Source organism: Rattus rattus, chromosome 3 (assembly GCF_011064425.1).
Source record: "Rattus rattus isolate New Zealand chromosome 3, Rrattus_CSIRO_v1, whole genome shotgun sequence".
NCBI lineage: Eukaryota > Metazoa > Chordata > Mammalia > Rodentia > Muridae > Rattus > Rattus rattus.
In genome coordinates this window covers 66,649,840-66,938,197 of record NC_046156.1, presented here as the reverse complement: position 1 = coordinate 66,938,197, position 288,358 = coordinate 66,649,840, and the positions used below count along the sequence as shown (strand labels likewise).

Genomic DNA, 288,358 nt, shown 5'->3' with positions numbered 1-288,358 from the left:
TTTTGATTGAATTTATGTTAGTAGAACCTTCTAATTGAATCTTACTCCGTTTCTCCTACGACATCTTTGCTCTGCATTTAGCCCCTCTTGCCAGCTTCTTCTCAGAGACAGAAGTAAGCCCTCTAGTGCCAAGATGTTTCTGGTTGCTGCTTCTGATTAGAGATGCTTCCTAAGATATGGTGCAGCTCAACTGCAGGTTATGTAATTTGCCTTTTCAGACTAGGTGCTTAAAAAGCTGTTTGCCCATCTACCTCCTTATCTGTATATCCTTAGCCATGCTGGGGAAAAATGTGAAATTTTCTGTTTCTTCTTCCATATAGGCACCGCTGTTTTTCTAACTGCAAATACATATATTCTTACATTTTATTTCATGCATACTTAAAGGATAATCTTAGAAGAATGGAAGAAATGAAGGATGATTACATTTATATTTCTTTCTCTCCCTTCTCTTCTAATGGCAGCCAATAGGAGCTTTGAATCCCAAAAGAGCAGCATTCTTTGCAGAGCGATTTGAGTCATGGGAAGATGATCAAGTTCCAAAGTTCCACTATGGTACTCATTACTCGACTGCAAGTTTTGTTCTTGCGTGGCTTCTAAGAATAGTAAGTTCAATTTGAATAATAGACCATGACTAAATCAGTCCAATGTTTCAGAAACTGGGGAATGATTGGAAATCATCAGCATTTTTTTTAATATTGAAAATAGTTTTAAACAGTTGAGCTTTTAAATAAATGCTTTTAAATAAATTGTGTGCCCTGGCCATAAAAATGTTGCCTCTAGAATTGTATCCAAATCTGTATCTTCAGATGGTGCCCATCATACCAGATTAGCTGGGTTCTTTTCAAGTGTGGCTTGTTAATTAAGAAGCAGCTAACATTTTGGTAACACAGACACATTTACATATTCTGGTACTTTGCTCTAAATGGAGTAAGATGTGTTTTCAAGTAACCAGCACTGTTGTGTAATGATAACATTAGTAAAACAAGAAATGTTTCTATAAAATTGAAAGGTGATTCAGGTACTAAAAGGTAATGTCTTTGGAGCATAGGCAGCAGCACATTGTTAATTAAAGCTTATGAATAGAATATGGAAAGACATAAGTCAGAAGAATATGGACAGACATATGTCTTACAGTATGGACAGACATACGTCTTAGATGTAGTTTACACACTTAGCTACTGCCATACAGTTACCCACAAATACATGTTTAGGTGTTAAGTAAGAGATGTTCGTTAATTAAAGCTTTTAAACCTTCCAAACATTTTTCTTTCCTTAAATTCTGAGCCAGCCGTAAAGTACAAAAATTACATATTGTGCTATTTCCTGAACAATGAAGCAAATGCATTTAATTCATGTCTAAATGATATTAACCATTTATTTTTGGAAAGGAAGAAATTATTACCGATACCAAAATTTTGAAGACATAGGAACATTTGGGGGAAAAAATTAAGAGTTATAATGTAATAATTCACTACAACTTATATTCTATACATTGGACATATTACTAACTAATGAGTACTATTAGTTCAAATGTGTACTATTAGTTTCAAATGTATATGTAAAGATTTTTATAATCGTGAAAACATAAAATTTTTCTTTTACTTATTTTTTAGGAACCCTTTACAACTTACTTTCTAAATCTGCAAGGAGGGAAATTTGATCATGCAGACAGGACATTCTCATCAGTTTCCAGAGCATGGCGAAATAGTCAGCGTGATACATCTGACATTAAGGTACAGAAATATTTCATTTTATGGTTCTTACAGCCAGGTTATTTCTTATTGAGTAAATGTTCCATATTTCTCTCACCTGATCAAGCCATATTTGTAGAAGGTAAACCTCAGAGAATGAAACCTTAATTAAATGGCCGAGAACCATTGTCCATGATTTTTGTTTTCTTCTTTGTATGCGACTGTCTGTCTACTCATCCTGAATGTCTTTCATTTCACCAGTTGGAAATTTCTAATCATAGAATATTGTTCCTCTTCCCCATATCATTTGAATTGTATGTATATAAGCATATGTATGTATATGAACACAATTCCAAGCATAGTGAAGAAAATTACCACAGTATGAAAATAGGAAAAATCTCGGGCATATTTATTTGTATTTGTATCTCTCAAAGGTCTATTTTTAAAATAATCACTGTTGTCGGTACTATAATCCTTGCCAGAACTTCTGCTTCTATCCTCAGACGTCCAATAAGGAACTGGATTGGGTACTGTTAAAGCATAATGAGGTGAACCGATTGTTTTTAGGCCCCTTACAGTCTTATAAAGTAATATAACTTATACATAAATAATTGTACCATATGGGGAGAAGAAGCACCACATGAGAACAGGCATTTGCAGAAAAAAGTTATATTACTATGCATGTATTACTACAGAGCACTTACAAAGTGTGTGCTGGGTAATAATGCTGAGCCACATTGAGCTATGCTACTTTACCAGATAAAATATATTCTATTTTATTTGACATTATAAATTACAATATTGCTATATTAGAGATACTTTATTGAAGATTCTATTATATGCAAAAGTAATCTTTTCTATTGGAAAATCTGTCAAGATTTTTTTAATCTCATAATATACTCTGAAGCACTATTGAAATTCTCTTTTAAATGGTCAGCAGTGGGCCACTTAGATGGCTTAGCAGGTGAAGTGCTTGTTACATAAGCTAGACACCTGATTTAAGGACCCAGGTAAACATGGAGGGAGACACCAAGCCCCAGAGTTGTCCTCTAAACTCCACACTCATGTGTTGGCATGTGCGTATCTTCACACGCATCACACAAAAACCACAATAATAAAATCTTTTCCAAAAGTATCTTAAATAGATAAGTTTCTGTTGATGGTGAGGTACAGTTGATAGAAACAGTTAAGAGATTTAATGACTGTTGTTAAAACCTGTTCCCTATTCCTCTATTTCATACTCAACTATTGGGAAGTTATAAGAGATATGGATGGGTACATGAAAAAAATGGACGAACCTGACTTTTTTGTTGCCCAGAATACTTAAGGATTTCCTTTTTCTCTTTCCATTCTTTATCTCCTAAGCCTCATAACCAAAATATAACTTCGTACTTCATTTTGGTAATAGAAAGATACACTGGATTGTTATAATTTTGAGAATTACTTTTCATTCTCTACTGAAGAAACATTGAATGTCTTCAGCTTTCTGTTTCTGTTTCTCCTAATAATGAAATTGTTGCTTAAGCTTAGATGGACAGGAAGTATACATGATAGATTCTTGTGGTTTTCTTCTCTATTTTTTTCATAAAATACCAGACTTTCCTCTCAGATTTCTTTTCATAGTATTATGTTTATTCTAAAGTAATTTTATACATGGATTCAATGTATCTTGGTTATGTTCATCACCAATTCCCTCCTCCCATTACTATCGAAACTTCTCCCAAATTATCATTTCATTCATGTCTTTTTTTTATTTTGTTTTATTTTATTATTGAAAATAAAGGAATTTCATAAAATATATTCTGATTATGGCTTCCTCTTCCTCATCTACTCCCATATCTCCTGCCCTTCCAATTCCATGCCTTTTTTCTGTCTCTTTTAAGAAAACAATCAGGCTAATAAAAAGACAATAGATAAAGAGAAAAAAAACAATATAAAAAGACTTGAGACACCCCACCCCCACTGCCCCAAAAGGAAACCAAGAGTATAAGAAATGCATATACACACACACACACACCATAAAATGCAAATAAAAACTTAGTAAAAACAATATGAGACAATTAACAACAAACCTTAAAGTTTATTTTCTGTTGGCCCTCTACTGATGGGAAGAGGCCTGACTTTACGTGCAATTCAGAGACGTAGTGAGAGATTCCCTTGGAGAAACTAGTGTTTCCTCTATGAGTGTGTGTTAGTTGGATGTAGTTTCTTGGCTAGCAATTAGAAATGGTACCCACTTCTACCTCTCAGTGCTGGGACCCAATCTTGCTTGAATGTACATGGGCGTAGGCATATTGCCACACTCTGAGTTCAGATGTATGTCAGTCCCATTGTGTCTGGAAGGACCTTCTCGCCATCATCCATCCCGACTGGCTTCTCTTCTACATAGTTCTTTGAGCCCTGAGGGTAGAGATTTGATGGGTACACCCTACTTAAGACTGAGTGTTCCCAGTCTTTCACTCTGCACACTCTCCAGTTCTGGGTCTCTATTGTGCACCTATCTGCTGATGAGAAAGGTTTCTGATAAGTGCTGGATAGGGAACTAATCTTCAGAGATAGGGTATCATTAGGAATCATCTTATTACTGTGTTTCTTTAGCACAGTAGTAGTTTTTGGTTTTCCCCTACATGCATGGTCAGTCTAGTCTCGGGTTCTTGGACCTGCAGCCAGTCTAACTGTTCAACTTGTAGCTCTTATTCCAGAGGCACAGCCGATGAAAAGTGACTATTATCCTAATATAACCAATTAACATGTCTTCTTTAGGCTCTTCAGTGTGGAGAAAATTTATATTTCATTACTTTTTCTTCATTGTGCCCAAGTTATGTATACATACATGCATACAAATATATATGTCTGTACACACACACACACACACACACACACACACACACACACACACACACACACACATTTCCCCCAGACTGTAGATTCCCCTCCTTCTATTCCTCCCAGCCCTGTCCCATTCCTCCTCTGTTTCTCTTCAGAGAACACCTGAAGAGGAGAGAGCCTCAGTTGAGAAAATGCCTCCATAGGATTGGGCTGTAGGCAAGCCTGTAGAATGGTTTCTTAATTAATGATTGATGTGGGAGGGCCCAGCCCACTGTGGGTGGGGCGACCCCTGGGCAGGAGGTCCTGGGTTCTATATGGAAAGCAGGCTGAGCAAGCTCTCGGGAGGAAGCCAGTAAGCAGCACCCTCCATGGCCTCTGTGTCAGCTCCCACCTCCAGGTTGCTGCCATGATTGCTGCTGCCATGATTGCGTTCCTGCCCTGAATTCCTGATGGGGAATAATGATGTGGAAGCACAAGCTAAATCACCCTTGCCTCCTCAGGTTGCTTTGGTTTTATCTCAGCAGCAGTAACCTTAACTAGGACAATGAGAGTTGCTTGCAATATCTTTGTTTGACTATAAATTTTTCATTTCCGATTTTATCTCAATTTATGTTTTCCTTAGTCATTCTGTTTCTACTTTTATGTCTTGAACTATTTCCTTAATTTCATTCTGTTCTTTGTTTCACAGACTTCATTAAGGAATTTGTTCCTAACCTCTTTAACATATACACAATCCTTGAACATATTCACAATTACTGTTTTAAATCCTTGTCTCGTCCTTCAGTTACATTGCATTTCTCACACCACCACAGTAGGCTTGCCGGTTTCTGGTGGAGACATAGTGTCCTGGCTATTTTTTTTTTTTTTTTTTTTGGTTCTTTTTTTTTTTTTTTTTTTTTTTTTTTTTCGGAGCTGGGGACCGAACCCAGGGCCTTGTGCTTGCTAGGCAAGTGCTCTACCGCTGAGCTAAATCCCCAACCCCATCCTGGCTGTTTTTGATGACGTGTTTATGCTGACGTCTAGACACCTGGGTGGGGATGGTTGAGGTGGTGGTTGGTGTTGATATTCGGTCTAGCCTTTGTTGGATGGCCGTTCCATTCTCTAGTTTCTGTTGTGCTCACTGAATCTTAGGAAACTGTTGGTTGTGGAATGCCAGGTAGGGTTGCTTCTGCAGTCTGCTGGGTGGCAGACGGAGAAAAAGGCTGTGAATTGTAAATAGCTTCAGGAAATAGCTAAGAAAATCTCCTTCACACCTAAGAGGTGGAATCCCCAGGGGTTTGGAGGTGTGGGAAGAGGAGGTTTTGCAAGTTGGTTGAAGTAAAGCAGTTAAAAGTTTGGGGAGCCAGGGTGAAAGGGCTGAGGTGTCCTGGGTCTGAATCTTGTTGGAATCTTCACTGAATGGTGTTGAGGTGGAATGCGGGGCTCCTATAAGCAAGTGGGACTGAGCGAGAGAGAGAATGAAGACATCAGAAAGGAAGACTGGAAGGAAGGAGTGACTCACCTGCCTGACAGCTGTGACCACTGGGAATACAGAGTAGCAAGTGTTTCTAGGTACAGGCAGCAGACACACAGGGGGTGGAGGAGTGGGGAGGGAGGAGAGGTCCCTGTGAGCCATCTGCTACAGGATTAGCAGGGACACTGGAATGACTGAAGAGGCATACAGGAAGGAGAGTGGATATCCTCTGAGTCCAGGTCAGGTGTTTGCATTGAGGAACTGCAGGTGGGCAGTGTTTCTAGGTCTAAGACTCTGTCCCAGAGGCCTTACCAACAACAACCACACACCAACACACCCAGTCTAGTTATTGCTGTCCTAATAGTGGGTGGGTGTGGGCTCAAAAGTCATTATTTAGTGTGTATCTGATTGAATTTTTACTTTCTTTCAGATATCCTATACTTTAAAAATTAAACCAGGAAAGGAAAACCCAACAAAGCAACTAAAAGAAACAAACAAAAGAACCAATGGTCATCTGCTCTCTCCTTTCTTATTCTTCTTATGTTTTTTCTTCAGTAAAGAGTTTGGAATAATAATGGGCGCTCTAAACGACATCGTAAAGACTATTAGCAATTTACTAAACTTGCAGTTCTGGGCATGGTAGTTAACAAATAGAGTAACCTCTGGTTTCCTAACAGAATCATTTAAGGCATCTATAGACGGTATGGTGAGAAACCTGGTGGGTTGGCTTTTCTCTGCTCTTCTTCTGCCCTGAGGGCTTACTGTGCTGTCCAGGCGGGCTTCCCGGGCTCTGGCTCTCCTTCCTTACCCTACAGCTGGGACTGTAATGAAATAGCACCATGGCCAACCAGAAAGAAAGGCCAGGAGCCTGCTTAGGGTGATTTCTACCTAAGTTTAAAAAAATAAATAAATAAAAATAAAACAAACAAAAAAAAAAACCAAAGAAACAAAAATCCTCTTGTATTTTTCTATTTCTACCTTCTCAGATGTCATTTTGTGAAAAGTTTTTAGGTCTGACTTTGGTGAAGCTGACATCTTACTAGTATATATATTCTATCTCTGTACCTTCTCCCATCCCGAATATCCACTGTGTGGTGTGCCATTGATAAATCACTCCATTTTCTATATTGATAACCAGTTAAATGGACCCTACAACTTAATGACTTCTGCATACTCAGACAAGCATTAATTTACAGTTACATAGGCCATTTAGTGTGCTTCTGAAAATGGACCCTTCTAACAGCGAGGAAGGATTTAATCATGACTCTTTTTTCTTTTTTCTTAAAGTGTTAGTTTAGAAAGTACATTTAAGATTATAATGATAAGCCCAAAAGAAGTACCTAAGAACACATGGAAAGTACAATAGTAATGTGAATACTGTTAAAGAACATTGGAGTTTTGGATCATTAATGATAGTGTTGTTCTGTATTGGGGGGGATGTTCTAGAAATAATAAAGACAATAACACAAGGAACAAGGCAGTAAAACATGATGGTGGTGTGGAAGGAATCACTTGGAGTGGGTTACAAGGTCTACTTTGCCTAATCAGTACAGCATAAATTCCCTACAGTGTGGGAAATGGGCAAACAGTTATTTTTCAAAAGTAAAATAAAAGACAGTTCTAGTTCTGGTTTCTTTTCTATTAGAGGGAATGCTAATACACTAGAATCCCTGTTGTTTGCTTTCTACGGATGCTCAGAGAATAACTTCACTTAAAAATTTGTTGTTCCTCTGAAATAATGGTAAAAGTCTGACTTGGGATTCCTGTAGGCAGAATGATCTCATGGGGTCTGGTTAAAGCAGGCCTTTGGTTTCAGCATGATTCACCACTTTTAATAGTTTGGAGATCTACATTTCTGTGCATCCTTTATGAGTCCATTTCATACCTAACCCTTCAATGATACCTTTTATTCTACTTAAGGAAATAGTTAGTTCTCTAAGGTGACTTCTGGTAGCACTTTCTGATAGAAATATAGTGTAAGCCATATATATTAATACTAAGTGTACTATAGTCTAGTTTCAAAGTCAAAAGAACAACATAAAAATGATTTCAGTAATATTACTTACCCTAAAAGTCAAAACATCGCAACATTGTAATCAATAAAAATTGTTAAATTGACTCTTTTATTTTTTATCCTGAGGCTTCAAGATATATAACAGATTTACATTTCTAGTACGTCTGTTCATACTAACCATGTTTAAAATGTTCAAGAACCACTGTATTTGGCCACTGTCCTGAGCAGAACATTGAATTATAATCATACAAAAAGGGTAGTTTTCTGCTTATGGAGAACAGAATGTCTAAGCTGTCTTTGTATAACAATGTTCCTGATTTATATCTGAACTAAGTGTGATCTGGTCCACTGCAGCAGCAATGTGTAATATTGAGGACTGAAATAGAAAGTGTTAAAGTTGGGTTGGGGAAGCACCATTGTGCTGTAAATACCCAGTATAGGTCTGAGGGACTATCTTCCATAGTGGTAGACCTCTTGCTGAATGCTTTTTATGGTCCTGGATTCCCCAGTACCACAAAATATTAGTAATTCTATGGTTTTGTTTTAAAATTCATTTAAATTCAGGAACTGAGATTCAGGGGTACTTACTGTATTTATTAGATTTTGGTTTGATAGTGGTCCTTCTGGCTGTTGTTACAAGCTAAGCCTGGCCCTGCCTTAAACTTTAATCTTGAATTATTATGAGCCATGTTATTTTGTGGAAAAAATAACATTCTTAAAATTTCATAGCCAATCATATCTAAGTACCAGGCAGACATCTATGTTCTTACTAAACTGTTGTTGCCATTGACTTCCCACCTCTGAAGCAGCCCTCTCCTTTCTGAAGCCCTTCCTGTCAGTGTGGTCAGTCTAGTGGCTAAGTGTAGTCCCTCTTACTCCTGTTTAAATCCTAACATGTATTCTATAGAAATGACTGACAAGAGTCAGAGCTGTCACTTTGGTTTATTACTTTGCAATGGAGGTATTAGCAGATAGATCTAAAATGGAAGTATTGGGGGAGCATGTTTTCTCAGAAATTGGAATTTAATATAATTAGTTTTATTAAACTATAACCTACGCAAAAATAAACTGGGTGTAAAATATATGGAAGAATCCTGATACAGCAGTCACTTTTTTGAAGTAATTTTTAAGTTGAGTTTATCTACTCTTGAGCTCTGGTTGTAATGAAATATCACATGTAACACTGATCTTGCCTTCAATGAGCTTTTGTTTTAGAGAAGTATTTACTAACAAAACAGGTTCTAGCAAATGAGTTTAAGGAGCAATTTTTGAGTCATTGATAAAGCACCACCTAACCAGAAGGAAGGGGGATGGGGAGCCTGATGCTTTGCTGAGGACAGGTGACTGCATCCCAGGAGCACTGTACTGTGAGAGTCGCCAGTGCTTGGTTTGAAGAACAGGAGTGACATGAACGTAATATGTGATCAATGTTGATATTTTTATTACACTATAGGGAAGAGGCAATGCAGTACACACATTTCTAAAGTAGTTAAGTAAGAGACATCTGAGACAAACTGAGTAACATATCACAGAAGTGTGGATTAGTGTCAACAGAGAGGGGTTGTTATTGTGAGGTGGGGAGGGGGAAAAGAGAGGTACTGGGCAAAAATGTAGAGAATACAGAAGACAAAGCAACTTGGTCCCAATGTTTAACTCCCTGTCTTCAAATGAAAACTTGTGTCGAGAATTAAATTAAAATTCATGTTCAGTTATTAGTCTATTGACTATTTACCATAGGTGACATACAACCCATCAGATATGAAGCAGACTTACATGAACTATTAAATATTAGTAAGATCGTGTGAGTTATGTTATAACAAGTGAACTGAAGGAGTGACTGGAGGAGTGTCTGGAGTGACTTCATACGCTGAAGTCATGAGCTGTATCTTAAAGATTCAAGGGACGTAACAGACCTCCCAAATGTATGTCTCTAGCCTGTGCATTTCTTCTTCTGACTCCCTCCTCAACAATCCCTTTACAATACATAAAATAGATCATAATTTTAATATGTTCACAATTAAATTCCTGCCCTTCATTCCTTTAAACCTACTCCTCTCAAAATTGTTCCATGCTAGCAGGTAGCTTCCCATTTGGGAGTATAAGGAAGCCTTTCTCTGTAAGACTCCACCCTGCCCCTGCCAATCCTCTTGTGTCTTCCCTCATACCTTTTGTTTCTCCCCCATCCACTCTGTTCTTAGCCAACCAGAGTCTTGCTGCTCTCCATAGGGCTCTGGGTTGTCTTCTTCCTGGTGACTTGCGTTTTTTCTTTCACTTGCGATATTCCTTGCAATATCCTCTGTACTCATTCCTTACTCTCCCAGGTCTTTGCTCAAACACCATCTTTTTGGTAAAGCTTTCCCTGGTTTCAAATGCATTCCTCACTCCTTTTCCTCTTCCTTCCTTCCTGGTCTCATTTTTCTTGCTGCCGCTCACCAGCTGACATCCATGTCGTGTATGTATTGGTATGTTTGTTATGTTTCATCACACTGGAACATTAGCTCCATGAAAGGATGAATTTGTGGAGCTGTTTCGTTCATTGCTTATCCCTAGAGCTCAGAGTAGTGCCTGGAACATATTAGTCATTCAATCAAATATTTATTAAGTTAATGATTTGGAGCCAGTGAGATTGATCAGCAGGTCAAGGTGCTTGCCACCAAGCCTGATGACCATTGTTCAGTTCCTGGAATTCATGTGATAGAAGGAGAGAAGCAACTTCTCGAAGTTCTGCTCAGACTTTCACATATGTTCCATGGCACACAGTTACCATTCATACATGCTTAACACACATATGTGCACAAATATACCCATGAATGAATTAGTGTAAAAAATAATTCATGATTTGATAAAAGAGGATTATTTTGGATGAGGAAAATGAAATGAACTTGAAGGAAATATGTAAAGTAGAATGTCAGGGGAGAGTTCATGAATTTAGGAAACACTGGAAAGGAGATTCTGATAAGCAGTTTAAGTGGAAAGACCTTCTGTTGCAGTTCAAAGATTATTTGGCTTAATTATACAGACATATTCAGAATTTTTTTTTATTAACTTGAATATTTCTTATATACATTTCGAGTGTTATTCCCTTTCCGGTTTCAGGCAAACATCCCCTAACCCTCCCCCTTCCTTATGGGTGTTCCCCCCACCCCCCCCCATTGCCGCCCTCCCCCAAAAAGTCTAGTTCACTGGGGTTCAGTCTTAGCAGGACCCAGGGCTTCCCCTTCCACTGGTGCTCTTACTAGGATATTCATTGCTACCTATGAGGTCAGAGTCCAGGGTCAGTCCATGTATATAGTCTTTAGGTAGTGGCTTAGTCCCTGGAAGCTCTGGTTGCTTGGCATTGTTGTACATATGGGGTCTCGAGCCTCTTCAAGCTCTTCCAGTTCTTTCTCTGATTCCTTCAACGGGGGTCCTATTCTCAGTTCATTGGTTTGCTGCTGGCATTCGCCTCTGTATTTGCTGTATTCTGGCTGTGTCTCTCAGGAGCGATCTACACTTCTGCACTTCTTTGCTTCATCCATCTTGTCTAATTGGGTGGCTGTATATATATGGGCCACATGTGGGGCAGGCTCTGAATGGGTGTCCCTTCAGTCTCTGTTTTAATCTTTGCCCTCTCTCTTCCCTGCCAAGGGTATTCTTGTTCCCCTTTAAAGAAGGAGTGAAGCATTCACATTTTGATCATCCGTCTTGAGTTTCATTTGTTCTAGGCATCTAGGGTAATTCAAGCATTTGGGCTAATAGCCACTTATCAATGAGTGCATACCATGTATGTCTTTCTGTGATTGGGTTAGCTCACTCAGGATGATATTTTCCAGTTCCAACCATTTGCCTACTAATTTCACTAAAGTCGTTGTTTTTTATAGCTTAGTAATATTCCATTGTGTAGATGTACCACATTTTCTGTATCCATTCCTCTGTTTAATGGCATCTGTTTCTTTCCAGCTTCTTGCTATTATAAATAAGGCTGCGATTAACATAGTGGAGCACATGTTTTTTTATATGTTGGGGCATCTTTTTGGGTATATGCCCAAGAGAGGTATAGCTGGATCCTCAGGCAGTTCAATGTCCAATTTTCTGAGGAACCTCCAGACTGATTTCCAGAATGGTTGTAGCAGTCTGCAACCCCACCAACAATGGAGGAGTGTTCTCTTTCTCCGCATCCTCGCCAGCATTTGCTGTCACCTGAGTTTTTGATCTTAGCCATTCTCACTGGTGTGAGGTGAAATCTCAGGGTTGTTTTGATTTGCATTTCCCTGATGACTAAAGATGTTGAACATTTCTTTAGGTGTTTCTCAGCCATTCGGCATTCCTCAGCTGTGAATTCTTTGTTTAGCTCTGAACCCCATTTTTTAATAGGGTTATTTGTCTCCCTGCGGTCTAACTTTTTTTGAGTTCTTTGTATATTTTGGATATAAGGCCTCTATCTGTTGTAGGATTGGTAAAGATCTTTTCCCAATCTGTTGGTTGCCATTTTGTCCTAACCACAGTGTCCTTTGCCTTACAGAAGCTTTGCAGTTTTATGAGATCCCATTTGTCGATTCTTGATCTTAGAGCATAAGCCATTGGTGTTTTGTTCAGGAAATTTTTTGCAGTGCCCATGTGTTCCAGATGCTTCCCTACTTTTTCTTCTATTAGTTTGAGTGTGTCTGGTTTGATGTGGAGGTCTTTGATCCACTTGGACTTAAGCTTTGTACAGGGTGATAAGCATGGATCGATCTGCATTCTTCTACATGTTGACCTCCAGTTGAACCAGCACCATTTGCTGAAAATGCTATCTTTTTTCCATTGGATGGATTTGGCTCCTTTGTCAAAAATCAAGTGACCATAGGTGTGTGGATTCATTTCTGGGTCTTCAATTCTGTTCCATTGGTCTATCTGTCTGTCTCTGTACCAATACCATGCAGTTTTTATCACTATTGCTCTGTAATACTGCTTGAGTTCAGGGATAGTGATTCCCCCTGAAGTCCTTTTATTGTTGAGTCAGAATTTTTTTTAATGAAAAGTCAGACAGTGAACATTTTTTCATTACTTAATTTATTCACTTTACATCTCAATTTTAGCCTCTGCCCTCTCCTCCCATTCCCATTCCACACCCCTTAAGGAGAGCCTCCTCCCTGCCAGGCACCAACCTACCCTCACATATCAAGTCACATAAGTACATCTTCTCACACTGAGACTAGACAGGGCAGCCCAGCTAGGAGAAAGGGATCCAAATGCAGGCAACAGAGTCTGAGTTAGAGACATCCCCTGCTCCTGTTGTTAAGGGATCCACATGAAGACCAAGCTGAACAGTTGCTAAATATGTGTAGGTAGCCTAGGTTCAGTCCATACACGGTCTGTGGCTGATGGTTCAGTCTCTGTGAGCCCCATACAAAAAAAGCAAAAAAACAAAAAACAAAAACAAAAACAAAAACAAAACAAACAAACAAACAAAAAAACCATACAATGGGAAAAAAAGAGAGTGTCTTCAACAAATTGTGCTGGCCTAGCTGAATGCCTGTATGTAGAAGAATTCAAATAGATCCATATCTATTACCCTGCACAAAACTCAAATCCAAGTGTATCAAAGACCTCAACATAAAACCGGATACACTAAATGTAATAGACAAGAACGTGGAGAATAGCCTTGAACGCATTGGTACAAGAAACAACTTCCTGAACAGCTCAGGCACGAAGATCAACAATTAATAAGTGGGACCTCATGAAACTGAAAAGCTTTTGTAAGGCAAAGGGCACCATCAATAGGACAAAATGGCAGCCCTCAAAATGGGAAAAGATCTTTACCAACCATATATCTGACAGAGATAATAAACACAATGTATAAATAACTCAAGAAATTAGACACCAACAACCAAAATAACCCAACTAAAAGTGGGATAAAGAACTAAACAGAGAATTCTCAAAGGAAGAATCTCTAATGGCTAAGAAGCACTTAAAGAAATGTTCAGTGACTTTTGTCATCAGAGAGATGCAAATCAAAATGACTGGGAGATCCCACCTTACACCCATCAGAATGACAGAGATCACAAACTCAAGTGACAGCACATGCTGGTGATGACATAGAGAAAGAGGAACGCTTCCTACATTGCTGGTGGGACGGCAAACTTGTACAACCACTTTGGAAATCAATCTGGCAGTTTCTCAGAAAATTGGTAATAGTTCTACCCCAAGACACAAAAGATGTTCTACCATCTACAAGGCAAAACATGTTCACAGCAGCTTTAGTTGTAATAGCCTAAAATCGGAAAGAATCCAGATGTCCCTTAACTGAAGATTGGATAAAGAAAATGTGGTACAGCTGCATAATGGAATATTGTTTAGCTGTTAAAACACAAAAATACCCTGAAAGTTGCAGGCAAGGAGATGGAGCTAGAAAATATCATCCTGAGTGAGGTAATCCAGACCCAGAAAAAAACACATGGTATATACTCACTTATAAGTGGATGTTAACCATAAAGTACAAGATTACCATGCTACATCCATAGACCCAAAAAATAAAACAGGCATCAGAAATAGAGAAAAGGAACTAGGTAAGGGAGCTAGTATGGAGGGGAATGAAGGTGGGAAGAGGAACTAGGATTGGGGGTGAGAGGGGTGGAAGAGAGAAGGGAAATGATTGGTGGAGCGTCTCTGGGACAAGCCAGAGCTCTGGGGTGGAGAAGGATCCTGCTATGATATGGGAGTGACCCTAGCTGAGACTCCTAAAAGCAGGGGATATGGAGTCTGAAGTGTCTGCCTCCTATATCCAGGCAGGATTTTCAATGGAAGAAACGGAATACAACCCCCCTACACACACACACACACACACACACACACACACACACACACACACACGCACGCACACACACACGCACACGCACACAGACACAATCTTCTACCCAAAATCTGCCCTGGCTACAAGATGTGCAGGGAAAAAGACGAAGCATTTTTGAATTTACCATCCAGGTGACTTCTGTCAGGACTACAGAGTTCTACCAAAAGCAAATGTAGATAAGATGTGGTCACACATGGCTGCTTCAGCAAAATATTATCAAACATGTTGGATCATATTTGGTCGAGAAGCTATAGTGTGCCATCTCCTGCTATGACTCAAGATGATAATTTTGAGATTTTTTTTTAACATTGAACAATGTTTATTTGAGCAAAGAAGGGCTTCAAGAACCAGGTAGCCCCTTTGGAGCAAAGGAGGTTCAGAAAACTACCCAGCAACCTGGAAGCCACATTTATTTAATTTTAATCTTATTTTTTTTATAATTCTTTTTAATGTATCTCAATTAAAATAAAATTACATCACTTTCCCATTTCCTTTTCCTCCCTCTCGCCCCTCTTAGCGATCCTCTCTTGAAATTCTCCCAGGACCCTTCTCCACTCTTGAGTAATAGCTTTCTCTTGTTTGATTATTATTATTACATACATATGTGTATATGCAAATATATGTATATACAAAGATGCATTATGTGTGTAGTATATACATATATACACTATATATGTATACTGTGTATATATATGTGTTTGTGTATGTATGTTTGTATCCTGCTGTGTCTGTTTATGTAGTTTGTGTGTATATGCTTTCAAAGCTGACCACTCTGTGTGAGACGAGCACTAAGGGGGTTCGTCCTTGGGAGAGCCTAATTCTCCTCTCCCAGCAGTTGTTACTGCATGCACTTCTTGGTCTAGGGGTGGAACCCTGCGAGAGTCTCTCCTTTCCATGTCAGTATGACCATGGACATTGCCGTTGTTTTGGTCTTGTTTATGCAGCCATTTCTAGAAGGAGCTATTTCACAGCACACTCCTGGTATTATAGCTCTCACACTCTCACCACCTGTTCTTGTGTGACGTCCCCTGAGCCAAAGGCGCAAGAGCTGTGACATGGATGTGTCTGCTGGTGCTGGTCTCCCCATGGTCTGTTGACGTCTGCATGTTATACAGTGTCGTTATTAGTGAAGCCTCCGGTTTCTGTGAAAGACGCTTCATTGCTAAGGGGCAGCAGCTACATGTATCTGTGGATATAAGACTAAGATCTAGAAGGTAGTAAGAAGTGAATGCTGGTCTACAAAGTACTGATAGTAGATTCTTTTTTAAACTCCATGTCTTCACAGCTCTTGGAAGCCAGCAAGGTTTCCAGTACGGTCATGATTTCTACAGATATTTTTGAGTGAAAATATGATGCAAAATTTCATATGAAAGAAATATCTCTTTGCAGAAGTGTGCAAAGTAGATATAAAAAGAGGATGGGAGTTGTGGATGAGGGCAAGTGTTTGTGGGCTCCTGGAGCTGATTACAAGGAAAGGGCTGGTAAGTAAGAGGACGGAGTCAAAGGATGGAATACAAGTCATTTTCTGGGATTTGTTACTTTGTCGGTTGTGGGTTCAAGAAGACAGTCAAGTCAGGTTCTCTAGGAATAATTAAAAGAGCCTGTGAAAGAGAGTGTGAGAGCAGTAGAGTAAAGGCTTCTAGCCAGAGGTATGCTGCACTTGGGGTGGGCTGATACCTTATTTGGGGGACTGAGAGTCTTGTCTGTAACAGAACTTGCAATTAAATTTCATATGCTAACAGTTATAGAAAAATGGTAGATTGTGAAATTTTAATAAGTTTTATGATCAGTACAGATTCTGTACTTGTTCTAGACTTACAGGTGGGTGTCTCATCAGTCTATATTGTGCTCTTCTATATTCCATTTTAAAATACTTAGTTATGTATTGTTAATGATTAATATAAAATTTATATTATGAAATTAGCAGAATGGTAAGCCATATTCTACACACATAGTTAATAGTTAATCCAATTAAATCCCAGGAGATTCCTAAAAATATTTTAAAATAAATAAGCACAGTAATTTTATATGAATTAATTTTAACCCTAAGTTTGAAAGTCTCAGCCATATGTATATGTGTACATGATATGTACAAATGAGAAGATTGTAAAATAGTTTTACAGTACCTTTATTTTTGTCCTGTGAGATCTGTAAAGCATGAGTCCTTCAGCTTACCCTCCACCATCGCTGCTGGTTCCAAGAATCAAGCTTGGATGCCCATGCCTGTGGGGCTGCCTCCCCAGCCTCTGCATTTTCTTTAATAGCAGTTATAACTTGCTGTCATTTATGTTACTCATGTCCACTATCTCTTCCTAAATTACAACTTACCTCAATATTGAAATCTAGAACAAAAGACCTAATGGAAATTGTAGTCCAAATATGGAAGTGGGAAATGCATTGAAACCAAGAGTGAACTATAAGCTGTTGGGGTTATTTATGTTAAGCTCTACATGACACGTTAAGTTATTGTTAATAAAAAAATTAATTTCTTAATGTGATGATTCAGTAAAAGCTATTAATTCCCAGATAGTTTTGTGAGTATACTTTTTTTTTTTACAAGTGAATTTTGTTGTGTTCTTAGAATTACACTGAAGGCTTTTCTCAATAGGCACAGTTCATCAAATGACCTCTTAGATTTAAATTTTTGGTGGAAACCTGGGAATTTTTAAAATCAAGGGTCCTATTAATGATAATATTTATACATAGAATTCTGTATTATAGGAACTTTATATGAAACCCGAGTTTTAGAGATGACAAATGGGTCACAGAAATTAAATTATTTAAGAGCATGTGATGATAAATTAAGTAGACAAGACTCAAACCCAATTATCCCTTCCACTAGATCAGATTGAAATAGATTATCTATTGCCTATTTTCATGATATTTTTGTTGTAATCTATTTGAAATCTTAGGCTTTTACAGTACTTATTAAGTTCATCTACAAATGTTAGAGATCATTTTTTACTTCAACCTTAAAAGTTACGGTTTTTACTAAAGAAAGCAATGCATGAAATACATAAAGGTCATGTTTTATCTACTAAATAAAAAATTAAGTGTCAATATGAAACCTTCCATTTAAGTTGTTATAAATATAATGTAATACACTTTAGTCAAATATTCAAAAGCTTTGACTTGTGGGCTAACAAAATAAACTTGTAAAGCAATATGTATCCGAGTATAAACATTGTTCCATGTCCTATTCATCAGCTTCTTTTCTAAAGAAAACTTTAGGTTTTCTTTATATCATTATAAACATATCATTTTGTGTAATGACAAAGAGTTAAATTTTACTTTCCTACCTCTTCACCTTCAGTGCCCTGTTCCCTAACTATAGTGCTATACCTTAATCGTCAAGGTTTCGTATTTGAAAGAAAGGAAAGTCAATATAAACTTGTATTCTGAAGCAGCACATTGGCTCTTTTTCATTGTCTCATTCCTTTAGATTAGTGCGTTGGCATTTGATGTGCTTGTCGAGACGGAGGGGAGCGATGGTTTTAGTTCAGTGGGGAGAATTGGTGGCTAATGAAGGGAGAGTCACACAGCCTGGCTGCACAGGCCGTTCCTATCAGTGGGGATTGTACCTTCATGAAGAAAACTAAAGCATATGTGTAGTCACAACCAATCCTTGTCATTATGCCATGAAAGCCTCAGAATTTGTGATCAAAGCAGTGAGCTTATCCCAAATTGTGACATAACCTCTGTTTGAACCTATCTCATTTTTATTTTAGGAGATGATAAAGTTTGACCATGTCACCTGCCTCTAAACCTATCTGCCTAATTAACTAATAGAAATTAAAATTATTGTCGTCAAGCTGGAGGAAAATGTGACTTGCGAATCTATGTGTCTTTTGTCAGTGTTGTTTGCTTGTCATGTCCCACTGATGTTTTAAAGTAGCGCTAACATGTGGTTTTTATCCAGAGCTGAGTATTCTGTTCAGATGGATATGAAACATACTTCACTTTGTAAGTGTGCATTTAAAGTATCAGAAAGACATAGTCTTTGACTCTGTTACTAAATTTCATCTGTCAAGGAAAATAATCTTGACTGGGAATATTTAGTATTATATCACAGCGCGATTCTTAGAGAAATGCTGTTTTCAAAAGGGAACTCTGCTAGATGCCTGAATTCTGTCATTGTCCATGATAATGCACTGGCTCTGCAGATGCATGTTTCTTGGGTTTATATCGGTGTCTTGATTAAGTTCATGTTTGTTTCATCTTAAGAGCGGATTCAACTTTCATCAACTTATGGTGTTTACTAGAGATTACAGTATGTTTCAACTCCCTACATTCCCTTCTTAGTAATTTAATTGTGCTTATATGATTATGTCCTTCATAACATATCATATCTTCATGATAGCTCTTCAGTGTTAATTTTATAGATAGGCATGTTCTATTTCAGTTTGTGTTGTTCCAAAATGTCCTCTTTTCTGGGTTTTCATGGAAAAGAGATAGCTATTTCATTAGGCCTGGGTATTTAGAATTTTTTTCACATTGTACTTTTTCATTTCTCTTTATTTTCAACTCTAAGCCAATTGAATGTTTTCTCATTGATCATTAAGAATGAATGACATATACATATCTTAAGATACCTTCCTTATCAGGAATGCCCTTGTCTTTCCCTCTGCTATTTTTTTTTATTTAAATGTCACTTTTTGCTCAGTATTTGTCTGTGTGCTCATGTGTACGAGTGTAGGTGCAGGGATGCCACAGCAGCCATGTGAGGACCAGAATGATAACCTCTGGTGTGACACTCCCATCTACATTGTTTGAATGGGGCTTCTGGTCGTTTACTACCGACTATTGCCAGACACCCTGGCCCACAAGCTCTTAGGGATTCTTCTGTCTCCACCCACATCTCTCTCTTGTGGGGACACTGGGATTCGAATCATACCCTACAGCATCAGCCTTTAACCGGGGACCTGGGGCTCCCCGCTCAGGTCCTCATGTCTGCACAGCAAGCACTTTGCCTACTAAGGCATTCCCCTAATCCTCAGTACCATTTCTCTTCAGTAATTAATTTAACAGATTTTTACTCAATGCCCAGTGTGTTGTGCACTGTGTATGCGCTGGAGTATGTAACCAAGAACAAAATACTTAGGTTATACCTTTTCTCAGTATCTCGGTTTCAGAGGAAAAATGCAAACAGGTAATTATAAACAGACTGGGAAAGTGCTACAGTGTATTCTTTGACCTCAGCGCTCTGTGAGCACCCTAACTTTGAGGCTTCATTTTTTCTCTTTTGACTTCTGAATGCTGTTTCTACAGCCAGTTTTACCGTAATAAATGATTCTCTTCTTGTACTTTTCACAGATCTCTCACTTTGATCTGTGTTTTATATGGACAGAAAATACTTCTTCTCTGTTCAAAGTTTAACACAATTGTCTGTAAAGATTAAGAACTAAGTAATTATTTTTGAAATTATATATTGTATCACCCTTTTTATCTACCCAAGGTTTGATCCAAAAAGAACTTAACAGTGCTGTGAACATTGAGAGGTGAAGTCATGCAGTCCTAAGGAAAGCTTTAAGTTCAGGCATAACCTGGGCTGCATAGTAAACTCCAGGATGCCTGGACTAAAGTGTGAATCCTTGTCCCAAAAAAGTCAGAAAAAGTAAAACCAAAGGAATTCACTTTGTTTTATTCCTAAACTAAAAGGTGTGTTTGCACGCTATTTCTATTTCTGCCTATACTGAATTCTTCCTACCATTTTGTGTTCCAGAAATGCACTATCAGTTAATATATAAATAACTCATTATTAAAATAAGCATACAACCGTTACGGCCAACTCAAATGCACAAAACACACCCAAGTTTAAATCTGACCTTGATTCATATGAAGGTGGTAGAAAATCCATCCATAATTATTAAAATGGTAGGACAAGGTCATCCATTTTTTAAGGCCTGAATGAGAATCTAGGTTTGGATGAGTGTCTAGAACATTAGCCTTTCTGCTTCCCATCCACTCAGCTCCTTAGTCTTATTCTTAGACTAAGATGTGTGGTCTTTGGAGGCAGGCATCTTTGCCCCTTATACCATGTTTCTTTTAGGAAACCCTTCAGATGCCAGATCATCATTGTCTGGTGTTAGCTTCTCAAAACAACAAAAACAACAAAACCTATATTGAGCCACTAGGCTCAGTGGGAAGGGTATCCCCTCCAAAGGATACTTGCCTGGGTAAGAAGTAAAATCCAACTGTCTTCACTCTGCCCACTAAGTCCAGAGCTCCATTTTATATCTTCTCTTAAACCTCATATATCTTCTGCTGCCCCACCCTGCCATCCCTTCTCCTTCCCTCCAGGCTAAATAAAGCTGATCATAGATTTTAAGAAACGTGTTTTCATTAATCTTTGGAAAAATCATATACCCATCTCTAGCTTCTGTTCACTCTGTCAGTAAGTCTGTTTGGTTTGTGCGTGTGTGCATGTATGTAAGGGTGTGTGTTGGGGGGGGGTGTTCCATGGTGCCCACCTGGAGGACAGCTTTTGGGAGTCCTTTCTTTCCACCTTGGGTCGATGGGAGGTCAAACTCAGGTCTTCGGGCTTATACAATGAGAACTTTCACTGATCAGCCATCTTATGCAGTTGTTGTTTTTTAAAGACAGGGTTCTACTGTATAGACTAGACTGGCTTCCAGCTAACTCTGTGATCCAAAATAGCCTTTCCCTCCTGGTAACTTGTCTTTCTTCCTTCAACTTTCTGAGTGCTAGAGTCACAGGCACACGCCACCACACCCGCCTTACTTTTATTTAATCATTTATAAGATCAAGCCACTAGCTCACCTTATAAACTTGTTATGAAGATGAAGTATGGTAAAGTTTATTAGAAATCTAGGTCTAATCTAACACACCATAAATGTTAGCTTATACAAATTTATTATTACTCTTTTCTACAGTAAAAAAATATACATTTGCCATTCTTTATTTTGCAATTAGAGATTAGGATTACAGACATGGCTTAGAGATGGTGTTCTTAACATTTTTGTGTGTGAGAGCTATCTAATTTAAATTTAAACTTTTAACAAAGTTCTTCTTTGAAAAATAAATGTCCACTTTAAAAGTCTTTCAAGTCTAATGATCATGCAGTTGTGGGGCATTTGAAGGACAAGCTCATTCTACCCTGATTAGTTAATTATCGTGATTGTAAACAAAAGATGTGCAATTCAAAGTCAAACAGCATTCCATGTGCACTATGAGAGTGATAATAGCTTAATTCTTGCTGGATCTTTTCTCTCTTCTGTGGCAATTTCATACTGACCCTGTCCAAAATCTGATGACCTCTCTATTTTACTACTGTTTGGAAATTCAGACCTGTGATAGCTGGCCCTGAGGGGGTTTCTGAAAGACTACTGAGGCACTGATCCATGTCAAGACTGGATTTCAAGTCTGTTCTACAGGGCCTCTGAAAAAGTTACATATGTGCCTTAAGACGACAAAGACTACATTTTCCCCTGTTTAAATATTAGTATTGCAGCCATTATATTTAATTTAATCTGTTTCTTATGCAGGTTGTTTTCTAGACTGATGATTTTGATATTTTATTAGAAGTGGTTTCTTAAAAACTTTTATGTTGGGGTTGGGGATTTAGCTCAGTGGTAGAGCGCTTGCCTAGCAAGCGCAAGGCCCTGGGTTCGGTCCCCAGCTCCGGGAAAAAAAAAAAAAAAAAAAAAAAAAAAAAGAGTTAAAAAAAAAAAAAAAAAACTTTTTATGTTTTAATGTGAAATTTACTGTTTATCTATATCTAAAATGCAAATAACTATTTCTTGTTGATAAAGAGACCAAAGTAGACATTTTAACTCATATTGTATAAAGATGGTTTTCTGCTACAAATTCTAAATAATTCACTTTTTTAAATCTATCTTGTATGTTTTTCTGGTTATGATCTTCTTTCTTAACAGAAAGTTCAAGACAGAACAAAGAGAAAAAAATTCCCTACTTTTTTTTTGTTGTTGTTGTGATTCTGTGTAATAGGAAATAATCAGACCATGTTACATATATCTAGTCTATATCCTATATTTTCTGATATAACGTTTCTCTCATTTTTATATAGGAATTGATTCCTGAATTTTATTATCTCCCTGAGATGTTTGTCAACTTCAATAATTATAACCTTGGAGTGATGGATGATGGGACAGTGGTGTCTGATGTTGAACTTCCTCCTTGGGCCAAAACCTCGGAAGAATTTGTTCGCATAAACAGATTGGTAAGATAGTAATCATCTGCTCTGTCATGTGTTGATGTAAAACATTAACCCTTGTCTTTCTGTACAGTGCTGTAGCTGATAGGAGCTGCTGAACCTAACACAGTACTTCACTAACGGCCATATACCTCTTAAAATTATACTGCATTAAAAGTAGAGTGGTCTGTTTCATGCGAAATTTAAGTTGTTTTAATATGTTCTTGACAATTTAACATTATAACTAATCAATGTTAGAGAGCCTGGAATCATTTGCATTTTTAAGCATGAGCCTCTCTTGACAAGGAAGGATCATTTTGTGTTCCAGCCTAGAAGATTAGTAATAAACAACACATTCAAGTTATGTCATGTACAATAGTTTGAAAGAACACTTTATACAATATTTTGAGTATAAAAACTTAAAAGCATAGTACTTACTGTGCTTAAAAACACTATATTATTGTCCTATTATATAATGTACAGTTGTATTTTATTTTGAAGTTTTACAAAAGTTTGGAATGAAGGAGTATTCTCGATATTTAAGAGTGTTGTTTTTGCCATTTTCCATATTAACAATACAATTTTGGACTATAAAGATGTGCCAGGTGAATATATACATACTCATAAAATAAGTAGATCTTTAAAAATTCAAATATAATTTTAATTATCTGGTGTTTTTATTTTATGATTAAACAAAAAAATACATTTAGGTTTTCCAGGTAGCATTGTTTATTTTTATACCAGTAATTATATTTTAACTTTATCTTCCAGAATCTGATTATAATCCCACTACTACTGACATGTCACATTTATACATAATAAATATACTATACAGTGGATAGATAGACTTCCGAGTTCAAGCAGACTGCCCAGTCATGAGTCAATCACACTGTCAGTTGTGGGATCCTAGGCAAGTTAGTAATTAGTTACTGTAGTAGTATTTGTGATACATAAAGCATTTTACTTATGACCCAAGCATTTTAAAAGATTTATTTATTTTTATTTATATGAGTACACTGCAGCTGTCTTCAGACACACCAGAAGAGGGCATCAGATCCCATTACAGATGGTTGTGAGCCACTATGTGGTTGCTGGGAATTGAACTCAGGACCTCTGGAAGAGCAGCCAGTGCTTTTAACCCCTGAGCCTTCTCTCCAGCCCTAGCCCAAGTATTTTTAAGATTCTCACTTGACTAGTATGACAGGACAAGACAAAGCTTAGCTCTAAAAGAAGCTGAGGAAATGCTAGTCACTACGTATGACTGACTGTACCTGTGGTTGTTCTTCTCAGGGACATAGAGACATTATTACAGGTACATTTGTACTATGACTGCTCTTTACCTTCATGTTTGTCCTTTTAGAATAGATTCATTGAGCCGTGATTTGCATATAAAAATAAACATTTTAAACATATACTCCTTAGTGAGCTTCAGTAAATTAGTGCAGTACCAACTCCCTGTGATCCAGCTTCAGAGTGCTCCCCTTAGCTTCAGAAAGTTCTCTCGGGCCACTCTGTTCAGTCTGCAATGCCAATCCTGTCCCAGACAGCCACACATTGTATCTCTGTAGGTGCTTTTATAGACATTTAAATTAGTGGCATCGTTCAATATGTTGTCATCTTGTATCTGGCTTCTATGGCTTTGTATGATGCTCTTGAGATCTATCCATGTTGCTATATATAGCCATAATTGATTTCTTTGTTGGTTATTATTGGCTATTATATAGATATGCCATATATTAGTTATTTTAGCAATTAAGGAACATTGGCAGGTTTTTTTTTTTTGCAGTTTCTGGCTATTATGAGTGTTTGTGTAAATGACTTAGCATGAACATCTGTTTTTGTTTTGTTTGAGGAGATTTCTGAGAATGGAGTTTTTTCTTGGAATATGTTGCGAGCGCAGTCTGGTACATTAGTGTGCATCAGTGTTTGAGCTTTGAATTTTTCTGTGTCCTTCACAAGGTTCACCATTATCAATATTACACACTTAAGATATTCTAGAAGGTACCAGTTGCAATTTACACTGCTCTTACAACCAGCAATGTTTAACATTTCTCTCACAGGGTTTGTTGATACTCAAATGCATGTGGTGGCACATGCTTTCAGTCCCAGCATTTGAAAGGCAGAGGCAGGCAGATTGCTGAGTTCAAAAATAGCCTGGTCTACAGAGTGAGTTCCAGGACAGCCAGGGCTACACACAGAGAAACCCTGTCTCGAAACCCACCTCCCATCCCAAATCATTTTCTAACTATTTCATTGTAGAACTGGTTTCAGAAATACTATTTAAATATGCAAGTTTCAGGCAAGGGATATAGCTCTTTGCCCAGCAGTTTTCCCCTGTGAACATTCAGGTCTATTTGGGGAATAGGCTTTTCTTTTTTTTTTTTTCCTTGAGACAGGGTCTTATGTGTCCGTGACCCAGCTTCTATGTAGCCCAGGAAGACCTTGAACCTTTGTTCCTCCTGTCTCTATCCTCTGAGTGTCCAGATTATAAGCGTACACCACAGTACAGCGCAATGAACATGCGTCTTCAAGCCTGCCAGACTCTGCAAACTGAGCTATGTCTATGCCCATGGAAAAGATTTTCCAAAGACATAAAGAAAAATACATGTGTACATTTCTAACTTAGCAAATCATCTTTCAGTGGGATTTTAATTTTGCCTGCCCATGCTTTAAACTCAGAAGTGAAGATAAAATAATATAGAAAATAATGTTTCATTCTATTACCTATGCATTTACTATAACTCAGAAAGTTTACTTAACAATTTTCCCAGCAGTTTCTACTCTCATGAATTTGATACAAATCTTTACATTTAGTGTTCCAAATTAGGTTATATTCCCAAACAAAGCCAAATAAAACTTCATTGCAAATCAAATGTAAGCATAGTGTGTAGATGAGTATCTATCACAATAATTTGTAATTGCAAAAATATTTGGTTTTATTCATGTGCCTTTATGAATGAACTTTAATAACTTGCTCATTCTAAAATAATCGGTGTGCATCTGTGGGGAACAAAGCTCTCTGCAATGCAGTGCGCGTTGGTGCACTTCATAATTTCTTTTAACTCTCTATCAATGACTGAATTGCTAGTTGTGTTTTATATGGCTGTTACCATGTTATCACATAAGGTTTATCCTGTCCTCTTTTGGTTTACCTCTGCAAATCCACAGATTTTATGCAATGATTTTAGCTCATGAAATGCATACTACTTTGATCTGTGACCTTTTTGTGGTGCTAATCGGGTTCCTGATATCATTATACCTTACTCATTAATCATATTTCCTGCAGCCCGTCAGGCAGCCAGACAGCACGAGTCCCTGTTTCCAGCCCTCTGTTGGCAGGTTTCTGCTTTTCCAGATTATTACAGACGATACTTTGGCTTCTCATAGCTAGAGCCACATCAAGCTGTGTATTACAATTAAAGTCAGATGGTCCTCAGGTTGAACAGGGATATAGTGTTGCAGCTGTCTCTCTTCTGGAACAAGCCAACACTAAGAACAGATGATCTATAGGGCAGTGGATAATAAAAGATTGTACAACACTTGGTTGGTAGCTGAGAATCACAGAATTAATTAACTGCATAGTTAATTTAGGATACCCCGTATTTCTTCTTTAAGTATTTGTTTGCTCAAATAATTACTCAGGGGATTGATATTTTGCAGTATCATACAATTTTGTTGGTAGCCAGTAATATTACATATCCTACTTGTATTGCCTGACTGTAACTGCTATCTTAGCCAACATGTTTCCTCAGTGCTTTGTGTAGGAAATGAAGATCTGGCTAAGTGATGTCCTCAGCACAGAAGACAATGTTTTCCATATTTTAGGAGGAAAAGCCACCTAAATTTAATCTTTTAGACAAATTATGTTCTCTTTGTACTAAACATATGGAATCCAGGTAAAATTATAGCAATTTCGGCTACATTCCTGATATTAATCTATCTTACCTATACTGGGAAGAATAATTATTCCAAATACTGCTTAGAAATATAAATGCAAAACAGACTTTTATATTTTCAATAGAATAAAAATGTATGAGTTTGGAGTGTTCAGTGTTTATTGGAAGGGGACCTATATTATACTCCCTCTCATCTTGTCAAGTTTTAGCTTGAATAAGAAACAGAAAACACGCATACTAAGAGTACTAACAGAACGACCGCTCCTCAAAGTTTTCAGCATGGACTGTTTTTGTTTGGCTTCTGGATGTAGACTATATTTGTACTCTTGTAGCAGTAATCAGTGCATTCAGCATGTATTTGTTTGAGAATCTGTCTGTGGGCCAGCACTATTGGGCCGCACCAATAATGCAAAGGTATCCCAGTTTTCGGAGGTTACTTCTTTGATAGCTTAGTGTGTTTAGTGCGTCCAGGTAGCAGGAGCCAGCACACACTACATGGTGCTGATGCGGCGTCTTCAGGATACCAGTCAGAATCACACTCGTGTATGTCTGTAGCTTTTGTTTTCTCTGCTGCTTCCTTACAGTCACATGGCAATCAATTGTTTGAGAAGTTAAAGAAAATAAATGTTTTACTACGTCTCCAATATCATCCAAGGATGTACAAGAAAATTGGAAAGGTTATTATTTTTTATAGCTCTCTTTGACAGAAAGTAGAAATTATAGATTTTATATCCTCGTAGGGTTTTTCTTACCCCATCTATTGCTATCATTTAAATCCACTTACTTAAACCAGCAGAGATCTTATATTTCTATGTAAATTAGATCAATCTTTGAGCACTTCTCTCTTTGAACCGGACATGTTCTGTTTCAAGCTTGCCTCAGCTGTTGAGAGTGAGAACCACATGTCCTTAATGGAAACTGCAAGGAGGTAGCATTTTAAAACCCTGCCTCTTGTAAACAGTGTGTTTTTTCTATTTTGTACAACTGAAATGCCAGGAGCCTACATGTTGTTTTTCATATTGTTCCTTTTCTAGTTGGCTTCTCCTTTACCACATTGATATTTACATGGACAATACTATAAACAGCCATGGTGGTCGTAGTTTGTAATAATGATTCTCAACTATATGTCCTTCATCTTACAAAACAGGAGCATATGTATATGAAATTGGAAATTATCATTTAAATTACTATAATTTGTTTTCAGTCTTGTATAATTGCTGTGGAAGGTTTAGTTTTTAAAATGACAATACAAAAATAAGCAAAAGAGATGTACATGGTAGATTGGCATTGTTATATAATTTGCTATAAAATATTTAGTTTACCAAAGTAGGACTCTAGAGCTGATAAGTGGCACATCAGACAAAAGTAGTTGCCATGCAAACCTGACAGTCCGATGAGGTCTGGAATCCTGGAACCTATGCTGAGAGAAAAGGACGGCTCAGAAGTTGTTCTGTAATCTCTACATGATTGCTGTGGCACGCACACACATAGAACCCATTTTTAAAAGTAGGTGTCCCGTAGAATACTTGGTTAATTCTTTCCAAATATGTCTACAATCTTGGTGAAAAGCCAATCCAAGCAACGAAAGAGTTGGGGTTTTGGAAGAGAGAGTAGTTACTGGTGTTGAGGTACTAGCTCTGTCCATAGATGTGCTTGGGAGAAGAAGGGGGGAGGGGAGAGAACACAATAAAAGAGATATTACTACTTAGTCACAATCCTCCTGCCTCTGACTCTTGCAGTGCTAGGATTATGGGCTTGCACCATCATGACTGGTCTGCTTTTATCTTGGCAGACCAGGACAAAATGATCCGGAAAAGCAATCAGTCATTGTGCCTCAAATTTTGGGGAAAGAACACACCTGAAAGAGAGTTGATACCCATTTATTTTTAAAAATAAAAGTCTAGTAATTAGAGAAACATAAGAGAAATAGAGTGACTAGAAAAGATGACCAGAAACCCTAGAAACACCTGAAAGTCAGTCTGTAGAGCTGTAGTTAGGGTCTGTTGAGGAGAAAGGGACCCGAGCCTTTATGCAGCCAAGATAGCTATTCACTAGTTTCACCAGGGCTTCTGGACCCGGCCGCCTGAACTGAGTGCAAGCAACAGCAACAGAAGCTTTTGATATCTGATTTTTACAGGACTGTGTTCTCCGTGCTTGTTCTCATGTGACCCTCTTTCTGTGAGTGTCTCTGCATGGAGACTTTCCCTCGCCTAAACATAGCCTCAGATTCGGGGTCCACACTATGACATCATCTTCAGCAGTTGTACTGTCTTTACTAATCATATGCTTCAAACAAAAGTAAAAGCGTACTAAAACTTTAAATACTGGTTGAACCTATACACTTAAAGGATAATGCAGACGAACTCTGTGGTCCTGAAAAGAGCAAAGGATTTTTCAAGAAACAAAAATTAAAATGAGAATATAGCATGAGCACCATTTTTTTCTCCACTTAGTGACACACTTAGTGAGAATTCACATACCTTCTTTAAATATTTGATGGAAATCACTGTAACTGCTCCACGTGTGAACTTACATTTGTGAGACTTTGACACTCTAAGTATCAATATCTCTTGTTACCATAGATTTATTCAAATTTTCTATTTTTCATGAGTTGATTTTAGTAATCTGTGTCTCTTTAAGTTGTCTGTTTATGGGCATAGCAATTTTTGTAACATAGTATTTTCTCACTGTTCTATCTCTGAGGTTGGTATGATAACACCCGAGTCCTGCTCTTTGGTAACTTGTGACATCTTTTTTTCTTAACCTTGTATGCCAATTCTTCGTGATTTGTTAAACTTCTCAAGCCTTACTTTTTATTTAGTGATTTTTCTGTAATGTTTCTGTTTTCTCTTCCGTTGAGTTTTTAACTCTAGTGTTTACTACTATTACTACTACTATATTACTACTACTACTACTACTACTACTACTACTACTACTACTACTCCCCCACCCCTTTAAATTTAGTTTACTCTGCTGTGAAAACCCAGCAGGGAGCCTTGTTCTTCCCACTTTTATAGCCACTGAATTCTTCCATGTAGAGCCTCAGCAGTCCTTTGTAAATGTGAATGTTGTGTTTCGAAGCTGCTGCTCATCTCAGAACACTTCCTGATGGTCTGTGTAAGCTTCCTTCTGCTCATCTGTGGACATGTGTGCCGCTTAATTTTCAAATATTTTTGAATTTTCAGATTTTTCTTTTTTATTTACATTTTCAATTTCATTGCAGTTGGAGAGCATAATTTGTTTTATTTAACAAACGAGATTTTACTTGAGAAATTAAATTCTGCTATCTTTTTAGGAATGCTGTAATGGTCTGTTAGACAAATTGGTTTATTGTCTCTGTGTCTTCTATAGATCTTTACTAGTTGATCTAAATTTGTCCTTTTTCCTAGTGAGATACTGAAGTCTACAAGTATTGGATGACTCCTAGTCTGTCAAATTTTGCCTTTTATAGTATTGGATTCTTTTGTTATTAGTTCTCTGTGGCCACTGGAATAAACCACTATAAGCATTTAGTAATTTATAACAGTGAAATTTATTTGTTACTGTTTTAGGGGCCAGAAGTCTGAAATCAGGATCAGATTTTTTCTAAAAGACATCTTTCTCTGTGTTCATACCGCCTTCTCTTTGTAAATGCCTACCATCACCATACTTCACATACATATATATTGTTAATTGTGTTTAGGACTCTTTCTTATACTTTGGGCTACCAGGATCATCTTCTCATCCCAGAATACTCGATTTAATGGCTTTGCAAAGTAATTTTTCATTTACATTTCCAGGGTTTAAGAGAACTGATAACTTGGTGGGGGGTGGGGAGGAGTGGAGGTCAGTTTGTCACAATACTTATAATCCTGTTGCATTTCTGGTGAAAATGGTTCACCTTTGTTCCTAGGTTGGTTACTGACTGACTGACTGACTGACTTATTATGAGACAGGGTCTTAACTCCTGACTGGCCTAGAACTCATTATGTAGACCATGCTAATCTTGAATTCATAATATATGCCTTCCTCTACCTCCTAAGTGCTAGGATTAAATGTGTGCACAGCCACACCTGGTCCCTCAGCATGTTTTTCTGTGTTATAGGCTGATGTTAGTAGGGCTACTCTAGTTCTTTAATGACTGTAAAATAAAACTTTACTATTTTAATTTGCATCCTTTAAAGGCCTTAATTTTAAAATGTGGGGTTTTATAGATAGCAAATTGTCAGGTCATATTATTTATCTAGAATAGCCTTTGACAGAAGTGTTGAGTTACATTTTATGCTGTTGTTATGGTAGGATTCATGTCTATCACTTTCTTTAATTTGCAGTCTTGGCTGTTTCCTAATCTCTTTTTTGCTATTAAACAGATACTTGTTTTCTTCCAATTTTTTATTTAAAACTTTTTTCAGTCTCTTGAGATGGGGTCTGGCTGTGTTTCCAGACAAGTCTCAAACTAGTGATTTAAATCACTCTTTTGTCTGCCTCCTGGATAGCAGGGATTATATACAGGTCTGCAGTGCCACACATAGCTGTAAATTTGAAGGATCTCAGCGGCCATGTCAACCTGTAGCCTCTATGTCCAGTACAGAGTAATGCCTGGTACTTACATCAGGATGGACCACTGTCTGCGGGTTGCTGAGACCTTGTTGTCATGAGTTTGCTTTCTGTGCCTCCTGGTCTTCGGGCTGACTGTGCCTTCTACTGAGCTTTGTGAGCAGCAGGCTGACATATATCATCTCAGCGCGGTTTTATTTAGTCAGTTCTGTCACTAAATTCTTGGCATAACTTGATGTACTGACATCAGGAAGATGAAGTGAAACAACATTGTAGTGACGTGGGGGTCATGGAGAGAACGTTAAGTTCTCTGCAGGGAAGAAGCAGAAAAGGAAGAGGAGGTTGAAGGTTGAAGGTGGAAGGAAGAAGAGCAGCCTAGTGTTTTGTTTAGGTCTTAATCGTCCCATGAATTATCACAGAGTGTGCTGTCAGGCCTGACTAGTAGTCATCCCTCCTGCCCGGGCTTGGTGATAATGGCTAGAGGTGCGGAGTGAAACTAACTGGCTTACAAAGTGAGATTGGAAGAAGAATTCAGAGGAAGGCTCTCCCGCCTTGCCTCCACTGATGTCTGTGAAGCCAGGAAGAAGCATGCAATCCGCCCAGACACCACCACACCCACTCCTGGCACCGTGCCCTGGCACCTGCTGCAGTCGGCCTGGAGTTCAATCTTTGCTGTGGTTTGGCTCTTCTCTAGATGCTTTCGTGCAGCTCTGCACAGGGCTCTCCAATAGATGACTGCTTACTGTGGTATTCATGCCTGAATGGTCTACGTAACTGGTGTATATCCAACACATTTCTTCCAATGAAGAATTTTGTGTATGCTGGCAAATTTCCTTGAGTGTAGTAACCAGAGAGTAACCTTTTCAAGACAAAAACCAAAAAACAAAGAGGATTGCCACATACTTGGCTTTTCCAATATGACTTCATTTTTAATAGTCTAGCTGATTTCTCTCACTCTAATTTAGATTTATCATTAGAATATGACTATTGTTCAGGTTACATAACAAAAAAAGTATAATACTACAAAACAACTAGTTGTGTTGTTATCATATATACGTATGATACACCATTTTTCTCCCATTAACAGTTACTCCAAATTGAGTGCTAAGACAGCTTCTATCTAAGCTATATACTCTCATTTGAATTGCATGCAGCGGGAAAGGTGCCAGGATTATATAAAGACTCGAGGGAGGCACATGACACATGGCTCATCATGTTGGGCAACAGAGCACTGTCTCTAATCCTTGCATTTGGGCACTGATTGGCTCTGCAGTTTCAGAAGATTTAGTTCAAAAGTGACTGAGTTATCTCCTTGGGAGTTATCTACTTAAGCAAATGATAACAGCAGCCTGTGGTGGAGCTTACTTTTCTTGTGATGCTGAGGGAGTAGAAATAGGAAGAGCCCAGGGACAGAATACCTTTAGACATGATCCTGATGACCTTCTTCATCCATTGTGGCCTCAGCCCTAAAACTTCCAACATTCCAAAACTAATGTCATGAGCTGGGACCAATAGCTCCACACAGGAGTCTTTGGGAGATTTCATATTTAAACATTCATTTGAGTCTACTATTATTAACATTTTAACCTCCTCCTTAATATGTTTTCTCCTTTCCTCTTCCTCTCCTTCATAAATATGTGTATACATACATATACAGTCTATGAGCACATATGCAATGCATTTATTTTACTAAACTCCTTCACTTGTAAGTATGTGCTTCGTGGCCATACCCCTAAGTATTTACTCCTACATTCTCCTAGAAACAGTGATACTCCCTTATGTAACTACAGTTATCTATTTCTTAAGTCTGTTGATAGAATGCTTTTCTCTAATATGCTCCCCATATATCAGTTTTGTGAGCTGAGCTAATAATACTTTTATAGAATTCTTGCCCCCAATGCAGGATGCAGTGCAACTTGTTACTGCTAGATAATTAATATACAGATTCTTAGAAGCTACTTTACCTATAACCATTAGTGTCAACTTCCTTCAGTTTCCATAACAGAGTAATATAAATTAGGAAGGTAAAATAGCAAAACTATGTAGCCTCATGGTTCAGAGCATCTGCAGGAATTTGCTTCCTGTGAAAGGTAAAGGGCAGTGTTAACTCCAGTCTTCCCATTCCTTCCTCTCTGTGTATCTCTCTCTCCCTGTTCTCATTTTGTAAGGACAGCAGTAATGTTGGATTAGGGCCTCATTTTAACGTGATTACTTGTATAAATAATCTACTTCAGGTAAGGTCACATTCTGAGTTATTAGAGGTTAAAATACCAACATATGGAGTCATGTTGAAGTAGGTATAACTCAGCCTGCAGGAACCACTTAATTGCCTGTCTTCTCACAAACATATTTGGAATAACCTTATACATTATCTCCTTAATTTAGTATTCATTAAGCTATACTACAATTATTTAAATTCTCCTGTATACCAAAAATGACACATAATAGATTCTGTTTTGATCACTTTTAAAAATAAAATGACATAATTTATGGTCCCCATTCCTGTGAGAAATGTAATCTGCACCTCAGCAGCAGATGACTTGTTTATGTCTCTGTCAGGATCATTCTACGAATGGCCAACTTAGCATCATAGGGCAGTGTAAGTTATAACAAGATACTCATAAAGTAGATACTCCCTAAATTGAAGAGTCTTACGAATACTGTTTGAGAAATTTAGTGTTTATATAACAGGAAAATTTATTCTTCGATGTGTCTCTGTGAGTGACCCACCTGAGCATGAATCTATTGGTATGAAATGTCATAGCCAATTTAGAACCATAGAGTCAGTGACACAAGATAGTTCATAAAGGATAGGCATAGCATTTCAATAAAATATATGCAATTTCTAATATTGATTTTTGCATAAAACATGAACAACAATTATTAGACACACTATAAAGAATAAGTTGCCAGGTATGGTGATGCACACCTTTAATCCCAGTACTCTGGAGGCAGAGGCAGGTGAATCTCTGTTAGTTTGAGGGCAGCCTGGTCCTCAAATCAAGTACCAGGACAGCCAAGACTACACAGAGAAACCCTGTCTCGACCCCCAAATATTATTATTGTTGTTGGATTATTATAACAACAGAAGGTTCTAGCTTTTAGATCTTAAAATATGTTCATATTTGTCAGAGTACCTTGTAATTTTCAAAATGGATACTGAAAAACTACCCTGAATTATTAGTGTGTGAGTCCCCCCATTATGACTAGCTTCCTTATATTACTTAGGAAATATACATTTAATTATTTAAAAGCACAAGGTAATTTTTCATATGAAGTATGTTTTATAACAATTGCATAAATATTTTCCAGTAATTATAAAGCTTTTAGCTGAGCCTGATAGCACAATACTGTAATCCCAGCTACACAAGAGGCTGAAGCAACAAGAGCACATGCCAGGGTCTGACTGAACAACACAAAGAAGTCAAAGCCAGACTAGGAGCACAGGGTCGCACATTTGCATATGTAAGGTTCTGAATTCAGTCCTCTGTTTCATAAAGACAAAGCAAAAACCGCAGTTTCTTACAGCACAGTAGAGACACTGAGCAAAAGTAAGGTCTCCCATTTATATTGGAGCATCTCCCTCTTCTTTTTCATGGGACCCACCAAGGTACCTCTGCTGGCCTGCTTGCTTACTCTCCTGGGCTCAGCTGCCTTTCCTGTGAACATGTTTCACTTCCTCCCCCTTCAGTCACACTCACTACACAGTGATTTAGTTGTTCTTCTTTCTAAGTGAAATCTCCCATGTTGCAGTTGGCCTGTGTTCTGTAAGACTAATCTCGACGGGTACCATGTTTCTGTCCTGTCGATCGAATGCCTATGAAGAAAACCTCTGCAAGCATCTTGTCTTCTCTGTTTTCTTTTGTCAACTTTTTTGATCTCTGCACTAGAGAAGATAATGCAGTACATTTAGTGTATTCTTCATTGTGTGTTTTCCATAAGTATTTGTTCTTTATTTTAATAAACCTTTGCTCAATTCAAGCTTCAATTTTTAAGAAGAAAGTAACTGTGTCTCATTGAGCATTTAACTGGTATATATTCTGGATTAGTTTCTTAATCCTTATAACAGTCCTGTGAGATAAGTGCTATTTCTCCGTTCTATATTAGACAGCTGAGCCACAGAGAGTATATGACTTGCCAAAGGCATGACTATTGATCATTAGTATACTGAGCTGAGACCAGTGCATGTTTCACCCCACTGTGCTGCCTATGGGGAAGTTGTATTGCCACATGTGCTATAATAGTTTGTGGTTATATAGACAGTTCTTTGAAAATGCACTTTATATCAGATTTATTGAATGAAAATATGAATTTAATGAGAAAAATACTTTCACCTACTGGATTTCATCAGGAAAAAACCTAAATTTATTTATTTAGTAATTAAATAAAAGGATCAGATTATAAAAATTGGAGATGTGAGTTTTTGTATTTGTATATGCATAAGAAACATTCTTATTAAGCAGATCAGTAGCAACATTTTAATAGTTAAAGTTTAGATGATTTCTTTATTTTACTCTTTGCTGCTCAGATTACTTTAGTAGGTATTATTTTTTCATAATGTAAATAAAGAGCAAAGTTATATTTGGAGAATGGCAATGTGACATGTTATGTGTTAGAGGAAATGCTTAGTATTAGTACTAATCAGAAAGAAATACAGGGTGTGGGGGGTAGATTAAGCTTTTGAATTGACTCACATGATTATCAAAATCACAAATTGCCTTTAGTATAAAGACCCAAGAGACCCTGTGGTGTAATTCAGTACATATATCAAGAGTTCGACCAAGGAAGCCAGTGTTAAAACTCTAAGCATGCTGTATTAATTACTTTTTGTGCTATAATAAAATACTATAAATTACTAACAGCAACTTTAAGAGTTTTGTTGGGCTTGTAGTTGACTACATGTCCATATTGATAGGGAAAGCGTGGTGACAGTAGCAAGGAGATGAGAGATCACATGTCAACCACACACAGGAAGCAGAACAAGCAGGAAGGGGATGGGGCTGTAAAGCTTCAAAGCCCACCCCCAGTGACACACTTCCTCCAGTAAGAGCCCACCCCCAGTGACACACTTCCTCCAGTAAGATTCTACTGCCTAAGCCCACCCCCAGTGACACACTTCCTCCAGTAAGAGTCTACTGCCTAAGCATTCCATGACCTCCAAAACAGCACCACCAAATCAGGACCAAGAGCTCAATTACTTGAGCGTATGGGGGGGCGGGGGTGGGGTAGGGTGCATTCTTGTTTAAACCACTCCTGGGAAGCCATTGATATAATTCTTAACAGTGATATAACTTTGAGAACCAGGCGACCACTGGTATAAATCACAGAGTCTATATTACTCTTGAAAGATGTTGCTCAAGATAAAGACCCAAGAGCCGTGAGCAGTACTGTCCAAAGTCAAGAGAATACACATGTCTCAGCTCAGGGTATGGAGAGAATTCCCTCCTATCTTCCTCCTGTTATGGCTTTCAGGGGCTTGGATGATGCTTGCTCACATTAGTGAGGAAATCTTAAAGGCTTAGCTTTCTGACTCAAATGCTAACCTCTTCTAAAACCTCTTCAGAGAGTACTCAAAATAGCAACTGTTAGCTACCTGGGCCTCTCTTAACCTAATCAAGATGACACATAAAAATAATATGGTAGCTTGTAGGAAAAAGGATATTGACTAGAATTTTTTTCCAAATAAAGATTAATTAAAAAGCATACCATACATCTTCCCTATGTGCTGATATTTGATAGTTGTCATGTGAAACAGCTATGTATCAGCCATGTTTGATGGTACACAGCTGTAATCCCAGAGCGAGATAGGGGATCGGAAGTCTAAGGTAAGTCTGGTCTACATGGTGAGTTTCAAAGTGGTCTCAAAGAATAAAATCAAGCAACTACAACAAAGAAATAACCATATGCCATAGTTAGAACAACATGCTTTTCTTAGAACAACATGGGTTTTCATCCCATGCATGCATTAAACAACCATAAAAGTATGCAGTAGAATTATGGTTCTTGGTCTCGGTCTCAAGTGGGGTTACTCTTTTGGGTGGGTGGGTGCTGGGAAGAAGTATGGGCCCTTATACATGATAAGCAGTACTGTGCTATTAAGCCACAGCTGCAGGAGGTTTCCTAGTGGCAGAACCTATTCCTTACGACTCTCATCACAATACCTCTCCTACACATAGAAATTAAGCCTGCAGTATAATGTCACAGACATTTTTCAATTTAACATTGTTTTTAAACATTCTTTTATGCTGAATGAATGGAATATGCCTTACTTCAGATTCTACCCGTTTATCCTCATCAACTCTGTGGCCCAAGCAGAAAAGGCTTCAATTCCATGACATGTACATACAGAAACTGTGACTGTTATCTTTTAATTCCATGCAATTGCAGTTGTTTTTTATTCTGCCATTTATTCTCATTACTGATCCCCACTGACAGTGCCCTAAACTTCATATTACACACAACTCTAATCCAACTGAAATTAAGCAACATATTTAATGATTTTGATCATGTGGTTTGCATTCTCATATCAGTTGTCTTAGTAATTTCACAAAAGTTTGTGATCTATACATGATGTGTTAAACTGCTTACATATCTTCAGTTGAAATGTGTGAAGATTGGTCAGATTAATTAGTTGGATCTTGACCATGATTAAGTTATTTAAACCCGTGTCAGTAAGTATAAAGTAGCCATTGGAAATCAGCAGGATGTTTTAAGTAATATGATAGATTTAGGATAGATACAGCACTGAATGATCACTTGGTCATTATGGTCAGGGAATTGTTATGTAAAAGAAGATTAAAGATTCTCTACTGTGGCACCATAAAATAATGATTGGTAATACTTTTTCCATGTGAAATGTATTCAGGAGGGAAAATTAATAGGTGATCCTATGGCTGAGCATCTCACAAAGGCATCTGAAGTTATTTATTACTCTGGAAAAAACATGTTCAGCCCACTCTTCAGGTAAAAATGTCTGAAGTTCATGAATTAAATGCTCATAATCTGGGACTGGTTGTAGAACCTGCATTTTAACTCCAAAGAAATTAGTAGTTATAGAAAAAATTAGATGAGGAGTTATAGATGAGGGAGAGAGACTATTACCATGTATGACTTCTAAATAAAGAAGAGCAATAATATTTTTCAGCATATCTTTTATTCGAAAGTCCTAGTGTTTCACTCAGCAAATATTGAATGTCACATATTGTTTGTGTGTACTGTACTCAGTCCTCAGACTATACAAGGAAGACGGACAGAATCACTGCCACACAGGAACTAACAGTCTGTTAATAGGAACAACCAGTACAAGCATAGATGAAGCTTCGGCTGTGAGGAATGAAGTTGAGAGGCATTGGAGGATGAGTTTGTTATCATTTGGAATCGTTTCTTTCCCCAAATTTAGTATCTTGTGAACCCTAATTCTCAGTGTGATGATACTTGGAGGCAGAGTTTTATGGAGATAATTGATTTTAGAGAAAAGTATAAGGAAAAGTCCTCGTGGTAATTAAAATTACTACGTTTATAGGAAAGGAGCTACAGGTCTGGAGATGACTCATGCTGAGGACCCAGACTTGATTCCCAGCACCCACATGCTTCACAACCTACCTGTAACAGTCTCCAGAGGATCCCACACCTCCTTCTGTCTTCTGTGAGCACCTGCATGCACATGATCAGGTCCACACATACGTACACAGAATAAAAAAATAAATCTTAAAAAGAGGTGGGGAGAACCAAAGAGTGTATGCTCTCAGCCTATCTCTCCCGTTCTCTCCTTTTCTCCCACCATCATTGTGAAGAATGAGGAAGAAAGTAGCTGTACCCAAATCAGGAAGAAAGCCCTCATTCTCATCAAAAAAGAACCATTCTGGTATTCATTCATTTATTCACATGGATGTTTCATGTATGTCTGTGTATCATGGTTGTGCCCGATGCCTGTGAAGGCCAGATGAGAGTGTTGGATCCCTCTGGACCTGGAGTTTATATACAATTATGGGCCATCATGTGGGTGTTGGGGATCAAATCCAGGCCCTCTGGAAAAGTGGCCAGTATTCTTAACCACTGAGCATCCCTCTAGCCTTCTTTTGTTTGTTTGTCTGTCTGTTTGTTTCTTTTTTTTGTTTGTTTTTTTGAAAGGTCTCACTGTGTAGCCCTTTCTGACCTGGGACTCAGTTTGTAGAGCAGGCTGGCCTTGAACTTATCAAAGATCTACTTGCTTCTGCCTTCCAAGTGCTGGGATTAAAGGCATGTACACTACCTCCAGCTCCTGTGCTGGTGCTTAGTGTCAGCATCCGTTAGGAGGCCACTGACCTTATATGCTTTATTATAGTGACCCAAGCCAAAATCATCCTTACATGAATATTTTAGATGAGAGAGGGAAAGTGTGCAAAGGCATTTATTGTGTGAAGCCAATTCAATATGATTAGAAAAGATACTTTGAAATGCAGCTTGCTAAAACACTGAACTCTGCAAGAGAAGACATCTGAGTAGTTTTTGGTTTTGGTTTTGCTCTTTGTCTTTTGAAGACTATCACTGTGCATTGCTAGCACATACCTATGATCACAGCTACTTGAAAGGCTGAGGCAGGAAGTCTGTTCATTTGAAGCCAGCAAGGACACACGGAAAGATCCTCTCTCAGCACCCATGTCCTTCAGATGACTAAAATGAGAGCACCTGAGGTGGTCCGAATGGGAAATCTTGCCTTTAGGCTCACTCATTTGGACACTTGGGCCCATTCAATGACACTCTTTAGAAAAGTTATAAGGAGATACAGCCTAGCTGGAGGGAATATGTCAACAGGCTTTGAGAGTTCAAAGCCATGCGTGTGCCTTTTATTGTGTGATCTCTGCTTCATGCTGTAGTAGGATTTAATCTCTCAGCTTCCTGCTTCTGTTTCTATGCCTTCCTATTATGATCCCTTTGGAACCATAAGCCAAAAAACCCTCATCCATAAATTGCTTTTGGTCATGATCCTTTATCACAGCTACAGAAGAGTAACTAATACATTAGTAGTCACCAGATTCTTATTTAAGAATTGCTACTTACCCTGGAGAGAAAAGAAACTTGGGATAAGAAAGCATCCATTGAAATAATTAATTCTGAGAGCCTGAACTAGAGAAGTGACAAGAGAGGCTAAAAACAAAATTTTAAAGGAAAAAGTACCTAGTACATTACCATACACATGACATTGTATTGTAAAGTAATATTTACTACCGGTGTTATGGTGCATGCCTTTAATCCCAGTACTTAGGAAGCTGTGAGTTTGAGGTCAGCCTGGTCTACAGAGCAAGCCCAGGATAACCAGGGCTCCATAACACAGAGAAACCCTGTCTCAAAAGAACAAAAAACGAATAAACAAAACCCAAAAACAAAGCAAATAGTATTTACTTTTTTTAAGTCATAGAGACCTCTCTATGCCTCTGCCATTTAACTCATCACTCTCAGAGACTCGGTGAATACAGAATACATGTTGTTTGTGTTCATTTGGGTCACTGTTACTGAGGTGAAACTCCATGACCAAAAGCAAGTGGAGAAGGAAATGTAACTCACAGTTCTACACAACAGTTTGTCGGAAAACAGGTGAGGGCAGGATCCCGGAGGCCGGAGCTGATGCAGGGTCATGGATGGGTGCTGCTTACTGGCTTGTTTCCCATGGCTTACTCAGCTGCTTTCGTGTAGAACCCAAGACTACCAGCCCAGGGATGGTCCCACCCACAATGGGCTGGACCCCATCAATCACTAAATAAGAAAGTACCTTACAGTAGAATCTTACAGAGGCATTTTTTCCACTGAGGCTCCATTCTTTTAGATAACTCTAAACTTGGGTTAGTTTGACCTAAATGATCCAGGACAGCAGTTTACTTAGCCTGTACCACAGTACATGACTTGTCTGTTCCATGGTAGGAATTCAGAAACTTGTCATTAAATCATATATGCTCTCCAGTCATCATTCTGTCTCACCCTGAAAACTGTATTTCATATCTGAATGTAAGTAACCCCTTGGTTCTCTATCTGATCTGCCTGCCTTTTTACACTATTCACACAATATGTTGCTGCTGTAACCATAACTTTTTACTGCCCATCTTAAGATTTATAGTTTTCACGTAAGCTAAAATGTAGTGATTAAGTGGTGATGGAAGGCTTCCTTTTTGACTGTTAGACAGGTGCAGAATCTAAGGCTGATCCATCTGAGAAGTTACTGAAGGATCCAGTCCTTCCTGCTTGTTCTCTCTTCACCCAGAACACATCATCTCTGCTGGCATCCTTATTTCCAGACCTCAGTTACATGATGTCTCCTACCAATATGGGAGTTCAGATAGAGTTGGTTTCCTATCACTGCAAGGGAGGATGAGTGTGTTGTTCAAAAGAAGGAAGAATGGAAGACAATCATATATGCTGTAGTAGACTTTGATACTTTGAACATGCCACAGAGAATTTTCTGGGCTTGACTTGAAGGTCTTGGTAGAACATATTATTCAGCCAGGTCACCTTGTTTTCTCAGACAGTCTTTGTCATTTTCTGCTTTCTCCCCCTAATGTCTCCACAGGAAGATAAGGTATGACTGGGTGACCGCCACCCAGCAGAAGGATGCATGAGAACTTGTATAGGGTGAATCCTTAGTGAGACAGCTCTGGACTTTGGACACCTGTGAGAGAGTAGCAAAGATTGGCCTGCAAGAAAGATGTGGGATAGGCAGTGGTAGAAAATGAAAAGCAGAAAATGAGGGAGATATTCCTGGGAGAAAACATCTCATTTACCGTTCTCAGCAAATGCCCAAAATGTAAGTCAGTCTACAGAAAGGACATCTGTGTTGGAATTTACCAAGAAAATGGATGATGCAAGGACATATTACTCATCAAAAGAATTGGTCAGCTTTATCCTAAGGTCTGTGACTCCTTAACATGAGAGCTGGGGAAATATCTCAAGGTCTGTGAAAGCCACCTTCTCTGTTTAATGTGTATGATATTCAGACAAGAACCTTCAGGAGTGCCTTAAATGATGTGCCACAGTAGAAGGTAGAGTGGTCGGCCGGGATGCTTTGTTATGGAACAGAACCCCTTTCCAAGGTTTGTGAGGGGTGCAGTCTCTTCTCTGAACTAATGTTGATGCTAGTCACAAATAAGCCATTCATTCTAATGCACCATAAAAGATAAAATGATAAAAGCAGTCAGACCTTAATACTCAAGGCAGATTGTCCTCATATAGTCACTGCCAATGTCACAGCACTGTTACACATTGGTGCTGCAGCCATTCACACTGAGGAGCTGGACTGAAGTTGCTGGCACGACCATGACTTGTCCCTTTCTCTTGAAACAGGTTGTAAAGAAGTAAAACACTGAGCATTAACTCGATCTTCTATAGAAATCCAGACTGTGAAATTTTCCCACTCCAGATACACTGCATTTATAAAAGCTGTGCTCAGGGGATTCTTAGGAGTCTTTCATAGAAGTTTAAGATACTACTTTTTTACATAGAACAGTTCTTCCTGGACCCTGAATGGTCAAGAGTACTTACATTCCTTTTATATCCAGAAACTATATAGTGTTACATAGCTTTCTAGGCTCCCAGGAAAAAATTTTTACATACATTTTCTAGGATGGTACCACTGTCCGCTATAGCTGCTGATCTCGTGTGGCTATGAAGCATGTGAAATGTGGCTGGAAGTACGGAGAACCTGAGTTTTATCTGAAATCGAAATAGCTGCATTTGACTAGACCACTATATTGTCAGCACAGCTCTTGAGATGCAATGGTTGCTGATAGTCTCCAACTTCTGGGAATTTAGACTTCTACTGTAATATCCTTGGATTCATTTAAGCACTTTATTCTACATAGCCGTACTTTAACTTCCCATACTCTTTACAGATTGTATCTCTGCTTGTTTTCTATTTCTCCTTAGAATGCAGACATCTATCTTCTATATGCTTCACCATTGTTTATTTGAGTTCACAGAATCACAACTTGGGAGGTTTGTCTTAGGATCAATCATTTGACTCATATCTGACTTAAATAGGTTTTAGATGAAACTGTCCTTTAAAGTTGCTGAGATGAGTTGACATTGTTGGGGGCTATGGAGTGAAATTAATGGGGACATATATTTATGGAGGATAAGGCTAAAATGCTATACATCGGATTTTGTTCCAGTGTTCGCCTATGAGCCATGGGATTGTATTGAAGACAAGTTCTCTGTAGTGACTGAGGTTAAATGAGGTCTTAACTGTGGAGCCCTGATCCAAGAGAGCTGATGACATCATAAAAGAATAAGAATCACCCAAGATCTTTCTCCACATTGTAAGGCAGAGCCGGAAGAGGCCATCTGTGGCTAGGAAACCAAACCTACTAGAACCTGCATTCTAGAACTCCAGCCTTCAGAGCTAAATGCTTTGGTTTAAGCCACCCAGTCCCTGGCGTTTCACAAGTCTAAACAGTTTGAAAGCCCCCATTTTGCTATTTTATTTCTGAACCATGACACAAACACATATTCTCTTTCTCTCTCTCTCTTCCCTAATACTTTCTATAATTTAATTATAATAACTGTCAAGTCTAATTTTTCAAATATAATTTTGCATTACACAGTTGCTTTATTTCTTCTGTTTCTTATTCTGTTTTCCTTTCAAATGTCTTTTGCTCGAATCCACATTGTTTGAACTATCTTAAATTTTACTTCAGTGAACTACTTCATTCCTAACTTCACACCTCTCCCATGTCCTAAATTCCCACATCATTTAGTCCATGATGTTTCTTGCTTTTTAGTTTTTTTTTTCTTTATTGCTTCTAAGGATAGATGTTATTTTCTTTTGTTTCTTAAGCTTGGAGATCTCTTCTTAATTGTGCTGAGTATTGAAGCTAGCACTCTATTCATGCTAGGCAAGCATTCTAACATTGAGCTCTACCCCAGGCATAGTAGGACTTTTTCATCAAGGTATTAGTCTTAAATTACATTCATTTTAATAAGATAAATTTGCTTAGTCTGAGACCAGTGGAATTTATAGGATTAATTACATATTGCAGTTTATCAAATATATAAAGCCTTATAATTTGTAATATTATGTGCTGAGTCTTTTTAAAAAGTTTTTGTTATTAATTTTATTTTATGTATATTTTGCCTGCATGTATATATATGTATACCATGTGGTACCTGTGGAGGTTAGAAGAGGGCAACAGATCCCCTGGAACTGGAGTTACAGATGGTTATAAACCACCAAGTGGGCACTGAGAATTGAACCTGGGTCCCCCGCAGGAACAACAAGTGGTTCTTTACCACTGAGCCACTCTTCAGGCCCAAGTGCTGAATATATCTTGTCTTTGGATATTGTGCTAGAATTTAGAACACTTCTTTAAAAGAGTGAATTAGAAGTTCCTTCAAGGCTTTTTATCTCTTCAGGTCTCTTTATCATAGGGGCACTAATACACACTACGAGAAATATTGATATGTATTCTCTTTGACTTTATTAAATTATGTTCTACAGAAAATTTTACAGTCTTGATAGAATTTATAAAATATATTTAACTGCTTTTTCTTCGTTGTAATTATTTTGGAGTTCCTTGTGGGATGTCAATCTTTGTGAAACTGGCACAGGGTAGTATACGTGTATCTTCTCAGCGGAACTGCTGTTGCACAGTTAAATCCAGGCTTAATGCAATGTGGCTGAGCAAATTCAGTGTGTTGCATATTGGTTGTTGATTAATAAGCCATTGGCAGTAGAAGGATGGCAGTGCTACTTCCAGGCAGGAGTATGCCTCAGGCTGCCAGTTTCCCTGTGGTTCCTTTATTTCCCTATCCCTTTATCCAGCTGCTGCTCCTCTGCTGTTGCCATATTTGCCCTCTGGCTCCTGGGAAGGCTGTTCAGCATCCCCCGGGACTGCTGTTAATGCTTCCTTTTTATTCTGCTGGCTGGAATGCACTTGGCATCTCCAAGCTCGAGCCTCTCTCTCCTCCCTCCCTTCCCGACAGACAGTAGGCACTTAAGCAGCACTTTCGCCTCCACTCTTATCAGTAGTAGCTTTCAACCCCTCATTTCTGCTCTGGTAACTCAGCACACTGTCCCGAGAGAGCCTGACTAAGCCAATTTCCCCCCTTCCTCCTCCTCCTCCTCTCGTCCATCTTCCTCTTTTCTTTCTCCTACTTTTCCATTTCCTTTTTTTTTTTTTCCTTTATTTTAAATCCCCCAGTTGTGTTCTTTCTGCTTTAGTACAGTAGATGGCACAGAGTCAGGCAAGTTATTCGTAGTAGAAAATAAAACAGTAGTAAATTTGCAAACTAAATAATTTTGTTCAACATTTTAACTGGTAAAGTTTTATTTTTTGTGTGTTTTATCTTCTTGACTCAGTGACTGTAAAGAAGATTCTATATAATGAATTTATAGTATAACTTTTATTTATAACTATGACTTTGGTTTTGGCTTATATAAAAACAGGTGTTTATTTTTATATTTACATGGCCCTACTTGCTCAAGATGATCTATAATACAGGAGGAGTTTAAGCCTTTTTTTCAACAAATGCTGGAGAAAAGACAAGCCTATTCTATTTTAGAATCATGACTCACTCTGCCCCTAGTACCTTCTCTAATCTAATTGTAATAGCTGTCAAATCTTATTTTCCAAAGATAACTTTACATTACACAGTTACTTTATTTCTCTTGCTTCTTATTCTTTTGTATGTTCAACTTTAAATTTTTATTCAGTTTAGTTTTATTGCTCTCCTTTTGTCTAGAATGGTTTAATATACAGTTATTTTTTAAACTTTCTTCTGTATATTCCATGAATGTTAATTTTTTCATTTTGAAGTAATAATTTGTAATAGAAATTTATAGTCTAAGATTCGTGCCATCAAATCAGAAAATAAGATTATAACTTTAGGTTTAGAGGTCTAGAATAGTAACAGAGCTCTATGGAGCTCAGCCATTAGCTGTGTGAAGTCTAGAGGCTGTTCCAAATGCCTGCAAGAGAGAAACATGAAAAATTATGTTGGCAGTTACAGACCAAACTAGTAGTCATTTCAACACTATATCCTTTTCTCTCCTAGTTTCATTTTAATTCTTTGCTCTGAAGAAAAAAACTAGATGATGATTATGTTTTATAAATCTATACACATTCATTTTCTATAGTCTGAATAAAATACTTGATTAAACTAAAATACTTTTGTACTTTATCTCCCCAAGCAAGTCTTTATTTTAAAGGTACAAAATTAAATACCTTGTTCACCCTAATCCTCTAGATGCATCCTTGTTTACTTTGGGAGATTCAATGTTAGGTTTCTATTTAAGGAAGCTTCGTGCTTCAAGTACCATTCCATAGCCACAAGGAGGAGAAGGAAGAGGAGTCCTAACCTGTCCTGTTCCTTTGCAGAGGGACAGGAGGGGAGGACCTGATAATCATGTCCTCAAGTAAACCATCTGTGTTTAGAGGATCTTGGTTTAGTTGTAAATGTGCTCAGACGTTGGTATGCCCCTGATTGGGGGATATGTTGGGTTTGGTAAAGGAGGTGTGGCCTTGTTAGAGGAAATGAGTCACTAGGGTGGGCTTTGAGGTTTTAAAAGCTTCCTGGCATTTCTAGTGCCTTCTCTACTTTCTGTTTGCAGTTCAAGATGTGAACAAAGTCTCATGCCTTCATTTCTCCATCACAGACTCTAATCCTCTGGATCCATAAGCCCAAATAAACTCTTTTATATGTTACCTTGGTCATGGTATTTTTACCACAGCAATAAAAGAATATGTTCTTCCTTAGTGCTAGTATTATAGAAACAATAGACCAGGGCATCACTATAGATAATTTAACTTGATATTTAAACTGTGTACTTCACCACCTCATTTTCTATGCATCTTTCTGCTATCCCTGAGGAAAATGTGTGGTTAATTTTAATTTTTACAAATTCCATATAGCCATATTTTTATATAAGGCCGTATTTAGTATTTCTGCCCTGATTCTGGAGGCTGGGGAGGTGTTCAGCCATTAGAAACACCTTTTGTTCTTGCAGAGGACCTGAAAGGTCCCCACTTCCACATGGCAGCTTACAGCCATCTGTACTTCAATATCCTTTTCTAACTTTTGTAGGCACCAAGACACCAACATACAGTGCACATACATACATGCAAACATACATACCACATGTGTACATGCATGCATGCATACATACTATATGCGGTACACACACATACATATGGTACACATATATACATGCCTACATATCACATGTGGTACGCATACATGCATACATGCAGGCAAAACACTCATACATAGAAGAAGTCTTCAAAACAAACAAAGAACCCAGAAAACTGATTCTGGAGATTTGCAGAGTCAGCCTTAGAGTGATTATTCATTAAACTCTAATGAATTAAACCTATGATTTGGAGTAAATTTTTCATTTAGTTCAAGGGGAAAGTAAGATATGGGAGAAAGGGAAACTCTTAAGGGATGAAGGCTGATTCAACATTGGCAGATGTTATTTGGAAAAGAGTTGATGTTAATTTAAGAATGGAGTTATGGTCTTTAGTTGTTTCTCTAAATATGTGTTTTGGCTTCATAAACATAACTGTGGCAGTATAATATCCAAAAATACATGGATAGTCTTAAAATACAAATAAAAGGTCCAGCATATTTTTGTTCCAGCTAATAATAATGCAACTAAGGCTGATTTTTTTCCAGAGAAAATGCATTGCTACTATTATCTAATATTTCTAATTAAGGAATTTTTATATATAAACATTTAAGCAGTGGTTCTCAACCTTCCTAATGCTGCAGCCCTTTAATACTATTCCTCATTTCATGGTGATCCCTAATCATAAAATTATTTTTATTACTACTTTTTAACTGTAATTTCGCTACTGTTATAAATTATAATGTAAATGTTGTATTTTCCAGTGGTCTTAGAGAACCCCTGTGAAAAGATCATTTGACCCCCAAAGGGGTTGTGACCCATACATTGAGAACCACTGCATTTTTTTAAAATTATATAATTCTATATTTTTAGATATTCAAATTTTTACTTGTATTTCCTTAGATTTTTTTTCATCTTTATTAAATTGGGTATTTCTTATTTACATTTCAAATGTTACTCCCTTTCCCAGTTTCCATGCCAACATCCCCCTAACCCCTCCACCTCCCCTAATATATGGGTGTTCCCCTCCCCATCCTCCCCCCATTACCACCTTCCCCCCAACAATCACGTTCACTGGGGGTTGAGTCTTGGCAGGACCAAGGGCTTCCCCTTCCACTGGTGCTCTTACTAGACTATTCATTGCTACCTATGTAGTTGGAGCCCACGGTCAGAACCACTGCATTTAAGGATGAATTTTTAGGTAAACATTTATTTAAGGTTAATACCTTTTCCTAATGAATATAAGTATATATAAGAAATTAATATATAAGTAGTAATAGGAAAAAGTAAGATACTAATTTAGTGAATGTATATTCTGAAGCCTGCATTTTCTGTTTTCTGAGTAACTGTTGATGTACTTCTAATAATAGGTCTGACAATATTACCATTCTTTTGTAGACATTTGTGGTTAGACCAGATTTTTGTTTCTTACATCTGTGTTAAACTTACCTTACGTACTTACAGTGACCAGAACTATTTTGGTCTCTTTTAGCTGTCTGTAAGGCAGTCACACATTTCTTCTCTGGATCCTGCTGTATCTGTTCCCTGTGTTACACAGTATTCTACATTTTGACATTATTTATGTTGGAGCTGTTTTCTGTGTATGAACTTCCCTTTTAGAAACTTGGTCAAGGAGTTTGCTCTCATTTCTATCCATGGACAATTAAGATCTTTACCACTGTAACGTCTTAAAAAATAAAGACCCTCAATAAAAGCGCCTTTCATTTTTATCTGGAAGCATAGTGATTTACTCAGGTACAGAAGCAGTCAAGGTTAGAATAGCCAGCTTATGAAAAGCAGTTATTGTTATGTGCCTTTTTAATGAGATTGTTACCCAGTCAAACAAAGGCAGTACGTGGGAAATAGCTTTTCTCATTACTCCTTTTTTCCAGTCAATTCCTTACCTCCCAGTCTGCTCCCCTGCTCCAGTTCCTAATCTCATTCCTGTCCCCCTCCACCCCCAGTCGCCAAAAGGGTGTCCTCATCCCCCACCCCCACAAGGCCTCCCCTGGGGCTGCAAGTCTCTGCAGGGTTAGGTACGTCTTCCGCTGAAGCCAGACCAGGCAGTCCTCTGCTGTATGTGTCAGGGGCCTCATATCAGCTAATATATGCTCTCTGGTTGGTGGCTCAGTATCTGAGAGATCTCAGGGTTCTGGGTTAGTTGAGGCTGCTGGTCTTCCTATGGGTCACCCTCCTCCTCAGCTTCTTCCAGCCTTTCCCTAATTCAACCACAGGGGCCCAGACTTCAGTCATTGGTTGGGTGTAAGTGTCAGCCTCTCTCTCAGCTGCTTGTTGTGCCTCTCAGGGGGCAGCCATGTCTCTCAGAGGGCAGCTCCTGTCTCTAAGCACACCATAGCATGAGTAATAGAGTCAGGACTTGGAGCCTCTCCTTGAAATGAATCCCAGTCTGGGCCAGTCACTGGATTTTTCCCTCACTCTCTTTTCCATTTTTGTTCTTGTAGACAGGAACAATTCTAGGTCAGAGTTTTTGACTGTGGGATGGCAGCCCCATGCCCTGACTTGATGCGCTGTCTTTCTGCTGGAGTGGATTCTACAAGTTCCCTCTCCCCACTGTTGGACATTTCATGTAAGATCCCTCCCCTTGAGTCCTGAGAGTCTCTCAGCTTCCAGGTCTCTGGTACATTCTAGAAAGTCTCCCCTGCCCCCAACTCTCAATCCCCCCCTCCCCCACCCTTTACCTGTTTCCTTTCATTCTGCTGGCCCTCAGGGTTTCTCTCCTGTTTTCTCTCCTAATACCCAATCACGTTTCTCTATTCCCCTCCCCCTTCCCACGCAGATCCCTCCTCCCTCTGCCTCCCATGATTGCTTTCTTCTCCCTCCCAAGTGGGATTCAAGCATCTTCATTTTGCCCTTCTGCTTTAACCTTCTTGAGCCCTGTAGATTATATCCTGGGTATTCTGTACTTTTTTTTTTTAGCTAATATCTACTTATTAGTGAGTCCATACCATGCGTGTCCTTTTGGGTCTGAGGTACCTCACTCACGATGATATTTTCTAGTTCCATCCATTTGCCTGCAAAACTCATGATGTCCTCGTTCTTAAGCTGAATAGTACTCCATTGTGTAAAGGAACCACGTTTTCTGTATCCATTCTTCTGTTGTGAGACATCTGGGTTGTTTCCAGCTTCTGGCTATTATAAATAAGGCTGTTATGAACATAGTGGAGCACGTGTCCTCGTTACACCATTGGAGCATCTTTTGGGTATATGTCCAAGAGTGGTATAGCTGGGTCTTTGGGTAGATCTATTTCCAATTTTCTGAGGAAACTCCAGATTGATGAGTGGTTGTACCAGTCTGCAATCCCACCAGCAATGGAAGAGTGTTCCTCTTTCTCCACATTCTCACCAACATGTGCTGTCACCTGAGTTTTTGATCTTAGCCATTCTGATGGGAATAAAGTGGAATCTGAGGGTCATTTTGATTTGCATTCGCTGATGACTAAGGACTTTGAACATTTCTTTAAGTGCTCTAAGTTTAGCTCTGTGCCCCATTTTTTGATTGGGTTGTTTGGTTTTGTGGAGGTTAGTTTCTTGAGTTCTTTTTATATTTTAGATATTAGTCCTCTATCAGATGTGAGGTTGGTGAAGATATTTTTTTTCCCAATCTGTAGGTTGCTGATTTGTTTATTGACTATGTCCTTTGCTTTGCAGAACCTTTTTAGTTTCATGAGGTCCAGTTTATCAGTTCTTGATCTTAGACCTGAGCCATAGGAGTTCTGTTTATAATATTTCATATTTTGATGGCTGTATCAGTTTGCATTGAAAGCCAAGTGGAGTAGGTCATCTGGCTAGCATCAATCACTCATGTCTAAAATCTGCAAAACATGCTAATGGTATTACTTCTAATGACTGGCATGATTTTCTACACTATTCAGAATAACACAATAAGGCAAATTTGGAATAGTTTGTACTTAACGATTTATGTTATATACATGGTTGTTTTGTCTGCATGTATGTTTGTGCACCGCTAGTGTGCCTGGTGCCCTTAGAGACAACCAAGGGCGTGGCATCCCTGGGAACTTGAGTTACAGCTGGTTGTGAGCCACCGTGAGAACAATGAGAATGGAACCAGGTGCCTTGGACAAGCAGCAAATGCTCTTGACCATTGAACCATCTCTCTGGCTCACAGTACCTTTTTTTTTTTTTTTTTCAGATGAGTGCAAAGTTCTGAAATAGAGGTCACACTGTGTGCACATAGGAATGAAAATAGATATACATTTTAAAACAGCTACAGAGCAATCATTTAAATGAATTTGATAGGCCTATAGCTCCTATAAATGAAGCATTAGTTTACAATTGTGATGTCATTTATAATGGCTTGTATCAAAAACCCTGACCTATGGTCTTCTAAATGGGCGTGTTTCTTAGAGCAGCTTGTAATACAATTAGTTTAACGGTTATGACTTTTCTTCTTCCCTACATCTAAAATTGAAATACTTCTGTGCTCCCAAGGATTTTTTTAAAAGTCCTGTTTGCTTCAGCCACTACCTAGAACAAGCATCCTTACTTTATTTGGTCGACCTGTTTACTGAATATTGTATAATTTATCACTGTTACCCTAAAGAGTTAATCATGGGTGTGTGTTTCTCTTGTAAAGTATTATGGAAATTCATAGTTGTTCTGTTGTTTGCATGGAAGTAGACTGTTCCTAGACATATATACACTCTGTAGCAGTGGTTCTCAGCCTTCGTACTGCTGAAGCCCTCTATGGTGACCCCCAACCATAAAATTATCTTGTTGCTACTTCATAACTAATTTTGCTACTGCTATGAATCATAATAAAAATACCTGATACACAGGATATCTGATGTCTTACCACTCTGAAAGGGTCATTTGACCTTCAAAAGAGTCACAGCCCTCAGGTTGAGAACCACAGCTTTAAAGCATTTTAACTAAATGTAGGCATGTTTCTGCCTAAAAGTTCTCATGAAAATTAGCAGTAACCTTTACCAGTTAAAAAATAGCAATACATAAGCTGATTTTATTTCCATTAAATTAATGTTAGTGTTAATATTTAGTTAAAATCATAGTCAAAGATTCTATAACAATTATAAGTTAAATTTGTATAATACTGCTGTTTTATAGATAGCTTTAGTGTATCGTCCTTTTGCGTTGGGCTGGGAGTTGGATATGGCTTCATGCCTACTAGACACTCACTCTACTGCCCTGACTCTTCCTAGTGCCCTTTGGAGGATGGGTGCACTAGAAATTCAGAAAGGATGACAGGCAGTTCACAGAACCAGTAAGATTCAAAGCTGCACTCACATTCTGCATCCCAGTCCATTACTTTCTGTTCTGGTTTTAGGAAAAAAATAGTGTGCAGGATACTTGTAGAGTCAAGGCAGTATTTACATACCTAATTTGAACTTTATTAAAATCGCATATCCATGTACAAAGCAATGTAATTGAGTTTGACCATCTGCAAAAGTAAACTCAAATAGATCAAATATAAACATGTCCTCAAACCATAAAATTCCTAGATGAAAACCCAAGGTGGGCTATCATCATTTTCCATGATGCCTCAGTGGGTAAAGGTCCCTGATGACCTGAGTTTGAACCCTGGAACTCATATGATGGAAAGAGAAAACTTGACTTATATACATTGTTTCCTGACTTTAATACATGGTTTGTGGCACATATGCATGCACACACATGCACAAACACACAAATATATTTTAACTGATTTTTTTAATTGGAAATAGATTTTTTTTTCAATATGGTGTATTCTGATCACAGTTTTCTGTATCCCAGATTTTCCCTACATCCTCATCAACTGAAATCTACATCTTTAGTTTCTCTCATTAAAATACAAACCAGCATTTAGAGTAATAATGTGGTGGTTTGAATGAAAATGGCTCTCATATACTCATAGGGAATGGCCCTGTTGGGTGTGGCCTTGTAGGAAGAGGCATGTCATTGGGGATGGGCTTTGAGGTTTCAAATGTTCAAGCAGGCCCAGTGTCTGTCTGTGCGCCCCCACCCCCAACACCCCCCGACCCCCTGTCTTTCTCTTTCTGCTGCCTACTGACCTGGATGTACCTCAGCTAGCTCTACAGCACCATGTGTACCTACATTCACCATGTTTTCTGCCATGACAAAAACAGACTAACCCCCTGAGTCTGTAAGCCTTGTTGTGGTCATAGTCTCTTCATGGCAATAAGACATTCACTAAGACAGATACTAAGCTGATACCCGGAGTGGGTTATTACTGAGTGATTTGAACTGTGGGGTCTGGTTCAGAATATTTCATAGGAGAAGTATATTAATAAGTGGCATAGAAAATGTTCTTGTATATTTTGGGGAAGAATATGGCTGCTTTCTGCCCTAGTCCACCAAAATCTGCCTAAAGCTACATAGAAGAGTTATGGATTGACAGCTTTGGTAGAGGAGATTTCAAAACATCAGGATTACTTGGTCACTAGTGTCCACACTATAAGGAAAAGGAGTAAACTGTCCAAAGGAAAATACAAAATATACATTTGGAGGAGAAAAAAAAATACCTGGAGGAGCAAACAGATTAAAGAAAAACCTGATGCTAAGCAGAATAAAGGGAGTGGTGACTTCAGAGCAAGACCCCACCCAGCTAAGCTTCCACATTATAAAGAAGAATTCTTAAAAAGTGAAAAGGAATTAAAGAAGAGTTTAAGGCCAGGCTCAGTGTGCAGACCTTTAATCCCAGCACTGGGGAGCAGAGGCAGGCAGATCTCCATTAGTTCCAGGTCAGCCTGGTCTAAGATTCCCTCTCAGCGATAATGCTAAATTGAGGTTTTGCTTTATCACAGAAGACCTGTTCTCCATATAGTCAGGTGCGGTGACATGTTTCTAGGGAAAGTAACATAGTCCCAAAAGAGCAGATCGAAAGCTTGTCTTCTGAGGGATTGGAGCCACCAGCTGAGCTTTGCATTACTGGGGTTCAGGTTCTATCCTGATCAGTCTCTCAGTGAAGGAAAGATTCCAGAATTCACTTATTAATTTTAAAAGTTGCTTTTGTAAACCTCAATCAAAAGTCAACAAGCTATGGCTGATGAAACAAAGTCTCCTTTGTTAAAATACAGCCATGGTGGCTGTTCCTGTCTGCGTCGGCCTTCGGGCTGTAATAACAGAATAATCGTGATGATGGTCACTAAAAACCTAAAACATTTACTATCTGTGCTTTTACAGGAAAGTTTACCAACCTCCCAGTTAAAGTATAGTTACTATCATAACAAAGAAACCTTCAACTATCTCCCAGAAAAGTTGATCTTGAAAAGCAAAAATCCTAAGATTATGGTGGTAAAGCCTCCAGTATGTGACTGACCTGGACTGCCCACTTGACTGAACATAGGAAAGGCCCAGAAGATCAGTAGAGACACCCACGGGTGTGTGTGTCGGGGAAGGCATTGCTGAGATGGAGCTCTCTCCAGCAGGCCTCCCTCAGTGGGTCCCATGACACTAGAGTAGCCATGAATGTGGCTCAACACAAAATCGTAAGCTTACTCTTGAAACATTAAGATTTCTTTCTTTTGTAATTAGAGTGTTTGGTTCTCAAGTTCTTTATATAGGACAGTGCCACTTTAAAGTGTTAAAACTTTTGACATGCCTAATTGGATTCAAAATTTTAACATACTATTGGAAGGTGAGCAGTTTAACTGTGGAAGGTGGAGCCTGGTTAAAGGAAGAGAATCACTGGGCGTGGTCCTTGGACACACTGACCTATGCCCAATCTGCTTCCTGCCCTCCTTGATGTGACTTGTGCTGCCATAATGACAGAAACTTCTAAAGACATGAGCAAACTAAACCTTTCCTCTTTTGTTGCTGTCAGGAATTCTAGCACAAAGATGCCAAAATCTACACAATGCACAAGTAGCCTTCATCTAGCCAGATTGGGCAGTTGGTATTTCCATCTCCACTTCTAAATTCTGTGGGTTTTTTGCTATGTGATTAGTCTTTTAGGTAGCAAACAGAATGAGTCACTTCAGTGCATGCCAGCATACCCGAAGAACTTGCCACTAATTTTATTGAATCAAGTGTATGCTATACTTTAATATCAATCGCAAAACTATTATACCACTTTAAAGTGTTCTTCCCTGTGTGGTTTAAAATCAACATGAGTGCAGCATTTCTAAATTTCATTTTCAAATATGTTATTATGAAGTAGAATAAAAAGTGGAAAAGATCAATTATGAGATTCTGACTTAATGACTTATTCAGTGATTTACTTAGAGCACTGCTTGAATTGTCATCTGCTAAGCATGAGTTCCCTAGCTACCTGGAGAAATTGGCTAAGACAATGGGTTGCTCCCTTAACAACCTGCTAACTGCCATGTATGCCCTGTAAAACCTTACCTGCTTGCCCTCCTGACCTTGTGGTTATAGAGTATAAAGTGAAAATGCAAACTGGACCCAACATTGAAGCTTTTCCCGAGCTGTCCTGGCTTCGGTCCACTGGTGACATCTCCTCTTTTCCGCTCTCACTGTTGTGGGGTGCTTATTCCAGAAAAATTCCCACCACAATTATAGTTTATAAACATACAGAGGAAGTAAAATGTTGTATTTAGTGTTAAGTAAATGAAAATCATATGTTTCTTTGGCAAAAATAATGCAGTGAAAATGAGGTTATCTTTCTTTGGCAGGCTTTTTCATAGCTCAGAGATTATAATAATAATAATAAGATCATCAGTCAAAGAAGTAGGCTCTTTGGCTCTGCTATCAATTAAGTGCATGAGGGATGCTGTCTGAGCACATAGTACAGTGCAGTGTGCATCGAGTAGGGAGTGAGCAAAGAGGGTGCTGAGCTTGCTTCACGACACCGAAGACTGGGTGCAAATAAGTGAATAATTTGGACTTTTTATCCTTCTCCAGCTACTCCCTCCTCCTTGTTCCTAGTGTGTAAGTGAAGTCACATTAATGAAGACCTGTGGTGGGTGTCTCAGTTTGAGTCTAGCAAAGAAAAGCACATGAGTAGAAAAGAAACTCAGAATAGAGAGACAGGTTGCTTTGGGCAACAGTAAAATAGAAAAGAATTGTTGAGACTTCAGAAGTAGAAAAGGTAGTTTGAGGTCAAAGGCACAGAGAGCTGTGACTCTGTGATAAAGAATTACATTTACCCTTAGTACAGAGTAAGAGTTCTGTGCAAAGATAGAATGACTGAAAAGAATTTAGGAAAAGAATTCTAGCTGTGTCTTATAGGATTGAACAGAGATGGCTGGGATTGGGTCCAAGTAGTGGCAGTGTCTCAGGGAAGAGGACACGGAGGTGCCTTTCGTATCTAAATAGATGTCAGTCTCCACTGTGAAGGTCTGATTTCCATGTGACTGCAGGATAGTGGTGAGTTTGGCATAAGTGAAAAATGAGAAGGAAAGAAATTTGGAGAATGGTTGTCATCATTGAACAGATTGAGGTTCAGCTATGGGTGTCACACCCTAGAGATGGAAGCCAGGCGATTTAAGTTGTGTCTATAGAGCAGAATTACAGGCTGGTAGCCACACCGGGCCGTCCTCTTTATCTGGAATAATGTTTTCATTCTTCCTTACTCTTATTTATACTTGATTTTTCTCTCAGCATTTGGAATCTAGTAAGTAACTTCTAGCTTTTAAAACTGTTTAATCTATCTTTTTAAGTTGCTTTGAACAACATTTTCATCTATTTTTTGTTTTGTTTTATTATAATCTTTTTATGTGAGGCCAAATTTTGTTGTATCTCAAATCTAAGGATTTAATAAGTTCTTGGAAGTTCTCAGTGTTCTCTCTCTCCCATAAGTTATTGAGAATAGAATTTCTTTGGGGTATATGTTGGACCTTCTCCAGTCTTTCATATCTAAAATGTTCAAAAAGCAAAAACATTCTCTTTTCTTTGTAGGAACATAATACCTTTGACTCCAGTTCCTGTGCTTTTTATTCAGGCTAGAAGCTGTGTGCCCAGAGCTAAGAAGACCAAAGACATCTTTCTTTGTGCTTAGGTACCTTGTTCTACTCTGAGACTTGCACTCAGGGCTCCCACTGAGCAACTGAGTACTGACTGGTACTTTGACCTTTTATTGCTCTATTGTCTGACCTATTCTATGTTTTCTCATAGTTTTAGATCATTACTTTTGTCTTCAGCTATTTGAAATCTGGAGATTACTCAGTTTAGTTTAAAAGCTAACCTGCTGGTTCTAGAACACTTTTTGAAGAAGCACATGGGATGCTCAGTATTGTCATATGCACTTGCCATTCCCCTGTTTCTGCTCTCCCTGTTGCCAACAGCTTGCTAAATGTAGTATGTTCATTGCAACATGGGCATTGGTAGCCAAAGTTTGTAGTTTACCTTTGGATTCACAAATGCACACACATTTCCACCACACAGAATAGTATCATACAGAATGATCTCATTACCATGAAATCCTAAGGGACCACTGTTTGTCTTGTCACCGCACCGCCTCTCCTAGGATCCCTGACAGCGACTGCTCTTTTATTGTCTCCATAGCTTTGACTCCAGCAAGTCAGAATCACTTCCTTTGGTTAATAATATGTATTTAAACCCTTCTCTGTCCTTTGTACAGTTTCTCTGTCCTTGAAGATACATCATCTCTTCTTAGCAACAATGGTAATTTTTTTAATACCATCATACAGATATACTATAATATATCCTTGATCTCTTAAAGTACACCTTGATTAAATAAAATTCTTAAATATCAGGCAATAATTACTAGATCAGATAGTAAGAGAATACTTAATTTTGTAAGAAATTGCTAGCTGTACTTCACTAATCAATTTTATTCCAGTTAGCATCAGTTTTAAATTTCATATCTAACTGATAGATAAAAGCATGAAATTACATGTAATAATGAGGCCTCGTGTGTTGTTTAGATGGATATGAAGTTAAATATATTACCTACATAATATTTATTTTCAGGTTACAATGTCTATTTTCTCAAATATTTATGGGGAATACCATTCATATTTCTTTCTTCTTTCTGACATAGTTTGCCTAATAAAGAAATGTAATTTTTTTTAATGTATTGTTGAGTCACTTTTCATCACTATGACAAAATTTTTGATTCATGATCTCAGAAGTCCTTTGACACCATTGCCTCTGGCTCTGTACTGAAGCAGAACTTCATTGTTTTTAATGATTTATTAAAAACAAACAAGCAAAAAAAAGTAAAACCAGATGAGTATAACATCAATTTAGAGCTCAGGATCCAAACATCAGATTTTATTCTTTCTGGAAGCCCAAGAGAGGGAGCAATTCAGACTTTAGTAAATTCCTTAAAGGCTATTCTAAGTTTTAGAATGTATCTCATCTATTTAAATCATTTTAAAATGCACAGTAGTGTAGAAGATTCTCTTATGCCCTATACCTGCACCCCTTTCTCAACAATCTCCTATGGGTATTTTATTTATTTACATTTCAAATGCTATCCTCTTTCCCAGTTTCCCCTCTGGAAACCCCCTATCCAGTCCTCCCTCACCTGCTTCTATGAGGGTGCTCGCCAACCCACTCACCTATCCCTCCCTCCCCACCCTGGCATTCCTCTACACTGGGGCATAGAGCCTTCCCAGGACCAAGGACCTCTCCTCATGTTGAGGTCCGGCAAGGCTATCCGATAGGGGTCATGTGTTGGAATAAAGTGACTCCCATCATGAGGGGCAGGAGACAGGGAGACAGGGGAAGGGTCTTGAGACAAGATTCACCCTTCGAAAACATCCCTCTGTAACCCATTTCCTCAGGCCCCATACTATGTAGCCTGGTCTCTGCGATGACTGACCCGATGATACAGTTAGATATCTCATGATTTAGTCAACTCTCAGTAGAGCCCTAGTCTGCGGATCAGGCTATCAACATAGGACCTTTTTGTGGGAACACTTCATATCTGAATCATTATATATATGCATATATATAATATATAATATATATATATATGTATCCGAATTTGAGACTCCCTTGTCACTTACTTGTGGAGGAATTAGAAAGTTAAGGCAGAAGTGGCTCAAAGTGGAGCAGATATGAAACAAGCGCCTATGATGTAGTTTTAATGGGCAAGTTCAATCACTATGAAAAACTCAAGAAACTGTTAGCATCAGAATCTGCATGTAAGACTTAGAAAAAGGTTCCAGAGTTCTTTTTACAAAAGCTCTTTTTACCAGCGCTCTTAAAGGTAGAGACAACATTGGAAGGGAAACACGGGCATCAGCACCCTGCACTTGGAGTCATTCAGACAGTTGGACTCTGACATATTTTCCAGGTGATCAGTTTCTGTTTATACATTTCCCTTCACTCATGCACTGTGTCTAAAAGGTCTAAACACTCTTAGTAAGGATAGACCTAAAATTCTACACAAGAAGCTTTTATTATTTTGCAGCTCTTTTAATTTCTGAGCAATATAAAACAAAGGCCTTCACGCTACAAAATTAGCATAGTTTACTAACCATATTATGTTTATGTGTTCAGATGATCTCAGCCAAAGATCACCAAACTCTCAAAGTTGGCAGCATAGTTTCTAAATACTCGATATATAGTAATTTACCTGGAGAAGGCACGTGGGCTATGTTCCTTGTCCTATGCTCTCAGCTAAATTGTACTGGGACAGTTTTTAAAATATTTGCTGTATTAAAATCATGAATATCTGTGTGTATCTATATGCAGATAATATGTCCATGAATGCAGGCGCCCACTGAGGCCAGAGGCCTCTGTGCCCCGCCGAGCTGGAGATCCCAGGTGGTTGTGAGCCACCCAACACGTGTTAGGAATTGTACTTAGGTCCCTTAACACTGAGCAATCTCTCCATCCACATTTTTATCAGCTGATTTGATGGCACTTTTAAAAACCTGCTGCCAGTTGAGAAGTGAAGAAATACACTTCGTATGTGGTCTTCTAGTGACATCAGTCTCTAATTTCAGTACCTACCTTTGAGTCTGTTATTCAGTAAGTCTTCAAACATACACGGTCACCTAGAGAGACTGTGTAAGAACTAGTGTTTAACTGATCTGACTGAAATGTTCGATTATTTATAATAATAAACAGGAGCTGGATTTCAATTCTCAGCTTCTGGGTCCCCAGCTCTTCCCTCCATAGTCTGCACACCACCAGATATCTAAACATTTAAGAAAGTTTATTCTGTTTTCAGGCTGTGTGCCAGAGAAACCCAATACAATATACAAAAGGACATCTACCCTGCTAGAGTGAGCGAGAGGAAGAAGCCACTTAGATAATGCAGTAATGCTTTTGCAAGTATACAGAAGAAGCTCTTTTTAGAATATGTTTCTTCTAAATTGCTTGACTTGAGCCATGTAAGTTAAACAGGATTTAGTTCTCAGTATTTTCCTCCTGTAGAGCTGTCTTTCCAGGAAGGATGATTAAGTGAAATATAAACATGGAGAAGAAAAGTAGACTGCTTTCCAAACATTTTAGTGATTTGTTTCTTAAATAAACAACTGATCACTGTTAGGGCTATTGAAGATAAAGTATCTCCCTAGATTGTTATATGATTAAAAGAGAATTTTGAGTATTATTTTATATTGATAGAGTCCGAATATTCGCGCAGTGGCTCTAATGGTTACTGAGGTATAACTCTCTGCCTGGGCTGTGAGCTGTCCCTCTGTCCACACTCTCCACAAGGATGCTGTGATACATGCCATAAATACAAGACAGCCTCTACCTTGAAACAAATAAGAATTTAATGGACAAGCTAGTTGCACTGTGTAGTTTTTATCACTTTTAAAGAAGTGTCTGAGCTTTGCAGTCTTCATGTTTAAATAACATTGCCGATGAGGACATTGTCTGAGTCTCTGATTACCTCCTCTTAAGGTAAGCTGTGCATTTAGGGTTCACAGCAGTAAGAACACTGAAACCCGGAACTTGGCCTCTTAGGAGGAAGAGAGTTGTTAACTTCCCTAGTCCTTTGTAGCTGCGTTTGAAGGGCTCTCAGTTCCATGAGTTAATATGAACTCTTATGTAGTACACAATGGCCTTTTAAACTAATATATGACTTAATACTCAGTAAGTTTTTAATATTAGTGTTTCTCAAATTACAGAAAATAGCCAATGAGTTTCTATTGATCATCTTAAATATATTTTAAATATATATGTTGCCTTTGTTAAGTAGTAAATTCAACATCGACATGAAGTTTATATCCTTCACAGAAAGAACGAATTAGCTAAAACACCGGGATAGACAGACACTCTTGCCTGCTTTTTATTGGAATGCCTTGCGAAAAGTGACTTAGGTATAAGCAAATTACTTCATTTTGATTCTCAATGCTGAGCTCCTAATGGCTTTTAAATTTATACAGTTTTTGTTTAGCTGTCAAAACATTTAATTATATCATGCCCAAAGGTGTAAAGCTGTCAAATAAATCCGAGTGTAGGCATAAACATTTACTAGGTTATTGTGCTACTACACCGTGGTTACTGGAAGGCTGGTGAACCTGTTTGGGGGAGGGGTGTGTGGAAGGACATTAACTCAGCAGGTACAGAACAACATTGGGCTGATGAATTGATGATTACTTGTAAAACAGCAGGTAGTAATGCCCCCAAGTCTTTGTAATTCCTCTCTCTCTCTCTCTCTCTCTCTCTCTCTCTCTCTCTCTCTCTCTCTCTCTCCTCCCAATAAAATAAAGTCAAGGAGAGAGTGTAGCTGTCTTTTTGCGAAAATAGTATCCTTCCATCCCCTCTGCCTGGTTCTTTGTTTTGTATTAAGTATGAACATTCCCTCTGCCGTGCTTCGTTTTCTCCTTACACGGTCTTCACTGGGGAAGAATGACTCCGGTGGCACTTGGAAACTACTCAGCAACTAATTACTATCAGTTTTGAGTTTCCTATGTATAAGACTTTTAAAGAGAAAAAATTAAAGTTTTCTTTTTCCTCAGCAACTAACTGTCCTATATGTTTTATAAAGTTAGTTTTACAACATCTTTTGGACTGGGAGCGTTAGCACAAATAAGAATGTAGACTTCTCAAATGCAAAATTCACCGAGAGGTAAGGGAGTAAAGTAAATTAGTTCTACTTTGAAGCTTTTATTTTCCTCCCCTTTCAAAGTGAATAGGAAGGCCCTTGAGAGGCCCTTGAATGAAAGCTGCTTTTCATTAGTGCTACCAAATACCTACTTGAAAGAGTGGGGTTCTGACTGAACACCCACACAAGAGAAAGGGAAAGCTTCCTTTTCTCCTGCAGGACCATCAGCTAAATAGCTCTTGGCTTCTCTTCCCCAATCAGGTGGTTTCACATCAGAGTTAATTACTCCAGTCATTTATTCTAATCACCCTCCTCTTATGGCTAGCTGCATTCTGTCACGGGGTGGCATCTTTTGAAGCCAGTTAAGTTTGAAAACCACTGCAGGGTACTTGAGGCTCATTAGTGAGGCCTATCCATGCCTGGCTTTGGATTTGCTCCCTGATTAACTCTGCATCTCCCAGCCTAGCTCCCCTCCCACCCTCCCCCACCCCCACTCTTCAGTCCTTCTACAGGAATGTTTCAATTAACTCTTACCATGCTGTCTGTCTTTTCACCTACATGTTTAGGGGAAATGTAAATGCTGTCTTTGCTACTCAGATCCCTACTAGATCCTGGCATTATAGCATCATTCTTTGAGTGGGATCACACTGCCCTGTAGAGCTCCTACTAAGAAGAGTCATATTTTTTAACAACAAAGGAAGAAAATGGTGGTTTATGGATTAAACACATTTGAGTTCTTGATCCAGTTTGCCTAACTCAATAGTGGTTCCAACTCTGATTTTAAGCACTCTGGGTATTTTTCCAGGTGACTGGAAGTTGTGGGACTCAAAGCAGTTACTCATTCTTATCAGGTCTAGTAGTTTAATATAAAAGGAATTATCAGATCTCATGTAAGAGATACTAGAGTCAGAAAAAACTGTTTGTTATGTCATTTCTAAAAATGGACGATAAGCATATCTATTGAATAGTTTACTTGGCATAGTTATATGAACATATTTAGAATATTGTCCAAAAATTAACATATATGTCTAGATGGGTAAATGAAAATGTTTACCTAATACAAAAGAGACATGAGATTTTTTTTTTTATTCTTCCCATACAACAGTTTCATTTGAATTGGTTTGTGTCAAGATGAAATATAAAACTTTAAATCCATGAAATCACAGTTGTTTAAGTTATTAGTGTCTGTAAGATACTAATTATATCCACAGATAAGCAGAATGGGCCCTCTTTGTTAGCTCTCTTCTCCCCAACAGTTGTTTTGTTTAATGAATTGCTGGTTTATCAAGAGACTTTTAAGCTTAGCAACCAACAGATGTCGTTGGTATTGTCTGCCTTGATCTGAAAGGTGCTGGTTAATATGCAATAAAGATAATGAAAGAGGCTTGAGTGTGAATTCTTACTCCATTCAGTAGGTATTTATCAAACGTCTATAACGATTCCGTTCCAAAGATTCAGACACATAGATCCGCATTCTAGCAAGGAAGACAGAAATGTAAACTGTAATACAAGATGTAAGTATTAGTTTTTAAAAGTCATGTGGCAGTGCAAATGCCTGTTTGAAAGAACAGCGAAACCTGTAAATATTGATTGGCGCACTTGGCTTACTATATATTCAGCAATATTCACTGCTAAGTTTCTAAATCATATATGAAAATAATCACAAATACTGCTTAGTATGAAATTACTTCAGAATTGTAAATTTTTCATAATGGGCTTTGGCATTTATTATTCTGCATCAAAATTAAAATCATTCAGCAGAATGTGGAGTAATGAGTAGAGTCAGACCTTGGGGGTGTGGGTTTCAGCTCTGACACTGACGAGCTGTGTGACATCAGGCATTGTACTGAAGAATTCTTAGTTTCACTTGTAAAACAGCCTTTAAAACTGCAGTGCTTATCCTTAGGAGTGCTGTAATGATTAAATAAAATGTTCATCTAAGCTTTCCCATGAGGCGGGTACAGCCTAAGCACCCGTAGATGCTACACTGCTGTGCTTCCCTGCTGTTCTTTGGCCAGCCAGTGTGTCCACCCCAGCCCACCACAAGCTCATGCCCAAATGCTTTCTCCTTCCATAATATATACATGTGTCTAGAACCTTGGTCAAGTGTTTTCTTGATGTTATTTGCATCCACCTGTGGACGTTCTTTAAGAAAAATAATACCTTTAAAGATGATAGTATATATGGAGTCTGCTCTCGCTTTTCTCCATGTAACCATCCTACCTCAGTCTGATCATAGGGTTAACAAACTGCAGACATCTTCTTTGCAATGGCCGGTAAGAAGAGAGATTCATTTACTAGACCTGCCAGGCTAGCAGCATATCAAGTTGATAAAGTTCTGTCCTCATTTTCCTGTTCCTTACTTTAAGACTATAGTCCCTCCACACAGTCACTGAATTGTACTAAGAATGATTAAATGCTGTTCATTCATTCAATAGGCATTTATTAAGAACCTCCTGAATAATTAGATCTGTGATCACAGAATTGCAAGAATATGACACCTGCCCTTTGGGGGCTCCTATTTTAAGAAGTAGACAGACAGACATAGCTGTAACTAATTAGGGAACTAGGTTAAATGATAGTCATTTATTCCCAGTATTTGTAAGCACCTACTACATTTAAGTCATAGAGAACTGGGAATGCTATGTATACTATCCACTTTGAAGGGAATTTGTTGTTTAGTGAGAGAGATAGACAATAAATAAACTAAAATACACATATAACTTGCAGTAATACACATATCGATAAGTGTGATTTTATATTGCATGCCATAAATAGACAACCAGGACTACCATGAAAGTGTAAAAGTGTGTGTGTGTGTGTGTGTGTGTGTGTGTGTGTGTGTGTGTGTGTGTGTGTGTGTGTGTGTTTGCAATTAAGACCCAAAGAGGAAATGCCTTGTTCTGTTTCTTGGTGAGGTTGGGAAAGGCTGCTAAGAATAAGCCCTATCTTTGATCTTAATCTTAAGAATGAGTATGGCCAGGCATGTTGGCACATCTTTAACCCCAGCACTCAGTGGCAGAGACAGGCAGCATGGACTCTGAGAGTTGGAAGCCAGCCTAGTATATACTGTTAATTCTAGGACAGCCAGGCCTACATAATACGACTGTCTCAAAAAGGATGAATATGAAGTGTTATGTGAAGCTCAATGATAGCGTATATGCTTAGTGTACTCAGTCCTTACACCACACTTACACACACACACACACACACACACACAGAGAGAGAGAGAGAGAGAGAGAGAGAGAGAGAGAGAGAGAATAAATGAACATGGGAAGGGCAACTAAAGCTACAAGAGCTTGGTGAAGTCATGTGGCATATGAGCTAAAGTTGATTCTGATGTTAGAATGCAGTACTGAGAACTACATGGAGGTACACATGAACAGGTATGGCTGGAAACAGATCATACCGAGAGTGTGAACTTTTACTTCTTTAAAGAAATAGTACCCAAAGGTGGTTCCTGGACCAGCAGGATGTAAATCTTCTGTTAACCTGTCATAAAGAAAAGTTCTTAGGCTCTGTCCTAATGTCCTGTAACAGAAACTCTAGGAATCTGGGTTTTAATATGATCCTTAGCTGATTCCAGTATTTAGTGAAATCCACTAGTTTAGGGATAGGAGAACCAATGCAAACTTTAAGGAAAGCCATGCCTGAATCATGTTTTTAGGATAATTAGTATACCAAAGAGACTGAATAGCGGAATTTTTAGAGAAAAGGTAAGATTTAGATATGTTTAGAATCACTGGGTTGAGAAGTAATGAAGCATGGATCCAAACATAGTCACAGAGGAAAAGCAAGAGAGACCCATTCTGAAGATTACAGGAGGCTTATTTTTGATTGGATGCGGCTTTGAGAGGTGAGGGGAAGAAGTAAGGGTGACTCCTGCCACCTTTCCTACTTGGCTTGATTGGGTGACTCTGCATCATATACCAACTCTGAAATAACAAGCAAGAGAGGCTGCAAATGTTAAAGAAAAATACCTGCTTCTGTTAATGTATACCCTCCAAAAAGAGAGAGAGGAGGGAAGGGGAGGGGAAGAAGAGGGAGGAAGAGAGGGAAGGAGGGAGGGAAGGAGGGAGAGGGGGGACAAAGGGAGAGGGAGGGAGAGGGAAATATCACAATTTGGATCTGAAACTCAGCGGGAGGAATGATTCTCATTAGAGACATTGGATCCAGTCCCTTCTTACTGAAGTTAGGCAACAGCAGAGGGCTGGGACCAAGTCAGGAAACTCATGCTTAAAAGGCCAGGGGAGTCTAGAGAGAGGGTAACAAAAAAAGCTTTAATAACAGAAAGGAGATGAAGGACAGTGAGACCCCAGACCCATCCTGTAATCTTATTGTAGCAAAAACATTATCTTTCGTGTACTGAGATCAGAAATCAAGAATTTGGCCAAGAGAAGGAGACAAATATCTAAAATAACATTTATTTAATTATTTCAAGACAAAGGCTGATTTCATAATGCCTTTGTATTCATGGATGTATACTATAATTAAGAGACATTATTAAGTTCCATTTTATTGATAATTCAGAGAATTGGATCCACAATTTTTTGCAGTTTAGAGGATCGAGTTATACATTCTAAGAATTACCTAGGAGTAGGCAGTGGTTAGTTCATCTTCCATCAAATATGATGTGCTTTTTCCTAGGGTTAATGAGAACATACAGGTTTCACATGGCTGACTTTCAGCAAAGATTCTGTCCCCAGTGCTGAGTTTATGGTCTGTGGGTACCTAACTATTGAGCTGGGCAGCCAATGTGTAAAGATCCTAACAGGGCCCTTTAAGGATGATAAGTCGGCAGTAGACGCTGGGCTTGAGTAGGTTTTGCTTTTTGTCTTTATTTAAAGAGGATGAAGAGAGTGCCATTTTTCACATGCTGCCACATTTCTCCTGAGATCTGTACAGCATGAAAGAACATACGCTGCAGAACATTATGTCTGGCTCACTCCTGAAGATGTTAGATATCTGCTGTCATAGCTAAAGGTCTAGCTGTTCTTTACAGTGCTGAGAACTGCAGTGACCTTGAAACTGCATGGAAAATCACTTCATCTTCTAGGTTCTTGGTGCTTTATAAGGTTTAGCTTGTGGCTATGGATTATTTGAAATATGTTTGTTTAGATTAATGTATGTTATATACAGAGTATTAAAGATATCACAGATTCTAAGATTTAAATATAAAATGATGCTTTAATATTAGTTTTGATTAAACATTAAAATTGAGTCACCTATGCCCATTAGAAAATGTAATATATATATATATATATAATTTAGTTTCCATATATTTCTATTGGGCAGCACTGGTATAGTTTTGGTTGTTATTTTGTCACCCAGAATTCTTACTGGCTTAGAAACCAGTGTGATGTGACATGCCTATAGCTGTGTATTTTGTAGGCAAAGGGAAAAATTATGAGTTTGAAACCAGCCTGGACTGAACTGTGAAACCCTCACGGTGTCCAAAAACAGCGAGGGTGTATGGCTTGGGCATCCTTCTATTGAGTATGGGCATATTTTTATTTTAATATTGAGATAATATATAGATTTCTGTTACACTTTTCAACCTTACATCCAAAATAAACACTTAGGATTAATTTCAATTCTGTAAATAATACAGACCTGTAATGTAGTCTGATAAAGTGCTAGTATTTGCCAGGTTCTAGGCATTGAAAAAAGTCTAAAATACTAATAGTAACTTTAAAACTCAACTAATTTACCATACAGACTGCTTCTACTACAGTGTAGTTGGAATCCAACCCTGAAAGCCAGGCATCACTCCAAGATCCTGTCTTTCTCCTCACTAACACTCAGTTGTAAATAAATCCATCTCACATCTTTCTGAACCCTATCCTTTATTCTTCAGTCCCACCACCTGCCTGCTTCCCTGGTCGTCTCCTACTTCCTTCTTTCTGTGTACTGGGGATTGAATCCAGAGTACCCAGCTTGTTAGTCAATCACCCTGCCACCAAGCTTTATACTCACCTCCTGTGTTACTGTCTTTTTAAAGAAATGTGTGTATGTGCGAGCCTCAGTGTATGTGCACTTGTGTGTGCAAGAGCCCATAGAAGTCAAAAGATGGCATCAGATTCCCTGGAATTAGAGTTACAGGTGATTGTGTGCTGAACCCTGGTCCTCTGCAAGGTAAGTAAGCACTCTTACTCACTGAGCCATCTCTCTGGCCCCTGTGCTGCTATCTTGAAGAAGGTTCTTAGTTCCTCTCATCTGGGATGTCACTCACATGGAATCACTCACCTTCCTCCTTTCCTTCCAGAGGACACCTCATCTCAGAGCCCAGCACAGTGGGATCCACTAGCAGCACATGGTATACACTTGTTGAATAAATGGATAAGAGAGATATTAGTATTAAGAATTTCAGAATGAATGTCTTTCAATTCTACAGAATATACATAGCATGCACAAAGGAAATACAGATTTAATTTGGCTCTGGCCAAACTTGGCAATGTATTTTAAAAGTTCTTCAACGTACGTGTGTGTGTGTGTGTGTGTGTGTGTGTGTGTGTGTGTGTGTGTGTGTGTGTGTTTCTTTATGGGCTATTCTTGGAGTAATTGCCAGTATAGGTTTATGGCCATCAGCTGAGGGGACTCATTGGTGCCATGCAGCAAGCTCCTTGTTTTGTCTAGCATCCCTGTGGGATTAAACTGCATCTGGTAAGAAGTAGAGATTCTGGTCAAGCCATCTTCAAAGGCACGAGACTGCTAGGATTTATCAGATCTGTGCAGATTTACAGTTATTTTCTAGGAGAACTTTACTAGTGTTTCTAGAGTTGGAACATTCAATGTGTATAGATTTTATTTTGATTTTTAATACAATTTTTGGTGTGTGTGTGTGTGTGTGTGTCTGTGTTTGTGTGTAAGTATGTATGCCTCAATGTGGCACACATGTGGAGGCCAAAAGAAAATTTGTGGGATTTGGTTTTCTTCTTCAACAATATGGGTTCTGAACAGGGAACTCAGGTTGTTAGGCTGGTGACAAATATTTTACTCGCTAAGCATCTCACCAGCCCCCTGTGCATACTTCAAATATTTCAATGTCTACAAGGAATAGTGCATTGTACTAGGTATTTGGAAGCTTTTGTATATCTGTGTGGGAAAGTTTATCCTGCGATACACTCAGAGGAAATCTTAGACCTTCATCTAAATGTAGGCCATTGTCCCATCTCAGTGAAGGTGAGCCTGCCTTCCATACAGGCATGTATCTTTTTCTTTATGCCCTTAAATCTTTTAGAGATGGTAAAAGTCCCATAACTCAGTTTACCTGTTTCTTAGATATATGGTTCTGAACTTAACTGACAGAATGGCTACATTCCAGGTACTTGTCATGAGATGTTATCTAAGAATCTACCATTCTAAACTTCCCTAAGAGAAATAAGGTCTATTTAGATCGTCTGGAATATGCAGCCTCTCTGTTTGTCTATACTTTAAATCTACTTGAGGATTAAATAAGTTCCTCTATGAGTCACATACCTGGGCTCCATCATAATTGCCAAGGGAGGGATTTCTTATCTCAGAAATAGAAATAACTTATTTCAGGCCATCTGGTTTGTTTTTAAATTATGGTCATTTTTGACTTTTGTAATTGTTCAAGTCTCTCTCTACGTTGCCTGCTGCACAGCTTACCACCAACTACAGGGCTCATCTCAGACAATTCTCAAAAAATGTCACAACATGGTTTTAATGGACATCTCTCTCCAACTTGCCCTTATTTTTGCAAGACCTTTTAGCTCCTATTAAATTCCTGTGGCCACATATGCATTGTTGTAAGTTTTCTACACAGCAGCACACAATAGAACAGATAGGCAGACACACTCATTTCTAATTAGACAAAAATAAGAAAAATCTCTATATTTCTGTGTGTCATACTACAACTACTTTAACACATCTGTCTGTTACAAATTCTAGATGTTAGAATAAGAATGACCTGAGGTTGAAATGTTAATTAAATGTTTTAATGTTCTAGAGTTCTAAAGAAAATAGTTGGATAAAATGTCAGCATACAGGAGTATTTTAAACATTCAAAAAAAATCTTTCTGAAAAGGAGGTAATTGTACATTTTTGCCTAATCCTTTTGATCTTGGTACACTGCAATCCAGACTTCAGTCGAGATTAAAACTATGAATTTCAAAGGAAACATGGCCTTCAGTGTGTAAAATATAGAACAGCTGGTTGACTAGTCCATTTAAAACTATACAGTAACAACTGTAGCAGAATGGTTCTCCTGGCAGAAGATGCATGGGTGCTTGATGGTTTTATCAGAATATGATACTAACTCACAGTCTCTTTAGTAATGATATAAACGTAGAAATGAACTCAAATCTCTCCTCTGTCCAGCAGTTCAAGGGCAGTTTAGCGTGGATAGCTCTACCAGTGATTTCTCTATCTGCTCTGCTCGCTGAACGTCAGTGTCGTAACTAAATTTCATTTTTTAAACTGTCAAGTATAATTTTTATTTTTACTATTGCACAGTTTTTTCCTTTTAATCTTTGTCCTCCTCGCCCCTCTTCTGTCTTCATGCTCTGTTGCTCTTACATGTCACATTTTTACATACTTTTTTCAAGCTCCCAAAGTTACACTTTTCTGTGTGAGTAGTAATAAAGTTGCTTAACATTGTTTTATGTTTGTAGTATGGAGAACATCCAGATTCTAAAGCAGTTTGATGTTCTTGTAATCAGTTTCAGAAAAATGAAGCTAATGTTAGTGGATTGTAGTTGACTATTACACTTTCATTGTTTCACCTATAAAGATAATTGTTGAGGAGGTAAAATTAATGTATTTTAAGAATGTAAGGATCGACAGGTGTTTGTCACTTTTAACAAATCACATTTGGAAAACATACTTGTATTCTGAATTTACATTTGTCCAGTATAAAAAAGTTTACTTTTCTTTGACTTTTATTGTTTGAAAGCAAATTTCTCTTTTCATTAGATTAATTTCAAAGTAGACTCCTAAAATTTACCTAAAGTTAGCCAGACCTTCCAGATTCCAAGCCAGCACTTCAGGAGTTAACATATCTATCTTATTAGAGCGGCAGGAAATCTGGCAACTATTGCAGGAACTGGACCTGATGGTGCACACAAACAATTTGTCAGTCTTCTTAAAGTGAATAGCCTTCCACAAAGTGGCTGCGTTTGCTTTGTTTGAACAGGCTAAACTTTTCCTTTTTAGACTTTAAATCTTAGACGTGAAATGTGATCCACATATTCAATCAAAATCATTTAATTCAAAGCATATTTTGATTGGAACAAAGTTGACATGGAAAGAAACTTTAGAATAAAAAAGTTGAAAGAACTTTATATCATATATTTAGCAAGAAAATTTGAAACAGTTCTAATTAGGCTGAAAAAAACCAGCTTTCTTCAATGTAAATTACAAAGGTCATATATCAATGTTAAGGAAACATTACCACTAGTGTTTGAAATCCAGCACATGCAAATATAACAGGCTAGTTCCTGTGCATGCATGTGTAGTGTGTGTGTGTGTGTGTGTGTGTGTGTGTGTGTGTGTGTGTGTGTGTGTGTGTGTGTGTGTATACACTAAGAAGGCTTTTTATAAATCCAAGTTTACAATTTGGTTTATTACCTTCCTTCAAACATATCACTACATACACTCACTTCCATCGAAGTTCTTAACTAAGTTTAATTAAAGTTTAGGAAATTATTTTTTATTTTTCACTAAAACGTGATCATATGCCTTTTATAATTAAATATACACCAAATTAGAATTAGTGATTTTTACCTTTTTATTTGAAGCTAACAGGTATGATATTTTGTATTGTGGAACTGAATCAGGCCTCCTAGACACCTGGGAAGAAAAATAGCAGTGTTGACATGCAGAGATGTGATCTAGGAGGCATATGTGTGGACGTGCAGAGGTTTGGTTCTAGGTGGTGTGAACCTTTGGCCTTCTTTTTCACTTACTCTTCCTATGTTGCTGATGTCATCCTCCTTCTGAGAATCAAACTATATACATTTTTTTCTATTTGTAGATGATATTTGATTGTTTTATTTGATGTTCATAAAATGTACTATTGTATGATAGCACTGAGTAGGAAGATTGTAGAGATAGTAGCATGAGCTAGGGATTTATAAGCATGAAAACCACAAGTAACTATCAATCACAGCTCCTTTGTCATAAACAAATATTTATAATTTCTTTTGTTAAATAAAATTGATTTTATTTATTTTACCCAATTTTCCTGTTAATAAAAGCTCATTTTTATAGCGAATGGCTATAGTATTTCTAAAACATTTATAGATTAATAAAATTAGTGATAGATATCATTACAATTATTATTTTCAAATAGCTTAATATTTTGGAAAATAAGCCATTTCTATATGTTAGCAAATCATTTGACTTCACTCTACAATTTTATTTAACATTTTATATCAATAAGTCATTTCCTTAATGGGTTTTTTCCCTAAGATTTTTTAATTGGACACAGATTTACATTTGCTAATATTATTTCTAACACATTCATTTAGGAATAATGTAGTTATCTTTATGATATATTAAAACTTTAATTTATTGATATTCTATATAAGAACCAAGCAAATGAAACTTACTAATAAGGGTTTGTATTTGACAACTATGTACTTTACTTTTTAGCATCTCACAAATGTTTTAGTCTCGATACCATTAAAAGATACCATTAAAAAACAGTTATCAGTCCCCAGTTTGTCAAGGCTAGTATGAGTCCCGCTGGATTGGAGTGACAATTTGTGCAAAGCTTCATGTGGTAGTCTTTTCATGGTCTTATATGATCTTAACAATTGGATATTAGTCACTGCTTTACTTTATAATAACTCAGGATGAGTTGGATATTACTGTATCCTATTGGATACTTTTGTGGGTTTTCTTTTTTACATATTTTACTTGGAGCACACATTGGATGTGAATGACATATCTACCCTGCTAAGGGAGTGCTTACAATTGATTGGATGGGTTGAGAATTGCACAGAAAAAAAATGTTACTGTCCCCTAGCTGCGTACCTGATTTACCTCCAGCCTTAATGAAGACTGTCTGTCCTAAAGGCTTTGAAACCCCCCAAATGCTTCCCATTCCACTGACATGGTATGCAAGGTGTGTGTGTGTGTGTGTGTGTGTGTGTGTGTGTGTGTGTGTGTGTGTCTGTGTCTGTGTCTGTGTCTGTGTCTGTGTCTGTGTGTGCGCGCGCACACACACACACACACTGAAAATGTGGACCTATAATAAATCCAAAGTATTCCACTTTGATTTATTCTCTTTGTTCTTAATGGTCTCCTGCATATCCTCTCTTCTTCCCTCAAGTGTGCATTCTGTACACGTGTTTAATCAGTGCACACTGTGGATCAGGCAACTGTCATTCAGTGCTGTAAAAGGAGGTTAAAGTCCTGGGCTGACTTTGTACTGGAAGGACTCCAAAACTTCTTAGAAGGTCTCTCAGATCTATCACATTTCTGTTGGTCCCTACCTTTAAAAAAAAAAAAGGTAATATTTACTGTTTTAAAAATAATACTTGTTTGTTAATGTGTCCATAGCTTCTTTGAATAAATTCTTCATTAATTCTGTGAATTATTGGTCGATCCTTAAGGACTGACTTGTGGGAGCATGAGGAGAGGCTGAACCTTGGCATGTGATGACTCTGCAGTGTGCCCACTGCATAATAGCATACAATGTTTCTTTGGTGTTTTTTGTTTAAAATTCTGAAGCAGTATCAAGATATAAAGCATAGAGCATTAAAATCAAACGAACTTTACATTTCAAATGTGCATAAAGAAGTAATCAACCATTAGGAACCCTCAGCCCTTTGTTTGATGGCACAGAAAACAAAATTGCCCTGGTTTGTAAAGCTTTAATATTATATTGAGAAAACTCATTTGTACATCTTCATTTTCTGAGCCTTCTGAATTTTATAGTCTCAAATCACAATGCCATGGACACTCAAGAGACTCCTGGCTGTTTTATCTTATTAAACAATTTTGAAATCATTAATTTTTAATTAGCTTAGATGCAGGTTTTTTATTGTTTCAATAGTGGGTATATATGAACTAAACGTTTTTTATTTAAACTACTGTTGAGAGTATTATTCACATAAATAAGTGTGTTCTTTCTCAGAATGCATGCTGTGAGCTTGCTTTGTGTAGTGATGCTATCTGGTAGACTTGCAGATCTTACACATTAATCCTACGGCGGGCAGGGCTTTTCATCAGCAAATTAGCTCCCAGTTTTGAACAACCAAAAAGGATGCACTCTTGAAGGTACATGGAAGTCCTTCCCTGATTGAAAGTTCTAATTAAGTGAATTGGAGAAAATTAACTGAAATTAGCTGTCAGAAAGTCACATTTAAATGAGTGATGAGCTAGTCTGGCAGTAAACATTTAAATGATATAAATTGCCATTTAAGTGTATGGTTTAATGTTTGTCATGCATTAATGTGACATGAGACTGCAGTGACAATCAAGCAGCTCGCTCTAATTTGAACATATTTAGGGCTTTTGTGTGGAGTGCACTGCACACAAATTAAGACAATTGCTGTTTTTATGTGTCACTTAAACATGCCCCTCCCTGTCCTCCCAAGGCCACAGTTAACGCAACTTACACTGGCAGTTTGAACTTTTAGATTTATTTTAAATTTATGTAATTAAAATAGGGATTTATTTGATTATTAAAGCCCTCTTATTATATTAAGTATAGCATGAAGAGTTTTGTGCTTTCTTACCATCTCTCTAGGAAAGTGGCAAATACAGTGAATTTTATAAAAGGTGTCTAAACAGTAACTTTGACAGGGAGAGCTAGCCAAATATTTTTAGGTCTTTTTCATTTCAGGTATATGTTAGAATCTGAGAGTTACCTAGAATTAGCATAGGGATATATTTAGAGAACAATTTATATTTGATACTATTGCAAGCCAGGTTAAATATTTTTAAAGAAAACATTGTATTTAGCTATAAACATCTTTCTTATTCACAGGTACTAGTTTTAATAAGGCATTTTTATACATATGTACCTATGAACTAATGTGTCTGTCATTTGTGGCAAGATGGCTTATACCTTATTTGAATTAGAAGTTAGTCCTTTTGGAGCTAAGAATTAAGAGATGTCAGTAATTGGGCACGTACAGGGCCCTAGATTCCATCTCCAGCACCAGAGAAGAAAAGGCCTAGCCAACTGCACCTTCAAACTTACAGACCTCTGATTAGGATACTAACCATACACTGCCAGAAACATGCACACAATCATATAGCTTTGATGCTAGAACCAGAGGGAGGCCTCAGAGGTAACCAGCTGTCTGAATAGCATTATCTCTTGGCAAACCTAAACCACTGATGTTGGAATAATTTTGTAGCATTACACAGCATAAAGAGGGATAGCTTGCTCACAACTCTCCGGCCTTATATTCCTAACTTACTCAGTCCAACAAACGTTTATTGGCACCCACTGTATTTGGCACACAAGTGCTAATAAATGGGAAGAGAATGATGAATAGGAAGTGAATCTTGTGCCTGACACTTCAAGTGAACATTTGATCATGTTCATTCATTATTTATTGAGCACTGTTAATAGCATAAAGTGTTTAGTTTGATACTGACAAATAGAATAAAAGTCCAGTAGTTATAAGTCCCCACAAAATCTAATGTGTTACTATAAACACAATCAAAATAACTAAATGATTTGGTTGTAATTTCAGGACACAACATGCTTTAATTTGAGAAAAAAGTTAGCATCTTTAGTGAATAGAAAATGTTTAACTCCTTTGCATTTGCTTTCCCAAAGTAGTCCTTCACTCTATGACTTCCTTTCTTTGAAGCATGAATTGAGTGTCTGACAAGACCGATTTACAAATATGACCAAGATAAGCCCAGCCCCAGTCCCTATACCTTTCAATGCAGTGGAGAATGCCAAGATTACTACAGCTCAGCATAATGAGGGCCAGGACTTTTCTCAAATACACAGCGGGACAAAGTCAGCTAGAAAACAGGATGTTAGGGGTTTGTATTTGGCTTTTACAGGACTGGGAATTGAATTCTTGGCCTCACACGTACAAGCACATACTCTACACTGAACTGCATTTGAGCTAAGGTGTTCTCCTGCCCTATCCTGTCACTTTCTTCTCCTTCCTTTACCCTTCTTCTTCCTTATCCACTTTCTTTCCCTCTTCCCCTTTCCCCTTCCCTCATTCTCTTCAGTGTTTACGTAAGAGGGTGTGTGTGCATGTGTGCACGTGCGCACACCATAGAGCACTATCAGATGTCTTCATTAATCACTCTTCACCTTAGCTTTTGAAACAGGCTCCTGCAGAATCTTACTGAATCAGGAGCTTGCAGATTGAGCTAAGCTGGCAAGAGCCAGCAAGTTCTTGGAATGCTCCTGTCTCTGCTACTAGTTCTGATATTACAGACATATGTCACTACATCTGACTTTTAATGTAGGTCTGAGGGATTGTGCTCAGGTAGCCATGGACTGAGCCAAACTTCCTTGCATTGCTTTGGTTTTTTCCTTTGGTTGGTCTTTCGACCAGGACTCGATGTGTTACTCAGCCTGGCTTAGAACTTAAGATCCCCCTGCCTCAGCTTCCCGAGTAGGATTACAGATGCCACCATACCTGGGTTTTCTGTTTTTGTTTGTTTGTTTGTTTGTTTGTTTTTTAAGTAAGTTTAGTGTTAGGTTTTACTGTTGTTCTAAATATCTATGTTTTAAAAATAGGATTCAGCATAATGATAAGATGTCTACTGTTTTTCAGGCCCTGGAGAGTGAATTTGTTTCCTGCCAGCTTCACCAATGGATTGACCTTATTTTTGGCTATAAACAACAAGGACCAGAGGCAGTGCGAGCCCTCAACGTGTTCTATTACCTAACCTATGAAGGAGCTGTCAGCCTGAACTCAATAACTGACCCTGTGCTGAGAGAGGTAAGTCCCTCTACTCTGAAGATCTCAGTATAGCCAGCCGCATGGTATCGATCTCATTCCCCTATCGTCCAAGTAACTGATAGAGACAGTGAAGCAAAGTGGGGAGACTAAAGGAGGATGAGCTCCACTCTATCACCTCGTGGGAACTTGAGTCTGGAGCTTTTCAAATTAGTGCTACGTCACGTTAAATGAGAGTTCTTACAGTTTGATCTGTTAAGGGATTCACCTTAGATTTTTAACTGTTATGGATTTAGAAGCTACTCACCTCATTTGAAATATTAAGAAAATAGTCATTTATTCACTATACGGTTGTGAGCATAAGTCAAAGTACAATAAAACATGTTTTGGTATAGTTCATTAGCACATGCACATTTATGCAGACGTTAAACAGTGGGGTTCAAATCTGAACTTGGCTGTCATTATTCAGTATTAAATAGTGATAAGGCTTGCTTTATCTTGTCAAGTATTTTCTGATAAAACACTTAAAACAGGATCTTGGCAAATGCAGTGTTCACCCAAACTTCTGGAGAAATTTTGCTTTTTTAGTGTTTCTAATCTAGTTATATGCCCCCTAAATGTAGTAGCTTTGTGTGAAAAAATAATACCATTGCACAGATACAAGCCCAAATAGCAGTAAGGTTTTAGAGCAGATGGACACTGATTCGTAGGACAGGTGTCTATTTTGAAGGGTATATTACTTGTGATGTGTAATACATCCTGTTTTCACTGGGACCTGATGCATTCCTGTTTAATTCTATTATCTAGTTATGTTGATCGTCCCTAAGTACATAGTGAAATAAATAAGCATATAATTACTCGACTTACATGCTAGATAAATATTATTACATAAACAAAAGCACTGTGTATTGGATTCCTTTTGCCCTAAATTGTGCACAGTTAATTTCTGGTTTTCGTATTTTAAAAACTATGGAGACAATGAGCTGGGTCAGTTAACTCCTGTGCTTTCATTCTCCTACGTTGGTGAGTTGCACTGGAGACTGAGCCCAGGATTCCTCACGGTAAGCACATCTCTGCCTGTGTGCAGGTTCCTCTGGAGCACCCTCTCTGGGGGAAGCTGCTGATTGATGGTGCAAAGCATCGTGGAACCCTATATGGCACTGAGGTTAAAGCAGCATGCAAGCATTACTATTGAAGAATGCATACCTTAATTCTCAGAATAGCACAGCAAAAATCAGGGTAGCCAGTATGTTCAGAGGGTAAGGGTGCTTGACTCTAAGCCTGGAACCAGAGAATGGTAGAAGCAGAGACTAAATCTCACAAGCTTTTCTCAGACCTCCACATAACATACATGTACTTATACATGTGTAAATAAAGACTCTTACATTTTTAAAGATTTTTTATTTATATAGTTTATATATATGTATACGTATATGTATATATTTATATATATGAGTATGGATCCCTGCATGACAGAAGACGGTATCATCAGATCCCATTACAGATAGTTGTGAGCCAATTTGTTGCTAAGAACTGAACTCAGAACCTCTAGAAGAGTAACCAATGTTCTTAACCACTGAGCCATCCCTCTACCCTCCTTTCTATCTAATAGTATTTGCCATGTGCTACTTGGCTGTGTTATATGCCAGTGATTCTGCAACATTCAGCTTTTTCCTTTCTCACATTCCCTTGTAATAATTGCCAATTTCCCCATATATTCAGCTTATATCTGAACTTACACTCTAGAATTCTAGAATTGATTTTTATATCCTTCGGTTGTACTTACCATACCATATTGTTTACGTTGCTGTGTATAGTCTGTACAGTTTGAATTTTGAAGTTCATGCAGTTACTATAAACATGTAAAGTAAGATGCTTACCTTTAAAATCAACTCTTGGTGTGTGAGATGATGTCACTAGCTTTGCCTGTCTTGTCATGAAATCCGATGCTTTAATTTATATCACAGTAATGGCCTTATGTCCTCTTGAAGTGTGGCTAGTTATAGCTGAGGAACTGAATGTTAAGTAGGAGCATGTGACCAGCCATACCATGTTGACAGCAGCATCTAGAGGGATGTCCTGTGCATCTTTGATCATAACCATGGTTTTGGACTAATTTCAGGACAAAAGATTAGAGAATGAGGCAACTGACTTGTCAGGTCAGATCTTTTAAGCTGGACACATGACTTCAGATATTAGATGTATAACTGCAGACATTAGAGATACAATTGAATTACAAATGTAGGCTACATTACAGACTTATTTTAACAGAACAAACACATAACTTTAGATGAAGTGTCTTGTAAATAATTGTATGTAAAATTTACCATTGTTGCCACTTTTCCGTGTGCACTTCAGTAGTGTTAAGATTCACAGAGAGCTAGGGGTGCAGCTCAGGGCAGAGCATGTGTTACCACGTGCAGGGCTCCGGTCTCAATCTCCAATGCAGAAAATAGAGAAAAATCATATAATTGTAAAACTATTGTCAGTGCCCATGTACAGAAAGCTTTGATAACCCAAGCTAGAGCCTCCTTTGCATTAAACAAACAGCAGCCGTCCTCTCCTCAGACCATGACAAGCCTGAGTCTGCATTCTCTTCATACAGACTTGATTGCTCTAGCAATCTGAGCAAGAACATAAAATATTTGTCCCCTATTGTCTGGTTTATTCTACATAGCATAGTATCTTTATGTTTGATCCATCTTGTAGTTTCTGTAAGGTTTCCTTCCTCTTAAGGTTGAATAACATCTCCTTGAATATGCACACCATGTTTTTTTAGGCTAGTATGACAACTAAGAGCTTTGGGTAGAACTTGCATACTATTCTTAAAATAAGAGCATATCTTTTAATCCCTGAGCACGAAAATTATACACATTTAATTAAAAAAAAAACCTTTCTCCTCAGGTCTAAGGTAAATTTTTTAATGGCTTTGAGATATAATTTATATGTGATACAATTTATTTGTTCGGAGTACACAGCTTAGTATATTCTTAACATACAAGCATCACCACCCTCTACTTTAAGAACAGTTTTTATCACTACAAAGAAATCTTTGTACCTGTTAGCCATCTCTCTAAAGAGATTTTTTATATGAATAGATGTTCAACCAATTTTTATTGGAAAGATCCAAAAGGAGGATAGCATATCTCTGAGAAAGGGGAAGGGAACAACTCCAGAGCACAGGCAGAGATAAGCACGGAAGGGGAGGAGCAGTATTGCCTTAACTAGAGTTGGACAGTGTTAGCAGTGGACAAGGACCTGTGTAGTCAGTGTATGTGTGCAACATAGGGTGGCTCCAAGATTCATTTGATGTGTATTTACATGTGGAACGGGATGAACTTTATAGTTCATCCTGCTTAGTGATGGATGTTTATTTCCTTTCTGTGTATTTTTCTGTTTTACATGACAGAAGAATAAATTCAGAAAAAAAGATAAGCAAAAAAGGGGTGTGTGTGTGTGTGTGTGTGTGTGTGTGTGTGTGTAACTGCATGTGCACAGATATATAAACTGAGATGTATTACCTATGGTGAACTACATTAAAAGGATTATAGGTGGAGCTGCTAAGGAGCATTGATGAGATGGTAAAATGTAGGTCTAGGCTAACTTGAGATAAAGCTAAGATAGGGCTGGAGAACTGGGAAATTCTGTCATTCATTTCTTTGACAAATACTTACTCTCTTGATAGTACTAAAGATAAACAGCTCAGTAAGGGAAAATCCAAGTGGACTTACAGAAATGAATTCAACAATCCATACCATAATTTCAGTCGCGATGTATGCTATGAAGAGAATAGTGATGGCTGAAAAGGAATAGGGTGGTAGGGAAGGGTTTAGAGAGGATGCTCACACACTGCCTGTTCATAAACCCTGTTTCCTGCAAAACAGTTTCCATTCCCATAGCCAGACATATCTATGAACCCAGGCTATCGTTCAGGTCAAGTCTTTCTACAGACCCTGTCAGTTGAATAGCTTCTGTAATATACAGACTCACAGGTCACACCCATCTTCAAAATTGTGGGTTTTTTTTTTTCCTCCATCTTTATTAACTTGGGTATTTCTTATTTACATTTCGATTGTTATTCCCTTTCCTGGTTTCCAGGCCAACATCCCCCTAACCCCTCCCCCTCCCCTTCTATATGGGTGTTCCCCTCCCCATCCTCCCCCCATTACCACCCTCCCACCATCAATCACATTCACTAGGGGTTCAGTCTTGGCAGAACCAAGGGCTTCCCCTTCCACTGGTGCCCTTACTAGGCTATTCATTGTCACCTATGCTATTGGAGCCCCGGGCCAGTCCATTTATAGTCTTTGGGTAGTGGCTTAGTCCCTGGAAGCTCTGGTTGCTTGGCATTGTTGTTCATATGGGGTCTCAAGCTCCTTCAAGCTCTTTCAGTCCTTTCTCTGATTCCTTCAATGGGGGTCCCTTTCTCAGTTCAGTGGTTTGCTGCTGGCATTCACTTATGTATTTGCTGTATTCTGGCTGTGTCTCTCAGGAGAGATCTATATCTGGTTCCTGTCAGCCTGCACTTCTTTGCTTCATCCATCTTATCTAGTTTGGTGGCTGTATATGTATGGGCCATATGTGGGGCAGGCTCTGAATGGGTGTTCCTTCAGCCTCTGTTCTAAGTTAGACTGCAGGGAGACAAATAACCCTATTAAAAAATGGGGTTCAGAGCTAAACAAAGAATTCACAGCTGAGGAATTCAGAATGGCTGAGAAGCACCTAAAGAAATGTTCAACATCTTTAGTCATAAGGGAAATGCAAACAACCCTGAGATTCTACCTAACACCAATCAGAATGGCTAAGACCAAAAACTCCGGTGACAGCAGATGCTGGTGACAATGTGGAGAAAGAGAAACACTCCTCCATTGTTGGTGGGATTGCAGACTGGTACAACCATTCTGGAAATCAGTCTGGAGGTTCCTCAGAATATTGGACCTGAGGACCCAGCTATACCTCTCTTGGGCATATACCCAAAAGATGCCCCAACATATAACAAAGACACATTATTATAAATAAGCAGCCTTATTTATAATAGCCAGAAGCTGGAAAGAACCCAGATGCCCTTCAACAGAGGAATGGATACAGAAAATGTGGAACATCTACACAATGGAATACTACTCAGCTATCAAAAACAACGACTTTATGAAATTCATAGGCAAATGGATAGAACTGGAAAATATCATCCTGAGTGAGGTAACCCAGTCATAGAAAAACACACATGGTATGCACTCATTGATAAGTGGCTATTAGCCCAAATGCTTGAATTACCCTAGATGCCTAGAATACATGAAACTCAAGAAGGATGACCAAAATGCGAATGCTTCACTCCTTCTTTAAAAGGGGAACAAGAATACCCTTGGGAGGGAATAGGGAGGCAAAGTTTAGAACAAAATTGTGTTTTAATGAGGGGCTTTCACTTTCCTAATGTTTCCCCCTAATGTGTTTCCCTAATGCAAACATGTGATTACATAGTCACTTGCCTTGCCTTGAGGGTTATCTCTTCCAGGCCTCTGTGAAATTAGCAGGATAGATTGTGTCTCTCTGAAGGCACAAAACCCATTTTATACCAGATCACTCCTTCCAACAACTCTATTTGCACTTCATTTTGTTCGATGGCGTACATTGAGTTAGTTTCTTTAGCTGGGGTCAAAGATATCTGAAAACAGATTAACATATCTGACTGAAGAACACTCCTTTCTGGTATGTGATGTAAATGAGGCTTCTATACTGATAACACAGCTGTTTTCTAAAAATTAAAAACAACATAAAAGTTTAATGTGCTACAGGCTGTTTCGCTGATTACTCTTCCTCTTCGCATGGTTATCACTTCTATTGTTTAGAGCTCTTTTTATAGAGAGATTACTTTTATGATCATTTACTATGTTATATATATTAACCATTCACTATGGAACTCTTGGAAGCCAAGTAGAGCTTTGCCAAGCAGCAGGCAGATCCATGCCTGTATGTGACCACGTGCACAGGGAAAGTCTCGAAACTAGACTTGTTATCTTGTTGTTGTTGTTGTTGTTGTTGGTGGTGGTGGTGGTGGTGGTGGTGGTGGTGGTGGTGGTGGTGGTGGTGATAGTTTCTTTGGTTTTGGTGTTTTTGTTTTGTTTTGTTCTGTTGTTCAAGGGTAGGATGTAGCTTGGTGGTGTGGTACATGAGTGGCATGTATGAGGCCTTGGCTTCCATCACCAGCACAACACAATAAAAACGCTGAGTATTTCTTTTACTTGCTCTGTCTAGGCTTAAACTAAAGAATCATCCAGCCGTTCTTTCTCAGTTTCCATGCTCTCTATACTGCTCCTCCTCTCCTCTCAAGCTGTGGGTTCTCAATTCATGTTACTGTTTCCAGGTGCCTGTGGATTTTTGTTCCCCTTCTGTTCTAACACAGGATTTGCTAGAACTAAATTATAAATAAATAAGTTTATCTGACAAGAAAACATGAGTCATAGTAGTGAAAACAGTGTGTCTGGCAAAGGAATTAACATTTAGTGGAACCAAATCTGCCTTCCAGAAATGGACACAGTACACACAGAAGATGTGATTCGAGTGGTGATTTAAGTCATCTGTGTGATGCCAGGTCAGACACCTGATTATTAAGAACATAAGTTAATATGGATCTCATCCTCATGTCTTAATGAAAGAATTCCCAAATGCTTTCCACGCACTTACTTGAAATAAAGAATATCTGGATATATAGTGTGAGACTGGAACTTGGAAGGTAACATAGGTGAGTAGCTTCAGTCTTGGAATGAAGAAGGTTCAAGTCTAAACCAAAGCTATCAATCACAGACATTGGCATGCTATCATATGAGAGCTGAAGTTTCTATATAGTGAAAGGGTGTAAGAATGATGTACAAACAACAAAAGAGAGAACATGTAAAATAGTCTGCGCTAGGATCCAAAAACAGTGACTTTTTGCCTAATGGAATACTGAAGATTAAAAACTAGTGAGAACATCCTATATTGAGAGTGTGAGAAAACAGGGAAATTCGTGTATTTTATAAAGAACAATAATTTGAATTTTATAGCAATCTATGCCAATTTTGATAATATCCACGCATTACTTGCTTAGAACATTAATCAGAATGTGAGATTATATAATTATTCACAATTGCAAAGTAGAGCCTAAATGTGCAGCCGTGGCACACTGGCTGATCATCAGTTAATCCATACTGGGACGGGGTGGCTACAAGCATTGAAAATAGTGTTCTGCAGATTTATATGTCTTGCTATGGCACTATATTTTGCCACATTACAGGGAAACAGATCAATTTGTGAAATATAAAATATAACTATATAAGGAAAATTATGGGATTATGGACCTCAACATAATTACAGTCATTGTCTTTAGTCAGAGTCTTTCATTTTCCTTTTTCTATGTTCTAAACACTCTTCTTTTTTGAGTTGTGGATGGGAATGCGAACCCAAGTCTTTCGTGTTTCAAAGGGAAAAACCCAACCCGCTTAGAAATCGTCACTGGGAAAGTGCGCGGGACAGAATGTTTACCTGTAGATTGCCTTCCAGCTCTGGACTGTTCTGTCCATTCTCTGCGGTCAGAGTGCGGTGCTCCACAAAACTATCTTCGCGTAGATGTTGGCAGGGGGGTATTTTCTTTTGCCTGATTCAAATACAATCAGCTCACTTTCAGTGTCAGTTTTTGGTTTATCTCATTATTTAACCCACTGAACAGGTATTTTTTAATGTAATTTTAAGCAGTTTATTTTTTCATATCTCCTATGGTATTTGGCAGAGAAAAAGAGAGCAACTCTCTACTTTGAGGGTATTTTTCTTGGATAAAGTACTAGTAATTATCATTCTTGTCATGACTATGTAAAGGTGAGACCACTTTTGGCCTAAGCTTTATGAATTCTAAATCGTAGGTTCAAACTCTATAGGGAAAAGGGGAGGGAGAGAGAGAGGGAGGGAGGGAGGGAGAGAGAGAGGGAGGCAGGGAAAGAGAGAGGGAGGGAGGGAGGGAGAAAGAGAGAGAGCAAGCGCAAATTTACAAAAAGAGATTGCTATTTCAAAGCAATACATTTTAACAGTTAAAATTACACAGATACCAGCAGTGCAGACTATGGAATGGGAAGGTTCTGCCCCAGACCCAGGGCTTCATTAACCAGTGCTATCCTCAGGCTTCAGGCTTGTTCTCTTAGAGATGATTCATTTGATTACAATTCTTTTCTTCTTTTTCCTTCTCAAACAACCCTTTCTAGGCAGTCTGATGTCAGTGACCAGGACTGGACAGTAAGGGTTGATAAAAGTGAGTAAGACACAGTCATAAGCAGATTCTGGCGTGGGCCATTGCGGGCTATGGCAGAGGACCATTTACTGTGAGCTTTCTCACCTTGCAGTTTACTACGCACTCTACATTTCTTGTGGAAGGGCTATTTTCTCCTTTACTTTTTAAGGAAAGAGAGTGTCACTGGATATGTGCTCAGAAATCAAAATTGATTTCCTTTTGAAAATAAATCCCAGCTCTATCTGCTAAGATAGATACAGAAGAAGAGAGAGAGAGAAAGAGAGCGCCAAGATATTACTCAGTTTAAAGAATTATCTACTGTGGGTCTCACAGCATGAAAGTCAAGCCTGAACACTCCCTGAAGTCATGTTTAATGTCAGTGGTTGCTTTGGCCTCTTCCAGATTTATCCTTCCAAGGGCTGTTTTAGCAACTCATAATCACTCGAGAAGGTCTGTTTTCCTAAAGAAGCAGCAGCCGTGTTTAAGTTTACATGACCCCGGTTTCATGACAGCAGTAGCAAATCAGATATCTTATCCAAGGAAAAGCATTTTTGGCTTAGAATTCCATCACTCTCGAGGTGGGAGTCAGCCTCAGCTCAGCTCAGCACTGCTGCAGAACACTGGCAGTGAATCTTTCAGAAAGCATAAACACAATTGGTATTTATAGCTTTGTTAACATTTGTTGAATAAGTGTGGGAGTGGTCTGTGAGCCCATCGTAAGCAGGTGGGACAGGAATCTTTGTTGTGACTGTAGTGAGATTTAAAGCCAGGACAGCAGGACTATAGTGGTGTCAGCAATACAGTACATTAGGAGTATGGATGCCCTAAAATAGTTTCATGCAGCTACAACTCACAGAGCTACAGAAACAGTCCTCAAGTGTGAACTAGCCAGAGGCGTGTTGCCCAGATGGTGTATTTGACACAGTGCAGAGCAGGAACTGTACAAAGAAGTAGCCAAATGGACGGCCGGGATTAGTCAAGTTTTAATTGAAAACCTACATTGAAAATCACTGAAATCTTGCCAGCCTTCCTTGTACATCAAAACCACAGTAACAGAGCAAGCTTCCCTCAGTTGACTAGATGAGCATCAGAGTTGTCATTGTGCTCAGCTTTGTGCTCTGCTCAGCTAAGGGCTGGATAAGCAGCTCACTACAGAGCAAACAATAGACAGCAAAAACTAGGTCTTCATGCTCTGTTCCTTCTTTTAATCCTCATGAACATTTCAGGGACCCCTAGCTTTCTCCTGTCGTCGTTGTCCTCCTCCTCTTCCTCCTCCTCCTCCTCCTCTTCCTCTTCCTCCTCTTCTTCCTCCCCTCCTCCTCCTCATAAAGGAAGCCATTTCCTTCAGACCATGTCTACTTTACACTGTTACTAATTTTATTCACTAAAGGAAGCTTTTGGAAAGATTAAAAAGAAAGTGATGGCCCAGCATCTGAAAAAAAATCTACATAAAATTATTTGACCCTATGTCAGATTTTCTGTAATAGATTAATTTGTAGTAAGATAGGGACATTTACTTAGAATTCAAAGAAGCCAGTGAAATTCCCAGTATTGGGGAAATACTTGACTCAAAGACACATCTTTAAAATGTTCAGTAACATTTTACAAACATGAGTTTGTTGTCCTACCCCTCTGTCCCTGTTAGTACTTTGTGTCTTTCAAGCCTTAAATTAGCAGGCAGCATGCAGTCAAATTCCTCATTAATCCTACTTTGGTGTTTGACACAAGGGATGCTCGCAGATATTTGGGGAAATAGACTGGGGGTTTCCTACCAAGTGGACAGCCAACTCATTCCCTGCAAATCCCCTTAATATGGCATGAGCATAGTTGTTGGGTTCTGAGAACTAACCTTTTAAGTGCAATGTAGCTCCACTCTGATGCCCTGTTATTTGTTAAGCCCTTACTGTGTGCTCACTGTGCTTGTTTTTGGCCTTGGCCACTTCTTTGAAGACATTCCGCTTATTTTCTTAGGCAGGCGCCTTTATCTCCTGGCTTCCAGTAGCCAGAGATGGAGGTGTTTTGAAGGAGCACATCAGCATTCTAGTCTGAGATACTGTTTGAAATTATCCATGAGTGCAGGGCCGCTGAGCGTTACTGAGTGACATTTGTTTCTCTTGGTTGTATCTGCCCTGACTAGCTGGTTTCTTTCAGATTGGCAGCTAGGATTATGCTGTAGTAGATGGACAGCTACAAGAACTGGAGACTAGCACGTCTGGGCTGGGCCTCAGCTGAATGTGGCTGGAATGTATGGGCTCAGTTCTGAGGCATTAGTAGGATAATCTGCAGCTTTCCACAAATAACAGCTTCTTCATGCTCTTGTGTCTCCATTAGCACCATTCGAGCAGAACTGTTGGTAAAAATACTTCTTTCTCCTCCTAAATGTGGCTCTATCCAATTGTCCCCTTCTCTTTAAGAGAGTTTAATTTTCTTTAGCATGATGCTGTTTTGAACTTTATAGCATTATGACATGTGTATCTACGCCTCCAGCTATCTGATACATTTTTAGTGTTGTTTGGGGGAAAACATTGTTTATGTTTAAAAGTATCATGCTTCCTAGCTAATAATATTTAGTTGATTTTAAACAATACTAAAATATTAGAAGTACAGCCTCCTTGTAATCAAACAGAAATAATTAGGAAGCAACTTTTCTATATCAAAATGAACTTTGTTTGCAAAGTCTATGTGTTCAAGAGTTTTTGACTGCCCTATCAACTGAAATTCTTAGATTGTAAAAGTGTATTTCTGAATGTTACATTAGTGGATAAAATAAACTTCATAAAATATCTCAAACTATGGCAGACCTTTCTTTAGATTTCTTAGACTTATTTTAGATGTTCTTGTTGTTTACTTCACAAATCATGTATCCATGTATACAATATCAAATATAATAGTGAAGAAAACATGTTTTCTCTTACAAATCTTTCTCGCCTCCTATGCCCTGAAGGAAGGGAGTTTAGTATATATGGTTCCAAATTGAACATTAAGATTTTCTTTATATATTTGTGTACTCACATGTAGCACATGTAACAATGCATGTAATCTGTGTATAAGAACACGCTTTTTTATTTTCATAAGGTCATGCATACTTTAGGTATGCTCCAAGTAGTTAGATTCCCCCACACACCCTCCCCTTGTCCGCGTTGTTGAGACAAGGTTTCTCTGTGTAACAGTTCTGGCTGTCCTGGAACTCACTCTGCAGACCAGACTAGCCTCAAACTCACAAAGATCCACCTGCCTCTACCTCCCAAGTGTTAGGATTAAAGGTGTGTGCCAACGCTGCCCAGCATGGCTAGAATATTTTATCAGTATATTCTAGACTGGTTTTCCCATAAAATACATTCAGCTCAACTCACTTGGTTTTCATTTACTTGTTTTGAGACAGTGTCTCACTAGGCAGCTCTGTGAATTCAGCCTGGAATTCACCATGTAGGCCAGGCTGAACTCACAGAGATTCCTCCATTTCTGCCTCCAGAATTCATGGATTAAAGGCATACACCACTGCTCCCAGAAACTCACTTAGTGACTAGTGTTCCATTATCATCAATAATTTAGGTTATTTTTTTTAAGTTTTTACTGTTCTAAGAGTTCTATAGCAAACACTTTCATATTTAAATATTTTTGCCTCCATGTGACCCTTCTTTATGACTATTCACAAAAGTGGAATCAAGAGCCCTATTTATGAAAATAAAAATCCAACTCTTAAAATTTACAGTTGAAAAGGCTGTCTCTTTAATATAAATTAGAATCACACATGCTCAATTTTACTTGTTTCTACTGTCTCCCTCTTTTTTGTGTAGTACTTGCTTCTTAACTATTCTGTGTTCTGTTGTAACCTCATGTAAAAAATAAATTACATTTCCCCTCACCCCCTGAAAGATTGTTTGGGTTTTTACAGTTATACTGTCTGGTGTTTGAATTTTGCTACTTTTATTAGCAGTGTATTTCTGAGTCACTTAGACTGTAACTGTTTTAAAATGTGTTGTGAGCTCAGACCTAGGTCCTCACACACTGCATTCCATTGCGCTACTGCCCAGCCTTTCATTTTTTACTCAGTGAACTTACGGCACTGACTACTAAAAAGTAACTGTGTTTCTTTCCTTTGGTTAAGGGAGGCAGTCTAGTTTGTAAACACTTTTAACTGACACACTGCTTGCTGTTTGTTTCTTAACCACTAGAAACATTATCCAAATAAGGGTATGTATATTATGAAGGTAATTTTCATCCCATTTTCATGGCATTTTATATGGACCCTTTTTCGGCCTTGGTAGTTGGTGCTATTGAGATTTTCACCCTTAAAGAATGAAGTGAAAAGTTTCATATCACTGTGAAATCAAAGCTAGTTTCTCCACAGTGGCTCTGGAGGGTATGAGCCCATCAGCTAGCTGGTCAGATGCAGAGTGAGAGCCTCACCTCTTCTCTGGTTTTAATTCAAATATAAGGAGAGAAAAAGAAACTGTGCTTAAGTAATGGAGTGCCACGGACATCTGATGGTTCAAGTGTGACTCTGTAGTACTGAGAAAAAAATAAAACTACGGAGTCCTGTGAATCATTCCTTGATAGTAAGGTAGAGTAGAACCCTAGCAACTTTTCAGAGCCTAGCTTTGATAAAGTTAAAAATTTTAAATTATTGACGAAAGCCTTTTTAGCAAATTACTTAGTTTCTATTAACCTTTCCTAATGGTATAGTCCTTTTAGGTGCAAAAATACAGGTCATAAAACAGCGTCAGAGCTCTGTGCTGTACAGTAGGAGCATACTGCACCCAAATGGTCAACTTATTTCTATCCTCACCCCCACCTCAAATAAAATCCTACATTTATTGTTGGTTTCTGAGTGCTGCGCTGAGCTAACTTGTTTTCTTATTTAAATTAAAAAGTTAATTCAGAGACTAAGACAGTCTTGAACAAAAGCAAATGCATCGTTGCGAGGCTAACACCTCCACCTTTCTTGTCTCTGAGTGTATGGGCATGCATATATAGCCACCTTCTATATAGTTATAAAGTCACTCAAGCGTGCAGGAATTGGCACAGACATAACATGAGTGAGCAGCCTGTTAAGCATGGCTTCATCACATAGCCATTTGGATATTTATTAATAAGGTCCACAGATAATATTGAGATGCTGTTTATAAAATGTAAATATGTGGCTTTACTGGGAAATCCCAAGGTATTTTCATGATCTTTTTATTATTATATATTTCAATATCTGGAATGATGCTTGGTGGGTTTGGGTTTTATTACAGAAAGTAATAAACTGCAGACATAATTGGGAATTGATGAACAAGAATATTACATAATAACCTAAGCTTCGGGCTGCGCTGCACCGGTTATAGGCTATCGTTTAGCTCTCTCTCTCTCTCTCTCCTGAATTAAGGTGCTGTCTATGGCCATCCAGTCAGTGCATATTTACTGTACACATTCTATATACAAGCCTTATAGAATAAAGAAGGATACTCACAGAGTCCGGAAATGGAAAGAAAAGGTGATAACAGAAAATATGTGAGGATTTCAAGGCAAATGACACAGGGCACGTAAGAGAATGTGAGAGGATGCTGGCAGGAGCCAGAGTTCTGTCCAACCATTTCTCTTAATGGGGGGAAGTTTTTTATTAAACCCCAATAAGATATCATGTTACATCCTTTATATATTTGCTGCACTAACACCACTCACTACTATTCTAAATGCTTGTCCCTCACTTAATCCTCAGAACATCTCATTAAAGTACCCAGAGCTGTTATGACAGGTTTTCAGTGAGGAAATTAAAACACCAAAGGTTAAAAACTCCCTACATCACTCAGCTAACACATGGATGCTGAGATTTGAACCAAGCCCATCTGATTCTGTGGTCTGCATGTCTCTCCCTGGACTCTGCCGTTACTTAGTGATCAGGATTGTGGACAACAGGACTTCAGTTAGGAAGTCAAATCATCATTAAGGTTCAAAACTGAACATCTTGCGAGTTGAGATGTCCTCAACTTCTCAGAGAACATAAGAGCTGCTCCTATTGCTTAGAATTTTGAATATTGCAATGCATTTTCATTTTCTGTATAGTTTAAATTCTCACAGACAAGAATACTGTCCTACTTTTCAATAAATTAGTCTAGCTCATTACGTAGACTAACTCCATTTGAGATTATCTCAGACCAAAAGATGTTATTGTCATTGATGTTGGTTAACAGGTAAATTGAGATTCATTACCCCATTTCAAAATAAGAATTTTACATAACAAATTTTAAGAACACATCATTGAAAGTAAAGCTCGGCAGTTGAAGATGAGTGCATTAAAACAAGCTAGGCATTTGATACTTTAGCACTACCCTGTTACTAACTCATGTTATTGAACTTCATGCAGATCTAAATATCTGTCCTGTCTGTGACTTTCAACCTCAGTTACAGCCCCCACGTTCCCTGCATTGTCTGTTGCTCTATTCAGAAGGCTGCCTGGAAGTGTGGAAGAGTACTGTGAACAGACTTACCCCTGAGGCCTTTTCAGATCATTCATACCTCCATGACTTCGCACTGTACCTTTACAGTCACTGCTGTAGTGAGACACTAGAGCATTACTGTGTCTCTCAGGGATTGGGAGTTAGAATGAGAATTACTGCCTCAGTGACATGTGACAGCACTACCCAGGGAGACACAGTTGGTCTCCATGGTAGCACACATCCTTCTTCACAAAATGTTCCTCATCTTCCACCATGCTCCTACACTGCCTTCATCAAGAATAATCCACAGAGCTGGAGAGATGGCTCAGTGTTTAAAAGCACTTGTTGGTCTTCCAGAAGACTGGAGTTCAGTTCTCACAACAGCCTATAACCCCATCTGACCTGAGAGAGAGAAAATGTACACACACACACACACACACACACACACACACACACACACAGAGAGAGAGAGAGAGAGAGAGAGAGAGAAAGAGACAGAGAGAGAGAGACAAAGGGAGAGAGAGAGAGAGAGAGAACACATATACTTACATAGACACATACACATAAACAATAAATAAATCAGTTTAAAAAATTTTTGGGCTGGAGAGATGGCTCAGCCATTAAAGGCTGGGCTCACAATCAAAAATAAAAAATTTAAATTTTTTTAAAAATTATTTCTCAAGCCTGGTTTTATTCAGATGGAATCCCAGACAAGTCAGTCTAGTCCCTGAGCTAGCCTGCTGTAACTATACTCAATGAATCCTTTTGTTACATGAGTACAGTGTATGTGGCATTGTTCTCTCTGCTGTGCATCACAGAAATATGTGATATTCTGACCTGTGCCGTGTTCTGAAGAAGAAGATCTGTTCTGTAAATGTCACTGTTTCTGGGAAGACCAGATTGAGCGATGCTGTGGTTAGCATCATGAGCAGTCAGTAAGAAACCCTTCCCTGGTGGCTGTAGACCTTTTTTTGTTATATGCTGGGATACCTGATGGCATGAGTCACCGAATAGAGTTTGGGGAAACTCAGTTCTGCAGAGTACACTGAAGGAAGCGACCATCACAACACCCAGTGATTGAAATTATAGGGACTTGGATTCAGAAAGGTGAGAGAATGTTACAGCTGATTATGTCACAGACAAAGGGTGATATTTCAAATCTTCTGAGATTCTGAACCTAACAATCACGAGAGGCATCTAATCACTGACTAGGAGTTCTAAAATAAGATTAGCATTGCCAGATCCAAGCATTTTTGTTTTAGGTATGAAACTTGCACATAGCATACATCAGACAAAGACATGGATGAACACTCTCTACATGTGCACAGCCCACTGGGTTTGGATTTGAAGATATTTCAAGCAACAGTAAAATTTGAAACCTAGTAGAAATCATTTCTAAGACAGACAGTCACAGTTGAGAACACTGGAGTGCACAAAAGGAAACTTGAAATAATACGTTAATTTGCACACAGGAATGAAGTTAGTAATATCTCCAGAATATAAAGGAGAACAGATCTCATATAAAAGCAATGAAGCTGCAGAAGAGAATTTAGAAACAGTTGTGGCCAACACAACTACTGGAGGGGCTGAGATGACTGAAGATAGCGGTGAGTTTTAAATGATAGGGGCAGTCTAGACTCGGCTGACACGGGTGTGACTCTGCAGCCTGAAAGTCAGTCATAACGAACTGTTTCTCGGCGACTGCATCTGAGCAGACCCTTCCTACTCCTCTGTTTCCCAACAGCTCAAGGTTACGGCCTTGCTCTGGGTCCCTTTGTGTATGTTTCTTGTGTATTCTTGATGCTTAACCAGTGAATAGTTTCAGTCTGTGATGCAGAGCCCTGAGACACACACACACACACACACACACACACCCCAATACAGTTGTCTATACATTGAGTTTCACGTAAGATTTCAGAGAGGGAGAAAGGGAGAGGAAGAGTACACATACAAAACAACAAAACCAAGACAGTTGACTTTGGACAAATGACATCCAACTCAGTCCCTCCCATGTTTCATCTCAGAGCTAGGCCTGGGCTTTCTTTTTTATATTGAACACAGATTCCATGAGTTTGACAAAAATTACTACCTACCTTTCTCCTGTCAAACTGGTTCTTTGCAACAGAAACCCCTATTTCTGTTTATTGCTTTACTATATTATCTGAAACTGTAAGTTATAACAAAAGAGAATGAGATGGATTTGTCTTTTTACTTCATTACTCAGAGTCATCAGTCTCTATAACTTACTGATTTTTTTTTTTTTAGGATGTAATTCTCCCACCTATCCCTTGTTTCTGTCACGCAGCTTCTACAGGATTAAGGTGCTCAACTAAACTTTCCAACTGCTGTTTAAACCTCTGAAAAGATCACTCTGTCTGTGGACTCTTAGCCCAAAAATATACTTCAAGCCATATTTTAGTTTTTTAGAACTCCAGACACCATTATGGGCCTTCACAAAGACCCAAAAGGCTTCTCCTACCCCTATGTCAGCTGTATTGAGGTGCCATGCTGAATCCCAGACTTAGTCACAACACTTGCATTCAGTTTAGTGCTTCTCAGTGTGGATGCACTCAGTACGATGCTCAGCACCCCATACACATCATCTCTTAATTTTCTAAACAGTTTGTGAGCAAGGTATTGTGAGTTTGTTTTCTAGAAGGGGAATCTATTAATTAATCTATTTGCTCCAAGTCAGAAAAGAAGTTCAGAGAGCTGAAACAATGTGTGCTCCCCGTGTGTGTGTGTGTGTGTGTGTGTGTGTGTGTGTGTGTGTGTGTGTGAGAGAGAGAGAGAGAGAGAGAGAGAGAGAGAGAGAGAGAGAGAGAAAGCAAAAGACATCCGGGTTTTTTGTTTTTGCTTTTGTCACTTGACTGTGTGGTTTTGTGTGAACTTGTAGTTGACCAGGTCCTGTCACAATGTCAAAAGGCTCCACACACCAGACCCAAACCAACCCTTGCCTCATTATGCTGTTCTATTACTGTATCTAAATATACTTTGTCAACTGGAACAGTGGTGATGACATAATACAAATAGTTCACAAAGTTTCTATTCACCCTTCCTCCGCAGCCTCCCATTGTTCTTATGCTCGGCCGCATCCCTGCTGCCTTACATTATGCCTAACAGATGAGAACAGGATGGCCAACTGATTGTCAGGTTGACCTCTAAAATAAGGCTGCTTAGGTACGAATTTTGACTGCACTATTTAATTACCTTAAGAAAGATACCCAAGTTCTCTTCTTGTTTCCTTACTTATAACATGAATACAATAATGTTACAATAAAATTTAAAAAATAAATACTATAACAAAATCAGTAACTTAGAAAACTTTCCAGAGAAAGTAAATTCTAAATAAGTGTTTGTTAGCTGTCCCCAGGAACTATTTGTTGACTCCACATTAAGGGTCTAATTTATGCACAGCACTTTGCCCTGGTTTTTATACATGTATCACTTAATCTATTATTGTTAGTTTATAGGTGAGAACTTAGGTTAGGAAACTTAAGGTTGGGTCACAAAGTTTGTGGTTGTTTTGAGTACAGAATTTGAACCTTGTCCACGTTGGCTCTCATTCTCATAGAGATGCTATCAAGTGTTTTCATCCTCTGCAGGTTTTAAAACATGTCTTCAGTTACTAGACAGATTGCTTCAAAGTATTATTAAACTTTTCAAATACATTCACTCTTCTTCCTATGCCAGGAATATATTCTTATAGGGCAGAACAGTAAGGCCTAAGCAGAAGATGGGCTGTGTGTGGTGCACACCCATGATTCTAGTACTTGGAAGGCTAGAGCAGAAGGATCATGAGCTTAAGGCCAGTCCATAGTGCTTAGTGAGACCCTGTTGAACGGAAGACAGAAAGGGAGGGAGGAACAAATGAACCTAATGGAACTATATGTGTATATTATACTTCCTGATCACTGAGTGCATTAACAAATAACTGCTCTCATTGTTTCTCCAAGGTCCTTAGAAAGACCATTAGAGCCCTCCCCAGCAAATTAAAGTTTCAGATTAGTATTGGATAATTATATTTCCTTGTTTATTATCTGTTAAATGTTTTACAGCATGAAAGTTCTATAGAGCATACAAAAATTGAAGATCTACTTTCTTAGGGATTACAGTTGTAGTATTCACAAGGTGAACATATATTTCTTATGGAATTGAGGGATTTCTCTATCTTTCTGTCTTAGAGTTCAGAATGGACTGCTTTGCTGGCATCCAAGGATCCTGTATATTCTGGCTTCTTTTCTTATCACAAGTCCTTGAGCATTTGTTCATTGACTCGGGTTAGAGATCCAGGGCAAATATGCAGGGCCTCTTTCATGGGTACTATTTTTTCATAAGAGGAGACAGACATCAGTAAGTAAACAAAGTCACTAGTAACCATGGCCCTGGGCATGGGTCTTCTCCCATGTTGAAGGGGCTGGGAAGTGGTTATCTGTGCCAAGTAGGCAGTAAGAATATAATAGGATATGCTTTGCAGCACGCACACACACACACACACACACACACACACACACACACACACACACACATACACACACACACACCCCTTCCCAAAAGGGCATACACACATGCTGTTTGTCTTAGGTAGTCCTGGCTACACGGACTCATGCTGGGACACAGCATATGGCTTTTACTTTGGTATTCAGCCCCTGAGGTTCAAAGAGACTATCAACAATAATGGTTCTGTGGCAAGCGCAATGCGGTGTCAGGCCATTTTCATGGGTGCTGTACTGTGTCGTTGTTTTTTTCACCCTCCTTTCTACTTCTTAGGATGAAAAATGGAAACCAGAATCAAAGCAGCCACAGTTTTCTAGCTACCTCTAAAAGAGCAGCTACTCATCCATCCAGATGATACAAGCAAAAAAAAAAAAAAAAAAAAAAAATGAAAAGCAAGAGACAATAATGAAGCAAAAAGGATGCTTTCTTATTGTAATGACTTCTTTCTGCTTCACGTCACTGAGCAAGATGAGAAAGATGTTAGTTTTGTAGAAACTGACACAGTACTGCAGGATGACCTCACTCACAGTACACTGGCTAGGCGTCTAAGACCCCTGTAGACACATGGGTTGGTTTTCAACATAAAACTAGTAACGAGTATGAAGTGATATTGTGGTTGACAGTCGCTGTCCTGCCTGTAATTAGTCCTCTTAACCCTCAGTCTTGTCTGTGCTCCTTTCAGGCTGTTGAAGCTCAGATCCGAAGTTTTGGACAGACGCCTTCACAACTGCTCATAGAGCCCCACCCTCCCCGAGGTTCAGCCATGCAAGCGGTGAGTGCTTTCCACACTCGTCTGGCCTCTTCTTCAACTCGCTCTCCTGATCTGTACCAGTCTCTCACCATTCATGAGGTTCTCTACCATGCCTGGGCCCACTCTCCTTTACAGTATCCGCCTGCTTACACCCAGCAAGCGCTGTCACATTCTCCCTGGAGTCAGGAGGAAGTAGATCAGCTCCAGTGCTCATATTTCATCAGCTCATGGTTTCTGTTGCAAGGTTCAGAGGACCACAGTTGTCATGTCTCTTCACCATAGAATAAAGGACTCCATGCATAAAACCAAAGGTTTTTTTTTTTTTTCTAATTTGATCCTGTGAGTTTCATGGTTTATTTTTCTCTTGTGTTTATTCTTAACATACCACTGTACTGTCTAGTTTCAGAATTGTAGAATTATCCTGGTATATAGGTTCACTAAGGGTCTGACCTAGAAGAAAGGAATGAATGGCCGTTTGGCATACGTAAACCCGGGTTCTTATGTTTCTGGGCGTTCACCAGCACTCTTACACTCTTTCCAAGTGGGTTCACTAAGTTGGCAGTGGGAGGGCCTAAGATGGTGAGGCTCCTCCTTCCATGTGGACGTTAATCTCTTCCACCCTTAAGATACAACAATCTCTACCCCGTGGTAGATCATTGTCCAAGGACAGAGCTGGTGAGGCTTCTTGACCCCTGCTTTCTACTCACACATCATATATGCCAAACTCTACTGGTCAAAACAAGTCAAGGTCAGCCTATAGTCAGGATTAGTCTGCCTTTAGTTTCTGAGTAGTCTTCTCTGGGGGCATATTTTTGACAAAACAACAAACTGATTCATATAGTGAAAATATTTTTAAAAATTGATAGTATTTTTTTTCTTGCATTGCCCCGCATAAAACAGTGTGCTCATTACTGTTCTAGATTTAGAATGGAGACTGTAACATCTGTATGTATTAATCTTATGTACAACTTAAGTGATAAATCCAAATTCCATGTTGTAGCATAGAGATGACAGTATTGTGACAGATGATAGGAAGAAAAGATGAGCAGCCAAGAGGGCGTGAGACAGAGATGATGCCCTGATGGCTGACCTTTAATTCTTTTCTCTCTCCTCCTTTTTTCTGTCTCTTTCTTTCTTTCCTGTTAACACTCTTTTTTTCTTCCTCCAGGCTTTTCCCTTTTATTCTATAGTAATGTGAATTGGCCATAATTAACTACAAACTCTTAAAGAAATTGTATCACCATTTCTCTAGTGTTTTTAAACCAGTGAAATCAGATGTAGGTGAACATCCAGAATGACTGGTGGGCAGAAGGAAGCACAGAGAACGAGCAGTGAAAGATAACGTCATAAGCATAAGAAGAAAGTCACGTGTGGACATATGAGTTAGTCTTGGCAGTAGCTTCTGGATGGGACTCAGGCTTCTGGGCGATGAGTGATAGAAGCCCTTCCGCTGCTCCACTGACTTGATCCAGGGTCACTGCCTGGCCATGGCTCCTGGATCCATGGACCATTTCTTCCTCATGCAAAAGATTATTGGCTCCTGGAGGCAGACCTGCAGGGTAGAATACCGTTATAATCTTTATTCTCTGAACTGAATAACTGAACTCCTTTTTAGACCTGTACTAGACCTATTTTAATCTGATTCACAAGAAGGTAGCAAAGAAAGGCACATTAAAAAGAAACCACACTTTTCAGCAAGCATTCCGTGAATCTGGGGAGGCTAAATGGGATTTGGCTAGCTGTTTCCTATGTTTTTCTCAGACTCTCTGGCAGAAGCTCCCAGGATTAGTAAGAGTTTGTTTCTCTCATCTGAGTTTTACCAGTTCTCAGCTTACACGCAGCTGCTGCCATTGGCACAGCCCAGCCCAGCATGGCAGCATGCTTCCCTTCCCCGAGTTCCTTCTGAGAGACTGGCTGGAGGGACATTTGTTTCTAAGGCGGCAGTGGTCAGTTACAGAAGTTGAGTCTGTTGCTTGCTGTGGAAAGTGGCCAAGAATTGGCTCTAAGCTTCACCGTGTTAATGCAGTGGTCTTCCTAATTGGTTTGGTTTTTGTTTTTTGGCTTTTTTGTTGTTGGTGGTGGGTTGTTGTTTTCTTTTTGTTTTTGTTTGTTTTTCATGCTTGTTAGACGTTTTAAAACTACTCAATTTAAGCCTAATAATATTTACAGTATGGGAAGCTAATAATCAGGAAAATGTAGAAACTTCCTTTCAGGGAGACTTTATGATTACGTTGTATTCTGATTTTCTCTGAGTTTATAAATTGACTTTAGATAATATTATTTTTAAACTATATAGTTGGAAATAAGGCTTGGAATGCTGAAATGGTGTTTTTTGTTTCCTTTTCGTGGGGTTTGAAAGAGTGTGCTCAGAGGAATTGTCCATGCTCTTTGTTTCCTCATCTTCTTGTTCTAATTTCATAAAAGCCACAGAAAGATCTGTGTATGAAAAATTACTGATACCAGGGGTTTTCAGAATTAAGAGCCCAGTTTTTATTGATTGTTTTTACTAACATTCAGGAGTTCCAAACCAACTGCACCTCAGCATACACACATATGAATATCACAGAAATTAAAGCCACCTCGTGCTGCGATAAGTGCGGGAGCCATAATATACACCAGGTGTAGTAATTAGCAGGCGCGGGAAGGCTGCCTATTTGTCTGGTTGTGCTGCTGTTGCTGTATCCCCCTGTGCTTTCACACCATCAGATAGTTGGATTTAATTGAGGCCACATCAGATGAGGCATTACTGACACCTTTAATTGAATGAGCATCCAGGGAGGATTAACTCATAATATTGATTGGCTTTTAGCCACTTGCTCAGAAGGGTGTCTGGGTAGCTTATTAGTTGCCTTTATTTACACCTTTATGCAAAGAGTGCAAATAGGAAATCTTAGTGCAATATGTTTTTCTAAGTACTCTTAATAACTTTTTTAAAAGGACTGATAATAAAAATGCAAATGTATTTAATTTTTTATTAGCAGTTCTGAATAAATGTGTTAAATATATGTGCCTCAACATTTACATATACCTGGTGTTTTGAAATATGATGGTAGGAAGGCAGCCAGCAGCATTTCATCAAAGTGTTTCAATTTTGAATGATACTAATCAGCTATTAGAAAATAGACATGGTAGGAGAGAATTGCTGAGAACACACAGTGCAATTACTGTGTGATGGCTGAGGACCACAAAGGACAAATAAAGCCAATAAATTAGAGTAGTGTTTTATATGTCTTAGGTTATGACATATGGGTTGTAGGAATGATCCAAATCCCTAGTAATCTTCAAGATTTATTTTGTTGCTGGTTATTAGAAGAGTGTTTTGCATAATATATATTTTAGTTTCTGACTTTCTAAGTACAGGTCAAAAATGTCTTGAGCTTTAAGGGCTTTTTGTTGTTTGTAACTGAAAGGGAAAAGGGGCATTGAGGTATTTCTCTTTATTCCTGTTTATGGCTTGATGGACTATATAAATAATATTGTTTTTACAAGCAACATTTTCATTGCTTTGAAATAACTTTATAATTAAGTTTATATATTACATGCATAAATTCTCCACCATAATAATAAATGCATGCTTCCTTATTTTTCAATATTATTTGTTTTAATCATATCTTAGTAGTCAAAAATCTACATGCTACTCAAGACTTACTTTTGATTATCTTTGGAAATTACCTTAAGCTTGTCTTATGTCATTTGCCTATCTCATTCTTTTTCTTTTTCTTTTTGTATTGCAACAAAAAGATCACTAGGCAACACAACTGGAATGGATTAATGCTTCCCCCAATGCTTTTAATCTAAATCACACCATCTTTTAGAGTTGCAGGGCAGTAGGCAAGGAAAGGGAACCAATAAAATTTGTAGGCTTTTAAAGTGTTTTAGTTAATGCATCCTACTAAAGTCACCAAAAATTTCCACATGACCTAAAAATGTAGGTTAGTGGTAGAGCACTTGCTTAGCAAAATCGGAGGCTCAATGTTCAACCCTGAGTGCTGTCGGGGTGGGGAGGTATAGAGTGGGGCTAATGCCATGTGTCATGGGCAAAGCCAGCCAGTCATGAGCACAGTTGTACAAAACTGTCTGAACAGCACACTTTGCCTTGCAGCCTATTTTAACACGATCTTCCTCTTCTTGTCCCGTATCCTCTCTGTCTTCCTGTGTCTCCTTGTTTACTTGGGTCTTGTCTGTCCACTCAACAGTATCTCCTCCTGCAGAGTCCATTGATGTTCACAGACCAGGCCCAGCAAGATGTCATCATGGTCCTAAAGTTCCCTTCAAACTCCCCTGTCACTCATGTTGCGGCCAACACCCAGCCGGGCCTGGCAGTGCCTGCTGTCATCACTGTCACTGCCAACAGGCTCTTTGCCGTGAACAAGTGGCATAGCCTTCCTGGTAAGTAAGACATACCTGGACTTAAACATTAGTCTCAGTCAAAATGCAAACAGTTTAAAGGCTTAAAGACACCCCACCTGAGGCGTGCACTATGAATGTTAAAACCACTTTTCACATCTGATGGTTTGCATTTAATTCTTGGCAGTAAGTACTGTTTTTAACTATTTTATTTTAACTATTTTAGTATTTTAGTATAATGGTATCATGTGTTATGTCTGTTAATGGCATATCATTATCAGGTACCCCCTTCCCAAATCATTCATCTGTATTACATCTGATGGAAAACTTTGTTTCATCTGGTATCTACCAGAAAGTCTACGTTTTTCTTGCTCTTTTTGCAGCTCTGATGACTGAACATAAGGTCTCATACAGCAAATGCTGTTCTCCTAGTTAAATCTCCACCCCCAACCTTACCCTTTTATGCATGGCATGGTAGAATTTATTGTGGAGCATATATAGAATACAGTACAAATACTTCATACCTCTCAGTACTGTCTCCTTCCACAAAGTACTAAAGCCTTATTTAATTGAAATAACCCCTAGAAACTCCGTCCAAGTTGGAAGAGGTATGAGCAAGCCTAGGGAGTTTCTTCATTCCCCATCACTGTGGCTGGTCAGTGAGTGTTGGAATTCAAGTATTCTGACTACACCTCAGTGAATTCATTACCGCTTCTTTTGGAGCAGGAATATTAGGACTTGAATTGTTTTTCTACTATAATTTTTATATAATTTTTAAGACCACCTTTTAAATGTATTTGTGTGTGTGTGTGTGAGGGGGGTTACCTGCATGTGTGTCTATGCATCATATGTGTGCAATGTGCAGTGTGTGTGTGTGTGTGTGTGTGTGTGTGGTGTGTGTTTTACCTGCATGCCTGTCTATGTACCATATACGTGCACTGTGTGTGTGTGTGTGTGTGTGATGGGTGTTTTACCTGCATGTGTGTCTATGCACCATATATGTGCAGTGTCTGTGGAGGCAAAATGGCAACAGATCCCCTAGGACTGGAATCACAGATGGTTGTGAGTTGCCATGTGAATTTGGGGAGCAGAACCTGAGTCTTTTGGAAGAGCAGCCAATACCCTTAACTACTGAGCCATCTCTCCAGCCCACCATAATTTTTAAAATGGTGTTAAGAAGTTAAAAAAAGGGCTGGGATTTAGCTCAGTGGTAGACCCTTCGCCCTAGCAAGCGCAAGGCCCTGGGTTCAGGTCCCCAGCTCCAAAAAAAAAAAAAAAAAAAAAAAAGAAAAAAATTTGTTTAAGTCCTAAAGATAATTGCCTTTTCTAAAAAAAAAAAAAAAAGCTAATGATACAGGTAAAAATGGTCTGGAGTTCTGCTCATCCATTAATCTACAAAGCTTATGTAAAGCACCTGGACCTGAAGTGGTTGCAAAGGCACATTATTGAGTAAGAGCCTCACCAAATCAAAGGTAAAAGATTTTTGAAGTGAAGCGAAAGACATTCAAACAAAAACCTGGTATATTGACTAAACTCAATAAGAAGTCTTTCAAAAAGAACCTGTAATTGGCATCAAAATTGATTAAACATAGCCATTTTCATGGCCAATGGAAATGATACACTGTTTATAGAAATGCCAGTATTTGATTAGAGAACAGATTTCGAAAAGTGAAAACAGGAAGATTGAAACAGTGCCTTAATGCTCCCATTATTAGATCTTTTGTCCCTGTTTCTTCAAGAGACATGCTCATTTGGGAGTGAGCATTTTAAGAAATGTAATTGTTTATCTCTCCAGTCCTACTCATGAGAAGAGCTGCCGGCGGACACAGTAGAGGACTCTCCTACTATGTGTAGTTACCCAGGAGCTTTACAAATATCCCAGTGTGCCTGACACCAAGACAGACACAACTCATTCTTCTACTAGGTGACTTTGAAACAGTGCTGAGCCTCAGTCTCAACTGAGTGACAGCATCATGGTGGAGAGACAAACCTTTCAACCCTTGGAGAACCTAGGCACATTAATGAACTGGGAACACCTTAAGCCTTGAGGACTAAGCTCTTGACATTTCCCTTTTGAACCAGCCATGTTTCTAACTAACATGCTTCCCTTAATACTTGGTAGGCAAGAATTTTCTCTCCCCAGTCCACTTTTTCTGTAAATACACAAAGTAATCTAATGCTTGGTTGTACCACTAAATCCCATCCATGTGTATCCTTCTGTTCCTAGCAACAGTGCACGTTTGTAAGGTTCGAGCCTGGGGCCAGCATGGTTCTGCAGCCTTTGTCTGTGCTGTCTTCAGGGAGTTCTCATTGCCCCGTGTCTAGTTCATCAGCAATATTTGTTCCCAGCCTTCACATATACTGCCTTCACAGTAGGACACAACCACCCACCACAGACAAATACAGAGAATGATACCGTGAGTGAGGACTCACCACAGGAAACTGCCCCTCTATAGTGTGATAGCCAGACCTAAACTACACTTCCATCTAAAACTGCTAAGCTCAGTTCCATTATGCCTGTGCCTCAGTCAGATCTGTTTACAGGACCCTGATTTGTCATCCTATCACATAATCCTTTTACCTGTCTTGATTTAAAACAGAAATCTATAGCAGTTCTTCTTGGGGAATGTCAAATTCAGATTCCATCAGGTTTTATTAAATTTCAGATTCTGTTTTCTTCTCAGGACCTAGGGTTTCCATAACCATGTCCATTAGGTTGGCATTGTTTTTTGTTTTTTTCAAGTAATATTTGTGTCTTGACTTTCAAAATAAATACTTTCTGTCAGGAATTAGCTAAGTAGTATAACATAATCAAACTCTTGGATTCAATACCAAGCACTCAAAACAAAACCAGACAAATATTGTATTCTCTCCTCTCATTGAAAGGTCGTTGAGGAGCCTCTCAATCATCTTAAGGGGTGTACTGACTTGATCCCTCAACAACCGAAGTGTAGGTTGAGCCATCTTCAGTTGTTCCTTTTGTAGATCAAATGGCAGGTAATGACACATTTATATGGTCCAACGTGTGCCATCTAAACTATATGTGAGAGCAGGAAGCTGAAGCACAGAGGCTACAGGACTTGCCCCTGATGGCAGAAGCAGGACGTGAGGCTGGCTAAACTCCTCAAGCTCCGTTCTCCAACAACTGGCTTTAATGTGTCTATGCTCTTAGGTCTCAGAGCAGAGAAGCATTCTGAATGACACTGGCATAGCTGGAAGTAAGTGGCTCTGCTGGGTAGGCCAGAGGCTGGTCGTATTTTCCTAAACATTCTCTGTAAGACTCTGTAATTTCTTTATCAGCAAAGCTAGTAAATCAGCAGGGTGAGACACAGAGTTTCAGCTTCTTCAGTTCCTTACACTCACCTATAATTTATACTGCCACTATTGGTCTCACTAGAATTTTATTAATATTAAAGCTTGCCAAGCATCTTTGAAAAGTTGACATTTAATAACTAGAGAAAATATACCCTAATAAGTTTTAAAGTAATCCAATGAACTTATAAAATGCACAGTATTTTATTTTCAACCATCAACCACAGTCAGAACTTCCTGATATCTAACAGTACTGAGCAGAGCCTGGGGAATCATCCAAGCCCTGCTGTCAGTATTGTGCACCGAGGGTGAAGGGCAGTCATTCGAGGGAAAGAGTTCAGAAGGGGGCCTAAAAGTCAGTGATCAGAACTATGAGTCTGGAGTGGTCACCTGGCCAACACTCTCTCTTAGGGTGCACAAAGCCATCAGTTGCAGAGCAAGCCAGTGGCATTTCCTCTCTACCTAAAGTCTTTCTAGCTCTTGCAGAGAAATAGCTTACAAAACCTCTTTCAATTACAATGTAACTGTGCTTGCATCTATAAAACCATTTTGAGAATGGAACAAACTATTCTTAGTATGGATTGATTTTTCTAACTCATTCCCTTCTCAGGTTATTTTTAAGTCAAAACCATGGAAATATTAAATATTAATAAAACTTTGTAAAAAAAAAAACCCTCACTCCAGTCTTTAAGAAACTATTTCAGTCAAATGCATTTAACTAAAACATTTATCTGCAGATACCTTTCTTTATTTTTATTCAAACTTTCAGTTGATTGATTTTAGTGATGGATGAAACAGTAAATGTTCCCTGACTTAGAGCTTTCTCTTTTTCCATCATAAATTGACAGTTTTGTGGATCCTTTGTGCTGCAGCATTCAAAACTGCCTTTTTAAGAAGTAACGAAAAAATAGTATTTGCTGCAGTCAGCAGATGGTTGTCACATTTTGTTTTCAGCACGCTTTACCACTTAATTTTGTTTTGTTGCAGCATCAGAGACTGCCAGTCAAGCATCTGCTATAGCTTATGGCCTAGGACTGGAGCCACCGCAATGGCACATGTTCAGAACAGCACTAATCTAAAATAAATGTTTAATAAGCTAGCCATAAAAGCACCTGGATTTTTATTCTTTAAACTTCACAAAATTGCATGAGAGATTTGGAGGTTGGAAACAATTCTACATAAGGTTGACTTGTGCATTTTTTTAGTTAAGTATATGAAAAATAATGCTTTTTTTTTTCTTTTGTGAATTCCAGCTCACCAAGGTGCTGTGCAAGACCAGCCATACCAGCTGCCAGTGGAAATCGATCCTCTCATAGGTCTGTCACTTCTTTCTCTCTCTGCGATTCATTAAGCTCTGTATGGTGGCCCTGAAGTGTAGATTACAGTTGTTTTTCACTTGCTGGTTGCTGGGAATGGAATTTTCCTGATAAACCATTTGCATGCAAATTGGAATGCAATGAGCTGTGGCTATGCTGGTATTTCATCAACTCCCCCTCGTTGGTTTGCCTAATTTGAACAGGCCTAGGACGCGTGTCACTGAAAATTAATATGGATGCTGTAATAATGTGTGATTGAGAATGCGCATGAAGTACTGTCAGGATAATATTGGATCTTTTCATCACTCAGACTTGTTGATGAGCAGGAGCGAGGTGCGTTATGATGAATTGGTGCAAATGTAATGTGATGGAGCCTCTTTGCTAGGGAAATTTTCATAATAACAGTGGGATTCTTAGCAGCACTGTGTTGTGAGAAATAAAATTGTAATGCCAGGGTCTCATCATTAAAGGAGATCAATCCTTTCTTCCTGGGCTCTGTTCAGTCAGAGGGGATTAATGTGCAATCGCAGAGCAGTTTCGAAGTTGAAATATATTACCCAGCCAATGGTAGTGTTAAGATATTTGTATTCATTTTCCTAGAGTCCTGCAGCCAATAAATTGCCATTGGAGGTTAAATTTGTTGAGGGAGAAGAAAAAAAAAAAAATAGGAGACTAGAAAGAGCCACTGGGAGTGAGGGAGCATCTGCGGCAGATGACTTAGAAATTTTAATTGCTGTTATGGTTTTGAGTCAGCTGAAATCTCTAGTTAGCATTTGTCATTCTTATGCATTGGGATTTCAAATGTGGTGTCACCAAAAAGGTTAAGCCTTGATAACTTTTAAAATTAAAAGAAAGAAGAAAAAGAAAAACTTAATTGCCTTACCATGGGGGTAAGCGACCGGCATGAATATTTGGCCTATAATTTTGGCAGATTTACCCTGAACAAATACATTTGCTAGAATGTTACTGTTTTACATATAAATTTTTCATATGGATGAGCAGATTTATTATTTTAAAATCTACAATGCTCCCTATTTTATGTTACCCTCATTTTCGTTACAGCCTTTGCCACAGTAGAACACTAAATGGTTACCATTCGCTAAATGGTTTTCTACTATAGGATGGATGAACAAAACCTTAAATTCAAAACCAATTCATTAATCATTTCCCTAGTAAATACTATTCTGAATTTCACTTTTGTCTCTTAATTGCATTTTGCTTTAAAAAGATACTGTTTGCTACTTTTTAAAGTAACAAAGCTAAATGGTCACTGTATAGTTTTAAAATCAGGAAAATAAAGCCCATTTGCTAAGACACGAAAAACACTCTCTGAATTATAGGTCTACTGTTTGCTTTAAAACATGGCAATGAATATTCTGTAATATAATTAAGTGAACTCAGCCTGTGTGGGCAAAGTTTCTTGGTAAAAGGCCAAATACTAAATACTTCAGGCTTTGTGTCTTAAGGTTTCAGACAATTATTTAACTCTCTTTTTTTTGCAGTACAAACGCCACCATGAACAATGTATAAGCAAAAGAGTGTGACTTCTTTCCAGTAACGTTTCATATTTAAGGATGCCATGGGTCAGATTTCAGCCTGTAGGAAATGGTTCACCATACGAGCTTCCAGATCACAGCCCCTCCCCCACTAAAGTGACTATCTTATGTAACCCAGGCTAGCCTCAAGATCAGTATATGACCCAGGATGACCCTGAACTTCTGATCCTGCTTCTAGTTTCTAAATGCTGAGATTTCCTGGCTGTGCACAATCAGCCAAGATAAATCCCAGGGCTTTGTCCATACTAGGCAAAGACCCTACCAATTGAACACAACCCCAGCTTCCTTCTCATTAATCATAAAACTAATACATAAAAGTTTTTATCATAAATACAGATACTTAAAATTTCTAACATAGTAAAAAAACATTTGTAATAGTATAAAACATGGGCTGGAGAGATGGTTCAGTGGTTAAGAGCACTGACAGCTCTTCAGAGGTCCTGAGTTCAAATCCCAGCAACTGCATGGTGGCTCACAACCATCTGTAATGAGATCTGGTGCCCACTTCTGGTGTCTCTGAATACAGCTACACTGTACTCATATATAATAAATAAAGAAATATTTTTAAAAACTAGTATAAAACATTTGTAATATATTTGTAACATATACCAGTGGAATCTCCATATAAATGAGCCGATAGTCAACATTTTTTATTTTTTAAAAAACATGAAAACCTTCAACAGTTGGAAATTTCATCAACTTCTCTTTTCGTTTTGGATTTATAACCTATTTTCTCCATGTAGTTTTATCTTAACTTTTAAAACTTGATTACTCTATTACACGTTTCAGCCATAAACATATGTATGGAAAGTTAAGTGTGTTTATAAACTTAATTTTTTTCTATGTACTCAAGGCTCAGATTTCTTTTACTTCATTAAAAAGTTGGAAATATATTTTTTATTAAAGTCACATATTAAAATTAAAATATTAAATTGATTATACTGACTAATCTTTAAAATTTTTCTTCATTTTGGTTTTTGTATTACAGTCTCACTCTGTAGCCCAGACAAACCTAGAATTCATTATATTGTCCAAACTGGCCTTGAACTCAAGGTCTTCCTGTGTCAGCCTAAGTGCCAGGATCCCAGGTGTGTGCTTCCACGCCCCGTGTTCTTACAGGGCTTATACCTTCATTCATTATAACATCGACCTTTTAGTGTGGCACTGAATACCAGCACATCTCCACCACGAAGTGCATCTAAGCCCTGTAATAAACTTAACAGTGTTTCCGAAATAAAGGAAATATAAAAGAAGTACTTACTCGGAATAATATAATGTAATATAATATAATATAATATAATATAAAAGAAGTACTTACTGGGAATAAGTCTTCAGTCAACTAGATGGGTGTTTCCCCTTCTGATAGCTCATGTGTTGATGTTCTAAGGTTTGTCTAGCAGATCCATTTCTGTTTATTTTTATAGCTGAGGAATGTTACATAAGAAAGTAGATGGGAAAGGGAAATGTTCTGTTTTAATAGTGCCATACAGGTCTTTGAACTCTTACTAATATGTAGCAAAATTCATGTAGTAAGCTATTAAGAATTACCTTATGGTCTAATCTTAGTTTATCTTTCATTTTAACAGTGCTGTTTAAACTTATTCTTAATGATTCGTTAACTGGCAGTGTGATTAGATCCTCATTTCAGTTTCTTGAGGCCATCTGACCTACAAAATGATGATACGTAGGTACTCACTTTCTAGTGTCACCAACATTATTCCTGAGGCTCCCAAGAGATTTTAATTTCCCAGGGGTGAAGAACCATAGTAAGACTATGCATGGAATGGTATATGACAAGGTTTCATGTAAAGCAAAAGAAGGAATAAGAAAGGAAAACTCACAGGAGAATTCTCAGGCAAATCAGTTTCAGACAAGAGAATATATGGAAGTTGAGGAACAAGAAATTGATTCCCATAAAACCATCTGTGCCTGTATCCCAGGGGGAGTCTCAGACTCCCAAAAGTAGCTGCGCTCCAGTTTAGATGTTGTGTATCTAATCAGTATTCCAATTTATTGAATGAAAGTAGTAGTAAGTTTACTAACAAAAACAGTGGAATAATTTAAAGGCTCTTATAGAGTGGATAGAATCAACAGACAAAGGGACTGACAAAAGGATGGATGGACAATTTTCAGTGTTAAGCTTCTAGTAACAAGTCACTTCAAAAGGAGTAGGTCTGCTAGTGAGCGGTGCACACCTGTAGTTTCAGCACTCAGGAGACAGAGGCGGGATGACCCCCAGTTCAAGGCCCTCCTAAATAGAGGGAGACCTTTTCTCAAAACCCCAAACCCAAGACAAACAAGACTCGTCCACTCGGATGCTGAAGGAACATTGGCCTTTACTCATGGTCTGCTGCAATTCCTCAACTCAGAATTATAACGCTTGTCCAGCCTCTCCCAAACTAGTGAGAATAAATAGTCTAGGAGCAAAAGTCATATAAACACTGCATACGGTGAAGTGTGGCAGTAGCTGGTGTAGGAAGCGCCACAAACACTGTTTTCCTAGTTGTCTCTCAGTCTCACTGCAGCAGGGTATTTTCTGTGTGTGGGGTTCACTGTCCCTCATCTGCCAGCAACTTCTCTTTGTGTAAGAAGAAAACTGATTCCCAACTGGAAGTCTTCCCATTTTACTATTGCTGCTACTTCCTACCCCATTAGCCTCCCAAAGCACATTCAGTTACCTGCTGAGTTTAAATGGGTAAGTTGTGCTAACAGACATTAGCAGGACTCTGTATGTAAACACACGTGTGGGTGTGTTCTTTTTATGTCCAGGATAGTTCAGGCATCAGTGGTTCTCAGCACAACCCTGAGAATATTAAAGTGCTTTGCCTTCTTGTTTGTTTATTTAATTGGGAAGCCTTAATATTAAACTCCCACATTATTTAGAAATCATACATAATGACTAAATACTAGGTATCTCTGAATTTTTCTCAGTATAGTTTCATCCCTTAAAAAACTGAAAATTGGTCTAAAGAACTTAGTAATAAGACACAAGCATTTGCTTTGCCTGTTCCGTTCATTTTGTGGAGCAATCAAGCTGCTTTCATGGTGTAAAAACCCTTATTTGTAATGGAAAGTCACTAAAGAACAAAGGTTCTATTTGGTTGGCCTCATAATATTGTTTTTAAAAAAGAATGGAAGGGAAAGGAGGAGAGGGGAAGGGAAGGGGAGGGGAGGGGGAAAACAAGCAAGCGTCTCAGGAAAATTGTTCTGACTGGCAGATCCATGCTGTCCCCATTGTTTGGTGTCAGTACATGCCTGACCTGAGCCCTGAGACAATCCCGTCTCAGGAACTCCAGCATTTGTAGCATGCTGGCAGGTTGTCTTGTCCTGTTGCTTAAGTCGAGACTAAGAACGTGGCAGTGTGCCTTGCTTTGACTTCTTCTCTTACGGGGATCTTGAATAAACCCTCATTCTTGCCTTGGCTTACATGTGTGAATGCAGCTGTAAACTGGGGAAATAGGAGTTCCCTTCTGGCCAAATAAAAACCCGTAAAGCCAGAGTACTACAAGACGCTACAGTATTTCAAGTATGGCGTTTAAATCCTGATACCTCTTCCTGTGACAAGATGTTAAAGCGGTAATAGATCGTCACAACATGAGTCCATCCTTATGACAATAGACATAATGAGATAGTCAGAAATAACCCCCACCGTGATGGGATCTAGAGGCTGTAATCTACTTGTCCTGCCCAAGAGCTAAACAGCAGGTTTCTAGGTTGTATGCAGTTTTTAAAATGGTAGTATCCTATTTTTTCCTTGAAGTAAAACATTTTTACTGAGATGTTAAATATAACAGTTTACATTCTTCCAGTATTACATATATTTTCCCATTTGTCTTTTCAAATATTATACATAAAGGTCAAGTATTCTTCTGGACCCTGTCTCCTCCTTCCTCTCCCCAACCCACAGTGGGATAGCACCGTAGGATTTCTTTGTCTGTGTGTACTTAGTAGGTTTTCTTTTCTCCTTCTCTCTGTGTTCTCACAGCCTGCGGCACAGGGACACACAGGAGGCAGGTAACTGACCTCCTGGACCAGAGCATTCAGGTGCATTCCCAGTGCTTTGTCATCACTTCCGACAACCGCTACATTCTCGTCTGTGGCTTCTGGGATAAGAGTTTCCGGGTCTACTCCACAGATACAGGTAATTTTTATTTCTTAACTTAGCATCAAGAATTCTTTCTCATCTTACTCCCAAAAATAAAGAAGATGCTTCCCCTTCAGGAAACAGCGTAGATCACGTTACCAACTTAGCTTCAGTGTGTTTTCAGGAGGCACTCTTCCAATAGCTTTGTCTCACATGCTTATAGAATGAGTAATTCCTTTCTGCAGGAAAAGCCATGGATGTAAAGAGCACCTTGTGTGTACACAGGATTTTAAGGCAAATGTACAAACACAGAAGTATACTTTTAAATCATTTTCAGTTATTTTTAATTATTTAAAAGGTTTCTTTTCCATATTGGAAGACATGTGAAGTCTATCTTTTCAGAATATATATCTTGTCTTTCCCTATTCTTCACAGAATCTTGCTGAAAACTACACTACTCTTCAGAGTAGCTGACTACTGATTTAGTGTGTGACAGGCATGCTTTTTAAGATAGAAGTGTACACCTGCACATGCACTTGTATCCCCCTCCCAGAAGAGCAGACCAAGCAAAATCAGTATTATTACAGTGGATATAGTCCAAGGAGTTTTTGCATGTCAGAAATTCAAACTACTGGTAAATTTAATATCATATCTTTAAGGCATTTTAGAAACTGTCAAAAGAGAAGATAAATTTAAAGGTAGTATATAGTTGAGTGTGTATTTCACTATAACTGATCAATAGGCCTGTAGCGTGGATTGTTGTTAGTTAGTTTTGACTCTCTGGTGCTGCTGAGCATGCTGTCCCACTGTTAGACACCCGGACCCCGGAAGAATATATTTCAAATGAAAGAAGAAAATGTAGGTATCTTGATTAAATGCTGTGGGAGTGGGAAGTCCTATTAAATTGAAATTTCTAATTAAGTGCTTTATAGTACATCCTCTTTCAGGCTTGCTAATAATCCTTATGAAATGCATGTCCTTGCCCTTCTCTTAATAATTATGTAGGCACACTCAATAGTGATGGTTCTCGTGGAGTTTAATGTGTGTCTTTGAGACTGTTGTAACAGCTGAGAACAGGGGGAGAGTACTCTCTTCAGTGGAAATATTTATAGAATAAGCCCTAAAAATTATTTGTAAGAATTGTTCTTTTTTATTAAAGAAATTGATTTCCAAAAAAAAGAGAAAAATTGATTTCCATTTCCTTATGGTTCATTTCACTGCTGGTTCATGAATGAAGACGTGACCTCTGAGCAGTCCTAGGTGTCTCGGTCTGCGAGGTGGATTATTTTTAAATTAGAATTCCTCGACATTATGTAAACTGCAGAGTGAATTGGTGTTTTCTAAATCTGTACTTCTTTATCATACTGGATCTTCTATTTTGATAATCTAATTCAAATCTATCATTTTCATTATGACAAAACGAGCCTTAGCATTATTTGATACACTCTCTGTCTTCACTAACTCCCAGGTTAAACTTGACACATCCTATTATAATTTTTTCTTAATAGTCTTTTAGACTGCTTATTGTTATCACTTTAAAAGTTAACCTTTTAATTTTAAATTTTAAATAATTTTAAAATTGACAAGGTAAGTTCATCCTTTTTTTTTTTTTTTTTTTTTTTTTTTTTTTTTTTTTTTAAAGTTTTGACAGTGCATGGAGTTAAGTTACCACCTCACAGACTATCTTGGTGCAGAACAGCTCCATGACCCCCAGTTCCCTGATCATGTCATGTCACCTGCCAGATGTCACCTTCTCCCCACACTCTCAAGTCCTACCCACCAGTGCTTACCTATTTCACATCTGCAGGTTGGCCTGTGCCAGCATGTGCACGGAGTCATAAATTACATCAGTCTTCCATCTTGCATTTGGAAGCTTTTGGATTCACTGACATTCCATATTGTTTTATTATGAGTACATTACATGCCTACGTATGTAAGGTCAATCTAGCTGACTTCCATGCAGTACCAAATAACTCACATAATTCCTGGGTCCACTCCTTTTTTAGAACTTACAAAATTCTTGGCATACATATTATTGCTATGGAGGTGGACAGTGTCCTTGTCCCATACGTATTGTAGATAGTAGAACTGAGATGTAGAGAGGTAAGTGACATATTGAAACTTAAGCAGCTAATGGTGCCAGGACTGGGGGTAGGACTCGGCCCTTCTGACCTTACATGTAGCATTTGCTTTTTACCACATTGACTCACACAGGTGTCACCATCCTTGGTCAATTTGAAAACTACTGTAATTTGTAGCCCTAAGTTCCTTGTGAGACTGCCATGTTCCATTAGACTTAACAAAGTTGATATCATTCCACTCCATCCTGACAGAAACTTTGCAATACCCTGTTGAAAACTACATGTTTCTCTGTATGTAAAATACTGCATAAGAAGTATTTTAAACTTCATATCAATAGGACTGACTTATAAAGTACAAATTCATATTTTCTATAAAAGTGTAGAAATCTCAAGTGATATTCCTTGTACTGTCTTGTACACATAGCTCAGCTTCTAGTTTTATTTAAAAGTAATTTCAGTGAGGAAAATAGGAGTTTGTATTTTTATAACAAATGATAATATCAACTATTTTTTTCTTAAATTCGGTAGACAAGGAAAAATTGTATAATCGGTTAATGTATAATAGCAAAGCCATCACAAGTGTTGAATTCAATTATATTTTAGCACACAAGCCACAAAAAAAAAAATCCTTCTCTTATTAGACTGGGGAGGGGTACTTGGGGTTGTAGCAGGAAATTCTTGAGACATAAATCATGTTTTCAGGGTACAGCCAGGGCAGCAGAAGCAACAATCAAACCTTCCCTAGCAGTCAGATTTCTTTAGGCAACATTCAGATGCAGTCCTGCAGAGTCCTGTGCTGGAATTTTTTTTATTTGTAGCATAGCTGTCAAATAAAACATTAACTAGAAAATGTTTTCTGTCAAAAGAGGGACATTCTAGCGTTTGTGGTAATATTTGATATTAGTGCATGGAGAGATAGGCTGGTATTAAAGGAAACAGAAAACAAAGGCTGAGGAACACTTAGGAGATTATCAGAAAATAATTTACCAAAAAGAGCAGCAGGTATTTATACTGTGATTTATTTAAGAGGAACGAGCCTCCATATCAGAGCCGCAGCAGCAGCCTGCTGAGTTAGGCTGCCCCGCGAGGGGAAAGGGAAGCTTCAGATGCTCAGATGCATCGTTCCCCAGAGCCAGAGCCTGCACTGTAAACTGTAGAGACTAAAACTAAGCCGGACTAAAACCGTGAACTCCTTTGGTGTAACATTTGTGTCTCCCCTTTTGGATCTCCTCCTCCGTTCACTGCATTTACGCTGTTCTTTCATAGCGTGCTTGATACCCTTGTGTGTCTGTTCACTGGATTTCAATGTTCGTCCTCCCCATCAGACAATAAAGGCCCTGAGGGTGGAAACCATGTATCCTCCCTCGCCCCTGTATACTTCCAAAACAGCCTAAGGCCTGGCGCCAAGTACATGCTAGGAAAATACTGTTGAAGCTTCATGATTTTGCTTTGGGGTAAAAATTAAAACAGAAAATGTCAGAAGGAAAGGAAAGCGCAGGAACTGCGTATCAGTTCTCCTCACACTGATACTGGAGAGAGAGAGCAGTTACTTAAGGAGAAATGATAGAGAATCTTGGACGATTCTGCGATTTATGCATACCAGCTTCACCTGGGCCCTGAACCCGTTGGAATTTAAGTAAGCTACCCAACAAACAGTCCCTCTCTCTGTGAGGCCCAGTGCAGCAGGACACCTGACCCGAGTCTCCTGGACCGAGGACCTTGCTTACCTAGTTGACAGTACAACCCCACTCATACAACTCATACAACCCCACAGAGTTGCTAGACCCCAAGACAGACATAGCCTGCCCTTGAATAACAGAACACTAATATGACCTACCCGTCTTCCTTCTGCAGCTAAAACACAGACAGTTACCAACGAGAGTGCCCCCAGCTGCCCATCTTTTGCATTCTGCCCTGCAAGATATGTGACCATTTATTACTAAAAATCTTCACTTGAAAACGAAGTAAAAATTGCTGTACATTTCATATTTCATTTGGTCTTTTGACTTCTTTATTTTAAAATGCCGAATTCTTTCTAGCATATGCCTTACTAATATAATCCGACTTTGTAAGTGAGATGTTCTAGTGCCAATTTGGAAGGGTGAAGACATTTAGAAAACTTGTGGCACATTTAACAGCTCAAATACCTGACTTAACTGAATCTCTGATCTGCTTTAATTGCAGCAGGAAATTTACCATATTAACTGTAATGTACAATTGGAATAACTCTGATTTTTTTAAGGGTGGTGGCTTAGCTGTGGGTTCTGTAAGCAGCTGCTCATGAATGAAAACCTGCATTTGACATCTACCTGATGTGGGCAAAACATCTTGCTATTTCATCTCTAAATTTGAAACATTTATAAGTCTTAAGTTTATTGTAATAAATAATTTAAAATTTTAGATGAATACTTCATTTAATAAATTTAATCTTTTTTTTCTTAATTTTCTTGAAAAGTAGCTGGGTGGTGGTGGCATACCTTTAATCCCAGCACTCTGAGTTCAAGGCCAGCCTGGTCTATAGATCAAGTTCCAGGACGGTTAAGACTACACAGAGAAGTTTAGAACAGAGGCAGAAGGAACACCCATTCAGAGCCTGCCCCACATGTGGCCCATGCATATACAGCTACCAAACTAGATAAGATGGATGAAGCAAAGAAGTGCAGGCTGACAGGAAGAGGAGGTAGATCTCTCCTGAGAGACACAGCCAGAATACAGCAAATACATAGACGAATGCCAGCAGCAAACCACTGAACTGAGAACGTTGAAGGAATCAGAGAAAGGACTGGAAGAGCTTGAAGGGGCTTGAGACCCCATATGAACAACAATGCCAACCAACCAGAGCTTCCAGGGACTAAGCCACTACCCAAAGACTATACATGGACTGACCCTGGGCTCCAACTGCATAGGTAGCAATGAATATCCTAGTAAGAGCACCAGTGGAAGGGGAAGCCCTTGGTCCTGCCAAGACTGAACCCCCAGTGAACATGATTAATGGTGGGAGGGTGGTAATGGGGGGAGGATGGGGAGGGGAACACCCATATAGAAGGGGAGGGGGAGGGGTTAGGAGGATGTTGGTCCGTAAACCGGGAAAGGGAATAACAATCAAAATGTAAATAAGAAATACCCAAGTTAATAAAGATGGAAAAAAAATAAAGAATATTAACTGCAAAAATTCTGGAAGTAAAAAAAAAAAAAAAAGACTACACAGAGAAGCCCTATCTCAAAAAACAAAAGAGAAAGGAAGGGAGAGAGGGAAAGAGAGAGGGAGGAGTGAAAGAAGGAGGAAAGGGGAAAGGGAAAGTTACATAGTTTATTTAGATGCCAGTCTCTAATTGAGAACTTAGGCTTTTGAATATTGTTTTGTATGTTCCAGGTTGAAATGATTTTTTTCAGGTTCCTTGACAATCTGAGTTATATTTTTGTCCTACTGACACTTCCTTTTAAAGCCATGCTGAATGTTAAGGGTAGATATTCTGCAACACCCATTTGTAGACTATAGACTTTTCAGGGGAAAATGTTAACTATAAAATAGGGTGTCGGAGAGGATTACAGGTACCTAATTCTTTAGATGAGTCTATAAATGATAGCACAGTATCAGTCAGGCAAAGACTTTCACACCAAGAACTTGTTTTTTTGTTTCTAACTCGGTTATGTGAACCACACTATTCCTTGGTTTGAAGCCGTGCCTGTATGTATAGTGACTAGGATTCTTCTCCACTGTTCTCAGCATAATCTTGATTTCATCATCTCCCCCAAAGGAATTTTCATCACTCAGAGAATTAGAGCAAAGAAAGACTGACAGGGTTTGAATTGCAATCATGATAAACTGTTCCTTTGATCAAAGGTTAGTCTATGTAGTCCTGGTTTGAAAAAGTAGGAACTCTCTTCAAGGTGACCTAAGAACAAAAGCGCTTCCATATATATCGTGAGTTTAGGTGAGGCTGCTAGTGAGCCAAGCTCTGGAGGACTTTCTGGAAGGCAGCAAGCTTTGGTTTTGAGTCTCAGGGTAACTCAAGAAAGTGTTAAATGGTTCCAGTATAAGTGTTCTTCTGGACTGCTTTAAGCAGTAAATATTATTCTTTAGTAATTTATAGTAGCTGTTCATAAGGATATTGTGTCCTCATATACAAGTATTTGTTGAAATAGTTTTAACATATGCTTTTCAAAACTTTCATTACTACTATTCAATTGATTTTTCTCTTCACTATTATAGGTAGCATTTAAAAGCAAACAAACAAAAAAAAAAAAAAAAAAAAAAAACCCTGCCAGGTCAGAACGTTCTAAGATCTGAATTATTATGACAGCATTGTCTTGCAGATTATGTATTTGATATAAGTTTGCCTTGTCTTTTAATTGTGCCTTAAAGAAAAAATGTTTTATATTTCAGGAAAATTGATCCAAGTGGTGTTTGGCCATTGGGATGTCGTCACTTGCCTAGCTCGCTCTGAGTCATACATAGGAGGAAATTGCTACATTCTCTCAGGGTCACGTGATGCAACTCTTCTTCTGTGGTACTGGAATGGAAAAAGCAGTGGGATTGGAGATAACCCTGGCAGTGAGTATAGACATTTTAAAGTGAATGTTGTAAGTAATGTAGAGACTAGCACCTTGGGTAGAAGTGTCCTACCATTACATTGAGAATAAAACTGAACTACCCCAGATGTTGAGTTTCTAAACTCATTGATAATTCAGGTTCACATGTGAACCCCTTGTTTTTATGTTATACTCATTCTTGGCTGCACTAGCTGTCACCAACTAAAATAGAGGTGTTCTCATGAACAATATAACATGTAACACAAAAGAGAAATTACATATTTTCTTGTTTATTGAATTCATGTTTTAAAAGAGAAAAAAATAAAAGTTATAATTCTGGAAATCTACAACTTTATAATACTTTCATTTACATATTAAAAGATAAAACAGGTCATAAAGGCCAATATGGAATATTCAAATTGGCTCTTGGCTTTTCAGATGGGAAATGAAAATGTTCACCAACAACATTAAACGTCTTTCAGAAACTGCTAAAGGCAGTAAAACAACAAGAAATGTGTAACCATTTAAAATTGTAATTCACAGAAGGCAAAGAAAGGAAACAGCCACCATTAAAACCAATCGCACACAGCTGCCGTCAGGAGATGGCTTTAAAAAACACATTAAGAAGTAGGAAAAACAATTAAAGGGACCACCTGAAAAATGAGAATTTAATTAAAATGATTATGAGAACGGAGAAGAGTTCCTGTAAGAATAGCTGTAGATTTCTGTTTCATAAGGCAGACTCTGACCGCTCTTAAATATTTACCACGTTTTAACTGAAAGCTGCTTGCAGTGTATTTGGTTAAGGAAAGCTCATGCCATTACCTGAATACTGGACCTTGTGTCTGGGTGGAAATGTAGTTCATCTTGTCATAGTTTCGATTGACTTCTCCAGGTTGTGCAAAAATGGGCAATAGTTGTGTGACAGTAAACACTTTGTTCAAAAATGCTAATATTCATTTAGTAAAATGCAAAGTTTTTCTTTTTATGCATTTGAGAGATTTTTTATTGGATCATAAACACTGTATTCAGGTAAGACCTAATGGACCTATTTATGACTTTAATCAAAGATAATCTTATATGTGAATAGAATAGAAAAAAGTTCTGATACTGTGGGTGATCCAGTCAGATCAAGCTGTAGTGTGTTTGTACTCCGGGAAGGTATGCTTTTGTGCATGTCTCTTCCTTACACAGACATCTGTGCTTTATATATAATTACAATTAACTTAAAAATATAAAAAACTCTGGGACTTTGATTTCCTAAATACATACTGTGATTCTTTGATTGTGGTGGCCTCTGAGGCCTCTCCTTTCTTGGCCTTCTAGATTGACTACTTTCAGTTTCTTTTTTCTCTTTTCTTTTAATATAAGATTAATTATAAACCTACCACTTTCTTAGTCTCTCAACCAGTTTAGGAAAGCCTTTTTCTTGCTTTAAAATGTTTTGAGCATGTACAGCAATTTGTACCCACAAAGACAGACATTTAAGTCTCTGTTTTTCGCTCAGCGTGGTTACCTTCTCTAGTTATGTCGCATTGCCAGCCCTGTGTGTTCTGAGAAAGCTAAAGCCCTGCTTGCTGTTCCTACCCGGAGCTGCATAACATTCCAGCCATTTAATTATGCTTTGAGATGAGAAAAATTCAGGTTTTCAGAGTATTTTATATCTATTTATACATTAAATGATATATGCATGTATTTAAATATGTTATTTATTTAAGTACCTTATAAATTGCCCTAGAGATGGTTTTTGTATTTGTGTCATTTAAATAGAGAATCAAGAAGGAATGACCAAATACTGAGATTCACTGTAAAAGAGAAATCTAAGTTCCTGGCTCTGCCGTGGCCTCCCCTCCCACTCCACCCTACCCCCATCTGTAAAATAAAGCAGTGGTGGGAACTGTTATCAGAGGCACAAGGTGCTTAGCAGACATAAATCACCTCACAAACTCCATCTTGGCTACATATTAAAATGTTACATGCAGTGTCCACCATTCTCTCCTCTGTAATATGGTGGGCAGTAACACCTAGAAATCCACATAAAGAAGAGGAGAAAAAGCAGAAACACATACAAATACAATTTTCAGAAAACTGTAATGTATTTTGAATAAATTGTATTACCTCATTCTTTCTGGCCTTTTTATAATATCTGATGCCCCAATTCAATTTCACTTCAGCTTTGAAGAATGAATCTGTGAGAAAGATAAACAGGTACTTTTTCTTACTAGGAGAATGTACACACATTTAAAAAAAAAAGATAAAAAAGCCAATCTAAGCTTTTAAAAACAAATAGCAGACTCTCTCAGACAGTTTCACTGAGCATAACTGTTTTCAACTGGTTCCGCTCTCTCATCCTCTGGCGTAGCGAAGGCTGTGAGCAGCCGTTAAAGGCTGAAGCCAGTGCCTCAGATGAGCGTTCAGACTCCCGCATTCGCAGTGTGTCAGAGCCACAGGAAGCAGACCCCTGGGAACAGCCACATGCTCGCATGCTCGCACTTGTGGGATGGCTGGTAAACACGGAGGAGTACTTTAACCTCATTTTTTTTTTTAATTGCATGAAAGGAAGAAAAGAGGTGGGGGGGGGCAACCTCTTGCTTTTTTCCTGCATTCTATAGTTCTTTCAGCAATTTAACTTTATTTTAAATTTTAAAATTACAAGAATAGTTAGTGATTTTTACTTGCAAGGATCACAGCAAAAGCCAAATACCATTTTCTTCAAATCTAGTAATTGTTGCTGTATAGGAAGTTGGTAGCGGTGTGACTATTTTAACCTAATGTTAAACAATGTTAATATGTGTATTAGTTGGATAAAAATCAGGCTAACTCAACTTGGATGAAACCTATAAATAGTATAATTTGGGGCTCTAAAAATGACTCCGATGTTTTATGAAACCTGTCTAGATCCTGCAGCCAAAGGCCTGCTCCCGGCAGACAGGCCGTTTTTCACCTTTGGCTCTATTGTCTTGCGATCCTTATCTGCTGTGGGATGCAGCTTTCCAGTAAGAAGGCTGGAAATAGTATTCCACTTGGTTGCGGATGGTTTCGTAACATTAACCAGGACGATTTCAGTGAAAGGTGTTTTCTGCAGAAAGCTCAGCACCCTGTCAGCGCACTGCAGCCCACTGTCTTAGACCGAGATTCCTCCGGTGAAAGGCTTTCCCTTCAGGACAATGGTGGCCAGACCGACCGTCTTCTCCAAAGTCTGCACAGAGTGTGCTCCTTTGGTTCACTAAGTTGGTATTTAAATTAAACACTTCCAACTCTGACATGATTGTACTTATACAAACAAAATGAAAACATACAAGTTATTATTTACTCGCTAATTTATATTACACCCATAAATCATAAACTGGAATCTTAAAAACTAACCATGTATGCGACACTTTTAGATTTCGAAGTAATTCTTTTTACAGCCACAGTCTATTAGCTTTTGGAGTAAATGGCTGCCGAATGTGAGGGTGTTGCATAGATTTGTGTGTGCACTATTTCAGTAAAGTACTTTAACATTCTTGCATTCTGGTTTTGATTTGATGGAAAGGTGGCATTTTTTTTTCTCTTTGCAATCAGACATGCTAATCTATGTCAGCTTTCTCCTTATGGGAGTGGCGTCTATAGGGGGGCTGGTGTGGGTTATATAACAACAAGATTCTGTTCTTTAAGAATATTTCAGCACCGTTAATTAGAAAGAAGATTTTATTAACCGTAAGGCTAGCACTAACAGACTGCAGAGCTGTTTTTAAAGTACTGTATACTGGGGCTGCCCTGCTTTTCCTCTGTCTAAAACTTCATTTTGTTATACTCTCATCAATCACTTCAGTCATTACCGTAAATCCTACTGTTGTTAATTTTACCAGTATCACCCTAATGAGACATTCCTGCTATAATTAAAAATGAATTCTAACGTTAAGGCATTCTAAATTTTTTTAATGAATTTAGAATGATCTTGCCCTATGACTATAAATAGCACTGGTGCACACAGACTTACATCACGTCTGTAAGATACATGGTATGGTAACATGTGCAGGTGAGTTATTTACCGGGTGCCGTGCCCGTGTGTTTATACATGTGTATGTTTTGATGTGTGCATTTAGGAATCATGTCCTTTTCCTCCTAAAGCCTAACATGTTTTACTAAAGCTACTGATAAATTCTTATTCTTTGTCTTGGCAAAACATAGGTGCTATAGTGCAGTGTCCTTCTGTAAGTAGGTAGCCTAGAGCACCATCTGCTGGACACATTTGGGGACATAAAGCTCTGTAATGGGAAAGGCAGAGCCTGGAAACATGGGTGTGTTTTGCCTCTAATTGCCTGTGGTAGATTATTCACCGGTCTTAAGTGTCAGCATACGTATGATGTGTTAAACCTTGTATGTTTTTAAAAAGAAATCATTTTATTCTTCTGTTCTCACCATAACCTAGAATTGGGACTTTATAATAAATGTTTTAAGCAAAGCATAGAATATGCCTAAAAAAAAAAAAAATCAAAGCAGCAGTTTGTCCTGAGATAAACTCACATCTTAATGATCATAGGTCTTCAGTGGGTTACAGTTGGTGGAGATGGTTAGGTAATACCTACCCTTGGTTCCTTACCCTTACTTGTATGTGAAAGCAGTGCTGGGGGCCATGGCCTTTTATGTAAGGGACGGGGCTGGATCTGATTCTTTGTGGAGGACACCAGTTCTTACATATGCCTCGATCAGACCAAACCCAGTTCCCCCCTGGCCTACTGCACTACCTAATATCTTTATTTTCTTGTAAAATTCAAAGTACGGGTTTGAAGCCGTATGCTGGCAGTGTTCAGGTTCAGGTGACATTAAAAATACGCCTATGAAATTCTCCAGGTCCAGGATGTTTAGTGCTCTGTGATGTAATGCAGGCCCTCAAATTCCAACAAAACAACTCTGTATTTACTTCTTGTATTAATAGTAGATGTGGTAAAAGGAATTATATTCATATGGCAAGCAAGTACAACCCTAATGTGCACCATATGCAGAGCAGAGGGGTGATGTGCCAATATATCATATTTATTTACCTTGTTTGGTTGCAGAGAAAAATCACTATACCATTCACCCAAGGGCTGTAGCCACTTAAATATGAGGACAGAGAACCTGATTTATGCCCTCAAACTAAAACTGAGTATCTTCATATGTAGACATTAGGAACAATCCCAAAGAAAGTTACAAACACTTCATGCTCAAGAGAACGGTTAATTTCAAGCAATGGCTGAAATTACTGTAAGAGTACATACTGCTGAGTGACTGTCATTATTACCCTGAAATTACCACTGGTGTCCTACCCCCTTTCTCACATGAAAAGTAAGATTTGGAGCTGCTAGAATGTTGTATAACGCATTCCCTCGCCCCACGAGTGTGGCAGTGCTGTAGCATTACTAAGTATGCATGTAGCTGAGAGCTCTGGGCCAACATTAAGCTGATTTTTACCATCTTCAGAAAGGCTCATTTTACAAGGAAGATTGCATGAGACCAAACATGCATATAATGTACCTCACGTTATGCAGTAGATATGCCTGAAGCCTTATGAGAAGCCATTTTATATGAAATTATTTGTTTCTTTTTAAAAACCCCACTTTCTCTAGTTACCTCAATTTTCACATGCTAGAACCATTACTTTATAGAGCTAATTTAAAGTGCTAATTAACAAATTTTAGATTTGATGGGTTTTCTGTTTGTTCTTGTCTGGGTATTTGTTTTATTTTGTTTTTTTTTTTGCTGTAGGGTCTCCAGGAGTCTGGGCTGGCCTGGAGTATCCTGACCCTCCTGCCTCCACCTCCCAAGGATCGGGAGTACAAGTGTGAGCCCCCACACCTAGCTTGTGGCTGCGTTTTCTCTGTGCTTTGCTTTGTTTTGCTAGTTGCTATCACCTAGTTTCTATTCCATTGCGCATCACACATCCACTACCTTCCAAAGTCAATTTTCTTCAGTTCTGATAGGCTTTTTTTTTGTTTTTTGTTTTTTTTGTTGTTGTTGTTGTTGTTTTGTTTTGTTTTTTTTTTTTGTACTTTTCATTGTATAGTTGAGTGGTTTTGTTTGGGTGCTGGGAGTCAAACTGAGGTCCCCTATATAAAACCATGTGCCTCTGCAGGTATTTTTAAATGGAAATGCTAACTCCCTGGACCTCAGTTCCGTTGACAGGTTAACTCTAAAACTACTGGCCGCCTTATTTGTTCATTTCTGTGCGGTGTAGTGTTCTGTAACTGAGATGATGATTTTACTTTCTCGAGGTGGTTTAGAACAAGGTTTGTTTTGTTTTGTTTTGTTTTGTTTTGTTTTTTCTCAAAACAGGTCTCACTATATAGTTCTGGCTATCCTGGAACTCACTATGTAGACCAGGATGGCCTGAAACTCACAAGAGTTCCACCTGCCTCTGCCTCCAAAGTGCTGGGATTAAAGGCATGCATCACCACTATGCCAGCACAAACCAAGATAATTTTAATAGTTAAAGATGTGAAAGCCCTGTTGGCTTTAAACATGTATTTACACAAATGATAAAGGAAGATACATTAAAAAAATTTTGACCTTTAATCCCAGGGGAGGGCAGGTGGTCTCTGAGTTCTAGGGCCTCCATAGTGGGAAGCCGACAGAGGCCAATGCAAAAACTATAACTAATCAAAATGGGAGCTGTGGAGCTGAGTACCAGGGCTGGAACATTGCAGAATCGAGGTCAGAAAGACTGTAAGAACCAGAGGAAACTTTGCTGTGAGACTCTTGCATACCCATAAAGTCTCAAATATGGCTTATACCCAAGCCAGGATGACCAAGGAACAACAAACTGGACAGGAAAAGACCATGAGTATAATTGGGAGGAGCAGGAGGTGGTCCTTCCCAGGGAAGAGCACACCAATTGTTGTCCAGTGGTCAGCTCTGAAAACATGCATACAAGTAACATTATATGGACCCAACATGCTATATTTAGGAATATATATGTGTATATAAATATATTTAGTTATATATACTATATATGTATATTTATACACACTTTATACACACACACACATATATATATATATATATATATATATATATATTAAATAAAAAAGAGGCCATTAGTTTGAAGGAAAGAGGGAGAATTAGTGAGAAAGAGGGCTTGGGGGAGAAAAAGGAAGGAAGAAATGTTTTAATTACATTCTAAAAAAAACAAAAAACAAAAAGGCTGGGCGTGGTAGTGTATGCCTTTAATCTCAGCACTTGAGAAGCCAAAGCAGGCAGATCTCTGTCAGTTTAAGGCCAGCCTGTCTACAAAGCAAGTTCAGGACAGCTAGGGCTCTGCTACACAGAGAAACTCTATCTCGAAACCCCAAAATAAACAAACACTAACAATAAAATTTTAAATGATTTGGATAATAGAATAAAAAGATTAAAATCTGAACTTATATTCATAAAATTCAATGTTGGTATCAGCAAATGTGAACACCATTTCACCTCCATCAATTTCCTATGTAGGTACAGTTTGTATGACTATGTTCCTAGACGCCTGTATTTAGTTTCTATAGAGGAGCTAGAGCCTAAGGCCAAGCAGCCCCACAATGGAGAACCAACAAATGCAGTCTCCAGAAGTAGTTCAGTAGAGTCTAATGTGTGAACAGACTGAAGGTCTGTGCAGTCTACCAAGACTACTGCGTCTGTGATATGAACATGGGGCGATGTCCTCTGTACTGCTAAGTGACAGATGTATGTCCACGTCCTTCAAAGTCATGTGTATGAATGCATACGAAAGCTGGAGTCATAGCCAGCAAAGGCCAGCCTTGCCCACTTCAGATTAGTGGGACCTGGAAGCAAGCTAGTCATGTCCACAGTCACTAACTTACCTGCTCATTTGTAGTGAGCATGTCATATCTGATAAAGAGAGAGAACTACAGAGTTTTAAAATTTCCACACTTGATTGGAAATACATCTGCATTACTTCTCTTCACAGACATGTGGATTGTTGGGGAAACCTGTAAAATCTGAGACAAGGCAGAATGTGAGAAATCGGAGTGTAGTTTTGAGAAACTAAGGTATATTACTCTTTGACAAGAAAAACATAACAAGAACTATTTCTAATTGGCACTTATGCAGCCCAAGATCAGAAATACCTTTTATTGAAAAGAAATTTTATAACAAAAGTTAAGAAAAAGCACTTTTTCCCCCTTCTCCTCCTCCTGCCCAGTCCTGCTTCTTACTGCGTGCTATCTCACAGGTGCTCAGGACTTACAAACACTGTGGGTAGTGACATAATTCTTATGATACCCCTGAGTGAAAACGTATCATATTATCTTGTGTCTTTATAGATAACACATGAAGAACTTATGAAAGTAACATTTTTCCTTCTGCCTTGGCCCTGAAGCTCCTGAGTCTCTTACAAGAGATCACCTAGTGGCAGGAACTATAGTCTGGATTCAAATTTAGATACTCCTGGCCACAATCTTCTGTTTGTGGCGCTAGGGATGGAACCCAGACCTCACACATGCTAAGCCTATGCCACTGAGCTATAGCCCTAGTCCTAGAAGTCTCTTTCTTAGCCAGTAAACGGTATTTCAGTTTTTACTAGATTTAAGTGGATTATCAACAATACAGAATTTGATGCAATCCTATCACAAAAGTACTCAGTATTTACAAAAGACATGAAAGGATAATTTTGTTACACTGATTTCTTATGACAGTGCGTGTCATAAGAAACTGTGGGGTTTTGGTTTCCTCTCCTTATGTATGTCTGAGCACACTGCCTGCTGAGGACTGAGCCCAGAGCCTGTTCATGCTGAGTGTACATTCTACCACTGACTAACCCCACCCCCTGTCATAGTCTTACACATAGGATTACTCACACAAATTCACTGTTTAGTGTACTCCTAGAAGGGAAGTCCAGTGTAAAAACAGACGTGTAGCAAAGGAGGGAAATTACATGAACCAAGAGCTTTGACTGACTTTCACACCAAACTTGCCTTGCCTGACATTAGTAATTCTAGTGGTATCTACAAAAGAAGCCATCAGCATTTTCTGGTGCATGTGGCAGCCTTAACACATCTAACATGTTGACTGCAGTCTGCATATTTAACCATACAGACGTATTTTCACCAGAAGACTGTGAGGGATGCAGAGAAGGAGGGGAAGATGGATGATAACAACTAGAACAAATCTCAAATAATTTAGTTTCGCATAATTAAAAGGTGGTAGAACTTCCATGGAAAGCTTAGGAAGTTAATGGAAAGGTTTAAGAGACATTTATCAGAGGGACAAGGAAACATTTATGAGCAAAAAGCCATTTCCTTTCTTGATTTACCATTGTGGTGAGCCGCATGAGAAAGCCGAGTACTTGGTTTGCACATGAATGTTTTGTATTAATCAGCAGCAGTTAGTAGACAGAGTGCATGTGGAAGGACAGGTATCTTCTCCCAGAAGCAACCTGCGTGTCCTCGGTAGCACGTAACTTTTTTGGTGTTGTAAGTACTAAGACTTAAAACCTCATTATGCTTTTTGGTTTTTACCTCGATCCAAAGTGGCTTGTAATGTTGTTTTGTTTTGTTAACAGAATCAAGTTTAATATTGTATTTTAGTTTTCTTTAGACATGTAGAGTTTACTAGTGTGAAATTGTATCACTGGTGTTTACTTAAAGACTTATTAACTAATCCTGAATGCTGACTTGGCATCTGAAGCACTTGTAACTAAGCGCTTGCATCTCAGCAGTGTTTTAACCTTTAAAATTATGTATTCAAGTACAATTTGCAGGATTATAATAAGATAGAACTTGCTTTGATAATCATTTAAATTTCCCATTTTTTTTCTGTGGTGGTGCTGAGGTGTTGAGTTGCACCCTCAGATCCCAGTGTCCACTGTAAATCAAGTCATTTCAAACAAAAGGCCATAATGTATTCCTGTCCCTATTATCCATCGCGCCACACATAATACCTCCAGCATCAGTAACTGTTACTAAGTCAATGCCAGGGCGAAGGAACAAGAAAGTGGGCAGCGGGGTGTGCTGAGTACAGTCAAGGAGCCACCCATTAAGCAGTTTGTGGGAAGACACGATTTTATATTTCTAAGACTAAGCACAGGAAGGTGCAAAGCATCATTCCATGCTGGCTGCTGTTAGAAGGAAGCATGGTGTGTACCTCTGCAAAGGACTTCGCAGTGCACTGAGATGGCTTCACTTTCGTAAGCCTGGGTTGGTGATGCTGATGATAGCAGGAACTTATTTCACATTTCACATCTTAAAAATAACTGAAAAGTGTATTTTTACATGGATTATTTATCTCCTTTGCCTTAATGGAGGTAAATCTTAGAAACCGTCTTTCTTATCTGCTACTTATGAACAAGATAGTAAAGGAATTACTTTTTCTCTTTCAGATGTGAAATTTTATGAAGTTCAGACTCCATTTGATAAAAATATTTGTTATAAGTGGGGAGGAAAGAAACACATTTAATACTACAAACATATACCACATATACATATACCATATATCACATTCTTCCAGCGGTGTTAATATAACTTCTGCTTTGCACATTGCCTCAGCGTACACACCAGCGGGGTTATGGAGCGCCTCACTGTTTAAACCAGGCTGGGTGGTTAGAGGACACAGGCTTCCACCAGCGTTCTCTGTTACATACCGAGAAAAGCACTTCTGTAAATGCTGGCGAGCCTGGGCTCTGTGGCAGGCTTTGGGCTGTCTTTAATCTCATTTGACTTGTTCATCTTCTTCTAAGGCCATCCTGAAAGATGTACTGAGTCTCCTTTTCAGCTTTTGGTAGGATCTGCATCAGTAGTCATAAAACTGCCCTCACACAAAGACCCCTTTCCTTTGAAGTACTTGCTCCAGCTTTTCAAAGTAGTCCTAGACGTCCGTCCTTTTTCTCTTTTCATTTTTCTTTAAGAAGTTTGAAGTGTAGCTTCTTAAACCACCAACCAGATAAATTTTTCTCCCAGCATCACTGAAGGCCATGACGGTCTTCACACAGTCAGACTTTAAAGGGTTTAAGGGAATCTGTTGTGTTTTATGTCTGGGCTTTGCTGTGTCCTAGCCCTGCTCTCTCAGAGAGCAAAGGTACAGCTGTTAGCATCCATTCAGTTTGTTTGTTTGTTTGTTTGTCATCTTGAAGAATTTATATTCACATTATTTTCTTTTTTTAATTTTTTAAAATTTTTATTGGTTATTTTATTTATCTACATTTCAAATGTTATCCCCTTCGGGTTTCCCCTCCACACACCCCCAACAATTGAAGGGGTGTTTTTCAGAAGACTTTCCCTGCTCTTTAAGTGAGACTGGTGATGCCTTTAGAATCTGACCCCACCCCACCCCAAGCAAGCCTGGTTTGAACCGACAGTGGCCAGGAGGAGCAGCTCCGGAGCTGACTGGAGCTTTAGCCACAGCCATTTGCTCTTGGCTTTTCACTCTGAGGTACAGTGGGGTCTTACCTTTCTTCTCTGTTCCATGATGACACCTGGCTCCTCTGCAACCTAGGAGACGATGAACCCATGTTACTGCAGAGAAATGATAGATTCACAAGTCCCACAGAGACCAGTGTTCTGCCTCGGTCAGTCCCCTCTGCCTTCAATGTCATTCCAGGAGATCCCCAGAATGTCTGCTCAGCCCAAGCAGTCTGTATTTGTTTGGTTTAAGCCTATATCATAGAATTACACCATTAATAGTGAAATTGTAATATTTAAGGCCCTTTGTTTATTGGGATTTATAAAAATCTAACTGCGTTTTATTTTGAACATACGTTTTGATAAGGAGAAAGTGTGAGTGCTCTATCTGCACTTCAAATAAGTGAGCTGGAAATGACTTTCCTTCTTCCTGGTGTAGATTTGGGAGTCTGCAGCCTTAAGTGTTTGTTTCTATTCACAGGGCAAGTTGAGCACAGTTGGATTTCTGTTTTGATGTTATTTCTTACCATAAATCCAGCTCCCTGAGAAGCAACTGGCCATGGCTCTACCCTTACGCTTTTAATTTGTTGTGTTACTTGAGCTTGTGTTCTCAGTCCTCCCCACCACCCCCTTCATATTTCCTGAACTGTCTAACCTGTTTCCTGGACTAGGAAACACTTTGCCAACAAAGCCCAGCACTAAACAGTCCTTCATTTAGACCCCAGGAAAGAAAGACCCTTTCCATCCTGAAGCTGCTTTGTACGTGCATCTGCTGATTTGTGCAATCAGAAGTGATTTGGTATATTTTACACTCAGGAAAGCTAGTGTTTTATAAGCAGAACTAGTGAATTGTGCTTGCATAGGAGAATGTTTACAACTTAACCCCCTTTTTGAGGTTTTCTACCTTCTGACTTCATAGTTCTAGATTATTCTCTGTTCATCTCTTCCATTAAAAAAAGAGAAATAGTTAAGGTCAAGCTCCACCTTCCCTCCACTAAGCTCCTGGGAAATACTCCGAAGCCCAGCAAGCAGAAAGAGCTTTGGCATGGCTTCCTGACAGGATCTGTCTGCCCTCGTGACCCAGGTGTCCTCTGTTTGTTTGGCTTATATGTAAATTGCTCTCACTCTTCACTCACTTTTCTTCAGACCTTCACTTTTCCACTGAAGAAAGATTATTCAAGTTAAAACACAAATCTCACCACCATTAAAATCATTTGTAATTTATGGATACAAAAACAGAACAATTGCACTGAAAATGTATTCCTTAAGTCATAATGATCTTAATGGTTGATTCTAAAAAGCATTGCCAATATATATATTCATGCAGTAATTCCAAGAACATTATAATGCTAATTTTGTGGAATTTAGAATATGCCAAGGGGTGGGTGTGAAGGGGACCGTGAGTAAAGGGTAACATGTTAACTTTTTAAACATAGAATGTTCAGTTCTTAGTCTCATAATTTTTAGTACAAAATTAAGTAGTTCAGATGAGCCTGTATCATTTGCCTCTTGGAAGGTTTTTTCACCAAAATTTTTGGACTTGAGGAAAAAGTGGTCTATAACAGATTGCTTTTTAGTTTGGAAAATAGCAAGTAGACGTTCTAATAAGTTAGGTATGCTCCTTCTATATGTTTCAAACTTGAAATTAGATGAAACCAGGTCCCTGGCTCGGCTTGTTCTTGGCCCATTAGTCTATTAGCTGAGGTCTCCCTTTCCTTCTCTAGGGATATGGACTAGCATGGCAACTGGGGCTAGAGTATACCCAAGGTAACCCACAAGTCCTTATGGACTAAAATCTCACTCAGAATTACTGCTAGTCACCAAAGCCTTAAGACACCATGGTGACATAGCTGTGTGTTGTGGAAATACACGTGGCATACCTGTCATGTGTCATGATAGACCTTAAGTTACTGCTTGCCCCAGGGAAGGCACATAAAGAAATCTCCTTTCTTAGGGGTGGAATCTTCTCTCTTGCCTTTTTTGGGGATCATGTATCTCTGTGCCTTCAATGAAGCCTATTTCAGGCATGTGCACACACTTTGCCAAATGTTGGAAAAGCTCATTGACCACCCCTGAAACCCCTGCTTTAGAGGCTACATTGGTGGGTTAACGGCAGCACTGGTCTCCAGGTGCAGTGGTTTCTGATGGACTTTCCTGACTTATTAGGGATCTTTCCTCTGAGTGAGCAATAGTTCTAAGGACAAGCAGTACCTGAGGTTACAGTGGCAGATGATTCTTTTCTAAACTGCTCATAGTGAGCTATTTTCTGGGGATATTTGCCCTTTTAGACCATACAACATCGGTCAACTCTGCCATGAAACCAGTTCATAGCAGACAAGTTCAAGAATGCCAGCAGATCTGCTGCTTGTTAGCTGTTTGCAAAGGCTTTGTCTTTACAGACTAAAGGGGTGGGGGGTTAAATAGGGCCCTCTGGCTAAGTACAGAATCCCTTGTGTTCCTGTGGTACGAATTAAGTCACAACTGAAGCCTGTGTTGTGCCACTTCTCTGAGCTATGGCCAATTTTTACTTTGTGACACAGGGGCAGGATAAGTTCTTTCTTCTCTATTATACATTCCCTCTCTCCACAACAAGACCATCTCCCCCAAACTCTCTAAGCCTATAAGTAAAAACACAGGGGTTCATCATGTTCTATTGGCTGGCTGGAATGTGGGGAGGTTCTCTGTGAGAAAGTACAAGTCAGAAAACACTAAAATAGTAAGTGTTCTAGATAGGAATCCCACTTGAGATTGTCTTACTAGGAGCGATGCACTGAGCAACTGGGGAAGACAAGGAGACCTGTCTTTGAAATGTAAACTAAGCCTGGGTTCTTAGTTTTAGTTTTAATCATTTATTGTAATAATTTTGAACAGAATTTCACATTATACAGGCTTAGGCATAGATCAGAATTGGAAACAAATTATTTCAACTGTCACTGTGCTTGGAGGAGGGCACTGTGGGTAAGTCCATAAGAACACAACGGACAGTCAAAGTGTAGACCCTGAGCAGAGCTGTGTGGCCTCGGGCGTCTGTTCTGCTGTATAGGAGCTCATGAGATGCATAGGACATTGGATGGGCAAGCATTTTCAGTTGTTGCCTTAATCTAGTTGTGTGATGGTTTGTGGGTTCATTATAACCAAGGTCCTAATTTTAGACTCATCTATTGACTTAAGACAATAATTTTATTATATGAGAAAAGTGTAGAATGCAGGTTTTACTGTCTTTAGCTTTGAGTTTAAACTCTTGTTGCTAGATAATAAGGTTTCCTTAAATTCAGGAACATGTGGCCTTTAAAATCAAACTGTAGGAAAGTGTAGATCCTCCTAAAATAAATTTTGGATAAATTCAAAACTCTGCAGGCTTTGGTATAGATCAAACTTGGCACCAAGTTATTTAGTCTTTATACACTGGGATTGATCTGTCTTTTTTTTCCTTGTTAAAGGTGAAACTACCACTCCTCGGGCCATTCTCACAGGCCATGACTATGAGATCACCTGTGCTGTTGTCTGTGCTGAGCTGGGCCTGGTGTTAAGTGGTTCCCAAGGTAAAGCTGTGTTTTCTTCACACTGTTGGGCCTCTTGTCAATTTAATGTGAACAGAAATGAGGTTGGCTCCTGTTCTCTAAAGCTCCAGTCTATTATGGTAGCCACACAGGGCTACTAAATATATGTTAGTTAAAAGTCACATTCCTTGAGAGCAGTAGCTACACTTAGAGAGAGAATGTTCTCGTCAGGGCCAAAAGCCTGGTTTTAGCTCCCTGGTCTAAATCTAAGGATCCTAGATACGCTGTAGACAGCAGCCATTGGTGTTCTAATCTCCATTAAACAGGAACAAGGAGTGTCTTTTTATGTTTGTTTATTTCTCTGACCTCCAGTGGGCTGATGGGAATCCTGACCCTGACTTTATTGTATGTATGCCTGCATTCCTGCCATATCACATGTGTAGAGGGCAGATGACATTTGAGAACCGGTTCTCTTCTTCCACAATGTGTGGGTCCCAGGGATTAAAATCAAGCCATCAGGTTCAGCAACAAGTCCCTTTACCTGCTAAGCCATCTCGACGACCCCTACCTCGGCTTAACTTCCAGATTTCAGAACTAGGCGGGGCTAGAGTGACAGACACTGGAGTGGAAAGGATTGACGTGAGTTTGCTGGATGAGTCTGCTGCTAACACTTGCCTGTGTTAGAGATACCGAGGGCTCCTTCCAAGAGCAGGACAGACAGATCAGGGTCCACCAGCAAAGACGCCGCTTGCAGTTCAGTGCCTCTTCCTCCACCTACCCGTCTGCCCATCTCCTCTGTGATGAAGACTGGGCACAGGACTCTGTCACTTTGGGTGTTTTAATCTCAGAAGCACAGAGTCACTGTCTCTGAGGCTTGAACCATAGTAGTATAGCTAACAGGCCAGAATGAATATTTAAAGTTTTGCTTTGAAAAACAGAGTCGGTCAAAGCAGTGAAAAAGTAGTATGATTCCTTCGACTGTATGTAACCTTCATCAAAGCTTAAGGTTAATTACTATTATAGACCATCCCTGCTTTGCACAGTAAGATGCCATGCAAGCAGAAATCACCCAAATTATCTGAGACATTGTCTCAGTGGGAAGTTTTTTCTATCGTTTTTCCATGGTCTAAAAGTTTTTGTCAAAACATTAAAAAGAGCCGGGCAAGGCACATACCTGTAGTCCCAGCACCCAGGAGGCAGAGGCAAGGGGGAATCTCTGAGTTCAAAGCCAACATGGCCTACACAGTGGGTATCTAAACAGCCAGAGCTACATAGCAAGTCCATATCTCAAAGACAAAGCTAAAAAAATAAAACCCAGCCACACAGTTTCATGTCTTTGAGAGACAGTTCTCAGGGACAGGTGAACATGTGCACTCCTATCTTGTCCTCAATGCCTAAGCATCTCTTCTGTGCCTTGGGAAATCGCCAGTCCTCTTCTGTTTGAGCTTTTCACTTTTCTTTAATTTAAATGTCATGAAATACCCTCTGGGGATCCCTAATGTGGGGCTTTAGTTTCACTTCTTCTGGACATCATCGGCTCTGTTACAAGCACGCTCCTGAGTTATGCCAACAAGTTTCCTTTGTTCATTTCCTGGCTGCATATCCAGTGTCTTGGCAGCGTCCGGAGCTGACTCTGCTCTCTCTACGCAAAAGTCCATTTATATTCACTTCTTTATTGAAGTTCATCATTGTTGACCGGTACCCCTTTCTGGTTACCTTCTTTTATAAAATGCCACATGGGTTATCACCATGAAAGGAGGAGGCAGCAAAGCAGCTGTTTGCTGTCTGCATGTGACCTGAACAGCAGACGCTAGATACTTTTGTGCCATGAACGCTGCGACATGGGGGCTTCTGATTGCTCAACTGCCATCAATGTGCATGCTCATAGACTAGAGCTAGCCATGAAGTGCGCTTTATACAACTGCTCTGATAACTGAACTGTGTTGTGATGCTAGTGTTATTTAGGGACTTGGAATTGAAGCTTATGTATGCCGAAACTATGCAAAAACAAATGGGTGCCTGTGGTATTTATGTTGGAAAACACTAAAGACTTTTAACACTTGAGTGGCCTAACAGAGGCCGAAGGCCATCCTTTCCAAAGGCTCAATTCAGTAGCCATGTGAGGAGCAAACAATGATTGTGTGTGACCAGGAGCAAGGCAGGGCACATAGCCACGTTCTCCCCATTTCTCAACACTTACCACACAAGATTTTGTTTCCTTTACTTTGCATATGGTGAATATATAGTAGGTGTGTGTGTGTGTGTGTGTGTGTGTGTGTGTGTGTTGGGGGCAGTGCTCAGCAGTTACTGTCCTCAGGTTCTCAGCCTGGGGTGTCTCTGGGGAGTTCAGAGTAGCAGAAGCCACAGCTTGCTTTAGGGATATCAGGGAATAGCTCAGTCAGTTTAATAGTGGTCAAAGGAATGCAGTGTTTCAGCCACAAAGCTGTGTGCAGTGGAAGGGAAGCTACCCCGCTGGCTGCATCTGCACTGATGTAGTCTGCTCTGCCCGGGCTCTCTGGGAAGGGTGCCCCTGTGCCTGGCGGTGGCAGCATTTGTACCCCAGTCTCCCTTGAAGCTGCTCTGGGATTGGAAATCGTCTTCCTTTTGGAGTTCTAGCTTCTCCCCAGTCCTGTCTTAATGAACTTTATAAAGTAACTTCCGTCTCTGAGGAGGATGAGCAGGAAGAACTTGGCTTCTCAAGCCTCCCAGTGGGAAGTGAGAGCTGGCAAACAAAAGAACCAGCTTTTACAAAGTAACTGGCATGAGAGCTTTCTGAGGGCGGTGAATAACTGCACCAGGCACTGCAAGACCCAGTGGTTTCTCTGCTCCTTCAGTCACTGATACCATGGATTGAGCCCAGGGCCCTATGCTTACCTACCGTGGAGCTACCCAGTCCACCCTGTCTGTTTTCATTACATAGTTTTGCCTCTTGTTCTCTTCTCAGAAGGGCCATGTCTCATACATTCCATGAATGGAGACTTGTTAAGGACTTTGGAGGGTCCTGAAAATTGCCTGAAACCAAAACTCATTCAAGCATCGAGAGAGGGTCACTGTGTCATCTTTTATGAAAATGGCTGCTTCTGCACCTTCAGTGTGAATGGGAAGCTGCAGGCCACCGTGGAGACGGATGATCATATAAGGGTGAGTACTGAGGCTCCAGATTGTTCATTTCACTGGGAAGCTTTGCTTGCAAAGAGGACAAGTTCACTGAAGAAACCTAATTTCGAACTGCCTGAGGCCTTTTTCCCATGCCATAGGGACAGCACTGTTAGCACTTAGAAGCTCAGAACACCCTGCTGAAGGCAGTGCCTTTACTGCGGCCATGTGCAGAGGGCATCCACTGACTGGCGTCCCATAGCTGATACTACCCATGACATTTCCTCTAAGTGCTACCTAACTTGTCTCTAAGGTTCACTGTACACCACAGCTGAACTAGGTTCTACCTAAAACTGGGTTCTCTTTCCATTGGAAGAGGCAGGACGGGGTCACTGTGTCTTCTTGGGGTCAGCAGCTGATCCCTGCACTGACCTGCTGGAGAGCAACACCAAAGCAGGCCATGTTGGAGGCGTGGGTGTAAGATGGCATGAGCTACCCCACCTCCTGTCTGAGGAATGTTAGGCTGCTCAGGCCAGTGCCCAGGATATTAGAGGGCAAGGACGAGAGCCAGCGTGTTCTTTGGGGACAATTTTCAAGGCCCCTTCCTTCTCACTTTCAAGATGCTGTACATGTTGAGGGCCTGGGAAAAACTGGGGTGTTCCTGTCATTTTCTAAAATGGGAATGGAAGAGTCAAGTGTGGTGGCACGTGACTTTAATCCCATCCCAGCATGTGGGAAGCACAGGCAGATGGATCTCCGTGAGTTCAGAGCCAGCTTGGTCTACAAAGAGAGTTCCAAGACAACCAATGCTACACAGAGAAGCCCTGTCTCAAAAAAAAACCCGAAACAATAAAATAAAATGGGAATGGAGGTGATGTGACCCATGTACAAGGAGGACTTTTGAGTGGCATCATAGCTGACTATGCTCATAGCTGCACTTCAGAGGGCGCTGCAGACTACTTCTGCACACTTAACTCCTCGTCGCCATCACCACGCCACTGGGGGCCTCCATGGCAGTTCTCCCAGGCACAGTATGGCCGCCTCTTCTCCCAAGGACACTGTGGGGCCTAGAAGGGAGCAACAGAAGTTGTGCACACAGGCAGCACTGGTCCGAACCAAAGGCCCCAGATGCTCTGGGACCCAGGTTCTCAGCCCAGTGGCACTTCTCTCTTCTCACTCGCCAGTTGTTTGAGAGTTACCTCCACCTCACACGGTGTGCACAGGCAAACTCACTCTGCTTTTATTTCTCCCTTATTTCCCATAATCCGCCATTTAAGCCAAGTACACATCAGAGGCTTCTCTCCTCCTTTCTTTACAATAATAATGTTGATGATCTGTCACTCTGAGCTGTGATTATGTTGTCAGCTACACTAATAAATCTGTGAAATAATTTAAAGCTGTCCACTGACTAGAATAGTTTCTGTGGTGTTGCAGTTAGACCAGGCTGTGGGAAGGGCCTCGAGGCAGCAGCAGGAGGCTCTTGTGGCTTGTTCACAATCACAGGCCTCTCCTCTGTACCCTGAAGCCATTGGGTTGGTTTTTTTTTCCCTGTAAAATTCCCCACTGGATTTTAGGCCTAAACAATCCATTGCTTTCCCCAGCCTGCCTGCACTTTATCATACTCACGTGTAAGTGGCAACCATGGGATTAAAGCGAGCTAGCCGAGGAGGAGCCTCTCTGTCCCGGGCTCCAGAGGCTGACACTTTCCTAGCTAAGTGCATCAGGAGGCAGGCAAGGGAACAGCAAGCGAAAACCCAAGACATACAGAACTAGGAAGAAACAGTCACCAGCCCAGACCAAAGACTCCATTTCTTCGAAATACCAGGCAGCCTGGCACCTTGTACATCCGCACACTTTCCCACCTACCTTTCCCCTGATTCCGTATTGCTCACCGACCGACACTTTAGGAGATCACACCACACATCAGCTGTACACTATGCAGATGTAATGAATAGCTTAGATGTAAGCAGCCAGTCCCTCCAGAGCAACAAGATTATACCATGAAGTCTAACCACCATTGCCCCAAGAGAACGTTTTCTTTTTCCCCTGCTGTTTCGGGATGTGGGCATCCCCAGAGATGCTGTGGCCTGCCCGCATCCTCAGGCTCCAGTGCGGCTGCAGCACCTCCAAACACTTGGATCCAGAGCTGAGTGAAAGCATTGCTGGGGTCACTTTAGATCCCAGCACAGTAGACCTAGATGCTGAAGAGAGGGTTAAGCAAGAGCCGGTGACAGACAGCGCTGGAGGTGGGAGGGCCTAGTGCAGCAGATACTCGATTGTTCCACATGCCAGAGGAAGGCAGTGGGTCCCCTGTAAGAGAAGCTAGGAAATATTTTTACCTTGGAAGGCACCAGATTCATACAGTATTCTAAAGGTGGCGTGCATCTTAAGAGTCTCCATTTCACTTTATTTGAGACACCAGCAGGATTCGAGATTCTTATTAGAACACAGTTGAAGATTGCTTGGTTTTAGTGTAGGTTAGGGAAGTCTTATCAGCTGTGTTTTACAGGTGTGTCAAGTAGCTGCTGTTCTGTCCTCAGTGCAGTTCCCAGCCCCCGAGACTGCTATTTGTGGGACGAAAGGGAAAGGACTGACTTTTTTTTTTAAATTTTTTATTAAATATATTTCTTTACTTACATTTCAAGTGTTATTCCCCTTCCTGGTTTCCTGTCCATAAGCCCCCATTCCCTCACCTCCCTCTCCCCAATACAGGTCTTCCCCCATCCATCCCCCTTACTGCCCCCCCCATATTCCTCTGCACTGGGGAGTCCAACCTTGGCAGGACCAAGGGCTTCCCCTTCCCCTGGTGCCCCAACAAGGCTATCCTCTGCTACCTATGAGGTTGGAGCCCTTGGTTAGTCCATGTATAGTCTTTGGGTAGTGGTTTAGTCCCTGGAGGCTCTGGTTGGCTGGCATTGTTGTTTTTATGGGTTTGCAAGCCCCTTCATCTCTTTCAATCCTTTCTCTAATTCCCCCTAAGGGGGAAGGACTGACTTTTATTCACAACGAAAACTCTTACTAGTATGTATCTAGTTAGTGAGACTTAGTGACATGTAAGATGCCTTTTTTTTAAAGATGTATTTCTGTGTTCTTGAGAGTAAGCTTTGTCCAGTAGATACTGACAGTTGGCATCGGTGTGAGCTGAGTGGATAGCGACAGTTCCTTCTTTTCTCTACCGTGGTCAGGGAGGCAGGCAGATGGTACCTGCCAGGGCTGCCGGAACCTGCTGCTGTTAGAAGAGTAGAAGCAGATGAGGGGACCTAAGACCAGGTGACAGTGGGCGGGGGTGTGTGGCCGAGGCTGTGGCAGTAGAGCAGGGCATCCTGTCAGGGAAAAGACTCCTTCTTGTTCTAGGCTTCGAGGGCTCCGTATACTTTAACTACTCTGAAAGTGGTCATAGGCAGAGGGGTTTCCTGAGTCCTAACAAAAACTTATTTTTGAACATTTATACTAAGAATCCATAATATTAATAAAACTGATTTTTTTCTCAACAGTTAAAAAACGTAATAGTGGGGCTGGAGAGATGGCTCAGTGATTAAGAGCACTGACTGCTCTTCCAGAGGTCCTGAGTTCAAATCCCAGCAACCACATAGTGGCTCACAACCATCTGTAATGGTGACAGTGTACTCATATAAATAAAATTATAAAAAAAAAAACATAATAGTGAAGCTGGGGATGTAAGTCAGCTAACACCATGCTGCAGTATCCGTGGGCCTGGGAATGCTGGTGCCTGCGGAGTCTCAGGATATGGGGACAGGAAGATCAAAAGCTTAGGGCCACCCTATGCTCCATGAGACCACATTTCCAAAAAATTGTCACATAAAATGAAGAAATGTCTGCACTCTGCCCACAGGCTTTCTTGGGTAGTAAATGGATATTACAGAATATATAAAAAAAACTAGATCCCAAGCCAAGCTTACCTGTTCAACAAAGTAAGAGACTAGCCACCGCCTGGAGCTGACCATGAGATAGCCTACAATACTGGCAGCCTGGGGCCTGACATTCTAGGGAGTTTTGGCTTCATTGTCACCCCCAACACTTCCTAGCAGCTGCCTGTGTTTGTCTTGGCCGGGTCAAGGAAGGCAGCGACTTAGTTCAATATGAAGTGGTTCTGCGGAGCCATAATGTGCTGTCTCAAGTATTTGCAGAACTGTGTTTGTGGCACAAAACCCATAACACTGGTATTAGCGAATCTTGTCTATTTGACTTCTGGACAATGGCAGGTCTTCCATACTTCAGAGTCCTAAGAACTACGGATTTCTTCCGCATTGTGCTTCATGCTGTGCCCCACCTAGGCCCACTTCCCTAGAGCTATGTCTCCACTGACTGCTGCTGTCTCACAGGCCATACAGCTGAGCCGAGATGGGCAGTACCTGCTCACAGGAGGAGACAACGGAGTGGTGATCGTGCGGCAGGTATCTGACCTCAAGCAGCTCTTTGCCTACCCAGGCTGTGATGCTGGAATCCGGGCCATGGCCCTTTCTTTTGACCAGAGGTAAGTAACACCAGAACCCTGATCTACCACAGGGGTTTGAAGATTGGTGGGAATCACTGTAGGTGGCCTAGGGCTGGTCACCTGCACAATCTGAAGTGCTAACCACTACTACACAAGCACACTGTACAAAGTCCAAGCTTCTGACAGTTCTTAGATAAAACTGGGCTCTCCAGAATAGATAGGATAGATAGGATTCAAGCCACAGAGACATCAAGCTTGTCGCACATTTGTGTGCGGTATGCTCGCACGTATGTGTATTCACACATGTATGTACAAAACCCTAAAGTTTGCCTGTTCACCTGAGCTAGCTCCTGGCTTGCCCTGGAGAGCCCATCTCTGCCTCTTGAATGCTGCATGTAAGTGTGGGGTCTGGACTCTGGTCCTCACACATGCTCAACAGGCACTCTACTCACCGAGCCATCTCTGCAGGCCCAGCTTTCTTTATGTCTCTAACAAGATCTTTAAGGGCTGTAAATATGTGTACTGTGAAATATCTTTATGTCTGCCTCTTGAGAGATCTGATTTAATATCCTCAAACATCCCAATTTATAGTTTTGGAAAGATAGTCATTTTTTTACTTCCGATTTTTGTTATGGCAACATATGCATGAAACTCCCCATCTGAACCATGTCTGATGCAGGTTTATAGCATGAGTACATTCACCATGTTGAGCAGCCATCACGGTCCCTCTGTAGTCTACAGAACTCTTCATTCCAGAGCGCCCCTTCACTCCCCACCCGTAACCCCAGCCCTGCTCACACCCGTCCTACTTATCTCTGAATTTGCCTTTTCCAAGCACCTCCTGTACACACAAGTTTACGGGATCTCTTTATAGCTGGCTTGTGTCACGCAGCAGGTTTTCAAGGTTCCATGTTGTGATGTGAGAATCCCGTCTCGCCCACCCTCTTAACCCTTAGGGGAGATTGTTACGTGCATACTGTGTGTCTGCCCACCTATCTATAGGAACCTTGGGTTGTTTGTGCTCTGCTGTGATCAGTGCTGTGCAAATGCCCATTCCAGTTCCTTCTCACAGCCTCTCTGGGTGCGTACCTAGGAGTGGGCCGTGTGGGAGCTGTAATATCTTAAGCAGTCCTGAACTGACCTACAATTTTGCATTGTAGCTGGCAGTGCAGAGCCCTGATTTCGCCCATGGTGTGAAGGGCTCTCTAACTTCAGTAGCAGCCTCTGCATTGTCTCCACTCTCAGCGGTGGCCTTTAAATGTACAGTTTTTGTAAGGTACATTTTTTTTGACTTTTTCCTGGCCATTCAGCATTGATGTTCACATAAACTTTCAAGTGAGTTTTGCATTGTGAAAGACTTCATTTGAGGGGACTGCAGCAATGTGCCGATCACTTGGGGACATTGGTATTAATGGACTGTCTTCTAGTCCACATACATGGGGCTTCCCCTTTGTTTCTCCCAGCAGTGTTTCTGGTCTTCAGTCTATGCACTTTGTCTCCTAGCTCAAATGTTCCTAGGGTTTTTATTCTTTTTAATGCTACTGCAGATGTTAATCATCCGAATTTCTCTTCTGGATTGTGAGTGTATAGAATTGCTCCAGGGCACTGTAGTGTATACCTGTCCTCCCATCACTCTGTAGCTGAGTTCAAGGCAGCCTAGGCCACACAGAGATCCTGTCTTTAAAAAGTAAAACAAAGCAACTGATTTTTCTGAATTTATTTTTATGCACTAACAGTTTTGAGTGGAATCTTCTGGATTTCTACATGTAAGACTGTGTACCTTGGGACAGGTAATTTTCTCTTTCCAATTTAGATGCACCCCCCACCCCCAACCGTGCTTAGTAGCTATGTTGGGACATCAAGCTTATATTGAATAAAAGCAGTAAAGGAAGCCATCTTTATTTTGTTCTGATGGTATAAAAATTAATCTTTCTACCACTAGGTAGGATTGATACTATGGGGTTTTCATAAGCACTCTTACTTGAAGTCATTTATTAGTAAAGATTGAATTTTGTCATTTGAGATACATGTGGGTCTTCTACTCTATTAATACTCTGATGTATTTTACACCTTGAACTGTCTTTCTACTCAGAGGAAAACCCCAGTCATTAGTTAATCCTTAGAAGACACTAATGGACTCAATGCTACCAGTGGCATCAGGTCCATTCAAAGAAATACTATTGCGCTGAACGGTTCTTGTTGTTGCTGGAGTTTTTTTGTTTGTTTTGGTATCAGGAAAATGGTAAGCACTAGAAGTGCTTCTCCATCTTTTGGAAGAATTTGAAACAGTAATAATTTCCTTTAAATTCCTGGTAGGATTACCACACTGTGTGGCCTACAGTACTTTACTAAGTACATCTGTGCACCTCATCTGGGACACTGAGTTTACTGGTGTGCAGTTATTATGTCTCATAGCATCTTTAGCTCTAAGTTATTATGTCTCATAGCATCTTTAGCTCAAGTCAGTTCTGCAGGTCTGTTCGGCAGCTCTAGTTCTGTTCTTATTTCCCATTTCTGTAAACTGCTCCAGCTTTGGGTTCAGTTTACTCTTTTTCTGTCATTAAGGTCTAAAGTTAGGCCAGTGAGACGGTTATCTAATGTGTTTATGGCTACACCTTTCCTCTCCTCTCTGCCCTTGTGTAGCCTGTGTTGGTGTGGTTTCTGATTGGTTTTAAGATACAGTGGTAATGTTCATCCATGTGCATTTTCCAGTTAATGACTTCTAGTTCATTCTGTTACGATCATAAAAGACACTTCGCATGATTTCACAGTAAGTCATTAAAACTTGATACAAGCTTTTTACCCCAGAGATTGTTCCATCTTGTCTTAGGGTTTTATTGCTGTGAAAAGACACCATGGCTATGGTAACTCCTATAAAGGAAAACATTTAAGCAGGGCTTACAGGTTAGAGGTTCAGTGGATCATCATCATGGTGGGAAGCATGGCCGTAATGCTGGCAGATGTGGTGGCCGAGAGGGGCTAAGAGCTCTGCTTCTGAATCCACAGGCAGCAGAGAGCACGAGCCACTGGGCCTGGCTTTGAGTTTCTCAGAGCCCACCACTAGTAACACAGCTTCCTCCAACAGGGTCACACCTCCTAACAGTGCCATTCCCTATGAGCTCATGAGGACCACTGTATTCAAACCAGCACACATGTGCACTAGCAAAAGTGTATTTTGCTTTTGTTGGCTTGGTGTTCGGTCTGTGGCTTGTGTACTTTTGAGGATCTGTCTATTCTACGTGTTTTTCAGAATAGGACCTTAACCCCCAGCTGACTAGAGAGCCGTCTTTCTCCCTGTCCTTCTGTGCAGTTTGCTCCACGTCATCCTGGGGCTCAGAGGCTTAGTGTGTTGTCCACAGTGCCTTTGACATGGCCACTTAGGTTCTCTTACTATTACTACTTGCCCAGAATTTTGTTTTTCATGTGTTCAATCCGCTTGTTTTTCTAAAATGAGAATCCTGTACACTGCATGCACTTGGGTTATTTCCAGGTTTAATCCCTTTATAATGACTGGCTGTGGGAGGGCTTGCCACTTGCAGGTTGGTTCCATGTGCTGTAAGCGTTTGATCTTCGGCTCCTCTTCTGTACTGATAGATTTTACTTTCTAGTTTCAATAAGAAGTACAGGGAGACACTCACTGTAACTTCCTAAGAGCTCCCCCTGGCTGTTGTCCATCTGTCCCTGCACCATCTTCTCAGGGCAGGAGAACAAGCTGCTACTGTCTCTAGTGACCACTACACCAGGTCACTGCATTACAAGTGTCAGGGCCCTACTCAGAGTACAGAGTGCCCCAAGAGCATTCATCGCCTTCCTCCCCCGCTCCCAGTGGCAACCGCTTTGTGGGGTTCGATTCTGATGCAGGCCCCCACTGTGGAGAGGATTCTGTACACAGGTCCGTGACAGGCTGCATAACTCCAGCAGCATCCGTACCTTTCACACATCACGGATGGTCTCTGTGGTGTCAAAACCAATCCAAGCTTACTTGAGTCTACATTTCAGTCACCAAGAAAAGTGTGTCATGGCTGTCACAGGCAGCAGGAAATGCATCCCTGGACTGACCCTTCTCCATCTCCCTCCTAGGTGCATCATTTCTGGCATGGCCTCAGGAAGCATTGTGCTGTTTTACAACGACTTTAACCGCTGGCACCATGAGTACCAAACCCGCTACTGATGGTGACAAATGCACGGTGGTCCCGGTTCGGGCTGGGCAAGGACGGACTTCAAACATCATTCTATAGAAATAGCTCTCACATCTGAATGTAACTTAAATTTGCTTGAACAAGCAAAATATTTTTTAAAGTTAATTGCTATTTTTGTAGACTTTGCTTGACATTTGGGGTGGGGAACAGCAAAGCAGAAAACTGGCTGCTGCTTTCTGTAGTTTAAAAAAAAATCTATATTTTTAGTCATAATGAAAAGTCTATTTTCACCGATTATGGACACAGACAGTGGAACTAATACTCCCACTGATTCTTGCTATGTGTGAAAGACCATTTCCCACTTATCTGTAATCTTGAGAAATATGATTTTAGCAATAGGGAAATGGGTTCAAATACTGGGACAGGGGAATTTATTCTGTACTGGGTCCTGTATTTTTCTAGACAATTGTTCTTCAGTGCTGACATTTCTAGGGTTTTAATAGTAATGTTTAAATTATGACATGTAATTTAAAGCATCTCAATGAATTATTTCTAAATTATTCTTCAAGCATGTGTTAGACCTAGAAAATTATGGTTTGGGGAGGCTACTTTATTCTCGCGTGTGTTACAGAACAAAGACCTAAGTTACAGCATTCATCAGTACTCTCTTTCCCTGCTCTGTCGTCCTCGAGGCACAGGGTGAAATGACAGAAACGCTCTGGGCTCACAGTCTCTGTAAGTACCGAAGCCTGCCCGAGCTCACCAGCGCCCTGCCAGAGGCAGAGCCAGTGGGGCTACTCCCTACGACCCCCCCCCCCGAGCCCCGAGCCCACAGCCCTGGCTCGAGACCAGAGGCGAACAAACAGGTACCATGTAAGCAGCACCCACCTTCCCCCTATTTGTTATGAGACTATCTCTACCTTGTTTTTGATTAGTAATTTGTACCAAGAAACAATGTTATTTTGGTGTCATATAACTCTACTTTTTCTAGTAGATTGCTGTATGGAATTCTGTGAAAATATTTGAGCAAAGGTCTGTATTACATAAATAAATTCTTTGTATGTTGTGAACTTGAGTGGAAACTGACATTCTGTCTTTGCTTCCTGTGCAGCTTGCCTGAACCTCTTCCCCCCACACATGTAGATGCTCTCGAAAGCAAAGACCTAGAGTGACAAACTCAGTCTGACAGAACAGAATAAAATGAAACTCAGATGTAAGTTGTTGGAAATGTCGTTTTTACACAAACATTTTCAAACATGGATAGCAATTCACAAAACAAAAAAAAGCCACGTTCTGGTTCTGCTCAGTTTTGAGTGGTAAAAAAGAGACTCCCGTGACAAAATACGAGAATGCTTTCTCTTGTTAAGTCTCCGTTCTCTTCAGTCTCCCTGAGACTTCTACAAATGACCACACAAGGGCCACCAAGGCTCCCCAGCATTTCCCAAACACTGGGAAGAAAACAATGAAGAGCAAAGCATGGCACGAATTCCCGGCCAGAGGATAACAGGAGTGTGTCACTTGGAAATGAAGGGAAAGGCAATAGCAGAAAAGCAGCTGCACTGTGTCACAGAGGACACAGGCTGCCCAGCGCTGAAAGGACAGCGTCCACCACTGCTTCATCTTCACACTCACAGCAGACGAACACTCAACAGAAGAAAAATCATGCACACACACACACACACACACACACACACACGTGTATGCCTCGTCTGAACCAACAACCTTCTTAGTGGAGAATCTATTTAACACAGTATTTCTTTGATTTGATCCAATATTACTTAGTTTACCCAACTTTAACTATTTTCATTAAGACAAACAAACAAAAAAAAAATCCCACTATGCTTCAAATAAACGGAAAGCAATCAGTGAACAGCAGTCAAGGATGCTGGAGATGAGGGGGACAAACTCCAACAGGAGGAGCCCCAGCCATGCCTACCTGTGGCCAGGAGGGTGGGGTCAGAGTTCTCCAGTGTGTTTAAGCCTGGCTTTAAGACAAGTTGTCTCAAGAAATTAAGGGTTTTCCTTCCTTGCTTACCAGTTCTCACAGAGCAGGACCTTCAGTCTCTGGTTTTATCAGTTAGGAGAATAGGTCCCTGAGGAAGCAGGAGGGCTGAGAAGCAGAGAGCAAGACTATCTGACACATAGTAAGGTAAATGTGCGGGCAGCTCTCTCGGTATGACCATCCAAGACCCAACATGCCGAATACCTGAGAGTGCATAAATTCAACAAAGGGTCTACTTTGCCTACTGATTAAACTCCACTCTGCAGTTCCACGTAGCAAATAAGTCAGGGAGATGATCCAAGAGAACTCCGCCCCCATGGGAACCAGGAGAGAATCCTGGAAAATGAGGTAACTCCGCAGAGCAGAGTCAAGGCTGAAGGGGTGGACTAAATAAACCTGCCGCTACTCTCCTGCGCCGTCAAGGACAGCAGCAGCCATGGAAGCTAGGTCTGTAAGGGATAGCCAAGGATCCTGTCTCCACGCAGGCTCCACTCGCTCTTCTCAGCCAATGCAGTAGCATTAAAAGCAGTAAGTGGGGGGTGCTGAGGTGGCCCCACAGGCCAGACTGCACGCTGCTCTTCCTATCACCCAGGCCAGACAGATCTAGTGATCTGATACCTCTAGTCTCTGAGGCCCCTGCTCTCATGTACAGACACACTCACAGACACAGAGAATTAGGACCAATCTTTCAATACGTAAGTAAATAAAGCTAGCAGGCAGCGGTTTAAACCAACACAGACAGGCTGGTGGGGTGAGACTGGCACTGTGACTTTACATGACTCTCCTGGATGGGATTTCAAGAGCTCCAGGTTACACGGGTCACAGGCAGTCTGGGAACTTGTACTGCATCAATCCTGTCCTGCACCCTGTGTAGAACACAGCAGACCAGTGATGCCAAAAGAGATTCTGGTTGAATCAGGAAGCAAAAGGACCTTTCCTCCAGGCGGAGAGGAGAATCTGCTGCTGAGCCGTGAGGCTTGCGAGCGCTCATGAGCAGCACCCTCACTGCAGCCACATCAGGCTAGAATATGTTCAAAGGTTCAAACCTCAGAAGCTGTATAAACTTCCAAGTAACCGAGTGCATCAGTGCTTCTAACGGATCACTTCAGCCCCACCTCAGTGAGAGGAAACGTCCCCTGCTCAAGCAAGCAGGTGACATTCTCTCTGCATAAAGCCTAATCCTTGTGGCTTCACAAATTGTTGCCAAGAAACATAGGAGCTAAGACGGTTCAAATCATCCCAGTGTGAAAAAGGTCATTTAAAGGGCAGATATACGGGCAAAGGAAAACGACTTTACGTGTGAAGTTCTGTTTGAGAGATTAGAGCAAAGGAAACGTCTTCAGAATTTAGATGGATTTGGAGCCAAGCATGGTGAGATTTCTGTAATCCCAGAATTGGGAGGCTAAAACAGGAGATTTTGGGTTTAAAGCCAGCCTGGGCTGAACATAGTGAGACCTCATTTCAGTAGTGAATCAGGCATTCTTGACTCCTTTTAAACATAAGATCATTATTTAAAAGCTCACAGCTTGGGGGCTGGAGAGATGGCTCAGAAGTTAAGAGCAATGGCTGCTCTTCAGAGGTCCTGAGTTCAATTCCCAGCAACCACATGGTGGCTCACAACCATCTATAGGGAGATCTGATGCCCTCTTTAGGCAGGTGGATGCATATGCAGCAGAGCACTCATACATTAAATAAATAAATTTAAAAAACAAAAACAAGTACTCATAGCTAGCCATGCATGGTGGCACTTTCCTTTAATCCCAGCACTCAGGAAGCAGAGGCAGGCAGATCTCTGGGTTCAAGGTCTACAAAGAGTTCCCGGGCAGCCAAGGCTACACAGAGAAACTGTTTCAAAAAAAAAACAAAAAACCAAAAAACCCAAAGGTAAACTTGGACCTGAAACAGGTCTTGCTTTGTTGCCGTGCTACTGTCAAGCTTCTGGCCTTCAGCAGGTGAATGTCCCCTCACCAACTTGCTCTCACTGATACTCACTCCTGACCCTGAAACAGACAAACAAACCAGAAACAGAAATTGCTCAGAACACAGCACATCAAAGCTCTTCTCCTGAATGAAACAGTGTTCGGACTTTTCCTGTGGGCCACATCCTCTGAAACAGTATTGCTTCTCCAGTCAGGAAGATGACACACTGGAAGCCCCTGAAGTCTCCATGATCCCATTCCTGAAACATGAAGTGAACCATTTTGCCTCAAGTTCAGAACATTTTTCCTTGCCAAAACTAAGCTTCTGGGGAGTTGGACGGGGCTGGGATTTGATCATACCTGCAGGAAACAACAGCTGCTCCACAGCTTTGGACTTGGGTCGCTGGGAAAACAAAACTCAGTCCTCCGCTGACGGGTGTGCCAAGCTTGCCAGATCTCCTCCAGAAGACCAGAGAGATGAAGACATCCGGTCCCCTGCCCCACAGGAGGCCTACAGAGCAGCAAAGGCCCAGCCCCACCCGCCAGTAAAGGGCTCCCTTTAGAACACGGCAGAGGTAACTGGTTCAGTACACTTCCTTCTCTTCCCCTCAGATATGCGACACTCAAATAAGGTTGAAAAACTCAGTACATTGTGTACCTGTATGATGACCACCCGAGCCTAGGCACTTTCAAGAGTGAGTCCTTCAGAAAGGGTGACCCTGCTGCTGGCCCACAGTGAGCATCTTTATCCCCGCATTGGAATCCGACCAACTGTAGTTCCTACCCATCTACTGGAGGCTCCATCCCGGGGGAAACATGTCTGCTTGCCTGCACGGAACATCATGTATCACCATGTCAGGGTTTTGTTTTATTTTGTTTTCCTAACAATCTTTGTGAGCCAGAGCTTCAAAGCAGTTCAGGCTCCAGTGTCTTCTCACAACAGAGCCGCTCTGGTAGGAAGGGCTGCCCAGGCCCTGCGCCCCTTCCTGAGGTGCTGTGAAGACGACTAAGTGAGCAGTCACTACTTCCTGCTGAGTGGTGATGGGCGCTTCCATGCCTGGCACTCCCACCTGACGTGGACTCACAGAGTTAGAAGCGCACACTTTAATTTCACACCACAGGCTTGGATCAGTGCCATCATTTCCCATGAACCTGTTTGCTTAATATGACAGAGGGACCTTCTACCTGTCACACACATCATAAGAAATAGAGAGCAAAACAGATTCGCCTAGAACTAAGATTAAGAGCCGTTGTGTATCCATGGAGCTGGACTGTAGAGTGGCAGCTGCTAGGCCCACGTGACTTCTAAACACTTGAAATGTTCCGAGTCCAGACTGGGAGGGACTGTGAATGTAAACACTCCACACTTCCAGCTCAATGCACGAGAAAGTGAAATATCACCCAGGGTTTTTTTGATGTTGGTTACGTGATAAAATAATACTTCTGGTATGTTTAGATATTAGGTTAAATAAAATATGCCACGAGATGTTCCACCTGCTCCATTTACATTTTTTAATGTGGTACTAAGATGTTGACACAAGTGGTTGTATGGTATGCGTCCATGGGATGGTAAACTGCTCTATCATTTTCTACAAGACATTAATCAGCACTTTCCTCTCAATATGGTTACTCTGCCCCATACTGTCCCGGCTCCTAAGTCACATATTACCATCTTAGCCACCATTGAGATTCTGAGTTTTATCAAACACATTTGGTGAGCACATGTAGCACATTTCTGTGCCCACCACCTTTTGCCAAGGGAGGCAGAGACAGAGGACGGAGCAGGAGACCCCACCTCAGCTGTGGAGAGCATCAGTTGCCCGCCTGCATTTCTCTGCCACCATTCCAAGTTTAACCTCTCCCCACTGCGATCTCCCCTCAGGAGGAGGGGGGTCTGAATGAGCATGTGCCATTAATAAACTGGATCTAAGCAGCCAAAAATGGAATACCTGTATATAATTTGAATCGTGAGAAAAGAATCACAGCTTCAAAGTGTTTGCACAGCAAACCAGACAGAGAAACAGAGGACCTTTCCACAGGATCATCGGGCCTTCCTGGGCCTCGCTGCCGGGATGACCACCAGCCAGGCAGTGGGGCAGGGCTGCAACTGCCCTCTCCCGCCAGCTCCTAAAACCTTGGCTGTGCTGCTTCCCGGCTCCCTTTCCCTTGTGCTCTTCTCTAGGTCTCTAAGGGATCCTGCCCATCAGGAAAGGACTGTGAGGTAGAGCAGCTGCGTGGGCTTCGCCACCTCTGTCGGCCTCCCATGGGGACAGACCGGAAGTCACGTGCTGAACAAGAAGGGCTGCTGTTCCCTGGCACCGGCGGGCACTGCCCTGGCCACACAGTCTTCAGCTCACACTGGGGGCACCATGGCTGAAGAGGGAGGCAGCTGCAGTGGTCAGCAGCAGACCCCTGCCCCACCTCCTGGCTCTTTTCCTTCCTATGTACTAGCTCTTCCCCTCCGTCAAAGACTGAAAACTCCTCCTCGGCACTGGAGCCATGGCTCCGAGGTGAGAGGTACTCACTGCTCTTCCAGAGGACGGTTTGGGCCTCAGCACCCAGGGCTGAGAGCGCACAGCTGCTCAGGCTGCAGCTCGGATTTTCTGCCCTCCATGGACAAAGCATTTGCATCCATACAGATACACATATCATAACTCATAAACCTTTCTTTGAAAACCTCGTTCTTTAACCACGTAGTAAAGAGACACACACCAAATGTCCTAAACCTGCATCTCAGTGTTCTTGAAAACATCTTCCTTCTGGCTCTGCCATAGCTGTGGGGCTCTGGGTGGAACCCAGGGTCTGCAGCCCATCAGCTGTCCCGTTCCCTGGGCAACATGAACAAGAGATCCAGTGGTTCAAGCTGGAGAGTTGTCAAACTCTGAGGAAATGACGTACATGGCTCTGGGTAACTGAAGCCACAAGTGAGCAATGTCACAAGCAGAAAATCCTTACAGGGAAACTTGTAACTCTCAAGACACAGAAAAGCAGGACCTCGGCCAGGACAGACTGACAGAGCTGTTCAGCCACACTCTTAGATCCTATTACTGTTCTAAGCTCACACTCTGAAAAGCCTGCTTGTTTTGATGCGCCTGTGACCACATACACTTCAGCCAAGGCATGGGTCCGTGTGCTCTTCCGCTAGTGGCCCCAGACTCTGGCCCATGAGGGTCTGGACCAAGGACTGGTCCTCTGATCACAATCACTCTCCATAACAACCACACAGAAACTTCACCCACCCCAGTGGCTTTTCTGAAGAGGGAAGAGTTTATTGCAGGTTGGGGATACCTGGAGAAGGCAAAATCTAACAGTGAGAGTGAACTGCGGGGTCCACCCGTTTCGAAGACAAGCAAGTAAAACAAATACAGTTATATATACAATTATTAAAAAGAGTGGGGTGGTGGAAAACAGGAAAAACTGCCAGCAGCCTTCCAGAAGGTTGGTCACAGGACATTCAAGGAGCACCATGCGCCCCAGTCCCCGCTGGGTCTCAGCAGACCTGCAACAAATGGCTTTCTGCCTGCTCGTGACAAAGAGCAGAGGTGAGAGGAGACCCTGGTGATGGCACAGCAGAGCTGACCCTGCTCTGCCAAGAGCTGCTGCACATTCCACAGCCCACAGGCCAACTCCATTAGCATTTCCTAAAACACACATAGGGGAAGTCAGGGGAAACTGAGGGCATGTCTGCTAGGTCTGTGAGCCCTGCACCCTGCGGGAGGGCATCTGCTTCCTGAGGCATCAGAATGCAGTTCCCAAAGTCAGGAATCCCGGAGGCAGCTGACCCTCTCAAGGACTCACTTCTATTCAGAAGTCAAGTGCCTCAAACCCGCTAAGTAGAGGAAGAGACCATGTTGCCTCTCACAGAACGGATAGCTGTGTCCTGAGGAGGGAGCACTTGGGAGCGTCCTTCGATAAGGAGAATCCTAATTCATCCAATGCATTTCTATAAAAACGATGTAGTTCCAGATGAAGTTGCACATTCTCTGGGGAAAGCGGCCAAGTGTCTACTGGACTAAAACACAGATGATTTAAAACAAGTCACTCCAAATCTGTCCCCATGACTGGCACGGCTTGCTTGACACAGCCAGGAGCTAGAAAGGGCAGAGCCCAAAGTGCATGAGGCCATGCTGCACACTGGCTCCAGGACGCCCCAGTTCTGTTCTCAGGCAGCGACTGAACATGCCAACAAACTGTCGAAGCAGCAGTCAGGAGAGAAGGGCTCTTTCAGCGAGGAGGTGATGGGGCCTGGTGAGGAGCGGCCTTCCTGGCACGGTGAGAGAGCGGCTTTGGCCTGTGGACACAGAGTTCAGTCTCGATGGCGACGCCAGGTCCCTGCAGGATCACAGCCAGAGGTGGCTGGAGGACCAGCGGGCCTGGGAGACTCCGGTGGGGGCGGGGCCTCCCGGGCTGAGGGAGGTGGGGGCGGGGCCTCCCGGGCTGAGGGCGGGACCGGCGAGGTCTGCTCCCTGGATGGTTTGCTGCTGTCCCGACAGTGCTTGCTGCAGAAAACCTGCCCCTCTTTATCTAGAGCCGTGTTCTGGGGAGAGAGCAGAGATAACACATCACCCAGGCCTGGCTCCACCACACTACCAGGATCAGAGAGCAAGACACAGCATGCACAGGACACAGAAACAGAAGAGGAGAAATAGGCCAGGCAGCCCTTATCCCAGCCTGTGCTGGTAGCAGGGGAGGAATGGTGGGACACACGGCCCTAGAACCATGCCAGCTGGGCCTACAAAGGTGGCTGCACCTGAATTTTGAATGTCTTGCTTATACCCATACCCATTGCCAGTCTCTGCCAGCTACATGAGCTTGGCTAGTACTCTTAGCTAAAGAAAGTTATTGTCCCAGGGATATGGTACTCAGGTGTCATAAGAATGCCCTTACATCCCAGGGCATATGCAATATGCCCAGGAATCCGCTAGGGTAGTAGCAAACATGCATCCTCCATGGTGTCCTTGCCTGCCCCTCCCCCTACGAGAGAGGCCTGCACTCTGCTGTCTTCCTGGTCTTATCTTCTCACCTCCTCGAGGGTGCAGAGGCCCCGAGAGGAAGGTACTCGCTTTCTGACCCATCCCAGGGTTACCCAGGCATGGAGCCTTCTTTGCCTCACTGGGCCTCATATGTGCCCTGGGAGCGAGCAACTGTCATTTACTGGGTTCACGACAAATGGGGGGACTGCGGGTCTTGGGTACCACTTCAGCTATACGATGAAAGGACCAGGAGGCATTTTGCAGTCTAACTCCGTAGGCCAAGGACTGTGCCAGTACAAATGAACTAACAAGTACACTAAAGGATGGAGAAAACTCGGGTGACGCTTCCCCAGGCTGACGGCTGGTGGCCTCCAGGCCGTGCTCCCCATAGCTCCTGGCAGTCTAAAGCTGAGCACCCATAACTTTCGGAGGACAGTTACTGGGGGAAGTGGGAAAAGCCTGCTCTGAAACTTAGCTCTGCTGCTGGTATCAGTCCGGACCACTCCACCCCAGCAAAACTCTCAAGAGATAGAGCAAACACTCATTCCTACCACGGACTTCCTCCCAGTAAAGGAGAACCACACAGCCCGATTATTTCCCCTCTTCTCTTCTGGCCAAGAGAACACGAGCAGAGCATGCACGGCAGAGGGAAGGTCGCTCGCGGTGCAGTTAGTACGTACCATGGCCTTGGACCTAGTCAGGGGGAGCAATGCAGCAGCGGGAGAGGCAGGAGGGGAGAGAAGCAGGGACAGAAACTAGACTTACTTTCAACAGAAGCGACACGATTAACAGTCTTGTCTGTCTTAAATAAGGAAAGAACCCCAAGTCCCCGTCCATCCCCCCAAAGTAAGCAGAGAGCCTCTGGGTGGAAAAAAAATTACCCTTTGACTAACATTTCTCCCTCTGCAAGAGCAAGGAAGGAGGTGTCTTTCTGGCTTTCTTGTCATTCCCTTCTCTGCCACAAGATGGCCCCCTTCTGGTTTCTGAGGTCGTTTTTTTTTTTTTTCCCAGTCCCTCACTGGGACAAAGAAGCCACCTGGGGAATACACTGCCCTTCATCAGCTCACCAAGCATTGTGCTGGAAACTCAGTAAAAGCTGAAGTGCAACCCAGAGTGATCAGCCTCTCTGAAACTCTTTCTGATATGATCGTGTCGTTATCCTGGAGGCTAGATAAAACGGCAGCTCTGGACAAAGCCCTGAAACCTCACGGAGATACTCATCCCCTGCTTTCACTTGCAGGAAGATGCCCTTCGCCTATGTAAACAGAGCTGCCGGTCCCGCTCCTGACACGCTAAGTCTAGCACAGAGCTCCCCAAAGGCGTGCTGGGCTGGGCTGGCCAGGAGGTCAGTGGGTTCAGAGGACCCGCAGTACCAGCAGGAAGCTGAGGCCTGAGGCTGAGACAAAGCATGCAGCTGGAAGAGAGGCTGAAAGTTAGGTGTGGCTGTCATGAGCACAGGGTGCTGAGTACCGGGATGCGCTTCAGGATCTCCCATAGTCTCAACTGGGGAGAGAACAGAACTCTGAAGTGTCTCTCAAACTGTCAAATCAAACTGTCAAACGAAATGCAGACAACAGTGTCACTTTAGTGTCTTTCCCCTTTCTGAGTCAGCCCCGCCCTAGCATACTATCCACTGGGGCCTCCGGCACCTGCTTTGGGGAGAATGCTGAGGTGACAGGAGACAGAAGGACCTCATCCTTAAATATCCACACCGATCAATAACCGTTCAGCTACAAAAGCACACCTACTCTTCTGCTACCGAGACCATATATTCAGGAATGACAAACTCATGCCAGAGACAGGCATTTTGTAGTTCTTTTAAATATGAAAACAATTCAAAACTGTTCTCAGTTGTACAGTTATGATACATATGACACGGGGCCCAGAAGTGTGTCACAAGTCCTACCCAGCAGCCACACACAGGCCCAGCCCTGACTTGGGGAAGGATAAGCAAGAAGCTGTTTGCTACTTTTAGGGCCAAGTCAAAATTTGGCCAGCTGCCTTTTGAGCCATTGAGAACAGAGACTGCCAGAGACAAGTCCCAGGACTATGTCCAGTAGATTCTCAAGGCAGTGAGACCACTGGCAGGTCCTAGTGCTCACAATCTGCAGACTTAGGCAGAGAATGCGGTTAGCTGGGTGTCACCGACGTGTGCCAGGCAGCTCCTGCATATACGTCAACACAGTGTTTATACAGTCGCCTTCTTAAGGTTCGTTCAGTCTCAGCCACACTCCGTTAAAACTCAAGGGTTTGACATCCGACTAGCTCCACTAGCAAGGGGAAGCCGCTCCACAACACAGCTTACACTGGGCCCTAGGGAGCACTGTCAATCATTCTAGACCCTCAGTAGAGGTGGTCAGGGGGCACAGAGCAGGCCTGATGGCCATTAACTCCAGTGACCCACTGGATAAAGTCTCGTAAGTGCCGGACACAGAGCTGCAAAACTTACAAGTCTTGGAAGATTGGAAAGCTAATGGACAGAAGATAGAAGTTCTGACGCCATCAAATCTCTTCAAGTCTTTACTAGACTTGAATATATATTTGGGGAGGTTATTGGGGCACACGCACATGCTGAGTGCACACACAGTCCCTGAGCTGCACCCCTTGCACAAAGGCAGATCCTTAACGGTTTCTTCTCCCACTTCCACAGAAGTGGCCTACAACACCAAGCATGGCGCACACGCGCACTGCTTCTGCTCACGGGCTGGGTCTCCAGAGAGAACCCCTGGGAAGTGTCCTCCTGCTGTGGGCTTCAGAGTGACGGAAGCCATGATTCTGTGACAGCTCGGCCTTTCTCCGGTTTCCAGAAAAACATCGCTACAGTGGTAGGAAAAGCCCCAACTCCGGCCTTCCTGTGTCCATCAAGGGGCACCCCAAAGTCCTACAAGGGAGCGCAAAGCCCAGCTTGTGCACTCAAGCTGTGAGGGGAGGAAACAGCAGGGAAGTCTAGAAGGCAATGGGAGGGGGCCTACCAAATGAACCAAGACCCGTGGAGGGAGGGAACAGATCACATAGCAGGGACCAGGAATGGGGCAGGAGCTTAACCCACAGCAGATTTGTGTCCCTACAGGGCGTGGGCTCCTGGACTGCCACATTTTCCTGACGTTCCTAGACCACGCTGTGCAGTGAGAATGAGTCCACTTCCCTGTGCGTAGGGAGGAACACTGAGAACCTCTCCTGAGGAGCAAGAGGAGGCTCTAGAAGCAAATGACAGAGCTGCAGGGACGGCCTATCTCAGGCACCTGCCCCTCGGAGAGGCAAGTTCCCGACATCCATGCCCCTGGCCCTATGTCTGCTGCGGGTGGGCAGGAGGACAGTGGCACCGCTGGCTGTTGGAGACCTGGGCTGACTAGCAGGTGGGAGATACTCAGAGCAGCTCCCCGGCGTCAGCGACCTCACTGGGGTTTATTTTTCTGTCCTGTACTTTCTTTTGGCTCTCCTTAATGCTACTTTTTATTTTTTGTGTTTAAATATTCAGACTCATGACCTTACGTATTTTGGAAGAAGTACAAAAATATCATTACTACTTTTAAAATAAAACTCTAACCATGAAAAACAGTGTGCATTTTTTTTTAAATACTTCTATGGGTTTAAAAACACACCAACTATTTTTATTTTAACCAAACAATCTTTAAAAGGTGAAATTTGTTAACTTGGCTGTTTCCTATCCCGAGCCCAAAAGCAATCTCACGTCAGTCAGAGGCGGGGCCTTATTTCCTGACACTGCCCATGCTGTCGGCTGTGATCTCTCCCTAGATGTAACTGCAGCTATGAGAGGTGAGGCAAGCCCCAGCCTGAGCCCCTGTCACCTGCCTATCACTGCGGTTCTGTGTCTCCCACCAGCCCCTAGCTGCCATGCAGAGTCTAGGGAACAGGGCCAAAAGCACCCTTCACATGCCAGTCAATCCTCCCGTGGAAACAGAACATGGAAGGCACCCGCTTCCATGAGCAGAACCCTGCCTATCTAGCTCAGAACACAACTCCAGCTCAGCAGCCAGGCCAGATGCCCCCAGCTCTCCGGGGCAGAGCTCTGCATCCACTTACCATGATAACGGAGACCCCGGTGGTGGTGCTGTTCTGTTTGGGGAGCGCATTATTAAAGTGCTGTTTTAGTTTACCTGTAACCTCGGCTTGCATATTATTCTCCTGGGATGCATCATCCTGCAGAAAAGAACCAGACACAGTGATTCCACATCCTCAGCTTCAACTGCTCATTGTTACCCCCACCAGCAACCTAGCGATGTCATCCTAAAGAGGCTCAGCCACAAGAACAGAGTTCAGTTCTTTCCAACATAATTGTTGTCACTGTGTAGCGCCATGAAAGAGCACGGGACCAGCACGCATGAGACCCTGGATTCCATCCGCAGCGCGGCAGAGACACGGAATTCCGCAGCACCGTGCCTCAAGCCTTCAGGCAGACAGTCCTCTGGGCGGCACTGTTTAGGGTTCTCAGGTCCTCTCCCAAGGCATGTACAGCGCAAGTCATCCCATGGAAACATAAAAACTAAGAGTGTATCATTTTCATGAAGAATTGATGTGTGCCGTGCCACCTTGCTGTAGCTCTGGTTACCTGGCAGGCTGAGGAGGGAACGCAGCTTGAGCCCATTTCTTAAGTTAAAAACAAAACAAAACAAAACAAAACAAAACAAAACAAAACAAAACAAAACAAAACTGGCGAGAGAACGTGCTGCATGCTCAGGCTCAAGCTCCATCCCCAGGACAACAGGCATTCAGCTGATAGTCCTTTTGGGTCACCAAGGGATGTGGTGTCTCCTCTACTTGTGTCTCAGCCCAGGGAAGCAGTCTGAAAAGTGGACGGATACAGCAGTACAGCCCTGTGGCTAATTAACCCCGTGTACGGGACTTGCCTTCTAAGTTCACCTTTTGCCCACAGAGAACATGTGATCAGTACCACACCCTCTCTGCTACCTCTGGAAGAGAACACCTCTCTTTCCAGTCCACAGGACTGAATGCCGTGTGGACAGAGAGGTCACAATCTGAAACACATTCATCTCTGAGTAAAACACAAACCCCAAAACTACAACAAAGTCATGGAATGGGTCCTTAAAGAGCATCACGGCCAACCCCACTTTGTAGATGAGTAAACTGAGGTCCAGCAAGGGGCAGACTATCTACTAAGCAGATGGGGGCCGGGGAGAGACTCCGGTATCAGCCATCTTCTCCCATGAGACTTGATCATTAGGATAGACATTTTACCTGTCATAGAGTTCGAATGTACAATTGTGTGTGTGCAAAAAAGCATGCTGCTGACCACACAACATAAACGCATCCATTCCCTGGGAATGTGGGTACTTACTGACACCCAGGGGTGACTCAGAATTTCTCCCGCAGTACAGCGAGCTTCAACGTTTACCTGAAGCATTTGACTGATTAACTCCTACAAAGGGGAGAAAGGGGAGGAAGGGGAGGGGGAGACCACAGAGGAAGAGAAAGAGGGTGATTCCAGCATAAATACAGAAATCAAAAGCCAACACAGCAGCTCAGCCACTGGGGCATGGAGCCCACCACCCACATGGTCAGCACTTATGAGACAGGCAGATCCACTGTCTGTGTGTGCACAGTGCCTGGGACTGCGGCATCTCCCTCCAATCAGAGCAATTAGACTGCATCATCTAAGACTTCCGGGTCTCTATCCTCACTCCACGGCACACTGCGGTACTCTCCAATTTCACCACTTATGTTTACAGAGATTAAAACAGCAGTGGAGGGAGGGATCTCAGATCTGTGGTCCAGATCTCAAAGTCTAGTTAGGGACTCCAGAGACCTACACTATATAAACTTACAGGAAGGCGACACATTAGAAGTCAAGTGTCAAGAGCCCCACGCTGTGAGCTGCTACAGCCCCACATGCAAGGACCCCACAGTACATTCAGGAAGAATCCCACACACTACCTTGGCAGAGTCTGTAATGTTGTCCCAGTAGGGGGCTGGAAACTCCAGCTTTCCAGCCAGGATCTGGTCAAAGAGATCTTCCTGGAGGTTGTTCTCACTAGAGAGAAGGGAACGAAAGAACAGAGTCACAAAGAGTGTCTGAGCTCCAGGAAGGAGTAGAGGCTTTTTTGGGCATGTCACTGCTCAGTTGTGTGTCACAGCTGCCTGGTGACAACAGGATTTTCCTTGTAGACAATGAGCCACAGGACGCTTCCTAGGCCTGAGAACCGAAGACAGAAAACGACTCAAGGAGAGTTTCAGTTTAGGAAGCTGAAAAAGGTGGTACGTGTGGTATAGATGGCTACGGACTTAATGCCTCAGAAAAAAGCTCGTAAATGCTCAAAATGAAAGCCAGGTGTTGGGGCCTGTTCCTACAGAACTGCACACCGGAGAGGTAAGGCAAGCTTATCACTTGAGCATAAGACCAACCAAGGCAATATAGCCAGAGCCCATCTCAGGGAGGAGAAAATATACACATACAATATATACACACATACATACACACACATACACATGTATACATATTCACATACATATACACATATACACACATACATGCACACATACACATACACATGTATACACATTCACATACATATACACATATATACACACACATGCACACACACATACACATGTATACATATTTACATACATATATACACACATACATGCATGCACATACACACATACATATGTGTATATATACACACATATAAACATATATACACATACATGCACACACATATATGTAGATATGTATATATACACAATGCATGCACATGTGTATACATTTATGTAATCATATATAATATATATTTAGCTCTCTAAATGTGTATATATTTATATCACAAGCAAATCAGAAATCACAAATCATGAAACCCTCGGGAAGGCTGGTCATATCACCATCGCCCAAGTGTAGAACAGAAGCCATCTATGCAATCTTTATTTCTTCCTTCATAGGAAGGTTTCTATGGAATCTTCTACTTTTTTACTGAAAATCATACAAAGTTCAGAACCTAGGTTTTAAAAAATTCCATGACATAATTTGCTCCCCACCACAACCCAACTTTCCTTGGTGCTCGGTCTCAGAAAGCGAATGCTTCCAAAGACGCCAGCTAGGCTTGCTCAGTCACGGAGAGCGCTTGGATGCTCTCACGTGGGCGTCTTCCAACCTGAGCTGCTTGGCCCTCCCCAAACACACATGTGGCGTCTAATGGATCCGTGGCTCTCAGTGTGGAAACAGGGAAGGGAAGAGTCTAGATGTGGGATGTCCCCATGTGTGGTGAACACAGGAATAGAAACAGGAAACACCACAGGCCCCACCAAAAACTCAGAATATGCTGTGAGATCAAAATTAAAATCCAGAAGCACAAGTCAGCAATTACCTGTGAAGACTGCTAATTTCTTAGAATTTTTCCACCAAGCCTTTGGGGTTCTGATTTCCACCTTCTCAAAGGGGACTTGGAAGCAGTGTCTAGGGACAATCGCTACGACTCTCAGATGACATGGCTGCCTGCTATACTCAAGGGCAGCTTTTGTGAGACTTCTGCTTTGGCCATGCCAATGGCCAGAAGTATATTGAGGAGCAGGGGCCAGGTGGGACAAGCAGGCAAGGCAGAGGTCACCGCTGCACACCTGGAAAGCGGGCGCACACGACTGTCTGTGAGGAAACCAGATGGTTTCTCTCCTCTGCACTGCTGTGATCAGCTCAGTGCTCCTTCAAATGGAGTGGGAGCTACACAGAAGAACCAGGTGGGGTTTTACAGAAGCCTTTAGAAGTGAGAGCCTACAGAGCTGATGCTGTCAGAAGAGCACATACATAACCGACTCTCGAGAGTGCCCTACTGCTCCGTCCCTCTCCCCGTGTACTCCGGAGTCACAGGTGGCTTACACTGATTTGATCATTCGGCCAATACAGACCTAAGTGCTGGAGTCATCCACAACAACCTTTTACAACAGTCCATGGACTCTGAGCAAAAAGGACCCCAGAGGGTTAATCAGATAGAATGAGACTCCGGGGATCCACGCTGTCAATGTCCAGAGCTAAGCACCCAGTGAAGAACAGCCCCTGCAGACGATCCATTCCTTCCTGGTAGTCAGGTACAGACAGCTAATCTGCTTGAACCCACAAGGGATTTATCATGACATTTATACTACAAGGTCTGCTGGGGGTGCTTTTTTATTGTAAAACAATATATCCCTTAGATGACGGGGCCATGGGTGTAAAACAGCCCATTAAGAAAAAACAGTCTCTCTTTCAGTGACAGATGATGAAAGGTTCAGGAAGGACACCTGATAAGGTCAGTTAGCTATTTCACACACAGCCCTCATAGATGAGCGCATGACGGAGAGACCTGGGAGGTGGGAGGTTAAAAGGGATGGACCAGAAATCTCAGAACAACCTTACAAATGCTTTAGTCAATGGCTGTGGCATCGCTCTGTCTTGGGAAAACTCCGGGTATCTCTGGAAAGCAATCTGTGTAAAAGCTGACTCTGATGTTGAGGAGGTGAGGGGCAAGTGAGTTCAAGAAGTAAGAACAAACAAGCAAACAAAAGGAGAGCAAGCCAGAGCTAAAACCCAAAGACACTGAGAGAAGAAAGACGGCCATTAGAAAAGGGGAAGCAGTAAATTCCCAATAACAATTTCAGTTCCAAAGCTTTCAGCTGAACAAATACTTTGTAAAAGACAAAGCACTTTGAAGAACTTGTTTAAAGAACTTTAATATGTATTATAAAATAAATAGTTGCTTTTATTTGTTGATACAGGGTCTCATGCAGCCCAGCATGGCTTCGAACTTGCTACAAAGCCAAGGATGGCTTTGAACTTCCTGTCTCCCTTGATCCCATGTCCTATATGCTAGTGTTATAACAAGAGCTGCCGTGCTGGGCTTTTTAATGTTGAGGATTGAACCGAGAACTCTACCAACCAAGTGCGCTCCCTCCCAGCCCTACAGTCACAATCATGCCATCCACTCTAGGCAATAATCACTTAAGCCATCACACCCTTAATTCCCCACAACATGCTTTTATATTGGCAGTGGGTTATAAGATCTCTAACTTGTCTGTGCACGTCACACATCATCTCAGTAGCGAAGAGGAAAAACATGTCCCTGCAATGTAAAAGTGGGACAGCCAAGGACTTCTGACCCGAGACAGCCCCCTCAGAATGCTGTGGGCAGCTCTTGTCAGCCCGAGTCACCTCTCCATCTCCAGGCTGATGCTGCCCTGGGTGACATCCAACTAGACCCTCACCTGGGACAGTCAAAAGGCTGCTCTCCCTGGCTGCACACTACAGACACTAGAGGGAGTAGCGAGCGTACCTTCCCTAACGCTGACCCTGCAAACCCCTTTCCCTTGATCTCAACTTGGCTAAGTCATGAAGAATTCCATGTCAACTGGTACAGTTATCACCTGTTAGTAAAACACATCGTCCTTCTACATTTGACTACCCCTCTCAAGAAATAAACCATCACCCCCAAACCAGCCCAGGGCCCGAGTCACTGTTAAAAAAAGACCACAAATTATCCACCCTCTACTTCTTCCCTTCTGCACTGTGCAGTGGAGTCCTTCAGTCAATTTCTCCACATTCACTCTATGCTTATCCACGTCTGAGCGCCAATCATGCATACCCAACCAGTAGCTCCTGGTCATTAGTCTTTGTGTTCCATGGTTCTACCACCCAAGCTCTTCAAAAGCAGACTAAACATTTCTGTGTCATTCTGTGCACAGCAATGATCAATAATCAATAAAAAAAAAAACCTGTTGAACTGGAACTGAAAATGTGAGAATTAAAAAAAAAAGTATACTTTCTAACTTTTTCCAGGAAGTTTTCGTAGCAAACTGTTTGGAGAGAAAGGATAAGGTATTTTTCCTTCACTGACCCAATACGACACTAAACACAACTACACCCTCCTCAAAACTCCTTCTAGGGAAGCCGAATCCTCACTTGCAAGGCTTACGAGGGGGGCTTTTGGGAGACAGGCAGAGTTCTGAGAGCAGAACCGTCATCAATTGAACTGTGGCGTCTTTGGGAAAAGTCCCTAGAGGGGCAGAGTTCAGTGGTAGAGCCCCTTGCCTAGCAGGAAGCCTTGAGTTGAACCCCCAACGTCATTAAAAGAAGATAAGACACTTGGAAATTCCTCGAGGTTGCCCTTCCTTTCTGCTGCGTGAAGTTCACAGAGAAGATGGCTGTGCACCTCACCGGACGGCAAGCCTGCTGGTACTCTGCTCTTGAACCTCCCACCTCCATCACGGTGAGAATAAGTTTCCAGTCTTAATGAGCCACATAGTCTCTGGCAGTTCCTTACAGCAGCCAAAACGGACTGCAACCATGGCGCTAAGGACGTGCTTGTGAACTACTGCCATCACTTGGAACACCGTGTTCGCTGTTCACCAAATAGGATGAAGGAGGCCGTGGAAATACCCGAAGCAGAGGAGACAAACAGATCAAAAGAGGAGCTGCAGCCAGTGTGGCTGGCTCAGCCCTGGACCAACGGCTGGGCTGGGCAGCTGCAAGCATTTCCAAGGCTGGCTGTGCTCACCTCTGTCCATTAGGTCAGCACGCAGCTGCCAAGTGTCAGCTGTCTGTTTCCAGGCCAGCTGATGCCAAATTTTCTACACTTCACTTCTCGGGTAATAAATGCTACATCAAGGACCAAAACTACCATAGAGCGCTCTTTCTTGGTTTATGACATGGGAGCTGGGTGATTGAGAAACTTCACATCAAAATTGAGTAGTTTAAAATGCTGCTCTCGGATCAAGTAACCGTGGTGCCTATACCAAGAGCTTCCAAAGGTACACTGAATGATTCAGGGTTCTACATATGGATCTTTAAGTTCCACCCTTCCTCAAAACGATTCAGAAGCTGCAAAGTCTAGTCTAGTGCCACCAGGCACATGCAGCCATGGCCCTCAGGCTCATACACAAAGCAAAGACCTCACGCCTGAAGTATGGTCAGGCTAGGGACAGCTTAGAAGCAGAGTGTGCACAGACCCTGTGTTCAAGCTCCCATAGGAAGGGAGGGGAGGGGATCGAAAGGGAGGGAGGGAAAGATAAGAAAAGAAAAAACAAAGACAAAAATCAAAACGCCAAAGAAAAACCTTGAGTTTTCACCAGTAGGCTGTAAATTAAGACAAACAGCGAAGGGTGTATTTATAGAATCTTAAACTGGGAATTTATTCACTGGCTTCGGGTCCTTCCTGCCGAGAGCTGGGTGTCTGGGAACTGTTACCTCCGGAACGGCGGGAACCCGCAGAGAAGAATGTACGTGATCACGCCAGCCGCCCAGACATCCACCTTCAGGCCGTAACTGGAACAGAGCGAGGGAGAGCAGGTAATGGCGGCTCTGAGCTTGTACCACGCTGCTGAAGTGCTGTCTCTGATGGGACCACACCTTCAAAGGAGGAGCTGTCCTCTGAAAGGCCGTGTGCTTTCTCTCCATCTGACCGCTACCAGGGACCGCCTCCCACCCCGACCCCCAACCCTGACCAAGGTCAGAAGCACGGGCCAGATAAGAGCAAACTCACACGGAGTCAAGCTCACACGTGGGTCACATCTCTCTGCTCCCCAGTCTTCCTTCCCAGGATCCCTGGACACAAAGCAACAGTGACAACTGTGTGCCTTTGTCACCCGTGTCAGAGCGTGCTCAGAGACACGCAGACTCTCACCCTGTTTCAGCAATGATCTCGGGTGCCACGTAAGTTGGGGTACCACAGACCGTGTACAACGGGCCTTCAACCACCGTCGCCAGCCCAAAGTCTCCCAGCTTCAGCGACTTGGTTCCGTCTGGGTATTCGCACACCTGGAACAGAAAACCGTCAACAGTCATCGGTTTGTGTGGCTGTTGTTTCGGGTCTTTTTTCCTCCCCTTAAACAGTTGTGAGAGGGACCTTGGAATTAGGCGGGAAAGACACACCACTGACTTTTAAAACTTTTTAAAGAAAGTTTTTCTGATAAGAGAACCATAGCTGTAAAGGCCTCAGAGACTTCTGTCCAACTGTGTGAACCTGGAAAGATACAATTTTCTATCTTTGCAGGAAGTGCCTTCCCTCAGATGCTGACAAACCCCACACTTGCTTACATAAGCTGCTAGTTCAAATGGCTGCTGCATGGCAGTCAAGAGACCCCAAAGCCAGTAAGAAAGAAATTAACCTGTATTCAGTGCTCAGTGTGGTTCTTAAGACACTGGAGCACCCAAAGGGTCAGCGTTTATTAAACATAAGTACTAGGGGCCTCTGAGAGACTTGTCTGCCTTATCGGGGCCTGCAGACTTGCTTTCTGGGCGGCCAGTGAAATGAGCTGTGTGTTCTTCTACAGCCCAAGTGGTGCTGAGGACTGAACTCAGTGCCTTGGTTAAGCTAACCAGCCCCACCACTGAGATGTACCCTGAAGCTAAAACATAAATACTACAGAGAAAAGAAAACCTCAGAGGCCAAAAACAAAACAAAAAACAAAAACAAAAACCCAAACCACTCTGGACTCAGACAATGTGAGTCTAAATAGGAACGTCACCTAATACATCTACAACTAAGAAGACATCCGAAAGGAAGAGAAAGACCCAGACATTATGACGCAGGCTGTCAATACCTGTATTTATGATTTTTAAACACAGAATCAACCAAATGGTGAACAGAACGGTGGCTAAGGAAATTACGGTACACACCTAGAATAAAATGCTATATGGCTGATAGTGAGATCTTTCCAATAAATATTTACACCATCGGAGTTATTGACACCCACTGAATTATACAGTATTGAAAAACTACTATCAGGTAAAATTCTACATGAACTACAGAGCCCTAGCCTTAACAAGCCTCCAGGAGCAGCCCTGAGTTACTCCGACGACTGCAGACATACCCATGTGCTTACATGACCTCATGACTGAGAACGATTTACCTTGTAGCCAAGCACACTTTCCTTAAGAGATAAAAGCCAGGACATAACATCACAAGCAGACAGTTTTGGAAGCCAATGAGCACAGACGCAACCAGCCAGGGATTGGCTCTGTGATAAACAAACTCGCCAAAGTAGATTCTCTCGTGTGTCCATCTGAAAGCACCCAACTTCAGAGAAAAATAGCTGCACAGACCGAATCAGCATGCGAGACTCTACTTCTGTATTTTAAACACAGCTTGTTTTTCCTTGTGTTCTAATACCAAGCCGGACTTGTATTTCAACTACACACACTTTAGAAGGGAAATATTTAGAAAGTGATGTTTTGTCAAGATAAGCAGGGACTAGCATCTGCCACTGAGGGAAGCGACTTATGCAGCCACTGACAGAGAGCAGAGAGACCCCGGGGCTCCCTGTGGCACGATGTCAAGCTTTATGGGCGTTGAGGAGGACCCGTGATAGCCCCACTACCCTTTCCTGCTTCTCCGTTACGGAACACTTTTTCCTTTGGGACATTACAGTGTCCTCCATATTTACACACAGTACACACACATCTTCACGGCTTTAGAGAGTCATGGCGGTAGTGGTGAGGATTCTGAACCCCTCTAAGGTATTTGTCACTTTGTGTCAACCCCACCAGACAGCAGAAACACACCCACATATACAAATGATCTAGCTTGGAACCTCAGAGTCGAGATTCTTAGTCATGCCACACAGGACCGCTTTCCATCCACAGTGTTTAACGTAAACATTAGAGAACAATCTAGTATAATTACAGTTAGGACTTATGGGGCATTTACCGAAACCCAAGCATTAGAACAAATTCTGAGTAACTGTGGTGATCAGAGCATTTATAAGAACAATTCCCTAAGTGTGTGTATCGTGAGTCAATGCACGAGTCATTAGATACTGTTTTTATAAAAACTGTGCTTATTTAAATGCTCCATTTAGAGATGTGTGGAGTGCTGGGGGGCTGTTGTCAGAAGCCACATTTCTATATCCCCTACAGAACTCCAGAGAGAGCCGCAGAAGTACAGACTGAAAGGCGGGGGCAGCCTACAGTTGCGACTTGGGACTCCATGAAAGTACGGCTTAGGTAGAAGTGGGAAACAGTGCTTTAGCCGAATCATCTCCTCCCAATACAGAAGAAAATATTCAACATGTTAATAACATTTAAATCTTAACTGGGGGTTCTGTCGAAATCTATGAAAAAATTAAACGCCGCTGTGTATCTGCACGGCAAAGACACACAGGAGGCTCTGCTTTACGTAACTGACTGTGGAGCTGGGGTAGGGGTCAGAGGTGAGAGGCCGCTCACCCTGCACAAGGCCTGGCAAAGAGAGAAGGAGGGAAAATGACTGTCAGAGACAAATGAAGCTCGTTCCCAAGGCTTCCTGACAGTTACCGATACCTCAGGAACTTTTCAAAGCTACACGTTCTCTCAAGCGCATCACTAGCCTTCGACTGGGACCACACTGGCCGGCAGAAAAAGAAATGCTACCTGTATTTTGCGGGCAAGGAAAGAGAGGCTCACAGAACTCAGCTTAAGCTACCCCAAGCAGGCTTTGCAGCCAAGAACCCTTGTCGTCTCACTAAACCTGCAATGGGTTCTGCAGCTAAACGAAGCCAAAACTCCAGTAGCCTCACTGCAGAGTCTGAATGAATTTAGACAACTGTGAAAACCCCAGTCCTGCCACATACAAATGGCCCACCTCACACTGAGATGCTCTGTGGAGTAGCTGGCAGAATGTGAAACTGAAAAGTGTGAGGGAATCCCTCATGCTCTCTAAATAAAACGCCAGCATAATGATTTAGAAGGACATCAACCACGAGAAACCCAACCTCTTCTCTCCTCTGTCCCCGAACTCCTGGAAACACTGAATTTATCACTAGTCTCCATACTTAAGTATGACAGGGCACCGCTGGGCTGTAACTCATAGCACTAGCGGCCACCTCTGTGCTCCCTGACACAGCGACCCATACATCTGCTTTGGCACGGTTTTAAGTTATGATACCAGGCGAGGGGATGCAAATCGGATGTCAGAAGGCCCTGCTGTTTAAAAACTGCATTAGTTCCCAGACAGGAAGAGAGCAGAGCTGTGGAGGGCGCTTGCTGCTAGTGCCTCAGCGGCACGGTCTCCTCAGTGCACTGCCAACCAGCTGACTGAATCTGGGGAGACACATGTGGTTGGAGCTTCGATAGCTGGCACATGTGCTGCTCAGAGATGCACACGATGCTAGGGTCATTTCTGGAGCCTGACCCTGCAGCCTTAGCACCATATACTCCTAAAAATGTCTGGAACCAAGCATGGGTGACACATACCCAAGAAGCTAAGATAGGATAATCTCTTAAGCTCAAAGCCAGAATTCAGAATTCAATGCTAGCCTTGAGAACACAGTGCGTCGTGATCTTAATAATAATAATAATAATGAAAAATAATACTCAGAAACAATGTCTTACACTTTAGAATATACTATAGTGAAGTATCTTAGGGAATAATTCATTCATGTTTCACGTACACTTTAAACACATAGCCTGAAGATAACTTCACGCAGTGTTTTGCAGTATTTTGTGTATAAAATGACATTTCACAGTATGGAATTTTCCACTGGGTGGGCATGCTGGCACACAAAAGATCTCTTTTGATTTTTAGACAGGATCTCAGTAACCCAGGCTGGCCTCAAACTCACTTCATTACAGACATGGGTCACCACACCTAACTCTCAACGTGCATTTCTGGATGTGTCTGAATTTCAGATTAGGGTTTTATGGACGCCAAACCTGTGTAAATCTCTCAAGGCAGAAGAAAGTAAGAACTCTGCCTTTCTCTGGTACCCAGGCAGGGTCCATGGCACTGCTCTTAGTTTCTCTCACAAAGGAAAATGTCCTTAAATTCCTTGCAGCAAGAATATTTAGGTAGATGGCAGCAATCTACTACTTCCAGACAAACTGCATGGCAACAGAGGGGACCTGATGGCACTATGTCATAAACTGAAGAGGACCTAGGAGCTTCTGCTGGCCACTCAGCCATGAGAAGCCCTGTTGACATTAGGGTCATCTTCTCCAGCAGGCTGTTCTGCAATTTCCTGCCACACAAATTGCCTCCATGGTAGTTACGTCATGCCTGGGACCTTCACAAACCAGATCTGGGCAGCCTCCAGGAGTCACAGCTCCTGATGCTGTTAGACCCAGAGCTGAGTGCCAGCCCCTCTTAGAAGTATCTTATGTTGCCCGCCATGGTTTATTTAACAGATACCCTTGCTATGGAGACAATGCCACCCATACAACATAGGAGCTCACTGGGTGGCGGGTCTACTGAACTAGATGACAGTGCCAGAAGTCTTACACGTGTGGTTCTACCTTCCCAAGAGCTAGGACTGAGGGAGGGCACGCCTGACCTCTGCTACTACCAAAGGGCCTGAAAAGTTAGAGCAGGCGGCTGCTGCCCAGAAGGCCGTGACCAAGGAGGGATGTCAGGGCAAAAGGACTGTGCTAGCCCTGAGTTTACTGCTGCTCAGACTATGGTGGCAGGCTGCTCTCAGGCCAAACAGGCTCCTCTGCACTTGTCTAGAGGTCCCCGAGGATGGCTGGGGTTCCCAGTCAACCAGACCGCTGCCTGTAACGCCTACTGCCCAGGGCACCGAGTGGGGCGAATGCCTTAGCCATTTCACTGCAGATGCTTAAACAACATGGGAAGATGAGTGATGGAAATAAACAGTTTTCTACAAAGAGGGCAGGGAGGAGAAAACATGGGGGGAGGAGATGAGGAGGGGAGGGGAGAGGAAAAGAGATGAGGGGAGGGGAAAGGAGAGGGGGGAAAGGGGAAAGGAGAAAGGAGAGGTTACATAAGGAAGGGGAAGGGAGAGGAGGAGGGGAGGGGAGGAGGGCTACTTCACCTTCCAGATTAAAAAAAAGTCACGAACAAATAGCATTAGTAAATGGAAAATGGATGCTCGGGGTTAGCAAAAATAATTAACTTTTAAAAAGAAGGAAAGTCCTGGGATGGTCTCCACACATTCCTGTTAACACTTGTTTGTGTGGTACTTTAGGTCGGCCATGACGGTCTTTATTCAGTGGCTGGGTGGTGAGTGACTGTGAGAGCCGCCACCAGGGACCACTCCACACCTCCACCATGCGCCTGCTTAGCACAGCCATGGAAACAGGGAGGAGGAGCACGGGACCTCCAGTCTACCGTACGGAGACAGAGCAGAGTCTATAAAACCAGAACCCTGTGGCAAATGCTGCAGACACCAGAGGAGGCCATGACTGCAGTCTGTTCAGAGACTCTGGGGTGGTGCTAAAGGTGTCACTTGTGCTCAGTGAAGGGGTTAGCCACACTGGGGAGGGATATTATGAGCACAGGCTAAGACAGACAGAAGCAACGGATGTGCGATGCCGTTGGTGAGGCCTTGGCTGTGGAGGATGGAGGGCGGATGGGACTAAGACGATGAATGGAGCAGCACACGGACAGCCTCTCTGCTATGCTGCATCTGGAGTGCACACGCAAAGCTCCAAGCCAGCTTCCCCCGTTCCTGACAGTGGAATCACAAGAACTCCTCCCCAGTGAATAAGCTTTCCCTATCACAGATCAGCATGTGTTAAATATGGGTTAAAGGTGAGTGCCATGAGTCAGGAGAGAAAAGGGTTATAAGGTCAGGAGGCTGGAAACAGACAGGACCCTGGACCAACGTCACTGAGCCTCACAGCAGAAACTACTTTTCATTCTGTATCGTAGGACACAGGACACTTTCAAGCAGGTCTTGAATGGCCATATGTACAGAGCTTAGAGGAGCGGACTACCTCCAAAGTTCTGTTTGTGTATGAACTCACATGGTCCGCTTCTCCCACCCACGGGCCCCTACTGCCCCTACCTTATTCTTCAAAGTTATGCACCATATGCTTTTGCTCCCCAGTTAGCATCACTGCCATGAGTTTAGATGGCAAAGGACCCCGGATACCTCCGTGTAAGAGGCTTGATGCCTAGGGTGGTGATGCTGGGAGGTGGTGGACCCTTTAGCAGGAAGAGTTTTTGTGCAGGGTTCATAACTTACATCATTGCATACCCTCAAGGGTCCCTGAGTCTCCCTTCCTCCCTTTCTTTGCTTCCTGGATCACAAAGTGGGCAACTGGCCCGAGCTCATGCTCTTTAGAGGCCTGAACCAATGGGCCCACCTCTATTACTCTGCACCTCTGCGCTTTGAGCCCAGATCCAAACCCTTTTCCCTTCATACACTCATTATGGCAGGTGTCCCACTGTCACAACATGAAGCTGACTGACACAATCAAGGACAAATGAACACGTACGTTCTAATGTCCAAAAAACCAAATGCACACCCATTCGAGAAGCCCGCTAGGATTTCCTGTGTGCATACAAAACGCCCCAACCAACTTGACCCTGCTGGCCTCTCTACAGCCCCTTTCGTACGCTCTCTGCTCATTGCTGTGGCACCGGGCCACACTCTGAACGTCACTGTGTGCTACTACAGTCGTTTAGAAGGACAGAGGCGTGGGTTAAAACGAAACAGCGGAGGCTCTGAACGCACCAGCAGATTCTCAGGTTTGATATCTCTGTGCACGATGCTGAGGCCGTGCAGGTATCTGAGGGCGCTGGCTAGGTTGTACACCATGGCGCTGCCATCTCTCTCGGTGTACTTGGTTGAAGAAGTGATCGCGTCGAAGAGATCTCCACCCTGCATGATAAAGAAAGATGCACAGAAGCGTCAACGGTTCGGTCCTCTGAGATAAGAAGGTCGCGTCAGCTTGTGTCAGATGAAGAAAGGACCATGCATGAGACGGATGTGTCTAACGCGGATGTAGAGGATGCTTTTCTGACAGGGTTCCTCGGGGGTGTTCACGCTCTGAGACTTGACACCAACGAGCCCGCCCATCCTTACTTTGACCAGTTCCATCACTAGGAAGAGCTCAGTTGCGGTTTCCATCTCCTCGACCAGCATGATGATGTTGGGGTGCTTCACCCGGCGCAGGATTGACACTTCGTTCTCAATCAGATGTTCCTGTCAGATCAAGGAGACAGAGAAGGACATGAAAACCACAGAACCTTGTGCTCGACCACCAAAGCCTGGGGCACAGTACATCACGGTCTTCATGTCTCTTGGCACAGGCAGCCACACTTGTCTACTCAGCTCTCCCAGAGGTAGGAAGGCCACGAGTGGGTCAACTCAGAAACTGGCTTCTGAGCATGCCCAGAAGGGCTCGGGGTAACCGCACTGACCTACAGTGTACGTCTCTACTCGAGGCAGTGACAGTGAAGATGTGTCCACACAGCACCGTGCTTCTGTAAGGCAGGAAGGCCAGAGCCACCTTCTAACCTCAGCATTTCACGAAAACACAGCGACTCTAAGATTAAAACGTTCCACTGCTACCAATATAAATTTTAATTTTATGCTAACATGCATGAAAACTAAGCTTTCTTCTTTTATGGGTGGGTATGAAGTCATTCACCAGATGGGAGTTCCTTACACTTCATATTTCAGAAATCTGGAAGGCACTGAACCACACAGCTCGTTTTAACTGCAACCACCTCTGCCCTGAACACACTACCTCAGTGTTGCCCATGCTGAGTGGCGCGGGCGAGGACTGCCTGGTGGTAAAATGCTCACTTACAGAATTAAGAAATTATCCACGAGCCACACGCGGCGACCTTTCTGTTCCAAAGGCTGCACACGCACACCCTCGCTAACTTCAACGGCAAGTCCATTCCAGTTGAGAAAGCACAGGATGAAACTTGCTGAACTCTGCCGCATTCTAACTGCTGGAATACAATGCTCTCATAGACACCACCGACCACCTAAAGATGTGTGTACTGCAGATCTATGGTGTGTGTGGGTGTGTGTGGTGTGGATGGTGTATGTGTATAGAGAGAGTGAGTGAGTGTGTGTGTGTGTGGGTGTGTGGGTGTGTGTAGTGTGGATGGTGTATGTATATATAGAGAGTGAGTGTGTGTGTGTGTGGTATGTGTGTATGTAGTATGTGTATGTGTTGTGTGAGTATGTAGTATGTGTGTGTTATGTATGTATGTAGTGTGTGTTATGTGTATATGGTGTGTATGTTGTGTGTGACAGCGCCCCCTGCTGAGCACTAGCACAAAGCAGCAGCCAGCACACTGGGACCCCAAGCCAGGGAAGCGACTGGACAGACAGCCACGTGGCCACACACAGACGACACTGTAAGCCCTTCACACTTATTCACACCAAGTGAATCAGATGGAAAAGCAGTGATGAGAATTTGTCCCACTCTGCAGGAAGTAAAGACAAGAGCAGTCACCGCCACTAGAGTAAAAATAGGCTTATTTTAAAACTAAATAATCACGGTCTCCATCTTCAAACCCATGTTCCGTCTGCCCATCTTCTCCCGTGTTAAGAGTCTAAAAACTTACTTTCAGGGACAGTCTGGGATGCTAGTTAATAAATGTGAAGCAGTCTGTGTCAGCAGTGTAAAGTATGGAGTTAAAATATGCTGTCTACCACATCCAGAGACCCTTCCCCAAATTATTATTATTCTCAACAAAACGCACTGCAAACGTCTGTGGACCCCGTGGAACCTTTGTCAGTGTTAGTGCTGTCAGCAGTGTCAAGGCCAAACACAGAGCAAGAACTGAGACAACAGCCTCCGTATAACTACACGTGAAGGCACTGCTCATGACAACGGTTATACCTGAGTACAGAGTGAACATTCCTGCTGGGACGCACAAGCTGCTCCTCTCTGTTCCTCCCCCTCCTTCTATGCCTGACTATAAAGAAATAATCCTTTTAAAACAGTGTTTCTCATCCTCTTGGCACCCTCTGGGGTTGCCTAAGACCATTGGCAAATGTATTTATACTACAATTCATAACAGTAGAAAATGACAATTATCAAGTAGCAATAAAAAGAACTTGTATGGATGGGGTCACCACAGCACAAGGAACTGTGTTAAAGAGTCGCAGCATTAGGACAGTTGAGAAACAGAGGCACTAAGAGAAAACTACACATTTGTTTCCCCCAAGTCCTATGCCACCCACAGTAGCTTTTATTCTACTGTGTAGAAACAATCTGCAGAATATACTTTTCAAACTTTCTCTGTATAGAATGCGAGTTCTATTCGAGCCAGGCTGAAGTGACTCTACCTTCCCATGAAGAGCCTCCCTGCTCCCTCAAGGCTGAGCAAGGTGACTCTCTCCTGGGCTGCCACCATCCATTCTCCCACACTTCGAAAAATCCTAGCTCTCCTCTCACTGTCGTCTGTTGGTGGGCTGCCCTGGAGTACCCAAGTCCTAGAGGTATCTACCTCACTTTCCAGCAAAGAGCACAGTTACAAATGGGCATGCACATGCACACACACATGCACACACACATGCACACACACACACCACACCCTGCACATCGTCTTCCAGTGGCTTCCCAGCTGGCAGCTAGACTGCGGAGGATGAGACAGGAAGCAGGACAGTGTGTTCCAATCACTCTATGTGGTTCCCGACATAAGCATACATAGTAGAATTAAATCGTTAGTCACCCAAATGCATCAAGTCCTGACTTTGTAAATCTTACCTTGTTAGGAAAAGGGGACTGAGCAGTACAGAGACAGCCAGTCCTCTATTAACAGGCTAACCCAAAGGAGTGGAAACCTTCTGGAGAGGCAGGAGAATCCACACAGATGTGAGAGCAACGATAAAAGCCCAGAAGAGAAAATGTGAAGAGGAGGGACTGCAGTGATGTGGCTGTAGCCTAAGGCGCCAATCACCCGGAAGTGCGCTCAGAGCCAGAAGCACCTTCTCCCAGGACCCCCAGAGAAAGTGTAGATTTCTGACTTCCAGCAACCAGAACTGCGATAATTTCTGTTGATTTAAACTGTGTGGCAATTTACGCCAACAACTCAAAACTAGCATAATATGCTTTACGATTTGTGTCCTGTCTGGATCTTATACGGTGGAGAGAAAAGGACAACTGGGGGTTTCTTTACTGTGGGGAGTCAGCCGATATTCATTAAGAATGAGGGATCTACGCTCCTGAGAGACACAGCCAGAATACAGCAAACACAAAGGTGAATGCCAGCAGCAAACCACTGAACTGAGAACGGGACCCCCGTTGAAGGAATCAGAGAAAGAACTGGAAGAGCTTGAAGGGGCTGGAGACCCCATATGAGCAACAATGCCTTCTCAACCCCTATACATGGACCCTGGACTCTGACCTCAAATGAATATCCTAGTAAGGGCCCAGTGGAAGGGGAAGCCCTGGGTCCTGCAGACCAAAGCCTGGGCCTTTGCTCGGGAAAGTCTATTCTGGCCACTTGGCAGCTCAAATGTTTCGTGTGTGTGTGTGTGTGTGTTGAAGTCAAAGATCAACCTCAAGAATGAGCATCTTCACCCTGTTTGAGAACAACGTCTCTTAGCTGTGTTTCTGCAGCACATGCCAGGCTAGCTGGCCCATGACTGTCCACAGGTTCTCCTGGCTGCTCCCGCCTCCCTTCAACAACACTGGAATTACAGATGTAGAAGCAACATGACCTGCTTTTACATAGGTTCTGGGCATTTGAACTTAGGGTCCCAGGCTGCATTGGGAGCTCCTTTACCCACTGAGTCGTAGTTCCCATCCTCCTCAGACGCCGTTTGCTCCATGGAGTCCTCACTGGGTACCAACTGCTCTTCCATAAGCTTTCCTGAGCTCTGACCAGACTCGGAAGAACCGGTATCAATCCCTGTGGTGAGTGCCTACTCCCAGAACTGTGTCTTACACACAGAACACACATTAAAATTCAGGTGAGCAATTTAATCTTTCATGTTTGTGTATATTAGAAGAAACAGAAGGTAAGAATGAATGAAGTATTTTCCCAGATGCCTATTGATTGAATAAGCTGAAACACACAGACAGGCAGATTGGCAAAGCACAGGCTGTACCCAGACTCAAGTCACCCTCTGCCTCTGATGATTTGCCCAAGTCTCTGCTTCCCTCTCTGTACAGCTGGCACAAGTGTTCTAAGTCACGACTGTGTAAGGTCCCTACATTTCCAAGCTGGTGGTTATTTTCAACATATTAATTTTCTATATAACACCCACAAAGCAGAGGTGAGCAATGTTCCCCACAATAATGACTCAATGATCCCCTGAAACTTTGTAAACAAAGTAAGCCATTTTTATCTGAACTTATAATTTCACAGTGGAAAAAAAAATCAACTTACTTGCAACATCAAGCTTTTAAATTATAATTTTATATAGTATCGGTATGAAATTCATTGGTCAAATATGCAAAATATAAAAATGTAGAGAAGCATAAGATTGTGAACTGCAAAAATAGAAGAAATTCAGTAAAAGACAAATCCAAGCATCCCCTGTGTCTAGGCAGTCACTGTATCAGGTTGAGTTCTTTCCTACAGCTGCTTACATCCTAGCCACTACCCTTAATGTATCTGAAGAGCATGTAAGTGTCATATAGAACACGGCTCCCTATATCATGACACATTGTGCTTAGATCACCTCAAAGATGGAAAGACTAACAACTACGTATAGAGAGAATGTTATTAAGTTTGACATTAACAGTCTCATTAGATGCATAAACAAGAGGAACAGCAAGAGATGGCTCAGTGGGTGAGAGCTGCTGCCCAACCTAAGACCTGTGCTTGATCCCTGGGACCTGAACAATAGAAGACTGACAGAGGCACTTGTCCTTGACACACATACACACACATGTGTACACACGACACACACACATATACACATACAACACATACACATATACATACGACATGCATTTATACACAACACACATACATTTACACACAACACACATACACGTACATACAACACATATAATGTACACACAACATGCATACATGTACATATAACATGCATACACTTATACACACAACACACATGCATGTATACACATACAACACATACACACAACACACATACATGTATACACATGTACATACACAACATTCAACATGTATAGATATATAAATATACACAGAAAGACAAAAAATGAGCATGAAAATGTTTTAAATACACAAAACCACATAAAAATCAGACAAAAAGTAAACATGCAGAAAAGAGTCATTTTGCCACCTTTGCTTTGCTGACAACTATTAAGAGAAAATAGTAGGAGACAAGTCTGTCACCTGGGTAGAAGAGTTTTCTAAAACTTCCTTACACTATTTCAAATGTTCTGTTTAAAACGACATAATTTCATAAATGTCCACTAAAAACCAGTTTGTTTGTCTGTTTTTGTTTTTTAGCAATTCTACAATGTAAGTCAGCACTGTCACCTCATCCTAAAACTATAGGTTCCAAAGCCCGTGGCGCATTAACAACACGGACAGTGATGTGCTCTGTTCTCTCTGCACACGCTGGCCCCTCTGTGTGCTTCCCACTCCCCATTCCTCAGTCCCACCGGTCACTGCAGTACACAAGATCAGTCAACATATTTAGAGGAAGGAGAAACAAAGACACAGATACTCTGTCCCTAGAGTAACTTTCCAACAGGATTCCAATGTACTTCAAATATACAATTCTAAAGACTCTAATAATCACACTGAAAACTACCACAAACAGGAAAAATTATTTAAAAATGTAACTTAATCCATTATAGCTAAAATACACTTATCAGATAGCAAAATGGGAAAGCATTACTGAGAAATTCACTATATAGTCACATGTAGTCTTAGAGTATGTCTTCAAAACCCAGCGAGGACTTTGGCCTGTGGCTTACTTCAGACTTGCATCACCCTGGGTGCTTGGCAGCCACGTGCAGGCAGCAGCTCCCCCTGGTGTTAGATGTGACTACTCCACAGCCCTGTGTTGTAACAGACCTGCCACCACTGCAGGATCACCACAGGCCTTCGGTCACCCTGAGCCTTTACTGCCCTCTAGCAGCCTGTCCTCAGCTGACCTTTTTACCGCAGTTTGAGAGCAGGACAGACAGAAATGGGTCACTGAACTGACGAGTCACTGTGTTTCTGCACTGGCCACTGCTCTAATGTCCCTCCAAGGGACATCTATGTAACAAATGCCCTCAGAACACAGGAGCAAGGCCAGATCATTTCCTAGCCCTGATAATGAAACTAATGATTTCCTGTAGCAAAAGCCTGGGTGGGTTTCCAGCAGCTGCCTCCTAAGACTAGGGGTGGCTCAGGCTTGGGGCTCCCCCGGTCTTATACAAACCCCAAGAGTGTACATTATCTGACTGGGTCTCTGAGCATCACCGGGAAGTGAGCCAGGGAGAGCCGGTCATCTGCACTGCCGTTAGCAGTAAAGTCTTTTGTCTGTGCGAGCTTCCTGAAGCTAAAAGGCTAACGCTTAGCACGGCGTGGTTGGCCCTCAGTTCTAGCATTTATACTTTGCCAGATTTGAGACTAGGAATCTCCCAGAGAGAGCGATAACCGATCAGATTGGTTAATTTACCATCTGAGAGTTAAAAACTGCTGGAGAACAGCAGGCTGGAAACATCACTTTTCTCTCTGTTCCTTGCAGTCTCTCCCCTGCAGCCAAGGTCCCTCACTGAGAGCCCACACAGTCTCTTTTCTTTCTTTATAGCAGATGTATATACTGTACCTTTCCACAGCATTTGGCTTTGTCAATAATCTTTAATGCAAACTCTTTTCCAGTGGACCTAGAAATAACCAGAGGAAAACCATTAAAGCTACAAGTCAGAATAAAACTGCCTTCCTAGTTTCCAGCACAGCACAGATACCTCTGTCTCTTAGACAGTATGGAAAGGGGTCATGGGAGGAAGGAACTCCCAAAAAAAGAGGAAAGAAAAGCCAGGCAAATTAAATCTTCTTTTACATTATTAACTCTTATTAAAGTATTTCAATTCTGTTGTAGCAACCAAGAAAAGAAACACTTTCTTTACTTAAACCTCAAGATGGTCTCTAAGGAGAAAGAATAAGGAAAAGAAAAGTTCATCGGATTATCAGGAGAAAGAAAACCTGATTCACAATGTCTCTTTACACAGATATATGAGCCTCATCAAAACCTGCAAAATCCCAGCCATTTAGTCTCTAGTCCTCCTCCATACCTTCTGCAAGATCTGGTGCCTGTAATTTCTACCCTACAGACCCTGCCTGGCACTAAAGAAATCATTTATTAGACACAAGAATCTTAATCTAATGCTATTTAATTTTTACTCAATATTAACATAGTTGAATTTGAACAGCACCCCCCCTCCAAAAAAAACAAACAAACCAAAAACCAAAAACCACTGAAATGTAAACAGTGCCACAGAGCCCATCACTGTCTTAGGAAGCGTTCAGAGAGCATGTGTTCTCCGATCTGGGGCTGCTTCTACCAAAGCGGGGAGGCCCAGCCTGGAAAAGTAGCATTTATATTACTCCCCTCGTATTACAAACTACATCCTCACAGGTCCTTCCTTAGAAGACATGGTTTAGATGCCTCACTGTTTTCTTGGTCAGCAATCTGAACGCCGGAGCTCTGTAAAAGGGCTTCAAGAACAGGGGACTTCTTACATAGTGAGATATAAAGGGCAGTGAACTTTCACTGGAGATGCAACAGAATGGATAAACTGCCATTATTAGAACATTCTAGAAAACCTGCATTCACAAGCTATAAAAACCAGCCATCCAGAAGAGGTAGGGCAGCATTCTATACACACACAGGCTTTTATCGGCAACCATCACACTATCGTTGTTTATAAAGAGCTCCTTCTGATCTCAGTCAGGGCTCCCTATCTAGAGCTGTGGGTCTAGAAGCTCAGCGCTGGGTGAGAGCGTGGCTCTGAAGTTTCCATGAAGTAGCACAGTGTGCACCGAGCAGAGCCGGCTGTGGGAAAAGGTCATAGAGGACGTTTCTTATCCTGGTGGCTCGTTCTCTTCCTCACCTCTCTCTAGGCTGGGGGAGGACTTCTGATTTGACCTCTAGACTACATGCATACAAACAACCTTATGCACATAACTGTTTTCTGACAAAAGGCTCGTGGCCATGCCGGAAGAGCTGGTCCCAAGGGCAGATTCTTTTAGGAAATGGTGAAGAGGTGCGTCCCATTCCAGAGGGAGAGCTGTACCTGTAGGGGAACAGATCAAGAGCCACCCACCTGTCCATACATTCTTTAACTACCGCAAAGTTGCCGTCTCCGATGACCTTCCCGATTCTGTATTTCTCCAGAAGAGTGAATGACTCGGAGCACCTGTTTCCATTCACGCCTGCAGCCAAGGACAAACACAAAGTCTGAAGGAACATCGGCATTTCCTACTGATTCCTACATACTTGGAAAATAATGAAACGCAATGCTATTATTTATAGGTCTAAGCAAAACTAAAGGAAACCCCTCAGCATATTTCCTGAGTAGAATGCCGAATCACCATGTTCCTTTTGACCTTGTTGGTTAGAATCAAAAACCCACGAAAATCAATAAGCCCAACAAATCTTGAAGTGCCACTTAAAATAAATGATTATCTTGAGGCAGAGGTGACGTCTAACCTGAGGAACGCTCGGGAGATCTCGTCCAGCTTCAATACAGAAAAGCCTATCAAAGTATGGCACTGTGTTGAAGCTAATCCCTGGCCCAAAGTCGTCCCCAAAAAGCATACAATAGTCTGTGAGTTACGACCATTCCCACTGTCACCGTGCGTCTTGTTATCCCAGGCAAAGAAGAATCTATTTGTGTTCATCTAATTGAGAGACTCGGAAAATATCTAGGAATTGCGAGCACATAACCAGTAAGAGCAGAAAAAAAGGGAAGCCAGGACTAACATCTGAAACAGGACAAGATGGCTTATGGTAGAGACACTGCGTACCCTGAAGTAACTCCACTCTCAATGCCTAACCCTAACCTGACTGGCAGGTGACATGGTCACATCCCTAGGTAGGAAGAATGTGGCACCAGTGGGAATCTGATGGCCAACAACTTTGGATGGATGGTTTGCTTTACAAAAGTAACAACCAGACTGAGAAGTACCTTCAGGACTCATGCAACGGTCAAGTTCGGGCCCACCGTTTACATTGGAAGAAGATCTGCCCTGAGCAGAAATCTGCTAAAAGAAGAAAATGACCATTAGTTATTAGGATACATCTGTGAATCACTGGCTGCTGTCCTTATATGAGGGACAGTATTTATAGTATGTCAAATGACCGTACAGGAAACGACACAGAACGTTTTCTCATCCTATTCCCCTTTATACAGCACAACACATGAATGGACTTATTTTACAGATACAGTCTCCAACGTCATGGAAACTGACACTGTATTTCTTAAAGCTGTTATTTTTTTTATTTTAATAAAAATAAAGCATGCTTTAGCAAATCACAGCTAAACAGGTACCAAAATTAGTGCGAATGTTGCCTCGGGACCACAGGGAATTCGAGTAGCTCTAGACTAAATACCTGGCTCCTAGTCCAATCACTTCACTCCCAACCAACAAAACAGAAAGCCGTAGAACAATCAAATTCTCAGTGTTAACGTTTTATCTGCCTGGTCCTGTTTTATGTCTTGACACTGAAACGGAAATGCACTCCAGAGTTGGTGGCACTGTACGAGGGAACGTCTAAAAGTTGTAATGTCTAAAAGCAAATTCAGAGAGAAGACTAAAGGAGGCTCTTCAGAAAGTGTAATTAATTTCTTAGGACTACCAACCTGGTCAGACCCTCCTCCAACTTCACCGGGCCTCTCTCTCTTTTCACGTCTCCCACTTTACAAACTACCATCGGACAAACTCAAGAGATCGAAAAACGCCTGTGGGTCTTTCTTACCAACAACATGAGCCAGAACCTTCAGCCGGGCCTTCAGGCCATGCTGTGTCCCCACCTCAGAGCCAGTGTACTTCCCACCATCTTTTCTTGTGAGTTTTATATTTACGTTAACTCAAATAACGTCCTTTATTTGAGATTTGCTTAAACTCCCTCAGTATAAATCTCTGCTCTAAAAAGGCAAAGCAGCTTAAGATCTAGAGATCCGACATTAGTTCAGCCCTGTCAGACAACTGGACAGCATGGCTCCCATGGAACCCTCATCCACCCCAGTCACCACTGCTTTCCCTCCGAATGCCTAGCACTGAGCCCACTGCCTAGTAAACAATTTCTGAATTTGTTCAATCATCCATTCCAAGTTGATTCCTCCTCCAATACACTCCCTCCTTCCTACATCCAAAATCACCAAAGAGATAGAGATCCAACGTGAGCTCGAGTATCGGCCGTTCTCTTTGTTTGTGACAGGGTTTGTGATGTGTAGCCCATGTTCATCTTGAACGCATGAGCACCACCCCACCCACCCACCTACTCCCTACCTCCCCCTCCCCCTCCCCAAGACTCCTGAATGCTGAGATTACAAGCTTGCACCACCATTCCTGGCAACCTAACTGTTAAAGGAATAAACAGAGAGAAGAATGAAATTTTTCTGCAAAGTTAAATCTCAAAGATAAATAAAAGGCATCCTAGCGATTACTCCTGGGGACTCTGAACAAATGGACCAGGGCTGGGTCAACGAGTTCTACTGAGTAACAATGGCCGGGGTCTGTTCACAGATCTAAATCTCACTGCCTGGGGTGAGAGCCCACAACTGGCTGAGTCGGGCGTGGCACATCCTCTGCCTCCAGCACCTGGACTTCCAGGACTTGAGGCCTACACTTCCGAGATGAGAGGACCAGCCTCGGTCCTCTGGCCTCCTTCCTACTTGCTCAGCCTTCCTGGAAGCAGTTAACATTCTTCTAAGCCCCTATCTCGGTCTGGATGTCCTGACTGACTCCAGGACTCTCTAAGAAACTCCCTACGGAGGGCAATGGCTGACGTCCCTTGCAAGCACTTCAGAGTGTTTACCCACTGAGTTCCTCTGGACCTTTCTAACCCCCCAGTGTTTACTCTGAGTAAAGCCCTTTCCTTCCTGATCTCCATTCCTGGTGCAATCGGATAATTATAACCCATGTTGCACTGGGATTCCGGGGGACAAAAGATGGAAAGAAATCAGGAAAAGAACAGGTGCTGGACGCCGGTTCTCTAATAAAAAAGTGCCAAATGGGGAGGCCATGAATGTAGGAAGCGGAGGCGCCCTGTGGAGGGAGAGGGCGCAGAGCCAGGTCAGGTCCATGTGCATCCAACAGACGCTTCAGTGAGTCAGCAGGAGTTGTGGCTTTTTAAGCAAATAACGACAGAAACCATTTTTCAACTCTCAGATTGACATTTTTTTTTAAGTGCTGAAGCTTTTCAAAAACACCCGCACTGACTTAACAGGAGTGACTTATCCGGTGTGTTCCTCTACTTTGAAAATAAGGCTTTCACTTTTACAAAGCATGAGAAAATAATGCTAACGGGATAATTTCACTGTAACACAGAGGAGCTGAGGCCAAGACACAATGAGGAATGGACATAAAAACAAAAGTTTCCCTTCTTCCCTCACTATTTAGTCAAATCTACAGCAACCGCTGGTTCTGTTTAAAAGGATGTGAAAGGACACAGAGGTGAAGAGACACGACCATTACCGACCATGACTGGTCATTCTATGAGACATGGGAGGACACTTAGGACACTCTGAACTGGAAGAGGCAGCCGCACTGTCCAGGATTATCCTGGGCTGTACCTTTCAATCTCCCAGTCTATGGTTAGACTTGACTTCCCCACCGTGAAGCTTGGCTGTCCAGGGCCATACAAGCTGGCTTTTCATCATGGTCCCCAGAAAGACAGCTGGTGAACAGGAAACGCTGTTATCGTTACTAGAAGGCGTAATATTCCCTATGGCCTGTAGACAAGCAGACCAAGAGTGGTGAACACATGGGGAGCCACAATGACTATCTCTTCTCTTATTTCCTTTGCAGGTATTCTGTGCATTGCCCTGTCCCTGGCACTTACTCAGGCCATTGTACACTTGTAGCTGGGTAACAGTGATAAATGGAACCCACTGTGTATGTAAACAGGACTCAAGCCAGTGGCTAGGCTGACAGCTCTGTGGATTTGCTGATTGAGCCCTTCCAATCCTGAGGACCACGCCTCTCTGTAGGAGGAATGAGTCCGCATACCCTGACTAGCAGCCCACAATGGCCCTTGTATGCTCAACGGCTGCATTTGCATTTTACAACCTTAAGATCTGTCACATGGAGACAAAGGATGACAGAGCACATGACCTGGCCAGCCAATGAGATAGTGCCGGGCACAAGGGGAAGATGTCATGGACCAATGGGACATGGGTGGAGGGCATGAAGACCCTCCCCAATCCTGCAATAAACAAGTCTCCTCTGCTTCTTACCTGACTCCCAGAGTCTGTGCCATTGAATCTGAGCCTTCTAACTCCACACCCCCACCCCAAGGACCATCTGAAGGGGCCGAGGGCTAGGGCCATACACCTCTATAGACTATGTGGATGTCAAAATCAGCTAGACCCTCATCACATCTGTGGTGACCCCTTCAGGTAAGGTTACTGGATCTGAGCAAGAGACTGGCAGTGTCATAAAGCCTCTTGTCCAAAATGTCTACACGCTGGGATCTTCATCACCTCTAGGAGCCAAGGTGTCATGTTTGGCTACTGCAGCAACCTCAGTCATACTCTACCCAGTTACCACCAATGCCAGGAAGAGCTTCCAGTGTCTGGTGCTCACATGCCAGGGTTATCAAACACAAACATGTGTTGGCTATACTCAAATAAAGTTCTTACAGTTGCTCTGACTTATAGACACTGATTTGCACAGTGATCATTGCCCCCAATCTACCCTAATGTGTTGCAGCCCAGACGAGGGCTGAACTATCCCCAAGACTGGTGAACCCAACCGCGAAACCACCACGGACAAACAGGATCTGGTATTCGATGTCATGATTTATTTTGCTAGGGCACCAACGTCTCCAAAACTACTTAATCTGCCTTTTTGTTTCTGTTTCAGTCTAACAAAATCAATTACGTTCAAAGACGACGTCACCACACAGTGTTTCTGGGGGAATGAAGAGAGCCTCAGAGTGACCAGCTCCCTAGTTCTGAAAATTATTAACTTGGTTTTAAATTCACCAGAAAAGCCAGGGCTCCAGGGAAAAGCAGAAATGTCTAAGGTCAGCAGCTACCGTGGATTTACATCTCACAGCTTTGAAAAGAAGGTTCCAAGTTCAGGAGGTCAGAGAGTTACAGTTTAGCTCTGCCAATCAGGTTGGATACAAAAGCGCTTTCTCCACACCCCACAAATCTGGGGAAGCTTCCACGGCCAGCAGACCCAGGAGACATCATCTGATAAGACATCAGCACATCAGACAGTTTATAATCTCAAGATGCTGAGTGACAGTCCATTTGTACTTTGTTCTTCCTCCTCTCAACCAACAAGAACGCTCACTTTGGAGAGCTCCCAGACCCGCACCTCTGCGTCAGAACGCGGGCATTTAAAACCGTGTGCCCCGAGTCTGACGCCCTGAGCTACAGCTGCCTTAAAAGCCTTCGGTTTGGACAGATGATGAATTAAAGTGCGGGGAAATGTTCTCTTCATCTATCTGGTAGTCCGTGACATATTTAGTACTCTTTACTGCCTGTCTGGACCCCCCCTCCGCCCCAAACACTGTGATTTAAGGACAGTAAGTAATCCTGCAGAGGAAAGCTGCCAGCGGCCTCCAAGGGATTGGGAGGTGCCCTGACAAAGAAAAGAGCTCACAGGCTGAGGTCAAGGACAAAACCAGGAAGGTGAGGTAGCGGGGAAAACCCAACAATGTCAGCAGTGGATTCCAAGACTAGGAGAAACAAAGGTTAGTGGGGAAGGGGGGGAGGGGATGGATGGACGGATGGACAGACAGGATGAAAAGATCAGGAGAGAGAGAGAGTGGTAAAACTGGTGGGGAGAGAAGCCGAGGTGACTGCCAAGCAGGAAGATGGACAAGAAGTTTGGTGAGATCGGATGGGAAAAAAAGGACGGCCTAAAAACAAAGATTCTGGACGGCTGGCAGAAAGATGAAAATGCAAAATTTCTGCCAGCACAAAAAAGACCCAGCCGTCCCCTCCCAGGCTGAACTGCTGGCCTTGGGGCACCTAAGATACTGTGGTAATAGGTCTGTCTTCCAAAGCTGGGTCACAGAAACAAGTTCGTGGCATCTTTCCTCTGTCGCATGCTTAAAATGGTAGCAGCCACCTTCGGAGGACAGAAGGTCTCCATGGAAGAGTCCCAGGAGGGAGGAACAAGGTCTTCTAAACCTCTACCAGACACGGATCTGAGTCTGGAGGTCAGTGTCTTTACAGTGAAGTATACAGAGGTACACAGTCAATTGCAGGGGAGGAGACAGTTTAAGTGGGGCACACGGAGGAGCCTGGAGGTGTGCCATATTTTGTCTGTGTCCTGGCACTCAGAGGGCAAAAGAGAAAAGAGGCTGAGGTGAGCTCTGCAGAGACCTTTGTGGGTCATCAACATAATGTGCAGGCTCCCTGGCTGAAGGGAGCTAGGTAGACAAGGGGGCCAGTCCTCCTGGAGCTTCCTAGTCTCCCACCTCGAACTCAACTGTCCGCAAAACAGGAAGTCACCTGGACATGGGTACCCCATTCCCATCATGCCCCAGGCAACGCTAATCCTGCTTGTGCACCCTGACAGCTAGCAATAAAAGAGACTGCCAAAGCCACCCACTAACTTGCTCCTGAAATCAACTACCTTCTGAGAATATGTGGGGGAAGAAGTATTTACTGTTGTTAAGCTGGTAAGTGTTGTGATATCTGTAGAGGACAGAAGGGCAAGGGAGGGGCGATCAGAGAGAAGGAGGAGCAAGATGTGAGACTTCCTGCCCCTCTGCTGACTCCTCCCTTCCCTCAGCTACAGACTTCAGCACCAATTCCTAATAAAACTTCTGAACCCTCAACTCCATCCCAGAGAGCACGGCCCGTGGTGGTGGCCCTGGAATCTATTATCCACAAGACTCTCCCTCAGGTGATGTGACCTGCAGCTTCCTGGGCTCTGAGAATGATGTGAAGGATGCCTAAGAGCTCAAGGGCAAAGGGCTCTTGGTCAGAATATTTTTAAGTACATAAAACAGGAATCTAAGAGGAAAGCTCAGTCTGACTTCTCTTACACGGGACTGCAAGCTTACGAGTCCTGTGTGGATCTCCCTCATGTGAACTGAGCCCAGAGACCCCCACGGTTACAGGAGAACGCGGAAGCTGTCCTGAGTGCTCTCTCTGTGTTCTGTTCACCAGTGCCTCAAGTATCCCATGAGCCCTCCTTTTATAGAAAAGGGCACCATGACCTCCCCAAGGTCACATAGCCAGTGAGGGGCCACACCACCACCAAACCCAGCCTGCGCTTCTAACCACAGCGCCCTGTATCCGCTCCAAATGAGAGCCAGCTGACACGGGTGGCACTCCGAGCTTCATTACGCTTAAGGCTGTCCATGGGGCTGCACCCTAGGGTTCTTCCATCCCATCCTGATCCTCTGCGTCAAAGATTCCTGTCTTAGTTGCCAAGGTTTAACCGGGATTGGTTGGAACATTTACATCTGCAGAAGTCTTTAACAACTAAAGAAGGGTGAAAGAAAGCCGTGAACGCCCAGAGACTAAGCACTCCTGCAATGGTTCCCGAGCTGCCCTCACGGCAAAGCTCTCAGGTACCAAGACTGGAAGGCAGAACCTTGCTGTGAAGGAGACTTCGGTCTGGCCTGCTTCTCCCTGAGGTAACTGCCACCAAAAGTGACTGTGCTTTTCAGAAAAGCCATCTTCCCCAGATCCTAGCAAAGGGGAACCATGTTTTAATACCTAGGGACTCAACTTTGGAGTAGCAGCCCAATAGCGATCTGCTAGGCAGCCTGCACTTTAATAATTCAGTTCATAAATTTTTGCGGACATTGATGCTTGGAGCCATCTGCTAAGCCAAGTTCTTACGAGCACAGGCTCTGCTTTCAAATCCCAGCTCCTCCCTGGGCCGCTGGCACAGCTTCTGCCACAGGCCGGAGTACACCACCTCTTACACTGAGACATTATGGTCCGAGTATGAAATGCCCTCACAGCCCAAAGTTCGTTTTTTGGTTTTTGTTGTTTTAATTGGTGGGTTGTTTTGGGTCAGTTTCTGGAGCCCAGGCTGGCCTTGAACTTGATGCTTGAACTTGTGATCCTCCTGCCCCACCTACTAAATGCTAGAATTGCAGGCACTGGCTACCACACCCAGGAGCATGCTAGGAATCAACTCAGGGTACATGCTAGGCAAGCATGCAGCCCTTGACTGCCTGGAACTCACCATGCAAACCAGTCTAGTCTTGAACTTACAGAACCCCTCTTGTCTCTGCCTCCTGCATGTTGAGATTACAAGCTGGAGTCACCACATCTGGCCAGTCCTTCTAATAAGTGTGTCCAGTAATGAGGAGTTGGTACGAGTTATGTATTCTCTTATCCCTGAATTTACTATCAGTCTATCCCACGTTTCAACTAAGGTATATAACCAAGCAAGCACAAACCAAGACAGTCTGTATTATTCATTCTCTTGTTCTCATATCCTTCTCGGGGCAGAGCAAGCCGAGCTTACACTCAGGTGGACGATGCTGCCCGCTTTGGGAAGCTGAGAACTTCATGTATCTCCTCAAGGTAGACGAATCCTAGGCTTGATGCGTTTTCATTCCTTGTCCACACAGAAGTGGTAAGCAGCCCTTGCTACTCATTATAATAATTGAAAAGATTCTTCAACATCCTTAAAAGAAAACTTCTTGGACTGTATCTGAGGTTTTAATTTGCAGAGTCTATACTCCTGGTAATGGTGCATTTGACACCACTAAGGAAGAAAAGCTGATTTACTGACTTGTGCACAGCTTTGTACAAACTTTAGGACTTTCAAAGCACTTTACCATATAAACAATCTGACTCTGTCAATAAAGGAAGCAGTCAGTGTGTAATAGCAAGTGTTCACCGATGTTCCACCGGGCACATTTTACAAATTTAAAGCATTAGGATTTACCGCATCAAATAAAACCTGTTAAAGTGTTGTACATTCTCCCTATTAAGTATCTTAGTAAGCCAACCACTAATTTTGCTGCTACTCTTTATTCTTTTAGCATCATAAATAACGCCTATTTATGCTATGTTCCTCCCCGGATCGCACATGTTTTTCTTCTACCTTCCTGTAGGTTTAAAGTTATGTTGATGTTTGAGACTTCAATAAAGTCTGTGTCATGCGTTCAACACATTTCGCTCAACCCATCACAACCCTGCATTCCCCCAGGATGTGAACACGAGGGAGAAGGTTAAGAAGATTATCTAACTTGATGCCAGGACCCAGGGCGGCTTTTACAAGCTCGCAAACCACACGATTAACAGAATCCCACACACACGCCACATCACTTCCGTCATACCTTCAGTCCTCTGAAACTTCCCGGGCTGGTTGGAGAGGAGCTGGAGGACTTGGTGGACTTAGGAGTGGAAAGCTGGCTGCTGGGAGTTCCATTCACTGACCAGGAAACGACAGAGGAAAACAGCCATTAACACTCGCAACAACCAGATTGTGAAGACACTAAGCACATGCAGGGAATGGCTCCGATGAAGCCTCGCTTCATTCAGAGCCCAAAGCGGGTGACGAATCGGCAGAAAGCAAAAGCCATGTATCTCACTGCATTACAGACAGTCAGACGAGGAGTGAGATTAGGACTGTTTGCAGTAATAGTGTCCCAACAATGGTATCAACAAATATAGAAGACGATCATGGGATTACAGGTGTGAGTGAGAGACTCTGTCCACACAACCTGCCTTCCAGAAAACACAGACGGAACGACTGGCTGCTGTGTTTGCAATGGTCTGTGATGACGGCCATCATAGACTGTCAATGTGCATCTCCTTGGTGTTCACTAAGGGGGGGTCACAGAGAAGTGTTTAGAGCTCTTTCAAGTCAGTTTGACTGTAATCCAAATATACAAGTGCACATGCGTGTGCCTGCCTTCCATACATTCTACTTTTGATGCTAAGAATTGATCTAAGCATCTCAGACACGCTAAGCACATGCTCACCACTGGACTACAACCTTAACCTTTAAGTATATTCTTAGGGGAAAGTGAAAGCAACGATTTCTTCTCATAATATTTATTACTTGATTGACGTTCATTAAAAGATAATTATTCAAGTATTTTTAATATAGGCTAGTTATTTCTAATCCTCCCTTTTTCTTCACAGTTTAATTTGCCCATTCCTTAGCAAATGCTGGTCATTTCCTCTATACCCCCTTCTACACCTCTACATGCTCCTTTGGTTGAAAGCTTGAATGGGAGTCTATGCTAGGCAGAAGGTGGCTAACCCTGTTCATAAGGGGGGTTAGTCACAGATTGGCCCGCACGGTGCTGGTCAACCAACTTAGCACCCTCCACATACACCCCCGATTCTATCACGCAGATCTATTTCTACAGTGATCTCATGAAGCCGGTGCTTAATATCTGGGATTAGTAGTTTGTTCTCCTCTTACAAGTACTTGTAATTCCTCTGACTTCAAAAGTAATCCTCAAAAGCCTTTGCCCAAAGCAGATGAAAGCTGACATTCATCTTTATGAAAAGCAAAATGAAATTTTAAGACATAAGGAGGCAGACAGTATTATTTTAGATCATCTGAATTAAGTGTATGCATGCAAAGGGAGAGGTCCTACACAGGCAACTCAAAACTGAATATCAGTTCCTAAGTAGAGACAGAAATTGTAGACCAAGTAGCATAGATTATCAGCTAGAACTTTTAATTTTCCTTATTCCAAATCACTGGGGAATTATCTAGATCCCCCCTTCTCTCTCTCTCTCTGTATCTGTACGTATGTGTGTGTGTTGAGTATGTGTGTGTATGTATGAGTGTGTCTGTGTGTGTATGTATGAGTGTGTCTGTGTGTATATGTATGAGTGTGTCTGTGTGTGTATGTGTATGTATATGTGTGAATATGTATGTGTGTATGTATGTATGTGTATGTGTGTATATGCATGTGTGTATGTGTGTATATGTGTTGCACGTATGTGTGTGTGCATGTGTGTATATGTGTGTATATGTGTGCATGTGTGTATGTATGTGTGTATATGTATGCATGTGTGTGCACATGTGTGTATGTGTGTATGTATGTGTGCATGTGTGTATGTATGTACGTATATGTGTATATGTGTGTTATGTGAGTATGTGTGTGTATGTGTGTGCATGTGTGTATGTGTGTGCATGTGTGTACATGTGTGTGTGTGCATGTGTGTATATATGTACGTATATGTGTATATGTGAGTGTGTGTGTGTGGTGTGTGTTTCATCTGTTCCTTCATGTACATGCATGCATGCATGAGGAGGAGGCCAAAGATCTTAACCTTATTTAACCTTATTTCTTAAGACAGGATCCCTCACTACACATAAGCTCATGCACTCAGCTAGGCTGGATGACCGGCTGGCACATGAGCTCCTGACATCTGCATCCCACCTCATGCTGGGGTTACAGACGCATGCCTAGGCCTGGGGTGCTGGGATCTGAACTCAGTCCTCATGCTTCCACATCAGGCACTGTACTGGGGAATCACCTCCCAGACCCAGTCAGTTAATTTTTCTTTAAGACCCAGAAACTCTGCATGACATTGTAACGGTGTGCAGTTGTCACAGATATTTGCCCAAATCACAGAATGAACAACCGTCAAGAGAGGCTTGCACGTCGTGGACTCTGGGTGATAATAGTGTGTTGGCTGCAATGACTGTACTCTTCTTCATGAAGGTACAGGTGATAAGGGAGACTGTGAGCGTCTCATGAAGTCTCTAAAAACTCTCTTTAAAGGGGACTCATGTAAAACAGAGATCATCGTGAGCAGTAAGTTAGAAAGCTGGCTGTAAGTGGAAACAGAATTTCACTCATTTTTTTTAAGCCTCTTCCCACTCAAGTTATCTGTCCAGGTCGCCAATGCACAGCGGCCATCACGACAGGCCTTCCCTTGCGTCCATCTGGCGCCACCCCGAGATTGGGCTGCCTTGAGACAGTGGCAGAGTAGGGCTAACGGAAAAATCAGTTCCTCACATGGCTGTTCCTGGAGCAGACAGCTTTCCTAAAAATCTGCTTCCTAGCTAAGGAAACCTACTGCCAGGGATTCAACCCACGTCAGTAACTACATGTCCCCCTGCGCCCCCAATAACTCCCACCATAAGAAGATGCAGACTGATGGAGCCACGTGGGTTTTCAACAGCATTTCAAAGTTCTAAGAATCGCTGGTAAGCAGCCTTAATGCCCTTACTTGCACATTTTTCTGAAGTCCTGGAAAGGCTAATTAAAAACCGTGGTTCTGAAGGGGCTGTGCGACATCAGTTCCCTTCACTGCTGCACCCATGGGAAAGTGTGGTGACCAGCCAGCACGTACACAGCATCCATCCAGCAAGTTTCCCCTCCTCACTTATAAGGAGGGCTTTCTGCTTGACTGCTCTATTTTTTTTATCCTCATGAGCTAAGTTTAAAGATTCACAACTAGAAACCTACAACCAGCATTACAAAAAAAAATAAATAAATAAAACAAAATGGTGTGTGTGTGTGTGAGTGGGTGTGTGTGTGTTGGGGGTCTTTGACCACATGGCCGTGCATCAGAGACCAGAGGAGGGTGTTGGATGTTCTCACCCATTGCTCTCCAGCTCCTTCAAAGCAGAGTGTCTCCAGTCTCATGTTTTCTTTGCTAGGTCGGAAGCCGGCAATCCCCTGTCTCCACCCCACACCAGAACTGGGATTACAAGCGTGCACAGGACACAGGACACTAATATCAGTGCTAGGATCTGAAGGCTGGTCCTCAACTGCACAGCAAGCATCCTAACCACTGAGCCACCTCTCCAGTCCCTAAAGGCAGGATTTCTAAGACTCAAATTAAAGACTGACTCATTGATGGCACCCACTTAACTCCCTGAGTATTTACAACATGCTGTTTAGCTATTTACAGAGTTTTGTTGGAAGATTAGGTAGACTCAGAAACTTCACTCACAGCAGCACTTCCTATCCTAGGATTGACAGGAATAATATTACAACTACACTATGATAAAGTTACAAGCTCTGTCTGAAATCCCTTTAGTCTTGCTGCTGCTGCTGCTGCTGCTGCTGCTGCTGCTGTTGTTGTTGCTGTTGTTGTTGTTGTTGTTGTTTAAAGACAGGGCTGGGCTGCATTGCCTAGGCTCACTTTAGACCTCCGACCTGAAGAGCTCCTACATGTCTGCAGCACAGACTGCCAAGCCCGACTGCTTCGGTCACTCTCTGCCGCTGGTTGTCAGAGAGTGAGGAGGAAACACTCGCTACGATGGGTAACACAGCCATGATCACCGTGAACTGCCAGCAGGAGCAGAGGCTTCCAGCCTTCTAGATCAAGTGTTAAACTTGCTCCAAGGGCCTCTTCCAAAGACCAGTTGCTGAGATGTGGTTTTCAAACCTCACAACTTCCACTGAGGAGGCTGAGGCTGACTCTATCCAGATATGGGTTCGGCTGAAAAGTTTGCGTACTGAAATGCTAGCCCTCAACCGATTTTTAAGCACTGCAAATTCAGATTTTTTTTTTAAATCGTTTAAGTATTTACTGGGCTCCGTCACAGAACAGTAGATGGTCTGAAGACAAATGTGGTCATGAAATGTTATTATTCAGTAAGTTTCCTCTGCAGACCTCAGGGGACAGAGCTGAATTAATCACACCTGACTCCTCAGCCTCTCGCTCTACTTTTATGTAATCATTTTCCTGACATGACAAGTATCTATAAACCTGTCACCTGAAACAAAAGCTAGGAATAATTCAGCTAGAAAACCATATCCGAGCACATTTATGCTCCAGATCTAAGACACTGCAGTCAATACAATTTAGAATAATGGCGGTGGCAGAAATACCTTTGGTTTAAAAACCCGGGTGTCAACTGTCACAGATTTAGAAAGCCTGAGTGTAGAGTGCTGTGTGAAAATAATTGTTTCCCATCTAAGATGCAGTGTGGGCTGCCTCCTTGCATGTGCAAGAAGTGCTTCCCTGTCCTATTCTGGCACTGGCCTTCATAAAGTACTTTGAGTTAGAAAAATTTTTAATGACTCCTAACCTTTAACCTAGGTCTGAGCGAAGCGTGAGGTTAGAAACTCCTTCCGTATCTGTACTGCTAACAAACGCTTAGCCTTTTTAGTCACGGAACATTTTCTACAGTTCACTAGAACACAGACCTCCTGGAGGTGACTGCCTCCTCAGGGGCCACTGTGCTTCAACAACACAGACAGGCGTTCCGCCGTATCCTTAGGTTACGTGGTTCTGTAGCAAGCAGGGAGGCTGGAGTGGCCTGTGCATTGTAAAACGTCCTTACAGATGGCACAGATGTCCACAGCAAAGACCAGAAACACTTATGGAGATGGAGCGAAGAAAACAGAAATGCAGCCGGAGACAGAAACGAAACCCAGCAGAGCGACAGAGCGGCAAGGATCCGGGCTCACCTGGGGATTTGGCTGTAGAATAGGCACTGGAGTGGCCAGCCCTCTTTACTGTACACACGAATATGCACAGAGCAGGAGGAGACAGTAAGGAGAGCGGTTATTCAGCAGGTCTAAAAGACAGCAACACAACCTGCCCTAGAGGAAGTGGGGTGGGTGCTGCTCCAGGAGCAGCAGAGAAAATGTCTGACCAAGTCTGACGGTAGAGACGGCTCATTTGGGACCACCCTTAGATGCCTCACACGTCAAATCCTAACTCTGTTCCAAGAAAAGTTTAGTTCACTTTGAGGGGCAGCAGGCTGGGCAGGAATAAGGATGCTGCCTGCAAAAACACTTTCCCCCCCTCTAAAATCATTTCCTTAACAATTAAGTGAATAAAATGATTTGTAATGACTGCAAATTCAACTTATTGAGATATAATTTGGGTGTTTTCAATGTTACAAATATCAAAGCAGTGTAAATTTTGACAAATATGTAAGATCTGGGTCTAAAAATTATAGAGCTTAAGTAATCCTTTCTGAGAATAATCGTTAATACATGGTTGAGGAAGACTGGAATCTCTGAGGCAAATCTATTTCTGTGTGGAACAGTGTGTGCGTTGCACTAGTAAGAATTAATTTTAAGAAGATAAATATCCACAATTATGAAGCACAGAACTCAAAATGCAGTTTACAGTGCTCGAAATGTCAAGTACATTTATGTGCACAGCAGTGGAAGACCAGACAGTGAGGTCTGCGAGAAAACGTGACAGAATCAAGTGCAGGGCTTTCTTGAGAGACCCTGGAAGACAGGTCTAAGAGTTCTGACTTACAAATCTTATTGTCTGTCATTGCTCTAGAACGTGGCTGCACAAAAGCTGGCAAAGGCTGCTTCGTTCATAAAAACGTGAGAAAGCTAAGGAGACGTACTCCCTCTCAGAGCATCCACTGGGCCTCTGTTACTACCTGAAGCTGGTGACTTGCTGCGGCGGGAGAGCCCTGGGCTTCTGGATCCAGAATACTTAGCAGCTGAGGCCCGAGAATAAGATGACTTCAGGACACGGCACTCTGTAAAGGGCAAAAGCGCATTTGTAAGCAGATTTTACCATTGCTCAAACACACCACACGTGACTATAGCGAGCTGCTTGTTACCTAGTGTATGTGTGCACATGCACATGTGCAATCCCATGACTCCAAGAGGCACGGGATCTTCCTCAGTCACTCTCCACCTAACTGAGGTCAGCTCTCTCACTGAACTCAGGGATCCACTCTGCTGGCCTACTGGGCCACCGAGCCCCAGGAATGCTCTCGTGTTGACCTCCAAGGTCTGATGTCACAGACACATGAGCCACCATGCCTGGTGTTTTGTAGGGTGGTGGAGATTTGAACTCTGGTCCTCACACTTACACCCCAAGCACCTTACGAGGGGGTCTCCCCAACCCTGTTGCTATTGCCTGACAGTCTCCTTCCCATCCTACCTTTTCCTTTTCAGTGCTATAGACTGAACCCAGGACTTGTGAGCTGCTGGCCCCCGAGCTCCAGAAATTCAATGCATGCAGCAACTGTCCAGAAAGTACATGTGAGGTTTAGATCTTCTGTTAGATCCACATCTGCGACACGTCATTGTTTGGACTGAGTTCTTACTGGGCACACAACTCCACTGTCCTGAGCAAACGCACAATATTCTTCACAGATAAGCCTCAGCTCTCCCCACAGGCAGCACGGACCAGAATTGTCCTCTTCAAGTCCTTGCTCATCGTGCATCAGAAGGACATGAACCTCGAATTAGGACCTACGTACTATAACTACCCATCTCTCCACAGCATGGACGGGCAAAGGGGAGAGGAGCGCCTTTAAACAAGAGCACAGACCTTTCCATAGGCTGCCAAATAAAACAGCATGTGGAGAACCAGAACAAATTACAGCTGCATTCGCCACTTCACATTTGAGTAATTAAGATCACAACATTGGCAGTCAGGCGGGCTCGGGATGAGTCACGGTCTCCACATTTGCTAAGTAGAAGGAAGACTCTGCTTATGGGCCAGCCTCCGTATTTCTCCCTAACATTTAACCTAAGAATAAAATGTGCTTCATGGGCTCGTTGTAAGGGATAAATTAGATAACATATTGTCTATGGTTTACTTCAAAATACTTCAATTTATGCAAAAAGATTAGAATGAGAGTTAATTTTAATCTATATCCCCAGGGTGGTAAATTAACATGTGAAGTATTCTAATCAGGGGAGACACACCAGGGGAGCCTAGTTAACATCTGAAAGGCTCTAATCAAACCTTATATAAATGGGGCAGCTCCCGTTTCTGCTAATCCATTAGTATTATGGATTGTGTTCCTTTGTCTGGAAAGCTCCCAGTGTAGACTGTTAAACGTTTTAGAGACAATGTCCCTCTAATGAGCGGGACGTACCAAAACAAGCCCCAATAAGCCGGAACTTCAGAAACACACCCTGGGTTAGGAATCAGGAGAAATTTATCATTTGACCAAGGTTAGTTTAGCACAGCGGTTCTCAACCTGTGGGTCACGATCCTTCTGAGGTCAAATGCCCCCCTTTCACAGGGGTCGGCTGCTTAAGACCATGGGGAAAATGCAGGTATGTACATTCCAGTCCATAACAGTAGCAAAATTAGTTATGAAGTAGCAATAAGATAGAAGGTTGAGAACCACTGATTGCAGAATTCTGTGCATGTTGACTGTTTAAAACAAGCTCTCACTGTGTAGCCTTATCTAGCCTAGAACTCACTATGTAAACCATGCTGGCCTTAACTCAGAGATCTGCCCGCCTCTGCCTCACGCATGCTGGAATTAAAGTCATCCGCCACCACACCAGAGTCTCTTTCATTCCTCCCTCTTTCTTTCTCTTTATTGCTTTGGTGGGCTTTCAAACGTATGCGTCCTTTGATTTTTTGTTATTGTTTTAATGCGTGACCTTTAGTGTGTGATATTCAAAGCTGGAACTCTCAAGACAAAACAGTTACACAACCGATTAAAAAAACTTTGTGTTCTCGTAAGTGTATCTGTGATAGAATCCAAAATGAGATTTGCTCTCACCGTTCAACTGCACCGTGTGAAGACGGTGCTACAAAACTGACCGTAGCCAAAAGAGCAAGACACACACACACACACACACACACACACACACACACACACACACACACACACACACACACGAGCTATCTGACATATTAATTCAGGGAATCCTCACAAAGTCTTTTAAGATATCCTTACCGCTCCCACCTTGAAGAAGATTAAATAGCTAGAAATCGAGATGGGGTAAATACGATAGGGCTCGTATTTTAAAACCTATTAGAGGCCATCTTCATCAACCACCACAAAAGCCAGATGATCCGGCTCAATCAGGTAAACTCACTACACACAAAGCAACCGCTGACCTGCTAGACACACACAGTAAGCAGTGAACGATGTTTTATTGTTACTGCTGTTAGCACCACCATGGTGACTACAGTGACTAAGTCACTACGATCTTCTCTGATTGGAGCTTTGTTGATTGTGGAGTGTTGGAAAGATGCAGAGATGGGGCCAGACTGTTCGAGGCTATCTTAGCCCCCTAATAACCATTTACTGCCAACCTGTGTGTGACTGTTAGGCAAGTCTTGTTAAAACACATGAACAGACCCCTAGTTCCAGCGATGTAAGGTAAGAACGCATCGGACAGCATCCGAGGCCTCACCTCAGCACATGCTCCCCTGCTTTGCTGTCGCCAGCCTGCCTGACATTTCTAAGGCGTTTTAAGAGTGCCCTGGCTTGTGGCTTTCTTGTTCTGCTACTCTAGAAACTTCATGAAACTGCTGCCAGGTAACGAGTGCCTTGAATCTGTGTTCCTGGCCACAGTTGTTCATATTCGGCTCCAGAATAAACCTGTAGGGAGCCCGGCTTTGTACACCACACCATACCTTCCACGGTAAAACCTACAGTGCAAAATTTAGTTTCTCTGTCTCGACTTTCAAAGTGTCTGCTTATTGACAAAATTGCTCAGAAACTGAAAACTAAAATTAATAAGGATGTAAAAGACAGTTGATGGGTAAGTGAACGTTTTAGTCAATCTTGGTATCCCAGGAACAGGGTAGATTATCAGCACGGAGGACACAAAGTACAGTTTTACAATTACAGACTTCCCAGTGGTGCTATAGGTTGACAAAGTCATTCCAGCACAGGGACACAATATAGAAACCTTTAAAGATATTAGCAGAGGTGAAAACTGAAACTGACAAGTCTGAAGCAAGCGCTTGGGAAACACATAGTAAAACAAAAATATTTACACATGACAGTTTAATAATCTGTCCATTATCAATTTTTTAGAAGATGTATTTGTTTGTGTTTTGTTCAAGACAGGTTTCTCTGTGTAGCCCTGTCTGTCCTAGAACTTGCTATGTAGAGCAGGCTGGTTTTGAACTCAGAGACTCATCTGCTTCTGCCTCCTGAGAGCTGGGATTAAAAGTGTGTGCTCACCACTGCCCAGATGATTTACCATATTTTAAATTCTCTCTCTCTCTCTCTCTCTCTCTCTCTCTCTCTCTCTCTGTGTGTGTGTGTGTGTGTGTGTGTGTGTGTGTGTGTGTCTGTGTGTGTGTGTGTGTGTCTTTGTGAGTATGGGCATCTGAGTGCAGTGCCCATAGAGGCCAGAAGGGGGCATCCTATCCCCTAAGACGGAAATTACACACAGTTGTGGGCCCTGCAATAAAGGTCCTAGGAGCCACACTTTGGCCCTCAGCAACAGCAGAACAGGCTCTCAACTGCTGAGCTGCTTCCTCAGACCAGGCAGTCTCTGATTTAAATAGCACACGCATCACGGCATCTTGGTGATCTATTTCTATCGTCCATCTGGATCTCTAAAGACATCTTTCCTTATTTATAAAAGATGAGATTATAGCTTTAATCTCTCTTTCCTTTGTAAAAAATATCGAACTTGAATTTCACTCACTTAAAAATGAGGCTGATTTTTCTATCAGCTGAAACAGTCATTTCTACTAGAGTAGGTATACAGAATTATGGCAATAGGATAGAGCCATTTCCTTAAAGCCAGTATCATTCGGAATTATTGAAGTAATGGTTAAAAACTCTATTAATAGGTAAAAATAAAGAAAGGGGTATTTTTTCATCCCACCCATATTTTTATAAAAATATAAACAATGTATGTTTTTATAAAGCATGTTTTAAAACAATGACATAAAAAGAAATCTCCAATAATTACGATGGATAGTTTATTAATTATCCTTCAATACGTTTTCAATATGTTGCAAGGCTGGCCTTAAAATCCTGGAGTCAAGTGATCCTCCTGCCTCAGCCTCCTTAGTGGCTGGGACTACCAGTGAACACCACTTGTGCTTGGTCAACTTTCTCCAGTGTACCTAGGTTAACATGTCTGAGTGTCTAAATTCTGAGCTTTCTTTTCAGGAGCTACAGAGATGGTCAATGAATTGCCTCACCGCTATGATCCAGGACAAAGTCATCTTGGGCATAACGATATTTTTCAGGTCCACATGCAATAAAAACATCATCGTCTCCAAAAAAGTCTTGCAGACAAGTAACCTAGAAAAAGAAAATCCAAGAAATTAGAAACATTGGAGGACAATAAAAGTCAGCACATTCAAGCATTACCCACAGCACCATAGTGGGACAGAGACCTGCTCACTGCAGTGTGTGTTTCCCTGATCACCGCCTTTATCAAGGTTGGGGAAGACTTCCTGGTCCTGCACCCTCATGTGTTGTCTGAACTACATCTTCAGTTTTTAAAAAAGCTCCCCACTCCATACTCTCTGTTTAAGATCCCAGGAAGCCTGGTCCACGGCAGCAAAACATTCATCTTTGGTCTACTGGTGACAACAGAGCCATTTCTAGCACTTTGATATGGACAAGCTGTGTTTCAATGTACTTTTACAAGGAGCTGCACAAAAACTTCTTATGAAAACGGCTTCATCTCCAAAATAATAATGTGTTGATATTTTAAAAAACTTGATCCATGACTTGGGAGTTCTCTGCAATCTCAGTAAGACCTTCTGACTCTACGGTCACAATTCAGCTTTATGTTGGAATAAATAAGTCTGCATAAAAATCACAGTGAACTAGATACAGTGAATGACTTGGGTTACAGTAATTAGGTAATGAAGATGATGGGCCTCTCAGCAGCCAGGGGGCGCAGTAGGCATGGGTCCTGCCCACGTCTCAATTATCAGGTAGGGCCCAGCTTCTGTAGTTAGCTCACACCTCATCAGATCAGTGATTTAAAAGCACCAATCACCTTTCACCTGCCAACCCTGCCTCTGCTCACCACCTCAGGTGGTGACAACATTATCTACTTTTTGGATTGTGTGAATTACGTCTTTATCCACACAATACTCCTGGGAATCCTGTCGTTGGGCTTGGCTCTGCTCCCACAGCAGGTCCTTCCCACTACTCACGTGGCTGAGTAGTGTCAACCTCCACTTGGTGTCCGCTGCAGTCCTGACACTGGCTATCTGACCTCCAATCTCCCTATATCCCCTCAGTTCAGTCACTGTTATCACAACACCAGGGCGACCACACCACCCTCATTACACACTAATGTCACTTCACCAGACCCTTCAACCTTGTCGCTGACATTTCCCCTGTTCACTGCTCAACCATGACATTGTGTTCCCGCCAGCATAGCAGCTGTGGCTTGCTCTGGTTTTCCTTTATTAAGATTTGAGTCATAGACTTTTCTAGTGGGTTTCTATGGCTCTGAGGACACAGCTCGGGGAGAGAAGGGTTTGTTTCATCTTACAAAGGAGGTCCATCATGAAGGGAAGTCAGGACAGACCCTGAGGTAAAACCACAGAGGACTGCTGCTTACTGCCTCACTCAACTTGCCTTTTTACACAACCCGGGATTGCCAGCCAAGGGGTGGCACCACCCACAATGGGTTAGGCTCTACCACACCAATCAATCAACAAAATGTCCCACATGCTTGCCTACAGGTCAGTCTTATAGGGGCGTGTTCTCACACGAGGTCCCTCCTTTCACATGACTCTAGCTTGTGTCATGTTGACATAAAATAACCAGCACTGTACAATCACCCACTCAAGTATACAACTGAGAACCAACTAATACATTCCGAATTGTACAGTCATCACCGCAATCAGGAAAGAAATTCTGAGCCCATTAGCAGTCATTTCCTAGGGCCTCTTCTCTCATTATCCGGGACCCACAACTCCACCTTGTTCTGTGGTTCTATGGAGCCCAGATTTTTTTAATGTTTTATTTTTATTTTTTATGTATGGTTGTTTCCCCTACCATACTTGGTATCCAGAAGCCAGAAAAAGGTGTCATATCCCCTGGAACTGAAGTTATAGTTGTAAGCTGCCATGTGGGTGTGGGAATTGAGCTTGGGTCTTCTGGAAGAGCTGCCAGGGCTCTTAACTGCTAAACCAACTCTCCAGCACTCTCCAGATATCTCATGTACATTTTATCACACAGTACAAGGCCCTCTGTAATGGCCTTTCCCTCAGCTTGTTTAAGGGTCATCCAGGTTAGGGCAAATGTTGAGTGATTTATTGTTTTCTATGTTGGTATAACACTGTCTTGTAAAAGGCACACTGCCTGATGGACATTCACAGCATTTCCACCTCAGGGTCAGCTTCATCACTACAGTTTGTCACATGTGGCCTCTCAGTGTGCATGTCTGTATCTTTGTGTGTACATGTACATGTGTGTGTGTCCATGCATGTGTGCATGTGTGCACACATGCACCTATGCACACATGTCCATGCATATATATGTGTGAAATTGTGTGTGTGCATAATTGTGTCCATGTAAAGATGTGTACATGTGTGTACATGAGTGTCCATGTATGTGTGTATGTGTGTGTACACATGTCCATGTAGGGGTATGTATACAGACTGTGAGTACCTGCAGAAGCCAGAAGAGGGTATCTCATCACAGTGAACTGAGTTCCAGGCATTTATGAGCCAACTGACATGGGTGCTGGGAACCAAACTCAGATTCTCTGCAAGAGCAGTAACCATTCCTAACCTCCTAGTCATCTCTCCAGCTCCTCAGAGGTTTTTCTAACCAACCTTTAGTGCCACGGTCTGAGCAAGAACATGTCCTATCCATCATCCCAGAGGGCTAGTAGGGACCACAGCATTGGTGGACGTCTAACATGTGTTCTGATTAACTGAAGTACGGTATGAGACTATGCCTACTGGGGCTGAGTACCAGACAAGAGCAGCTTCTCTGGACGAGCTTGACCTAAAATGTGTAGCTATGTATGACTGGAAAACAGTGAAGTCTAGACTACAAAGGACATTACCAAGTATGGTGAGCTGGAGACCACTGCCAGGGAAGGGATGAGGGCTATCTGTTCTGAGGGGGCAGGGGGTAAAGACTGGAGACAGGAGATGAAGAAGAGTCAAGGCTTTTGACTAGTGTGACAGAAATGCTGTGGCTGCCATTAGCTCTGACAGTGAGAAGTATAAAATGAACTTAGTGGCAGACAGGCTGTTCCAAAACTCAGATCTGGAACATCGTCTGTGACATGACTATCACACTGTCAAGTAGGGCGCTGTTCATAAAGCTGAGGACATACAAATCTCAACTGGAGGAGAGACACCAAGGCTGAACACCAGATTTGCCGCTGTGGATAGATTAGCAACTAAACCCTGGGCTGTGCGCATAAGAGGAGGTCAGAGCCGAGAGGCCAGCTACATGCCAAGCTTGGGAGACGCTGCAAAACCAGGAAGAAATCAAGACTTTTTACAGTGTGTTGGAAACCAAGTCAAGAAAGTATTTCAAGGGGCCTTCGTGTCAGTTACAGAACAAATCAGAGAGAGACTAAAAACTGACATCTCAGGGAAGGGAGAGATGACTCAGTGGTGGTTAAAAGAGCTGGCTGCTGTGGGAAGGACAGAGTTTCCCAGAGTTTTGACTAAAGTGGGACAGGGAAAAAGAAGAGTGTGTAGGGGGTGTAGGTCAAAGGTCAAGTGACTGCTCCCCACCCCCCGCCCCCCAAGGTGAGAAAAACAACAGACACCTACTAGCATCCTGTTGCAAAGTCCCAGGAGCCAGGACATTTTGGCTGTGAGAAAGAAAAAACCAGAGAGCTGTTTGGCTCTATGAGGCAGAATGAAATCAGTGGGCAGAGAAAGTGAAGGGCTCTGGATGTGACCATGTCCTCCTTTCACAGTGAAGGTATGAAGACAGGACACAGGGTGGGCACCTCACAGCATGGTGCCAGGAGGCCTTTTACTTTACTCTTGATTCCTAAAGGCTTTGGGTTTTCTCAGTTCGGGAAGAGCTGGGCAAGTATGTGAGAGAGAAGAGGCCTTAAGCCTGAAGTCTGGGCTCCTGGAAGGGAGGCTAGAATCTGCCTGCAGGGCAGCACTGAAGGCACACCAGGGGACGGGAAGCTGTCACAGGAGAAATTCTCAATTGTGAAACTAGAATGGTGTCTTGCAGCCTGTAGGGCTTTTAGAAAAATCAAAACCTCTCTTTCCACCTTTTGTGGGAGAATTAGCATTTCAAGGGGTCACATCTATCTAAAAAAGGAAGAAAAAATGCTATGAACACAGAAGATAAAAACCAGACACAGGAACAAACCCTCTGCTGGGCTGTTTTCCTGCTGGACTTCACAAGGACTTCAGACACTGAGAAAGCTGGTGGGGGCTGGACATGGGTGGAAGACAGGCTTCCTCCTGAGTTACAGGCAACTAGGAGCCACGCCACGAGACAGGGCAGTGGAGCCTGTGGTGGACCAGCAATGGCTACTAAACCAAAGGGAGGAAAAGCAGCACACAGCACTGACAGCAAGAAGGAAAGGGACAGATCTCTTTCTCCACCACTGCTTTGGAATACAGGTCTCCATTTACAGTTGTCACAAAGCAGACATGAGTGCTGTGCTAGGGGTCATCGCTATTCTGTTTTGGCTGAAAATCTAAATGCACAGAGGCAGGGTGGTGGTATCGGTGAAGATGGAAAAAAAACAGTATTGACAGAGGGTGAAGAGATTCCACTTTCTTCGGTACCATATCTCAGCACAGGTATGAGCACTCTAGCACGGACTGTGTTGGAAACCAGGCACCTGGACACGCTCTTTGTTGCCACACCCACCTACACATTCATGCGTGTGCATGTGCACACACACGTGCGCACACACACACACTCATCATGCAGACAATCTTGGGCGAGTATTTAATCTCTCTCAGGCTCATGTGCATGAAGGAGCAGAAAGGAGGACTAACTTAGTGAGACAGAATAGCTGGGACTGGGGGAGACGGTTCAATGGCTAAGAAACCTTGCTTTGCAAGGAAGAGGGCCTGAGGATCCATGCAAAAGTTGGGCATGGTCAAGCATCGCCTGTGGACTCTGGCACTCGAGGGCAGAGATAAATCCCACTCACTGGCTAGCAGGCCAGCCCAGCCAGAACCACTGATTTGGTGTGGTGGTTTCATCCCTAAAGATTGTTGTGTTTGAATGGCTAGCCATAAGGAGTGGCCTTGTTGGATGAAGAGTGTCATTGCGGGTGGGCTTTGAAGTGTCCTGTGTTCAGGCTTTGCCCAGTGTGAAAGCAGAGTTTTTTCCTACAAAAGACGGTCTCCTCCTGGATCAAGATGTAGAGCTCTCAGCTCCTTCGCCAGCACCATGTCTGCCTGCATGCTGCTGTGTTTCCTGCCATGATGGCAATGGACTGAACCTCTGAAACTGTAAGCCATCCCCGATTAAATGCTTGACAGCGTTAAGAGTTGTTGTGATCATGGTGTCTCTCCACAGTGAAAAAACCCTAAGACATACAGCAAAAGGACTTAGCTCAAAATTTAAGGCAGAGAGTGATAAAGAAAAGACAGCCAACACTTCCCAACCTACGTACACACACACACACACACACACACACACACACACGGTTGCACACAGCAGTACACACACTCCTCGTACCATTTGGTACCTCATCTCTCTCGTGTTTTCATATTGGGTCACTCAAGTACTACTTTCATGTTTTAGAACTTATTTCTTATACTTGAATTCTGAATTTTTCTTTTAATTTTCATTTTAAAAAAAACTGAGAATAACACTAAGGTCTGATACGAACGAGTCACTAATCTGTTTCAGGAAAAAAATTGGTATTGTCACTACAATTTGTTTTAACAAGAGTGGGAGAAGAAAAAATACATCCATGAGACGATCTTAATTTGCTTCTAAATTTTTTAACTTACGGAATTCATTCTTCTAAGAAGATCGTTGGTAATAGCAAATGTGATGTGGCTTGTGAAAGAAAACTACAGAAATGGGGGGTTAATATTTATACTAAGGTACAAAATTAAAACAGTCAGTAAGACTTAACACAGAGACACATCCAACTGTGTGGCATATGACAGGAACCTACCCAAGCTTTCCACACCACTGGGAGCACTTACGGACTTACGATAGTGGTAGACAGATGAATTAGGTCAAGGTGAAAGGGACCAACGTAATTTCACTGCAGGCTCCTGACAGTTTACCACAGCCCTCCTTTTCTCTTCCCTACTTCATCTCTGTTAAAGAGAATGCAGACACTTGGAAGGCTTGAGATCTGAGGAAAATACTATTAGAGTATTCCAACTGTGATACACTTTTTATTAAGACAAAACAGGCACAGTAGCACCATGAGGCACTAACATTCTGAAACCAAGGAGGATGTACTGGGTCTCAATTTCCCAGCTGCTATAATTTGGATCCTGAAAGCCTCCCAAGGCTTCCCATGTTAAAGGCTGTTGGATTGTCAGAGTAGAGTTATTAGGGCACTGTAGAACCATTAAGAGGTAGAGCCTTCGAATAGGAAGTCGGCAAATGGCAGGGGCATGCCTTCCAAGAGGACTGTGGGACCCGCCCCCCTCTCTTTTCTGTTCCTCAACAATGAAATGAGTGGGTTTGCTATCAAAAGCTTCTGTCATGATGTACTACTCCCTCGCCAACAGGGCCCACCATCTTGAACTGAAATCTGTAAGACTGAGACTTTTCCTCTTAGAAACTGTTTCGGGTATTTAGTTACATTGATGCCAAGATGGCCAACACACTGACCCACAGGTACTCTGGGAATCTACTGTTTCTTTGCCTGCTCAGAGTAGAGAGGGGGCAGCTGGGTAAGCAGGTTAGATCTCTTAAACTCCTGTCTAGCTCTAAAGTACCAAAGTCTAATAACTAACCTTCTAAATATCACTTATTCCTATTTTAGGAACTGCTACCAAAACAGTGGGATTTTCTGACAGGAAATAAAGGCAATACTGAAGTCAAAGCATCGAGCTTTTCTGCTTAGGTTTCAGCTGCATTTGTCTTCCAAGGGGCCTGCAAGCCCACTGCCCCTTCACTGAGGTAACTGTCCAGCTCACTGTGGAGCTCACCACAGACTGAGTACCACACAATCAGGAGCATTCTCTGGTCCATCACCACAACTCCACTGCTCACACAGCACCTGCCAGGGAGACTCTGCTCCACACATTTCTGTGGACGGAATCGAGTGTCTTAGGTCCTACCCCCTTCTCTCCTATAATCTTCCTGTAATTCCTCCCAACCCATCAGCAGGCAGGTTAGCACCAGTTTACGTTTTGTTTTCTACCCCAAGACAGACCAGCCAAAACCTGTAACTCCTTACTTGTTTAAAGGGACTCAGCAAGGACTTGCTCAACAAATTTTGGTCCGAGACATATTTAAAACAGCAATAACAACCACAAAAACCTTCCTAGACTCTACCCTTGCATCATAGAAGCTCTTTGAAGAATTAAACCTTTCATCAGTATTTTAGAGTGCTTTGAGATTCCATTACTCCGACTATGGGACAGAGGAGAGATGGCAATATGCAATTATGCCCTATTCTTGATTTATCTGGCAGCTTGCAGTTTCCAGAGATGAGGGAGGGTCTCCTGAGATATCAGAAGGGTATTTTACAGAAATATTCCACAACCTGGGAGGAATGCAAAGACTGGGTCTCAGCGAAAGACTGTTTTAAATTGCCATAATAATAAGGGTGAGCCTTTGCACAGTCAAACAGCCTTGCTGGTAGAACAAAGACATTTTACAGAAGGAATAATAGGAGGCTGGCACATATCAGAATGTTTATGGGTCTTCTCCCATGTATGTGGGTGGAATGGGAGAGGTAGCTCCTGAAATCAAATGCTTTCCACATCAGAGTCCTGCTATGTGGTTGCTTTTACACAAGAGTACCTTACATTTTTTTTTTTTAAAAAAAAAAAATATTTTGTCCTACTTCTAAAAATGACTTGAAAAATCTCAAACAGGAAGCCTCAATACATTTACATTGGAACTGAAATCACCATGTGGCCTTTTAATAGAACTGTATTGACATTGATGCAGTCTTCTTTAAACAGGCTGGGGTAAAATAATGAAGGGAAATTGCATTTAATTTTGATCCCCCAAGCACCCGTTTATTACATGACTTCTGTAATATTTAGAAAAACAGCTCTTACATGTTAAGAATACTTGAAGTAGGGTAGTTTTGACATAAGGAATAAGCATGAGAGACACTAAAGCCATTTTTAATTTACAGGGCTAGCAAAAGAAGCCACTTGCACTAGACTGCCCACCTGGGTATTTGAGAACCAAAAAAATCAAGAGATTGATTCATTGAAACATCATTTTGCACAGACAGAGAGAGAGAGAGAGAGAGAGAGAGAGAGAGAGAGAGAGAGAGAGAGAGAGAGACTGGCTTGTTTTGTTTAAATCAATTCTACTAGAATAGTTTTTTTTAAATGAACAGGGAAATCAGGGAGCGGGGGCAGGAGAGGTCTTCCCTAACATATCTGAGACATGAATTCCATCTTCAACCCTAAAGGGAAAGGGGGTTGGATGGAGACAGGGGAGTCAAATATGAAATTTGAAATAAAGAGTATGTCATTTGGTCCTCCAAAATTCAAGAAACACACAGTCAGTAAGCAGAAGCTGGGATTCTCCCCAACTCTTTATCCCCAACACTGAATACAATTATCATACATTGCCTGCTTTGTTCTCAGTGAATGCTGGCTGGGCTTTCCACACCAAGCTACTTAGAATAGCAATGTTTTTCAGTTTCCTGTAAATCCATTCAGCCAAGCACACAGATCCTAAGGTTGCCATAGAAACAGAACCAAAGCTCAAAGACAGCAGCACTTACAGTAAAAGGCTTCTCAATGGCACCTGCAGACAGTCCCTACATCACATTAAATTCTTGTCTGTTAAAAAAAAAAAAATGGATTTGAGCTTCATTTTCCTACTGCTCCCACCAATCACAACTAATCATAGGGTCCTACGACTAAACATTTGATTTCAGAAAATGATTCTTTCCATCGACAGACAGGGAAGGCCTTAAACTTTTAAAGCTACCCAATGATACTTCCTAGGGGAGACAAAGATCTTTTAAAAGAAGAACATTTCCAAGATAATTCAACTGCTACCTCTAAAGCTCATCCCCATAGCATAAAAGCCAAAAAAAAAAACAGCCCAATGTATTCTAGGGCTTTATAAAGGATGGAAGCCACAGCAAAATTCCAGAAGTAATCAGACAAGGAAGTCAGTCGGCTCAGCATACTGAGCCAGCCCTCTTGTGTCCTACTGTGACTCTAGGGACCAGGGAACCAAATGTTTCTGAGCTGATGTAACAACATTTTGCATAAAGACTTCCTAGGACTCAAGTGTTCCCAATAATAAACAAAAGGAAACTATGTTACAGAAACGGCAACCAGACCACAGCTCAAGGTGGTAACTGTCTAATTAAAACTGGTCTATCTGCAACAGCTGAGTAAGGTAACGTCCATGAGGAAAAAGCACACACTTTACACAATGAATCCCATTCTCACTATCTTTCTCTTAGCCACCAGGACAATCTCACCAAGGACTGACATGCCCACGTTATCTAAAAAGAGCTTAACAAGGCTCAGAAGGTTAAGCAAAATGTTCCAAGTCACAGCCAGCTGAGAGGAACACACTTTTCACTGGACCACATACTGTTTCCCTAAAGAAAGTATTAACTGTGATTTACAACCTCCAAGAAAACATAAAAGAGCTTATGAAATAAGTCAGCAGCTTTTATACTTGTCTAAAATCTAAACAACTGGGCCATTTTTCTGTCTTTTATGAAATAAGTGAATGACAAGGACGTAATCTTATACCTAGGAATTTTTTTAAAGGATCGACTTCTAAGTAATGTTATAAGGTCATTACAAGTTCAGGCCAACTTCTTATGCTTTAGGGAATAGTGAATAGGTTCTGAAATTGATATCTTCAAACAAATTGGCTAACTCTCTTGAAACAAATTATAAACACAAGTTTCAATCATATGGTTTTAAAATAGGACTCCACTTGTTGCCAGACTGGAAATACTAAACGTATCAATATGTGTTAATGAACACTATGACCTCTACATATTTTAAATACAGGCATAACCTGCAGGATTTTTCAGGAATTGATTCTCTATACATAGAAATCAGATCAGTTTACACTCTGGTATCAGCCTGGCAACACCACACATGATCACACTCAGAGAAATAAGAGAATTATTAATTAAGATTATATGGAGAAACCTGACCAATTAATCCTATTATTTATTCTGGAAAATAAAAGTCCTCAACACTGCCAGCACAGACATTGTCACTATCCTTAATTGTTCTGTGGAACTTAGGTTCTAAAAAATATGTATGTGAAAGGGGTCACGTCAACTTTTTTTTTCTCTCTCTCTCTAAATAAAATTGTTGCTCTTCTTTCCTGAGTTATTCTTTGAACTTACATTCTGGCATCAAGAAACAACTGCACCAAAACCCATCCCAACTTAACCAGCCTGACAGAAGTAAAGATACTCTCACTTTTTGGTCACCGGCAGATTTCCCATGCTCCAAAGGAATGGCCCTCAGCCATGCACATGCGGGCAACACTAACTGGGCTTAGTGGGTTATAAAACAAAGCCAAATAGTAACAAACAAACAAACCAACCAACCTAGGAAGTTGGGAGGGGAACATGTTGACAGGGACATGGGGGAAGTTGGAGGGAGGAAAATATGATTAGGTTTCACTGCGCATGTACAGAATTCTTAAACTAGCCAGGCATGGTGGTGCAGAGGTAAGCGCATCCACCTCTGTGAGTTTGAAGCCAGTTTAGTCTCCAAAACAAGTTCCAGGACAGCCAGCTTTTACACAGAGAAACCCTGACTTGAAAAGAACAACAACTACAAAGGCAAAAAGAATAAAAATATTATTTTGTTTTGCTTTGGGATTTTGGTTTTTTGAGACAGGGTTCTTCCACGTAGCCCTGGCTGTTCTGGAACCCCTCTGTAGACCAGGCTGGCCTCAAACTCAACAGAAATCCGCCCTGCCTCTGCACCTCCTTCCCCCATCAAGTGCTGGGATTAAAAGCGTGTACCACCACTGCCTGGCTAAGAAATTAATTTTGTAAGAGCTTTGACCCTAAAGATTGTAGCAACAGACTTCTCTTTTGAGGGGCTCCTCTCCCCACACCTGACTTGGTGTAGTTATTATCCTGCACGGGTGATAGGGAGGCATTTCAAGCTTCAGAATGAAAGTGAACCTTAAGAGTAAAGTGAGGGCTACTAAGCTAGTAAGCTGATTCATGCTTCAAGGGGTCTATCACAGAGCCCGACAACCAGATTCCTCTGAGCTACATTCTAAGAGAGAACTACCAAAGACTGCTGTCTGCCCTGCAAAGGTACACATAACACACATACACACTCACATACATACATATATTCATACACCTAAAAATATACTAAATTTTTTTTAAAAAAAAATGAATGATTGAGGGCTGGTGGCTTTGGGAAGAAAGAAAATAAGCTTTAGCATTCAAAATTCATATTGCCTAATGACAAACTTCCCTCTGTTTTCTTCTTTGTTTTTAGTTATGGTTCAATCAGGAGGACAGGTCAGAGCTGAGTCCAAAGTAAGCAGAAAAATACTGTGCTGTAGAAAATATAAGGTTTTGGTTTCTATAGCTACATTTATTTTCACAGGACAAAATGTCAAAATTTTCATTTTCAAACCAATATAAATCCTATAAGAAAAGCAGTGAGGAAAAAAGTCTCCATGGCACAGTCTTGGTGGATGGAAGTCTCACTCTCAGAAGAAAAGCACACTGCCTACTCAAATCACTCATGGCAACACTTTAAAAAGTGAAACTGATGTTGGCTGGTGCGAACACCACAGCTAAGTCAAGCCTTTGTGTTTAGAAGGCGCCTGCTCTTCTCTCTCTCTCTCTCTCTCTCTCTCTCTCTCTCTCTCTCTCTCACACACACACACACACACACACACACACACACACACACACACACACACACACACACACACACACACACCAGATATGCTGTCATCACAGCAAAACTGGAAGTGAGGCAGCTTAACACTTACATTTCCTACCTATCTAAATTCTCTCCAAAATGCAAACAGAAAGTTGTGTTTGTTAGCTCACACACTAGACCTTCATCTATGTAGGATGAAGTTAGGAAATAAGTTTTGTTAATTTATATATTAATTTGGGATTAAAAGTACAATAAATAATGTCCCCGCCCCTCAAGGTAATATTATTTTGTCATGTCTACTTTGGATCCCCTTTAATATAGAAACATAGAAAAGGAAAAATGTCTTCTGTTACTTTTCCTCAGCCCTCATCTCCTCTCCTCCCACCCCTACTCCACACGTCCTTTCTTCACCTCTTCAGGACAATGATTTTAAACATCTGCGAGTATCCCTCCAAGTTATGTTTGTAGACCTCCCAGGACAAAGTATTCCAAAAGTGTTGTTCGGTATTTTAAAAACTTCCCTCTAAGCAACACAGTGCGGAGGCATCACCCAGTAACTTGCTGACTTAACTCCGTGTTGACTTTGAAACATAACCAGGTTTTAGTGTTTCATGTTTCCTTTCCATTTAGGTCCTTTCCTAAAGTTTATTTTTTTCGAAGACTACCATTGTACTTGATTAATTTTAATTTAAAAGACCCATCCTGTATAGTCTCCTGATCCTTTCAAAGAAACCTATTTTCTAGGAATGTTTCCTTTAGTTTCTATTATATTTTAATGACCAAGTTCTAACATGCAAGCAGAGATTTAAGAAAGGAAGAAAGAAAGAAAGAAAGAAAGAAAGAAAGAAAGAAAGAAAGAAAGAAAGAAAGAAAGAAAGAAGGAAGGAAAGAAAGAAAGAAGGAAAGAGAATAAATCCATTCTTTGCCCACAGACTTCATCTCCAATTGCAATTAGGAACATGAAACAAACGAGTGACATTTAGAGATGTAGGCAGAATTATTGTTCCAAAGAGCAAGGTTTCCTGAGAGAAAGGAGTTATTAACAACTCTGAGGAAATTTTTAATAACTGAAACCTAGAACTGTTCTTAAAAGAACTGCATCTAATTTGGGGGAGGGGAGGGTTGTGAGGACTCAAGTAATTCTTTAAAATAGGTCTTTCTAAAAGACAAAGCAAAGGAAGAAAATGCAAACTCCTAAGAGACTCAGCCTGCGCCATAACACAAGACAGGGTTTGGAGGCACAGCAAACTTGTTTCATGAAGAATGCATAAAAGGAATCCGTCCCTGAAGAATCCTGCTTGCTGGGAAACACAGATGAATTGCGTGCATGCAGAATTTCTTATCTTTTTCTTGCATCCAGAGACATGATATTCTTTCAAAGAAACATCTACTTATTTTTTGCAAGTCTCCAGGGCTGTCAATTAAACGGGTACTGGGACCAGAAAGCAAGGGATGTTGTCTGCAAGCATTTATCATCAAGTTATATGCCTTGCTTGAGGAGCCAGCTGTCTTAAATAACCATCCCCTCCCTGGGGCCACAAGTCTGCACAAGAATGCTACTCATGTCAGAAACTCATGTCATAAGATTAGATTTGAATGGGGAAGCAAAGGAAATTTAGTCTCTTTTCTGCAGCTGGGATTGATTATTCCCTTCCCAACAAGGAGGCTGTTATTTAGCTTGAAAAGAAGAGCCTCCTTCCTTCTTGGATATTTTCCAATCAGTCTTGGCACCTGAATGACTCAGAACACCATGCCCCAGCATAGCCCTAATGCTTCTCAGGCTCTCTCTAGGAAGATGCTTTTGCGGTGTTATTTCTCCATCAAAATGAGAAGTTGCCCTTGAATTCTCATGTGATCAGGCCGGCTGGAATAGCAAGGATGAAGCCTGGGCAGGTCAGCATGTCTTGCAAGAATATATAGGACAGGGTCAGTGTGCAACATATGGAGATAGAGTCTGCCTTTCCTGCTATTGCATCTAGACTCAGGGCACATATCCAATCTGAATGAGTGGGTGAACCTTACCTATGCAGGCGGGAGACTCCTGGTTCACACCTCACAGGATTAGGCTCAAGGGAAGCAGCACTCACTATTAAAATGGAGTTGGCTGTGAAGAGACAGCCGCTGAGGCAGAAAGCCAGTGTGATGAAGGAGAGCAGGAAAGGGAGGTGTGGCAGCATGGTTTTCAGTATCTGATCACTGACAGATTCCACACAAAAATCAATGTTATTTGACCAAAACCCTGAATCTACTTCTCATCACAGCTCATCTAAAGCAGTGATTCTCAACCAGTTCCTCATGTTCTGGAGGCCCCCAATCATAACATTATTTCATTTCTACTTCATAACTGTAATCTTGCTACTGTTATGAATCACAATATAAACATCTGATATGCAGGCTATCTGGTATGTTGAGATTCACAGATTGAAAATCAATGACCTAAAAGCAACTTAAAGAAAACAGTCTGGCCTAAATGAAACTCCAGTGTCAGGAGTCCTGTAAGACAGGGAGAAAAGGCCAAGAGAGCAGGGAAAGGTCAGATACACCCAGGGAGGGAAAGGTTTCTTCAGGGAGGAGATATAACCATTTCTACCTCATTAAAATGTGAAGATGCCAAAATGAGGTTCCATAAACCATTTCCATACTGAGTGTAACCAATTACTTAAACACACATAATACAACCACGCAAAATCCTTACATGCTTAAATTTTAAGACTGAAGACGAAATTGTCACAAATATTGAAGCCTGGAACATAGCCCGTAAAGTTTTAACCTCCATCTCCAACAGGTGGTGATCAGTCTCCATAGAAGACTAAGAAAAAAACCTATCACCGTTTAGTGATGGGCGGCACATGTCCCGGGCCCCATTTCTCAAGTGTACCAGCCTAGAGTCCCAACTTGACACCTAAGAAATCCTCATTTCATTCCCCTCCAGCCATGGAGAAGAACCAACTTAAGAACCAACTTGATCTTACTTTTGCTTTGGAAACAACTACTGCTTTTGCTCAGCAGAAGACATTATTATGCCGTGGGCGTCCCAGTTCCTGGACAGCACCAGGAAGGTTAGTGTTTTCTTAGATAATGGCCTTTGTTTGGATCAAACCTTCCTGTTTTAAGCCATCTCATTGGCAGAGGAACTTGATATACAAAATTTGTAATGTAGTGGGGTTTTTTTTAATTGGATATTTTCTGTACTTACATTTCAAATGTTATCCCCTCTGGAATCCCTCTATCCTTTCCCTCCTCCCCCTGCCTCTATGAGACTGTTCCCCCACCCACTCTCCCATTCCCTCCCATCTCCCCACCCCAACATTCCCCTACAATGGGGCACTGAGCCTTCACAGGGCCAAGGGTCTCTCCTCTCATTGATGCCCAATAAGGCCATCCTCTGCTACACATATGGTTGGAGCCAGGGGTCCCTCTATGTGTACTCTTTGGTTGGTGATTTAGTCTCTGGGAGCTCAGGGGGGGGGGTCTGGTTGGTTGATATCATTGTTCTTTCTATGGGGTTGCAAATCCCTTCAGCTCCTTTAGTTCTTCTTCTAACTCCTCCATAATATAGTTTTTTAATGTGTCTTTCCACTTAAGATATTTTCTCATGGTTTACTCATAAAAATAGGGTTCCAACTCCCAAAGCAGCCCTGTTCTGAAAAACACGAATAGCTTGTGTGCGTCACAACAGGCACCAACATTAAGAATTAGATGGAGCTATGGTGTACAAAGACAAGCAGTGTCTCTGGATTCTTCAAACTTGAGAGACCACTGTGGGGATCCTGAAATCCATATGATCTGCCCTGTGGGAGAAGGCTGACCCTGGTAACCCATCCTAAATACTCCTAACCTGAGACAAGACGTTTCACAGCTAATCATAAGGGGAAGCAAGATGCAGAACAAAGATTTCCTGCAGCATGCTAGACTCCATGGCTCTGTGGGCATGCACACATGGGCGTGCCTGTCTGAAGTCTGCCAGGGAAGAACTTTTATCAGCACAATGGTGGCTGTGAGTCTCTTGGCTTGTGTCCAATGTCCTAACTGTAGACCTCCACTGTTAACAAATCATTCTTTGATTTGGATAGATGGATGGATGGATGGATGGATGGATGGATGGATGGATGGACAGACAAATTCCTGTTGCTTTGATTAACAATCATGGAAGATTTATATCTTCACCACTTCATAAGAGTTTGGCAATCCTTCCGTCTTAAATCATCAGAATCATTGTAGGATAAATAATTTGAATATCACTCCCATCCCTGCCATGACACCTCCCTACTGGCTCCTTTGTTTGAGTTGGCTTGGCTCTCACTCCTCTCAACCTCTTCCAGCAGCAGCACCCCTATTAAAATGCATGACGTTCGTTCCCCTCGGTGCAAGTGTCTGATTGCGGCTGTCAGTTTCTCAGCCCAAGGATTTTCATACTGCCTGGGAGGACAATGCAGGGCACTCAGTGCTGAGGAAGTAGGTCAAACTGAATTCTTCTATTTTAGTTCTATTGCCAAAAGCAGAGACTTCCCTCCAGAAAAACACATCCTTCTGGGTAGGATCAGCACTTCAACAGGGGTGAAGAGAACATGTTTCTGTCCCTTGGGAGGGAGGGAGCCGTCTGGCTTGGCCACACAGTAGATCTCAGTCCTCTATAACCTTAATTGCATCCCTGGTGACACGCTGGAAGAGCGAGTTTTCTTATTCTTCCTGTCATCGTGCTCCACAGACACTGGGACACAGGTAAGTTGGGCCATAACAAACAAGAGCTGAAGACAGGCACCGCACTCCAAAGGGATCTTATGGCACAGAAGTGCACAGTCAGAATATTGAGTTTGATGCTCTTCATCCGAGCTGCCTACCACAGCAGGAAAACGGCCAGAGAGTGGAAACCGAGTCTGCCATGCTATGAAGTCCTGATCTGCTTCCCTATGCCCAGTTTTCCCTTTTCCTCATTCCTGGACAGAGAAGGCACTTAAGTAGGAACGTGCACCTTGTATACTGCAAATTCTGTCTTATCAGGTAAAAGAGAGAAAACAATGAGGTGTCTGTATTGGCTACTTTTACAGAGCTGCAAACAAAATACTGCAAGAAAAACTTAAAAGGAGCAGAGATGTATTTGGCTTACAGGTTCACTGGGCTCAGCCCAGCCTGGCCCAGGGCACTTGAAAGGACATCATAGTAGCAGGAGAACGTACAGCGGAATAGACCATTCCGTTCATGGTGGGCAGAACTCCTCCAACTAGGCCTTACCTCTGACACTACCTAATACTGTCACCAATTATGAGTCCATCAAGAAATTCGTTGGTTCAGAGCCCTCAAGATTCAATCACTTTCCCAAAGCCACTGAGCTAGCAACTCAATCTCTAATACGTAAGTTCATATTTAAACTGTAACATTGTCTACCTGGCTGCCAAAGGCTCGGGGCCACATCATAATCTAAAATGCATCTGGCCCATCTACAAGTCCCCACAGTCTTAACAGTTCTAACACTGTTCGTAAGTTAAAGTCCAAAGTCTCCCCTGGGAGACTAAACACTTAGCTATAAGATCCTACAAAAATCAAAACCAAATTATAGACTTCCAAGATACAGTGACAGGGTAAACATTCCCATTGAAATAAGGCAGTAATGGGTTGGGAACATAGGTTTGACAGCTAAAACCAAAGCGAGACTGAAACCCATCAGGGCCAGCATTAAATCCTGTAATTCCATGTCGAGCACTGTGGCATGTGATAGTATGATATAACTTGGCATTTGCAACTCGCATGACCCTGGGCTGGTTCCACATGCTGCTTGGGGCTTTCTTCAACAGTCTATATTCCTAGCATCTCCAACTTCCCAAGCTTCCAACCCTACAGCTTCACACAGCACTCTTAGAGCTGCCTGTAAGGGTCATGACCTTCACATACACTGCCTGGCTTCAGGTTTCCTTTAAAATCTTGCAGAAGCCCCCATGACTCCACACCTCCCCCATTTCTCATGCCTACAAAAGAGCAGCATATGACTAATTCCAAAGTCTGTCAGCTTCATCGCTGTTTAGAACCCTTGACCCAAAGCTAAAGACATTTCTGAGTTCATGGACGGCTAAACCTGGGGATAACACTTCTCTGGGTGGCCATGTGTAAGCAATGCCATGTTGACCTCTCTTCTCTTAGAGTCTTTCAGGGCAGTTAAAAGCCTTTGACCTTGGTTCTAGGATAGGTGATATCCAGACAATTCTTTAAATGTCCTCCAAGCATCGTCCTATTGTCCTGATACAAAGTACTTGGCTTCTGTGTGTGCACACGCACCTGTGTCCTCATGTTATGTAGGTGCTTACACACATGTGTGCACATGTGTGTGGAGGCCAGAGATCAATGTAGAGTGTCTTTCATCGAAGTTTCTGAGACAAAAATCTCCCTTGGACCTGCAATCATCAGCAGGGATCAGGAGGATCCTCCTGCTTCTTTTCAGACTACTATGTATTACGTCAAGCTAGATCTTCAAGCCCATGAGATAAAATAATTGATAAACGGCTCTGCTGAGCACCTACCAGCTCACAGAGGCAGCAATCAGAAGGAACAAATACAAATGAACTCGGGAAGCCAAACCTACTCCATCTGGGGACCGGCCTCCATCTTAAAAATAAAAGCCTGAAAACTTGACCTGCAGCAGAGCCCAAGCTGCGTCCACATACCAGGAAGGATCCCACGCTTGTCCTTAGCCAGAGTTGCTCCCTAGCTACTTCCTAGCAACAGTCAATCAAAGATCAGTCTGACTGTTTCAGATGGACTTTCAGACATTGGTGAGTGTTCATGGTCTTGCTTCAGAGCATCCGCCTGCTGGCTTACAGTGGACGTATAGTTAGACGCTGGCCAGGCTGGACACCCTCACACTTGGTCCCATTCCCTACAAAACAGTGTCCTGCTGAGGGTTAGAGGCTGTTCCATTGTCCCTTCCTGTCCTGCTGTGTCAGGGTTGGGTTGGAGGAGAGCCCAAATCTGAACTTGTAATAAAGAGACTCTAATGCTATTACACCAGAGACGGGTTCTTTGTTGGTCTTTAGAGTTCATGAATGCTTCCTGGTACAACAAACTGATGACAGGTTTAAGCAAGAGGTAAGGGATAGACACTCTTGGGAGACTGAAATAATTTGACATTATGAAGCCACATTCCGGACGTGTCACACGATGACTCCTGCTGCCAACCTATCTTCTATCCAGTCCTGAAGAATGTGGACTCTGGAAAGCTGCCTTAGAGAAGGGGTGAAACGAGAAGAATGGTTTAGTGCTAGTGGGACACCTGCAACTGTGGAAGAGCAAGAAGGGGAAGGGCAGAGAGAAGCTACGGGCAAGACAGGAAAGGGAGGCAGAAGTTGAGATTAGTTTGGTGGTATTCTAATAATGAATTTAACAATATATAAAAAGCTTTAGTTTTCCAGAACATTCCATGACGAAACATAACTTTCTGGAGATGGGGTAACACTCAATATCTGCATGTAACCTCTTTTGAGTGTGTGTGTGTGCACAGGCACACACACACACGCACATGCGCACACACACACACACAGAGACAGAGAGAGACAGTCAGAGACAGAGAGAGAGTCAAACCTCATCCTGTACAAAGACTTTTAGAAGCTAACTTTACAGGAGAAATACTTTAATCATTTTCCAGAAGGAAAGACTATCTACTTAGATGACAGTTTTTAATCAGGAGAACTGACCCTCTAAGACATGAATCCCTTCATCCAGAAATGCTGAGGGAATCGCTTCTCGGTCTTTTGGCTAAGATCAAGTACAGAAATGCTGAGGAAGATCTGGGTATGCGCACACACAGGAACTAAGGGTCACCACAGCAACCCACAGACGTGGGTCTTCTTAGACTTCCAGGGTGTAGCACTGGATGAAACAACAGCATTAAAGGAACGTGCTCTCACTAAATCTAGGATAACGCTGTCTGAAATAGCTAGTAAACGCCTTATCTCCAGGACAAACCAACTCTCATCTTTGGCCTTCAAAGGCCACACAGCCTTGGAGAACATAAAACAGCTCGGCTTCATGATCGGTTCAGTGATCAGAATAAGCCCCAAACCAAAGCTGAGGAGTGAGAACTGCGGCTGAGCCATTTCTTCAGTGCTGGGGATGCGGGCTCACAACATAAAGTGTCACTGCAAACGAATGCGCTTATCAATTATGAGTGTTAATGGAAGCCTGTTAGAGTTCTAGGATCTCACCAGTGACTACAAGTGTGGAAGCACGGCTCTCCCTCCTGAGACTAATACTCGAATGGTAGCTACTACAGACAGTGGGAAACCCCAGGGAAGTTTAGATTTTCCTACATACATATCAGATTTTGTATCAAAAGTTAAACTCCTTTAAGCATTAAGTTGACAAAGCAGCAGCAGACTGGTGGGAGATGAGAAGGCAGATGCAAACTGTTCCTACCATTTCACAGCAACTCTTCCCTGAGTATCAGACACATAAATCCCCTTGCAGTCACTTGCATACTCACAATGACAGTTTGCCCTTCACAAGCCAAGGCTACTGCAGCAGCCCACGGAAATCAGAATTTGCTTTCTCCCTTCAAAATGGAATACATCATCTTGGGGGAAACATCATCTCGTTCCCCTTGAAGTCAGAGAGCCCCTCTAATTGTCTTTAACTGATGGGGGTTGGGGGGATACAACTCACCCCCTGAACATGAAAGGGGATTCACTCAACCCCACCCCAGTAATATGCCTCCCCCCCACCCCCACCCCCGAGAATAATGCACCCAGTGAGTCACTCTTTAATCAGAGGCTATTTAACATGATCACAGTCCTCATTAAGCAATGACCCACCCACCATTTATCACCATGACAAGAAAGGATTCTGAAGAGGAAAGGAAAAAGCAAAACTAGACTATTCCCAGGGATCTGGAAGTAGAGGGACTGCCTGGAGGATGTCTCCCAATCAGTTAAAAAAAAAAAAAAACTACCCAGCACCAGGCTTGGCAGAGCCCTTTCTTTCACTATGGTGCACAAAGGCCCCAGGCGTGGGCTGCTTTTCACCCTTGAGTCCCCAGTTGCAGACTCAGATGAAACACACATCAACATTTCAGCTTATGTGACCTTTGTCACATAAAGAATATGGAAAATAATGTATCCATCATACGAGGGAGCTTCCAGAATTTCACCCCTTAAGAACAGGGTACAGTACACTCTCCGGAGGCAACCATGCAGGTGAGGGACAGCGAAATTTTGGTGGGATTTTAAAACAAACTCTGTGTAGGGATTGTCATCTAAACTCCCTCTAAGGAACAGAGCCCTACCTGGTTCAGAGGCCTCGTATGGCAACTAATTCAATCAGCGCAGGCAGCTCTGAAACGTGCCAGTCACGTCTAAGCAAGAGATTCTCAAATCCAATGCCCTCGAGTTCACCTTTTGTGCCGCTTTTTGCTGCCCTTGTTTTGTTTTCCCCCCTGCTTCTGAAAATGCGTTTCCTCCTCTAATGGATTTTCACGATCCCTACTGTGAAACGGTTACCATGTACTCAAGCGAACAGTGCACAGTGTGCAGCTGCGCTAGCAGCAACTATGGCTGATGACCCTGACATTCAAAATCGGTCTCTAGTAATTGGGGCAAATTCTCCAATCTAATCCTTTATGCATGTGTGTGGGAAGACAAACTTATAAAAGAAAACAACCTTGGGCAATCCAATCAACAGACATTGTATATAAAATTACCACCCAATTCCCAGCAAGCATGCATGGTATTTCCAACAGCTGCTACAGATACAGGGCAAAGTAGTGGCAGACAGACAAAGAGCAGAAGAAACCACAGAGTCAGACGTGGTGCAATGATCACTCAATCACCACCCCTCCAACATACGGACGCTATCAAGTGAAGTGTCTTTAAATACGGAAGTTCCTCCTGTATTAGTCCTGACCGGAGGAATACCCATCCGTGCCTTCAGGGACTCTCCCCTAAAGGTTACAAATCGACTTGTCTCAGGATGGACGAATTCATTTCTTGGCTACAAGATGAAGAGGTTACTCATGTAAACCCAAACAAGTGTTTTCATAAATCAAAGTGATCAAAACCTTTGAAAGGAAACAGGGAGCAGTGAGAGGCTTGGCAGACTGAGGAAGCGTTTATGGAAATTGGTTCCTCCATGTAATGTTGCTGTACCTAAAGATCAATCTTTAACATCCAAAGAGACAAGTTATGGTTCAGCCCCTGGCAAGTGACAAGCAGACTTCAAAGAGGAGGAAAATATATATATATATGTATATGTATGTGTGTGTATGTATATATATGTATATGTATGTGTGTGTATGTATATATATGTATATGTGTGTGTATATATGTGTGTATGTATATATATGTATATGTGTGTATGTATATATATATATACATGTATGTATATATATATGAATGAATGACAGGGTATCACTCACTATGTAGCCGTGGCTGACCTGGAATGTGCTCTATAGACTAGGCTGGCCTGAAAATCAGAGAGATCCACTTGCCTCTTCTCCCACGTGCTGGAATTAAGGGCATGTGCCACAACGCCCAGCCAAATGCCAAGTCTTTAAACAATATGTAGACTCAACAGATCCTCTTATCCTTCAACCAATAGATATAAAACCTACAGAGAATCCGGAACTGTAGCAACTTTCTGATGAGACATAGTCTTTAATTTGGGGAGTGTGTCATGGGGTTTTAGGAAAGAGGCATTGAGAGGGTGTCTATACAAAAAGGAATGGTCCTCAGAGAAGTGGCTTCTACCACTGCTACAGAGTTTTAAAAAAAAAAGAAAGAGTGATGCTGCATAACCCTGAGCCTTCCCAGCTGGCTCAGGCGCATGGCCAAGCATCTGCAGTTCATAAGGATCAAACTCTCCCCCAGGTGATCCTAGTTTGCAGCTGGGGTTAAGAGAAATAGACATTATACTCTAATTTCCAAGGCAAAACTGAAGGTCACCTTTATCCTGCTGGCGTAAAAATAAAGAAATGTCAGAAATGAACCATGTGGCCCAAGGTTCGAAAGTCGCTTGATAATGTTAGATGAAAATTCTAGGGTCACTGTGTTTGGACTGGGTCCAAAATTTGAAATGAAGTCCCTTGTGCTGAGGTCTCACATCCCAGCTGAAACTGAGGTCGAAACCCCAAGGAAATCAGGTTAGAGCAAGACAACAGCCAACTTCCCAACAGGCCAATTTCTACAGACAGGACGATGAAGTTCCCCGTGCCTTCACCTTCTATTTTTTTACATAACCTGATGACCACTGACACATTATTTCCCAGTTGTTTTCTCTCCCTATCCCTTTTTGACAGTCAGAGTAACCTGGAAATGACCACTCCACTCACTTTTTGGTTTTGGTTCCCTCAGTCTATTTGTATAAGCTCAGCCTCTCGGCTGGTCACTGGAACACTAATATTCTGTTGTGCAGAGTGAAGTGTTGCCCAAATCCAGAATAAAAGAGAAAACCAAGTAAAACAAAACAAAAAGCACACGAGTAAAACTAAGCTAGATGGTAGTAACTGTGCCATCTGAGTCCCAAATAATTCAGTATTTACAGTGTTACAAATAACAAAAAAGCCAGTACCAGAGGATGAAGACATGTAGGAAACCATGAATGTCAAAATGCACGACTCTGATCAAACCTGACCAGGCCTAGGAAGGATATCACAGAGCCTTGAGCATCTGACAGGAAGACTCAGGGCTGTCAGAGGCCAATGCTGCCTCTCATCCCCTTCGAAAAGAAGCCACAGGCGAGCATCTTGCAGGTCATATTATCCCCCCCCCCTTTCATTTAGGGTTTCTGGAATTCAGCTCTAAAAAATAACAGTTTCCCAAATTTCAATCTCTCGTCCCCCACTCTCCCATCCCCTTCCAAACACAAATGGAAACACATCACTGGACAGTGTGTGCATTTGTGCAAACTTGTAAGCATATATGATCTAACTTCCTTCCTTCCCTCACAAACTGTTAATATATCTGAAAGCCAAACTGAATCCAGAAAACTTTTGTGAGTCACTCTATTGAATTATAGGGTGTCCTGCCATCTTTTATCAGTTTCGTGTCTTATAAATTATCTGATATAATCTAAAGAAGTGGGAACCATGTTAGGCCTCTGGGAGCCAAAAAAAAAAAATGTATTTTGTTTCTTTGTGATGTACATCCTAGATATATTACCCCCTGAGCAAGTAGCACAGACTTCCAACTAGCTCTTGAGGGAACACCTATCGAGTTGCTCCACAGGCTGCAGATTCACCGGCATCCATTCGTTTTCCTAATTTATAGAGGCTGGAACTGCAAATAAAAAGCACATTTATTCCTGCTTTACAAGACCCCTATGAGCTAACGGATGGCCTACATCAATGCAATTCTGTGCTGATTTACATCACAAAAGGAAAACCTCCTACTTGTATTTAAACTAAGTTTTCCACAGACCAACTGGCAGATTATTTTTTTATCTATGTGCACTCTCCACAAAGTTCAAAGTAATTGAAAAACTCATTTTGCTCCTCTTCCTCATCTGCTTTTACTGCAAATTGTTACACACACACACACACACACACACACACACACACGATTGATTTTTTCAAAGTCCCAGTACAGAATAGATTAATGGGGGAGGGGGCTGATTTTGGAGTCAGGAGTCTCCACTAAGTCACAGTCTCTGCTTTCAAAGTGTTGGGATTCTATGTATTTTCTACTACACCTCAGATTCTTGTTCCGTATGACCACATAACACAAATGTCCCCAATGCTCTGAGGTAAATGGGCCCCTTCTTGTTCTTTCTTTCAGAACAAGGTCTAAAGGGAACAAACTGCCAAACTGGAGTTTTAACAGATCACAGAAAGGACACCATGTCTGGCTCTGTCCCAACCTTCTGTGACACACAAGTCATTTATTAGCTCATTAATACTCCCATGCCCTAGCCACACGACATAATAAGCAGTTCTGTAGAGCCAGAGTAAGATATTCAACCTCCCCATTTGGGGTATTTAACTGACCAGAGACATCGAAGTCTGATGAGACACAGTTTACTGGTGTCCTTGGGACCTCTCATGACCACTCTATGCACTTCTATGTAAGCTGGGGAAGGCTCCTTTCCCCAGTGAAGAATCCTACCGCATCGCTGCACACCACGAAAGCTCTGCCCAGCGGTGCACATGACACTCCATCTCTTCACGGCTCGCACACGCCGGGGCACACATGGCAGAAGTATGTATTGCCAGTGGCCATGCCTTCTAAGTGAGGTGCCTGTGACAGGTTCCAAGGTGAGTGAGCAGTGGGAAGGAAGTAGGAGATGAGCCAAAGAAGCAGCCCTTAGGGACACACAGGAAGAAGAAGTGCTACAGACAAATGAGCCTTACAGTGGAGTGTGAGGCCCGTGGAGCCGGAGCTGGTGTGGTTGACAGAGGAGAAAGCTGCCCTCTGCTGCTGCACAACTGGAAAACTTGGCATATTTACCCCAGATGGTGCACAGGATGTAAACATCAGTCCCTTTGGAGGGCCGGCTGCCTCAGTGCACACCCTGCTTACTTTGTTAATTCTTCACATGGTACTCAGTACCTTCAGATTCTGGCTCCAATCGCATTCATTTTCCCATCATGCTATGCTCCCACAGGTGCTCTCACATGCTGTACTCCTCCTACATGTGCTCCCATCATGCTGTGCTCCCACATGTTGTGCTCCCATCATGCTGTGCTCCCATCATGCTGTGCTCCCACATGTTGTGCTCCCATCATGCTGTGCTCCCACATGTTGTGCTCCCTCATGCTGTGCTCCCACATGCTGTGCTCCCACATGCTGTGCTCCCATCATGCTGTGCTCCCATCATGCTGTGCTCCCATCATGCTGTGCTCCCATCATGCTGTGCTCCCACATGTTGTGCTCCCATCATGCTGTGCTCCCACATGTTGTGCTCTCATCATGCTGTACTCCCACAATGCTCCATGCTGTGCTCCCACAATGCTCCATGCTGTGCTCCCATCACTGTCCTAAACCACCATATGGCCTCACTGCTTTATGCTCCTGACCTAATTAATCTTCTGCTTAGAAGAATTCTACACACTCAAAAAGTTAGACCGCAGGGAGACAAATAACCCTATTAAAAAATGGGGTTCAGAGCTAAACAAAGAATTCACAGCTGAGGAATGCCGAATGGCTGAGAAACACCTAGAGAAATGTTCAACATCTTTAGTCATCAGGGAAATGCAAATCAAAACAACCCTGAGATTCACCTCACACCAGTGAGAATGGCTAAGATCAAAAACTCAGGTCAATGCTAGGATGCGGAGAAAGAGGAACACTCCTCCCAGACTGGTACAACCATTCTGGAAATCAGTCTGGAGGTTTCTCAGAAAATTGGACATTGAACTGCCTGAGGACCCAGCTATACCTCTCTTGGGCATATACCCAAAAAGATGCCCCAACATATAAAAAAGACCGTGCTATGTGCCTTATTTATAATAGCCCTGGAAAGAACCTGATGCCCTTCAACAGAGGAATGGATACAGAAAATGTGGTACATCTACACAATGGAATATTACTCAGCTATCAAAACAACGACTTTATGAAATTTAGGCAAATGGTTGAACTGGCTAACCTAATCACAGAAAGACACACATGGTATGCACTCACTGATAAGTGCTATTAGCCCAAATGCTTGAATTACCCTAGTGGCCTAGAACAAATGAAACTCCGGATGATCAAAATGTGAATCCTTCTTTGAACAAGAATACCCTTGCAGGGAAGAGAGGCAAAGATTAAAACAGAGACTCCCATTCAGATGCCCCACACATATAGAGCCACCCAATTAGACAAGATGGATGAAGCAAAGAAGTGCAGACCGACAGGAGCCGGATGTAGATGAACCTGAGAGACACAGCCAGAATACAGCAAATACAGAGGCGGTAATGCCAGCAGCAAACCACTGAACTGAGAAGCGGGACCCCGTTGAAGGAATCAGAGAATGAACTGGAAGAGCTTGAAGGGGCTTGAGACTCCATATGTACAACAATGCCAAGCAACCAGAGCTTCCGGGACTAAGCCACTACCTAAAGACTATACATGGACTGACCCTGGACTCTGACCTCATAGGTAGCAATGAATATCCTAGTAAGAGCACCAGTGGAAGGAGAAGCCCTGGGTCCTGCTAAGACTGAACCCCCAGTGAACTAGACTGTAGGGGGGAGGGCGGCAATGGGGGGAGGGTGGGGAGGGGAACACCCATAAGGAAGGGGGGGAGGGAAGGGATGTTTCAAATGTACATAAGAAATACTCAAGTTAATAAAAAAAAAATTGAAAAAAAAAAAAAAAAAAAAAAAAAAAAAAAAAAAAAAAAAAAAGAAGAATTCTACACAATCACACAACACATTCTTCAAGACAGTCCTGACATACCACTTTTTTGATGAAGCTTTTAACCCCCTTTCAAAACTAATCATTCTAATACTTCAGTGATTCAACAAACGGTTATTCAACACCGTTGTCTGCTAGGAGTGTATGTATCATATTTAACTTTGTATCTGAGTATCCCATAAAAACATACATGTATTTCATGTCAAAATTTAAAATACAAACTCCAAAACATTTTTAATGCCAGAAGTGTAAAATTCCGTACATGACTTAAAGACAGACAAAATGCTGGTACACTAAAGTACAAGACAGAATTTCAGGACACACACACACACACACACACACACACACAATTATGAAATCAGTCAGACCAGGCTCATCTCCCTCCTCAAAATATCTCATTATAAATAAATATTCAAAATACAGAAAAATATATCTGCAATATAAACACTTCTGGTCTCAACCATTTTGGATAGGGTGTGTGTAGGGTGAAAGGTCTGAGCCCACTACTGGGTTTGAAAACCTATCAATCTCTAAGCATGAAGTCTCACCAGTCTCTCCTTGGCTTAAAATTTCACCAATTCCCCAGATCCTGGTGATCTCCACCCTGGATAACTTCTCCCCCAGGAAATCCTATCTAAGCCTATCTTCTGCTCAGTTCCCTGCTGCTTCTCCACCAGGCAGAGGCAGCCGGCCTCTCGTGTCTCCCAATAAACCTCATGTGAGGTCTGTTGTGTGGTGAGCCTTTGTGGTATTCCTTAATGCCCAACTGCCAGGACGCCTTTCCCCTCAGAGCTGTAGCACTTCTGTCAGGGAGACCTTCCCTCAAAGATAACATACATACCATATATTCAACCTATATCTATACTCTAGAAAGTGTCATAGTGCTCAACATATATTAAGCATCCAATAAATGTATCTTTTGCAAACAAACATAGGGATGAGAACAATCTCAGTTATCACAGTAACTCCTGTCCCTCACCAACCATACCTGATACACTAGCATTCACTACACACCTTACTAATGTAAACGTTGGCGTTTGTACTGACTAGTATATATGATTAATTTAAAAGCCTCTCCTTTGAGGATTGCTACAGTTTGCACCGTACATGGTACATGATAAATCCATGGCCCTTGATGTGGCGTTGCTACAGAAGGGGGAACTTTGAGAAGTGAAGCCTAATAGAAGATCTTCAAGCCACAGGGACAGGGTTTTCCTCAATGAGAGCCGTGGACACTACCAACCCCCCAACACATACTCACTTCTTCTGGGTACAATATAAACAAATTTGTCCGGCCACAGACTTCTGCTGTGGTGTGTTACACCATGAAACAGCCCAGAAGCAATAGGGTCAGCTGATCAGGAACTGGAATCTCATCAAAATTAATAAAATAAAACGATGAGCCCAAACAAATCATCCTCTTTTTTTCCTCCCTCCAAGACAGGGTTTCTCTGTGTAGACCAGGCTGGCCTCAAACTCAAAGATCTGATCTAGCTCCCAAGTGCTGGGATTAAAGATATGGGCCATCACCACCCAGCTTCCTGCCCCACTCCTCCTCTTCCTAATAATCCTTTTTCTCTTCCTCCTCCTAAGACTTGATTTATTTATTTTTATTCTATGTGTATAGATGTTTTGCTGACATGTGTGTGTCTGTGTTTCCATGCATGCAATGCCCACTGAGGCCATCAGATCATCTGGAACTGGAATTACAGATAGTTGTGAGCCACCATGTGGGTTCTGAGAGTTGGGAGTAGAACCCAGGTCCTCTGGAAGAGCACTCAGGGCTCTCAAACACTGAGCCGGTTCTCTCCAACCCAGCTTTCCTCCTCTTAAATTCATTACCTGGAGTATTTGTTACAGATGGCAAGATGGCAAACAATGGCTGTGCTGGGAAACAGAAACAATGTAACAACTAATGAAGAAGCCCTATTCCCTAGGGTAGTCTGAGTTTGGATACACATACTGGGAAGTGCTTCTCAGAACTCTGTTGCGTAAGGAAGTCAAGTAGTCTATCACTAAGCTAACCATGGTGCCATCTTTTACCTGCTTATAATCACATGAGAGTAAAGTTAGTTTCTTAAAAATCAAAACCAAAAAGACAAAACACAAACTAACATTTCATAAAAAGCTTCAAATGGATCTGAAATTTATGCCGCTGTGTTAAATGGTGTGTCTAGATCTTAAGATCCACTGGTAACTACAGTGTCAGCGCCTCAAGAGAAGACTTCCAGCACCCACCCCGCAACTCACAACCATCTGCAACTCAGTTCCAGGGGATCTGACTCTCTCTCCTGGCCTCTGAGGACACCAGGCACACACATGGTTTGCAGACATTCATATATATATTCACATATATATGTGAATACAGATATGTATATTTACACATACATATACATATATACACACATATACATACATACATACATACATACATACATACATACATACATACATACATACAGATTTATCTAAATAAAGAGAACAGAGTCCAAACTGGTTTACCACTCCATCCCTAACCAAATTTGAAACACTTGATACAAATGGCTGTCCATGTTTCTAACCTGACCAAAGGAATGCTTGCTTTCCAAATGCCCCAAGTCTAGTGGGGAGGCAGCATTAGATTTCCAATAGCCAAGAGAAACATTGGCAAAAGAAAGAGCTTCGAATACAGGAATTGAAAGACTAAAGATAAGGAGACTTTAGGACCAGACAGTGTGGCAGATTGATTTTGTCAGGTCATTTTACCCCAAGGTTTTTGATTGCCTTCAGCAAGATCTGCAGTCACCACCACCTTTATGGCGAGGTTCTCTCTGCTCCAGGATACTGGATCACACTGTGAACCCTCGAGACTGTGTTATTTACCTGTTTCTAGTTGTGGTGTGTCTCAGCCTTAGCACACACCTTTAATCCAAGAGTTTTCTGCTTATTGTAAACAAGATTAAATGAAGTCAACCATAGGTCAAGAGGCGGGACAAGCAACCAGTTGACAGGGAATGAACATAGGAAAAAAAACAGAGTGAGAGGAAGTCAGGAGGACGGATAGAGAGACACACGGGAAGTAGAAGGGAAGACATTCAGTTTGAATGGGGCTTTGAGACAGCATGGAAAACAGCTTCCTTTTCCTTTTGGGATGTCGGCTGTGGAGGAAGGTCAGCTGGATGCTTTTCTGCCTCTCTGAGCCAGCAGGCTTTCACCCCTGGCTCTTGAGTCTTTATTGGTAAAATCAAACGAGTGAGATTTTGTTTATAACCATCATCTTTCAATAAACTGAGTCCCATGTCTGTCCTTGATGCTTTTTCTTTAATAAGAGCTTCAGGTACTTACCAAGCTCCATGTTCCCTTCATAGAGGCAGCACCGGCCTTGGTTTTGTTATGTAAATCTAGTTCCTTTAATGCACCATTTTAAATATTCAAACATACTTTCACCTTGGGAAGCCACCCTCTCCATTCAGCCCAGAATGATCTTTGGTCCATACCAACGGAGCACTGAGTTTCCAGTTACAGTTTGATTTTGAAATCACACTATGTTGCCTGTGTTCGTTTGGAAATGACTTGGAGAGATGAACTGGAACCTGACTATGCTACAGTAGCTCAGATGCTACCAGAGGCCACCAGTGGAAAGAAAGACCAAGGAAACACTTGGAGAAGGGTAGTGGGCAGGTTCTGTTATAAAGCCGGCATAGCTGGACTAAGCAGCAGTCAACAGATTCCTCTGTTCTCCACTTACAACAGTCTGGACCATTTTCTGCGTGTTTGGTTTGGTTTTGACTAGACATTGTCCTAACAGACTTCACAGGTGCATCAGTTTGCCAAGGGGAGGACGGACGCAGAGGCAGGTGTGAAGGCTGGGGGTTGTACACTGCTCCAACCTAGTGACCAGGGTTATGGGATTAGATCAGGCACTCTGGTGGTTTCTCTTTGCCTCAAGTGTGACACAGGAAGCCTCTTACCATCTAATTATGGCCTCTCAATGGTGATTCATCTCCTAATACCAATCCTGCCTCTGCATCCTCCACACAGACACATGGAGCACACACAGCTCTGGGGGCTTCTAAATGACTGCCAAGTGTTCCAGGAACGTCCACATACTGCAAAGCCTAAGCCTGGACGGCCTCCAGTTCTCTGTTACCCTGACTCCAACTGCGGTCTTACTCATCAAGGCCCTGCTGAATGGGTTCCAACCTGTGAACTCAGGGAAGGTCCCCTCAATAAAATGAGTCACACCTTTGTCCCTGTAGCACTTAGCTGCACAAAGCAAACTCATTACTCTCTCTTCTCCAGACACCTAGATAGTATTGACCTTAGGCTTCTTCTATTTAAAGTTCAGTTTCAAGTATTCAGAGAGAAGCAAAGTAAGAGTCTAAGTAAAAGAGGAAGGCTTTCTTTACTACTCTTGGAGAAGAAATACTTTAGCAGGACCATAGCTCGCCAGTCTCATCATTCAGTGTCTGCTTTGGCAAGAATTCGTTGTGCAGGGTCAGTTTTTGGGCCTTCCGCACCTCTGTTCTGCACATCACTTCTTAAAAATAAGTACCTTATATCACAAGTATGTTTTTTTTCATTCTATTTTGCTTCTCAACTAAAGGTATGATCCCAAAGGTTCACAGAATCCAAACTTTGTGGCTGTTATTCTCACTATTTCTCTTTGCCCCCCTCCTATTCATGTGTGTGTATGTGTGTGTGTGTATGTGAGTGTGTGTGTGTGTATGTGTGTGTGTGTGTGTGTGGTTGTGTGTTGTCTGTCTGTATGTGTGTGTGTGTATGTGAGTGTGTGTGTGTGTATGTGTGTGTGTGTGTGTGTGTGGTTGTGTGTTGTCTGTCTGTATGTGTGTGCGTACTTGCTGTCTTTCTGTTTTGCTGTTTTCATTATAGTTGATTTAACAGCACCTCTCTATGCAGACACGATTTACCTTCAACTCAGAGATCCACCTGCCTCTGTCTCCTGAGTGCTGGTTAAGGTGTATGCCATCCCTCTTGGCTTTTCTCTTATTCTTGAAAAATCAGTAAGCATTGGTTTTTCACCTAATACTTTTCTACGGTCCAGTGAACACTTTGGTTTATGAATTCAAACCGCTGTAAAATGTGGGAGATGAATGCGCTGCTTTACAAAGCCTTGGTTTACGCAGAGCATCTGATCATCTGTCCATTTTAGTGAGGGCCATATTTGATTCGTATTGACAATTACTAGTGCACCAGGCACAGTGGGGCAAGCCTTGGCACAAGTTCGATACTAATATAGCAATAGCAGAGAGAGAAATTACAGGGAAACCTAACCAGAACTCTTCAAATCTTACGTAGATGCGAGCGTTGCATTTTAACCTTCCTGGGAGATGAGTAAAGCATTTAACACACTACCTCCTGGATTTCTAAAGGTACTCATCCAGCCATCCTCATGTAGAAGGAATGCCAGGGCCACAGGGAAGGCAGTAGCCTCCAAAGCAGCAAACCGTTCTATACTTCAGGTCACCCAAACAAGCAGCATGGAGCTTTTAAAATAACTTTGCCCAGATGCTTCCCCCGGCCTGTGAATCACTCAGTCCTCTGTGAATTCTTTATGTGAGTTGCCCTTTTCAGAAAGAAGGTTTTACAACCATGAGGTACACAATGTTTTCCCTCCTCCTACATAGTTTGGGAGTTTTGTGAGACCCACAGGGATAAACAACTCCTTTGGGGAGTTTTTTTCATGTTATAGAAAGTCCTGCTGAAAACAAAAACAAAACCAAGATAAAAACTACCCAGGAGGCCTGACCACCAGATGCCTCTGGGAGAGCTGGTGACAAGCAAGGCAGTAGGCGCTGAGGCTCTACAGAGACAGCCCTGGAAGGCGGGCCCCGCTGCCGGAGCCTGGAAGGCTGGACACCCACAGCTCTGCGCTGGGAATGCCAGGAGGGGCAGCTTGGGAGCTCAGCTGTCCTTTCCTTCAGCTGGGGAAAGTTCCCAAATGGGACTCCACAGGACACAGAGAAAGTCAAAGCTCATTACTGGCCAGCAGTTCTCCAAATACCAAAGACCAAGATGGAGGCAACTGGCTGTTAGTCTGTTAACTATAATTTCCCTGTACTTTGAAGATATTTTAAGTAAGAGGTGGAAGGAATGGCCCTGAACAATGTGTCCAGAAGTGCTACTGCCCAGCGAGAGAGCATTAAGCCCTACATAAATAGAATTCCAGGGGAATGGCCCACAAAATTCACCTCAGTGTTTCTGAAATGACAAATGCTGTATTTACCAGATACAAGGATAGTGCTGCATTAAAGTTGTACAGTGTAAAAGCTCACTTAACAGATGTCCCATGAGGCTAGCCCTATCCTTACCATCTCACAGATGGAAAGGGCAACTATCTTCATTTCACAGAAAAACAAAAAAACAAAAAAACAAAAACCGGACTCCAAATGACTAAATGCAACACACAGACATAATCCCAGGTCAAGCTTCAAATGCTTTCATGCTGCACATCCTCTTAATCAAAACAGGAAGGTGGCCCCTGCCTTGCATTCATGGTCTTGGAAGGCCCTCTACACTTACTAGAGACGCAGCAGCATCAGCAATGCTACCCAAGTACAGTAGTGACCTCCCTCCAGTATAACGGATATAATATCGGTACCAATATCAGGTGAGGATCCAGCCTTTTTTTTTTTTAAGTTGGATTTAAGGCCCACTCTGTGAGATGGAACCCACACTGACACTGCTAAAGAAACCAAGCGTCTGAGACTACATGGGTCCTGGGCCCTGGGGAAACCTACCGCTATTATTCTGCTAAAGGACCACAGCAATAAAATGGCTCTTAATGACATAGTGCTATGCCTACCGATTAGTGCCTCACTCGTCCTCCTCAGAGAAGCTTCCCTTGCAGTCGATGCCAATTCACAGAGATCCCAGCAGCCGGGCAGTGTGCAGAGAACGAGGCTTGGAGCATCCCCTTAGATCAGACGTTTTATGCTCCAGGGTAGACACTATGCTCAGGAGTAGTTGGGCTGATACCAAATGGACTCCATGTTTTTGTGTCTGTTCTTTGTTTTGTTTTAAGGTTTTGTTTTTGTTTTTTGTTTCTTTTGTTTTGTCTTTTGAGGTTTTTATTGTTTAGTTGGATTGATTGATTGATTGATTGATTGATTGATTCATAGAAAGCATATGAAGTTGGGTGTATAGAGGAGTTGCAGAGGAGGAAGAATATGACTAAAATGCATTGTATAAAATTATCTTAACTCCAATAAATACAAAAAGTTTTAAAAGTTCCACTGCTGCAGACAAAGGAAGGGGGAATCTACATTGACTTTTCTGCAACAGGGAGACCATGCACAACAAATGTAAAGGTTCTCAGGGCTGGGGAGACGGCCCCACAGATAAAGTACTATAATAACTTGAGTTTGGGATTCCCAGAACCCACATAATGCTGAGGAAGATGCCTCTGTAACCCAAGCACATGGATGGCAAAATAAGAGGCAGAGAATAACAAGAATAACTCATGGGCCAGATAACCTGGCAGACTCAACTGTGAACAAGAGACCAACACACCCATCTCAAACACATGTGTGCACACACACTCATCCTTATCTACATCACAAGCACATGTGCACACACACTCATCCTTATCTACATCACAAGCACATGTGCACACACACTCATCCTTATCTACATCACAAGCACATGTGTGCACACACATACTCATCCTTAACTACATCACAAGCACATGTGCACACACACATGCACTCATCCTTAACTACATCACAAGCACATGTGCACACACATACTCATCCTTAACTACATCACAAGCACATGTGCACACACACATTCATCCTTATCTATATCACAAGCACATGTGTACACACACGTTCATCCTTATCTATATCACAAGCACATGTGTACACACATGCACACACTCCTTAACTACATCACAAGCACATGTGCACACACACATTCATCCTTATCTACATCACAAGCACACATGCACTCAGCCTCCCTCTCTATATACATTTTTTCTTTATCCTCTGTTTTTCATTCTCTAGCACACTTTGTTAACTTTCTCATTAAACACTGGATAGGGAAAGATCCCCCTTCTGTTTCTAAGAAGTCAAGATAGGTAAGATTCGTAAACAAAACCATTGTGGGTTTTGTCAAAATGTCCTTGTCAAATGCTCTGAGTAATAATCCGCAGACTGGGCTAGAAAGCTAGCTGTGCAAGCCTGGCCACTAAATTCATCAACCAGGATGGGTATAAATATAGTTGGAAAGAAACGACTCCAGAAATGACTCCATAAAGGTGTCCTCTGACTATGGCATCCCAAACATAGTATACACACACAAAAACACACAGAGAAAGATCACACTCTCTCTCTCTCTCTCTCTCTCTCTCTCTCTCTCTCTCTCTCTCTCTCTCACACACACACACACACACACACGGAGAGAGAGAGACAGAGACAGAGATAAGGACAGATCATGATTTGATTTTAAAAACCCTGAAGATATATTCAAAAATGTAAAGTTTTATTTGGTCTGTAATGGTATGTATGTGACCCCTTCAGTTTGGGGGGGGGTGTTAGACAATTCAGTAGCACGTTGAGAGTCTCTGAGTCACCTCACTTCCATCTCTAGCCAGCCTCCAAGAGCTGGTATAGAATTGGTTTATTGAATACAATTCAAAGACCAGAGTAAGTGGCATTCATGGTGACAAAGGAAAATGTGCCTGCCCTTGCTCCCTGCCCCATGAGAACAGAGGCTTTTATGTTGTGACACAGCACATTTCTGCCAAGTGACTCTAAGTCACTATTCACGAAACATTTAACTCCACAGACCACAGACTAGAAGGCCTGGGAGCTTAAGCCACTTGCCCAAATGAACACTGCAATGGAACTTGCCAGGTCCTCTCCATACTACCAACCATTCCCTCTGAACACCGGCTGACGGACACACTTTCGTCCAGGGTTCACAGGCCATTCTGGTACCTAAATGCTAGCATCCACCAGCTCAGTTCAATACAGACTGAGAGTCAGTCCTGTTTCCTCCCAAGTTTGTTCACGCCACTATGCCTGCAAAGTTTTATGATTATAACTATTACATAAATTAAATGGAAGAAGTGCTGAGTATGAAAATAAAGGTTTTCAGTGGAAACGAGCTTGAATGATTTAGGGAAAGTCCACAAAGTTAAATTAGTACGATCATATACTATTAAAGTAAGTGTTGCAAGATGTATCAAACTTGGGAGAGAGGATGTGATAAGCAGAATGCTAAGTGTACTGAGCTGCATCCCCAGGACAAAAAGTCTATTTTGGCTTTCAGTTCTCAAAGCTCTTGTTCAAGATCAAGCAGCCCCCACTGGTTTAGGACTACCAGGAAGGCAGCACATTGTGGGAGACACTTGTGACAAAGCAAACTGCTGACTGCACACTTCAGAAGCAGGAGAGACCAGGTTCTCACAATCCCTTTAGGAGGGTGAACCCTCATGACCTTAGGGCTTCCCATTAGGCTCTAAAATGATCTACTACCTTCCATGTGTACTGTCCTGGGAAACCAAGCATCGAAGATATGAACTTTTAGATGACCATGAGTGCTGGGGAGATGACTCAGTGAGATAAGGATTTGTTGTACAGCTGTAAGAACTTGAGCTGAGATCCCTTAGAAGCTGGGCATACCAGCCACACTAGCCTAAAAGGCAAGCTCTACCTGTGTTCAGTGGGAGACCCTGTCTCAAACAAGCAAGTAACAGAAGCAGGGAGCAATAGAGGAAGACACTCAAGTCAACCTCTGGCCTCCAAGCATGCACACAGAGATGAGCGCACCTGCACATGTACCAAAGTAAAGGCATATGATCATCCACCCCTGCACTCTGCCAGTATCAGTTCAATAGGTAAGGCAACTTTCCATCAAGTCCAGGCACCACACTCAACACTCATACCCGAGTCTCTACAAAAATTGTATACGATGGGGTAGGGGAATAAAGGATAGGTGTTTGCTTCATGTGCAGTGGTGCTGAGTATGATCAGGTCAGGGAGCAGAACTAGCAAACACATGGTGTGGGGAGGATGAAGTCCCAAGTGAATGCATATTACTGGAGTCCTCGGCAAATGTGTATCACTGACATAAGCATGGCCATGCCTAAGACCCCAGTGCTTCAGCCCCATGGGAAAGGTAAGACATTCCCTGGGTCAGGCTCAGAGGAATGGCAAAGCTGTTCCCGTGTCTTAGGGTTACTATAGCTCTGATAAAACACCATGACCAGTTGAAGAGGAAAGGGTTTATTTGGCTCACACATTCATCACTATTCTCCATCTAAAAAAGTCAGCCCAGGAACTCAAACAGCAGGAACCTGGAGGCAGGAGCTGATGCAGAGGCCTGCTCATCGGCTTGTTCAGCCTGCTTTCTTGTAGGATCCTGAACCATCGGCCTAGAGATGGCACCACCCAGAATGAGCTGGGCCCTCCTCCATCAATCACCATTAAGGAAATGCTGTACAGGCATGCATATGGTCCAATCTTATGGACACATTTCCTTAACTGAGGTTCATTCCACTCAGACGACTTTAACTTGTGTCAAGGTGACAAAAAAACTATCCAGCATGCCATGGTCCAGGATCAGAGATAGTGACCAATTTTAACCACTTAACTAAAACCAAGGGGTGCACAAAGTTCAACTGCAGTTTCCTTGGCCCAAATGTTATTCTGTGACAAAAATGCTCACAAGAGCCCCCAATTATAGAGAAAGACAATCTCAAACCCTTGTGCAAGCCTGTGAGCCTGGAAAGGGCAGTTGTATACAGGAAGTATCAAACTCAGTTTCTTCCTTCCAAGACAGCTAAGGGTGAACCTGAGGCTACATTTCTAAAACCTCTAAGCAAGAATGTTGTTGGTCCTTAGAGCAGAGTTAAGCATTAATGCTGTCAATTGCTACTTTTCTCCCATAAATTTTAGCATTTCGGGTGAACAACTGCCTTGTCTAAGTACTGTAGCAATTTTTATCTCAGTAAGCTGAGGCTCAAGCGGCAAAGAGAAGTGGATTTTCTTTAAGGGGATAGTTATGAAGAACAGCAGCTAGAACTGCACGCCTATTGGGGGCGCACACAGTCTTGGGGTGCTTTCTACTGGTCTCTCCTCAGATAAGGACACAGGTGCATTCACCCACAATCACAAGCCTCTAACTCCAATTCCACCGCTTGCTCCCTTAACCTGCCCGCCTCCTGCCAGTATACCCTGTGGCAGAACCCAGGACCAGCAAGAACCAAGGCACCAGGGAAACAGGTATCTGCAGAAGCATTCCCTGGATCTCCATTTCTCTGTTTACAACGTTTCCTTCCCAGACTCAGGAAAAACCTCACTCAGAAGTCAGAGAGTAGGTTTTCCTTACCAACACCACTGCTCTATTTCGGCAATTCAAAGTTCACAAAGTTTACAGACCCCCATCTTAGGGTCTTTGACTTCAAGCACCTTGAGTCAATCGATTGTGAAACAGTGAATATATTAGTCCCTCTGGGGCTTGTCTCTTTGTTTTGTTTTTGTTTGTATGATACTGGGATTGAACCCAAGCCTCACACATGCCAGGCAATCACTTTACCACTGAGCTATATTTGTTCTGCCTGAGTCTGGCGTTTTGGTAATTTGATCACAGTTCTTTAAGCAAAATGTCTGAAGCCAATGCTGATGTCAACAAATGCCAGGGGAAACTGACTTTAATTTGGAACATAAGGAAAACAAATGTTGTAGGAAAATTAGCATGTTTAATACTAAGGAAACAAAAACCCATGTAAAGCAGACACCATGGTGGCCCCCTTTGAATGGGAAGGGCAAAGTGTATTAGAAGCCATGGTGTACTATCATCCTGCAGAGAAGGACGAGCTGGGGTCAATCCCAGTATCTCAGACTAGTCAATCATTATCCCTACACAGCAATTCAGACGCTAGAGCTTCACACGCTGCTAATTATATGCAGGATGATGACAGACAGATACACTCCTTGAGAACTAACTACAGATCCAGAAAGGGAGTCAGAAGGAGCAATGAGAGAGTTAAAAGGAATGCATGGCTGCATAAGAAATCAGACAGAAGCTGCACTGAATAAGTGTTCTGGTCACATGACACTTTTGCTAACAAAAGAAAAATTTAGAAATTTCATGGATCTCTGTTCAAAAAAAAAAAAAATACTGGAACAGTTTAACTTAGCCAAGTATGGTGACTTATCTGTCACACAATCTCTCCTGCAAGTGTTCTGAAGTATTTATATCAAACATTAGGCCTCAAGCTTTGGACTGTGCCCATTTGGTGGATTATAATCCAGACAACACGAGTCCCATGTTCCAGGGCATGACCTGATGCTGCTCTAGTGAGGAAAGATTTCTTCTCTTTAAAAACAAAATAAACCAACCAACCAAAGAAAAGCCTCCCACAAGCTCTGATAAGGCAATTCACAACTACCTGGAGCTCTTAAATCCTTTGCACCTTCAGCCAAGAGAAGACGTGTGCTTCACGTTTATCACTTCTAACCCCTAATTCTTTTTTTTTTAAAGATTTATTTATTTATTATATATAAGTACACTGTAGCTGTCTTCAGATACACCAGAAGAGGGCATCTGATCTCTTTACAGATGGTTGTGAGCCACGATGTGGTTGCTGGGAATTGAACTCAGGACCTCTGGAAGAGCAGTCAGTGCTCTTAACCGCTGAGCCATCTCTCCAGCCCCTAATCCCTAATTCTTAATTCTCCTCAGTACCACAACCTACACAGATCCTCCCCGAGCAGACCTCCAACCCGCAATCTCCTGGACAGTTTCAGGGACCACCAGTTGGAAAGGCTGCAATTCCTGACTTCATCCCAGAAAAAAAATGTCAGGATGCGTCAGGATGAAGCAGAATTTATCAGGAAGAGGTTCTAACACAGATTTAAGCAAGGGGAGATGATTTTCAGTAGAAAAACAGAGATATTCGGGGAAAGGATAGTACGCACATGAAGCCCCTGAGTGTGGCTGGCTCTCATACCTCAACTGCAGCTTGGTGGTCATACAGGATTTTAAGGCTTCTGAATGTAATTCCATTACTCAAAGAGAGTTCCTGAGGGACTCCCCGTCTCCTCACCTCCCTTTCTGAGAAATGACATTATAGGGTAGAGAGAGCAGCTACCTTGGACAGAATGGCCATGGGGAAGGTTAAGCCATGGCTCACAGGCTTGCACAAGGGGTTGAGACCTGTCTCTCTCTGTAACTGGGGGCTCTTGTGAGCATTTTACAAAATTAAAAAACTTCAACCAAAAAAAGCCAAACCAAAGGGCCAGATAAGGGGCCATCATTACTTTAATCCCATTGGCATTATCTCACTATGAAAGGATACTGATTCTCTCATCAGCACTTTCGGAGCAAATCAATTAGGCTGGAATTCTTGACTCCCAGCTGGGGAGAGGCCTCACCCAGACTCTGCAGTGAGGGGTACTTCTCCCTCTCACATCCCTTTAATTCCCTCCGTCTTCCCATCTGGGCTCACAGAGAAAGAAAGCATCCAACCTGAGGGCAAGAACTCTGCCAGGCCAGGATGGGCGAGAATCTTACATGCTCCCCAAACCAAGCTAATTTCTGTTTCAAACATCAGGATCATTAGGACCTCGTTTTCATTTTCAGGACTTGAATTTAAAACAAAGCCTGTCTCCATAACAGAGAACGGAGGCACCTCGTGGCCCTAAGAGAGACTCACGGCTAAATTCACCTGTGCTCAAGTCGTGTCTCACCACTTTCCGTAATTTGTAGTACGGATGCAGAAAAGGTGGGGAGGACTTCAGACTCTCACCGCCCTGGGCCAAACTGTGCATGGAGCTCCTTTCCTTTATTAATTTGGTTCCTATTTTCTTTAGAACACAGGGAAACCGAAGCAGGGGTTCTGAACCTAAGTCCCTGGTAACATCAGTAGGAACTAGAAAGGGATGCTGGATGTGCCCAGACGTCAGTACTATGAAGATGATAGTCACATGGAAGGCTTGACTTTGGTGAACAAAGCCCTTGAATGGGCCCCTATCCTGAGAGCAGGAACTCTGGAAAGCTGGCTGCTCCTTTCCAGCCCCCATCTAGCTTTGCAAAACGAAGCACCAAAATGGACACCCGAGAGATAAATGTAATCCTGTCAGCACAACCTCTGTTGGCAGAGAGGGGAGTAGTATTCAGAGAAACACCCAAGCACCAAACTCAAATGAAAGCCAGAAAACAAGTCAGATCCTTGGAAAGGAAAGCCAGCATACAGCATCCTAGGCCTCTCATAAGATACAGCTTCAGAGAATTTTACTGAATATCACTGATTACAGAGACTACTGAAATACTGTCCACTGGTTTGAAGCAAGAAATAAGAGGCTAAGGTATATAGCTCAGTGATGGAGTGGTTACCTAGGGTGATCCAGGTCTTGTGTTCCAAAACTCTTTTTGCACTTTTGTTCAAAAAACATAAAAAAAGAAAGAAAAAAAAAAACCCAACTGACTGGTTGAATCTGTAGGTTGACAGAGGCTGAGCTAGAGTGAAATGGCATTATTCTTTGTACTGGTCAGGTTAAATTTATAGACAATGATCTAAGACTATAAAAACAAATAAGTCTTCCTATCCAATAGCTTTATTCTGCAAACTCTCTCACTAGGTTCAAAATTATGACATTGCTAGTTGTAATCCAGTACACATTTTACCTACAAGTATCAACCATTTCACTCTTTTCCTCAAAAGTTATTTCCATCATTTGGTTGTAGTTCTTGCCTTAATATCTAAAAGGACATACTCATCATCAACATTTTTAAAACATAAACCAGCTCCACCCTGGTGGACTCTGAAAAGCAAACAAGAACCGGAAACCCAGGCTGAACATGTTACTTTCTCATGCAAGCGTGCTCTCTCACCTCGAGCATAGGTCGGTAGCATTTCACATCATCAAGTCCAGTGCTCTCCATTTCTACAAGCAGCATTTATGGGTGAGCACCTTGGCCATTTCTGTTTACCTGCCACGCACCAGAATGACTCCTGACTCCTGGGGACAATTCGATCACGTAGACCCTTTGCTGCTACTGTGACAGTCACCTGAGTCCTGGAGACGGAGACCACAGGTCACAGGAAGCACCTCTACTCTCGCTGGTGGGGGCCTCCGGGTTATTCAGTCTCTCCTCTGCCCGTGAGGTTCAAGGTAATGCATTTTTCTGTAGTAACTCAAGTTCTAAGAAATCAGTATCACCATGTAGCACAGAGAGCATTTAATCTGGTCTTCACTGCCTCCCTATCTAGTGTACGCTTTCTACTGCATTATTTTATTTAGAAATCTGAGACGCTTATGATTTGTACAAGGAGAAAACTATACTCTCCAATCCATTCTTGTTATGGGATTCCTTCATTCTATTACACAATCTTTTATTAACACTCACTTTCTGTAGCAAGACACAGACCAATACTCACCTACACAGACTCTCTCGAACTAAGCAGTAACTAAGCAGTAACTGAGCAGTAACTTTCTAAATTAATTTGCCTATGTAACACTGGCCAGAATGTACAAAGAAATCATGTTACTTGAAGAAAGAAAAATAGGCAAACAGTGTTAATTTGACAGTAAGTTTTAAATTATTCAACTAAAACGATGGGTTGCAAAGGCAATACTGACCATGTACTTAGCTTGAAAAGGTATTAACTTCAGCCATGCAGAGCCTCTGTATCCTGAAGGAGCCACTCCTGCCTCCCTAGTGATCGCTAACACCACTGCATTGAAGACACAGGGCACCTTTGCCTGGGAAGACAGTGCAGCCGGTGCTGAGCTGGCTTTCCCATGTGCTCTCCCTGAAAGCAGAGGCCTTCCAGGATCTTTGGAAATACTAAAACATCAACTGTAAGGCTCCCCTTCTCCCTCTGTGTCTTCTCACTTCATCTCAAACACCCAGGAGGAACAATGCAATGGTGCCCCTGCACTGACCAGGACACAAGCGCACTGAGCAGATAACAGCTGAACTGTCATCTGAGCCGCGCTGTCCAGGTAACAGGATCATCCCACAGGCACTTGATGTCCAGCGCTCAGGACAGAGGCTCCCTTTACACATCTGGTCTGCACAGGGACACTCACACCTGGCTGGATTCCACAGGTCATTCTGCTTTTCCCCACTACTTGCTAGCTTCCTGGAGATGGAAATAGTGCCTTGAGTTCTTTGCCAGGTGTGCCATAACTGTACGTGTGGCGGTACATGTCTGATTCACATGTTTGCTTTCCCAAGATAATTATCATTTAAGTAACTTGAGACTTGAGAAAATCCCCAAACACAACTCTTTAAGCTTTTTCCCTGAGAGCTAAGTTCACAAAATTACTATGTATCTTAGATTTGTTTCTGCTACCATTGAGGGCGCCAAACACCTTTTAATTTTGTTTGCTGTTGAAAAGTTTTAGCCTTCGCTGAACATCTACAATGGGTCAGAGGTTTGCATAGATTACGGTCCACTAAATCCTCACAGCAGCTTACAGGCTAGGACTAGGATGCTTAGTTCCTTGGTTAATATGAAGGGACAGTGAGACAACTACCCACCCTGCCCAACACTCCACAGCTAGAACAGGACAAAGCCAGCAATCACTTGGCTGCAGAGACAAAAAGCTTCCTCCTCTGGTTCTTAGGGAAACCAGTGCCATTTCTTACTGGTTTACAGGACTCTGTCACCGCAACGCTATTTCACATACATTGTCATTACATCTCACCTTAATGACTAGGCTCTACAGAGGGGTAGACATTATTACAGATGAAATACAGGCAGAGATAAATGTTCATGCACACAGTCACAATAGAAGCAAGAGATCAATACCCAAGAGCCTGCATCTTGAAATCCAATGTGCCAACACTTCCGCTTGGATATGCAACTTTATAACTAGGCTGCATCTGTAGGGGTGTCATTGGTAACAATAACGTCATTCATAATTTTGCTATAAGAGGGGATTTTAAGAAATATTTACAGATGGTCACATCTTAGGAGTACTTTAACGTTCCAAAGCCCATCAGAAATTCAATGTAATTTTTCTTACAGGAAGGTAAGTGGTGATGTTTTTTACAATGTTACCCCACCCCTACTCCCAAGCCTACTTAACTTCTATAGTGTTTAACGTATGATATTAATAATCTTTCATGGGGGCAGTTTCCAACCAATTTCCTCAGCCTTTTCCCACTGATTCTGACAGACGACAGGTACTTTATCAACATTTCTTTCCCTGTGTGATGGTTCTACTTAAACGTAAGTGACAGCTTATGTCTAGTCTTCTGGGACAGACTGGATCTTTCGGCATCCCCAACATTAGAGTTTGACACAATTACCCTCTGTGAGTATGTGGTGATTTAACAAGAATGTCCCCCATTGGCTCAGATGTTTGAATATGTAGTTCCTGGTTAGTCACGCTGTTTAGGTAAAGGAAATGTGGTCTTGTTGGAGAAGTATGTCACTTGGGGGTGGTCTTCGAAAGTTTAAGGAGTTCTTTCTGCTCCATGCTTACCATTTTGGATGTGAGCTCTTTGCTCATTGCTTTGGCTACCATGCACGACAGACCCTTATCCTTCTGGAAAGAAAGACAGACTCTTCCTTCTGTAAGTTGCTTCTAGTCATGGTGTTTTATCACAATAATAGCAAAGTCACTAATACATAATCTAAGCTTTAACACCCACATAGGTGCCCACTTGGTCCTGGGTACCTATGACAGCTAGGGCTGGCCCTGATCATGGGAAGTCCAAACCCACAGGAAGAGTTGCTTCAGCACTGCCCTCAGCCTGGTGTCCTGCAATCAGAGAGAACAGCAGGGCTGCTGCAGTCGAATCTTAGAGGATGAAAACAAATGCTTATCTCTGAACATTTTGGGATAACTTACTATGCACCAAAACCCAGTGCGGTTTCTTGAATTGCACTTGTAAACTACGCAATTTTATAAGTTACCTTATTCCATGTCAACAATTTGAGGAAAATGGCATTATCAGTCCTAGTTTCTAACTACCAGTTCAGAAGCCTATTTTACCTGTGCAGGCCATACCTCACGCCTAGAAACAGAAAGGGTTTCTTTTTCTAGCTCCTCAAGAATTTTTACTGTACAGGCACGATTAAGAAGCCCTGGCTTACAGTAATATTTTGAAAGACAATTGGCTCTGGGGATGCAGCTGAGTGGTAGTACGGTTAGTACGCAGTTAGTATGCAGCAGGCCCTGTGCTCAATCTTCAACACCACACGTTTCAGAAAGACAAAGAAGGGGAAAAAATGGATAGCAAAAAGCAGAGCCAGCCTAATCACATTCTAAACTCCGGTGTTTTCTTTTGTATTTGTGTACTGGTGTTTTACTTTAGGTAGGACCTCCCAGCCCGCAAGGCTGGCTCTCAAATGCCAAGAATAAAACTAGGGTGCTATATTCTGAATACCTTTTCCCTTCCCTAGGCTCTGTGGGTGCTTCTGCAGGGACGGTTCCCAGGATGTGTGGAGACGCAGTGAGAACCTCTTCAGCTATCAGCCACAGTCACATACCAGGAGCTGGGCTCGGTGGTGCTGAGTGCTTTAGTATTTATCTCACTGCCTTTATTTAAAGTAACAATGAGATTAACAACAAAATCCAGGAACCTTATCCATTTCTCTCCACCTGCAAAGCCCTCCTTCTTAAACCTCTCAAAACTGTTCAGGGACCTGCAGCTCTCACGGAGCCCCACCCCCACCCCGCAAAAAACACCAGAGCAAGTACTTCTGAAAGATCTTGCTATGAGCTGCAGGCTTGGGTTCCCAGCAACGATCTAGCTACTGGCAGGACCAGAATGTACAGAAGGGATTAAGAAGAGAGTGGCATTTATAGAGAACTAGTGGTAGGGAAAGAAGATGTGTTCACAGATGGAGTTCTGGGGGCAATCATCTGGTGAGTAACACAATTTCTAAATGATAGATGTTCAAACGTTAAAAGAAAATTCAGACGCTTGGTGCTTTACACAGTGGCTAATGCGATCAACAGATTTCTCCACAGAAATGTGTATTTGGTTTCTTGGTGGACTTTGAATTGTTTTTTACTCCGTGGATTCTACATCACTGTAACTAGAACAGATGACCTGAAGCTCTGTGACACACACTTGCTAACCACGTGGGCCCAGCCTCTGCGGACCCCACACTGGCATGGGAACCTCATTCCTTGAGTCACAGTCACGTGCTCACAGTGACAGCCCAGTCGCTTCCTCCCTGCTTAAGTAACAGAGCAATCCTCAGAGTGCTACTCCTTTGAGTCTGACAACACTTCATCTTAGCAGTTTGTGGTTTGCAACACCTGACTTTTCCCATCTAAAGCTTTACACGGGTCATGGCCTCGTTCTCTCTAGTTCCGTAAGAGATGGGAGATAAACAACCTTCCTAACACTCCAGATCTCTCTCCAGATCCGGTGTAGCCAATTCCATCAAAGATCTTCAGCCTTTGCAGTGTATGACCATATCCGCATTATTTAGAGGGAATCTACCCCTGCAGCGCCCAGGTCAAACACACTGCTCTAACCTTCTAAAGTCATACTACACCTTTACCCCGACTTTGGAAGGTAACACCTTCACCAAATCTGCCCCTTTTTCTGGGGTTCCTCTCAACAGGGCCCCCTCCTCAGTCCAGCTGCATCTCTATGGCCCACTACTAGGCGGCTTGACTGCATTCCCTGACTAGGCTCAGTGAACCCCAATTCTTGAGCAGCCCATCATTCAACTGTTGTCTGCAGCACATCTGGGCATCCCAGTCTTCTTTCTATTGCTCTAACAACACCATGGCCAAAAGTAACTTGCAGAGGAAAGGGTTTATTTCCTGTTGTAGCTTACAGTCATTATGAAGGGAAGCAAAGGCAGCCACTCAGAGCAGGAACCAGGTGGTAGGAACTGAAGCAGGGGCATGGAGGAACGCTATGTCCTGGCTTGCTCTCCAGGCCCATATCTACCTACCATTCTTAGGCCTCCGGGAAACACCCGCCCAGGAGTGGCATCACCCATAATGGGCCGGATCCTTCTAGACCAGTCATTCGTCCAGAAAGTGCCACATAGACTTGCCTACAGGCCACTCACTCCATAATTGTGTCAAATGTCAAAAAAACTAACCAGCACACCGATTCAACAGGGAAAACCGGAGGCTCTGTATGTCCCGGTGACCCTGCAAGTCCACAGTTCTCCAATCTGGAATCCCCCAAGCCTCTTCCCTATTCCATACTCTATCTGTCTACACAGCACTGCCTCCTAACTTCTTTCTCCATAGCTCTTTTCATTATTTAAAAAAAAATGCTAAATTTAAATTTGTTGCTTTTTCCTGTCTTACCCAGCTGGGACGAGTTTTAAAGCAGCGAAGAGCCTCGTCTCACTCACAGCTGTGTCCTCCATTCACAGGAGATGCTCATAATTTGCAAGATGAATGAGTGTCCCTTATGCTGCGCGAGCTGCTTTCTCTGCTATGTATGAGTAGGTATCTGCCAGGGTTTGGACGTTTTTTCCCTCCCTTCCTTGCTCATCAGTTCATGGCCTTGGAGCTTGGGTCCTGGTGTGGCCAGGTTGTGAGTCCTTCAGCCAGCTGGGAGCATAGCCACAAAGGTATTGACTTTCTGGTTTAAGCATCAACTCTTTCCTCACACCTCCTCCTACACTGCCACCCACCGTGTGGTGATACAGCAGGGTTTGGGGTGTCCATACTGGAACCTTTATCAGCACTGTAAGCTAAGCAGCAGACCTCTTTTCTTTATAAAGTTAGCTAGCCAGCCTCTGCTATTTATAATAGAGAATAAAAGTGGATAAATATAGGGCCTTTGGAAATTCTTTCACAAGCCCACTCATACTTACTCTTGCAAAGCACCTACCACATTGCATTTTATAACCCTTCAAGCAGCCCCTCAGTAGAAGCTTCCATCACCAATCAAAGTGCAATGTCGTGTATTCAGCTCAGTGCCTGGAGCACACCAGAGCACTACTCACTGGATCTGGGTGAAGAACATTCAAGTATTTGCCTTTAGGGTGCAATTTACGACACACTTCTCCAGAGGAATAGGGATAGTTTCTTGCATTAAAGGGTTCTATGGTTGAATAATCTGGGGAAACAGTGTAACAATTTTACTTTCAAGATGTGGCAATGTCTTATCAGCTGACATATATTCTCTGAGTACGTTAAAAAAAAAAAAAAAAAAAAAGCTTTTCCCCAAATACAATCCAAGACAAGTGCTTGTATATGCGTGCTGTGTGTGTGTGTGTGTGTGTGTGTGTGTGTGTGTGTGTGTGTGTGTGTGTGTGTGTGTGTGTGTGTGTGTGCGCGCGCGCGCGCGCTGGGCTACTACTACAAAAAGCAGAGGGGAAAAATGAAAACTTACCACCAATGACTTTGCTCATTGTTCAAAATCATATTAAGAACCTTTTCATTCTAAAATAAATGAAATCATTTTTCCATGATTCATACACTCATTTGAATTAGATAAGCTAGCAGTTGTCTAAAGGCATTGGTGTCTCAAAAACGGCAATATCCCATCAATGGAGAAAATGCTCACTGAGCCTCCTGAGTGAAATGGAAGCCTACAGGGACAGCAACACAGGATTTGGGAGAACTTCTGGAAAGAATATGACAAACAGAAATACAGTCCAATGTGCCAAACAAAAAGCCAGAAATGAAATGAAAATTTAAAAGTAGATTGAAAAGATCAGCTCTTCACTACCCAAAGACTATACATGGACTGACCCTGGGCTCCAACCTCATAGGTAGCAATGAATATCCTAGTAAAAGCACCAGTGGAAGGGGAAGCCCTTGGTCCTGCCAAGACTGAACCCCCAGTGAATGTGATTGTTGGGGGAGGGCAGTAATGGGGGGGAGGATGGGGAGGGGAACACCCATACAGAAGGGGAGAGGGAGGGTTAGGGGGATGTTGGCCCAGAAACCGGGAAAGGAATAACAATCAAATGTAAATAAGAAATACCCAAGTTAATAAAGATGAAAAAAAGAAAAAAAAAGATGTGAAAAACACACACACACACACACACACACACACACACACACACACACACACAAAAAAGATCGGCTCTTTTGGTTTGATGCTGGGATTGAAACCCAACCCTCATACATGCCTAGCAAGCCCTGTAGCGTAGAGATACAAATTATAGCATTCCCCTCAGGACTTAAGTATCACCCTATTACTGTGCAGAGTGATTTCAGTGAGTTCAAAAGAAAAGGGGGGAACACTGATAGAAATGCACCTCACATGACAAAATGTGACTCAATGTTTAACAGGATGACATCTTAAGTAACCTATTCACATAGAGCCCTGCCTTATCCAAAATCTGTTTATTTCACAGCATAGCACCTATAATACAGTATTTGAAAACAAATGTTCCCTGCAGATGGGAATTCTTTCACAATACCTAATTCTCATATCCTATCAATAATGTATCACAGTGTCATCTAAACGGACTCCTTTAATCAAGGACTAGAAGAAGACAGGAGTATGCAGTGAGGCCAGCAAAGATGGCTGCCAAGGGGGTAAAGGCTTGTTGTCATGCTAAGGACCTGCATTCAATCTACAGTCCAGAAAGAGAGGGCTGACTCCTGCTAGCCATCCTCCGACTTCCACACACACGCAGTGGTACACATGCACCCACACACAAACACAAGAACAAATGTAATGAGAAGACAAAAATAAGGAAAAGTAGGCAGAGCCCTCCAACCCAAGCGCCCTTCTGCTGTCTGAACCTGCTCTCTCTCTCCCCATTACACTGCAGTCCTTGTTTACATGAGATGACTCATGAACTGTATCGAATGTGACTTATTATTACTGAGACATTTTAACACGCTGTAATTAGATGCCATGTAATGACCGTTATTAGTACACTTATCAACCCCACCACACCTTACTCCCTCTGATTTAGCAATGGAAAGTAAATGCATTTCAGGTTTCCTTTCGAAATGTTGGCACAGGGAAACTTTCTCCACCCTCTGAGTCAGCTCTCTCAAATTAGAAAAGACTGCGTGGTTTACTATATACACATATACATTGTACCCTGCTATAGACCATCTCTTTAACAAATGAAACACAGAGATAGGGATGTGGCTAGGCTTCCCGAGCATGTATAAACCCTGGATTCAATCTTCAACTTCTCATAAATCAGGTATGATGCCATAGTCCTGTAGTTCCAGCACCCAGAAGGAATAGACAGGAAGGTAAGAAATCAAAGGGTATCCTCAGCTACATAGCGAATTTGAGGCCAGCCAAGACTGTATCTTTTTAAAAAGTCAAATAAAACAAAAACTCCTCTTGCCATAAAAATGATTACTGCATTATTACATGTGGTAGGTGTTAATACTCATGGTTCTGCACCTGCTGATTCACACACTTGCTAAATACCTCTTATTTTATTCCTAGAACATGAGTAGCACTTTTGTGGTCACTTTCAAAAACAGAGTGGGAAAGATGGGGTCACCCAGCATGCACCCAGCTGAGTCTAAACAAAGAAATCAATGTTGTTTCTCCTTTGTGTTGTAAACAAGTATCCTATTCAAAGTCATGTGTTTCCACATTTTTCTTTTTGTTGTCGTTTTCTGTTTAAAATTGTCACCAAGGGGTCTGGAGAAATGGCTCAGCGGTTATGAGTCGCCACTGCTCTCAGAGAGAAAGAACTCAGTTCAGTTCCCAGCAGGGCCCACGCTCCAGAGGGCACAGCACCTGTGGTCTCCTCAGGCACCCGCACTCATGTGCACACATCCACGCTCAGACACATACACCTATATATAATTTTTAAATCTGTTTTAAAAAATTTTCCCAAGCACAGAGCTGTGGTGCCAGGGTGGTCCTGAGCTCCGATAAGAGACTCGAAAACACGCCGAGGGGTTACTGAGCTATTTCCTCACAGGGTATACTTGGAGGTTACCAGACATACTCTGCATAACTAGCCCCTGTTCAAATCTTACCCTCGTGTTTTCTTGGGTCACACCAGGCTAACAGCAAAATAAGGAGCCTTGCTGCCACACAATCTGGGTTTACATTTTTACCTTGGTAAAAACAATAGTTTTACTTCACACAAGAATATCTACTATGCATTAAGCCTCCCACACAGCACTCTATAATATGTAATTCAACAAAACTGTTATTTGTACCGTATTAGGCCAACATTAAGTAAACTGGGTAATTTATTCCTAGAAGGCTTTTTCCAGCCTTAAACATGAAGAGCTGAAATGGGCAACTGTAGAATTTTTTGCTCCTTGGTGTTTCTGCCCCTTAGGAACCAGAACTTTAAAGACTTCTCTACTGAGGATGGGAGAATGAAGGCTGGAGAGATGGCTCAGTGGTTAAGAGCATGGCTGCTCTTCCAGAGGACCTGGATTTGACCCCAGCATCTACATGGCACCTCACAATTGTCTGCGACTCCATTTCCAAAGGATCCCATGCCCTCTTCTAGCTTCCTCAGGCACTAGACATGCATGTAGCACGTGTAGACAAAATACCCATATACATACAATAATCTTTAAAAGCAGTCTTTATGGTCCAGCATTCACATTAGCACAAGAAAGTATCCAACACCCTGTTAATCTCAGCAGGCTGTGGTAAAGAGCCTATCCTCCCTCTGCACTGGGCCCCATCTTGTCCCACTTCTACTGTGGTAGTCTGTCTGATCACCAAACCTACATAAACAGTGCTTCCCAGTTGATAATGCCAGGGCTCCTCCTTGCTCTGAAGACTCAGACTAGATGGTAGATTGGCTCCCAAAGCAGTTTTCATTCTATCATTTTAAAATTTGGTTTTTTATTTTTTGAGACAGGGTTTCTCTGTGTAGCCCTGGTTGCCCTAGAACTTTATAGACCAGGCTGGCCTCAAGCTCAGAGATCCAGCCTGCATCTGCTTCTTATGTGCTGGGATTAAAGGCATGAGCCAACACCACCACTTGGCTTCATTCTGTCATTATTTTACCAACAGCTAATATCCTTTCTCCAGCTTAAAGTCTGAACGTAACTCCATTTCTGCCTCCAAATTTCTCCCAACTCACTTCCTACCATGACCCAGCATTATCCTCATTTCCTCTCATTTGTAGACATTCCTAAGCCATGCAATAGTGTGTGTGTGTGTGTGTGTGTGTGTGTGTGTGTGTGTGTTCATACATGCTTGTACACAATAGCATCTGTAAGTACATGCTTGAGAGGGTGGGGGCAGGCAGGGCTGGTGATGGGTGGCAACAGTTCCCACACATCAGCCTTTCAGCTCCAGCCTACTTTGCCTTCTGTTGCCTTCTTCCCAGCTCTGGGTCGTAATTTTATCCTTTAAAGGAGAAGTATTAACTATCCCCTTGTCATTTTCTCATGGTGTCCTGACTTTAGCACCCTGACAGAGTGTTGCAGCTGAGAGGCAGTACCATCAGTGAGCTGCACTCTGAGTACACCGGGCAGCGAGAGTTGGAAGGGAGCACTTGCAAGAACTCCTGCCCCATGGCTTGGTTCTCACCCCCAGATCACGGAGAAAGTTTACTCTACAAGGAAATTAGTCTGTCCGTAACCTCCATACAAAAGCTCAATGCCTAAACTGCTCTACTTATAGTTTGAAGAAGCCACAAATCGGGAAACTGTATATAATATAAACAATATGAAATTGTATTTAGTTTGACTTGGTAACATACATCAGCACAAAACTGCAAACATCTCAATGAAAAGCCAAATCACCAGTGGAGATTAAATTTTTCTTTTTCAAATAAATTTGTATGTCTATAAATAAAGAGGAAAACTTTAATTTCAGGAAGTGAACAGTTCTTCAATCAATTATCTTAAGTTATTAAAATACTGAATTATTAAATAGCTATTTAATTATTAAAATTATTGTTTCAATCAATTCCTTAGTAGGTTATGCTTTTGATAATGCTTTTTAGTCAAACATAGGAACATTTGACCCTTCTGTCAAATTCTGTCATGACCTGGCTTGTGAAAAGTGGGGCATTCATTTTTCCATGCTGCTTATAATTTCTTTTTCTACCAAGAAGCACCTTTATATCAAAATTTCTCTGTTGCCCTATTTTTTGCATCTCAATGCATTCATAAATAAAGTGTGTTATTGGAAGCAGTAACATTGTGCACCGTTTAACATGGTAACAATGTTTCTCTGGTAAATCTCTGCCTTGCTCAGACCTTGAATGATCAGGTCGAGAACAGGTTAGCGAGAGGACAAACACAAGCTCAGAATTACCCAGAGAAAGTCACTGTCTGCCTGCACCCAGCCTTGCTGCTAAGCAACAATCCTGGCACCTGATCTGCCACTCATAATTCCCTGCGTGACGGTGAAAAGCATGGTGAAAGTTAACATTCTTTAAAGAACTAAAATCCACAACCAACACCACTGTTTTCAGTCATTATGGAGATTATTTTAATCTCTTATCAAATACTACTTTTTTTGTCTTAAGAGACTCCACCACCTCAACCCATTTAATTTTTTTCAATTCTCTCTAGGTCCAAACCTTACATCAGCACCCCATCTGGAATACAGCCTAAGCTCATTAGCATTTAGGAAGTGGTAAACAAATTACGGCTTGGAAAAATTATCAAACAGCAGCCCACATCCTAAGACCATCAACTATTTTTGTATCTAATCATCTTTAAGCCTCCAAAGTAAATTTTCTCAATGCAACTTGGATCCTCCTTCAGTGGTCCAGCTCTGGTTCCAAGGCTGTCTGTGCATCATCTTGTCCTAGCTTTAGTCCAGACCACACACTTTCCCATACGCACCACCCTCTACCTCCTACCCTGGCTGCTCACAAGCCACATGGGTTTCCCTCAGACCTTCGTATCTGTCCTCTTCACATCCAGCATATTATGTCACAGTCTCTCTACCTCAGACATTTGATATAAAATGACCCTTTGTTCTAGGCTCTGTATTTAGCAGCACCTATAAGATACTAACACCCTAAAATACTGGTTCATATTTAGTAGTGTTTCCAGAAATTTCCAACTTTCCTTCGTGTGCAAAACTGCGTCCTATCACACAGTCACCAAGTCCTTAGATGCCCACAATGCAGCAGCCCATCTAGAGCCAAATTCACTATACATGGGTCACAATGGGTCACGGGGTCAAAAGAACGAACAGCAACTCTAAGACACATCATAGGTGTTCATCTTAAAAGCAGCCATCTATAGACAAAAACATGAATGTTAGCAGCCTACAATAGGCTTCTAAAATAGACAGAAACCCAGCAACACAGACATACTCTAAATCCTAGCTTCTGGACACTTAATGGCAAACACATTGAGAGAAACAAGTTCCAGGGGAGCCTGAAATGTGTACACGAACAGAAGCGGTGTCTGGAGACGCAGGGAGAAGGCACAGCATTAAGAAGCACCAGAGTGATAGACCCAGAGCTGTCACTGTGGCAACTGTGATGCACACTTATTTTTGTGTGCCACGAGTCTAATTATGTGCCTAACTAACAAGTTTCCTATTCCTTACCTAATGAAGGAGTAAAAACCACTCAGGGTGTGGTGAGTGCTAGGCAGTGCTCTACCATGAAGCCAAACATCCACTCTATCCTTGTATTCCTTTAAACGTGTCAAACAGGCACACAGACAAGTTGGAAATTTGGTCAAGTGTGGCGGAACACAGAGAATCCTAGCATTTGTGTGTCTGAGGCAGGAGGTTCAGAGCTTCAACGTCAGCTTGTGTACCTAGCCAGAATGTGTTTCAAAGAAAATGTTGCTTACATGTGAGACATTTTGAACCGGTAAGAGAATTAAATCTATAGACTAAAGACTCCCAACAAGAAAGAGGAAAGCTCTCCCTAAGAACAGAACTCTGCCTACTGAAAGCAGAAAGGATGGTGGGGCCAGAAAAGCTATTTAGCAGATATTCTATGTAGTAGTCGCTGGAGTCCATGGTAATCAGCAGGTGCCAACATTAATAGAGCAAAATGTGAAAATCCAAAGCAAACTATGTGCACATCCTCAAGAAATCTCCCCCACAGCACACTGATTTATGTTTAAAATGTCAGATTGATAGTGGAAAGGAACCTTCAACCATGTGACCAACCAGCAATGAGATGTATCCAGTGTGCCTGACTACAGGAACTCGGAGGACGCGGCATGACTTCCATAGTATCCTTACCAAAAACAACCAAGACACCATTGTGAGAAAACACCAAAAGTGCTCCATCAAGAGAAACTATGCAAAATAACTAGCCAGAGCTCTTCCAAGCAACAGGACCACGAAAAACCAAGGCTATGTCACGAGCAGAGGTGGAAAGGGAGACCACGAGCAAATACATATGTGCTCCTGGATCAAATGGGCGATGGACAAGACACCGAGGAGACACACTTGCTTGTGTAAGGGGTACACATGAGCTAACGGTGTCTGTCAACCCAGTTTAGGTAGCTGCCTGGGTTCAAGAAGTGTTAACATTGGAGGAAGCAGGATGGAGAGGATATAGAAAGCCTGGAGAGATGGCCCAGCAGTTAGGAGCACTGACTGCTCTTTCAGAGGACCAGAGTTCAATTCTCAGCACCCACACGGCAGCTCAAAACTATCTGTAACTCCAGTTCCAGGAAAGGCCACACCCTCTTCTTGCCTTCTTGGGCACCAGACACCAGGTACAGTGAATGGACATATACAGGCAGACAAAACCCTCATATATTCAAAATTATTTAAATATTATTTTTTAGAAATATATGGAATTATTATACAATTTTAAGTCTAATTTCAAAATTAAAAGTCAAGACATAAAAAATGTAGAGGCCTAAATGAAAAAAAGACCAAACACACAGATTCCATAAGCTGAACTATCCCTTGCAAACTAAACCTAATTTGAAAGCTACCACTCCACTGTGTGGGATGATCTCACAGAGCCCCATACTGCCTCTGCGTAGAACTTGAGATAACCCCATGGAGAGCTTCCTCTTCTGCGCAACTTGCACCACTGTGACCAATTATAGTTTCCTCGTCCCTCAACTGGTTTTTACGTCTGTCTGCTCTGCTACAATGACAGTTCCTCAAAAGCAGAGAACTTCTCTTGCACCTGTTCCTCAAGCAACTAAAACAATGCCTAACAGAATAAAAGCCAAAATACTACTGACTGAACAATTAATTCAAATTAATTCTTGGCCCAAAATCATGCCACAAACTTTATATAATATCCTTCTTAAAGAGACAACTGTCGGGTTTCAAACAAAGTCTGAAGGTGAGCTGGAGCTTGTGAGTCCACTCTTGCAATATTCCGTTCTGGTGATTCTATCCAGAATCTGGTGATACTGAACACAGTTTTCCACATAAGCACAGTAAGAAGGCTTACCAGAAAAGTCATCCACAATCCTATGACTAGGACAAACTGTTTTGATATTTTATTATTTATTGCATTTGTCTACAAATATAACAAAGTTTAGACAGTTATAAATGTAGGGGAGATGATCTCAATTTTGAAGTCTGCTCTCCCATTTATCAGACGCTGACTCTAATAGTACGTACAGCCTCAGAATTCTTATATTCTATACCACACTCACTGAACATCCTCCATGGGGTCTGTCTTAGTTACTGTTCTATTGCTGTGAGAAGACATCATGACCAAGGCAGCTAATAACAAGCATTTAATTTGGGGACTCACAGCTCCAGAAGGTTAGAATCCATGACTGTCTTGGTGAGGGGCATGCAGCTGGCATAGAGTACAGCACTGGAGCAGTAGCTGGAAGCTTAGATGTTGAGATAAAAACCACAAGGCAGAGAGAGATCTAACTGGGAATGGTATGGGTTTTGAAACCCCAAAGCCCACCCCCTCGGACACACTCCCTCCCAAAGCCACACCTCCTAATCCTTACCAAAGAGTTCCACCGAATGGGGACCACATATTCAAATATATGAATATATGGGAACCATTTTCATCCAAGCTGCCACAGGGTCAATCTTCATTTTCTGAGAGCTACTACAGACTTTGGAAAAATTTAGTAAGTTATTCAGGACAAAGTAAATAAACTGTGATATAGGACAGAGTCTGGAAAACAATTAGAAATAATTATGACGTGGTAAAAGCAATCAGTCTTTGAATATCAGAAACTAGCTTTGAAAGCATGTAAGTCTGGAGCTACACTGTTATATCAAAGATGGTGACCTAAAGTCCAAGTCAAAAAGTTCTTTGAGGGCTGGAGAAATGACCCAGCCTGTAAAGCCCTTGCCATGCAAGAAAGAAGCTTAGAGCTTGAGCGCCCAGAATCCACAAGTAGTTACAGTGGCCTGCAATCCCAGGAAGCAGCTTGGGGAGGGAGTCTCTGAGGCCATCTGTAAAGCCACACCAGTTTCAGTGACTCCCCTACTTAATGTAGAGAGCAATTAAGGAAGACACCCAGGGCAAACCTCAGGCATCCACACATATGAATGCCTGTGACCACACACATGTGAACATGCATAACCATATGTGCACCCCACTCACATACACACACTCCAGGGAAGAATATGGCCACATACCTACTGTAGGATATGCACTGAAAATTAAACGTGGGTTAAAAGCCTGGCGCTCGAGATCAGCATCTTATTAGATTCACTATCAATAATATTTATTTGAAGTCATCTCTCCCAAACTCTGTCCCATAACATAGGGAAAAGATAAATTAAATCAAATCATATTTATATCTCCTGGGCTCCAAACCATATAGTTAGCTCCTTAGGGCACAGATTATACTGGCCACACTTCCTGATTCCTAGAAGTTTGAGAAGCTATCTCAACATTGATTGATACTACCAAGGAGGAATGTTCTGCAAGAAAAATAAATCACATCCAGCTTCTAAAACTTTTGAGATGTTTATCCTTGGCCATATATAAAATATGGACCACAATATTAAGTGAAGAAACACATAAGATGTTAAAATTTGGATCAAGTTACCTAAGTGGACTTATACATTTTTCACTTACCCAAACGTTTTAGGTAAAAAGAAAACCCTTTTAATTCCCAGTTTCAAAGGGCTGTTGAAGTCACACAGTGGTAGAGCCCACAGCCCTACGGCCTTGATACCTGGCTCAGTAATAAATTGATTTACATTTCCAAATGTTCAGCCACAATATCTTACAACAGAAACTGGGTAAACCAACAACGGTGAGAGATTAGGTGCTCAAAAAGAAACCTTCAAAAATACAACTTGGCATACAACAGTAGCATCGGTGAGTGCGCATGCGTGATACGTATCACTCATACTTGAATGACCTTGAGTGAGGACAAACCACAGGAACAACATTTTCAAATATAATCAAAATGTCTTCATGCTCATATTTAGAGATGCCTACCATAAACCAGCACAAAACAGAAAAAGAAAATTTTAAACAAAACTTTTCAAATCAAGAGCCTGAAACGCCTCTGAAACCGGGAGCGGTCCATCTGGGTAGACGCTGGCTGCATCATCGATTGCGAGCATTCCCTCCTCTCATAGCATTACACCTCTGTGGAAGCGGGTGCGAGCAAGTGCAGAGCGCGACGCACTGGCTGAGTCTGCCAGCTGCATCACACTACAATTAACAGTCCTAAAAATACCCAAGGAGAATGATCATGAAAAACTGCAGTTCTGAGAGTAGAGCTTTTCTATATTAACATCAACAAATGCATGAGGTCGATTTTTAAATCTGGAAACTTACACAGGGTTACTGACAGCACTCGTGAGTTCTCAACAATTTTTCTTCATGAAACAATTTTTAATTTAGACTCGATTCATCCTCCTTCTATGAGGCAGAACGAGGGGAACGTGGAGGGCGTGGCTCAGCTTAACCTTTGCTCTCTGAATAACCAATAGGGCTGTGTACTTGCCAGGCAAGGGCTCTACCCGGCTCTACAGCAAAAAGGAAGACTTAGGAAGTCTGAAAACAGCAGGGGGTCCTTGCAAACTAGCTGGCCATATGCTAACAACCCACGTAATAACAAACATCACAAAAGCAAGGGTCCAAAGCTTCCTAGACTCCTGTGACAGAGGCACACCAATGACTGTCTATTCCCTAAAGAGAAACCAGCACACGGGCATCCCAAGGCTGGCAGTGGTCCTAAAGTCTGGAAGTGTTTTACCCTAAAAGCATCAACTGCAAGCAATTTCTAAGTCTGTTTTGCCTCTGCCCATGACAAGAATCAACTTGTTCCAAAATTCTATAAAATGTTTCTTTTATGTTAAACTCTGCTGTTTCTGGGAATACTAAAAGCTAGAATTCTTCACATATGTGGACAAAGTTATATTTGGATCTTTGAGCTCTGTAACAGAAAAAAGGACATTTAAAAAAAAAAAACCTTGCCACTGTAGCTTATCACAAGAAAGATTCTAGCTTTAAGAATGTTTGAAAGGCTTTGTTTTCTATACAAGTGTTTAAAAGTTCAAAGCTTTGTTTCTAAAGGAATGCATTTGGGTAACTAACCAAACTTCACCACGGTTTAAACAAAATTATGGAACAACCAGTATTCTTTACAGATCATTTATTCTAGTCAACTCATTTACAAATACATGGGTTGTACATTAAGAATTTTCATTTATCTTTTTCTTTTTCCCTTTTGCAGTGTTGGGCATGGAACCTGGGGCCCATTACTAAGCTACACCCAACTTTAATGATGTTGAAAATCATGTATGTATATTTGGTTTTTCTCCCTGTACCAAAATATGCCCAAGAACAACTTAAAGGAGTAAAGGTTTATTTTGGCTCAAGATATCAGATGTCTCAGTGCATGATTGGCTGTCTTCTCTCTACTGGACCTGAGCCAAGACAGAAAATCACAATGCCTGAAGAACACAGCAGAGAAGGTTGCTCGCCTCTGCCAACGAAGGATAACAGAGATAACAAGTCAGAACAAGAATTGCCTCACAGAAATGTGCCCAAGAAACTATGCTCCTGGCTAGCTCCCATCACCTTGCAGCGGCTAATCAAATTTTGGGCCAATTAATCCATTGATGAGGATAGAAGCTCATGGATGTTCCAATCACTTCCAAAACAACCAAGTTATCAGCTTCTGGGTGGCCATTACACCAAGGTTGCTTTTAAGTACTAAATATTAAGATTATATCATGATGCTTTGCGCTTAATTTTAAATATCTACAAAAGCATGCAGGCTATCTTTCCCTAAGCACTTGTGAAGCTGTACTACCTAACCGTACACAATGAAGACGGGTTGACATCCAAGTCAGCAAGGTATAAACCAAAGTCTTCTTCTGAAGCTTATGTGCCCAGTAGATGACACAGATGTTCTTGCGGCCTGTAAGGTCTAAACTAAAGTTCAGCTTGCAGTCTGCTAACACAGTCACAGAGTGTCTCCTTTAGAATAACATCATTACCAGGACTTTAAAATCTCAGCACTGTGTGGAGCCCAAAGAACTAGATACTACAGCTGTCTGTGAATCTTATGGCCGGTACCAACAATTCTGGCTTCTAAAGACGCAATGCCAATAAAAGCCCCACTTCCAGGGCTGGAGAGATGGCTCAAGGGTTAAGAACCTCTTCCAGAGCACCAGGGTTCAATTCCCATGGCAGCTCAAAACTGTCACCAGTGTACATAAAATAAAAATGAATAAATTATAAGAAAGAATACACACTTCTAGTTGTGAGAACAAAAAACTGACTCCAGATATACTTCTATATCCCCTGGGGACAAAACAATAAATAAATCATTGCTAGTTTAGAACCCATAAGTTAACTTAGATGAAATCCCAAAAGACTATTTAAGTGACTTTATGAAGACTTTAAATATATAAGCTAATGTTACTAACAAATTCACATTTTATAAATGGAGTTAATACTAATAGGAAAATGTGAGCATTTTGAAAGAAGAAAAATTTTAAGGCACACTATAACAAGAACAAAAATGCTGCTGCCACATGATGCCCTATAATGTGTTCAATCCCCAAAGCCTTCAGTTCCATTAAACAAATAAACAAAAAAAAACAAAAAACAAAAAACAAAAACAAACCAAGACCTCCCAAAAGTCTACTATTTCAGGATGAGATCAGTGACTACTTATGGTGAGTTGTTTACAAAACAATTTCTATCCTTGTGTCATAGATTCGATTAATTTTAAATGCAAACAAATTTGGGTAGTAAGTAAACCAGAAATAACAGGTTTAACACAGTCTAAAGTAGTGTAGTGATATAGATCATTAACTTATTTATCTAAGTTCCTTTCTCATTTCCCTTCAGAGAAACTCTTATATAAATACACATACACCATACCACATACATATACACGCACACACAGGCATGACCATATACACTATACACATACACACACACAGACAACCCCCCCACACACATGCATAACCCCCATACATACCCCCACACAAACCATTTTAAAGACTTTCTAGATAGTTAGAGATCTGGGCATGAGCAAAGTGGCACTTGAGAAGCAAAAGCAGGCAAATCTCTTTGCATTCAAAGCCAGTCTGGTAAACAGAGAGAATTCTAGGACAGCAGGGCCACATAGAGAGATCCTACCTCAAAAATGAAAGGGGGAGATAGGTAATTTAACCAACCCATAGAAAAATGCCATTTTATGAAGAAAAAAAAAATCAAAATGAACACTAAGGTTTTCTTTCATTGACCTTAAACATATAACTGCTTGTTATTTTAAAACAAAAATTAATGCTCTATTTCTACTTAAACCACACAACAAACAGAAAGACATGTAAAGTACTGAAAATATCAAGTTCAACCTTTGCATATGGAAAGTAAATTCATAAGGCAATGTAAATATCCCCGCATGGCAGGGCGTGGCTTACAATTACAGACCTTGAGGTAGAGCAGGGGGGCGCATCAATTCCAAGCCAACCTAGGCCAACAGCAAGACCCCTGTTCCAAGGAGAAACCAACTAACCGACAAACAGTAACAATGTAACCTTGCAACATCCCAGGGCCTCTGCTAACACTTTGAAGGTAACTTTGTAAGAGCTTGCCTTCAGGAGGCTGCAGGGCATCAGAAATGTGAACCTTAGATTCTGAGAGCAATGATAACTTTTATCCCTCTGAATTACTTCATAAAAGTTACCCTCCTTTCTGTCCTTCCTATGAGCAAAATCAAAGTTCACACCTTGTTTCTTCCCTTACCATTTTCCTCAAATCTTAAAAGACTTCCCCGAGCATACATTTCAATGCCCAGAACAAACACATTCCACGAATGCCACTTACACTATTTTGACATTTGGGATTTAACTGTTTGCAATCTATCTTCCTGATTCCATGCTGGACTTAAAGTTCTTACACACAATGTACGTTTGTGTCTCAGGTTATTTAGGATAAATTTCTAATGTGATTTATGAGCTCAAGCAGTAAGGCCTTTGAGAGAGTTACACAAAGTAGCACACTGTTTTTCAATGCTTATAAATTTTATACTTCCAATTCTTTTGACAAGGCCAAATCACTGAATATTCAAAAATGGTGGACACTTCTATGTAACTCTAATTTTTTTAAAGAACCTATTTTTAATGATAGTTCTTAAACTCTTTAACCTCTCTTTTAGCCCACCACCCACCAGGGGTAGTAGGAAAGAAATAAAGGATTATGGGGTGGGGGTGGGGGGTGGACCTGTTTAGAAAGACTTTTGGAACAACTCTCATCTTTTTTTATACTCTCTCTAAACACCACATGTCCTCCAAGGGTCTTGCCTTAGCACGTACATCTGTCTCAGCTGACACCACTCTGCCAATCAGCCCCAGACTGCAGAAGCAGCAAGAAGCCATAGTACACCACCAGAAACTTCCCTCAATTGAGTCCAGAAAAAAGGAGCTCAACTACACAATGTAAGGCAGACCAATATATATGTGTCCCTCAAAAAATATCTTTCATCAAGTGTCCTTTCATGTGCTTATGTGAACATCCTCGCTCTTCTGTCTGCTTCAGTGAAATGTTCCTTATGAGTCTGCCTTAGTCTCTCGCCTGTGTGCACCTCAGCTAAATGTTCCTTCATGTGTTTGCCCCAGCAAAACACCATACGACTTATTTTCCAAAGGGCCCTTCTTGCCCTTCTTTCAGTTTCCATGTCACTTCTATTCACTCTTAAAAAAAAAAAAACTATCAATTTTAAGCACAGAAACAAGGAAAACTGAAACGCCTTTGGGTGATGTCAAGAATAAATCCCAGGGTCTCACTCATACTAAACAAATACCCCATACTGAGTCACATGCCTGGTCCTGGAAACATTTCACTGTCAGTTTACGCATTTTCAGAGATTACTGTATAGAAGACTTGTCTTTTCAAACGGTTCAGATCACTCACTTTCCCAGTGTCCCTTACTATTAAGCCACCATTATAACATAAAATACAAACCACGAAACTGCTGCTTGACATCCAGAAAATTTTAATTTTTATACAGTCCAACCAACCCTACTTTTAGTAATTTTCTCACCATTTTTATTCTTAGGGAATTCCATCCTGCTTCAGCATAGCTGCTGATACGGTCTGTTCTTCTGCTGAAGACACCACACACTTCAGACAGAGATCTTGGAGGAGTAAAGCTGGAGTGGACCTGAAAGCCTCCTCCCCAGGGAAGCTCCGGTAGCCCCTGAAGATGCAGTGCAAGCTGCCAAAGGAGGGGAGCGCCTGGCAGTCCTGCCAGCTGTGGAGCTTACAAACCACAATGATGGCCTCCCTGGCTAGACACCCCAAGGGTACAATAATGACAAAATGACCCTTTGTCATGGGAATAGCCTACAGCTGTCTAATGGATCTTCAGTTATACCCAGGAGGAGGAAATGCATACCTAGTAAACCTAGACAAATATCCATGGCTGGAGACGTCCAAGACCATGGAGGAGAACCCACAATTGCCATTTCCCAAAGTCGATAGTTTCTAACCATATTCTAAATGCTTGCTCTTATACCCAAAGGTAAGGGTAACTCACATGCTTCACCAAAAAAAAAAAAAAAAAAAAGAAAGAAAAAAGAAAGAAAACTTTTTTGTAATAGAGACTATTAATTACAACTGGTCAAACAAGCATGGGTGCTCAGCCCCAATTGGTATTTGTACAATGTAACCCTTCCTAACACTCAGGAAATCATAAAAGTGGGGGAAGAAAGATTTCAAAAGCTAGAAGACCCAGGACACCTGCTCCGAGTGTCATCTAGACATGACAGAAAACTGCACCCATGAAATCTCAACCATAGAGTTACCGAAACAAGACCTGCACAATGACACCACCAGTTGACATGCTAAAGTGGATGCGGGAAATTTCATAGAGCCCCACCCCTCAGTGAAGATCGATAGGCAATGAATGGCAGCTGATAGAGTAAGAGTCTTCTAAGTGGCCAACCCTTAACACGTGTACGAATGAGCAACACTAAAGGGGCTTGGGTGTGTGTGTGTGTGTGTGTGTGTGTGTGTGTGTACATGGAAATGTGCATGATGATAATTATAGAAGTCATCATGAATTTGAGGAGTGTGGGCAGGGGACACAAGAGGAGTTGGAACAAGGGGAGAAGAGGTGGAAATGATATAAATATAATACTTGTGTTGGAATTCTCCAAAAACTTACATTTTTAATGTAAAATCTTCTTGAAGAGTTTCTTTTGGCTAATGACTAAAATTTCAATGTTTACTACTTCAATTAAATGTTCAATTACTTTGTTCCATATTCCATGAATGTCACTCATTTGGAGATTTCCAAATCTGAGTTCTCATTTTTGAAATCTCATTTTTAATTAATTGTATACTACCTTTCATTTTATTCAGTGTGGGGGGGGTGTGCTGTGTGTGTGTGCTCTGTGTGTATGCTATGTGTGTGTGCTCTGTGTGTGTGCTATGTGTGTATATGTGTGTACCTTGTGTATATATTTGTGTACTGTGTATGTGTGCATGCTTAGTATGTGTGTATCTTCTGTGTGTATGCTCTGTGTGTATGTATGTTCTGTGTGCTCTGTGTGCATACATGTGTATGCTCTGTATGGGTGTGTGTCTAAGTTTGTGTGTGTATATGAGTTCTGTGTGTGCTCTATGTGTATACGTATATATGTGCTCTGTTTAGAGGAGGTTGACAGGATATCTTGCAATAAGCTAACCTCAAACTCATGATATAAATCCAGGCTGGTCTTGAACTTGTGATCTGCCCACCTCAGCTGCCTAGGTGCTACGATTATAGGCTTGTGTCATCATAACCAGCTATCCCATATTTTTCTGTTTTCTAATTTGTGTATTTAGGTTACTTTTTCTTTTGGTTAGATATATTAAATACTGCCTAGGGAGTAGAGAGATGGCTCAGTAGTTAAGAACACTGGCTGTTCTTCCAAAGGTCCTAGGTTCAATCCCCGGCACCCACATGGTGGCTCAGCACCATCTGTAATGGGGTTCAATGCCCTCTTCTGTTGTGTAGACATTAAGACTGAGCACCCATATACAGAAGACAACAACAACAAAAGAATAAAGGAATGTTTGTCTCTTTCCTTCCTGTTTCCCCGGGCCTACCATAACCACCTTTCTAATTCACCTCATCTTGCTTTCCTCTCATCTTATTTTCACATACACGGAAAGTCAATCTTACGTTGTTTATTTTACTGTGTTGAATATCAATTCTTTTCCACAGGTGGCTCTTTTCATTAATACTGTGCCACTATCTGATCATTAACTCCAGCATTCTAATCCTACCCTACTCTGCTACAACCCCAGAATCTATTGTTATGTCTTTATTTTCCTGGGTTATTTTGTTTGGGATTTGCTGCTGCTGCTGCTGCTTTTCTGTTTCTGTTTTTTGTTTTTTATTTGCTTTGTTGTTGTTTTGAGATAGGAGTAAAGATGAGGCCACCACACCTGGCCTTTCTCACTTATTGTCCATGCTGCTGATGGAACCCTGGGTCTGAACACAGCACACACATACTTCCCTCCTGAGTGTAGTCCCAAGCCCTAGAACCTACACTGAAACTCTCATGAGCTGCTGCAGCAAACACCCAGTCACTAGCTCTGCTCTTAAACAATCAGACGCTCAGCCATGCTCCTCAGAAGACCCTTACGGTCTCTCCAGGCGCTTTCTCAGCATGACGAGATCCAAAAGTTTAAAAATAAAGTATGTCAGGGGAAAAGACAAAATGAAGAAATTTAATGTTGGAAACTAAAAGTTTAATATACTACAAATATAAATTTGGTTTCATGCAATTCGAGAAAATACGTGTTGGAAGCCTCTTTGTCGTTAATCAACTCTGGCAACACTCAACTATCCCATCTCTGCTCATTTCTTTCTATGCTGTGCCTAGCCTTTCAGAGCACATTAGATTCTTTGACACATTGTTCCTGTAATTCAGCTCCCACATTTCCAGCCAACAGTTCACTTTCCAGAAATGCTGATTAACTGCCTCTATTGTTCCCAAAGAAATGTCTCTGGACATTCCTGTGACGAACAGGGATTCAAATTCCTTCTGAGATGCATTTTTCCATATTACATATAACGGAGGAAAATGAACTCTTCTAACGTTGTTAAATATCTTTAATTTTTATTTCTTATATTTTTGGTTGTGAGCCTAGCCTTTAACGGCTGAGCCATCTCTCCAGCCCTAATTTTTATTTCTGTGATACAGAAGCCAACAACCGCTGATCAATAATTATTCCTGGATAATGTCTCACTTAGCATAGGACAGTACTGTCTTATATTTTTCCCCAGAAATTTACATCTTCCCTGCTATGAACTGAAGCAGCATACGATGGGTTCTTAGATACTTGGGGAAATGGAAGCCCCTTATATATTTTATGCTAAAGACTAATTCACACGCACCTCATGGAAACCTACTAGGCTTACTTCCAGGAGAGCAGCACATCCTGCTGAATGTGTAACTGCAGCAGATGGCACGGTGCACACCCTAATCCTAGCACTTGACAGGACAAGGAAGAGCCCAAGTTCTAACACCAGCCTGAACCACACTGCGAGCTCCACACGATCTCTTCAAACATCCCCAAAGAGAATCACATGTAAACCAAACACAGACAAGACACCAGGCCGCAGAAGAAGCACTGACCTGCTTTCCATCCAGGGTGCACAGCCTTTTCACCACGCCTGAGTCTAGTTTAATGGCTTCGGTGATATCCGTTAGGACCTGCTCAAAGGAATGGGCAGTCTTTTTATTCAGAAGGATCCGCACGGCCTTTCTAGGCTTCACCCCACTTCGAATCACAGTCACGAGCTTGGGTTTGATGAAGTCCTTGCTTTCTTTCACCTCACTCTTGGCCGAGGCCACGGCCAAGGTGCGGGTAGTACCACCTTTGATGTTCACAGACCAGTTCGGGTTAACGTTTTTGGTGTAGTCAACTTTACGGAATGGTTCGTTGGAGGCACACACGTAACTTTCACCTAAAAAGCAAAAATAATAATTTTATTAGCACAGTATCAGATCTCTGAGCATTGGCCATAGTAGACCTGGATCCATTATGTCTAAATGACAGCTTCTGGAAACCTGTAAGCCAGGTCCTAAGCTTGGGGACACAAGAAAGGGGTGCATTACAACCTTTTCCTTTAACATTCGCCTACCTCATTTTCTTCTCAGTTACCTAGATTGGGCTTTCTGATAATGACAAGTATGATGTGAAAAGCTAAGACCAAAAGACTAAGAGTGAGTTCTGGCTTTATTTTACCCAAACGTGTCACCTTTGACAAGGCGTTATTACGTCACACTTCGCGTCTCAGTATCATCTGCTACAGAGCAAATGGTGCAAGTAACTAAATTATAAAGTACTTCGTAATTCCAAAAGCAAACTAATTTATTCTTCACAAAATCTCATTCCAGCCAACCATGGTGCCACAGTGCAATCCTGTAATCCTAGCACTCAGGAGGCTGAAGTAGAAGGATTAAAAGTTCAAGGCCAGCCTGAGCGAATACTGACCAGGGTCCTGGGATCTCACTGGGTATGGAAGCTCATGCCTGCTCTCCTAGCAGCAGGACGCTGAGGGAGGAGGATTGCCATCAACTTTAGGGGCAAGCTAGGCTAGGCAGGAAGTTTCAGGCCAGTCTAGGCTGCACAGTGAGATACCACCTCAAAAATAAACATAAATAAGTAGTTCATTCTGACTGAAATCATTGTATCACAAATATACACATGAAAAGGGACAATTGGAATCTTTCCTATTTCAGTCCTAATCAAACAGCAACGGCCACACCTTTACACAGTTGGCTTCATCACTGTCAGTGTAGTCTCATCTGTCAGTTACTGAAGCACTGCAAAAAGGAAAGGTTCGGCTCCTCAAAGTAGCATGTGCAAGCACTGTCTGCCCTGAAGAAATATGAATTTAAAACAAACTGTAACTTCGAATGGACAAAGTTTCCTATAACTTCTTAAATGAGGGTAGACATCACATTACATGATACAGTCGTTTCTTACAAAGCTTAATTAGGCTTTTGTTTAATTAAGAACATGCCAAAAGTTATACTACTTATCAATTTGTCTATCAATATCTAAAATTTTTCACATTCCAAAATTTCTAAAATTACATACTGAAAAGCTGTAATTTTTTCCCAAGAAATACATAACTTACTCAATTCTTTTAGTATTGACTTTTTGACAGGCAAGGCTGCGTGCTAAGATTTTTCTCTGACAAATAAGTCACAAAGAATATGCTATTTCGTATATTTAGTACAATTCATTCTTAATATGGTAACTATGTCAGATGAGCCATAAATGTTTCTTTTACTGAGAAAGAAAGCCTGAGGACAGGCTATTCTGTCAGTACTATATTACCAAAATGTTCTCCAAGCCCTGGTTCATAGAGAGCCTCAGAGACTCCCAAAGGCACACACACCAGTGAGTGACAGATCAGGAATGGGAAAATGCATGCCCAGGACACATGACAGCCTCTTTCTAGAGGAAAGTGAGGTCCTGCCCAGGAGAAGTAGGGAACCAGTCATGAGCTATGACACTGCCTTCATAGTAGCACCCTGAAACCTAGCTCACCCATCACCATCCGGGTTTGCACCCCCACAGAATCATTTTTACAGTATGACCATTAGAAAATCACACAGGATTTTGAAAATAGTCATCAAATGAATACAGTAACATATATGTATATGTATACATGCATGTGTATACAGGAGAAAAACATAATGATGGTATCATTTAATTTTATAGAAAAAGTCACATCAAAAAACTCTTGCCATTTTTAAGTATGATAAAAGTTTAATGAATGTTATGATCCAAAATGTATAATAGGGGAATATATTAAAAAATGTTTAGTAAGAGAGGATAATTGTCTCTAAAAAGACAGGGAGATAGTGAATAAGCCAGCAGTAATCCCTTTCCAAAATAAAGTGAAAAATCAGGGTAAAAAGAAAAGAAAGGGAGCAGATTTAGTTTATCGGTCTCCTTTGATCAATCGGACCCTACACAGCTGATATATCAACCAAGTTTAAATCTTCATGTTCTTCTGCTCAGAAGGTAGAGCAAGTCCCCCTCATCGCCCTGTGCAATTACAGTAACTCCTTCCCTTCATAAGGATCCTACTAGAAACACAGACCAGTCGTATAATTTGTAAAGTTGAGTCAAGGTGTCCATAGAATAGAGCATCCCATCACACAAGTGTGCACTTATGTGCACACATACACATACACACACACACACGCACGCACGCACGCGCACCATGAGCTTACTACCTATTCATTTCTCACAATTGTTCTTTACCTGGTTTTAAAAAGAGTTCCTTTAAATAGGTTCCCTAAACAGATACAAGCCTCACCCTAGTTCAAGTGAAACAATCATGGTAGACAGGAGATGAACGCACAGGTAAATGTTTACTTTCACCACCCACTCTGAAAACAAACCCTCGTTACAGTCTAGCACCCAGACACCTGACTTCTTACTTTTAAAACCTACTCTACTAGGGCTCAGAGCCATGCCATTGTTTAAGGAGTATGTCTTCCTTCTCCTCTTCAGGCAAAGGCTTTGAGATTTTTCACTCTTGAGAACCATGCTGGCTGCAGGCTTTCATTTACAGCTACATGTGATCTTACAGAGTGGGAATTTCAACACCAGCACTTTTAGACTACTTTTGTGTTAGTTAATACAGTCTCTCACATTTGCTTTATTATATTAATTTTCTAATACCACTAACTAGTTTATAAAAGCATCCTGACATTCCAGTCAAAAATTCTGTTAGATGAAACCTGGACCCTGAGATTATGCCTCATTCTTATGATAGAAGCATGTTGACAATTTTATAAAGAAAACAAAATCCAATTAAAGCTGAAGTACAGAGCCTTTGCACCTAAAAAATGTGACAGGTATATTGACTGACACACATCTACCACACTTAAGGCAATACAGAAAAGAAGTCAAAAAAAAGAAAAGAAAACGTGAAAGACATTTAAGGTTTAATACCAGTAGATCTTAGGAACTTCAATGTGTTCCTAATTTCTAAAACAAGGGGAAATTTTCCCAAAAGAATGAATCAAGGAAAACACATTCAGGTATTGTTTGCTCTTTGTGAAGTCTAATGTTGGAGAGATACAGTCTCATGTACACATCCCCTCAAAAGTACACTGAGTCCCCAACGTAGCTACTGAAGAAAAGCAGAGTAGAAAAAGTCAGTGCTCTCCTACTGTAGTAAGTCTATCTACTGTGTCAAACAATCTGAGTTTCCTAACCAAACTGTACACTGGCCAGAATGAACAATTATAGGAATCAGTAAAGTAACAAAATCCCTTGCTCAGGCTGGAGTACTGTGCGCCCTACCCTTGTGTGTGAGTCCTCAGGCTGGGGTACTGTGTGCCCTACCCTTGTGTGTCAGGCCTCAGGCTGGGGTACTCAGGCCTCAGGCTGGGGTGCTATGTGTGCTCTACCCTTGTGTGTCAGTCCTCAGGCTGGGGTACTGTGTGCTCTACCCTTGTGTGTCAGGCCTCAGGCTGGGTGCTGTGTGCTCTACCCTTGTGTGTCAGGCCTCAGGCTGGGGTACTGTGTGCTCTACCCTTGTGTGTCAGTCCTCAGGCTGGGGTACTGTGTGCTCTACCCTTGTGTGTCAGGCCTCAGGCTGGGGTGCTGTGCACTCTACCCTTGTGTGTCAGTCCTCAGGCTGGGGTGCTGTGCACTCTACCCTTGTGTGTCAGTCCTCAGGCTGGGGTGCTGTGCACTCTACCCTCGTTTGTCAGGCCTTAGGAGCATCCCTGTCACCTTCATCTACTGAGGATACAAAATGAGACCCACAGCCTCTAAGTCCATTCTTCAACACATCTGAAGCGAAACACAGTCCTCTCCTGAATCAGGTTTATGATCCTTTCCACTATGGAAAGCACATAAAAGCTACTGTGGACACAGATATGAAGAACAACTATGGGAGTTTGTCTTAAGACCTAAGAAATTAGCTAAATGAGAAAACGGAAATCCTACTAAGTCAGAAACTGGATCTCATGCAGTAGGACAGAACGGACAGATCCGTGGTCTGCCTTATCTCCTCACACCTGGCTAGGTGTAAGCCGTCCTTAGAGCTCACAATGGGGGCTTTAACCTGGTACTGACGTTTATGATAAAATGTACTCTCCACCCACTGTGGAACGTATAACAACTATCTCTAGCTGAAGCAGTCACATAACTCCACACCCAAAGCTCCAACTCTTTAGGCTTCAAGTTACATACCTTGGCCAGGCGTTAGTAAGGAGAAGAAGAGGGGACCCTAATATAAAGGCGTTAGTAAGGAGAAGAGGAGGGGACCCTAATATAAAGGCATTAGTAAGGAGAAGAGGGGACCCTACTATAAAGGCGTTAGTAAGGAGAAGAGGGGACCCTAATATAAAGGCGTGCTCACAGCAAGTTCAGGCCAGAGGACATGCACTCACTCAGGAGAAGTAGAAGCTAATTAGTGTAGCTGGCTCAGGGCATGACATTCTGAAAGGCACCACGTCGACTCGGCATTAAGTACCGCAGTCACACTGGGAGCACTAGTTCTGCTGGCACAAACAGTATGTGCAGCCTCATACCGCTAGCTCACATGTTCACCGTCAGGAAGGTCTGACTGCTCCTTCACAGCTGCAGTGCTCGGATTGCACTGGTGTGGGAATCCTTTGCAGGCCCTGTCTTTATACTTACAAATATCTTTGAATTACAATGTGGGCTTAATTAACTGTGGGCCTCTATAATTTGGATGCTAGAATTTTATAGTGATTGTTCTGTTACTGGTGGTAGACCCAGAACATTGGCTCTCAGCCTTCCTAATGCTGCAACCCTTTAATACGGTTCCTCGTAACATGGTGATCTCCAACCACAAAATTACCTTCATTGCCATTATAGAACTATAATTTTGTTACTGTTATGAACCATAGTGTAAACATCTGATGGGCAGGATACCTGATATGTGACCCCCATGACAAGACTGCTGGATGACAGTGGGACTGTGACCCACAGGTCGAGAACCGCTATACTAGAGTCTTGCAGAGCACTGAGCTACACCCACCCACCAGCCTTATTCTTATTTTCAGGGAGCACAAACATTGAAGGGCAGCCACAAGCAGGACAGGCCTGAGAGGTAGCTCTGTGTCAGAGTGTCTGGGCACCTGGAAGAGGAGGAGGAGGAGATGGTCAAAGTCTTATGAGTCACCAAATGATCTGTTCAGAGTTAAAGTATGTTAGGCAGGGCATGATGGTGCATGTCTTTAATCCCAGCACTTGGAGGTGGGCGTGGGTGTCACACATAATCTTGCTGTAAGATTCCAAAGACTAGATATGAAATCTCTCGGGGCCAGGCTGCTAAGTACTAAGGAGACAGATATCCACTGGACCATTTTTCAAGCTCTTTCTCCCATGCAGACTTAATGAGCACGAGCAAAACCAGTAATATACACCTATGACTTCTTTTCCTTCTTATTCTTCAGGTAAAATGCTGTTAAGACATGAAAAGGAGAGGCCAGGAAACGAGGGAAGAGACTAATCATGGGCTGTGAGGAAAAACTCTATCACCATTTTAAAATTAAATCTTAAAACTAGTAAAGGATACCCCAAGGAAGACATCGATGAACTGAACTGATATAAATTCATCTTCTAATATGTATATTAGAATAGCAGACCAGAGAGACCAGTTCAGTTAGTAAAATGGTCAATGCACAAGCAATAGGACCCAAGTCTGACTCTCAGAATATACACAAAAAGGCTAAATGTGAAGACCTACACCTGTAATCTAGAAGACAGGCAGATTCTTGGGGCTCCCAGCCAGCCAAGTATCCATGGCCAGCTCTAAGCCACAAAAGTTCACGGTGATAAATTATAATCACCTGCAATCAAAATGTAGCAAACATAATCAAAAGGTAACATGACTAGGCTATTTTAGTGTGTTTACCTGAAATGTTAATAAATGCAAGCCTGTAAGCCAAAGCGTGAAAACTGATATCACCAAACCAGTGCCTTCCCGTTCCTTCCCTGTGAACAGCTAACAGCTCTGACAAAATACAAGGCAACAAGCATCCTGCTGTAGGCTACTGAGGATACGGCTGGCCAGACAGCGTGGGCTAGAAAACAAAAGTATGTCTTCTGGAATGGAGGTAGATTTAACTAATTCTCATGTTAAGATATGTCTGATTCAAAGAATAAGTCAACAGATATGGTGGCACATGCCTTTAATCCCAGCATTCAGGAGGCAGAGACAGGCAGATCTCTAAGTTGAAGGCCAGCCTGATTTACAGAGCAGGAAGATCACAGGTTCCAAGATAGCCTGGGCTAGAGTGGACCCCCATCTCAAAGCAAAACAAACCACCCCCACCTAAATCTGAGAACTTCATGTGATCACAGCACCTGGTCTGGGGAGAGGGACTGCTTCCCTATATAAACTAGACTGACCTCAAACTCGCAATGATATTCCCTTCCTCGGCTTCCGGGGTACTGGAATACAGATGTATGCCACCATACCCTGCCTCAACAACCTTTCTTGCTCTAAGAAATTCGTTTTTAAGAGAGAGAAGGAACAGGAAGGAGTGGGAGAGAGGGGCAGAGGGAGGGACAGTAAGCTTGTGTGCATGAGGGCAGTGACTGACCAAGGAGGCCAGAGGCACTGGATCCCAGGGAACTCCAGATACAGGCAGTTGTGAGCTGCCCAATACGGGTGCTGGGAACCAAACTTGAGTCGTCTGGACCAGTTAGTGCTCTTACCCACTGAGTCATCTCTCCAGCTCCAGCCTGACTGACTCTTACAGGAGACAAGGAGTTAAGTAGTCCAGATTATTTCTCTCTCGCCTCCAAAGATTACCAAACTTTACAATGAAACAGTCATGTTTAAATCAAGTCTGCTGCCAAATCCGAAACATAACCCAGGGGTCTCAGTTACTCTCTTCATTGCATGGCAAAAGCAACTTAAGGAAGGATTTATTTGGCCTAGCACTTTTGGGTGACAGCCCATCATGGCCAGGAAGGCATCTGTGCTGGAATGGGAGCAGTTGCATCACAATCAGGAAGCAAGGCAAGAATGCAAGCCTGAAGACCTAGTTCCCTTTTCATTCTACGTAGAAGATTTAGCCAAGTGATGCTGCCACCCTATATTAAGGTGGCTCTTTCCCAAAAATCTGGAACCTGTCACAGACAGCCATAGAGTTTGTCTCAAGCGATTTTAGATCCCGTCGAGGTTGACAGTGAAAACGCCACCGATCACACCTCGTGGCTAATAAAACAGAAAATATTCCTCATGGTTTTGGAGGCGGAGGGATACCTCCCATCACAAACGGCAACACCTTTTGTAGCAGTTTCCTACAGCAAAGGCAAACAAGCCCCCACGGCCTCCTTTATAACACCAGCAGGCCTACCTATCATAGCATCAGCCACTTCTGAGAGGATGGTGGAGCTCTGCTTGCCCACCCTGTGCTGACCCCCTGTAGGAGGCAGGGTTGGAGTGGGAACTGAAAGGCTCAAGTGTAATGCCAACCCCTTGCCACCAGACAAGACAGCAATTTCTTTATCCTCTCTATGCCTAGGCCTCCACATCTGTACAGCATAGAGGACATCGCGGCCATGTTTCTCAGCAGATATTACAAGGGTTAAGAGTAAATGGATCAAGTGAAATGTCTCACTCAGTAATTACACTTAAAACCTTTAGTATGGTGGCAATCATAAGCAAACGCAGATCTCTGACCCACGGGATGGTGGTTTATTTTCCAGTAGAAGAGATAAAGGTTAGTGGTGACATGGAAGAATGGAGATGAGGGGGGAGACCTAGCCAGACACCTCTCTGCCTCTGAACACCGAAGAAAGTAACCCAGCAATCACCATCAGAGAGACCTAGTTCTCTTCATTCCGCATGACAGGACCATAAGACACTCATTTCCAGGGCTTAAAGTCTCACGGGATAGCGCCCTTGTCTTAGAACTCCCAGGGTATTGCTGTATTACTCCAATTCCATGACTGCTCTTTTCTTGCCCTAATATTTTATTCAAACTTTTCAGAATGCTTCTTCTGCAAAGAGCTTATGTGTAGCCAGGTGTGGCACATGTGCTTTTCACTTGTAGGGAGGAAGACAGCGATGAGATTCACAGAAACTACTACTCGAGAGTCATTCCTTCCATGCTGGCAAGTTTGCGAAGATACGGTTTCTCCTGATTATCAAATACTTCATCAGCATACACACATAGGTAAAAATAAATAAGTCCTTAAAAATAAACACATCTCTCCAGGCCACCAAGATAGCCTCAGTCTGCTGCCAAGCCCGATGAGCTACATTTGATCCCAGAACCCACATGTAGACCAAGAGAAAAAACTTCTACAAGTTATTCTCCGTCCACCACGTGCTCCAAGTGGCACATGTTCTCTCCCACACATAAGCATAATAAAACAAATTCTAAGTAAAAAATACATTTCTTCTACACTATACTTTAGTAAACGTTACACTGTTTTATATCTACCTATAACCAGGTTGTGCACAACTTATGTTTGAAGACAGGGTATGGCCACATGGAGAAGCCAAGAAAGTCCTGACCTGGACATTTGGGATGGACCCTTAGGGACACTCCAAGCCTGTCAGACTCTCAGACAGCTCAAACCTTATTTCCCCACACTTATTGCTGGAAGTTACAGTCCCACAAGAGCTGCAAAGAAAGACCAATCAGGACAATAGGAACTCACACCACCCATTCAGCCAAGTGACTCCAGAAAGCTGGGTAAATCAGCTGAAGGCACACACCTGCTGGTTCAGGAAGAGCGCCAACAGAACGCTGGCCGACACCAGGTCAGCTTGACTCTCCAGAGACTTTCAAGTTAAAGACAGAAGAAAAGAAATCTGGGCCATGCAAATTTCTTTTGTCATCTGAGTTCAATGGGAGAGCAGCTAGGAAGGAGTGCATGAGTCTTGAGTCAAACTCTCTTCTTCACACTGAACACAATTTTGGTGGGGTTTTTGTTTTTTTGGTTTTTTTTTTTTTTGTTTTGTTTTGTTTCTTTAGATCACCTCCTAAAGTATGTTTCTGGAATGGAAGAGTCAAAAGAAGTGGAACATGGTTTAGAACCAACTAAAATGGGATTTAACTCAGTGGTAGAGCGCTTGCCTAGCGCAAAGGCCCTGGTTCGGTCCCCAGCTCCGAAAAAAAAAAAAAAAAAAAAAAGCCAACTAAAATGAAGTGGGGTGGTTTTCCAGTATGAGCATGCTATGTTCCCAGTCTATCTCTGCTGAGGGCACAGGTATAGACCATCCCCTGTAGACCACCTTCCGTAGACCTCTTACTGATGTAGGCCCGCTTCAGTGGCATAAATCTGAACATTTGAGCACACCATTTTGACTGAAACTTGAAACTTCATACATGTATGTGCATGCTTGCCCATGTGAACACACATGTAGTAGACGGAGGTTGACACCGGGAATCACCCTCAATCATTCTTTTGCCTTATTCACTAAGGTGAGGGTGTCTCTCAGTTAACCCCAGAGCTTACTGATAGGGCTAGACTCCGTAGCCAGCTTGCCCTGGGGATCTCCTAGCTTTAAAACAGGCAAGCCTTCAAAGCCACTCAGCACTCTGGGGACCCAAACTCTGTTCCTCACAGCTGCATAGCAAGCACTCTTTAAAAACTGAAAAACAAAAAGGAGACAACTCGATGTTAGAGACAAGTTCTCACTATGTACCCCCGTCCGGCTTGACACTTACTCTGTAGACCAAGCTGGCCTTGAATTTCTTTAAAAAAAAAAAGATTTATTTATTTTATTTATATGAATACACTGTAGCTGTATTCAGACACACAAGAAGAGGGCATCAGATCCCATTACAGATGGTTGCGAGCCACCATGTGATTGCTGGGAATTGAACTCAGGACCTCTGAAAGAGCAGTCAGGGCTCTTAACCACTGAGCCATCTCTCCAGCCCAGCCTTGAATTTCTGATGATCCTCCAACACCTCTAACCTTTTGGGTTCTGGGATCACAGGCCATGGACCACCCCGAACAACTGAGAAATTACCACACAAAGGTCCACTATTAGACAGATTTCTACCAAGATCAAAGAAGTTACATTTCCTTCTTTTCTCTAAAGGTGTTCTGATGATGCATTGTTAAGTAGAATTAAGCTGCTCCCCAGATGACTATCATCAGAGAGGTGAGAGGAGCAGTTTCTGGATTAACGATAACACATGTTATACATCAAGTCTATCTAGCCTAGGGCATGGGTGGCCTTCTGAGTCACTTAAACTACAAACAGGTGGTTGGGAAAGTTTCCTTCACGGTTTCCCCATGGTATTTTGGGGAGTCACTAACTACACATGCAGCCCATTATACTACTCCGAAAATAATGGTGCAACAAATGTTTGCGTGGCTTTGCTTCAAGCTGTCAATCATTAGCCGTTGGAAGGGAAAGGAGGTACTTCACCTGAGGACCTGCGTGGCGAGTGCTTAGGAAACAGGCAGATCCTGCCACTGTGCGGCTACTCTGACTTGGGGTCAGGGAAAGCTGGAGTCAGGAGGATCACTGTGAGTTCAAGGCCAGCCTAGTCTATACAGGGAGTTCCAGGAGAACTGGAGCTACACAGTGAGACTTGTCTGGAGAAACAAGCAAAAGTAAAATGGCCCTCTCAACACTGCTATCCCCATTTTACTGACACGCCTACAGAGCTCATGCCCTCTTCTTTCAGACTCTAAGACCTAAACTCACTATCAAGGCAATGTATGAGGTAGCCCCTTCTACTAACTGACACACAAGAGAACTTAATTTTAACTGGGTTGTCCTGTAGCCAGGGCAAGGGTACCATCTGATAAAAGTGACAGAGAAACTCGGCCACTTTGGGCACGCGCCAGAATGGCTAACTTTCCTCTATTTTAAAGAAGTGAGCCATAGAAGGAAAAAAGCATCAACTGAGGCCTATTAGAAATTAGTAACCCTGCCACTTAAGTTTCCTCATCTGGGAAAGGGAGAAAATGCCGTTAGAACATAAGCTCGTGCTGAAATAAAAAGATTCCATAGTTCATGGATCAGTTTCCAACTCTAACAAGTTCATGTTGCTATGGCTACATGAAATGCTCTATTTGCATTAAGAAAGATGCCTGAGAGCTAATTATACGTAAACATTCAGTCAGTACTCACCGAGGTATCTGCCTGATCTTTTTTGGGTGTTCTTAACTACCAGCTATCCTTCCCTTCCTAAAAGCAAAAAATGAGAAAATACTGCAAGAACTCTAGAATGACCCAACATGTTGCCCACACAGTCCCTCTGGTTGATGCATGGTTGGTGCACCAGGATTCCTAATTTCTAATAGGCCTCTGGTTCCTAATAGTTACTCTCTTCAGGGAGAAGGCAGGAGAGACTCACCTTGATTCACCTCATTGCCAACCAAATGTGGAAAATCCTTTAAACATGGTGGTTTTCCATTCTGACTTCACTGGAATCATCTGAGGAACTTTCACAATTCTAAATGCCCAAGTCATACCCTAAACCAGGCACCTCAGAGTTATCTAAGGGGTGGAGCTAGGTCCAATATTTTAAAAAGTTCCCAGCCCGGCCCAAGATGAAGCCAAGGCTGAGTGAGACTTTCTGTGCTGGCTTGACTCTTGATCTCCAGTGCCTTCTGCCACACATGAAACTAGAAAAGAGAACCTAGAGCATGTCAGACTCACAACTGTGCACAAAAGGTACAATAGGATATCCCAAACATAGGAACAGCACAGGTACTGCACTGGCCTCTACCAAAGGTTACCCAGTACCTCACTGGAGAAACATGCTTTCAAACAGTTTACCCTTCCGAGAAAATAAGTTGGCTAATTTTACAGGCACCGTTGTCTGTATTTGTCTCTAATCATTAGAATCATCTTCCCTTTTAAAAGGCAAATCTCTAGGGAAGGAGATAATGTTTGCACCCCAACCCAATGCAAACGACAGAGAAGCAGACAATTCCCAGGGTTGCCTAGAAAGCAAGCGCCCGGTGGGCCGCCCCTGCGCAGGGCGGAGAAGCGCGCGGGCCGCAGCCTCTGCACCTGCCGCTGTGCACTGGGCCGCACCTGCCGCGCCTGGTCCGCCCCTCCTACCTACCTTCCAGCAGCTCGTCCAGGCTGGTGACCTTCCGGCTGCCGTCTATGGTGTAGATTGTGCGGACGCCCTGGGGCAGGTTCACATTGTCAGACAGCGAGCGGGTGAGCTCTATGAGGAGCGCATCGAAGGAACGGAAACGGTCGCTGGAGATGGCAAAGACCAGGCCTTTGAAGTAGCGGTCCCCATTCCGGTAGAACCGCGCCTTCTTGGCCTTCTTCTCCGAGCTGAGGGCCTGCAAGGTCCGCGTGCGGTAGAAGCTGCAGTGAGCACTGTGCGCCGGGCTGGGGATGAGCCCGTTGCCCTTGGGGCCAGAGATGCTGCTGCCCCCGGAGGAGCTGGGAGCTCCTCTCCGCGACCCTGGCCGCGGCCTTTTGTCCCGTTCTTCAAAATGTTCCAGCTCAATGCTCCTGGTGCTGGCCATCGCGGCTGCTCGGAGAGGTCTCCACAAATAAATGAATTAATAAAAGAACGTCCCCGCCGCCCCGGCCCCAGCGCGCCGCGATCTAGGCGCTCGGTCCGGCCTTAAAGCAGCGGGACACCTGGCTCAGGCATCCGGGCCATGCTCGCAGGTGGACCCGCTCTGCCAGCTAAAGGCGGCCGCAGCGCGCAGCTGCCCAGCTCATTGTCCGGAGCGCCCTCTCGGTCGCCGCCGCCAACTGGGGAGCCCCACGCCCCCCAAGCGCCTCCTTCACCCGGCCACGCCTCACAAGTAGCGCGCGGGCAGCAGGCCGGGAGCCGCCAAGTTGAACGACCCTAGGCTGGCCCGGGTTCGCATCCGGCCTGCGCTCTCCGGCGCGCTGAGCAGAAGAAGGAAGCGGAGGGGGGAGGGGCGCGAGCGTGGGCGAGGCGCCTCGGGGCTGTCTTGCGGGGCCTGGGGTCCCGGGTTCCCGCCGCCGCCGCTTCCTCGCGCGCGCCCTGGCCCAGTCCACGGCCGGTGCGCGTCCCGGCTGGACCGGGGAATCCTTTGGAGCCGCTGGGCCCCCTCAGGAAGAGTGCAGCCGCCTCCTACGCGCGCACGCCCACGGGTACTCGCGCTCTTGGCCGCCTGTCAGGGCCCAGACCCCGGAGGACACCCTCTGTCCTTTCAGGGATACCACAAACCACACCAGAGGGAGGTGGTGAGGAGGAGGGCGGCGCCGCGCGAGGAGCGGCTCTATGGTCCGAGGAGGCCCCGCCCGCCGGGCTACCGGAGCTGCGCGCTCCCGGGCGTGACCGCGCTGCGCGCTCCACAACCGCGGGGGCTAGCGTAAGCGCGCAGCCGGAAAAAAAAAAAAAAAAAAAAAACCTACAAAGGAAGGAGACTCAAGGGCAGCAAGCACATCCTTATCCTGCCTCCTGGGGAAAAACCGAGACCAACCTAGGGCAGAAGTACAAAACATAGCACTAGGTTTGGATGCAATATTTATTTTTCTTTATAACCGGCTGATGCATTGTTTAAATAAAAGACCCTTTAGGTGGAAAAAAATCCTTCACACTCTACTGCAGATTCGCTAACACAGTAGTTCCAGTAACTTTGAATGAACACAAGACTACGAGTTATTGGTTTCATGGAATCAAGTATCTGTGGAGAGTTTGCTGGGCATCAATCCCATCTCTGGGGATGCTCAAGCATAGGACAGAACCCCTGTGCTCTTCCCCACGCTCACGTGCTCATTCCGAGCTGCTCACAGAAGTGGACTGACAAACACCTAACATGCAAGAAAATCTCTTCTTCAGCGGTTATCTGGCCCACAATAAAAACAGGTTTCGAAAAAATTTTGAAACGTCCGTTATTTCACTTTGGCGATGAAGCTCAAAGGCATTTGGCCCTAATCTGACACATGAAATTAATGATTCAGCACCCGGGTTCTTCCGGCGGCCCTAAACAGCTCCAAACTGTCCTTGAAGGTAGGGCGACAAAACGCTTTGCTTGTGGACTGAAACAACATAAAGTTGGAGTGGGTGGGAATAACGACCTTGAGCACCACTGAAACAAACCACTTTTCATAAGGAGTTCAGCGAATATGATACAGGGCAAGACCTAGTTGGCCAACACTTGAGAACTGATTGAGACAGAGGGAAAAAAATGTTCCATGGACAGCCAAAATGACTCAGTAGGTAAGAGCTCTTAACTGCCAAACTGGGTCATCACCAGAACCCACATGGTGGAAAGAACGCACAGACTCCTGTAATTTATCCTCTGACCCCTGCATGTATGCCATGGCATACAACACAATAAGTAAATCTTAAAAGCTTTTGGGAGGAAAATTGTTCCTGCATTCCAATTCTAATGCAGACAAATTGGGAGGAGGCAGGCTTCAAGGAGGCAGCTACTAATTAATCTGGATTGCTTTATGGTTTAAAATTTATAGAACCATAACGAATTTTCTCCTTTCATGCAAGTGTAGAATTTGTACAGTAAGATGTTTAAAACTGGTATTTATTTCCCTTGCTGGGATATTCCCCTGCATCTCAGAAACACTGTCTGTCCTGCTAGTTGTTCACCTACCTGGGGATTGTCTAGGTCTCTCCTGAACTGAGATTCAGCCCTAAGGTGGCTTTATGAGGACAGGCTGGCCACAGGCAAATGAATAAATCACCTTCTGGAAGCCAACCTTCTCTCTCTCTCTCTCTCTCTCTCTCAGTTGTGAATTCCCTACATACCATTTTGTAACTCTCCTTAATCCTAACATTTACTTGAAAACTTTTTGGGGAAATAACTTCAAATCTCAGCTACAGGCAACTCAAGAAGGAATAATCTCAAAATACGCCACCTCTCTCACATTAGAAATGACCCCCTCTCCTCTCTTTTAAAACATTTTTTAATAATCACAGACCATCCGGTGAGTATAAAAACTTCATTGACAACTGCAGCAAGGATCTTCTAGAAACTTCTTGTAGAAAGCTCAACCTGGCAGAGGAAAAGGAACTGGTGTTTGTATCCCACACTCCTCTCTTGGGCCATGAGGGTTAGCAATGCTCTTTAGAACGACTTTGGCACCCTCCTCAGTACCCCCCACATCCTGTCCACATTGCCCAGGAAATAAAAGGCAAACGTTCATGTGGTATAATCTGTTTAAATAAAACTTGATTAAATTCTCCACTAAGTGGCTTTATATTGAAAAAAAACTTGTCTTGACTATTTCCTAGTTTTACTTAATGTTACTCTATTTCTCAAAGGCCTTGACAAGTCTTTTTTTTTTCTTTTCTTTTTCTTTTTTTTTTTTTTTTTTTTTGGCCCGAGTTTCACTCTTCAAGGCAGTTTTCCAGCCATCTCATTACTTATTACATAAAAGATGCCTACAGACCTTTTAGGCTGCAAGCACTTTGGCGATCTGCTGTCTCATGTCTTCGTTTCTGTTCACCGTGTGCCAAGTGCTTCTCCCAGAAGTAAAAAGGATGAGGTAACAGTTTCTAGTGGGAGGACCTGGGAACCATAGACTTGGGGTTTTTGAAACAAAGCACAATTTTTAATTTCATAACCTTTAATGATTATAAATCCCAGTGTTCTACATTAAGTTTTAATGGGAAAGGACATAGAGTTCAGAAAGAGATTCTCAAAACTTACCACCAGCCAGCATCCCGATTGGAACGGCGTTAGGAGAGGTGTTTTTCTAATTTGTTGCTTCCTCAAGGACTTGCTGTCCTTTTCAAATCTGACTTTTGCAGCAGGTAGGTGAGAGAGAGAGAGAGAGAGAGAGAGAGAGAGAGAGAGAGAGAGAGAGTTAGTTGTTATTTTCCTCAATTGTTAGTAATGTCAAAAGTGAAAGTCCATGGAAAAGTACTATAGTACTTAGGGTTTGTTTTGTGTTTTTTTTCCCTGTAGATTCACTTTTTTCTGTAGATTCGCAAAGGCAATGTGCATTTTGCTCCTTGTGATGGGAATAGGAGGCGGAGATTGCCTAGTCAGTGTAGGGGCAGGAACTCCAAAAGCAGCACCCCCAGGGGCATGGCGCTTCTCTCACAGTGGAACCAGAGGGGAACTCGGGGTTTGCTGCCTTTGACAGTGCCTTTTCCTGGAGGAAACGGGCACTCGAGGGACTGAAACTGCAGTTGGAAGACAACCCCTCTGGTGAACAGCTTTAGAATGGGACCCTAGATCTGAGGGCTAAAATGAGTTATATCCCCAATTTCAACCCATCTCCTAAATGAAGAGTGGGGGACATCATTGTAGCCACGATCAGGGCACCATGGTGACCCATAAAGGGATAGCTAGTTCTCTGGCCTGGGAGGGAGCCTAACATTCCAAGTTCTCCAAAATATTAGGGTTGATCCAGTTGGTTCTAAGACACCACACTTCAAAAAGGATGGCTCACTTAAAGCACCCCGGGAGACGGAGAGAGTAATTACTCCTTTAAGGAAATAACTTACTTTTCCTTCCCAGAACCCCTGCCCCTCTGCAGACACTTACAGAGCCCAACTGTGTGTGGGTTAAGCCTGCCTGCTTTACTGAATTCTACAGAAAAGCTAACTTTTCCTTTTTCTTCTTCTTTTTTTTAAATTTCTTTTTCCTTCTTTCTCCCTGGAAACTTATCAGAGCTTAGACGTGCCTGCCTGAACACTCTGGACTTTCTTTTACTCTGAGCTCTTCTCCCAACCCTTTCCACATCCGTTAGACAAATGATGTGACCTGCTTTCTTTCTCCTCCTCCTCCTCCTCCTCCTCCTCCTCCTCCTCCTCCTCCTCCCTTTCTCCTCCTCCTCCTCCTCCTCCTCCTCCTCCTCCTCCTTCCTCCTCCAGGCAGCTGCCAAGATTTGCAGTTTGCCTGTTCTGGGTTTTCTCTTTCTTTCTTTCTTTTTTATTTCTTTCTTTCTTTCTCTCTTTCTTTCTTTCTTTCTTTTCTTTCTTTCTTTCTTTTAATGCTAATAAAATTGTCCTATAACTTCCTTCTGAGTCCATTCTTAAATCGTTTTATAACAAAACTCAAAACCTTGGACAGAGACTGAAAAAAACATGACAGACACCCCAAATGAACGTCCCTAAATTCCCAGTAATATTTATATTTTGAGTTTTATTTAAAATCAAACATTGAGTTTCTTATTTTAAAACAAGTCGTGATTTTAATGCTTATGCAGATGCCACAGGTGACAGACTGTTCCTATCAACCACCCTACGTGGTACATCGAGATGGTGTGGGGAATACTTAAAGAATAATGACTTTATGATGACTAATTAGTAGTTATGATCTGCTTAAAGAAACGGAGTATAGGCAAGGAAACAGATTAAGCAGCAGAGCTTGAATTGTCTCTCTTGTTCGTTTCAAGCTCTCCCAGCCTATTAATCACAAGGTGGTCTGTCTTCATTAACTGAGAGTTGAAGATGAATGCTTTTTACAGTCATAGTGGGCTTATGATGCAAATTAGATGATTATTTCAGCTCAAATATTCTATACTCCCTGCCCGTAATTGAAATATCTAAATGTTAAAGTAAGACATTTATCTTACTTGAGGAGACAACAATTGGATTCATTCAGCAGTCTTTAATAAATCTATATTAATTTTCCTAAGGTATATTTAGATTTAAAAAATAGTCTCTCCTTGCATTTCCCAGGATTCTATCGGCCTCGCTGAGGTAACAGATGATATTTGCTGCGTATATAAAAGATTTTCCACATACACATGTATGCAGATATACGCATAAACACATACATATACAGTAATAGCTAGCATTTATGTAAAGAGGTTGCTATGGTTCAGATCTTAAGTGTCCCTGATGTCTGAAAGGACTCATCACCTGTCTGTGGCATGGTTAGGAGGTCCTGCAACCTTCAGGAGGTGGGGCCCAGAGGAAGGAATCTAGGTCACTGGGTATGTGTCCTTGAAAAGGGTCCTCTGCCTTCCCCCTCTTGCTCTTTGCTTTATGGTCAGTGTGAGGTGGACAGCTTCACCCTCATACCTCCTCCACACCGCGGTTCTACCTCAACACTGGCTAGAATAATGGAGCCAAGCAACCACAGACCAAAACCTCTAAAATCAAAAGCCCAAATGATCTTTTCCTCCTTTTCTATTTTTCACTCTGGTATCTTGTCTCAGCGATGGAAAACTCACACACAGTTGGGTTTATTTTAATGCAGCCAATATGTTCGTCTCTATAGGCTGGTAACAGTAGAAAATTATACTTTTCTGTAATATAATTTCATTTAATACTATCCTTCTCCCTAAAATCCTTCTCCCTCATGCTAAGTCCATGAATCCTGGTGCCCTTCATGATTTAAAAGCTCAATCCTAATCAGGCCTAATGACATACAGTCCTCGTTAGTCATGAAGCTGAGGGATTCAAGGTCTTGCTGGGTTATAGAGTTCGAAGCCAGACTGGGCAATTTAGAAAGCCTTTGTCTCAAGCTAACAAGTAAAAAGAGAACTGAGTGTACCTCAGTAACAGAAAACTAGCATGACATGCACAAAGCCATAAACTCAACACCCAAGAGTACAAAATCATTAAAAATAAAAACTTAGAAACCAATTAAGAATATATTTTTTAAAAGCACAGACTAGCCTCCTCTTTAGGAGAAAACTGAGTCAACCCTTCAGGTTCCTAGGTCCCAACTGCCATTGCCTTCAGTACCTGGCACTGCCCCATGACCCCTGCTGGCTAAAGTGTGGCCTCTGAGCATGGCAATGGTTATGGAGAGGAAAGGTCTCCCCTGACCTTGCTGTAACATATGAAGTCATGGTGATAATTATGATGTACTCTGAGATTTGTTCCAAGGTCACTTATCGTCTTAACCACTTAGACATAGAATAATTGGCTTCAAAACGTTCAAGTTCTGGCTTTTAAAGTATTATACCACGGTCCTGCGTACTAACAGACCCTGGAAAATGGAGTCTGTAGACGTCATTACAAGTAATTTCTTTCCCATTCTTGCTTGTTAAAGGCTGGCTTAATCTCCTCAGCCGTCTTAGATTCCTTTAATGGGACTCAGAGCCAGGTTGTGTAAATGATAGGTACTACCACAAGCTGCTTTGGTAGAATAGATCCATTGTTTTCCCATGAATGGCACTGAAATCACCTACCTCCCTCTCTGGGTGGTTTCCCAGCTTTGCAATGTAATTCAGTAAGAAATTCTTTTTATATTTTGCTAGTCTTTCTTTATTAGACTTATTCATCTTATTTTATGATTGCTTTATGTGTGTGTGTGTGTGTGTGTGTGTGTGTGTGTGTGTGTGTGTGTGTGTGTACGCGTACCACCTGCATGCTTGGTGCCCCGGAAGGTTAAAAGAGATCATTGGATCCCGTGGAACTGAGTAACAGCTGTGAACCACTTTGTGGGTGCTGAACTCAAACCCAGGGCCTCCGCAAGAGCAACCAGTGCCCTAAACTGCTGAACCATCTCTCCAGCCCAATGAGAAATTCTTAAAGTAACTTAGAATAATACAGGAAAGCCCACAGAAAAATGCCTTGTCACATTTCTGTATTCAACCACCTTATGTTTTTATCTTCATTCAAGCAGTGTCTAAGTTTTGACATTAGACCAATCGTTTGAATAGATAGACAAACTTAGACATCTTTTCTATTTTTCTAGTGTGGCCACAGAATCCCTGAAGCACATTTTCCCCCGCTTAACTTGTGTTTTGTTAGTAGAACAAAACCGTTTGCTAAAGTGGACATCTTTCAGTGAGGACACTGAGGACGCTGTGATCCAAATACAGATCTCTCACTCTGTGACGTCTGTCAGGAGTTTTAGATGGACGAAATAAAGCTTGGGGGCTAAGGATGTAGCTCATAGTAGAGGGTGTAGCTGGAATAGACAAGGCTCTGGGCTTGTTCCCAGCACCACAAATAAAAAGAAAGGAAGGAAGGAGCAAGGAAGGAAGGAAGGAAGGAAGGAAGGAGAGAGAGAGAAAAGGGAAAGAGGGAGAAATTCACCCATAATTAATATCAGGAAAAAAGAAGTCCCTTGTGAAGCTGGAAGAAGGAGTTACTAACAAGGTTGCTGGTGATTTGGTTTTAAGCACAGCGTTACTCGATGTGAATGATTACTTAAAACAAAGCTCTTTGTATTAATTACTTAACCTCTCTGTTGATGTAATAAAACACCATGACCAAGACAATTTATACAAGAAAGGGCTTATTTGGGATTTTGGTTCCAGAGGGTCAGAGTCCTTAATGGCAGGGCAGAAGCAACAGGCAGCAGGCATGGCGGCATGCACCACAGCTGGCACGGCGACAGGTACAACAACAGGCACGGTAGCTGGCACAGCAGCCGGCACGACCGCAGTCAAGGCGGCAGGCCTGTCGGCCGGAGAAGGAAGCTCAGGGTTGACATCTTGAACTGAAAGCTGGAAGCAGAAAGTGAACTGAAAGTAGGCAAAGTTTTCTACTCCTAGCCCCACTCCAGCAATGTGCTTCCTTCAGGAAGCCACGCCTCCTACTCCCCTCCCTGATCGTACCACCCACTGGAGACGAAGTGTTCACGTGTCTTCTCATTCAAATCATCACACTCGTGAAATTAAAATTAAATCACAAAGGTTATCAGTCGGGTGTGAATATTTTTCTTACGTCTTAGTTTTGTTTTGAGCCTATCCAGCATACGTGGAACTATTTTCATCGTATGT

The 288,358-nt window shown here is 42.0% G+C and overlaps 2 protein-coding genes across 5 annotated transcripts in view; one reads left to right on the top strand and one right to left on the bottom strand.

Annotated features, from left to right (window-relative positions):
- The window catches only part of Lrba (LPS responsive beige-like anchor protein), a 543,225-nt gene extending 397,165 nt beyond the window's left edge, over window positions 1-146,060 (top strand). Inside the window, exons 45-57 of the mRNA XM_032898147.1 lie at window positions 462-602; window positions 1,614-1,733; window positions 22,846-22,998; window positions 77,158-77,325; window positions 97,136-97,225; window positions 101,401-101,593; window positions 106,117-106,179; window positions 111,721-111,876; window positions 118,288-118,455; window positions 133,228-133,329; window positions 136,232-136,428; window positions 140,727-140,878; window positions 144,920-146,060. Coding sequence (XP_032754038.1) covers window positions 462-602; window positions 1,614-1,733; window positions 22,846-22,998; window positions 77,158-77,325; window positions 97,136-97,225; window positions 101,401-101,593; window positions 106,117-106,179; window positions 111,721-111,876; window positions 118,288-118,455; window positions 133,228-133,329; window positions 136,232-136,428; window positions 140,727-140,878; window positions 144,920-145,010 — 1,794 coding nt within the window. The 3' untranslated portion in view covers window positions 145,011-146,060. The remainder of the gene's footprint in view (window positions 1-461; window positions 603-1,613; window positions 1,734-22,845; window positions 22,999-77,157; window positions 77,326-97,135; window positions 97,226-101,400; window positions 101,594-106,116; window positions 106,180-111,720; window positions 111,877-118,287; window positions 118,456-133,227; window positions 133,330-136,231; window positions 136,429-140,726; window positions 140,879-144,919) is intronic.
- Window positions 146,061-152,147: 6,087 nt separating this feature from the next.
- On the bottom strand, window positions 152,148-280,993 carry Dclk2 (doublecortin like kinase 2). 4 transcript variants are annotated; one of them, XM_032898142.1, is made up of 17 exons: window positions 279,825-280,993; window positions 267,390-267,721; window positions 200,431-200,533; window positions 195,935-196,036; window positions 194,994-195,041; window positions 189,933-190,027; window positions 181,624-181,699; window positions 180,760-180,868; window positions 179,262-179,319; window positions 172,614-172,733; window positions 172,263-172,409; window positions 165,494-165,627; window positions 165,058-165,135; window positions 159,786-159,882; window positions 159,190-159,270; window positions 157,917-158,033; window positions 152,148-153,436 (listed from the first exon to the last, which is right to left on the bottom strand). In XM_032898142.1, exons 1-17 carry the CDS (start codon window positions 280,243-280,245, stop codon window positions 153,206-153,208), a joined length of 2,349 nt encoding a protein of 782 aa, XP_032754033.1. In that variant the 5' UTR covers window positions 280,246-280,993; the 3' UTR covers window positions 152,148-153,205. The 4 variants fall into 4 exon arrangements, with proteins under 4 accessions (XP_032754033.1, XP_032754034.1, XP_032754035.1 ...); XM_032898143.1 differs by having other exon boundaries at window positions 181,624-181,696; XM_032898144.1 differs by lacking the exon at window positions 194,994-195,041.
- Window positions 280,994-288,358: the final 7,365 nt, after the last annotated feature.

Bases quoted from the DNA above. Each gene is read 5' to 3' on its own strand.
- Dclk2 (XM_032898142.1), bottom strand. From the start codon at position 280,245: ATGGCCAGCACCAGGAGCATTGAGCTGGAACATTTTGAAGAACGGGAC. The intron at 165,136-165,493 runs GTGAGAGTCTGC...GCTCTGTTCCAG, and splicing joins GAGATCATTGCTGAAACAGG to TTACGGCCTGAAGGTGGATG. The intron at 158,034-159,189 runs GTAAGTACCCAC...TCTTTTCTGCAG, and splicing joins TGAGTCACCCCTGGGTGTCA to GATGATGCATCCCAGGAGAA.